The sequence below is a fragment of the Xenopus laevis genome, chromosome 8L, assembly GCF_017654675.1.
Source record: "Xenopus laevis strain J_2021 chromosome 8L, Xenopus_laevis_v10.1, whole genome shotgun sequence".
NCBI classification, from domain to species: domain Eukaryota; kingdom Metazoa; phylum Chordata; class Amphibia; order Anura; family Pipidae; genus Xenopus; species Xenopus laevis.
Window position 1 is genome coordinate 66,841,044 of NC_054385.1, and position 202,297 is coordinate 67,043,340.

General features: G+C 39.6%; 8 protein-coding genes across 18 annotated transcripts; 2 read left to right on the forward strand and 6 right to left on the reverse strand.

Annotated features, from left to right (window-relative positions):
• Positions 1-8,110: 8,110 nt before the first annotated feature.
• Positions 8,111-14,394, reverse strand: tubb.L (tubulin beta class I L homeolog; the record flags this gene model as incomplete). The annotated part of the gene is given in 4 exon segments (NM_001087257.1): positions 8,111-10,216; positions 10,621-10,731; positions 10,852-10,960; positions 14,287-14,394. Coding segments are annotated over 4 exon segments (1,335 nt in total). The 3' UTR covers positions 8,111-9,158.
• Positions 14,395-24,130: 9,736 nt separating this feature from the next.
• On the reverse strand, positions 24,131-34,892 carry flot1.L (flotillin 1 L homeolog). 2 transcript variants are annotated; one of them, XM_041571940.1, is made up of 13 exons: positions 34,722-34,892; positions 32,434-32,479; positions 31,786-31,861; positions 31,621-31,711; positions 31,309-31,452; positions 30,601-30,720; positions 30,405-30,500; positions 30,143-30,295; positions 29,715-29,896; positions 29,465-29,510; positions 28,421-28,558; positions 25,236-25,400; positions 24,131-24,456 (listed from the first exon to the last, which is right to left on the reverse strand). In XM_041571940.1, exons 2-13 carry the CDS (start codon positions 32,477-32,479, stop codon positions 24,424-24,426), a joined length of 1,290 nt encoding a protein of 429 aa, XP_041427874.1. In that variant the 5' UTR covers positions 34,722-34,892; the 3' UTR covers positions 24,131-24,423.
• Positions 34,893-41,920: 7,028 nt separating this feature from the next.
• LOC121397056 (RING finger protein 39-like) lies at positions 41,921-46,737 on the reverse strand. Of its 2 annotated transcripts, none has more exons than XR_005963398.1 (2): positions 44,944-46,737; positions 41,921-42,430 (listed from the first exon to the last, which is right to left on the reverse strand). XR_005963398.1 is itself a non-coding variant. In XM_041572907.1 (2 exons), the coding sequence occupies exons 1-2, from the start codon at positions 45,268-45,270 to the stop codon at positions 42,367-42,369; spliced, it is 360 nt and encodes a 119-aa protein (XP_041428841.1). In that variant the 5' UTR covers positions 45,271-45,471; the 3' UTR covers positions 41,921-42,366. The 2 variants fall into 2 exon arrangements, 1 of the variants encoding a protein (XP_041428841.1); XM_041572907.1 differs by having other exon boundaries at positions 44,975-45,471.
• Positions 46,738-50,324: 3,587 nt separating this feature from the next.
• On the forward strand, positions 50,325-97,482 carry ddr1.L (discoidin domain receptor tyrosine kinase 1 L homeolog). 4 transcript variants are annotated; one of them, XM_018228764.2, is made up of 18 exons: positions 50,325-50,808; positions 79,230-79,357; positions 79,550-79,652; positions 83,596-83,824; positions 84,024-84,171; positions 85,286-85,388; positions 85,761-85,947; positions 86,151-86,397; positions 86,531-86,680; positions 87,503-87,666; positions 87,780-87,990; positions 88,767-88,868; positions 89,190-89,419; positions 89,811-89,938; positions 90,176-90,376; positions 90,645-90,879; positions 92,340-92,489; positions 94,147-95,249. In XM_018228764.2, the coding sequence occupies exons 2-18, from the start codon at positions 79,267-79,269 to the stop codon at positions 94,303-94,305; spliced, it is 2,838 nt and encodes a 945-aa protein (XP_018084253.1). In that variant the 5' UTR covers positions 50,325-50,808; positions 79,230-79,266; the 3' UTR covers positions 94,306-95,249.
• A 1,744-nt stretch (positions 97,483-99,226) lies between these two features.
• gnl1.L (G protein nucleolar 1 (putative) L homeolog) lies at positions 99,227-124,877 on the reverse strand. Its single transcript, XM_018230175.2, has 12 exons — positions 124,033-124,877; positions 123,553-123,721; positions 117,549-117,685; positions 115,909-116,060; positions 115,613-115,684; positions 106,812-107,019; positions 106,550-106,645; positions 105,034-105,228; positions 103,933-104,111; positions 102,242-102,392; positions 102,026-102,166; positions 99,227-101,375 (listed from the first exon to the last, which is right to left on the reverse strand). Exons 1-12 carry the CDS (start codon positions 124,103-124,105, stop codon positions 101,110-101,112), a joined length of 1,839 nt encoding a protein of 612 aa, XP_018085664.1. The 5' UTR covers positions 124,106-124,877; the 3' UTR covers positions 99,227-101,109.
• A 131-nt stretch (positions 124,878-125,008) lies between these two features.
• Positions 125,009-155,138, forward strand: abcf1.L (ATP binding cassette subfamily F member 1 L homeolog). 5 transcript variants are annotated; one of them, XM_018229048.2, is made up of 28 exons: positions 125,010-125,287; positions 127,824-127,870; positions 136,226-136,318; positions 138,013-138,136; positions 138,433-138,467; positions 140,093-140,185; positions 141,102-141,155; positions 141,471-141,530; positions 142,384-142,473; positions 142,796-142,885; positions 143,316-143,375; positions 143,456-143,551; positions 144,190-144,312; positions 144,395-144,495; positions 144,673-144,758; positions 148,049-148,188; positions 148,290-148,438; positions 148,836-148,919; positions 150,333-150,457; positions 151,486-151,598; positions 151,860-152,031; positions 152,114-152,188; positions 152,269-152,339; positions 152,431-152,463; positions 152,570-152,738; positions 152,846-152,910; positions 153,002-153,074; positions 154,793-155,138. In XM_018229048.2, exons 1-28 carry the CDS (start codon positions 125,224-125,226, stop codon positions 154,963-154,965), a joined length of 2,658 nt encoding a protein of 885 aa, XP_018084537.1. In that variant the 5' UTR covers positions 125,010-125,223; the 3' UTR covers positions 154,966-155,138.
• A 3,626-nt stretch (positions 155,139-158,764) lies between these two features.
• On the reverse strand, positions 158,765-165,302 carry c6orf136.L (chromosome 6 open reading frame 136 L homeolog). Of its 2 annotated transcripts, NM_001097693.2 has the most exon segments (6): positions 158,765-159,203; positions 160,503-160,572; positions 160,650-160,850; positions 161,339-161,427; positions 161,887-162,384; positions 165,047-165,255. In NM_001097693.2, coding segments are annotated over 6 exon segments (1,113 nt in total). In that variant the 5' UTR covers positions 165,170-165,255; the 3' UTR covers positions 158,765-159,071.
• Positions 165,303-186,518: 21,216 nt separating this feature from the next.
• Positions 186,519-191,562, reverse strand: atat1.L (alpha tubulin acetyltransferase 1 L homeolog; the record flags this gene model as incomplete). Its single annotated transcript, NM_001095742.1, is given in 5 exon segments — positions 186,519-187,244; positions 187,320-187,431; positions 188,279-188,370; positions 189,458-189,518; positions 191,049-191,562. Coding segments are annotated over 4 exon segments (327 nt in total). The 3' UTR covers positions 186,519-187,244; positions 187,320-187,352.
• Between the last annotated feature and the right edge of the window lie 10,735 nt (positions 191,563-202,297).

Here is a 202,297-nt window from a genome sequence, read left to right on the forward strand (position 1 = left end):
TCTTTGAGCTCCTGTGTCACGTGGTCGGAAATTGTTTCCGCGACCGATGCTAGCTCAGTTTAAAGTAGCTGCTTGAAGCGGCTGAAAAGAACCACATTCCCTACATATTCTTATGAGGCTCCCCGTTCCGAGTCTGGCTGGTCCGAATCCCATGCTGACTGTGGAGAGGTGCGAGGTGGCGAATCCACCGTGTCAGCCATAGAGTTCTTGGATTTTGAGCCTTTTGTCATCGTATAAGGAGTCACACGTCCAATGAGCCCCTTTTAAAGCTTATATGGGTGCTAAAATTATTGCTTAAGGGGTCCTCCAGGAGCAGAGAGGTGTAATTAGAGTCTGCTCAGGTCTGCATCATAGCCACGCCCCTGTACAAAAAGCTTTTAATGACCAGCTTTAATATTTTTCCTATATAAAAACAGAACTTTAGTCACTTGTTTTGCACACACCAGCACAATGTACACAGTGTATGCAAGTTTTGCTTTTTGTAATGTATGATAATATATTTAAACTTCCTACCTCACTTCCTTGGTGTTGTGAGAACCTTGTGGTGCATGGGTTATTTGAGATACAGAATCCAATGCTAATTTGATATTTCACATTGCCAGTGTAACGATTCAGATGATGCAAAGTGCAAACTGCTGAGTAAGCTGGTCTAAAGAACCACAATAGCCCTCTGTTTTACTGACAAGGTTGGAGTGGCCTTCCAGAAAATTTCCCTGTGGGTCACAGGCATTACTAGCCATGATAATACTAGATAGGGTACATGCATGATGTGCAATCAAAAAAAAACACATTTCCACAAACACGTACACAGCTTACAAGCCAAAAAAGGGGATTTTGGACTCACTAGAAAATCATAGGCCTGAACTGTCAGTGCAGACCTTAGGGTTTTGTCATCCTTCACCTCTGGAAGCAGGACTTAAAAACTGTTGATTCTTGGCCCCTTCTTTTGTATATATGGGCTGGCTCCACCTCCTCTCCTCAGTTTTTTTTGGAAAGCTCAGTGGAGACAGTATAGGTAGCAAGAAGACCAAGAGACAACAGGTAGAGTTGATAGCGACAAAAGAGGTCCCTTTCCCATACTGAAATCAGCCTGGGTGGGACTTACTGCACTGACAGTTCGGGCCTACAAGAAAAGGATTTTCAGGTAAGTCCAAAATCTCCTTTTCTATAGCGGCCCTCCTGTCAGTGCAGACGTTAGGGGACATCCAAAAGCTGTCCCTCAGGGTGGGTATGACCCTAGGCTGCCTAGCATAATGTGCATGCTCACTGTGCTACTGCGGCCTTTAATACTATTTTGTGAAGCTAAAACTTTATAAAAGTGTTTGGTGAGGCCCAGGTGACTGCTTTGCAGATCTGCTCGTCGTTGCCATGTTTTGGGCTGCCTATGATGTGCTTTGTGCCCTTGTAGAATGGGCTTTTACTGTGAAAGGTCTTGCCTTGTGCTGGTAGTCATGAGCAGTGTTGATTGTTTCTACCAACTAGCGGGCAATTGTTATTTTCGATAAGGATAGCCCTTTATGTGTAACAGCATAGTAAACAAACAACCTGTCGGACCGTCGTATGATGATGACCTTTTTGTGTAGATTCTTAGGGCTCTCACCATGTCTAATGTGTGTAGTAATTTCTCTGTCGTCTCTGGGGGATACAGGGAGCGAATAGGGTTAAGCTCCACCCTCCAGGAGGCAGTATACTTGAATAAATTATTAAGGGGCATGCCAGAGGGTCTGGCTTAACCCCACACTACACCAACCTATTTTTCAAGTGTCCTGCTTCCTAGGGGGATGGACATCCGTTGCTGAAGAAATTTGCCTGTTTAAAGCGGGCACACTTGGTCTCACCAGGAGCAGGGCTACCTGTATCCTAATGGGATGGCTCCCTTTGTAGGAAATCCTGCCAGGGTCTTTTTTCCTGGCCTTTGGGCTATAACGACCACCCAGACTGTCCTGCTCCCGGTAGGGATGAAAGATGTTTGGCCGGTGAGGAGAAAACCTGAGTAGGTGTACCAACTCTCATATCTGTATCTGGTGGCTCTGCCCCATCACTCACGGGTATTCAGCTGCTCTCCCTCTACCTGCAGCATTCTGCGCTGCTCTCCATCTGCCTGCTGTGTTCCTCCTTCCCTATCTGGCCCCTTCCTCCCCCTCCCTCATTCGGAGGCAGGGGAGATCACGGCTCGGTGGTGCTCTCTCCTCCCCGTGGTCGCCGTCTTTGGCCTCCGGTGGTTTCCCGGCCTTTGATGTTTCGCGGACAGTTCTTCATGACAGGCCGGAGGGGGAATAACGCATATGCATGTGGGCGGAGTTTTGCATTCCAGGCAGGGCTGGATTTACATAGTGGGCGCCCCTAGGCCCACTGCTGTTCATCGCCCCTGTCCCCTCCCCTTTATCTGTGCATATTTTCATCAATTGGACAGGAGCAATGGAGATTGGCGCATCACCTGTGTTTTTGAACCAATGTGGGTGTGGTTGGGCAGCTTGCTGCCCCCCTAAAATCCTGCCACCCTAGGCCTGGGCCTAGGTGGCCTTTCCTCAAATCCGGGCCTGATTCCAGGCACCATTTTAGACTTTGCGCCTAAGCTGGAACGCATTTCTCCTGCCCAGCGATCTCTGTCAAATGCGCTTCACGGAGCTCCCTCTGGGCTTCTCTTCCTCACGGCCCTTACCCAAACTAATGGGGGTGCTACATCCTCCACTAGGAAGGAGGGTCCTTACTGGGTCCTTATTCAAGTGGTTTCTGCAGAGCAGTCAGGGCCATTGGCAGGTCCCAGGTTGGAAGAGGCTGCTTCAATTACTGCGTATGGAGATTTACCTTTCCAGAGGAGACCCTGTTGTTGGCACCATGTTAGGAACTTCTTCCACACCTTGTGATACACTGCAGATGTGGACTGTTTGTGTGCTTGTAATAGTATGTCTATGGCATTTTGTGAGTACCCCTGTTGAATCCACCGCCCGGTCTCAAGAGCCACGCCATCAAACAGAGAAGTGTCAAGTTGGGGTGCTTAAGGGGTCCCGGAGTGAGCAAGTCAGGCCTGAGAGGCAATCTCCAGGGTCTGGATATAGATAGTTGGATTAAGTCGGTGTACCTACCCGGTTTGGCCAGTCGGGTGCTATGAGTATTATGGTGGTGCTACTGTACTTTATCTTTCTGATTACCCAGTCATCAGTTTGTCTACGTCACCTTGTAGTTACTTTCTTGATGAAGGTTGGTGTCGGGCTAGCTCTTGTGTCCAATGTCTGGCTGTGCGGGCCAAACCAGCTGATGCCACTGTTGGTCGCAGCATTGCTGCCGCTTGAACATAGGATCTCTTTAATGTGCATTCCATACGGAGGTCTAATAAATCCTTAAATGTCGCCTCCTCGGCTGGTAATGCTGTGTGCCTGGACAGGTGGGCTATCACTGAGTCTACTCTGGGGGCTTTGTCCCATTTCTTTAGGTGGTCCTCTAGTACGGGATAGGTTTTGAAAAACCTTTGGGTGAGGGCTATAGATCTCTATGGTTGGTTCCATTCCGTTTCGATAGCCTGTGTAATGGAATTGAATATTGGGAACGTTAGTTTGGATTCCTTTTGAACGCCCATTAGTCTTTCAGCTTTAGATAGTGCTACTGTCTCATCCTTTATTTCCAGTGTCTGCATCATTTCCTGAGTAACCTCTTCGATACCTCTGGGTTAGTGGTTGACCTATGTTCATCCTCTAAATCTGCGTCTGTAGAGGATAGTAATTGATCTGAGGCGTCTCTCTTTGGTAGAGGGGTTCCCTCCTCTTCTCAGTGGCGTAACTACCGGGGGAGCAGGGGGTGCGATTGGGCCGGGGCCCGCACCCCTCATGACCCCCCGACAGCACGCATGCCATTGATTACGGTGAAAAAAAAATCACGTACGGAGGGCATTGGGGGGGGGGCCTGGAGGAATCCATTGTTCATGGGGCTTTAAGATTCTTTGTTTGTCTACTCGTATGCGTATTTCCATCAGATTTTGTGGGGGGTGGTTGAACAGTGTTCATGATCCACTGTAAAAATTCCCCAAATTGATGTAGTACTTGAGTTGGGAGATTGGGTGACGTTCGTTCAAAGGTGTATACGTGGAAGCTTCCACTGTGTCTGAATGTGGGGTGACTGATGTTGTTGGCACAGGTAAAACTGGCCCAGATGAAAGCCTCCTCTCCTCAGTATTGGGAGTTGAGGTAGGTCCTTCTGCTGCTTGTGATGGCATAGGTTGTGGAGATGGGTGGGCCCTTGTGTCTCTGGTTTTTTTGAACTGGGCTTACAGTCTGAGCAGTAGTTCCTCTCAGACTTTCTCAAATAGTGTTTACAACTTGCTGTCTTTGTGGCCTGAATATCTGCCCTCAACTCAGTCAGGGAGTCGGCTTTCTCCATTAATGATGCTTCAGTTGGGCAATGCTAGTGTAATCTGTGTTGCACCCGCAGTCTGGTGTTATTGGGATCTATTTGCTTTATAAGGCCCTGACTCTTGGTATGCCCTGTATTAGAGCCGTTCCCCCAGTGTGTGTCAGCTGCGTTGTACGCCTGTACAGTCTCAGGTGCCTGTGCTGTCCTAGTGTGTAGAAGCTGCAGCAGTGCTGCACTAGCTGTGTTGTCTCCTGCTCTCCTGTGGATCTGGTACGGCTCTGCGACTAGTGACATCAGTGCACCTCTATGAGAAACGGCGCAAAGAACTTTTGGCATGATTGGTCTTTCGTGCGCAGGCGCTGCCTAGCAACCGCTCATAGTGAGCGACCTCGTCATGATCACGTTCCCTATAATGCGGTAATACTTAGTGAGGCGTGGGTAGACAGAACAGCTCTGTGTGTTACCTATGGCCCTTGTACAGGCAGGTCTGTTTCATGTGGCTTGTGCACCCCAGTCTGTCACAGCCTTGCCTGCTTACTTAGTTGCACCTAATGGACAGCTCTGCCCTCTAAGGTGTTCTGATCTGAACTAAATGGTCCAAGTTGAAGAAAAATTAATTAAATAGTAATAATAGTGCTTTGCTGTCTGATACTGTCCTTTACCTCCAAGGCAGGACAAAAAAGGAGGAGAGGAGGAGAAGCCAGCCCATACAGTTACGCCAATAAATATCTGTACAGAGACAACTTTTTTCTAATTTTGGTTCTGTACATTACCACAATGAATTTTAAATGAAACAGCTCAGACTTTCAGCTTTATTTCAGTGGGTTGAACAAAAACTAGGATGAGTCCTGACCAATAATAACAATTGAAGTGGTTCACCTATAATTAATATACACAACTTTTCAACTGGTCTTCAGCTATAATTTTTCTTATAGTTTTTAAACTATTTGCCATCTATTACTGACATTTCAGGTTTCAAATGGGGGTCACTGAACCTATCTAAAAACAAATGCTTTGTAAGGCTACAAATATATTGGGGGTTTTTTTTCAAACTTTTTATTACTTATCTTTCTATTCAGGCCCTCTCCTTTTCATATTCCAATCTCTTATTCAATTCAGAACAATCACTGAGGTAATAAGAAGCCTGGAAGTGTAGTGGTGCCCCTATATCACTGGAGGCCAGCAACTCGTCTAGTGAAAAAGTGTAAAAAAGTGAAAAAGTACAAGTACCCTTGGCACATCACAGCAATGTTTCATCACATCTACCAGTATACTGAATAGGGTTCTGCTACTGCAGTATTTGGAAGCACTGTAGAGGGGGGTAAACTGTAAGAAGGCAAGGAGTAAATAGAATGGTAAAGTCAAAGAAAGAACAGAAAAGATAGAAGAATAGCATGAGGAAAAGGAAGATCAGCTAAAGAGAGGCAGGTGAAAGAATAGCAGAGTGATAAGGAAATGAGGAAGGTCCAGGAGATGAGGAAGGTTTGGGTAGAAAGGAGGTAAGGAAGGTAGAGGCAGAGGGGCAGATCATTAAAAGGAAAGTGGAAAATGGGAGACAGCAGTAATGGTAGCTGTGAAATGAACTGCACAAAAAAGCACAACAGAAAGGGGGGAGGGAATGAGGACAAAACAGAACTCAGTGGGAGGGATGGGAAACAATTTGAAAACAGTAGAGAAGAAGAGAGAGCAGAAGAAAAAAATAACAGTGAGCATAAAAGAAAGACAATAGAGCAGAAGAGAAAAGGGGGTGAAGATAGAGAAAAGGGGATAGAAAGGGTGGGAAAAAAGAACAAAGAAGTAGTGGAAGCAGAAGAAAAACACAAAATGGGTATGGGATGCAATGGGTGTTTTAAGGAGCATTATATATTATTTTACAAACCAGATTACTACATAAAAATCAGGGCTGCCAGGTTGGGTCATTACCGAGTTGCACCAAAATCAACAACACCCATTGTTGTTGATTTTGGTGCAACTCGGTAATGACCCAACCTGGCAGCCCTGATTTTTATGTAGTAATCTGGTTTGTAAAATAATATATAATGCTCCTTAAAACTGCAGTCTGAAGATACTTTTAGTGTGCACCTGTTTTAGTGCGGATAATCGCCTCTGAGCAGTGACTTCAATGACATTTTGGCAGCACTATATGTAATTCCAGGACAAGGTGCAATATGCAAAAAAAAAAAGTGCATGCCTCCTAGTTTGTATGTCATTCCCTACACCTTGCAGCACGTTTCCAACGGTTCACCAGGCCAAGGATAACAATCAGTTCATGTGCTCATTACCAGTGCTGTGCAATTGTATGACAAAACAAGTTATACCCAGGGGCAAATAGAGACTCAAGAAAATTGTTAAATATGTTACAAATATTGAATGGAAATATTTAGACATTTAGTTGAGAACTAACTACCTCTCATGTTCACCATTGGTCGTATGCACAAGGAGGTCGCTGAAGTTCTCCAGCCCTAAACAAATCTCAATACATTGTTTCCATGTCTTCTTTTTATCAGGAATTATTCTGCACTACAGATCAAATATCCATATGTTGTATCAGTCCCAACCTCATCCCTCTTCTTCTATGGCCTTTCATAATGTGTTGGTCTGCTAACCTTCTTCCCTTTATAAATAGCCACAGTTGGGACTGTGTGGAATTTGGGGCAGATAAATTCAATTTTTTACTGTATTTAAATTAGAGTGCTCCAGGGCAAAAAAGAACTAGGGTTATGCAACAGAGGCATGTGCTTTGGCTGCTGCAACACATGGAGGAATCAACGGTCAGGAAGAATGAGAACCATCTTGATGCACTGTTAATTACTGCTGCTGAAAGTATTAATCTGTAACTGTTCCCCACACTCCTCTCCCTGACAACTCATACCATTGCATCTGTATGACTAGCCCATTCTGTTGTTCAGAGACCAATCCCAGGAGGAAAATGACAAGAAGCATGCAAGACATTGGAAATCTTCTGCTAAAAGGTTTCTATAGCCTGGCAAAGTAAATACAGAAAAAGCTTGCCCTTTAATAACTTTAAAGATAAGTAAGTGTGCACTGAAAAGGTATAGAATTTGATTCATTTTAATTTTTCTTTAAAGGTTGACAACCCATTTTAAATATATTATGATGAACAACTTACTTCAGGTTGATGTGATAAAAGGAATGTTTCCATCTAATCACCAATCAGCATTTGCTTATATCCCATTTACACCTAGGCACTGTGCCTTTAATTACTTATGGATGTTTTACTATTATTATTAATTGAATTAAATCGGTAGTTCAACTTTAAAATCAACTTTTAGTGTGTTATAGAATGACCAGTGCTTAGTAATGTTTCACTTAAAACTTTTTTCATAGATTTATACTTCTTTCCAGCTTTCAAAACCTATTTTTCAGTTAGGCTACAATTTTATGATTATATTTTAGAACATATTTTTCTATTCAGGACCTCTCCAATTCATCTTCCCGTCTCACATTCACACCATTGCTTGGTTGTAAGGGAATTTAGACCCCAACAACCAGAGAGCTGATAACATTCCAGACTGGTGAGCTGCTGATCATTATTCAAAAACCACACATAATATAAAAATAAAGACCAATTGCAAAATCTCAGAATATCATGCTATACCATACTAAAAGTTAAAGTGGAACAGCCGCTTTAAAGCTACTTTTGCTTTGAGAAAAATGGTAGTGATCAGATGGCACGGTTGCAACTTGACTTTTTTTATTTATGGTTACTTTTTCAAATAAATCCACCACACAGGAGACAATGTTAAAAAAAGGGGTTTTATTATTTTTTTTTCTGTCACAGGCTTGTGTTCTTTTCAATATGAAAAAACAGTAAAATAAAAATAACGGTATGGGAAAGAGAGAAGAAAAAAGGATGTAATGTAAGAAAATCTGAAGAGCATAGTTAAGAGGAGAAAAAGGAATAATCCCTAATCACTGTGTGAGGTTCGCTAGCATTATTCCGCACATTTCCAGTTAAGTAAAAGGCAGAGCACTTTTTTACATACAACTGCAGGTAGTATGACCCATGTCAGTTACCCAAAGGATAGTTGGCCTACATAATTTATGTAGCTTATAGCTAACCAATTCAACCAATACTGTTCTCAATAAAGGGCATTAAGTGCATTTGATAAACATTGAAACAGCTGTGTATAGTATAATTGGAAGTAGTAAGGTATTTTAAATACTTAGATTTACACGAACATGACCAAAATTGAACCATATCAATGGCACTAGTTTAATCTGGGAACAATATGATGGGAGTTGCAGTTACACTTACTAAATCATTCCATTATAATAACTTGAGAAAATGTGAGAATGGACACCAAACACTTGACTGTGATCTGCAAAAGCACAGATGAGAAGCAATGTCTGCCAGGGTTTTGTAAAGTCCCATGGGACTAAACAGAGGTTTGCACTGTAACCCAAATGTAGCTGTAGAAACCAGCACCAAGCCACAAGTATGATCATGTTATTAGGCCAAAGAAAGATGGAATTCACAATGGGTGTTAATGTCCTCTTATCTAAAACCCAAAGGCAGATTACTGCATGTTGAGACCAAAGACCTACTTGTAAAACCTTAGCAAACGGTTTACCCCAATTAAAAGGCAACCTACCTTTACTGACAAGCAGAACACAGAAAAGGGGAATAGAAGAGAAATGTGAAATACAGACAACAAAACAACTAAGAAAAAAAGGAAATGGAAAAAATATGAATATAAAACAAATGCTACTCTTCGGTACAAATCTTTCTCAGCCTGAGAATGAAGGGAGAAACGTGACAAAGAAATTTTAGCAACAGTGGGAAGAGTCTAGGCTTCTTCTTCAGCCTCTTCATTGAAATCTTCCTCTTCTTCAGCAGTAGCATCTTGATACTGCTGATACTCTGAGACCAGATCATTCATGTTGCTCTCTGCTTCTGTGAATTCCATCTCATCCATCCCTTCTCCTGTGTACCAATGCAAGAAGGCCTTGCGACGGAACATGGCTGTAAACTGCTCTGAGATGCGTTTGAACAGCTCCTGGATGGCAGTGCTGTTACCAATGAAGGTGACTGCCATCTTAAGGCCACGGGGTGGTATGTCACATACAGCTGTCTTGACATTGTTGGGAATCCATTCAACGAAGTAGCTGCTGTTCTTGTTCTGGACATTAAGCATCTGCTCATCTACTTCTTTCATGGACATACGTCCACGGAATACAGCTGCCACTGTAAGGTACCTGCCATGGCGTGGGTCACAGGCTGCCATCATGTTTTTGGCATCAAACACCTGCTGTGTGAGCTCAGGCACTGTCAGTGCACGGTACTGCTGACTACCACGGCTAGTTAGGGGAGCAAACCCAGGCATGAAAAAGTGTAGACGTGGGAAGGGGACCATATTGACAGCTAGTTTGCGAAGATCAGCATTTAATTGGCCAGGGAAACGGAGGCAGGTAGTGACTCCACTCATTGTAGCACTAACAAGATGATTGAGGTCTCCGTAAGTTGGTGTGGTAAGCTTGAGAGTACGGAAGCAGATGTCATAGAGTGCTTCATTGTCAATGCAGTAGGTTTCATCTGTGTTCTCAACCAGCTGATGAACAGAAAGAGTTGCGTTGTATGGTTCTACCACTGTATCAGACACCTTTGGAGAGGGTACAACACTAAAGGTGTTCATGATGCGGTCAGGATATTCTTCACGGATCTTACTAATCAGAAGAGTGCCCATACCAGACCCTGTTCCACCACCCAGAGAGTGGGTGAGCTGGAAGCCCTGTAGGCAGTCACAGCTCTCTGCCTCTTTTCTTACAACATCCAGTACAGAGTCTACCAATTCAGCACCTTCTGTGTAATGGCCCTTTGCCCAGTTGTTGCCAGCACCACTTTGACCTGAGAAAGTGAAGTGAACAAAGAGTCAATTTGTAGTTAACTGAGAAACAAGATTTAGCAAAGGATCATAAGCTGTACAGTTGAGATGTGTGAACTTTTTATTTTTATGGTTGTTTCAAGAGCATTTATGAACAGGAGAATGTGAATTCCTTCTGATAAATCTTCGTAAGTCTATATGACCCTTTGATAAATTTGCCTTAGAGTGATGAATGTGGGTACATTATGTAAACTCGTGTAACACTCTGCTCTTTATTTGCAATGTGGTATGTAGCAAAGTTACCCAACAGAAAGGAAGCAGAACAGTTCCAAGGATAAGGACTACATTTTATATAAACATCCATATAAATAAACATGAAGTTTTAATTAAACAAAAAAAAAATCAGGTGCCATAAAATATGCCTTACCAAAGACAAAGTTGTCAGGCCTGAAAATCTGTCCAAAGGGTCCTGAGCGCACAGAGTCCATGGTTCCTGGCTCCAGATCAACAAGGATGGCTCGAGGGACATATTTACCACCTAGGAAAAAGAAGTAGGCACAAACACTAAAGAAAATCAGGAAATAAGGTCTGTTATGAGAGACAGAAGGTGGACAGGCAAGAATACACACAAATATTATATACATCACAAACATCTCACCTGTAGCCTCATTGTAGTAGACGCTGATTCTGTCAAGCTGCAGATCACTGTCTCCATGGTAAGTGCCAGTGGGGTCAATGCCATGTTCATCGCTGATCACCTCCCAGAACTGAGAAAATCAAATTTACAAATACACTTTGTTAATATAAAGAATGCTGCTAACCAAAAGTTTGTTGCAAATTGTGTTACACTTTAGAGCAGTGCTGTCCATCCTTAAGGTGGCCATAGATGCAAAGGTCCTATCCTACGAATCAAGGATTCATATGATTTTCGGACCGTGTGTGGAGAGTACCGACGGAGCACATTGCGCTCTCATCGTAATCTGATTGTTTGGCCATTGGGCCGAACGTTCAGATTACCCCCGATATAGCCATGCCTGTTAGTGGCATATTGGGGAAAGATCAGCTCGTTTGGTGATGTCGCCAAACGAGTGGATCTTTGAGTCTACGGCCACCATTAAGAGAACTAAAATAAAAGGGAAGTGGTAACCACATCCCCTTCAGAGCTTACACAATACCATTTTTTCCTCAAATTCCCCTTTGTCTTGATTTTCTGTATTGGTTTTGCAAAAACAATACACTCCTTGAGCATATTGCAAGGTCTTGGCCTCCATCAGCTATTTATTCTGCAAAATACATGTTTTTTTCCCTGTCTTTTATAGCTGCAATCCTAAACAATGCAGTGCTACCTTCTCTCTTTCTCTGTTTGTGGAATCTATTCCCTTGCATTTTAAAAACCACATGCCATTATGCATTCATGTGCTCTCTCTGCCTTTCCATTTGTAATTCATACTCCTCCCTGCATTACTGCACTTCTATTTAACTCCCTGTAGTTCTATTCTCTGCTACTATTTCAAGTGCAATGGGCCCTCTCTTCCCTCCCCCCACACTGACAGGAAGTCAAAGAACAAGACAGCCTCACAAGCCTAGTGTAGGCGAGGCTGGAATGTGACACAAAGCATATTCTTCATAAAACCATGACAGGCAGCAGTGACATACTATTTCAAAATATGCAATGTGCATCCAGATGCACAAAGACTGGATATATTTCTGTTCTATAGAACTACTTGATGAATGGATAGGTCTCCACAGACTACTAGAAATATGAACGTCATGCAGACTCAAGCTAACCTACTTGTATGTACATTAAAGAGATACTGCCAGCAAAATGTATTATTTTATAATATTTTGAAAAGGAGTTTAAAAAAAAAAAAAAAAATCATTCCTAGTAACAAGCTGGGATAATGGGCTATAGCTCTGTGGGTCTGTTTTGCACAGGGTAAAGCATATTGGGTGATTTGGCAAGAAAGTGTTAAAGCCTAGGGTGTGGGCATTGCAGCTGCGCCTGGATGCCAGGAATAGAGAGGGATGCCTTACAATATGGATCACACATCCATTGTATCAGCCCTGCTTCAGCCATACTGGTATCCTGTTAGAAATCTGCCACGTCCTTCTCTCCAAGGGATTCTGAATGAAATATTCTTTCCTTTATCTAGTAATAAAGGCTGCACTCCGCAAATATATATTATTTCAGATAAATGTGAAAAAAAGCAAGCTAGAACTACTTGCTATCTCTTACATTTGCACACATTTATGGTGAAACCTCAGTTTTACAACCCCTGATTTTAAGATTTCCCTGATTTTACACCATTTTCTTTCTGGTCCCCTGAAAAATGTAGAATGAGGGTTCTAATGTATCTAACCTCAGAACTCCATACACAATAATGGGAGTTTACACCCCCGGCTAGTCAATTTTAAAAATATTGTTGTTGTTTTTTTTTATAAATCAGAGAGCTTTTGATTGTATAGGAAGTGAATAGGCAACCCGTGCTTTATGCAGGAAGCACACCCACCCTGTAATCCCAGCTATAATAGCATTACTAGGCGGCCCTGCTGCACTGCAGATGCACATACGTCACCGGAGCTTTCCATGGTGGTGGTGGGGGGGAAACCACAAATGGGGCACAAAGCTGGCACAGCCCATACGCCCAATGCTCCTGTGTATCGACTGGCATGAGACAAGGAGATAATTAGTGCATATTGGGGCAGACGCCTTCTATTTTGGTTTATTCCTGCAAAACGGGACAAAGAACAAAGGCCGGGGCTGCTGCGAAAGGGAGGGGTGGTCGGGGAGAAAGAGCTGGTACATGTAATACTACCAATAACCAATAGAGCAAACCACAATTAACAGACCGTAACTATGTCATGGTGTCTCGTTTTCTGGCTTCATTTTTCCCCACACGAATAAATCAGAATAAAAAGAATCGTCACCAAGGCCCATCTTAATGATGGATACCCCCCCCCCCCATATATATAAAGGAGTATAAACGTTGTATTTATCGCAGCAACCTCCTGCCCCTCCCTGATAACGGTTCGTGCAGTCCCAAAGCTGACATATAACGGGAGTGACACAAAAGAGTTCTATCACACGCACACATACATATATACATATATATAGATATAGATATAGATATATAAGGAATATGTGGCGGATATGATACGTGTATGATCGAGCTCTTGCCCTGGCCACGCCCTCTCCCGCGCTAAGACCCCCTCAACTCGAGCAGCCACGTTATCCATTATTTTACGTAATGGCAGTTCTACACAACGCTGTGCTATACACTCATTACTACCACGGAGGGGGTCAATGAAATCTCCCCACAGTCATTTAATTTTAGCCGCAGACGAAAGCGCACCCACGTGTTTCATGAAATTGGTACTCTCGTTCTTTAACATGGCGCGCCCATAACAGCGCTTTCCATACGGGAGGGAAGTGACTTAACGTTGGATCATGTAGCAGCAGTGGGAGTAGAAACAGCCCCTTCCTCTGAGAGGGGAAAATCTACACATCTAGCGCCATTATAACTAATAATCGCCTCCGTATCCCTCCTGAATAAATCAGGGCGTTGGGATTAGGACATGCTGACTATTGCCTCCCCCCTTGCCAAGTGGAGCGGCCCTCATGCTAAATCCTTATGGGACCGTCACGTGTTGAATTGAGGGCTGGAGCTCCGGCCACATCACTGCTCGTGCACAATTGCAGCAGGGCGTGGAGCGCGAAACCTGTCTGGCTTATCCTGTCAAGCGCAACAGTCGCATTTAACATTGTATCGTTATGATCATCTTACTGTGTAATTAAGTTTCCAGTAAAGTTACATTTAAGCACAATTTGTACTGCACGGCAGCAGGCATTTATTAACGAGCGAATTGTTAGCGCTTTATTGAATCCCCGCCAATTTAGAGATGTGACAAAAGGCGGCCACTAATCAGATGGGATCCGCTAGTAACTGTGCGACTGCGGCAGGACGTTGTCCCCTGACATAAGGGGAGTCATGTTGTGATCATTCATATTGAGATGTTGCTGTGGTATGATCAAGCTGGAAATGACGGGGTGCAGGCGGGTGGACACTGGAGGGTGGGTGAACTCTGATCTCACCTTAGCGCCGATCTGGTTGCCGCACTGGCCGGCCTGGATGTGCACGATCTCCCTCATGGTTCAGGCGTAATAGATGTTCGGAGGATGAAACGTTGGAGACAGCCCGTTCTACAGTGGAACGTCCAAGACAATGGCGAGAGCAGTAAGGGAGGCAGCCGGCGAGTAGAGGAAGAGGGCGGGTTCTGTTGGGAGGGGGAGAAGGGGGACATCAGGGGCTGGGAGGAGTGCAATGAGGAGTGCCATTATCAGCAGCACTACAGTGTGGTGGGCAATTGGCTTTGTATCTGGCATTATAATGTTCTATAAATGTACCTACTAACAAAGACATTTGCTATCGTTGTCCTCTTTCTAATGGTTTAGCAGAGATTTCAGGCTTAGAATGAGCACATAGAATTTGCACCCAGCAGTAGAGAGATTGATCCAAACCAGCAGCAGTCGAGTTGCTACAGCCAATATAGAGAGGCAGCCTCATGAGGTACCGCTGGGCTTGGTAGGGAGGGATTGAACATGAGCAATTCCTATTGCCTTGTCTCTTTGTATCTCACAACAAAAGTTTTTGAGTCTTTTGGGCAGTGAAGTTCCAAGTTACAGCGAGTCCTTATCAAGGGCTCTCCCAGGCCCGTAGGAAATTCAAATATAGGTAAAGGGGAATCGCTGTATTTCCTGACAAAGCAAAGGAAAAAAGGGAACAAAAACAGATATGCGTAATATGGTGCAGTATTTTCTGCTATTTTTTGTATAAATGCACCTTTAACTGTGCGTGATTAAACGTATATAAAAGTGCAAACGATGTGTGACAAAATTAAAACACTTCGATTGTGCGACTGTGTGTCTATTTTATATATATATATACACCACTGTTATTTTATATATTAGTGTGAATAATAATATAAGTGACTAGAAAAATTTTTTTACCAGTGAAAAAATAAAAATAAAAATAAAATAAAAATATAAAAAAATAAAAATAAAAAATAAAAATAAAACAAACACCAAAAAATGTAAAAATATCCTTATCTCACAAACACCTCTTATAATTAATAATTAACAAATTAGTTCTAAAGACACCAAATGGTAGCAAGCATAGAGAGTTTTGGTTTAATTGCTTAATTAGTTTCTTTTAAATGAAATCTTCACCCAGTGCTGATCTGGTGGTATATTATACTCACAGACGTGAGTGAATCTGCGCTTTTGAGAGAACAAGCCGTGTCCTTCCAATAATCATCCGGCAACCTTCTAGCTGGGCAGAAAATAGAGCGGCATGTGCAGTATCGTTTAAAAAAAGCTGTTTAATAAAAAATATAAAATACACTCACAAACGCCTCGTTTTAAAATCGCATATAAAATCTGTGAAGTCCGCTTTTCAAATGAAACCGTAGCGTCCTTTACTTTGCTCTGCGCATCTCAGTCTTGCGCTGCAGCTCCAAACGATCTGTCTCCGCTCGACGCGTTTCGCCAATAGGCTTCTTCCAAGAGCGAAGTTAGTTTAAAAGAAACTAATTAAGCAATTAAACCAAAACTCTCTATGCTTGCTACCATTTGGTGTCTTTAGAACTAATTTGTTAATTATTAATTATAAGAGGTGTTTGTGAGATAAGGATATTTTTACATTTTTTGGTGTTTGTTTTATTTTTATTTTTATTTTTATTTTTATTTTTTTATATTTTTATTTTATTTTTATTTTTTCACTGGTAAAAAAATTTTTCTAGTCACTTATATTATTATTCACACTAATATATAAAATAACAGTGGTGTATATATATATATAAAATAGACACACAGTCGCACAATCGAAGTGTTTTAATTTTGTCACACATCGTTTGCACTTTTATATACGTTTAATCACGCACAGTTAAAGGTGCATTTATACAAAAAATAGCAGAAAATACTGCACCATATTACGCATATCTGTTTTTGTTCCCTTTTTTCCTTTGCTTTGTCAGGAAATACAGCGATTCCCCTTTACCTATCTTTGTATCTCACAGCATCATTGTATTGTGCTTGCCATGCCCATGTGGCACACTCCATATCTGAGAGCCAGTTTCTTGTGGATCACTGCTATAGAATGGATCATTTGCAGCTGTTGGCAGGTAGGGATTAGTTAGGGGTTTTGCATAGTTCTGAGGATATCACTGGGTGTAGATGCAATGCATTAGTATTGGATTCTGTTTCACCAGCACAGTACATAGGGGTTTATACTAAACAACAAACAATAAGTAGGTAAGGAGAGCCCTGCTTGCAAGGAATTACACTCTATAAATAGCAGGGACATGTGAAACACAAGGTTTTAAATAATGTAACTGGGGAAGTTAAAGGGACCCTATCACATTAACATTGTTTCCCCTTCAGCAGGTGTGGGCTAGCAGAGTCAGCACTCCACTTAGAAAAGCAGTTCTTCAAGAAGGGCCCTATAAAAAACACACACACACACACTCTCTCTCTCTGCTGCAGACAACTGTGTCAGGGCACAGGCATGCACATACTGAGCAAGGGACCCAGCTCGCTGAATATGCACATGCATGTGATGTAGCATCTAATGGGCTTTATGTGCATCAGTGTGCACCAACATGGCTGTTTCCACTAGGAGCTCCCTCTCTGTGTGAGGGCATAGTGCTTCTTGAACAAATATTGTTCCCAACAACCAGCGTGCAAGCTTGGTCTGCACCTCTTACTGAGGTAATATCTGTCTTCAAGTGTTGGAGAAACAACTGGGTGGACATTCATGGCTGTCAATAAAGAGATGAAAACCTTTTATTTGAATAAAGTATCAGCAACCTATGTGTTTATTGTGTGACTCAGTGGGTGCTTGTAGAAGTTAATACATTAGTGTATACACTTGGCAGAAGAGGGAACAACTGGAACACCTTGTAGTGGTACAGGAATATTTAAAATATTTGTGGTAATGCATTCCATAGGTAAGGTCGATGCTCTGGAGGAGTCCTGTAATTATGCATGTGAGAAGGTACTGAGGAGGAGGCAGGGCCAGTTTTTTCTTTAATAAATCTGTAGTTTAGGGTCTGCAAGTAGAAATTGACAACTCATCACACAAGGGAAGAGGCCCAGGTGCACTGCCCTGAGCCCTCAGCAGGGGGAGCAGACAAACCAAAAAAAACTTTGGAGCAGGCACTCAATGAAGGCAATCTTCCACCAGGCAAATCAATTCAAAGTGAAGAGTTTATTGTGTCCACAGCCTTACGTGTTTCGTGATAAATACTTAATCATAGCCTAAGAAGGAAAGGATGAGTTTACTTGGGGGTGCCAAAAGTTAGTGTACAGTACTTACCTGAAATCCTGAGCTCCTATCGGCAGAAAACTGCACCAGTCCGGGGGTTCTTCCAGGGAGCACCACGAAGCAATCAGTTTCCTTCTTCAAATTTCCGATCTGCAGTAGAACCAAATAGCTGACTTTTTTGCTAAAGTAATCGTTCCGTGGTGCTCACTGGAATAACACCCGGACTGGTGCAGGTTTCTGCTGAAAGGAGCACCGGGGATTTCAGGTAAGTATATACAATCATTTGGGGGTGCCTAACCTTTGGCACCCCCAAGTAAACTCAACCTTTCCTTCTCCTAGGAAAACTATACCCCCCAAACAATGTCAATCTCTATAAATATATATTGCATAGAACAGCTTTATATGTAAAACACTTCTTCATGTAAATAAACCATTTTCATAATAATATACTTTTTTAGTGGTATGTGCCATTGGGTAATCAGAAATAGAAAATTGCCATTTAAAAAAAGTATCCCCTTGGGATCCTAGGATTCACAGTACACACCTACAAACCAAACATGTTAGGTCACATGAGCCAATTAATAGACAGAGTTATGCCTTTTGCTTCCAAACTTCTTCCCGTTACAGATAGAGCTGCAATATTTCTGGTCAGGTGATCTATGAGGGAACACACATCACAAAATGGTGGCTCAAGGAAAAGGATGTAGAAGAAAGATGTAGATGGGCAATATTTACTTAAATGTATATTCCAGTTTGGTAAGATTGTTTACTATGCAAACAAGTGAAAAAGATAACAGCTGCACAGTCCTAATACAAATTGCAAATTGCTACTGGATATGTTCGCTGGATGAGTAATGGGAAATATCTCACCCGGTAACAGCAGTGACCTGGGTGTACAAACCCCAGGTCAATCACATAAATGAAGATTGTGATGTAGAGTCTCAAGTAAATGAGGGAAAAGCACTCACCCGACGTTTCAAGTGGTCCGGGTGCATCGCCCCGAACCCGTAGCTGCGGGTGTATGCACTTGTGGAGTTTAGGAAAAGGTCAGCAAGCACTCCGGAAACCTCTTGTAGTAAGTAAAAGTTATTGCTTTATTTCAAAATACATTAAAACCATTGCAATGGTTTTAATGTATTTTGAAATAAAGCAATAACTTTTACTTACTACAAGAGGTTTCCGGAGTGCTTGCTGACCTTTTCCTAAACTCCACAATTGTTTACTATGCCACTTAATATGATGTAAACTATCTTTTGCCTAAATATTAATTTTGGGGGTATAGTTTTCCTTTAAGCCATCAACTTGTCAGCAGGGCACAGATTCTTTCGCATGCCCTTTCAACAGAAACATAACCCCTAGGTGTAACAACAGGACAGTTCCTTCGCAGGAGACCTTACACCATGTAGACAAACATACAGCTTTAAATCCTCATAAGGAATATAATATGTGGTACTTTCTTCCCATAGGTAAGAGTGTCTTTACTGTGAAAAAAACAGATTTGGGTTCATTCTGCCACAGCTGTTGATGGAGTGTCACAACACTGTATCCTCACCACCACTCTTTTACAATTGCCCTGACAAACCTCCAGGCAACTAGGCATTCCACTCAGTCAGGATGGGTAAGCAAATTCAATACAGACTTCTTCTTGTGGGCTATCTCTGTGACAACCCAATCGCTGTCTCCATTCTCTACCGTTGAAGCCCTTTCTTCATCAAGAGGACGTGCCTGGCCAGACACAGGTCATTAAATATGGATCAAGGGAAAAAACCTATTTGTGCACTTTCTTACTGTAAGCCACAGTCAAGCTCTAGATCACATCTTCAGACTCGCCAATTTCGGTGGATTTATGTGGGCCAGACCCACAATAAGCAGCAACACAACCTGGTGTGATCCCTTCTTGCTGTAATCTGTATAGGGGCCTAACCAGCAAGCCTGTTGGAAGCACTTACATTGACCCCTGGCGTTGTTCAGTGCTGTATAATCCTGAGACCCACAGCATCCACACAGAGGCACTTTCACTTTGTGGCAGTCAAAGACCAATTTTACCACAAACACAGTAACTCATACAAACAGGCTCTCTGCATCAAGAACCATCCCATTGGTAGGTCTCACTGGAATGGATAGAACTAAACATCGCAGCACTGACTCGCCAGCCTGTGACACCTTGTTAAAGGACAAGGAAAGGCTAATTATAATATAGAGTGCAGTCAAAGGCTTACCTCAATACAGGCTGTCAGTGTATTAATTTCGGAGAAGTGTGCCCCCTTTAAACTTTACCACCTTAGGTGTCAATTTTATAATAGCTTGCAGTATAGAACGAATGCTACCCGTAAGTCACTGCGCTGTGCTCAAGACCAATACTCTAACGCATGTGCACACCGTTCCTATCCTGAACATGCTGTTGTCCCCAGAAGCCCACACTCTCCCTAGAATGAACATTTATGTCCGGCCATGCACAGCAGAACGGGAAAGATACGCATGGTGACGCGATCCAGTCAAAGATGGCGGATGTGATCATCTAATGGATCTGAAACATAGGAACGATTATTCACTTTGTAGGCAGTTTTTTTGGGGGGGAAAGGTAGTGATCTGGGAGAGTGGAATTCAATTATTGAAATGAGCCACTTTGATTTAAAGGACAAAGAAAGGCTGATTTTACAGTTTGCTACTTCCACATGAGAAAAGCAGGAACAGAAAGGTTACTGTAGGGCAGTTCTTGAGTCACAAGCATGTGTGTTGGCCCCTTCAAATTAAAGTTTTTCTTCTTTGATGCAAAAATTAAGTAGTTGTTCACGTTTCCATTCTGCAAGACCCCTGCATACCTTTTACTAATTTTCCTATGCAGGGCTGCCATTACAAAAAAAATCACAGGGTGCCATACTACTATGTTAGCAGGGCACGGCAACAAGTTGAAAGGGGTCCCAAAAGAAAAACAATGAAGGGTGACATCCAGTTTTCTTCCAGTTAAAGGGGTTGTTCATCTTTGCGTTAAATTTTAGTATGATGTAGATAGTGACACTCTGAGCTAGTTTGTAATTGGTTTTCATGTTTTTATTATTGTGGTTTTTGAGTTATTTAGCTTTTTTATTCAGAAGCTCTCCAGTTTGCAATTTCAGCAATCTGGTTGCTATGGACTAAATTTCCCTAGCAACTATGCATTGAATTGAATACATGACTGGAATATGAATAAGAGAGGGTCTGAAGACAAAGATGAGTACTAAAAAGTAGTAATAACTATACATTTGTAGCTTTACAGAACATTGTTTTTAGGTGGGTCAGTGACCCCCATTTGAAATCTGGAAAGAGTCAGAAGAAGATGGCAAATTAAAAAACCTATAAAAAATAAATAATAAAGATCAATTGGAAAGATGATTAGAGTTGGCCATTCTATTACATACTAAAAGTTAACTTAAAGGTGGACCTCCCCTTTAAGCAGATCAGGCAGATTTAATGCTTAGACTATCCTGTATTACGGGCATGTCAAATTCAAATTACAAGTAGGCCTGAACAGTGCAGGTAAAAACTCAGTATGTGCCATAGTAAATCAATGAGGGGTACAACAGCAATGATTTCATGGTAGGGCTGAACAGACCGCTTTCCACCACTGTTAAGTTTATCAACCTAATGTACTATAAATGTATACTTCAACAACTCCAATTATATGTAGGATACTGTAACCAACTGTAGGTAACACTCCCCTTAATGCATTGTCAGAACTGATAATAATTAAAGGATTGGCAGCAACAGTATAACCACACTAACAGTTTTTATTGAAATACAAGTTCTTATTTGTAAAGATATACTCTGTTATAAGGCACCAAACTTACTGAGCTACAGGGACACGATTCACAGGGACAACGCAAAAGTGTAGAATAATCATGTAATAATGTAGATTTGCACACAGTAAAATATTTAAGAGCAGATTTATCAAAGATTGAGTTGTCTTTTGACCTCTCTTGATTTTGAATAAACATTTTTTTCCTGCTGTTTTGAAAAACTGTTTTCCACTTCTTTTAGCAAACGTTTTGTTTTGAAATCCATAGAACTATGTATCCAGGCAAAAAACACCCTTGACCACGATTCTTCTATTTAGCATTTAGTTAGAAAGGCAAGTGCTTTTGCATGGGAAAAAACAACTCAATATTATAGTTAATGCCCAAAAAACAAAGATGTCTAGCCTGATGAAAAACTTGTGGCAAGGAAAAAAGGTTGATTTTTGATAAATCTGCCCCATAGGTGGGAGGATAAAATGTCTGCTCCAGTTCTAATCCACAGCAACAGAACAACAGGTAGCATTTAAATCATGTAGTCTGCTATTTGAAAGATAAATTCTGCTGGTATGGGTTACAAACTTGGGGCCTGCTATTACATTAACCACTAACAATTATAATGGAACAATTTAACAACCATCTAGGGACTGGCACATCAGAATAACCACGTAAAGCTTGGTAGAGGGATGCAAGCTGGATAGCTAGAAAGGGCGTAGATAGAGATATATATATATATATATATATATATATATATATATATATATATATATATACACATACACATATACATACATACACACACTTTTATCAAAACAGCATTGAATATTTGTATATGTAGTGCTTACATCTACAAGAGAAAGTAATCACATGCATGACAATTAGTCAAATGATCTGCTTTCCTAACAAAGCTACACTGGTTTTATCAACCTCATTTTTTAAACCCACTTTATCCATATGCTTATTGCAGAAGGCAAATTCTATGGCTGTGTCTGGGCCCACCTGTCTGCCGATGCTGCTGTAGATGTTACATTTCTGGGTTACATTTTGTTGTCTGCCATGCTGCATGTTTATTGGCAATATATAGTGAAGCAAGATTTAAGCAGTACTAGCAAACAAAGGGTTAAACACCACTGCAGTTGCTATGCACACCAAAACACCCGGGGCTTTGAGTGGCCAAACACATGATATAGGCTAACATTTTATCTTTGCATTCTATTGTAAAACAGTGCTTTCAAATTGCTTTCAGATAGCGTGCTGATTCTGTACTTATTATATACTATGTTCGAGGGCCAGATGATAATAAAATGATATGATCCAGAGTTTGAGCAGGCTGGGAGACATTAAAATATCTTGAAAACAAAATATCCAGCCTACAAGACTCTAGTTAGCTAACTAACTGATCTACATGTTCTATTAATTTAAAAAGAGAAAAGAAAAGTAAAACCCCGTATGTCTTTGTGTTCTAGAATCACTTAAGAGTTTACACTGCTGCCAATAATTAACTAAAAACCTCTAAAGTGCCTGTGCTTATCTATATAAAGATCAACAAAGTGCTATGTGCTAAATTATATTATACAGTCTGCAATTCATTAAACATTCTAATACATCAATTTTAATTAATAGTGACAGCCTTGACAAAGCTTTTACGAAACGCACGTCGGCGTGGTTCACTCGCACTCTCTCTATTATTGAATTTTAAATAGATCTCTTATCCTTACTCTTTTAAATTAATTACAGGAGTTATCCTTTCTTTCTTTTCACAAGACGTGGGGAATTTGTGTTTTTTTAGGAAAGACAGAAGAAAATTCAAGTTAGAAAAGGTATTATTGAGACCACAGTTCCCCACATTCTGCCTTCTTTACTTGTGGTAATCCCAGAGTCTAGATAGCAAAATGACCAGACAGTAACAAACTGGATGACTCCACCACTATCTCTTTCTTCCAATTCTAATCTTAATATATTACAAGTGTGAATGTGATACAATTCTTGAATCTGTTGTTACATTGTATATCCTGCCAATCAACTGATAAGGTTGATACAATTTATCCTTCACAGTAAGTCCTGTGAAAGGAGCTTGTGTTTTTCAATAATTTTACCTTAGCTATTGCGGAACTTATACACAGAATTTATTTATTTATTTTTGTTAATTAAATCCCCTGGGGGTTATTATGGTGGTTAATTAATTAGCACTAACGCACTTTAGAGGTTTGTCTCTATCTTTGATACCTTGTATTATAACAGGCCATAGGAGAACCGAATTAATCACATAGGTAATAATTTTAAAATTGGTCTTATTAATTGAATTCAATTGGTGTTTTTTTTTTTATAAAGTATCACTATTAATTAAAATTGATGTATTAGAATGTTTAATGAATTGCAGTCTAATTAATTTGACCGTATGATATAATTTAGCACATAGCACTTTGGTGATCTTCATATAGATAAGCACAGGCACTTTAGATGTTTTTAGTTAATTATTGGCAGCAGTGTAAATTCTAGAATACAAAGACATACAGGGTTTTACTTTTCTTCTTTTAAATTAATAAAATATATCAAATTGGTGATTGTACCCCGCTGTGTCCTTTTTTAAGGTGATAAGTTGCTGAGAATATACAATCTTTTGATGATCTACATGTTCAACACATGGCTCTCTAGTTGGGGTTAGCTGCAAAGCTTCTGCCTGTGGCTGCACATCATTTCTCTAAATACACAGTATTCTGTTACCTATATATCAGTGATTTCTTTAATATCAGGTATACAGCCAGATCTATGCAATGACTTTTGTTGAAAATCAAAGTACAATGAACTCCTTGGTGTATTGGAAAGCAATAACGGCATAGTCAAGTTTTGAAAGGATCAAAGGGATTTTACTTTTAGCACTTTCATGCTACACACATGCAGGTTATAGGGAGATATTTTGGTTCAAGGCTTATGAGGTAAATTGACCCAACGTAAGAATGTATAAGGTATAGAACAGAAATTTTAAAATGTACATATGAATATATAAAACAAATAATTACATTGTATGGCATGGAAATAAAAACTCAGAACAATTTAAAATAGAACTGCCAAGATTTGGAAAACAAAAAATTGAAAGACAGAGGCACAGAGGAACTGCATAATTTTCTTATTCAAATACTACGACATCCGTCCTGGTTTTTTATTCCCAGTCTAAAAAACAGGAAAAAAAAAAAACTCATTAGTATGGTTTGCACAGTTAATATGGAGACTACAATTACCATTTACTCACTTATAAATAGTACCATATAAAAGTATAATACATAGTACAAATGCATATGATGTACTAAACATAGACAAACCTCTTGAACGTTACTCACACTCTACACTGCTATACTACATAATCAGCCAAATCTGTAGCCATTGGGGCAGATGCTTTTCATTTCTATATGGTTTCACATGGGAGTATTTTGTGTTTATGCTAACATTTCCTTCTACATTAGGGTGTGCATGGAAGCCTGTATTTGTTTCTTCTGTATTTTTCAGCAGGATCAGGGACTGAATCCTAGTTCCTGGATGAACTGAATCTGAACCTTTCAAAACATGTGACTTTACACCACATGACAATGTAATGTGACCATTTTTTTTTGTTGCCTGCTACCAATCCCCTCCCCCCCCCCCAGGATTTTGCCAATTTATAAATACAAATTACGGTTTGGTTCAGTTTGGGATTCAGCCGACAACCAACAAGTTGCAGGAACCTGTATCATAAGGTATTTATGTGATAGTAGCACATCCATACATTTCAGAAAATATATGTGAAATTATGCATGCAATACATATTGCTGGACAGCCAATTATAAAATATTGGTGTCTTGTGCTTGCAGGCTTGAGGCCTATTTTATATACCCACAATGTTATGCTATGCAAATTGCAAATCACATTTATTTTAATCAAAAGTCCCAGCAAGGATAAAATGGCCAAGAACATACCTGATTGATATTAATGCCAGTCAGTTTCTCCACTGTCTCAGGAAGTCGACTGAGGATGTCCAGCATTTCACCAGTAATCTTGGCTGCTCCAACCTCACTTCCACCACTGGAGACCATCTTAATTTTCCTCACCCGTGTCATTGGCTTGCTTATCGCTTCAGCAACCTGAAATTTAATATCAAAGGTAATCACAAAACAAAGTCAGAGCTTGAGAAATGGTGTGCATGCAGTTTGCACTATTTTCCCTTGAAAAATACTATGGACAGAGAACAGATGCAAACTATCTCATTCTCTATTTGAAGCACAGTTGTGGAAACATCAATGTTTTTTTGCTGTGTTTATCAGTGTAACAGCTTCATTGCAAATATTGCACCAGATCTAGTTACCAGAGCAAGAAATCAGATGATACCAGTCACCGGTTGAAAGTAAATCTGAATAGTTGCTATGGCTGATTAGATGTGGTTCATACTTTGCAAATCTGTAGTTTAGATTGCATACGAATGCCAGACTGAGCTACAATTTATTTTGCGATTTAGGCAATATACTCCTTATACCTCCTATGCGTTCAACAAAACACACCAGAGGGCTCGTTTATGAAGCAAGTCCATAAACTGATTTTTTTACCCACAATTCCAGTTCAAACGTATGCATCAGCCTGAATTTATCACAACTTGCACTCAATGCACTGACATTAGTGCAGATTAGTTCTGACGTTTCAGAAATCACCTGCAAGTTGTGCAAGTTTTCATGGTATGGATAGCATCTTGCACAACACCATTAGTATCCCATTTGATTGACACAAGTCAGTTATGTATATGTACACAAACCAGTACAAAAACCAAATAGAACATTGCAAAATAAAAAGGGCAGAGGTTAAGAGACAGTAAACAGGTATAATTTTAGTGAGGGCAGAGAATAGTGCATACCGGAAAGCAGCATTTTAAGTAACTACCAATAATGGATGCCACAGATTTGTGAATTTAGTGGAGATGTACCTATGCATAAATATTAGCTATATCAATTACAGGAATGTTACTACAGGTAATCCAGAATGCTATGGCATGGGCTAAGGGATCTTTCAATAATTCGGATCTCCATACCTTAAGTCTACTTGAAAACAATTTAGTTATTAAATAACAAAAAAAAAAAAACTTAAATAAAAACAATAGGATTGTTTTGTCTCCAATAAGGAATAATTGTACCTTAGTTGAGCTCAACAATTCATTTAAAAAAAAAAAATGGGTTATTTGAATACGATGAGGGATGGCCTTCCTGTAATTCGGAGATTTCTGTATAACTGATCCCATACCTATAGTGCCATAAAAAATGGATGTAAATGATAACTAGATCTGACATAGCTATACAAAAAGCACTTTCATGTTGCCATCATGCACTACCGCCACCTTATAAAAAAAACATGATTTCCTGCATGTTGCTGACTTTGTATGCCTGACCTACATTTGCTTGTAACAGAAACATCAATTATTTCACTCCCACAGTACTCTGGTAATAATACCATTTAATATAAACATTTTGTAAAATCTTTATTTTATATATTTTTTTAATTTTTATAGAAACCAAGTAATTTTACTGAAAATAATTCAGATTTCATAAAATATTGAAAAAAAACAAACAAAAAAACAAGGTTTTCTTTGCTGCTCTTAAAGGAACAGTTCAGTTTAAAAAAAAAAACCAAAAACAAAAAAAGGTGAATAAAAAAAAAAAAAAAGTTTCCAATACAGTTAGTTATTCAAAAATGTAGAGTTTGGTGACACCTTTTATTGGCTAAAACTTTATGAGCAACAGTTGAAAGCTGTGTGCTCCAAAGCTTGCAATTGTTACTCATTCAGTTAGCCAACAAAAGGTTTCACCAAACTTTACATTTTCTGCATTTTTACATTTTTTTTTTTTTTTTGCATTTTTCTGGATGTCTATCATAATCGCCAGAAAACTACTTCCTGCTTTACATCTCTCTGTTAAGGTGGCCATACACGGGCCGATAAAAGCTGCCGAAAGACCGTGTCGGCAGCTTATTGGCCCGTGTATGGGGCCCCACGACGGGCTTCACCGATCGAGATCTGGCCAAAAGTCGGCCAGATCTCGATCGGACGGGACAGAAAATCCCGTCGGATCGCGGCCGCATCTATTCGTTGATGCGGTCCCGCGATCCGACCGCCCGTTTGGGCATCGTTAGGATCCGATCGTTGGGCCCACGATCGGATCAGCCGATATTGCCCACCTCAAGGTGGGCATATCGGAGGGAGATCCGCTCGTTTGGCGACATCGCCAAACGAGCGGATTTCTCCATGTATGGGCACCTTTAGTCAGCAACTTGAAGGGGGGCCACATGGGATAAAACTGTTCAGTTTGTTTGCTTCTATTAATTTAGATATTAAAGGAACAGAAACTTCAAAACATTAAATTGTTTTAAAGTAATAAAAATATAATGCAGTGTTGCCCTGCACTATTAAAGTGCTGTTTTATGCTTCAGAAACACTACTATTGTTTATATAAATAAGCTGCTGTGTTCAATGGGGCAGCCATTCAAAAGAGAAAAGGCTCGTTACACAGCAGATAGGCTCTGAAGAACATGTTATCTGTTATCCAGTAATTTAACCTGTGCCAAATAGCCTTTTTTCAATTTCCGCCAAGCGTGGCAAGGATAATGCAGTGGTTCACAGAGTTGGGAAAGTGTATTATAAATTGACTTTAACCTGCTAAAGAACTCTGTTCATCGGATAATGAGATCAACATCAACAATGATATTCTGTGTACCCTGGGACCACTTCCCCACAGCTTTAGGCTCACACTGTAATTCAACATCCCACTCAACTAGTTTCATTTAGAAGTGAAGGATACAGAGACCTGAAGACTCTCTGCATTCTATGGCTGGTGGCACAAATTCTCTGGAAAGTAGGGTGACCAAGATTTAGGCCCTTACATGTTCATCTCTTAGTGTGCCATGCAAACCAATGCCATATTATTATACAAAATATAAAAAAAATCTCACAGTAACACACTGTTACTGTAACATACTGCAGTTGTGCTAGTTCTAGACCGCCTCTGCAGTTCCTTTTATCAATAACAAGACAGACAGAAGTAGTTTTGGGCTACATTTACATAGGATCAAAAAGCAATACAGTACTATACAGGACAATAACCTTAAGAAAAAAAGCTTGGAATACCTCAGGCAGCTTCTCCAGCAACATATCCACTATGGCTGCATCCTGATATTCTTGGAAAGCTTCAGCCTTCTTTGCCATTTGCTCTGCATCAGCCCGAGCTTTGACTTCAATAGCATAGGCACGGGCCTCTCCTTTCACCTACATAAAGAAATAACAAGGAAATAAGATGATACAAGCAATGTAAAAAAAAAGAAAACTGATCACCTTCAAACACATTTTCAGTTCAGTTGGCTTCAGATTGTTCTCCAAATTTTTCCAATAACTATCTTATAAATTCAGTGTCAGACTGGCCCATCAGGATACAAGGAAAACTCCCTGTGGGCCCAGGTGTCAGAGGGCCCTTGAGCTGCTAAAAATTTGGCCTATTTCATGGCTATTTCCTATTTCTTTAAGAACAAAGAGGTTAAATATATGGAATAATAGATTATAGTATGTAAAGAATAGAGACTAGGAGAATAGAGGTTGAGTGAGGAGAAGAATAATAATAGTACTGAGAGTGGGCCCCTGGTCTATGGTTCTTTGGTGGACCCCTGGTCTAAGGTTTTAGGGTGGGCCCCTGGTGTCCCAGTCTGACACTATAAATTGAAATGTAAAGCTTCAATTTTCACCTTCTAAAGCAGCTCTGGGAGGGGGGTTCGCCGACTCTTTAACTGTTTAAATTGATACATTTCGTTGAGACATTTGCTATCTTTGTCCCTGCTGAGCAGAATTCCCTGGCAGCTGTTAGAATTGATACAATAGTAGCAAATACTCCCGAGATGCTGCTGAGAAATGTATCAACTAAATGTTGCAAAATTGTAACAGTTCAGAATCTGCTACTGGATCACTGAGTTGCCAGACTGACACACCTGAAATAGGAAATTTAAAACTTTAAACTTCAATTTTGTAAATACGATTAAAAATAAAGATGGAAAGCAACTGAAAAGAGTCTTTATTGCTGGGGAACAATCTAAAAACAATTAAACTGAAAAAAGTGTTTGGAATGTGAACAACCTCTTTAAAGGCTTCTGAAATTCATTTTTAAATTGCCAGTTACTTATTTACCCGGATTGCTTCAGCTTCTGCCTCTGCCTCAGTGACGAGTTTCATTCTGAAGAAAGGAGGGGCAGGGGAAAAGAGATATGAAGACACTTGGTTTTAAGTACTGTAGAGTACACACAGTGAAAGGAGCATTGTTAGGGTAAGTGTTACATTTAAATATAAACCATGAATACATTCTTAAATTTATAAATTTAAAAAAAAAAAAAGAACATTCTTAATTTATATTTTCCATCAACTGCTCTCAAAACTATACCTCTCAGCCTCGGCCAACTTCTCCAGACGGTAACGCTCTGCATCTGCTGGTTTCTTTACTTTGGCTTCTAGCTCCTTCTCCCTACGGTTGATTTCTTGATCCTGAAGCAGAATCTGTTGTGCCCTCTCCACAACTTGCACCTGGACCTTCTGCTCCTCAATCTTTTGTTTGGTCTTTGCCACCTGATATATGGCAAAATGGCATGTCACTAACCTGTGTTGTGAAATTCTGGCAGGGACATAGACACAAAACTGTCCTCTTTCTTTTTATGGAGCGAGAGAAACAGCCTTAAGTAATATCCTACAGCTAAGAAAAGTGAAAAGTATGTTTAGCACAAGCCCTGTTGAAAAAAGGGGGTATACTGGAACACATACAGTGAAGGATAAAATGATATAAATCCTATCTTCGCTATGAAATGTGACACCTACCTGTAGTTGAAAAGCCAAATCACTTTCTGCTTTCCTGCTATTGACTTCAGCGTCATATGCTGCTTTTTTCAGCTCAAAGTCTCTCTGAGCTTTTGCCATTTCTATTTCGTTCACATACTGGGAAGAAACCTTCTCCTGCATTGCCTGAGCTTCCTGCAAAACACAATATCCTATTACTACAGGACAGTCGCCAACCAATGCAACTATTTCAAGTAATTTTCTTCAGTCTCAGGGTCGCAAACATTTACTACTTAATCTTTACCTTGATGCCAGCATCTCTCTTAGCCCGAGCCTCTCCAATTCTAGCATCCTTCTGCACCTGAGCTGTCCGTGCCTTTCCCAGAGAGTGTAGATAATCCTGATGGGATCAGAAGCCAAGCATAGTTGTCTTTATTATTCACAAGCTTTGTTGAGCACCATGCCCACAAGAAACCCATATTTATATACTATTCCTTTACCTGGTCATCATGTATATCTTTAAGTGTGTAACTAACCACACTGATCCCCATGTTCACAAGGTCAGATGAGGCCACTTTAAAAACTTGTTCTGAAAATTTCTGTCTGTCTTTGTAGATTTCCTATAAACATAACAGGAAATTGGTAATATCAATATCACAATTAAATACTTTGTAGATGAGAATAAAAAAAGAGGAGGATCTAAATGTGACTCTACTTTGCAATTGCTTGCTCATTGGCGTGAGCAATTGCAGATGCCTTGATTATATGTAAGGGGGTCTTAGAGCAAAAAGTTTAAAATCCACTGTAATAGAGGAATGTGAAATTATGAAGTTGCACATTCCCACACAAAGTTGAAAAATTGCAATGACACCACCCATTTTTCATGTTTTTTGCTCCTATCTTGGAGCAAATAGAAAATAACCACCACTAATATGTAAATCTGTAAATTCTCAATGATCACACTTTAACAATATATTGCCGCTTCCCTCACCAAATACCCCATACATTTTTAAACATAGATTATGTGACCAACACATTTTACCTTTTCATTGAGGAACAATCCCTGTGTTTCTTTAAAGACACAAATGTAAAAGCATGGACTGTCTCAAAATCCTATTCTTTTTTGATTTAAATGCTGGCAAAACCATGAACCAGTTACTTACACCAATCATAATATCAATTCACAATCCTGCATCCCTCAATCTTACCTCAACAGTCATGTGAGCCATGATGGCACGCTGGTGGCCCTCCAAGGTTTCAAGAGAAATCTGTGTCACTTCATTCTCAGTCTTACCAAGAAACATCTGGCATGCAGCTGCAAGCATTTCCTTATTTTGCCCCTGAATCTTCACCTGTAGTTGCCACGAAGAAGAAATTAATGGGATAAACTGAGCAAAGTAGCAAGAAAGTGTCACAAAGCAGGAAGAAAATATTTGGGATGGAGTGCAGATGTAGAAGAAACCAAAGCTTTGCTGAAAGTGTCAGAATTGATTTTATTATAAACAGTACCTGTCACTTACCTGAGCAATACCAGTCACAGAAATGGGCACTCCATGACGTGTGTAAACCTTCTCACTCTTAACATTTAGTGTCAGTGTGTTCAGGGAGATCCTAGAAGGTTAAAAAGATATTGTTTGCCGGTCTAGATATCTTTACACACAAATATAGAGAAAAATATATCTCACCTCTGTATCTGCTGTACACATGGAAGGACAAATACACGGCCACCAGCAACCATTACAGGAGGACTCCGGCAGAAACCTAAAGAGGTATACAGGTGAAAGAAGGAATGACATGTATCTCTAATCCTTAAATATGGGTAAACTGAAATAAGTGATAAACTTGGAATGTGTCACTAGCATAGGCACCATGGACCTCATTTACGAAAGTTCCTAATACACCAGACTGTCTTACTGGCATAACTGAGAGTTGATGCATGAATAAAGAGTGGAATGACACACTAGGGAGCCAAGTGGCTCCAGAATGAGAGAGCGCGAGAGTCAAGGTGACAAAGGTGCAAGAATCAGCTCGAAAAAGCCACCAAAAGAGCAACTGAAACCAAGCAGTCATTACATGGCCTTTCATCCCTGATTAACTGAAGCTTTTCTAAATTAAAAGTTTAAATGGGCAAACCCATGCAGAAATATTGCACAGTGTATCCAATAAAGTAATGACAAGAGGTGATAAAATGTTTCAGTACTTAAAGCTGATGTTTATTGCTTGATATACCAAAAAGAATTTGGGACTGTGTTCAAAGAGCAGGAGCAACAACAATGTGAAGCGTGCCAAACAAGTCTCCCGCACATCACTATATATAGTGTATGGAACTGTACCTGATACCACCATAGCTTCATTAGGGCCACATGTATAAAAGACCATCTGTGAAAAAAATAGCAAAATATAAATAGAAAGCACAAAGACAGATTGTAGATATGTGCACTGTTATCTGAATGCACTGGAAACAAGAAACATTGAAGGAATAAAAAATAGCCAGGATCTAGAGTGCATCTCTAGACCAATAGAATCTAATACCACAGAAGTAGGATTAGTAAATACACGCACAGACTGAGAAACAGTTACTAGAGAAAATTCTGACAACGGCATCTGCTGAAGAATGTTCAGTGGAAGAGTCCAAAAAACAGCCCTTTAATCTGGGGATCAAATATAGATCTTCTGATGAAGTGACTTAGCAGTCACGAAACACGTTAAACTACATATTCCCCTGCCCACTATTTGTATTTTAAATACTTCAATAAAGCTGTATTTGGTTTTAAAAACTTGGTTCCACCGAGGATGATGTTCCGGAAGTCCCTATGGTCACGCACTGTGTTGCATTGAATGTTTGCCGTTGCCAGAGCGAAGAATTTGGACTAACCGGTCGGCGGATAAACTCGCCTCTCTCGTCTCGGTCATAGCGTTATCTTCTCTCTTAGATCATATAGTGATATACACTATACACTGTGGAAAAGGTTATCCAAAACAGTTTTCATCCACGTCCAACAGCAACCATCTGACAGAATATAATTCTCACAGCTAGGCTGGATTGCAGCCAGTCCTGTTGAACTTAAACCTCACTATATTTGAACCTTAACATAAGAGCAATGTAGCCACCACAATCATTTCACAAAAACGTTGTGCCATGATCAAGGAAAATTCCAAACGAGATACAAAAAAAGTTGTTTTTTTGCAGGCGGATCTGCCCCCTGCCCCAGCTCCGTTGTTGATCTGCGCAGCTTCTGCTTGCGTGCAGGCACACACTGAAGATCGGCCTTAAAACACAAAAGCAGGCATTTTCAAGGCGACCTCTGCTCCGTCGTGTGTGCTTGGAAGCTGTACTTTTTGCAGGTCAAAAGAGCTGGGGCACAGAATGAATCCACTTCTCTCAGCCTGCAAAAAAACATGGAGGGTTGGCTCTGCTGCTGAGACTTTGAGATTCACTAAACCAGAGAGACATTTTACAAAAAAGCAGCGATTCAGAAATGAACCCTGTTGTTAGTGAAGATGGATGATCTACCAGCCGTCATCTACTTGTCCTCAGTGACAGATATCCTAGTATTGGATTGCAGTCAATGGAGTAGGTGTGCAGAACCACATCCTATAGTTCTGTGAATACATTATTAAAACATTATGGCGGTCGTCTGCAGAGGAAGCTTTTATAAGGAAAGTGTTAAATCCTGGCAATTTCTCACATAAATGAGTTGTGGACATTTTAGGATTTTCATGTGTGTCATTTACCAATTTCCTTTAATTCTTTGGGTAATGAACCATGGGTGTGGTGGTAGGCTTTTAAAGTAACCAGATAAAATCAACAAGTAAGGGCAGGGAAAACCCGATGTGTCTGTGACTGCAACCCATCGTAATGGAAATGATAACTCAAGAAAGTATATACCTTTTAAGCTTTTTACTCGCTCAATCAGAACAGCCAACGCCTATTCGAGTTTTACTGCATAACCCTTTCCCCCCTTCTTGCACATCATAAAAACTCAACCTTTCTCTTACTATCCATTTGACGTGACAGCAATCAGCGGAGCTTCCTTTCATAAAATGATCCCTGTGACCATTAAAAGCAATGCAGTTCTGCAAATCTATCATTTCCCCTGCAACTGCTAATAGGATGGCTCTGTAGCTCTGCATTCAATTGATGGATGTACAATAAAGCCTTGTGGGCAGGAAAAGGAACTGACACAAAGGGTCCATTTGATTTTCCACATCTTATAAAATGTAAGTGACTATAGATGATGGATTAAAGCAAACATGGAGGTATAAAACTATAATGTAGTACAATTGGCCACTAATGGGATGGATTATGGACCATGCAACGTATTTATTTAATGCATGCGTTAATTAGCATATTCCAGAGAAGCAAAGCCACAAGCAGGTCTGCTCCTAGCACATGTTAACAGCCTGTATTAGCTCTCTAAATAAAGAAACATAACAAGCCACTAAATGTATATTTAGCAAACACACACCCAATATCTGCAGCAATAAAACGGACCCAGCACGTATGACTCGCCAGGAAGCACAATTAACTTAACACGACGCACTGATTGATACACACGTTTCAGTATGAGCGAACAGCAAACTACACTTGTACCCCAAACAGATAAAATAGTCACTCAACTAAGCGCACCTTGACTGTTATTTGCAAGCTCCTCTCGGCTGCTCCGTCACACTATCAGTATGTCGCAATTTTAGCTTTACTTCCTAATGTTTTCACCCTCCCTTTTACTTGTGTTTTCTTTTCTCCCCTCTCGACTCCACCCTGTTCCTTTCCGGACTCCCCCTCCTTACTAACCACAGAGTCAATCCCCCCTCCTCTTTACTAAACATAGAGCCAATCCCCCCCACGCACCTCAGCAAGGCAGCGCCACCTGTTGTATGGGCGGGTTAATGGTCATAGGATTGCTGGTCAAGACGATACCATTGTGCGCGCCACAAACGAGCACGAGAATGAAATGTCTGCTAAATCTTTCTTATTTTAACCAATCAGGGGCGCACAAGGTGTTACTCCTGGGCAATGCTTCTCTGGATTTAATCCTCTGAAATTTCTTCAATTTACAATGAGCTCAAGAACACATTTTTGTTTAGAGAAATGTAATCATGTCTAGGCTGATGAATTTCCACTTTTGTATCTCATTATCTATGTAATCTCCTACGTGCTAATTTCATATAGTGGTTACTTCTTTATGGTGTAAATCAGGAGTGCCCATACCTTTACTAATACGAGGTCTACTTTTAGTGATATTGTCCCATTATGATCTACAGCATTCTGTTCCATGGAAAATATTACTTCAATATTATATTGATTTATAAATGTATATAGCTATAATACACAAAAGCCATGAATATCTTGTAAATTATATCCTTATAAACGGTGAGTAGTGATGTCATCAGTTATAAACGGTGAGTAGTGATGTAATTTCTGTCACATGACTCACTAAAATTTGTGTATTATAATTAATAAAGTACCCCCAGTTGTAAAATATGAGGATATTAGAAGTTACCTCGGAGTTCCATGACCTGTATAAAAACACTCGGCCTTCGGCCTCGTGTTTTTATATGGTCATGAAACTCCTCGGTAACTTATAATATCCTTATATTTTACAAGAGGGGGTACTTTATTCATTATATATTTAACAAACACCCAGGGCCTTGGTGGCCCTGGGCAAAGAGTCAACTAGCGGGCCCCCATACCCCTGGCACGCGCAGCGCACCAGAAACTTTTTGAAACCGGTCCCGCCTCCCCGTGTTTCCTCCCTGCATCTTCCTCCCTGTGTGCGTCCCCTCCCTCCATCTTCCTTCCTCCCTGTGTCCCCTATTTCCGTCTTCCTCCCTGCGTGTGTGGCCTCCCTCCCTGTGTGCGCCCACTCCCTTCATCTTCCTCCGTCCCTGTGTCCCCTCCTTCCATCTCCCTCCCTGTGTGCGTCCCCTCCCTGCGTCTCCCCACCCCCTCTATTTTTCAGTGCAGTGGGCCCTGGGCAGACGCTCCTTAACTTGCATTGTTAAAGCGGCCCTGCAAACACCTATCTCTTATGTGACATTAACATCAATATATGAATGAAAAGAATAAAATAGGAGGTTCATTTAGACAAGCTGTTTGTTGACAGTGTCTTGAGATCTACTGTTCACCAGCTAAAGGTCTACTGGTAGATCCCTATATACCTTTTGGCCACCCCTGGTATAAATTCTCCAGAGTAGTGGTCCCCAGTGGCTCAAGAGCAACATGTTCCTCATCAAGCCCTTGGATGTTGGAAGGATTGGACTGACCCACTCCCCCCTCTTGCCTGAAACTCAGCGCTCCCTGGACTCCCCTCTGCTTCGATCGATAGGAGAAAAGCAAGTATGCTCTGGCGGGGCTAGGGTTACCACCTGGCTGGTAAAAATCTTGCTTTATGCCAATGTTATTTATAGGAAGAAACCATAAAAATATAGGAAGGAAGCTATTTTATTCCAGAAAAGGTGGCAACCCTGGGCAGGGGGGAGGCTGGCAGAGGGGGTTGCAATTCATTGTGGCTGACGCAGGGGTAGGGTGGCCTGGCCAGTCAAAATGATGGGTGATCCCAAAGTTATTAAAAGGGAAAAAGGATAAATATATAGGAAGGCCGGTATTTTTCCCCCAGAAAAGGTGGCAACCCTACGCAGGGGGCCCATAGAGTTGGTGGAGCAGGGGTCGGAGCTGGGGGAGTTGTGTGCGTGTCCCTGTTGCGGTGGGTCATGAGATCCCTCCAATCCAACACTGGATGCTGCTCCTAGTTGCAACAATAAGCAGGTGCTTATTTTTTAATTCATTGCTTAAAGGCAAGTTTTGGTTGCATAAAAACCAGGTGTACGGAAAAATAGAGCCTCCTGTAGGCTGCCAGTCTACATAGGGGCTACCATATACCACTTTTTTTTCAGAAACTTCTTGTGCTGATTTTGCTCCCCAAATCTGTTTACATTTGAATGCGACTCATGTGTAAAAAAGGTTAGGGATCCCTACGCTAGAGAATTTTTCCCACTATAATTATAAGGGAAAAAAGTGCTGGTGAATTTTTTTAGATGCCTTATGCCAGCAAAATTTTAATATGTGCATTACAGTGTACTTAAATATCCAACGTTTTGTGAAAATATACCTGACTGTGGCAGGTTGAGTATCAGCCTCTACACTTGCATTATTTTTTAGTTCTTGGCTTGAAGTGATGTTTTAGCTATAGCATTAAAACCAGGTGTACTGTACTGTAGGCTGCCAGACCACATAGGGGCTACCCAATAGCCAATCTCTGCTCTAGAGAATTCTTCCCACTATAATTATATGGGGGAAAAGTGCTTGTGAATTTTTGTAGATGAGTTCCTTTAAATTCTGCGGCTAGAATTATCCTGACTTTAAAGGTCCTTCATTACTCTACACCTCAATATCTCTTCTCTTGTGTCTCCATACATTCCTGGTGGACTCCTCTGCCTGTCAGAGCCACCACCTGCTTGCACCACCCACAACTGTTTACAATATGAAACTTTTCTGGCTTGCTTATTCTTACATTTGGAATGCCATCCCTGAATTCCTCTGGAGAGAATCAAGTCAGACATAATCTCACAGCCTACCTCTTGGAGCTCTTGTATAACATTTGAATCTATCTTGGTATTATAATGCAGAGACAACACTATATCCACCTATTTGTGTCTCTAAGCTACCCACCCACTTAGTCTGTAAGTTCTACAGGGCAGGGACTTCCATTCTATTGTCTCTTTAACACTTAGCACTTAATATTGAATGTAACTGTATTTATTTAAAATTATACAAACATACATACATACTAATGTGTAAGAGTGTTGAGAGGGGAAAACAGTTGTTAATAAGGCTTCTTGCCTACTTGTAGGTTTAGTGTCTCCTTTCCATCTAAATTGCTTGGGTGAATGCCAAACAGGAGTTGGAAACCTGAAATAAGATGGTCCCCACCCATATTCTTGTGGTGAGGAGACTTTCATGTGTATATGAATACAATCCATGGGGGAAATATTTTATATTTCTTTACCTGTAAAGTATTTTCCATCTTTAAGGAAAAGAATTTAGTAAGCCACAGTCTGCGGTTTAACATCTTGTTGAATACTTTTGAAAATGTTTTTATTCATTATTTTTTATGATTGTTGTTCAGTAAACAAGCACAGAAGAGAAACAGCGAAGATAATTGTCTTACATCAGTTAAAAACTGACTTGGAATTGGGCCTTGAAAGCATGTAATGGTGCTCTGTTTGGAGCTCCTGGAAGGGTTTAAGTTGCCCCCCATCCACTAGGTAGGTAGGTATTTTATAATAGGCCCGAATCAAGGAGCCGATGGAAATGTTGGAGTGTTGGGTTTCCTGAGAGGGGTATCTGGGGACCAGGTATCTGGGCATGGGTACAGACATTTGAGGTACATGTCACAGATCCTCTTGACAGGGGTCATTGAGGCGGTATACCAGAAGACAGAATGCTCACCCTTGTATAGGTGGTTGAGTAGTGCCTCCAATGAGGTGGCACAGACAGCCTCTACTATAAGGGCTTGGCTATTTATGTCTGGTGCCAGCCACCAATATGAGTATTCCAACAGTGAGGCATTATTGTTCAGTAGAAAATTTGGCAATGCCAGGCCTCCTTTAGAGGTCAGACATTGTAGAGCAGCTAGACTGAGTTTTGGGTGCCTGGTTCGTCCACAGGAATGCGTTAGTTATTTTATCTATTTGCTTGAACCCTCTCTGTGGTATATGTATAATGCGGCATTGTGGAACTTATAAAGGAACTTGGGGAGGAAAATCAATTAAACTAAGTTGGCTTTCCCACCCAAGGAAAAATGCCCCAAGAGGCAAAGTCAGGAGTGCCTTTCAGTAGGAATACACCAAGTTCATGTCCTGGGGCAGACACATGCTCAGTAGAATGAAATAGCCAGATTTTTTTTGTTTTAGTTCAGATTTTCACTCTACTGTGCATACACAGCTTGGAGAAGAAAGAAGAAGCAAGAAGAGGATCGCTCCGTGGTGCTTGCCAGAAGAACCCCAGACTGGTGCAATTTTCTGCTGATAGGAGCACTGGTCTAGGATTTCAGGTAAATAAATACAATCATTTGGGGTGCCTAACTTTTGGTACCCCAAGCACAAAAATACTTATGCTGTAAAGCAGTGTTTGTTTTATAAGTCAGTTCTCCTCTCCTCTTTTAATCAGCTTCAGTCAGCATGCTGGCAACACTGTTTTAGGAGTCAGAGCCAGGAGTAGAGCAAATGTAAATAGTAATACATATATACTGCAATTACATTTACTAATAACTTTTTAAATCATTAAAGTTTGTAATTATTGTTTATTGGAGAGTTGATTAGAATTAGATTTTATTTTATTATGCAAAAAGTTGTTTTGAGGGGGAAATGTCATGCTTTTCTTTCGTTATCACCTCTATTGATCATGTGTCAATAAATCATCATTGTGCAGCATTGTAATATAAAACATACTATGGTAAAAGCATTGGAAATTAAAACACTGCTATTAACCCCCAGTCTGGGCACTGATGCATTTTTAAATTATAGTAGTGGATACCAAGTGCCTGTTCTTCCCATTCAATTGAAGGGGTAGTGTTTGGGACAAGCAGGACTGATTTAAAGTGATAGTTCACCTTTAAGTTAACTTTTAATATGTTATAGAATGGCCAGGTCTTTGCAACTTTTTGACCAGTCTTCATTTTTTAATGTTTTTTTTTTTTTAATATTTTTATGGTTCTATATTAGTTGCCTTTTTCTTAAGCCTCTTTCCAGATTTCAAATAGGGTTCAGAGACCCAGATTGCCAAAAGACTTTTGCTCTGTAACGTTACAATTTATTGTTACTTTTACCATGTCCTTATTACATATCCTTTACATGTCCTTTCTATGCAGACCCTCTCCTATTCATATCCCAATCTCTCATTCAAAGCACTGCCTGGTTGCTATGGTTAATTGGACCATAGTAACTAGCTGTAGTAAATAGCTGTTGAAATTCCAAACCAGAGAGCTGATGAACAAAAAGTGAAATCATTCAGAAAGCACACATAGTAAAACTGGAGAAGAATTGCAGATTGTATCCTACTCCTTTAAGGTATCCTTTAAGGAGTAAATGCCACTTTATTAAAATAGAGGCAATCAAATTACCACGAGTGCAGTAGCCCTAAGAGCACAAAGGACCACTGAAGCAGACTTGTTTATGTTTAAGGTAATGTCTCATGGTTTGTTTTGAAGGTTTCATGGCAATTTTTTTTCCTTCCAAAAATTCAGTATTAAAAAATGAAAATTGGCCTTAATTGTCTTTTATGGCAATCAGTTATGTTAGTACAAGCATGCCTCACGTGGCAGAACACGCACTGTATTTTAAGAATTTGCAAGAGAAGAGGGATTTCGAAAGCCAAGGGAATTGTGGTCCAGTGATAGAGATTGAATATGGCATATAACTAACGGTAAAGTAAAATGCTTCCAATGCTGTATTTTGCAACAGAAAACAAGTTAAAACAAATGGTACCCAGGCCTGGATTTGTGGAAATGGCAGCATGCCTCCTGAGGCACATCTGCACCGTGGATTGAACAGACAGAAGATCTCAACAGCCACTTGACTGCCCTGCCCTCCCAGTTCTCTCTATTTTCAATCACTATTGCTATTGATGCACTTCAGGTATGGGAAATAGGGCAGGTGATGAGCAAGCACCCAAATGGTAAAATCAGTGTCAGACTGGACCACCGAGATACCAGGAAAACTCCCGATGGGCCCAGGTGTCAGTGGGCCTCTTGCTTCTTACCATCTGGCCTGTTTCATGGTCATTCCCTATTTCTTTATGGCAACAAAGAGGCTTAATAATTAAAGAATATAGTAGTTAGAGAAAAGAGACTAGTAGAATAAAAAGGTTGAGTGTAGAGAGGAGGTATAATAGTTTGGAAAGTAGGCCCTAAGGTTTTCTAGTGGGCCCCTCGCATCCCAGTCCGACACTGGGTAAAATGAACAATAAAGAGTTAACAAATGGTTACACATTTTTGTTGGGAGGATATTGACAGATTTATATGTAATAGATGAGGCTTGCATTCCACTGACTGTTTTTCAGGTTCTGCATTTTACCTGCAGGGCAAAGAACCATAAAAATGCAGATGAGCAGGAACTATATTCAGGCTTATTAAGTGTAGTAACATGTGAGCTGTACATCATCCCTTTGTACTTAGGTCTTAGTCTCTACTGCATATTTTTCTTTTTGAAAAATATTATACATGTACTTATTATTGTTTTTATAATTAGCAATAATAATTAGCCTTGTTTCTTAAACTTATGCCCACGCATGTTGCTGGACTACAACTCCCAGAAACCTTTAATTAAATATTAAGGTAAGAGCATGTTAGATGTTGTTGTGCAGCAACAAGTGGGGATCCACGGTTAAGACATAGTGCCTTATATTAATAATACAGATTTTAATAGCCTAAAGGAAAAACATTATGCATTATCTGATATTGTTTATGTTCTGTCCATCCATCCTTTTATAGAACATTATGATGACTCAAATTAATTTTATACAAAGAAGCAGGGTCATTAACTGTAAGGAAGTACTTAAAGTCATTTTCATTTCAGACAGACTTAAAGAAGAACAGCCTAGGGCCATGCAGGAATTACAGATATTCAGCATGTGGCCTTTATATGTTGAACTAAAACTTCCAGAATGCAATAATCCCCCCCCCCTCGTTATAGGGGTACTGTCAACTGCAATTTATCCAGAGCTGGAACTCTAAAGGTTAGGTTTACATTTATTTATGTGGCATGTATGTTTCTCTAAGGAAGATATGTTTTGCATGATTGTTAAATACTCATAAGAACTACATATTAGAAAGTATTTATTCTTAGATTACAGATACTCTACATCAGTATACCAAATAACTGTTATATATAGATATTCATATACACCTTCACAAGACAAAAACAACACAAAAATTTTTAAGAACAAGTAAAAAAATATATCATTATAATATAGAAAGATATAAATATTATTAAAGAATAAGGTGCAGGGGAGAGGTGCCAAACGGCCCAATTTCAAACAGGTCTGTTGAACCATATCTTTAAACCTTTAATGCAGGTCAAAACATATAAGTTAAAGTGTACATTAAATTTAACTAATATTATACTTTGTGGTGAGGTGTTATCTTTTCATGCCGGGGTGAAATTTGTCAGCCCTCCCCTGATATGATGAAGTGGAAGAAGTCTGCTGTTCTCTGTTCTCCACAGATGAGGTCCATAACTGAGCAACACTGCAAGGCTTTGACAGATCATGGGTTAACAAGTTTGAGATGGTCTGTGGATCCCTTCTCTTCAGTGGAGTCCTTGTGTGTGCTGAAAGTGTAAAACTGATTGGTTACTATAGAATATTTTTGCACAACACACCTGTGACTCTTGCTAAACCACAACTAAATTAACAAAATCTTGAAGCGTGACTATCAACTTCTAATGCCTTATATATCTGCAAATATGAACATGTGCTGCATAAGTATCTAATAGCAACCAGACTGTTCTTTAATTATTTTGACAGCTATTAGGTTGGTAGAGGTAATTGCTTCCAAACAAATGTTAGGCACTGGGCTAAATTAGTGTATTTTATTACTAACTCCATTTATGTTTAAGGGCAATGTAATACAATCTCACCTTGTTCCATTGTAAATTGGTGGGTTTTGGAACTTAAAGCTCTTTTGGTGGGCGCTGCACAATTTTTATGGAATTCAAGTTCAAGGTTAAATCACTTCACAATGAAACACTCTGAGTGGCTGTATGACACTGTGAGCCTAAGGAGGGATTTGTATGAGTACCATTGTTTCAATCTGTGGAACCAGTTATGTCTGTTTAAAGTAAAAAAAAGTATATTTCTTTTTGAAATTTTTACCATTTTTTATACATAAGATCAGCTGAACAAGCTTGTGTGAAAAAAATGGTGTGTTCCCAAAAGTGTGCCACACTTTGTGCCATTAATCTAGCCCTCATAATGCTTGTAAAAAACAGTTTGAATGTTGATTTTTGAGTGGAACAAAGTGTAGAGGCAATATCATGTAAAATTACACACAGTTTGGTTAGAGTGGTTGTGAATAAAAATTTCCAGGTAAGCAATATAATATAACAAATTACATAAGTTGGTCAACACCCAATCATATTAATAAATTGGGAGTTAACAACAACAGAATGTGTCTGGTTTCAAATTAATTCTGCAACTGAGTCACTAACTATCAGTAATTGCATAACAATAATGACAGAGAATCAACAGGTGGCAAAGACAGAATAATATATCTAGAGATAAGAAATTTTGGTTTACAAGAAATGTACGTTTGGCTCAAGTGAAGGTTTTGGGGGTTATAGAGCTGAGGCGCTACATCTGGGACATAATATATGCAGGGATTTTTGGAAAATATACATATCTTAGATATGTAGAAATAAGATATTTATCACTGCAAAAATTGTTACTCTACAGCTATTGTATAGTTTTATGTGTGAACAAGGCAAAAAGGATAACATATTATGGTCTAAATGGCAACCGAGCAAGAAAGTTAAGAATGAACATGACCCTGAATCAAACTTTTGTTTTATCAACATTTGTTGATCAATCAGTAATGAAATTGTTAATTTGATAAATATTGATCAATATAGTTAAATATTGATCATATATCCTATGGAATATCAAGCTCAGTTCAAAGTTAAACTTAAATAATTGAACCCATAGACATTCCGTATGTAGTTTACATGTGACTTATGAACAAAATCAGTGTCTACTTTACCTCAACAAAACGGAAATTTACAGCACAAATTTGTGTTTGTGTACTTGCATCCACAATCTTGACTTAATCTCATGGAACTCACTAATGTTGCATAACAAAGTTGTATATAGCTCAAAAAGCGTAAAATAGCAGGATACAGCCCACAGAATCAAGGCGCAGCATCAAAACTAAAAAACAATTCCTGCAGCTCATAGAATATTTTAAAAACAGAAAAAGTTTATTCCAAGCGTAACGTTAAAAAAATATATACTGACTCCATGCTGTTTCTTAAACTGCAGCTAAATACACAGTTTTTCTGCAGTGACAATAATGCTCTGGTCACTGTCAGACATGGGTGTAGAGGATCCATTTTGTACACTTCCATCTCCTTTTTTTGATAAGTCACAAGGTCTGCTTTTGTATATAGACCTGTGATTATATACTGATAGTAGATAAAACATCTTAAAAATAATTTTTATGAAAATGCTGTGTTTTCACTGCTTTAGTATATCATCCATGCCTTTAGAATTGACCACAACCTGTCATCTTCTGATCTTGTTAGCCCAATTTTAAGTGCCAGTGGCACTGCATATGTTTAGTGTACTTTGAGCTGCTGTCAAGAATTCAAGGACTGTCAGAAACCTTTATTGCCTTTGGATAGCAGAAAAATGTAACCTGTGCGATTTAAATTGTTTTTCATTTTACAAATATGAAATCAAATCATTGAGTTTACTAGCACAATATAACGTTGAGCAACAGAATCTAATAGGTAAAAAACCCCTCTACTTAAATAAAGTAAGTGCTTATTTGTGTGTGTGGGGGGGGGCGTTTAGGGGGGTAATGGATACCGTACATTTATTTCCAAGATCTCTTTCCTATAAAAATTGTGTATATTGTGCCATTCCCAGGACAAATGCCGCGCCAAATGGGCATAATTATAAAAACTGTGTTGCCAGAATATGAATATTACTGTCTGGAAGCAATTTTGTAAACACGTTACGCAGTTAATAAAAAAAAAAAAAAAACCTTAGACGTTTCTTTTATTCTATACAAACTCCCACCAAACCCATTACACTCCCACCACTCTTCCACCCCTTGTTGTCTCACCTCTCTCCCTTTCTCCACATTAACCGCTCACCTCCCCTGCTCCTTCTGTTTCCGAGGTGGTGGAGCTTGGAGGTTAAGTCTGCGGGCAATGCGCGTGGTCACTCCAAGCCGGACATCAGTGGTCACTGCTTTCCAGCCCATTGTCCTTCCACACTGAGGGCAGATCAGCTGAATTCCTGGGCATGCTTTGCCCCCTGCTTTTGCTACCAGGCAACCCCGGCAGTAACTGTGGCCACATTCTGTGGTCACTGGATCTTCAAAGTAGCACCCACAGAGTGGACACAGTGAACCGTCCTGCAGCTCTTTCACAGGGCCCCTGGCGGCCATTGTTAAAAGGTCCTAAAGCTTGATTCCAAGTTTGCCAGCAGCAGAGTGCTATCTGTGGAGCTGTACATGTACATATAAATTGCCTTGTCACTCCCCTTTCATTCTGTCATCATTACGCCAGGTACATAGGGCGGAGAACAATGCTGCCTGGCAAGTTCTTGCTGTTGTCAGATAGAAATGCCAAGCTTGTGACTTATGGTGGGAGTCACAGGGAACTCCAACATTCAAATGTACTGGGTGCCAGTATGTGAGGTTCAATGGCTAAGGAAGAATGTGTCAGCTGAAAACAATGTGGTGATGTAAGCAGGGGAATGTACTGTATACCTGATTTCTAGTCAGTTTCATTGTTTTCATTGGAAACGATACCCGGATTAACCCCCTAATTGCCTGCCAAATGTGCATTATCTTTGTCTGAGAACTTTGTCTAATTACATTAAGTTGCACATGTGACTACCCAGAAATGTAAATTATTTATTTTCATGGTACAGAGACAAATCTTTTTTTTTTTTTTTATGTGTAAAAATACAGTTGATGTTGAAAGCCCAGATATCTATCATGCATGCCAATACAAATATAGATTGTTTATAGTGTATTTTAACTCCTGTTGTATTCCAAGTAGAGAACTGCTTTATTCAACTATAACTCAACTGCCCCACCCCAGGAATAGTGAAGGTGAAAGGACTCCAAACTAAACTATAGCTCTTGCACAATTTTGCACCATTGAACAAGATAAATAAAGTTAAAGTACTTCAAGCTGTTTACTTAATATTCATAGTAGATCAGCTTGTTTCTCTTGAATTACACATACCACCAAGTGTCCCCAGCATATCGGAATCCCTTAGCAGTGCTAAACCCATCTTACATGGCATCCAAGGCATGCTCACCTGTGCCACAGATACCATCGAATGGTCGAATTTGTGAAGTTATTTAAATTCAAATCGAATTTTGGCCTATTCGATGGTTGAAGTACCCAAAAATTACTTCGTAATTCGAAGTTTTTGAATTCGAAAATTCACTTTGATCCTTAGTAAATGGGCCCCTTAGTGTAAGATCTATGTTCCATTCTACTCTCCGCACACATCAGCTGCACTTCATACACCTCAAATGCAGTTTCTTGTTACACAAACAGACCAGCTGCTTCTGAACATTTCTATAGGGACCTTATGGCTGCAGCAGCTGCCCAGTAGTTATTGTACTAATGTTACTCGCACAACATCTAGTGATTCTCTGAGTGCACATCTCAGCTGTCCCACAGATTTATATATCTGATTTGTACTTATATTTAATGCCCTGCTTCTTTCTTCCCCTCTTACCTGGCCATTGCAGATTTAAAGGACTACAAACTGTACATCATATTCCGTACACGCCAATCCTTCCATTTAATAAAATACTTGAAATGATCACATAAACTGCAGAAAAGAGCTACAGACATAATGGGAAAATCAATCTCTGGAAAACATACTTTTTGTACTTTATGCCGTGTTTCTGTTTGGTGCATAAGTACAAACAGTATAGAGGAACTACAGGGGAAGAGGACTGCATCCTTTATATACTGCTGTTGGAATTTATTTTTTGCGGAAGGAAGTTTCATCCATGATGATAGATTTTTAAAATAACCATATTTCAAATTTTACTCATTCATATTTCAAACAGAAGAAAACAAGCAGTATGCCTGACTTGATCTGAGGATCTTGGATTTGTGGCCCACTGCAAATATTTCCAGTAGTAATTGTTTTGATTATCCTGATAGTACTGATTCAAACCAAAAATTCTGTGTCTACACTGTAGTGAAATACCAACCTCTGTGACCAGTTTTTCCATTCAGAGGAACTTATTTGTGCTAGGAGTTGTTAGGCGTCAAGCTGGCGTCATGTTTGATAGCTTGATTTGTTTTTCAAAAGAAACCCAGATACTCCCCCAGGGGATGCAAAGAGCAGCTATGATTGTTGTATATTATGACAGCTGCTAAAAAATCCAAATAGAGGTGAGTAGGTGTATGAAGTGGAGACAACTTTGTAAGAGCAAAATAAAAGAAGAGAAAGATAAGTAATAAAAAGTAATAATAACTATAAATATGTAGCTTTACATGGCATTTGATTTTAGGAGGGTCAGTGACCCTATTTGAAAGCTGGAAAGAATCAGAAGAAGAAGGCGAATAATTAAAAAACTATACATTTTAAATAATGAAGGCCAATTAACTAGGTTGTAACAATTGGACAAAACGCTTATGGCTGAAGAAAGATGCAGAACTGTACAACTCTTTCGATCATCTCAGTGAGACTGCATATTGTACATTAATAACGGCCACTGCCTTAGATATTCATGCATATTGATGTAGTGATGAATTTTTCATCTGATGGGCCTCCATTGGCCCCAGCACATTGGTGGCCAAATCGGCCTATTTGCCGCATTTACCAAACAAGCAGGTCTGGCAGTGTGGGCCGCATTTGAGCTCTATCCTGTCATATTAGCTTAATTGGTTTAGATAAAGTACATCACGAACTTGTAAAATGTTGTTCTCTCCAGGAGGCATACAGAAGTATAATTTATATAACTTCCCTACAAACTACATATGATGTCCGTCATCTCCAACACACATCTACTCCATTAAAGAACACTCAATTAATAAAACAATTGTGTAACTAATTGTAAAAGTATTGTGCTCTCAAAATATTTCATGTGCAGTTTTCCAGTTATTGTCACATAAGAAGAATGATGTAGCAGCTAGTTAATCTTTTTTTTACGAAGTAAATACATCACCTTTCCTATGGGAGGTTTGGACCGCTTTTGTTCTTTGTTTTGCAATGAAATGAGAGCACCTTCTTATACTACAATGGCAGTATTAAAAATACATACCAATGTCAAATAAATGCATTGGGCAAAACAATATGCATTATATATACATTTATATGTTAGATGCAATACTCTCATTTATGCTTAAAGCTAAATATAGGTGCTAGAATCAAAGGGCAACCATAAGTCATCATTTTGAAATAATACACAGATGCTATATAAGTGCCTTTGAACTGATACACAGATGTACCACAGGCATTTTTGCTTTATCAATTATCAGGTAACAGGCATTGTGTATCTGTTGCTGCAAAAAGCAAAAGTATCCCAGTTGCTTTTATTTCAGTTAATGTGTGCACAAGGCATCTTATCCATGAAAATGTTAATCTTTCTTTACATTATATGCATACAGTCCCTCTCGTGGTGCATGGACACATATCTGTAACTAAAAATTAAGTATGTATAACTTTATTTGTAAAGCGCTGTTAAGGAGCCGCAGCGCTCTACAGTGCATAAAAGTACAATATATATATATCTATATAAAAGTATACATGGGGGAGACAAATCACATAATAATGTGAAGCACAATTTAGCTTTCTGTGTGTACAAAGAGATGCACAATTTGTTGTGTTGTGTTTATGTGCACACAGGCTATGATTAAATGCCCGAAACTGACCCGCAGTAGTTGCCTTCCTCCCCGGGGACACGTAAAACCAGAAGTGATGTCACTTTGGATGACAAGAGTACATAGTTAGTGGAATGGAAACCTAGTTGATGGTTGGTATGCAAACATATGTGCAGAATAAAAAGCAAGGCCTCCAGTGATCACGGTGGTGAAAATAATTCTAAGCTGTTATACTTCTTAAAAGTCTTCTAAAACATTAACTAGAGCAATAGGCAGAGTGATTGATGGCACCAGAATATGGCAGCGGATGTGCCATGTGCCAAGTAGGCAAAGCACGTATAATGGAAAAAAAAAGTAAACATGGCTATATGTGCTATAAGTACTTATATAAAAAGGCATCAAAAAGTCACCTCAATATGTCCACAACTGATGTCACCATAATTAAATCTCACATTCAATGATAAGAATTACATATACAATTCATGAGTAGAATATATACAGTTGTGGAGAAAGGGACAAAAAACGGCAAAAGCGTAGGTTTAATGAAACCATGTACTGTATTTAACATATAACGATGCACATCACCGATGAGGGTTAAAGCAGATGATCTCTCCTTGTACAACAAAGGCCCTTTGTGTAGGGTGAATACAATCTGTTGTTTTCAGTGTTAGCCTGATTATGATAAAATGATCTGCTATTATCCTTTCTTAAGGGTGTTTATTATCAATTTCCAGAGCCTGATCTCATAAGGAAGTTTACCAGAACCACAAGGTGGGGGGATTGTGGAAGTCGCTGTGAGACAATAGAACTGGCAGTGTACTAAAACTGCTCACAGTAACTCCAAGAGCCAGCAAATTGTAAAACCTAACCCGTGATCACTTGTACTTTTCAGTTGAGGTTTCAGCATAATGTTGTTGTGATGTTTTACAAGAATACAAATAATGGCAACTTTCTATTTATGATTATCCAATGGAACATACTACTAGAAAAGTATATTGTGAAAATAGTTTGTTTATTTACATGAATCAAGGATTTGCTGTTTTATGACAATATATTTTTATAGAGACCTACATTGTTCGGGGGGTATATTTTTCCTTTTATTAAGAACATTTGGACACTTTTTCAGCAGTGTTGCATTTCCAAAGTTTAAATTACCATTACAAGAGTCCACAAGAGGGAGCATTCCTCCTAATCACAGCATAGTGTGGCATTTAGAGCCACTGTAGAAACAAACACATGTAAAAGTTAACTCATCAAGTTTCTAGTTTCATATATGCTATAGCATGTTTGCGATTAGATACCCAAGAATAGATGTTCAATTCTGGAAAATACTGTTGTGCGGTAAATATGTTTATTATACCAGTAATAGTTTTACTAGTAATCATATTCCTTTCACACTCCTCCTGTGGGTATTTATTAATAAATATCTCTACCCCCAACCTGAAGGAATCTCTGCCTACTTACCCATATCAAGGAAATGTGATGGGCTGTATATCTCCCTGGCTCATGGAGTCTATATGAGTTATGGTAGCAGGTGGTGAGAGAGAAGGGGGTGTCAGAGACACACAGACTGAGGAGGGGGAATACATTTAGGAACTTAGAGAGTGACATAAGGGTTTGCTTTAGGGGGTGGGTGGGAGAAAGGAGAGGCTGGAACAGTGAGAATCATCAAGGGACTTGGACAGAAAGACACAGAAGAATAAAGGGAGAAATTTGTTGTGAGAAGGGTAGGCCGTAGGGGCAGAGACAGAAACAAGATCAATGTTTTAGGAAGTTATTTAGAGAAAAAATGTTTATTTAAAACTGCAGGGTGAGTGGAGATATTTAAAGAAAGAGTAAAGCAGGAATAAGCAAAGAGTTAGTGAACTTAACAAACAATGGGGTACCTTCCTAGGATAGAACATCTACAGTTATAATTTGGAGAATTTGTATCAACTTGGGATCACTCTGCTTAGGAATACTACAGCAATTTGCAAGTTCTATGTTCCACTCCCTGTCTCATCCCCAATATACAATATGGAATAAGAGAAGACTGTGTACTCAGAGGCATTGCAGGCTTTTACAAAACAAGCACAAGGATTTCCTGGCTGTAATGTATCCTGGACCTTTCTTACACCATTGATGTGAGTAAACCATTATTATTTTCTGTTTTTTTATGTGCAAAAGTTGCCTGTAGTATAGGTTCATATGGCAAATTAAAATCTGTTTATTCTTTCTGTTGCACAGGTCATGACATTGTTTGCTGTAGGCATGTGTATTAATTTTCAGTTTACAGCTGTTTTATAGGCTCAATCTACATAATTGAATCTCAAATATGGTTTCAAATCATTCCAGCTTTCTGAAGATAAGTAGCTTAGAGAAAGTGATTGACATTTTATTGTAATTATGTTAGCATTTATCTTCAATGAATTGCTGAAATTGCCAGTAAAATAGATCACCTGTACATTTTCTTGTATAAGTTGCAGTCACATGCATAATTTGATATGTCTGTAGCATATGTGAAGGGATTGTATGTATTAGTAGTTACAGATTTTATTGGGTGTGTAGCAAATTTAAGGATTTAGATTTCCATGAATTTATACTTGCATGGCCTGTATTCTGGCATATAAAAAGACTGAGGGCTGTGTATGCATTATATTGTTATAGATATATAAGTTTATAAGACTGTAAGATATATACGTTTATTCTTGTCATTTATTTAAGTGTCATGTAACATGTTTTGAGTTAAACTTTGTATGAAAACGATAGCTAACCTGCATGTTCCAAATAAAAAGGATTTTGTTACAGTTGCAACTGCTACAGGCCATAATGTACTAAAAGACACACTTTTCTTTTATGCTGGTAAAATATTAAGCTTTTAGTTAAACTTTTCTTATGTGTTGGGCAGGAGCATTGCAAGTATAAACCATGAGCAACTTCCTCGTCTGCTAAACACAGTTACTTCCAGAAATATATATGCTAAGATGGAAGTTCTCCTCATAATCAGGTTTTAGTATAATTTGGATCATACAATTTTAACATCATATGGCCAACTGGTCATTCAATGTATCTATTTTTAACGAGGTTGTTCACCATTGAGATAACTTTTAGTATGATGTAGAGAGTGATATTCTGGGGCAATTTGTTTTTATTTTTAAAGATTTTTGAGTTATTTAGCTTTTTATTAAGCAGCTCTTCAATATGCATATTAAGCAATCTGATAACTAAATTACCCTAGCAACCATGCATTGATTTGAATAAGAGACTGGAATACGAATAGGAGAGGCCTGAATAGAAGGATCAGTAATAATAAGTTAAAATAACAATACATTTGTAGCCTTACGGAGCATTTGTTTTTTAGAATGGAGTCAGCAACGCCCATTGGAAACCTGCAAAGAGTCAGAAGAAAAAAGGCAAATAGCTATAAAACTATAAAAAAGAAATAACGAAAACCAATTGAAAAGTTGCTTAGAATTGGCCATTCTATAACATAATAAAAGTTACCTTAAAGGTGAACCACCCCTTTAATGTTTTAAAAATAGTTTAAATATTTTGTTAAGATTTATTGAACTATAATGTGGTCTCTAGGCCCATTCAGGGCCAGATTTACATAGTGGGTGCCCCTAGGCCCCTCCCCTTTATTTGTGCAACTTTTCATCATCTGGACAGGAGCAATGGGGATTGGCGCACAGGAAATTTAAAAAATGATTGTACCTCCAGCGCATCCCCAGTGTTTTTAAACCAACGTGGATGTGGTTGGGCAGCATGCCGCACCCCTAAAATCCTGCTGCCCTATGCCTAGATGGCCTTTCCACAAATCCGGGCCTGGGCCCATTGACCCAGACAATAGCCTGCGCGTGTTAGAATAAAAGATAACTATGAGTGTTCCTAAACACAAGGATAACACAATAATGACCTAGCGCCTCTCAAACCATCTGCTTTATGGCTTCCAACTCAAAGATAATCCAGTGGTGAACATCCTCTTTTAGCACTGTTATATATTTATTGACACCTCAAATACCTCAAAATCTACAAACAATAAAAAATAAAAACAATTAAAAATTGTCTTAGAATATCAATCACTACATCATACTTAAAAGTGAATTTAAAGGCAAACAACCTCTTTAAGAAAGAATAATGACATAAAATTGGTATAAATGAACATCATATTGATGAATACCTAACTTCAGTTCCTTTTGGTGGTGTTAATCAAGTAAAATTCTGAAAGATGTAGTTAAATTGGCAAAGACACGGTTACTACAACTTAAAAAAATATTTTTGCAGTAAGGTATGTAAAATACAAACGGTAAAACCTATACAGCATTTAGCACTTGTTGCAGACTCCTATGTCATGTGTTATTTGCTATTGTTGTCAACAGAGCCAGGGCAAAGGATATGTGTCCAAGCCAGGCAGAACTGCATCTGCTGATGTTATGTGCCCATGCATACTTGCAGACACAGATACACACAAGGGAATAGTAAGATGAGGGGACAAAGCAAGATGGAGCAAGGCCTACAAGACACAAGGGGCTTCATGTTAAATCAGTCAAAGAAAAACTGTGTCTTTTAGAAGTTCCTTTCATCAGCTGCTTGCATAGATCCATCTGTCAGGAGAATGTGTGTGCACTTAGTCAGCTGTGCTGCTTTCCTCCCAGAAACCAGTAAAACATTGTAAATGACAGGAACAAGAGAAGGTCAACAGTGCTGTCTAAGAGCGAGCAGAAGTACAGGTCTGGACTAATGCTTTCACTGTATAAACAAAATATACATCCATTCTAAGGCTCTGTCACCAATGCTATTCCATGTACAGTGAATGACATCTGTGTGTCACTGCTCACACAGGGTGAAGCACACACGCTCAAGTGTACATTTTATAGCCAATGATCCTGTGTGTGTAGTGGCAGATATATTCATTTCATGTCAGTTACTATACACCAAGGGAGGAATTGTGCACTGTTAACATTTTCTTCACCAATGTTTTTCTGATGATGGAGCAAACACACAGGAGCTTATTTATCATGCTGTGTAAAAAGTGGAGTGAAACATTACAAGTGATGTTGCCCAGAGCAACCAATCAGCAATTAGAATTCAACAGTTAGAAAACAAAAATCTCATTGGTTGCTATGAGCAACATCACCGGTAATTTTTCACTCCACTTTTTACACAGCATGATAAATAGCCCCCACAGTGTGCCATTATCCTTAAAGGGGTTGTTCACCTTTGAGGTAACTTTCAGTATGACATAGAGAGTGACATTCTGAAATAATTTGCAATTTGTTTTCATTTTTTATTATTGAAGGTTTTTGAGTTATTTAGCTTATTATTCAGCGGCTCTTCAAATTGCATTTTAAGCAATCTGGTAACTAGGGTCCAAATTACCCTAGAAACCATGCATTGATTTGAATAAGAGACTGGAATATGAATAGGCGAGAGTCTGAAGAAGGATCAGTAATAAAAAGTAGCAATAACAATACATTTGTAGCCTTACAGAGCATTTGTTTTGTTTTTTAGAAGGGAGTCAGCGACGCCCATTTAAAAGCTGCAAAGAATCAGAAGAAAAAGACAAATAACTATAAAACTATAAAAAAATAAATAATGAAAACCAATTGAAAAGTTGCTTAGAATTTGCAGTTCTATAACATAATAAAAGTTACTTTAAAGGAGAACCACCCCTTTAAGATAAAGCCATAGGACCCTTGCAGTTATACCATGTTTTCCATACTCTGTAGTGTTATATGTTTCAGCACATGGCAAAACAAGTGCCACAAGAGTAGACATGAACACTGAATGCAGAATTAGAGCTCATCAACTATTACTGTCATTTGTCTCTGATCCTGTGAGAACAGACCCACAGGGCAGAATGAAATTAACAAAGACTAGAATTGCTGCGCAATTGGAACAATAAAACTGCTCTGCACAGCAAATACATGTTCATACAAATACAGCTGTGGCTAAAAAGCCTTAGAGAGTTTTTGCAAATCATAGTGCTCCCCCATTTAAAAACCTTTAAAGGAATAGTAACACCAAAAAATCAAAAAAGTGTTTTCAAGCAAATAATGTACTGTTTCCTGCATTGGTGTGTTTACTTCAGTAACACTACTATAGTTTATATAAACACGATGCTGTGTAGCCATGGGAGCAGCCATTCAAGGCTCAGGTTACATAGCAGATAACAGATGCACTGTGTAGAATACTATTGTATCCTGTGCCTTTTCGCCTTTTTCAGCTTAAATGGCTGCCCCCATGGCTACACGGCAGCTTGTTTATATAAACTATAGTAGTCTTTTTAAAGCAAACACATAACTTTTACCAATGCAGGACAACAGTACATTACATTTTAATTACTTTAAAACACTTGTATTTTTTGGTGTTACTGTTCCTTTAAACATATGATCTGCTCCCATCCTCTCATTCCTGTATCTGTACTGACAGCCACTACATCGACCTGTGTACAGAGGGGATTATAAAGAGCAAACGGAATCAACAACAAAATATTTTCCATGTTTATATACATAGGCTGACACTGTGCCTGTCAGTGCAGTTACAGCATGGAGCGGATCAGCTGATTTTCTATCTGCATTTACACACAGGAAACAGCTTTATGCGGCTTTTGCTGAAGGGCTCTTACATATTAGGGTTTCACCCTGCATTCTCTGGCGATTGTATATCTCCTGCATTCCAACACAGGGCAGCACAGGATGAAACACAGCCTATTCTTCCTTATTGGCCTGTACTGACACAGGTGCATCAAAGCGTCAAATGCAGACTGAATGAACGCCAAAATGCTCAAGTGTAATAGCCTTAATACTCAAAATGACTCAAAATACCATGACAAAAAGTTTTTTTTAGATCTTTTAAGTCAATTTCAGCAAGGCATTAAAGGAGTTTAAGTCAACTTTTGGTATGTTATAGAATGGCTTATTATAAGCAACTTTTCAATTGTTCTTGATTATTAATTTCTTTTTATCGTTTTGGAATTATTTGCCTTCTTTTTCTGACTATTGCCAGCTTTCAAATGGGGGTCACTACCCCCATCTAAAAATCAAATGCCTTGTAAATGTATAGTTATTACTTTGTATTATTCATCTTTCTATTCATGCCCTCCCTTGATTATTTTCCATTCTCTTATTCAAATCAATGAATAGTTGCTAGGGTAATTTGAACCCTAGCAACCAGATTTCTGCAATTGCAAACTGGAGAGCTGCTAAATAAAAAGCTGTATAACTCAAAATCCACAAATAAATTAAAACCAATTGCAAATTGTCTCAGAACATCAGAACACAAAGGTGAACAACTCCTTTAATGTAATATAGTAGTGCACCCTATGTATAGTGTCCCATCATCCTGTATATAGTGTGACTAGGTATAGTGTGCAGCACAGAATCTCCTAAACATGAGCATGGCTTATCTATGGCCCTTACAAACATGTTCTATTTGCAGCATGAATCTGTATTAGATGCTAAGAAATCAGTCATGTTGATATCATGTCTGGGTCTAAAAGAAAACTAAAGCTTAAAGTGTATAATGTTTTGCTTAAAAAATGTGCCTAAAATTAAACACCATGAGGCTTATTTACAAATGTATTGAGGTGCAATTTTCAGGTGCAAATCCTGTTTCGAATATGTCACCATTATTACAGCAGAATTGCATCCTCCACAATTACACCCAATGTGTCAAACAAAAACAGTTGCTTATTCTCATTTTATGTAAATCGTTATTGAGGATTATGTCACTTACACTGTGCCGTATTAAAAGGGCATTATTAACATGTCATTTGTTTAGAATCAGTCTGTTACAGCTATTGATGCTACATGCAGTGGAAACCAAAGAGTTACTACCAGGGCAGCAGTAGCAATAGGAATGCCTAGTGTACAATTGCATGTGTATGTCCAGTGCTGCTGGCCCTTTGATGTTCGGATAAGATTCAACATGGGAGGCGGCTGTGGACACTTTAAAAGGCATATATCATTGCTGTTTATATGACTGCTGAACATCTGGCATGGTACAGTAAGCTCAGTATATAAAATATGTAATTTCTATGCATATTCTTTTCTGGATTTTATTTCTCATTTAAGGGGATGAGGCTGCAACTCAACTCGCACAAAATTTGTAGCAGTTAATTCAAATTTGGTAATTTCTCACTCTGAAGTTAAAATTGGCTCGGTCACAATATTTGTCTTTAGGATTATTATCATATCAACAACAAAATCTGGGGGAACAAATATGTTTAAATTGCCCATGAGTCAGGGCCATGTATAAAATGAAAGGTTTCACATGGATTGGTATTATAAATACTTGCTACCAGTGAAAGTTCAGTTCTTACTTTATTCCCCAGTTACTTCCACTCTTTTGATTGCGTTCTGGTTTGTCTCTCTCTTGTGCTCACAATCATTCCATTGTTTTCTCTTTCCTTTTATTCCTGACAGCTGTCTGATCCCGCCCCTTATCTCTTCTCATAGTAAGCAGCTGAGAAAACCCCTCCCTCATTCATTACTTATCTACCCCAATTTGCTGGCCTGGGGTTGCCCCACTAGATAACCTAAAAAAAGGCGTTTTATGTGTTTCGATATTCACACACTTGGCTATGTGAAGCCCACTTAATGAATGACCGTATAAAGTTGCAGTGTGTTTCATTGTGTGGCAAAAACAATATGTATACATAATAGGTGATTGGATTGTGGCATCCACGCCTTCCAAATATATACAAGAAATGTATGCAGAATTCACAAAAACACTTTCATTAAAAAAAAAATATATATATATATATATATAAATAATTTTTATTATTTAATAGATATACATTGCCCTATATATTGCCTTTAAATCTAACCAAGTATTTGTTATCCATATTGCTTAGCTCAAAACTTAGATGAATATACTTTGGCTAGTAAATAGGATACAGAGAATGGTACACTTGGAAATATATTCATGTCACTAGTTCAAGAAAAATGATGAACATGTTTATGGCTAAGTAAGAAAACTGATCTCACTGGCCATATTGGCTATATAGCTCTAAAAGTAAGAAAAACACAGTTCAGAAAATTAAACAAGTGGTGTATTGTTGTGCTCTCATGCGGGTGTTAATTACACATCTGCAACGACAGAAATGCTTTAATGATCTGAACAATGAGATGGTTGGGTGTTGGTGCTATGTGGTCAATGGGGGAGGGAATGTATCAGCTGCTCTGTATGTAGAAAGCAATTTCAATTGTAGCTCTCCAGCTGCTGCTGAAATTCAACTTCCTGCACCTCACAACACCCACTGGTTGTTTTGGGATTCTGGGAATTGTAGTACAACACATACGTTGTTACATGGGCTCAAATTCACGAAATTCTAAAATAAAGCACATATAACTACCATCAAGTCTATATGGATTTAATGTAACCTTACCTCTCCTCCAATAGAGCATACACAGCATAATGCAGGGTAGGACTGGAGCCACTATGTGCTCTTTTAGGTGTGCCTTTTAAACATAAGATGCACAACAATCAGGTCTGGACTTGGAATCAAAATAGTCCCTGGTATTCCAATTACAGAGAGGCCCAAACAGCCCATACCAGCCCACTAAATAGTGACTTTCTATGGCATCTTCCAGCAGCCCCTCTGGCATTGGCCAGAACCCACATATCGCCAGTCCAGGCCTGCAACCTATATATTGTCTGAAGTGGTTTCTCCATTAACAAACGGTTAAAATATCAACTTGGTGGATTGAAGGTCTATGGTGGTTCTTGAGAATTTCGGATACCTAAAATATCAATATAAAAATTCCCAAAATAATCCAATGTGGCCTCTATTGTCTTCAGTGGGCATTTTCTGGAAGCCACAGCACTGTTGTTTTTTTAGCCAATAACAACAGTTATGTTCTTATGGTTGATTCATGTGTTCTAGATTCAATAAGTAGCAGATTCAACAGAATTGCACAATTCTTTTTGATTTTTCTCACCAAAGAGTGAAACTGGAACTTGCGACAGTCTGTGAAATTCTGCCACATAATTTCTATGGGATTTTTGCAGGCATATTCAATGAAAGAAGGAGCTCTCACTTTTACGGAGTAATAAATACGCTTCCAAAATAAATTAACAAATAGCGACGGGACATCTCACGGACAAAGGCAAGCTCTGACTTCACTATTTGATAAATATACCCCTTTATCTCTTATCTGAGAAATGTTGCAAAGAGTTTCTTGGCCCTTTTGGTTCCATAAAAAGTGTGAAAGTGCCCAACAAGGGATTGAGTTAGATTGACTCTAATGGCAACTTCAATAGTATTGAGAAATGTTGAGAATTCTCCATCAATTTAAGCGATTGAAAGATTCATATTGACCACCACATATTGTGCAAAAAAAAAAACACCCACTGACTCCAATGTGGTTTCATGATTTTTTTGCCAAAATGGAACAGATATAATATATAAAGTGCCAGCCAGTTACACTGCACTTTAAATTAATTTATAACAAACATGGCTCATATTACAATAATTTAATTTAAGCAAGGATTACACAACAAGATAGAATCAGATAGAATGCATCCAGCATATTTGTACACACAATGACACCATTAGCAAAGAATTCTCTGGGTGCAAATAAGTTGTGTCCATGACTGCAGCTCATTAGGAGGAATACTGGAAATACTGCTAGTGGCAATTTCAAGGTTCCCAGGTTTCCATGCTTGCAATTCATCATAACATGTTAAACAGGCACAAACATGGCTCATTTATAACAAACATGGCTCATATTACAATAATTTAATTTAAGCAAGGATTACACAACAAGATAGAATCAGATAGAATGCATCCAGCATATTTGTACACACAATGACACCATTAGCAAAGAATTCTCTGGGTGCAAATAAGTTGTGTCCATGACTGCAGCTCATTAGGAGGAATACTGGAAATACTGCTGGTGGCAATTTCAAGGTTCCCAGGTTTCCATGCTTGCAATTCATCATAACATGTTAAACAGGCACATTGGTGTTTACATATTGCTAGGATCATGCACAAGTTTTTTTTGTATTTCTGGTTGTATTTGTACATAGACAATATAATAGAGGCCGTCCAGGCGCCCTAGGCAACCTGGGTGGTCGCAGCGTCGGCTTAGCATGTGCATGCTTGATTTGGGACTCGCATGTGCATGCATGTATTGGCGCTCGCACGCATGCGAAGAAGTGCAAAAAAACAGCACAGAGAGTCGGAGAGAGAGGGGACCGGACTGGGGGTAGGCGACAGAGAAGGTACGTGCCTGGCACCCCCCCCAGCTTTGCGCCCTAGGCACGTGCCTACTCTGCCTACCCCTAGTTTCGACCCTGCAATATAATCTTTAATGCAAGGAGCTAATGAAATATGCATGCTATGGGGTTGTAGTGAATCCCATGCAGCTATGCCCACTGTGTTATGCATTCAAGGGGAGGTCTAGACACTGACTTGGAACGGTGTCTGGATCCTCAAAATATCTTACAGGATAGACATAAAGGACCTTGTATCCTACTGTACCCATAAGGATTAGTACACAGAGTCTGGCACCAAAAAGGCTAGCATGCACATCATTAGCAATCCTGATACTGAGCTGGAGGGATATACATAGCCTGACACCTTTTATAAAGAGGCCAGGGATATATTTAACTGGGCACCCTAATGGCTGGTGAAAGCAAAGAAACAGAAACTTCTAAGAATATTTTAAGTGACATTCACAACTAGGCACATTTATCTGTGGTTTAAGATACAAGTAGCCTTGCACCTAGGGTTGCCACCTTTTCCAGGAAAAAAATACCGGCCTTCCTATCTATTTATCTTTTTTCCCTATTAATAACATTGGGATCATCGGTAAAATACCGGCCAGGTGGTAACCCTACTTGCACCTGAAAGGGACAGTATTTTACAGTACAGTAACGTGAAAAAAGAGCATAGCAAGTACAGATATGGTTATAAACGTCCTATGCTTGAAATAAACAAGGTGGTAATGGATGCAGGAAAACAGTTTGCAAAACAATACTTATTTCTTGCTGCTGTCTACCGCCATTCTGTCTACTATTGCTGAAGGTCAAACTGCGAATGAAAAGCCATTTCACCCAGTTGCTGAAAAACAACAGTTCACACAGCTCCAGGCCATAACAACACTTACATTACTACCCCAAAGCATTCTGGTAATTGTGGATTAAACCGCAACAGCTGCAAAATTCACTGTGCAGGGTTTTGCTTAGCTGTACCTGCAATGTGTGATCCTTTTACATGCAGAGTCCCTGCAACTGTGGTCAAATAGGTAGCATTTTCATACAAAGAACAAGAGCTAGCAAAGGATAATAGCTCTTAAAGGAGAACTAAATCTTAACTGAAGAAGTAGGCTAGAAATATTGTACATTATGTTTTGGGCTTCTTTACCAGCCCAAAGGCAACCGCAGCCCTTTAGCAGTAAAGATCTGTGTCTCCAAATGTGCCCCAGTAGCTCCACATCTTCTTTTCTACTAAATCACTGCACATGCTCTGTGCTGCTGTCAGCACAGATGAGGCTGATCAGTAATTAATACGGACAATTACTACATGGCAGCACAGAAACCAGTGCAACTAGCTTCAGAATGTAATAATCAGCCCTGTAGCATCAGCTTCTATTACATGCCAACCTTATTTTCTGCTTGATCATTTGTGACGACCCCTAAGCTTAGCTTCTCAACAGCTGCTCAAAGCCCACTGAGCATGTGAGTGTTGCAGACACATTTTTCAATATGGTGACCCCCTGTGACAAGTTTGAAGTCCTGGATCATTGCTGCTATTGAGAAGCTGAAACTTTAGGCTGGTGCAATAAGTCCATTATTTAAAATATGGTATTTTAGCCATGTTCATTTTTAGGGTTTAGTTCTCCTTTAATGAAAGTTTTTCTGCATTCAGCAATAGCATATTTCCCTTTAGGCACACAACCATCAAGAGCAATGGGCCTTGATTTTAATACAACCACCATTCACTTGACAGCAGGCTAAGGAACCACATGATGCCTGTGTTCTGAGGTGTGGCTGCCATGTTACATAGTTCCATGTTACATATTTCTGAGACCAGCAGTGACCATGAATTATTCCCAAATTTTGGAGTGGGATAAAAAAGATTTTTAATTTTTCACTGCTCATTCAGCCATTTGACTTTACAATTAAGAGGACAAATGCTGTAAGCAAAAAAAAAAGGTCAAAACCAATTTACTTTTTTAGTCATTTTTAGTCCCTGTCCCCTTAATGATAGATATATTGTAAAGGGTGCCAGGCTGCCAGCACATGAATTAGCCTTTATAGCAAAGGAGGGTGCCTTTGAAAGATTATTATTTGTGAAGACATTTGGAACTACAAACTATTGTAAGCTTGAACCCTATCAGGATTCCGACAGGAGATAATGTATAGTGTCTGGATTCCGAGATTCCAGTTTGATAAATTGAAGGTGAAGTTCATTAATGTTAATGAAAGTGTAAAGTTCTCAAAATATTCCCTCACTCCTTATTTATTAGAAATGTATGCATTTTTCAGAGTATTTTCTGGTTAATTGTTTATCATCCATTTGCTTTTTGGTCCCTGCTCATGTACCCACAGACACACAGGGAAGAATAACATTAATTCATTAAATTAACTAAAGGGGTTGTTCACATTCCAACACTTTTTTTCAGTTCAGTTGGTTTCAGATAGTTCACCAGAAATTAAGAATTTTTTTTTAATTTTTTTTTAAATTCTATGTGGGACTTCTAATATTCTTATAAATTCTAATATTGAAGTGTAAAGTTTCATTTTTCATCTTTCTAAAGCAACTCTGGGAGGAGGGGTTGCTGACTCTGTAAACTGTTCTGAATTGAAACAGTTGATTTAGTTGATGCATTTCTTAGCTTTCATTAAAGGCAGCTGTTAGAACTGATACAATACTTGCTAATACTCCAGAGATGCTGCTGAGAAATGTATCAATTAAATATTTCAAAATTGTAACAGTTCAGAATCTGCACCTGAATTACTGAGCAGCCAGACTGAAACACCACAGTCAGGAACATTCAACTTTAAACTTTGATTTTGGAAAAACTGTAAAAAGTGGAAAGCAATTGAAAAAAATCTTTATTTCTGGTAAACAATCTGAAAACAACTGAACTGAAAAAAGGGTTTGGAGGGTGAACAACCCTTTGAACACTTGGGTTGCTCTCTTTATGATGTATAAACCTCCACCACATTCTCTTGGCTATGTGCCTTAATAGTTGTTGGAAAGGAAAAGCCAAGAGTTTATTTTCATCTTGATATGATATCATTTTTACTTTCTGCCATTCAATGTTCTCCCTTTCTCTCTTGAATAATATATAATGGGAAATCAGTGTCATCAAAGGTCTCTGCCAAAATTTCATGTATTAGCTTTGTGGATATGTGTATAGGTCTGTTTCATTTTTTTCTGTTCCTACAAAGCCTGAATTGTTTTATAAGGCATTTAACCCTCAACTTTTTATGCAGGGTATGTATGGGCCAGGCCACATGGAAACAAAATCTTGGCAGAGCTTGGTCTGGGGAAGTACTTAATTCCCATAATTCACAGATTCATTTTGGATAGACAATTTGCTGGATAGCTGTTCCCACTTTCATTGGGACTGTTACCCAACTATTGTTACACTATAGCACCCAGCATTCTCCAACCTGTTCAGAGATTAAAGCATGAAGAGTCCAACAACACCAGGGATAGATTCTTGCCCACTTATTGCAAGAGGTTTCCCCACTAAGACTCTTACTTACATTATGTATTTGCTCTTGCAATACATTTTTCTAGCACCACTCACCTAATCAGCATTATGTATCCATCCTTGATATTTCATTACAATGTAATATGGACAGAAATTTGCTGTAATCTAAGATAGCAGATAAGAAAACGGTGACTGACATAATGAAGCATGTACTCCTGTTTCATATATAATAAAACGTGGGATTCCTGCTTGTTTAATGAGTTTTATGATGGGGTTTTTTCTTCTTTAATAGGACTTGTATATGAGATCATGTTCATATGTGATTTTGTAGCTGCAATTTTCTCATTTACTAGGGCTAGATTACATGCTGGTTGGAACAGTTGTGGGCACTAACAGCTGTCAGCATGTTTCCTCTGCTGCAGAGATCTCAAAGTATCTAAAATCACACCTTCTCTATTTGTGCAGTTAAACAGCTAAAGGTGGCCTGGAAAAGATCTTTCCAGGAAAGATTGTTCGTTTCAATACACACATGTAGAGCTGAATTGTCAGATATACAGGTCGAAACAATAGAATTCTACCTGTATCTGATGATTCAGTACTAACAATGGCCAATGTTCAGGTGCCTTCAAAGACCCAATCAGAATTTTCTAGCCGGCCTGATCGACAAGCTGACAGATATGACCCTTGGAGGCAACATCACACGTATTTATTTTGTGACATTATCTATAGCTTATTTAACATGAATAGGATCTAGATGATCACACAGACACCCTGGTACATAACAGATAGGTATATACTATGCATATTATAGCTACACACCCACACACATGCATTCACACCCCCACCTCCTGTTACAAATCTCCCAAACAGCTGGGAGCTAAAGATCTTATTTCATTTATCCCAAGAGTGATTACACCAGCCTGGAATTTCTGTCACATGTGTGAGACATGCCCAATGCATTTGTAATTCTTTGCCTATGTATGTTATGCAATGTGTGTTTTTTGTGTGTGTAATCCTGCAGGAAGGAATTATTCCTCAGGTAAGGAAATGGGTAACAGGAGAATGTTCTTCCGTGATATTGCTTGTCAGTATGGGGCTATCAAGAAGGTGACAGGCCAATGGCACACGTAGGCAGCTTGCCCAACACATTTTTTCCTCTCTAGAAACAATGCATCAAAATTCCTCTCCACTGCCCTCTATAGCAATCACCGCAAAGCACCAGTATATGTTTTCTGGAGAGAATCACTTGGCGACAGCTTCTACTGGCTGCTTCAAGCCATTATCAGCAGAGAACAGTTATGTTAATGTTTACTTTGGGCATTAGGTTCATCAAATGTAGGTGTAATTTAGGTTCTGTACTAACACATTAGGTAACAGAAGATATTTGACAGTGCTTCTGCCCAAACTTTCAGGCCTGTAATACTTAGATACAGTGATAGCTTGAGTGCTACTCATTGAGGCAGAACCCTGCTTTTTTCTGAGTGAAGCCTTAAATCTAAGTCAAGTGTACTGCTAAAAATCCTCCATTTTGAAATTACTTTGTGAGCCCTAGCAAACCAGGTTTTGGGCATAACATCATTATTGAAGTGTTCCTTTTACCTGATCTTGTACTTCTGTGTTGATCAAGATCTATTTTTTCCTTGTTCAAAATTGGCCCTTGCCTGTGGCGTAATAAGCAGACCCCATGATGGGGGGAGGAGGGTCAATTTTAAGACATTCATTACATGACAACACCACTGTTAACTGATTTCATTCTATTCTGTGAGCCTATACCCAGTGGAGAGGCAGACAGTGCAGAATAAAATCAGTTAGCACTTGTGTTGCACTTTGGTGGAGCATATAAAAATGCCCTGCACACATTGACTGAGAGACCCATGTCTCAAATTTTATATAGATACCAAAAATACCAAAAGCTAGGATGCTCAAGTCCACTTGAAACACCACAATGCTTTGGAAAATAGTTCTTTATAGCCCTTTTCAACCAAGGGAATTCGGTAATTCCAAACTGAGGTCAGTTTTTCTTTTCATTTTAAAGAATGTTCCAAATCTTGCAACATGAATACAACCAAGTTGCATTGTTTCAAATGGAATATTACATTAGCTGCCTCTTAGGATTAAAGTGGAACTTCTAAGAGCATGTTGTAACAAGTTCTCTTACATTCAATGTATTCAACATGGGAGCAGCATGCTAGCTTCAGCTTTGGAAGTGAACTTGCTTCTTTTTCTTCTGTTCAGGAAACGTTTACCTGTATATTTATATATGTGAATGCTACATCAGGTTTCAGACAGACATTATAGTTGCATTGTCTCTTTAGCCAAGGAATAATGATGAACATATGATAGGGTACAGAAGTCTGTGGGTCGATAGCAGAGTTGTGCATGTATGTAAATATGTACAAAGGTGCACAGGGCAGGGAAGTAAGACAGACTTGGGAAAATATGAAAAATATAAGTGGGTAATGAAAAAAGTAAATGTAAGGGAAGGAGACCCTGTCCCATTACTGATTTTTATCAGGGTTTCCATAGTATCCCTCAAAAGACATGTTCTAATACCTTGGAGTTGCCATCTGTGTTTTTGCCATTATTAGCATTAGCATGGCATTTTTTACATAATAACACCAGTTCAGGAAGATCGCTGCTGGTAATTGATACTGTTGGCATAAAAAATTAAAACTGGCATGACTGAACAATTGACTCCACTTTAACTCTGATTTTGGACTAACCCTGTGAAAAGCCCCCATTATATCTGCAACCGGATCCCTATAAAAGAAATTCCTTGCATGGGTAAACAGCAGGTATTTAGAGCTGAAGTGTTTCTTTAGCAGACAAAGAGTTAATAACCAGCATTACAGTTTAGGGTCTGCGAGAAAGAGCTTTAAAGAGGCTGTTGGTTACTATAACATAATAGCCAGTCACAATACAACTTAATTTGGGCTCTCGTTAGTTTCTTTTAATGCTCACTCCATGGTCAACCATTTGCTCTTTTTCTCTTCTCTCCTGCCCACCATTTTTACTCCATTTTGTGATATTCGTCATGAACATGCTACATTTTATCTGTCTATATGCATTTATTCTCATTCCAACTCCATCTATTCCTTATTATGTCATTAAAATAATGGAGCTGTGGTATATTTTGCTCTTTTTTTACCGAAATCATGCAATATTAGCATGAAGCTATAGTTAACATGACCAGAGGAGAATTCAGAATCAATGATTTCTGAACAGCAGCTTCAGTTCCTACTGGTCAAGCTCCCTGACCTGAAGTCAGTCACACAACACCTGTTACAACTGGATACATTGCAGGCATTTGCTTATAAATATATTCAATTCTAAAAGTTTAGATAATCAGAGACCTGATGCACTAAGCTGCTACAGGTATATATAAAAAATATGAAGGATGTATTGATCATTCAAATTCACATTTGAAAATTTAAAACAAAAGAAATAAGGATTTGTTTACCAGAGAAACTACAATTGCAATCATGCAACTTTTGCTGCAGTTATAGCAAGATTTACACCTTTTATTAAAGGAGCTCCTCTCAGTTCAGTATACTGTAGTTACAGTGCAGTGTCTGACCCGCCTCCCATTCTAAATTGAGTACAACTGCAAGTGTGTCTGTTGGTGCAGAGGAACCCTGTTAAAGGTGGCAATAACTCCAGGGTTCCCACAGCAGCCTTTATAGACAGAGTGAACTTGCACCTAAACAGTCTGCTTACAAATCATTATAATGCTGAGTGCCGGAATAGAAGACATCCACAAAGTTTTCAGTTTAAAGGCTCTCACACTTATTAGGAATTATGGGGAGAACTCTGCATAGAGGATAAAAAACACGGTGACTTGCACTTTGCACACTGCACTTGGGTACATACCTGGGCCTTTTATTTGTGGTATAATTTTAAAAATATAAAGGTGAACTACTCCTTTAATATTTAGAATAATGCAGTATAAAAATGGCAATGCATAATCCTACATGCAGAGTTTGAGGCAAATGGGTAATTTGGGATGAGAGAGTGTATAAATAAAGTTACACAGTAATAATACTTTAGCAAACAAGGTGTCCAGAATTAATTAGCAACCACCTTTACAGAACGAAAGCAGAAAAACTGGGAGGGGGGGGGAGCTCATCTCACAACATAAAAAAGGATTTATTGGATATTTGCAGATTTTCAAAAGTTGCTTGTATTGTGAGTTGGGACATTTGAAATCACAATGGGTAATCTGGGGTCACCAACAGGGTCCTGATAAGAGAAGATAGAGCTCTAGACAATGAAGGAATGATTGTAACCCAACCTGATAAAAACAAGAACTTGTAACACTGTAGCTTCCATCCATTGTAGGAACGTAACTATGGTGCTCTAATTGGAATCCTGGCAGCTGAAACTTCCTAACAATTGTTGTACATTGTAATAATATGTTAGATGACATTATCACATTATATGGCCAAGGGCCTCCCTCTTATCTTGGGAAAGCCAGAACAAATACCCAATACTTTCTATTTAAGCCACATGCAGTTGTACCACTTTTTTGACTTTATAGTTTCTTCATTTGTTGAAAATAGTTCTGATTTAAAATTATTTAAAATCATTGCTGCAACAAACTGAAATAGACGGTCATCCTCAAGGTTTGATAGCTGTGAGGAACAAAACTGTGTTTCACCTGTATGTTGGTTCTAGAAAATGTCTTTCTTCTGTTTCATGTAACTAGCCAACATTTGTGTTAGCTGCACATTATAATCAGTGCCCCATCTGATCATTGCATCTTTTTCAAGTTGTGAATCTGCTAATGTAATTATTTCCATGTGGGGCAATAAAGATTGCTGTAAGGGGAGTGAGTACAGGTGTTCCAAGCGCATACAATGGCAGGTGCAGTAAGTGCACTGAAAGACTAACTTCCTGTTAATGAATAAGATATTGTGTTTTGCCTTTACTTTTATTGCTAGTATTAGTTACTGGATTATTTCAGTTTGTGACTTCCCCTTCAGTCATTGTTTTTGTTATTTCTGCTTTCTGGTATCAGGTGTCCCAAACGTTTTCTGATTTACAATTTGACAGAAAACAGAGGCCAAAAGTGAGAAGTGAGCTAGAAAAAGAAAGAAAGTGTTAAAAAGAATGGAGGGAGGAGGGTGAGACAAGTGAATGCCATGCTAGGTGGGGAGGGGAGGAGGAATTTCAAGGAGTGGGAGGGGAGATAGAGTGTGAGGGAGAGATAGTTTAGTTCCTGCCTGTCCCTAGGGAGAGAGACCTGGATATGTCAGACTTCTTGTACAACCTGGGCCAGAGATCCAGCACAGTCAATGTAATAAAAGAAAGGAGCGAAGTAAGTAAAATGAGAGAGAGAGAGAGATGGGTGAGTGTTGTATTGTGCATGCATGTGGTAAATAGGGGGTTAAGCATGATAGAAAGAAAGTGGTGGGGGGGGGGGGGGTAGACACACAATTGCTGTGCCAGAGAATAGGGCAGGCGGCAGGGAAGTTCTTGAAAGAGTGCGACAGAAGTGCTGACCAGTGTGCAAGCAGCAAGCCTGTTAAACAGGTGTTTGCACACAAGGAGTGGAGAGAGACAAGGGTGCAGTTGAAAAAGAGGGTGAGACATTGAGAATGAAAAGGAAAAGATAAAAAAGAAAGGAGAGAGAGAGAGAGAGAGAGAGAGAAGTGAGTGTGCTGTGTAGACTGACTTGTGTTTGCACTTTCTCAAACATGCCTCTGCTTGTGGCTTTGTGAGGCCATACTGAGCTGCCTATTTGTTCCTTTCTTCAGAGGTGCCAGTCCCTGTTTTCCACTGTGCTGCTAACTGGCATGGCATTCTCTGAATATTTCTGCTGTGCCAGTCTTTGCATTATCTTACTCTGCCTATCTTAGTGGCGCCATGCCCTGAATAATTAATTCTGTTATACCAGCTCATACTTTGGTGGGCTAGTGCCAGCCTTTCATTCTTCAACATATCTCTCTGCTTCTCCCATTGAGTTTACTGCAAGCAGGGCATTAACTTTGGCATCACAGGCACCTTTTTATGTTTTTTTGCTACTGTACATAGAAATGATCCATTCTCTGAGATATTTGACCACTTTTAGATGTTTGTTTTACTTTTGCTGTTGTCTATCCCACTCCATAAGTTTAGTGAAGCTTTATGAAGCTTTTGATTCTTGCCACTGAATTAATGAGAAAATAATAATATACTATATTATTTGTGTATAGTTTTCTATTAGCTTTCTATCTCTTTCTATGTGAGACTGATATGTAATGCTGTTCAAGAGGGCATATACACTCCACAGCAGTGTTGCTCCACCTAGATATTGTTGGACTACCACTCCCAGCATTTTACAGCATAATATAAAGTTTTAAAGTTCATGGAGAGATGTAGTGCAGCAAACAAAGAGTTGGATCTTAAATTTACCAGTAGCCCAATTGCTTCAAGAGGATCCTCCAGGGTGAATTTTGCCTACTTGATCTACTGTTCTTGTTTTCATATGATCATGATGGAAAACATTAAATATTTTACTATCTATCTATATATATATATATATATATATATATATATATATATATATATATATATATATATATATATATATATATATATATATATATATTATACTATACTCAGTTCTGAAGTTTGATTACAGTGCAGCATTGGCAAACACAAACTGGTCGATTACCTCAATATGTAAGATAACAGACAGAGTGCTAGTGTAATTCTCACTGGAGAATCCTTTTGTATTTGTAAGTTTGAATTGACTTTTTGTGATAGCAAGTGGGCACAAAAGAGTCAGATTTAGGAAAGCTTTGTACCAACTCTGCAAAAGGATGATGAAAGATGAAGGTTTTTGCAACACTGATTAAAAGCAGAGAAGCAGTGAGCACAAGGGATAAAGCCTGTCCCATATCATTATCCAACCAGGAATCTTATATGGTTTTACTACATGGCCATTCAAATGGACACACTGTATAATATCTGATTATCTGATATCTGCAAGTATAAAACTAGCTCTGATGAGCCAGCAACACCTGGACTTTTTAAGCATTTAAGGACCGTAGCTGACGGGGAGATAAAAATACACGACTGTGGATGACAAATCTCCCAAAAATGCATCTCCATTGGAAATAACTGAAATCGCCTGCAGTAAAACCAACACATTGCTTCATACTTCCATTGTCACCCAAAGTTGCTTCTGGAGGAAACTTTGGGCCACTTCACGATATGTTGGTTTTACCGCCAGTGGTTTCAGATATTTCCACCGGAGACACATTTTCTTGAGATTTGTCACCTGCAGACATGCATAAATAATCACATGGGCAACAAATCTCCCCGTCGGCACTGCTCTAATAGTAATGCTCAGCTTTACACATTCAAATGTGCTATAATATACATGCACTGTATTAAAATAATTGGTATGTCAATATAAATGAGTTATTTTAATGTTATTGGTATTTCTGACCCTTTCGGGACAGTGCACATTCATCATTGATACAGGCTTGTCATCTGGTTTAAACTGTATGCATGATTAATTGGAAAAAACCCTCAGACTAAGGAAGCAGATTGGCAGTGACAGCATTGGTTTACTTGATGAACTGTTTTTTTTAGATGATGTGAGAAGAACATGAAATTATTGGTAAAAGACTAGACAAAAATGTCAGTACAGGTATGGGGCCTGTTATCCAGAATGGTCGGAACCTGGGGTTTTTCCTGATAAGGAATCTTTCCATAATTTGGATCTCCATACCTTAACTCTGCTAAAAATAATTTAAACATTAAATAAACCCAATAGTATTGTTTTGCCTCCAATAAGGATTAATTATATCTTAGTTTGGATCAAGTACAAGGTACTGTTTTATTAATACAGAGAAAAAGGAATACGTTATAAAATCTTGAACTATTTAATTAAAATGGAGTCTATGGGAGACAACCTTCCCGTAATTAGGAGCTTTCTGGATAATGGGTTTCCAGATAATGTATCTTATACCTGTATTAATTTACTTTGTAAAATGATGGGAAGTGGTTCGCAAACCATGGTTTTGTCAGTAGTCAGGATTTTAATTCTGTGTGTGTATTTAGACATACATAATTCCACAGATTTAAGGGAAATTCTGTTAGTTTGACTTGTAAGAAACAATTTTTAACTCCCCCTTTCCCATTGTGAAGTAATGGATTCTGGGACGTGAAGTCCTTATGCTTTGTGTAGTGCGCAGATTCTCTGTTCATGATTTTGATTGTTACCTCTTGTTAATATTTTTGGAGTGTAGCTAGACACCCTTCTGCAGTCATATATACTGCTAATGACAGGGTTACTAGAAATGTATATACACAGTATTATAAATCATTATATCTATGATGATTATGAACGTTTTTCAGTGAATCATGAAAGTTACTGGAATCAATACCAGGCAACTCTGTGCATCACTTAAGAGTGATATTACAAATGCTTTCAATCTTAAATCGTGTTGTCTTGATTTTGTATGTTTTGCCATGAGATAATGATTAGGTGCACTCGACTGCAGCCATCTATTAATGGCAAGGGATGCACAATTATGCAGAATACATTAGATTAAACACTGTTGCAGTGTTCTGTAAATGATGCAGCAGCAGGCAATATTCTGTTACTCAAAGCAAGAATGCAAATTGTGTCTGTGCATAACTTAATCTTCTGGAGGAAAATGGGAAAGCAAAGCCGCTAAATGGCCATGAGTTTAAGTGGCTCAGAAGATCCTTGACTATATGTCTCATGAAAAATAAAGTTCCAGTAGCACATTTTGCCATTAACCTCTATTCTACTAAACCAATAGATTAAACAGAATGTAAGTTTATATTAGGGTATTTATATCTGATACAAGGTGCAGGTTGTTACAGAATGTCACAGAATGTCATAGCAACTACTGAATAAGTGCTCTGAAAAAGTCCGCTCAAAAGCAGCATTGTATTATTCTGTAAATGCTGTCAAGTGAAAAGGAAGAGCAGCTATTCTGTGCTTTGTTTTAAAGCGATACGAACATTAGAAATTGAACTTTTTTTTTTTTTACATTTATCATAACATTGTCTTTGCTTGCTATTTATCATTTACATTATTTATGTGACCTCCTTATGTTACTCTGTGGGGGGCTGCCATATTTGTGCAGCAGTAGTCCATTAGCATAACTCTGACAGGTTGAGATCGGACAGTCAGGTTTAGGAACTTTAAAGGAATTGTTCAGTGTAAAAATAAAAACTGGGTTAATAGGCTGTGCAAAATAAGAAAATGTTTCTAATATAGTTAGTTAGGCAAAAATGTAATGTATAAAGGTTGGAGTGACTGGATGTCTAACATAATAGCCAGAACACTTCTTCCTGCTTTTCAGATCTCTTGGTTTACACTGACTGGTTACCAGGCAGTAACCAATCAGAGACTTGATGGGAGGCCACATTGGTCAAATCTGTTGCTTTTGAATCTGAGCTGAATGCTAATGACCAACTGCAAAATCACTGAACAGTTATGTCACATGTGGCCCCCTTCAAGTCCCTGACTAACGCAGTGTTAGAGAGCTGAAAAGCAGGAAGTAGTATTCTGGCTATTATGTTAGACATTTCTTCATTCCAGCCTTTATACATTACATTTACTAACTACTATATATTATAAACATTTTTTATTTTGCACAGCCTATCTTTTTACCCAGTTTTTATTTTCACACTGAACTGTTCCTTTAAGCAAAAATTACTTACAAAAACAGTCTGATCAGTGAAAAATGATCAACTTGACCTACAGGTAATAAAACTGGAAAGTTCAACAGCTTTATGTGCAACACAATTACATTCCCATTGTTTTCAAATAATGTGCATGCTCATCAGTTCTGTCCTGGTGGTTCGTTTCTTAGTCTATGGTACATAGGTTAGTGAAGCTATCACCAGGGCCGGGCCAAGGTAGTTTGGCACCCTAGGCAAGGGTTCCAATCAGCGCCCCCCTGTCCTATATTTCCCACCTTTCCATTACCCATGTACCTGTGCCAGCAGCTATCAGACTGCCCCCACCCATGTACCTGTGCCAGCAGCCATCACACTGCCCCCATGTACCTGTGCCAGCAGCGTCAAAGAAGACAGTAGTAAAACTTAGGTGCAGCTGCCAAAAGTGCCCAGGACCCAGCCAGCAGGACAGACAGCCTCTTCAGTGTGACTTTGAGTGCTCCCCTCTAGGCGCACGAACAGCAGGTCCTCCCTCCGGCTGCCCAACTCTCCAGCCAGCGCCGGCATGGAAGGTGCCAACATGCTCCAGGATGGGGGAGTGCTTTCACAATTTTGCTAGGCTAAAACAAACCCCAGAGGGGGTTTGCTGCATGCAATTTTTTATAAATCATAATGCTTTAATAAAGGCCAACATCTGCAAGTAAAATGAATAGTAAAAAATGAAGAAGAAAAAAATTCCCCTGAGAAGTGCGCCCCACCAGTGATTGCACCCTAGGCGCTTGGCTACCCCTTGACCCAGCTCGGCTATCACACAGTCACTAAATATTCAGTAACATCTGTAATGCTTTCAGAGGATCACTATATTTAAACATACAATGCAAGATGTTTCAATCTCAAACGTATTGTAAACAAATAAATGTAAGTACCCTTGTAAATGCACCTTTGTTCTTTGACACCAATAAATGTTGGCTCTGACTTTTCCTGTGTCCTTCTGTAACTGTATATACAGTCCTGACAATGTGCACAGAAAAAAAAAAGCCTAAGATTAGTAGCAGTATTGGTAGGTGCGCCTCCTCAGTATTTATTTAAATGAGATTAGATGATGATTATGCAGTGCCTGTTGGTACACAGCGTTGTCTGGGATGAAGAATGCAAATCAGCATTTTCTCTCCCATTCTGCCCAAATAAACATTTCTATTGAATAAACTGTAATATGCTTGTTGTTAAAGACACAATTTACATGCTAATATCTGCCAAAAAATTTGACAAATTAGAATCTATTAAAACAAATGGATGCGCATGGAAATGTAGTATATTTATGATGGTTGCTGAAATTACATGAAAATTTCATTCCACATCATCATTATATAAGGTTAGAACGGCATTCCTTAAAGGAACAGTAACATCAAAAAATAAAAGTTTTTTTAAAGTAGTTAAAATGTGCTGTTGCTCTGCACTGGTATAACTTATATATATAAGCTGCTGTGTAGCCATGGGGGCAGCCATTCAAAGCCGAATAAAGAGAAAATGCACAGGTTACATAGTAACAATGGGATACAATGTGATTCTACAAAGCTTATCTGTTATCTATGTATCCAGTTAGCTTGAATAGCTGCCCCCATGGCTATACAGAGCTTTGTTTATATAAACTATAGTAGTGTTTCTAAAGCAAACACACCAGTTCTACCAGTGCAGAGCGATACTACATTATATTTGTATTACTGTTCCTTTAAATACCACTATTTATAGTGCTTTGTCCAGGTCTCCATATCATTGTTATTATGTAAATTATTACCAATATAAACACACAATGCTCATTTGCCACAAATGTTATGTGCAATGCCCATGATGAACTTTGTACTGACATAGGGCTCTTACAGACAAGCGTTTGAAGCTGCGCTCCCCTGTGTTCCGTTTTTATGCGTTCAGCCACAGGGGAACGCAGGAATAGACGCATTCAGTTTTTTTCAATGGGGCTGTACTTACACAGGTGCAAGTAGGCGCTGAACGCAGGTTAAGACGCAACATGCTGCATTTTTCCTGCGTTTGGCGCCTACATGCGCCTGTGTGAGTACAGCCCCATTGAAAAAAACTGAATGCGTCTACTCCTGCGCTCCCCTGCGGCTAAACGCATAAAAACGGGACGCAGGGGAGCGCAGCTTCAAACGCTTGTCTGTAAGAGCCCTTAGGGATGCGTGAGAGTAGAACAAATCATGACTAATTTAGAAATACTCCTGAGTGATATACGCATATAAAATGCTCATATTTTCCACAGGCAGCAGATTTTGTAGCAACGAGGCATAAAACCATTACATGTGACAAAGCCATATTTGGACACTCTACATTCACAAACCTCATTGTCATGATAGTTTAATAAAAAAAAAAAAAAACGATTTGTATGATCAGTTTTAACATGTGGGTAATCAGTGTTTAGCTGTAGGGCATCAGTGGATACATGGTGACAGCTTCCAACTGCCAGAGACAGAAAGTTCCGCACTAATGCATTTATACAATCAATATAGTCTCTAGCTAACTGCCCCTAAAAACCTCTCACAGTGCAGCTAATAAAGTTCAACCGAGCAGGCATTATGAAGTGATGATTGATCGTTTCCGAACTTACTAAACTCTGTGATCGTGACACTGTAATGGTATGATGGGCACTTTGCAAAAAAGCAACTGTAATCAGCACAGGAACTAGAATCAGCAGATGCTTATCTAATGTTTTTGCTGACTGATTGCAAATATTCCTATACGGGTAAAGAAAAAAACAATCTATCCTGTAAAAATGCACAGGTGGAAAGAAGGCCATTCCAGAAAATACATATAATTTACTTATCTCTATTACTGCTGTATGTAGGATAAGTGAACACAATCACCTGGATGTGGATGAATCTAGCATGCCCTTCATCTCTGCAACTGGATATATAGAACAAGCACTGTGCCACTTTACATACCTGCTCAGTGTGGTTAGCTGAATACAATATAAATTGCTTTCTAGCACACCAGCAGTGATGTTATACAAGCTACTTCAGCAGGGACAGTGATAGTGATAACACTATCAGTCTTTATTCTGATTCATGTGCAACCTGTAATAACTTGTCTAGTCATCTGTAAGATTTGGCTAATGGGAATATTTATATATATATATATAATGCAAAAGCATATGCACGCAGATCCAATAAGAGGTGGGGAGTATTATACCTATACAGTTGCCTTTCTACTGCATAGTTTTGTAATGGACAAGATTTACAATAAACTATATATATTTAAAGGGACAATACACTTTCATTTTTACTACTTTGGAATGCAGAAATCTGCTTTGCGGGATTTGATGGGTGGGCACTGGGCAGCTTTGTGTGTATTTGACACAGAAGCCAGGGCCCAAAGAGAAATTTTGCTTGGTTCAGCACGTCTAACGCTAACGTATAATAAGGCTTTGCCAATTACAAAGTGTTATGTTTGAATACAAGCAGTAAACCCCAAGACGAAAAAGCCTTAGTGCTCACCCGTTAGATACAGTGACCCGGGTGTATATGAACACCAGGTCCCGCTCTTGGGTCAGCTGTTACTACTGACAATGCTGAGGTATTTGGCAGGGGAAATCGCACTCACCAGATGAAGAGGGTGGCCCAGGTGCAGGGGTGCTTTGCCAATGAGGCGAGTTGAGGCTGTCGCCTCAGGCGGCAGCGCCCCACTAGGTACCAGGGGCAGCAAAAATGCTGCTCCTGGTACTTTAAGAGCGAATTTCCAGGGGAGGGGGGGCAGCAGCAACTGCTGCTGCCTCAGGCGGCGGAGGGGCCAGGATCGCCCCTGCTGGGTGCATTGCCCCGGGCCCGTAGCTTAAGGAGAGTTACAGTTGAACAAAAGTCGGCGAGCACTCCACGTCCACCCAGAAGTTTAAAATCAAGAATTTTATTTCAACAGGTTAAAAACAAACATCGTTCTGACGCGTTTCGTATCCACGATACGTAGTCATAGGCAACACACCCTGCGGTGCCTATTGGCTTATTTAAATCTAAAAAACGGAGAATACATCATTGATTATTTAATTGCAAAGACACTGTCAATTAGCCCTGATGGTTACAAGCCAAACAGTTTAACCCTTGAAAATAATTCCAGCACATACACTTTATCAGATTTTTTAAAAATTCATTTGATAAACTTGATTCATATTGTAACTATAACAGATAAGTGATAATGGAATGCAAGAAGGTCATTATAAAATTGAAGAATAAGAGGCGCCAGGACCAGTGCATATGCATTTTGGGACATAGCATCTGAAACATATAAAATGCAATAGAGCTGGATGACATGGGGAAATTAACTGCTTCTATTTGCGTAGCGGTTTTTAAAATAAACCTTCTGCCGTACTCCTTCAAGGGGTATTTCCCACTCATGCATCCATGTGTCATGTGCATTTTCCAAACAAAACTTCTTCTGTGTAACCTTAAAGAAGTATTCTGGTTTATTTGGTAAAAACTTAAAGTGATACTGATGCTAAAAACTACTTTTTAAGATATGAACGTACATTAAAAGTTACCTATAGGTCATGTTGATCATCTTTTGCCGAGAGGTCTGTTTTTGTAAATAAATTTTAGTTGATGTTCCTAAACCTGACTGTTTTGCCAACCTGACTGTCCCATTTCAGCCTGTGCGTTAAAATTTCTAATGCTAATGGATTTCTTCTGCACAAATATAGCAGCCCCCTCCTAGCTTTAAGCAAATACTTTATGGCAAAATTATAAGTAGCAAACAAAGCCAATACTATGATAGACAGTCATATGAAAAAGTTTGGGAACCCCTCTCAGTCCGCATAATAATTTACTCCACAAAAAAGATAACAGTGGTATGTCTTTCATTTCCCAGGAACATCTGAGTAATGGGTTGTTTTCTGAACATAGATTTTTAGTGAAGCAGTATTCAGTTGTATGAAATTAAATCAAATTTGAAAAACTGTCTGTGCCTTGAACTTCATATGCAGGTGATATGATGAAACAAAAATGTAGTTATTTGGTCATAACAAAAAGCGATTTGCATGGCAGAAGAAGAACATTCCAAGAAAAAACACTTGCACCTACTGTCAAATTTGGTGGAGGTTCCATCATTCTGTGGGGCTGTGTGACTAGTTCAGGGACTGGGGCCCTTGTTAAAGTTGAGGGTCGGATGAATTCACACCAATATCAACAAATTCTTCAGGATAATGTTCAAGCATCAGTCACAAAGTTGAAGTTACACAGGGGTTGGATATTCCAACAAGACAATGATCCTAAACACACTTTGAAATCTACAAAGGCATTTATGCAGTGGGAGAAATACAATATTCTGGAATGGCTGTCACAGTCCCCCTGACTTGAATATCATCGAAAATATATGGGATCATTTGAATCAGGCTCTCCATGCCCGGCAGCCATCAAATGTAACTGAACTGGAGAGATTTTGTATTGACAAATGGTCAAAATACCGCCATCCAGAATCCAGACACTCATCAAAGGCTATAGGAGGCGTTTGGGGCTGTTACATTTGCAATAGGAGGCTCAACTAAGTAGTGATGTCCGGGTTAGGGTTATGCACCTGTCTAATTTTGTTATGATGCATATTGCATATTTTCTGTTAATCCAATAAACTTTATGACACTGCTGAAATACTACTGTTTCCATAAGGCATGTTATAAATTAAAAGGAAGTTGTAACTTTGAAAGCTCAGTCAAACAAAACTCCAAATAATTAAGAGGGTTTCCCAAACTTTTTCATATGACTTTAGATGTAAAAATGGTTTAATTTCTGGTGTCAGTATCTCTTTGTCAAAAAATGCCTTACTTGGCAAAGCCAAGAATACATCCATCCCAGTTTACTCAATAGACTATGCCAATGTTTTAAAATTATCTTATTAGTGGATACATATTTATGTACTGAATTCCTTTTCATGTTTCAGTTTTACTATACAGCTAATTATAGCTATTATAACTAGAATACAGATCCACAGGGTCATTATGTAAAACAGCAGTTTAATTTACTCTGTTTAACTGCATGTCTTACAACCTTCCCACCTATGTTTTGTATGCCCATAAGGACAATTAACCTCATGTGAACTCTGGTGCTTGTTAATGTGGCATAAATATATATACTCATGTACAGGTCATATGCTCATTTCAGTCAATGCCAATTCTGATTCTTTTTCTAAAATATGGATTGCTTTAGGCTGGTCTTTGGAAACTCATTGTTCTGTATTTTATGTCTCCGCAGCTAGTAATATGAAACAATTTTTCATTAGACGTCGCTAATGGGAAAATTAAAGATGGCGTCTCTTCTTTTCTGGTTCAATCTGCTCCTTGGTCTCTGCATAGCTGAACCTGATGCTCACTTTGACCCCTGTAAGTTTTAAATATACGGGACATTGGTTAGAACTGGGTTTGGTAAATGAACCACAACATGTGCAATAGATAAAGGACTTGGAAATAGTGCATTGAACTCAATGTGCATCTATATTGCTGTTGCATGGATCATGCAGATGTGAAGTTGAATATAGCTTGGAAACTCTGACCTTGTTTACCCAATTCCCACAGCTTCTTGTCGCTATGCATTGGGCATGCAGGACAGGACCATCCCAGATGAGGATATCACAGCATCCAGTGCCTGGTCTGACTCTACTGAAGCAAAGCACAGCAGGTGAGATTGGAGCCCTCTTTGTTAGTGACCTTGATTGGCTCAGGAAAATCGAATGGACTATCTAGGTATCTAACAAAAAGCACATTGTGGGTTTGTAAAGAATTACAAATTACAACCCAAATTTAGAACACCATTAAATTTAAATATCAATACAAAAAAGATTAAGCATTAGTTGACTTTTTCGGCTTGTATGCATCGATATAAGAAAGAGTGATGGTTTTTGGTGTTTTTTTCCATGATAATTTTGTAATCCATGATCAGATTCTTTTTATGTTTGATGTTAAATAAAAAGCTCACCAAGTTGAAGGTGATAAGCTTTTTATTTTATAATCGGTAGCCTGGCTGTAATGGTTTATATATCCAATGCATTTGCTGCATGGCAACTGCTACACCTACCACAGCACAGCTGGTGTGTACAGACCCCTGTATGTCTATTGCCATAGATGCTTCTATAGAAACGAATTAATAAAATAAACATTCGCACACAAGACAAGCTCAAGTGTAGCCTTGAAATTCAGACAAAATACTTTTACAACCAAATTGTAGCCTTCAACTTACATTATTTTGTTTTCAGTGAGATGCTGGAAACATTCATACAGATAACGGATGATCTAAAAAGAAGTAAAAACATCTTCAGCTGAAAGCAGCTATAGATCAGCAGCTAATATGTTATTAAAGCCCTTTTCTTTTGCGAATATGAAACCTAATAGAAATATAAATTCCACTGTAGCCTATAATTAATAAATGCAGTTAAATACAATTGAATGAGAATGTCATACATGATATGATTGGAACATGATACCATCACGTAACTGTCTACACAACTTCCTTCAGTTTTTATGGTTTATATCACTTCTACTTTGGAGATGCATTAATACATTTAGGCTTATGCCACATGTTGCATAGTCTCTGCGTGGCATTGTGGTTGGTTTTAGTCACTTCTCTAGCAGAAAATACGCTACAAGTGCCATTAGCATTAGCCTTAGCCCATGCTCAGTGAAAGGAATTATATAATGTACTCAGGATAATACAGATCCTACTTAAAATATAGTTAGTAGAGGTCCCTGAGGAGTTCCATGAATAATCGTGTAATTTTAAGATTGTTTTGACGTAATTAGCCTGTAGGCCTCATGACTTGTATTTTGATTCTTACATTATATCAGATCTATCCAACCTGCCTATCAGCTAATTACCAGAACTCCTTCATGTCTTTTATACCATAAAGTAACACTAAAACAAAGAATTAAGCTTGAATTTTTGAACCTTATGTTTTTAGTTTCTGTACCAACCACCACAACCTTATAGCAGTCAGGACACACACTCTACATACTGATTCACAACACATTCTCTGCTGTCAGTTACCTGAACTTAGGGGCTGACTCCCAACATGCAGAATATATATATGTAATAAACAATTCATGATACAAGGTTGATAAATTATTTTACATTGTGTTTTTCAGAATTGATTAATAATGATTCATGTATTATCAGCTTCTATGTCAGATGTAACCTCACTTTTTGCTAATGTTTTGATATTTCCCATCTAAGCTTAGCTTCCCAATAACAACCCAGAACTCAATGAGCATGTACAGTGTCACTGACAATCTAAAGAAGGGCAAGCAAGATCAGGAGATGAAGAGCTGCTGTGGACAGCTTTGAAGACATGGAGTAGTTACAGGGCTGCTGAAACTTTGCTTAGGGCCAGAAAATTCACTAGATAAACTATAATTCAGTGATAATATAAAATATGTGAAAATTTTAACAGAAATTTGTGCTGCAAGCAGTTTTACTTTTTACTGGGTGTCTTCTAATGTGCCTTCTATGATTATCTACTACAGATAATCAAGCTGTTGTTTCTTTTTGCAAGGAATTTTTCCTTTAAAACAGTTCATGTAGCTGAATAAGCTCTAAAAGGCAGGTCACTTATCTGTGCAGTTAACCAGACAGCTCTGACAGTGATGTCATCTTGTCAAGACATGTTTGGGAATGTTTCTATGCAATGTCTGGACAAGTGAGTGATATGCACAGTGATGTACAATATTCTGTGTATGAGAACAATAGCAAGTTGTTCTTTGAGACTGTACCAGCTCTTAATTAAAATCAAGGCCCCCTACATGGTTTTAAAACCGCTTTGTGCACTTGTAACCTTACTTCAAACTTCCTGTGCAACCCTGGGCCTTATTTAAAAAGACATTAGGCACAGTCACACCTCAGTTCAGTTCTTTGTTATTCCCTTGTGAAATAAGTGACTCTAGAACTGAGTTCTCAATACAAGCATTATTATTACTATTATAAGATGTAAGAACTGAGCATTTTAATAACTAAGCAACCAGTTAGATATGGGAAATGTAGCTTGACCTGTAGGACCTTACAACTAAGGTGGCTGTAGGCTAAAACTGAATATATTTAATTTTGCTAGCAGTATTATACAGTAAAATGGCAGGCACTGTTGCTATGAATTCTAGTAATAAAATTGCACTGGAACAAGCCCTCCCCGACAGCTGCTTCAAAATAGCTGAATAGTTATTTTACTGATACTTCCGACAGTTGTTCTAGTTGGGCACATATGAGAGGCCCTCAATGGTCTGATCATTGAGATAAGAGCATGAATCCTTACTCACACTCTCGCACTTAAGGCAATATGCTAAATTATCATTTACACTTCACTTTCACTTGCTCCGGCATTCTGGGAAATCCAAAGGGTTAAAATCTGATTGCAGTTTCATCATGTTCCACTCACATAAATCATTAAATGGTTATTCTAGTTAGTTGAAATTAAATAAGTGAGAGAAAAACAGCATTTCCCTAGGCATGTATTTATTGGAGCTGCCAGCTGTTCCTTATTTTCAGAGAGAGTCTTTTCTTTTTAACTTTCTGTCCCTGGAAATGTTTGTATTCAAAACCGACTAACTGCTTGAAAGAATATAAATGACAACAGTAACTGGAATTGACATCTCCTCATAAAATCAGTCATTAACCTATAGTTATTGGAATGGGGTGCTTAAATAGTATTATAACAGAGGGGACTGAGGGGTAATTTACAATGTCCTCTGACAGTAGTGCAAGAGTATTGAGGGGCGCAAGAGAGCCCAGGGCCCTGTGCCGCCTGGGACCTCCACGGCACCAACTTGCTTGTCTGAATTATGCACAAGTTAGCAGATGAGAAGGGGGAGCACCTACATGCCTTCTGTCCTCATGAATACTGCTCTTGTGGAGGCAGCACTGTATTCTTGAGGGCGGTCACAAGGAAAGAAAAAGTTAGTGAGCAAAGAGAATTGTGTTCGTATTTTGCACTTTGCATACTTTCTTTCCATGTGTTAATGAGCTCTTAAAAAGTAAAGCTGGTGATTACTTTATAAGCAATGTCTTTGCAAGCAGTGCAACTTTATGAGCATACTGTATATTGCTTTTTATATAGGATGGTGCTATTGATAAGAGGGATTGTTTTGAGACTGGAGGATGAGAGATTTTACCTCTGCATTAGAACAGTTGCCTATTAATTTTTAAGGGCAGGCAGGTCCCTTACCAAGCTGCTTTGTAGGGATTAAAAATTCTATGGAGGACTTTTTGCAAGGGAATAAGAAATTACTATTGAAGTGGACCAGTATCGACTATAAAGATTATATCATGCAATTAGGTATACAGCTTGTGACTGGGGGGCATATAAATCTAATGACTAGTAGTAGCTTCATTTTCGGGTGAGATATCCCCATGTGGCATTAAACTACTTGCATGTTTATTGGGGGTTTGTTTGGTAGCTTCAGAATTAACTTGTACAAAGATTTGGAAGGGTTATTAATAATATTTGGCTCTTCCAAGTGTAATCACCTGTATGAAAACATATAAGCACCTTTGCAGTACAACACAATACATTTAGTCCATCTAAGATTAAAGCTTGACATATTCTAGAATCTCTCTAACCCTGATATATATTTTCTCCCAGGTTGGAAAGTAATGATGGTGATGGAGCTTGGTGTCCACTAGGCCCTGTATACCCAAATTATGAGGAATTCCTGCAGGTGGATCTACGGAATCTTCATTTTTTGACCCTAGTGGGCACACAAGGCCGAGATGGAGGAGGGCTTGGCAAGGAATTTGCTCGACATTATCAACTGCGCTACAGCCGTGATGGGTTTAAATGGTCACAATGGAGGGATCGCTGGGGCAATGAGGTGAGGAAGTTGATTTGCTGAAGCTGGGAAATGGATATGTGAAGAAACATGGCAGTATAGGTGGGCAGGAAACAATTATTTTTGGAAAACATTAAGATTTAAGAGAAAAATAAGAAGGCTACTAAAAAGATAGGGGGAAGAAGCAAAAAAGCATGTGTGTGTGCTCATGCTCCACATATTTCTTTGGCATTTGTTGCAGGTAATAGAAGGAAATGAAAATACACATGACTCTGTGTTGAAGGACCTGGGGCCTCCAATGATTGCTCGCTATGTGCGATTTTATCCCATGGCTGACAGAGTAATGAGCGTTTGTCTTCGCGTTGAGCTTTATGGCTGTGTTTGGCAAGGTAAGCTGCTGCCAGTGATCCCATTTTTGATAATAATAATAAGCTATATCATTTTTTGTTAAGCCTCCAGTCATATATGAATTCTCTGTTCCATATTCTGACACTCGCCTTTGTAAATATATTTCACAGCACTTTACAGTTGACTAGGAGAGAATACAATCTGTGTAATAAAAGGCACTAAGGTTGCCCAGGAACTGTCATCCATAGAAACCAATAACCCATGCTTTTAAATAGGTGACTAATAAACCTGCTGACTGGTTGCTATGGGTTGCTGCTTTTGGGCCTTTTGTTACATAACCTATTGCTGTTATAACCTATTACAGTGTTCCAAATATTAGAATAAATGGAAACAAAGCCATGACCTATTTTTTTGGGAAAAATACATAATACTGCTCAACGAATCCAATATTACCTCTTTTTTGAGGGTGTAATCAGCCTGAAATGTAAGTTTGATTTAAGACTTAATTAAGTTATAGTATTAAGTTATAGGCGTTTGCTTAATGATAACTTCACATCAGGAGGAAAATAAACAAATCTTAGTAAAGTCTAGTAGAAAAAAGATGTTTCTATTTTGTTTTATAGGAGCTTTTGCATTTACTTTCATAATCTACAACTGTGCACATGAAAAGGAATGTAGGCAGGACACACAATCCTTTTCAAATGAATAAAAACCACATTTTGTTGGGGGTGCCTTCCTTTTAATGCCAAGTTGAGACATGTTTAATGCTTTTATGATGTTCCTCAGGTGGACCCCATATGTGATCTTAATACTGTCTATTTTGCGCTGTATATTTTTATGAGAAATATGACTTTAAACTGGTCTTGATGTTTGAACTAAATCCTTTGTAGTCTGGTATTTATAGGAAGCATGGAATTTCATATTTGGTAATGTCTTAAAACCAGTTCTTTACTACTCCACTGGTTTCGCCAGCAATTTTCACACTGATCATTTTCACTTTAACAATAACTGTGGCCTGATACTCGTCCCTTTGTACAAATTTCCTTTTTCTCTGACGTTTGTTGGTCATCTTCTTTTCCTAACTGCTTTCCATAAGTGTTGACACAGGTATTCCTGCCTTTACTCTAATTCTGTTTTTTTCCATCTTGTTTGTAGATGGACTCCGTTCTTATACATCTCCTCCTGGGAATGTGATGAGTCTGCCTTCAATGCTAGTTAATCTAAATGACTCTACATATGATGGATTTACAGTAGGCGGGTATGGAGGCACTAGCAACCCTATGTTGCACATTTAGCAACTTTACCAACATCACAGAGCTACCTCCTGATATATGCATGCAGAGCAAGTAGTGCCAGAGTCAAACTCCCCCATGTAGTGTTAAATAATAACAATTATACAACATGCAGAGCATGCCATCAATTTCACGACTCCCCCTCCCCCCACCTGCACATACACACTATTTTGGTGTGTGCGCACAATACTGCTACTATATAATGATGGCTGCAATGCTAGTCCTCAATCCATACTTACTACTTCACCATAAGACTAGCAGCTATAGCTTTTTCACTGTCATACACAATATTGTACCATGACATGTACCAGCTGTATCACAATAGTGTTTCCCCACAGGCTACAATATGGAGGTCTGGGACAGTTGACAGATGGAGTCATTGGGGCAGACGATTTCTTACAGCACAAAGAGCAGGGAGTCTGGCCTGGTTATGATTATGTAGGATGGATGAGCAGCAACTTCCCGAAAGGATACCTTGAAATGGAGTTTGAGTTTGATGCACTTAGATCATTTACATATATGAGGGTAAGAAACTTCTACATTTTTCTGTCTATGACTTTTACTGTTTAATTCGGATCAGCTTGGATATAACCATTTCCCACCCTTTTTTTTAAATCTCTCACCCCTCAATCCCTCTATTATCTTCTTCCCAAATTATGGATTTACCCTATTCAATTTCCAACCTTCATTTCCTTTATTTTTCTTTGTCTATTTCTCTACACTTACAGGTCCACTGTAATAATATGGGATCCAGTGACATCCAGATATTCCGTAGGGTTGACTGTTACTTCAAACGCTCTTTGCACACCCCATGGGATCCTCAGCCTGTCACTTTGTCTCTAGCGCTTGATGTGCGAGACCCAAGTGCACGCACTGTAACTGTATCCCTGCAAGGCAGAGCAGCCCGCATCTTGCGCTGTCACTACTATTTCTCCAGCCAGTGGCTGCTTATCAGCGAGATCTCCTTCCTTTCTGGTAAGCATGCCATCTCATGTTCACCTATCTGTTCCTGGAAAATGCCATAAAGGTCTGGGTGCCTGTGTGTCAGTACTATCAGTCAGTCAAGTTACATCGGGGAAAGCATTCTGATTACATTTGTGTGCCACAGATATCTTGGATGCAACAGATCCAGAAGAACCAAGCCCGCTGCCCCCTCCTAAAGAGACACTTCCTCCACCAGCAGTAACAAAGATGCCACAACACACCAGTAAAATAGCAACAACTTCCATTGGCACTACTGCCAGTCTGAATGGGCATGGTGAGTAGTCTACAAATAATATTAAATCTATTTAATTTCCTTCTTTCCTCTCTTGCTGTACCATTAAAAGGTATCCCTATATATTGTAAGGTCTGCCTGATAAAAGTGGACTACTATCAGAGGTACACTGTGTGCTTTCAGAGGGTGCAAGGAAGTGTCTAAATATCATTTAGTATAGTACTTACCGTAGTATCTGCATGAGAATATCTGGTGATATGGGAGGTTGAGTGCATTTAAAATTATCTGATAGATTGCATACCTGAAACAGTATAGCAGGGTAATAGTATGAATCCATGGTTTTGGTTTATGTCCTTTATCTGCCACACATACAAGTAGACAAGAGACAAGACAAGATTCATGACAAGAGTCATGTATCGACACCATCAAAGTGTCTCTTTTGAAAACTGATGTTAGTGAGCTATATGAGCACATGAAATGATATATATGTCCAGATGTTAAAGCATGCTCTTATTCAAAAGATACAACTGATCTTTTTTACTCATTGTCATTACCTACTTCTTGACGATCAGACCTATGCAGGAGATGAGTCTGATAGTTAAAGTGTTATCTGGATAGCGTAGGGTGGGTTCATGGAAGATGGTTGATGTAAGAGCCAGTTTTAGGTAAGTGCGCATGGAATACTAGATTGTTGTGTGAGGCAGGTGGGCAGAAGCATCTTTTTAAATATAAGAATATCCTAAAATGGCCACCATAACCTTACAGCTCATTATTTTCAATGCCTTGTTCCTTCCACTGTGCTTTCCATTTTAATGTTTAATTTCAACTGAGCATCCTCTTCCTCTTCCTCTTTCGAAATACTAGTCCTTGAGGCAGGCATTGACATTAGAATGAATCAACCAATTGCCAAGGATGATAGCGGCGACACCTCTATTCTCATTGGATGCCTAGTGGTCATTATCCTGCTTTTGTTGGTGGTTATCATTCTCATTCTGTGGAGACAAAGATGGAAGAGATTATTGGGCAAGGTAAACAATGATGAATGAGGGAGCAAACATTGGAAGGCATAATATGTAGGGCAGGGTAGTATTTGGCCATTTAACATTAACCTTTATCTCTTTTTCCACTTTTTGTCAACAAGGCTCAGCGACGCCCCTCTGACAGTGATCTTACTGCTCATTTATCCTTGCCCACTGATACAGTGGTTATAAACAACACCCACAATGCACCTGGGCCACCACGCCATGCCAACCGATACGAGCGTATCATAACCTCAGATGGGGAATACCAGGAACCAAGCCACAATCCTCGTGCAAAGATAACCACACTTTCCCTCCCCTCTGATGGAGCAGGTAAGAGAGTGGGGCAATGGTGTCATATATGTCATCCCCTTATTTTTCTGCTATAATTTTGCCCATGTATGTGCATGCTTAGACAGGGAAACTATCTGCATGTATAGAACTTCTATATATAATGTGTTTTATATTCATAAAGACATATTCTTTGTATGCATGCACATAAAGGTAACCAATAGCTGTGTCCTTAACCTGCATGTGTATTCTATTATTATTATTTATCTAAAAGTTACCAAGTAGTGCATAATTGTAATGAATTCAAGGGGATAACACTTATTATATTGCCGTCTCTTATCTAATTTATGCTAGTTTCTTTAGTTTAGCTTGCTAGCACAAGTCAGTGCTAAAATACAGCTTGTTTATATAGAATGTACTACACATAGGGTTGCCTTTTGGCCAGGTTGAATCTGGGCGAGGCCATGATGCAATGGGGTGGGGCTGTGATGCTGTGGGGGCGGGTCATGACATCAAGTGCTGATCGCCACGTCAATCATAGGGAACCCTTGCTAATTTGGAAAACCGGGCAGGCAGTTTTGACCTGGGCAGCCTTTCAAAAAACAGAGCTGTCCAAGTCAAATCCAGACATGTGCCTAAATACACATGTATTAAATAGGAAGTACATTCCCTATTCAGGCACTATGTGCAGAGAGGTATGTTGGTGTGTATTTGTGTGCATGATTATGCATAATATGTACAGTACATTCAAATAAGTGTACCCTGTCAATGCATGGAAATAGAGGTGTACACTGTTTACTCTGCATGTGTTTCTCCAGCTCTGCTGTTAAACAACCCAGCCTATGAGCTCCTACTCACCACCTACAGCAGGCCAATCACAGAGCACGGTGGCCTCCAGGCTAAGCCAGTCAACAGCCAGGGTAAGGGGCGGCCATAATGGAGCCGATAACCAAAACTATATTGGCCGCCTCTTGGCCATGTCTTTCTCCATTCTATTTCACTCTCTCTCTTTGTGGTGTCTCTAGAACTGGGGACATGCTGGCCTGTCACCTCTGTGTTCTGTACTATCAAATGTCATATGTTCATTACAGTATAGCCTATGTGCATGTAATTATAGATCTTTATTACTCGAAAACAACTGTTTTATTCCTCTTATCTCTTGTGTGTCTTTTTTTTCCCTTTTCTCACTTTTACTTTATTTTTGCTTCTTCCCCCACCCCTTTCTCTTTGCCTCTTCCCAGAAGGGGGATATAGGGAACTGGAGACTCCAAAATTACCGGTTTGTCCCCCAAGTGTCCCACACTATGCTGAAGCTGATATTGTTACCCTGCAAGGAGTAACAGGGGGTAATACCTATGCAGTACCAGCACTAACTGCTGACTCCCTCGCTTCCAAAGACTTGCCTCTTTGCAAATTCCCCCGGGGACATCTCCTTTTTAGGGAGAAGCTGGGAGAGGGGCAGTTTGGAGAGGTAAGTGCTTCTTATGTCTACTTCAGAAATAATCATAACATAATGCTTAGCTAAACTCACACTCCTTTACATCTTCATGCTGTGCAGTCCCTCAGAATTCTTTATCATACATTATTAGGCCTCCATACTGCTCTATTGCTGTGCTTTTGTTCTGCTACTGTCATTGAGATTCCTGCAGTCAGAGCCACTTTATGGTACCAGCCAGCACAGGGCATTTATTTGCCATTTCTGGGGAAAACTTGAGTTAAACATTAAATCATATGAAAAGGTCTGGAGGCGGGCCCTGTGTCTTGGTGCGTCCTGGGCAAATGCCCGTGACCAGTTATTGTACCGGCCCTGCCGGTAGCTTCTTTTGTGTCTATGCAATTAATGTCAGTTTTACTTTTTTCAGGTACACCTGTGTGAGGTAGTGAATCCTCATGAGCTCCCCACATTACAGTTCCCTTTCAACATGCGCAAGGGGAGAAGCCTGCTTGTGGCTGTTAAATTGTTAAGAGCTGATGCCAATAAGAATGCAAGGTGAATATTGTCCACTGAACTCATTGTTTATTAATTTTTAGTCTTTAACTTCTCAATCCTAACCATTTATTGGCCCTTATTTAGCAGCCAAAGTCTAATTTTAAACTAGTGCATCCTGTGAGACTCCAGTATTATGGCTCCCTGCTATGGCAATCATTTTGTCCCACCTCCCCATCAGAAACACAGTTCATAAACAGTATTCATATTGATATGCTTCTTTGCATTTCTGCAATACAGGAGCGATTTCCTGAAGGAGCTTAAGATTTTGTCCCGTCTGAGCGACCCTCACATTATCCGTCTGCTGGGTGCTTGCCTGGATGAAGATCCCCTCTGCATGATCACAGAGTATATGGAAAATGGAGATCTCAATCAGTTTCTGAGTTCCCATCACCTGGATGAAGGAGAGGAAAATGGAGCACATTGCCTGCCTGCTATCAGGTGCGCGAAACACACAGAAATGACTCACTGTCTGTACTCGCTTATTTCCCCTGCACTCATTCTGTTCTATTCTTTTCTGATCTCTCTGTGACTCTTACTGTAATGCATGGATGAAAAGTTCTGTGCACACAATTCTGTATTACTGTTTACGAGGAAACTGAATGGAATATATATTTATATGTAGCCAGTTACCCACTCTTATCTGATATGATTTCTTTTACTTTCCACTTCTATCTCTTGACATCATTTATTTTTGTCTCCACTGTAGTTACTCCAGCCTATTGCATGTGGCCCTGCAGATTTGCTCTGGAATGAAATATCTCTCTTCTCTTAACTTTGTACATCGGGATCTGGCCTCAAGAAATTGCTTGGTGGGAGAAAACCTTACCATAAAGATTGCAGATTTTGGGATGAGCCGCAACTTGTATGCTGGAGACTATTACCGAATACAGGGCAGAGCAGTACTGCCAATTAGATGGATGGCCTGGGAGTGTATACTTATGGTGAGCATGGTTGTGTTACAATTCATTTGTTAAAAAACAATAGTCCATCAAGTTCAACCCTTCCAGATAATGTCTACTCTCGCCTTTTTTTTCCCACAATTAAGCTGAACTTTTTTACCCCAAAAATTCGAGTTTTCAAGGGTATTTTCCAGGCAAAACTCTATTTTTCAGGTAAAAAACAAAAAAAACATGGATTTACTATACCCCAAAGCTGGAAATAGCTCAAAAAATGAAAATACTCCAGCTAAAACCTGTAGAGTTCATGTAGAAGTCAATGGCAGAGGTCCCTTCACCCATTTGAAGATGTTTGTATCCTTCATGATTTTTGTTTTTTTCGGTGTGTTTTGCTTGAAAAATCAATCAGACCGATTTAGGGTTTTTTTTGGCAAAAACTCGATCTTTTCGAGTTTTTCACCCCAAATTCACTGGTTCGGGTTTTAACATAAATCAGAAAACAAGTGAGTTGTGAATTTATTAGAGATATATAAAAAAAAAAAGCCTCACAAACTCAACCTTTGATGAATAACCCCTTAATGTCTACTTCAATTTAATAAATATATTTCCCCAAGCCTTAGCTAAACAGTAGGAAAACTGTATTTGCAAAGATTTTCAATAAATCAGGCGAAACACTACTTTTTTCAGCACTTTCCTTACATGTTTAAAACAGTTTAATGCACTGCCACTTTCTTGTTTTTCATTCAATTTAACACTTGTGAAACAGATACATATTTAACAGTCAAATGGAACGTTGTATTCATATAACTGGAGGATCAGATATGGCTCTCCAAGGTATTTTAATGGCCCCGAGCCTGCTTATGGCTCTACATATTGCTGTGTACACCAGTGACTTTGTAATGTAAAAGGAACACTCACGCAGTATGGAGTCGTACCCACAAACACCAGGATCCACTAGTAGTCCATGTGACAGCACTCCAATATGTGCATAAAAATGCCTGTATTTAGCAGTTTAGGACACAGAATAGAATGTTCCAGGCTTATGTGGCTCTTTGTCATAGCTTGGTAACACACTGTATTCTGTGCCTAATCTGCTAAATAAAGGCATTTTTATCAATCTACTGGAGTGCTGTCACGTAGACTTATTGTGAGTTTTATAGGCTATTTAGGAAAAAGGAACTTGAGTTGGCAACTCATAGTGACCCCCCTGAAAATGAACCCCGACTAATAGTACTGAGTCACCGACACCTGAGAATAACATCGGACTTATCCATCTGGCAAGCTGTGTTCAGTCCAAATTCATAAAATAGTCACCAGTGTTTATAATGGACGTTCCAGTACTTCACTGCCTTCTCTTGGCTCTTTATCACTTGCTCTCCCTGTCCTTCTTTTTAATCCCCTGCTTCCACCCCTTCTCATTCTCTTTATCCCGTGTCTAATCACTGTATGTGTATCAGTGTGTACAACAGTAATATGAACTGATGGCAAATATAATTTTCATACAGGGCAAATTCACGACAGCCAGCGATGTGTGGGCCTTTGGCGTGACGCTGTGGGAAATTTTAATGCTGTGCAAGGAGCAACCATATGGTGAACTAAGTGATGAGGATGTGATTGAGAATGCAGGGGAAATCTTCCGTGACAGCAAGAAGCAGGTGAGTGAAGGGATGAGAAATTAGGAAAAAGTGAGAATGTGTGTGGACAGCTGGATGTGCAGGATCTATACAGATAGAGCAGGATAATGTACTGGACATGCCAGATGCAGGATTAGGAACAGCTGCGTCAACTGGGTTTTACAGGAATAGCAGGGAGGCCACAGAACAGAATGTAGGCAAGGGCAGGCACAAAAATCCTTTCTGGGGGCCACACTCATTAAAGAAAAGATTTATGCCAGTGGAATATTGTTTTCCTCAACTAAAACTTTACATGGTTATTCAGCGTTACCATAATGGCAGCTCTGAAAGATGTTTAGAAATTTTTTTGGCAAAGTTAAACATGTATCCCACTATCTGACAATTTCAATAACAAATTAAAGCTCATGTCTGTTAGGAACATATTTAATATTTAGTATTAAAAAAACAATTCTGCAGATTTCAAACCATTTAGAAGCCGTAAAATACTCCCTGCATTAAAGGAGAAGGAAAGCTACGGAGGCATTTTATTGCCAATAGATTAGCTGCAATAGTGCAAGCTAGAATGCTATATTTATTCTGTAGAATGTTTTACTATACCTGAGTAAAAGCTCTAGAAACTCTCTGTTTGTTTAGGATAGGAGCTGCAATATTAACATGGTGTGACATCACTTCCTGCCAGAGTCTCTCCCTGCTCTGGGCTCAGATTACAGTAGAGAAGGGAGGGGGGTGGGGAAGAGGAGCAAACTGAGCATGCTCTTGCCCAGGGCAATGAGGTTTAAGCTGAAGGCAGGAAGTCTGATACAGAAGCCCATGTGTACACAATAGAAGGAAAGAAATGCAGTGTTTCTTTTGACAGAGGACTCAGAGCAGCACTACTTTGGGGGTTTACTGGTATATTAAGATGGACCTTTCTGATAAGGCTTACTTAGTTTTAACCTTTCCTTCTCCTTTAAAACTGTAGAGCCTAGGACTCCAAATCAGCAACAAGTTGATGTTTAAATGAAAAAAGGTGCCTAAATACACACATATGTCCACTCTGGACTACAAATGGAACAGATATTAATTATCTAATAAATAAAAAAAGAGCAGCTGACTGGCCAAAGTGTTGCACATATAAAAGTGCAGGGGTGTACCTATTATAGTTAAAGAACAAAAATACAGGATCATTTACATGGAGAAAGCTTTTGTAACTTGTATCTGTAGTGTCCAGTGCCTAACTGCCTATTTTTCATGACTTTGGTATAAGACACTTGGTCATGATTAAGTATAAAGCGCAAACTAAATTATAAGCAAATAAAGGGTAAGTGAATGGCCATGCCTCTCCACTTTGACACCCATAATCCCGTGGGTGCAGCTTGTGTGTGCTCTTGTACCTATATCATGGCAGAAATTGCACTGGTGGAAGGTAAAAAGCTTTCTAGAGGCAGAAATTTGAATTGAGGAAAAAGCATGACAGTTTGCCTCTTGGCAATTTTTGGTAAATGTGCTTCAGGAAAGAATGATGGGTCTGAAGACTGAATAGGAAAAGATGTAGAAGGTTGCACAGCAAAGACTCTTGGGAGGGTTTTATGAAATTCCGCAGTGGAGAAGGTTTAAGAATGAGGCAAGTTTGCTATTCAGTATTAATAAAGGAGCAAAAATCAACCTATTATCACATGCTTTCTCTCTAAACCTGCAGATATTCCTCTTCCGACCGCCACCTTGTCCTCAGCCTCTGTATGAGCTAATGCTTCAGTGTTGGTCCAGGGACTGCAGAGAGAGGCCCTCCTTCCAGGACATCCATGCCTTGATCACGTCCCATCTCCTCTGCTGTTCTACTGATGAGCTAAAGGAGTAGTGTCAGCAGAGCTGGCTGTACAACAGCCCAAGGAAGAATGCAAGAACACACAGTAGCACTAGGCCAATAGTTGTAGGTCACAATATGGCATAAATACAGCTCAGTCTTCATCTCTATAATAATATAATACCTCTTGTTACTTACCAAACACAGAACCTAGCACCCCTCCCACAGTCTTATGCACTGTTTGTGCTGCCCACACTTACCTCCAGCAGTGCACACTAGAGAAAATGTAGCCTTTATGTGAATAGCCTGTTGCAGTCCTAAACACTGGATGTGTTGTAACAACCCCACTGCTATAGGTTTGGAACATACACTGTAAATAGAGTTGCCACCTGACCGGTATTTTACTGGCCTGGCCGGTAAAAATGATGGTTGATCCCAATGTTATTAATAGGGAAAAATAGATAAATATATAGAAAGGCCGGTATTTTTTTCCAGAAAAGGTGGCAACCCTAACTGTAAACTTTTATTGTCCCTTCGGCCAATTACCTATATGAAAACCATTGTGATCTGTTATCATGGGCCAAATTCCCACAGAAACATCTCTTCCTAATATCACATCCTCCTGTGTCTATATTATATGGGCTGTCAAGCATTCTAACTAATGTAATTCGGCACAAAGAGAACAAACCAGTGATCTGTGGAAGTCCATCTTGGGCCACAATGCAGTTAGTTGGAGTAGGCTGGAATGTCCAGGGCAAAATTCATAAAAGGTAGAGAGAGATCAGAATTGGAGCCAAATGGAATAAAATGTTATTTTACTCTAGAAAATAATCAAACACCTAGTTCACCAAGGTCTTAACTGTGGTTGAAGATTTTTTCAAAGCCTTTTTAACTCCATTTATGAATCGGACATTAATGAGAGAAACAAGTCTAGTTCTGAAAGATCCGTATGATTCTTAGCTAGTGCTCCAATTCATCAAAGTGGTGTCTGCCCATTATCAGCACAAGTGTACAAAGATGCCTTATTTGCAAAACTGGATTGAGACATCCTATTAATGAATATTTCCAGTTGTAACAGACTCCTTTGTGCATGACCCCACTGAAACATAATGGAGTGCTTAAAGCAACTGTTAGGGGTGGTTCACGTGTAAATTAACTTTTAGTATGTTATAGAATGACTAATTCTATGGAAATTTTCAGTTGGTCTTCATTTCTTTTTATAGTTATTTGCCTTCTGACACTTTCCAGCTTTCAAATGGGGGTCACTGACCCCACCTAAAAACAAAGGCTTTGTAACAATACCAATTTATTGTCATTGCTACTTTTTATTACTCATCTTTCTATTCAGTTCCTCTCCTATTCATATTCCAGTCTCTTATTCAAATCAGTGAACCCTAGCAACCTGATCTTGCAAACTGGAGAGCTGCTGAATAAAAAGTTAAATAACTCAAAAAACGCAAATAATAAAAAATGAAACTCATTTGCAAATTGTCTCAAAATATCACTCTCTACATGATACTAAAAGTAAATTCAAAGGTGAGCACCCCCTTTAAGGACTGCGTTATAGAATAAACTACACCACAGACATAATGTGCATACTTTCTTTCGCTTGTTTTTCTGTATTTGAACAATATTGTCGTCTGTTTGAGAGCCAGGGTATTGCACTGGTATTGAGCATCTCTTGTGATCTTTCCATGTTATTCTCAACACAAAACGCACCCCTAGAGTCACTACACTGCCATCACAACAGATTTTTTTTTTTTGCACATTGTGAATTATAAGTAAAAGAAAATGTATGCAAACTATGCTCATGTTTCTATGTTATGTCAACCTGAAACCATCATTTAGAGTCCGATTTATCAAAGGTCGAATTTCAAATCCATGCGAGTTTTTTTTGTAACTCTAATAAATTCGAATATACTCGACATTCAATTGGGAGGGTATTAAAAGAGAAAAAATTGAATATCTAAAACTCAAACGAATATTACCAACCTGAAAACTCGAATCGAATTCGACTAATCTCAAATAGAGTTTTTTCTTCAAAAAACAAAAACTTAAATGTCAGGAGCGCTAATAACATCTTCAAATTGGCCATTGGACCTCTCCCATTGACTTATACATGAACATGGCAGGTTTAAGGTGGCAAATAGCTGAATTTGAATTATTCGCAGGGTATAGGTTTGATAAATCTCAAAATTTGAATGTAAGCTTTCTCTTCCCTTCCCTGTGTTTGTTTCTGTTTTACTTTAGAATGGAAGTCTTATTATTATTATTATCAATGAAAAGAGGTAAAAGCCTATGGTTCCCTGTCATTCCCATGCATGTACATATTTACAGAATGCATCTATACCCAGTCCATATTATACAGCACATGTTTTGTGTAAGGTTACTTTATGTTTGTTTTATACCTACATCTGCTCTATCAATGCACTGGATAATGAAAGTTTTTTTTTTTGTCTTTTATTCAATTTGTATCAGTCTACTATTTGCCAGTGTACAGTGCCAGTTAGCAGATTCATTTACTAACACTCCATAAACAGAATGGCCACACTTTACAACTGGAAAAGACTAGTAGCACTTTTGCAGATGGTCATTGTATTTTTAATATTGGACTTTTGGTGTCACTTTTGTAATCTTTGTCAATTTCACATTGGACACTTCAATTGATTTGAGAATCTGTACAATAGATGATTCTTCCACCAATGCACACAAATGATTTCTTGGAATTCTGCGCCTTCTTGTCAATGGAGAAATGATAACAGTGGCAATATTTCTCAGGAAAAACTGCCATTATGAACTGATTTAAAGACTTTGGAATGTGACTGGTGCAGTACAGATGAAGAACCGAACAGAAGATTCTCAGACTGAATCGGGATTCCCAAAATCTCTTGGTGGAAATGATCCTATAAATTTGCAGCTTTGCGTTTGCATTTTCCTTTAAAGGAATTTTCCAAAAATTCTCTCCATCTTACCCATGTGGAATGGACCATGAATAGTTGAGTGGAGACTAAAAAACATTATTTTGACCATAAAGTCCGACTTTTTGGTTAAAACAGGACAGTAATTTTAAGGGTTTTTGACATTTCCCTGCCCTATGCCTTTGTGTGTGTATATATAGTACTGGTAATTTAAATTGATCATTGATGTTGTGTTACAATTTTTATATGACGTTAATATATAGAGATTCGATAAGAGGTTTTACTAATAAAATAAAGTCTGCTTTTTTCTAGATTCTTTTAGAATTGGGAACTCTGTTTTTTCTCCCTCCCCATAGTGTTTTTATACTATATATGGCTGGAAGGTGGGAGAATTTAAATGAAAAATGAGGGAGTGGAGGGATGGGAGCAGCAGATTATACTGTGGAAGATTGGTTAGAATGGGACCTGGGCATAGGAGGGGGAAATAAAAGTGAAGAGGTTGGTGTTAACGCAAAAAAAACAAAAACAGTATAAAGAGGAACAATTGAACCTGTCTATACTGTTGGAGTGTGTGGAGACAAGAACCTATAGCAACTTGTTAGGCTTTGACTGTTGATGTGTTATGGAAGCTCATCAGTGGGTGTAGGCTCGTAGGTAGGGTGCCCATGATATAAAATTATACACATCAATTATTATGCAAGTGTATTATTATTATGTCTGGAGACTAATTTTAGACGTTAAACACATTTTTAAATAATAATGGGATCAATTTTATTTATTTTTTGTTCAAGTCTGACATAAGAGTAGGCATCCTTTATTCTACAACCCCCATTCATCTTCACTGTATGACCTTGTGGACATAAAAATTAGAATACAGGTCCGTTATCTGGAAACCCACTATCGAGAAAGCCCTGAATTACAGAAAGGCCATATCCCATAGACCCCGTTTTATCTAAATAATCCAAATTTTTTTTAAATGATTTCCTTTTTCTCTGTGATAATAAAATCGTACTACTTGATCCAGACTAAGATATAATTAATCCTTAATGGAAGCAAAACCAGCCTATTGGGTTTATTTTAGGTTTCAATTATTTTTTAGTAGACTTAGGGGCATATTTATCAAGGGTCGATATTTGAAAAACGTTGAAATTCGAATTCAAAAAGACCAACCGAAATTAAGTCGAAGTTTCCGATCGAAAACGTACGATTCGAAGTATTAGCGCATTTGATCAAATTCGAATCAATGTTTTTCTCAAAAAAGCCTTCGATTTTTCAAAGTCCACCAATTGACTCCAAGTAGGTTCTAGGAGGTCCCCCATAGGCTAAAACAGCAATTAGGAGGTTTCAGATGGCGAATGGTCGAAGTCGAATTTTTAAAGAGACAGTACATGATAAATTTCAATATTTGCAGTTTTTTTTTTCAAATTTGAATCGAATTTGGAGTATTCCCTAGTCGAAGTACACAAAAAATATCTTAAAATTCGATTTGTTTTTTAATTCAAAAATTCTCCTCAACCCTTGATGAATCTGCCCCTTATGGTATGAAGATCCAAATTACAGAAAGATCCCTTATCTGGAAAAGCGAAGGTCCCAGGCATACTGGATAGCTGGTCCCATACCTGTAGTCACTTCTAGTGTTGGCACAAGTGCAATGCTGGGAGCCTGTTAGGGATTGGGAAAGGGCCCCCTATTGTGGATTACCATATTATAAAATGTTACAAGGCTTGGTTGCACTAGGGTCAGGTGTTGGTGGAATATACGTAGGTCAGGCTTAGTCAATTACAGGAGGCAAATAATCCTAATGAAGATTTGTATTGGCACCTGTCAGAATGCTAAATATGTGACCCGTTGAAACAATGCAATAGTGCCTTACACCACCCATAAGGCAACATCACAATATGGTCTGTTTATGGGAGATTCACTGCATTAGAAGATCACCTTTTCTTACCAGACCCTCCAATACAATACAAACGTTCTGCCAGCTAGAGTTCTCAGAAATTGCTAACATAATATATTATCTGCAATCTTCTAGACTCTAATAACAAACTTCTCCTGGATCAGTAAATAGATTTGCATTTATTATGTATACAGCAAAATAGACATCTGATGCAAATTAGAAGTGTAGGCTGGTACTAACATGGCTGAGCTAGAAGTTTAGGTAAGGAAAAGATGAGGAAAAGAGACAGCTAGTGCTCATACTGCATTGCCCCATTCTTTCAAAATGGAATGTAGGCCAATTTTGTTGTCACAAATTCAGCAAATAAACATCTTTCATAAGGAAATCACAGAAAAATACTTGGAATACTGAGAATTGAGACAACGCAACAATAATACTTTGTACAGATGCTGGCTGGTCCCTAAATTTGTACCCACAGTATTCCCAGTTCATGCCTCAAGTAAAATACAAAATATAGAAGATGCCCAGCAGTAACGTTCAATGTAATGATTCAAGAGATTGTCAGAAAAAAATACATATTAGATATGGCTCTGATAAGGAATGGGAGTCAAGTGTGATAACAGGAATGGCACACACTTCTTATAGTTAAGCAAGCTCTTTGCCACTTTATATCAGCTCATTGCCCATGGATAAGCACCTGCTTCTGCTTTACTGAAAGAATTAAGTGTAGTTCCAACTGGGACACCTAATATAATGGTGATTCAAAGCTGAATATCCAGGGAACAACAGAATATTTCATCAAAAGGAGTGTGCTTTATTATGTGAAGAACCATTTTTGCTCATTTACAAGGTCAATTTTCCAGATTCACTGTAACCCTTTAACCTCCTGCCATTACTTCCAATCAGCCTAAATGGGCCTCAATCAGCTCCATACATTACCATATACTAGACAGCAAGGTGGTCAGACCATGGGAACAATGATTTATATATACATAATCCACAGGTCCTTTGTGTTTATTGGACCTTTAAAGGGAATGAATGGCCCATGGTTATGTAGTACTATTGTCAGATATAGAGAAGAGTTTATAGGCATGGCAGAGGCACTGCAATATACATTCTTTATTCTTCACTGCAATCTTATTAATTGAATCCCGCACAGTATTCCAACAAATTCCATTACATATTTGGAGTTAAAGCAAAAAAAAAAAAAGAAAAAAAAAAAAAAGACCCGGTCAAGCCAAAATCAACAAAGGGCACACATTAGCGGGATTCTGTCCTCAAAATCAACTCATTCACTGCTAAAATTCACAGAGAAACTTTTATAAACTTCAAAGTAACCATACAAATGTATTATTCTTGTAGAATACTAGCTATTTGTTTACACTGAGCCTTTTGTGGCCACTTTCCCACCAAAAAGACTTTCACACAACTGATTCTGATCTGAGAAAGCTGAAGAATGAGACACTTTAATTTTGCTGAGAAAAGAAAGGATTGTGCTGCACGTGTGTGTTATCCGTCTATGTCTCAAATGTGCAGTATCCATCTATGTCTGATCCTTCACAGTCTCAAAGTAAATGGATGTATTCTTCATTAAATGAGCAGACTATTAGATGGACTTACTCAGACCTGGCTCACTTGTTTGCAGTCCATGTGTGAAAGAGGTCTGAATGAAGTAAGGAAATATTCTATTATACAAAAATATCACCCTATTTGTTAAGCTATTCTCCAATATAAAGTCACAGTGGAACTGAGCGGATTCCTAGGCTACTGAGATGAGGCAGAAAATGAGGCTTGGAGGGCGACCCAACTTCATATTAACACTATATTTTAAAAGCTACCCCCTAACCTCACCCAGTGGGAGAACCACAAGGACGTTGGACCCACAACAGAATATTATTATTATAGCCTCCACAACCTTTAGCAAAATGACCTTTTGTGCACAATTATACTGATATTACACACCAGAGTCCCTTACACAACTGGGCCTTCCAGCTTAGCTGGGTCTGCTACCACTATACTCAAACTTCACTGACCTTACTCATCTTAACACTCATCTTCACCAAGCAACTCATAAGGGTTGATGTCAGTTATTTTGCTTTTGCTGCCCCTTTTATGCTGAGACTGTGTGGGGGTCTCTTCTGCATCCTCCTCTTCATCAGCATCACGATCTTGTTCATCTTCTTCTTCACCCGAGCTGGAGATCTCCTCCTCTTCCTCTTCTCGGCCAGATGAAGGATCATTTGTAGCCTGACCTTGGGCCTGGGAATGGACAGTCATTTCTTTGGTCTCAGGATGCTTTTGCCAGGCCTCTGAAAGAAAGAAATGTAATGATCAATATGGAATATATTTCAGTGCCGCAATGATTTGACACTAGCAACAGTGAAAATTTATAGAGTGGAAGAGAACAGCACAGGTGTGGGATCCATTATCCAGAAACCTGTTATCCAGAAAGCTCTAAATTATGGGAAGGCTGTCTCCCATAGACTCCATTTTATCCAAATAATTCAATTGTTTACAAATGATTTCCTTTTTCGCTGTAATAAATAAAAATACCTTGTACTTGATCCAGACTAAGATATAATTAATCCTTATTGGAAGCAAATCAAGCATAATGGGTTTATTTAATTTCTAAATGATTTGTTTGTAGATTAAAGGTATGGAGATCCAAACTGCAGAAAGATCAGTTATGCGGAAAACCCCAGGTGATGAGCATTCTAGATAACATTTCCCATACCTGTGCTATGTAAGTTAATGATTCCTTCAGCTTAGCAGTTTAAATGGCACCTCAATGGTGCACAATACCAAGAGCTACTAAATATTGCAATGTGTAAAAGCTGTTAAGAAACTGTCATGTCTGAACATACCATGCGGCTAAACACAAGGAAAGGGAAATACAAGCAAGAAGGATAGTGGAAGAATAAAGAAGAAAATTAAGAACTGTAGGGAGAATAGCCTTCACCTTTTTGCAGAGAGTATCCTGGTGGTCTCATGCACAAGCACAGACGCCCATCCACAGCAAGACGCAGAAGACTGTTAGCACCGCGGTATGTGTCACTGCGAGAGGCCTTTGCCGTCTTGTAGCCACGTTTATCTGCCCAGGCTGAAAAAGAGGAGCGTTATGGCAAAGTCTCAAGCATTATTTTGTAATTATTATTTACTGAACAAAAAGCCACACCTTCACAGATGTTCCATGCTGTCCAGCCTTCCTCTCCCCCACTTGGCTGGAGTAATTTAAGCAGCTGAGGAACAGGTATACGACAGGAAAGGTAACCAACAGAGGTATACGGTTCCTGAATCTGAGCAATTGGGTATATGCCAGCAAGGATCTAGGACAAAATAATGTGTGGGATAGTCAGTCTGAGGAAATGTAAAGAACAAAAACAACAGATCTTCTGAATTAAAAAATAAAATGCAGTTGCTTTCCCCAGTTTTAACCCACTTACCTTCTGTGTTTCACTAGTGCAACCTTTTTCCTCTATACCCTAAAATAGCCCATTTGTAGTGTACCACCGAGGCTGCAGAGTACTTTATGTATATGCAAACCTGCAACCTTCCCCCGCAGAACTCCCACTTGTGAAAAATCAGAAGAGCTGTATCAGTGGAATCCAAGCTAAGTTTGGGTTTGCACAAAGAGCTGTAGCATAAGGGTATATGGCTATTGGCTATGGGAAACGGCACAGTAACCTGAACCATAAAGGACATGTAAAGCCTACTACATAGATACGTTGGGTATATCTTTCCTACCAAAGCCACGTTATTAGTACTGAATATATCCCCTCCATTTGCCAGCACCATCACATTTTCCTAAAACAAATGGCAGCTTTCACCCGGCAGCCATTTACCCGACACATCATCAGTAATATTGACATGTGCAAACAGGACATGTATGCTGTAAAGTTCATGTAATGCAGGTTTACACAGACACACCATACTTTGATAAAATGTTCTGCTGGGGTTGAGCACTGTAATGGTTACTCTGAGCTAAGGAGAGGTGGTTGGGAGAAAAAAAAATAGATCAGACAGCTAGAGTTTCTTTATCGGCTAGACTGGAGGGTGTGTTTAGTAATTTGATCTGAGAAGAACTGAGCATGCTCATTAGCCAACAGACAAAGCAAATTCCTGAGGGAGGGGTTGAGTGGGTTAGAGGAGAAGAAGGAATTCTAAGTGATTAAGGGGATGCTGCAGCCTAAGGGTGGTGGCAGAGAGGGAGATTAGTCGCCCAGTCACTAACTTCTCTACTGCAGGCGACTAATCTCCCAAAAGCCTTCCCGCCAGTTTCTCTGTGAAGCAACTTCGGAAATCCGAAGCGAATCGTATGCCATATTCTTGCCGGCGGGATGGCATCCAATGCGCTTTCCGAAGTTGCCTCACAAGGAAACCAGTTAACCTTTTAACAACCAGAGTGGCAGTTATCTAAAGATTTCAAAGAGACCGTTCAATGATTACATTTTTGTGGAGGGGGTTTACAGGTCCTATAAGGCAAAAAGTCATGTCATATCCGGGCTTTACTTTAACCTGAGAAAGAGACTGCACAAAAGGTTTTACAGTAAATAAGATTTAACATGACAAGTTTTTTTTTCCCCTCAGAAAGGCAAAAATATATCCAGACTGCCAAATGGAAATATTAAAGGGGCAGTATACCCCCATTTAAAAATGAGCTTAATGAACCGAGCTAGTACTAAACACACTTTTTGCCAATACTGTACTAGAAGTATTAGTACTAGCAGCTTTATATTTTAAAAGAGCATTCATGTCATCTCTAGTCTCTGCGCCATAATAAGAAGCAAGAGAGAAAAAAAGATAATGTGATCCATTTCTAGAAGTGATGTAATTGTTATAGTAAAGATTCTAGGATACTACACATACCTGCTGTTGCCGGTCTATCAGTGATGGAAAGATCAGTCCAGGACAGTCACAAAGCCGCACCGTAGGTGTAAGGTAATATGTCTGAAAGTATTTGGTGTGTCCTGGAGTTCGGGAGACACTTACAATCTTCTTGCCAACCAGCCCATTAATTAATGATGATTTACCCACATTAGGGAACCCTGCAAATTTGAGGAGATATAATGAAACCAGATTCTCTGGCCAAAAGTATAAAAAAAACTCAGTGGAGAACTTTAAGGGAATTGATGAAGTAGTCAAAAAGTGCTGGTCCAGCCAATTCCCTTTTTATTGAAAAATGTGCTGCCTATGGGCAGATATTTACCCTTTAAGTAGGTAAATCACATGGAAATGCCCTAGTGATCCCTACCTGACACCAAAAGCATCTGGCCAATGGTATTCTCATTTTATAGCTCTCTGAAATGACTGTGGTGTACAAATTGTTGTGTGGATGTCTGAGGCTTAAAGGACAGTACGTAATGCACAAATAATACCAATTACAGGCCAACACTTGTAAGCCGAACTTCACATTTTTACTTTTTTTTTCTTCTTGTCTCTGCCTTTTTCTTTTTTTTGTAAACTGAAACTTCCAGGACAAGTAAACCGCAAAAAAACATTGTGTGTAAAAAGAAAAGCCTACCAACACTAAAGTAATGAAGCACTCATGATTCTTCTCCATTTGCATCTGTTTTCTGATACAACTGCTAGCCATTCTAAAATATTTCATTAGTAGTAGTACATCCCCATATTCCTTAAGTCTTCAAGACCAAGACAGTTGATTCTGTGCAGTACATATACCAGGGACTGGAGGATGAGCAGAGCAGACCAGGTAATTTTCGGAGAAGACTGGGTACTGTACTTGCATGCACAGACATTGCTTTACATTGCTTTAAAGTAAGCATTATATGGCTGAAATGACTTAGCGATCAGAGAGAGGAAAAATGCCTGTAACATATGGAGCCGAGTTGTAAAAAAGGGTTGCCTTGTCCTTTAAGGATGAGAATTATATTTTAAAATAGCAAAAGGACTACAGGCTGAACAGGTCCACTGGAATGTCCTATGCTTGTCCCATTCATTGACACTCACCTACACAGCCGATGCTTAGTACTCCGTCTTTATAGAGCTCACAGCTAGGAGCCCCCAGTTCTGCATCTGTGATTTGATGGGAGACAACAGCATTCAACTCATCAGTCTCTTCATCCTGTGCCCCCTCCTCACTGGCAGGATTACACAACACTGCAGAGTCTCTCTCTATTTTCTCTCTCCAGCTTGTCAGGTCAACTGATGAAACCAGAAATGTGCAGCAGAAACAAAAAGAAAATTGGTCACCAAATCTCTATCACGTCATGTGATTAAATGGCTGGTAAAAATGCATTACCTAAATCTGTTTACATGATTAATACAGGTTTCATTCTCAGCAGAAAGTGCCTTGCATGACCATCTCAAGTCTTTTGTTTACTATACATAAATCCTACAGTGACATTTTATATATTGATATATTAAAAACCACTGAAACTCAGAATTTTTTTAAAGTGACACTTAACAAAACAACTAGAGACACCTTTTGCACAAACAGATTAAAGCTCTGCTGAGAGGCAGGTAGTAACTGTGGCAGTTACCATTCTGATATATTACAATTCTCTTCTGCAGAGGACTGTTCTATGCAGAATGTGGAATTATGTGACAAAGTCAAGAGAGTAATACACCTATAAACCTAAGAAACCTCTTTTGGAGGTTACAGAACAAGACCCAGTGTCTTTAGAACACCTGAAAATCAAGATGTGTAGGCAATTGATCTTCTCTACTTAGACTCTACAAGTCTCCGTTTGGCAAGGTTACCAAACAAATCAACATTTGCATAATATTAATAAACACAATAACATGCCAGAAGAGGACCACATCACTGGGGCAATGCAGTTTCCATCCAACTGTATTTTTAAATTGGCTGGTCCTAGGCCAGATATTGGTCAGTTAGAATATATTTGGCAATAAGAATATGAGGAAACTCAAAACACGGCAAATGAATCTGCTTCTTTAATACATAAGAAAATCGAGGTGTCAGAATATACAATCCACCAACAAAGGAGTGGAACAACATACCCCAAGTACTCTGTACAGTCATTTATTTTATTTTTCCAAGGTCTAAGTTTAAAGTTGAATGTTTGTGTCTCTAGTGTTGGAGCCTGGCAGATCAGTAATTCAGGCGCTCTAAACTCTCTACAATTTTGCTCTAATTTTTTGCAACATTTAGTTGATACATTTCTCAGCAGCATCTCTGGAGTATTAGCAACTATTGTATCAATTCTAACAGGTGCCTTTAATGAAACTCAAGGAATCTGCTCAGCAGGGACAAAGATAAGAAATGTATCAATTTAGAACAGTTTGCAGGGTCGGCGACCCCCCTCCCCAGAGTTGCTTTAGAAGGCGAGAAAGACTTCAATATTAGAAAACGGTCACAAAAAGAAAGTAGTTGGAAAAAGTCTTTATTTCTGGTGAACTATCTGAAACCAACAACTGAAAAAGTGTTAAATGGAGAGGAAGAGTAGCATAAAAATCCAGAATAATGAATAAATACACAGAAATGAGACATTGTCGCCATTACCTTTTCCAGCTGTGATAACCTCACAGGCTCGCAGAAGCTGACTGGGTCCCAGGGCTGAGCTCCACACCCTACGTTTCCTCCTGCGTTTCTTAAATACTGAGAGGAAAAAAACAGGTAAGATACAACTAAAAGTTGTTAAAAAAACAGAAAACACACCACATATATATGAAAAGTTGCAGTGTAACACCCAAGCTTTAAACCTGTTGGTTAAAGATAGAAAGTTTGTGGTGCCTTAGCATGAATACAAACATCCTATAGGTACCTGCAGAGGGGTCCTGTTCCTCCTCAGGATGCCGGGGGTATGAAGTGAAGCACACCACATGAACCTTAGGGAACTTGGCTTGAAAGTAATGCTTCCAGGCTACCACCAGTGATGGAGGTGCTAAATCTGTTTTATTAAGAACCAGGACAATAGATCTTTCCAATTCCTGGGTCACGTAGTCATAAAGGGCAGGAGAAAAATGCAGAACCTGAAAGAGGCAATTAGGATCACTACAAAATGCAGGCTAACAGGGCACTTTTAAATTGCCTGTAAATATCATTTAAATAGATCTGTAATTTCTCAAATTATCAACAGATACAGGATGCATTTCCACTTCAAAACCTCATAAAGGTCTACATATTTTAGTACAAAAGCAATACCATAAATATGCTTAGCATTCTACAGAAAGGACTTGTTACTGACATACATCAACACGGAGGAATGGAGACTATTATGCTGACATACAGAGATGTGTTACGGCGGTTGTTGCGATATTCACATTTTAATAATAAATTGTGTGTGTTTGTGTGACATGCTCATTTATAGAGGTATGGAGTTTGTGATACAGACATGTTCATCATCATTCTAAACGGGGGCAATGAGAATGATATGCATAGTATTATACAGAGAGTGATGCGGGCATATCTAATTTATACAGCTATCGACATAGAGTGTGGAATGGATGCACTAATTATCATGCAGAGGAGGGTGGCAGATACCAACACACAAGGTTTAATGTAGGGAAAGGCTGCAATACTTTTTGCTCAGCAGCTATTTTAGATGCTATCTGGTTGCTAGGGTCTTGTTTACCTTAGCAACCAAGCAATAGTTTAAATAAGAGATTGGAATATGAACAGGAGAGAGACTGAACAGAAAGATTAGGAAGAATAAGAATAAAAAGTAACACTAATGATAAAATGGTAGCCTCACAGAACAATAGCTTTTTGGCTGCCGGGGTCAGCGACCCCCATTTGAAAGCTGAAAAGATGTAGAAGAGGAAGGCAATTAATTCAAAAACTATAACAAATAAATAGACCAATTGCAAAGTTGCTAGGTATAGGACATATATAACATGCCGGCGGGATGGCACTCGGAACAGCATGGTTTTCCAAAGTTGCCCGAAGTTTCCTTGTGAGGCAACTTTGGAAAACGAAGGGATCCGAGTGCCACATTGTAAGGAAATTCTTGAGTTAATACTTGAAACGCATGATATGTGAAATGTAGCTTCTTTTACCAATAACATGTCCTTGTGATAATTGTAGCTTCTTTAACAATAACAAGTCTTTGTGATAATTTGAAACAGTGCATTTGTACACAGCTAACTGTCCCCTGAATAAATGACATGAACGTGGGGCCAGATCAGCTGCAGAAAGATTGTAACATTTTACAGTATCTATAAAAGCCAGCTACTTTCTGTATTAGCTGGTCAACCTGCAGCTTACTTCTGTATTGCTTGTCCCCTCGCAGCGAGTATAAAACTTATCACATTCCTCTGAACCCTGAATGGTCATTGGCAGATTTTTCTAACAACTTGGTCCTTCGAACCGGAAACCAACATCTGTCTTCTCAAACGGGAAACGTGACTGTGGTCACTGCAGAGGGTTAATCCTATTCTCTCTGCGGACTGAACCGAAAGACCTCCGACAGCTGTCGTAAAGAGAGGCCAGTTGCACTCGTTTGGGGGAACAGTGACGGTTTCCAAAGAACACAGCGACCAGGGTCACTGGAATCTGGTAACGTATATGTTTTCTTTTTGTTGTTGTTGTTACTAGTTGTCTACGTAGAGGTCCCATCACTAGACTGTTGATATTAAGGTGTTAAGTGGCGTAATCGCCCGCCTTTGATAAAGAGACAGGGAGTGATAGTGGGTCCAGTCACCTAGACTGTTGCTACGTAAAGGTCCCGTCACTAGACTGTTGATATTAAGGTGTTAAGTGGCGTAATCGCCCGCCTTCGATAAAGAGACAGGGAGTGATAGTGGGTCCGGTCACCTAGACTGTTGATATTAAGGTGTTAAGTGGCATAATCGCCCGCCTTTGATAAAGAAACAGAGTGACAAGCGGACAAGTCCATAGTCTGTGTGAGAAGACTACAGGAATAACTAACTCCGTGTGCACGTTAAAAATAAAGAGTACTCCGGGGACCGCTGAATTTGTTGTTTGAAAGTGTGTGAAAGAGAGTGTTTGGGAGTCAAAGAGGGAATGGTCAACCCCTCAGACAGGCCATAAAGGGCGATACACTGACCGGTGAACGTTTTCGGCAAACGGACTACCTTGCTCCTCAGGTTTTACTTGGCCGAGCTCCAAGCTGTGAGGCCATATCCGTGAGTACTGCTTCACCAGGCGTTTGACTCCACAAAATTGTTTGTCAATTGTTTGTCATCTATACCTACTAACCATGGGAAATAAATGCTGTAAAAGTATCAATGATCTAACTGAGGACGCTCAGTTCATGCGTGATCAGAATCCAAATAATATCAGGTTCTTAAAAGGTAGAAAGAGGATTCTAATTTTAACCCTATATTAGACAAGGAACAGTATAGATTGCTTGTTGGAGAGGTACTGACGATAAAAAATGTACATTAAAAGTTACCTATAGGTCATGTTTTTTTTTTTTTTCTCTTTGCTGGGAGGTTTGTTTTTGTAAGTAATTATTAGATGAAGTTTCTAAACCTGACTGTTTTGCCAACCTGACTGTTTTGCCAACCTGACTGTTTTGTCAGCCTGTCAGTTAGAGACTCTAATGCTAACGGCCTCCTGCTGCACAAATATGGCAGCCTCCTCATACAGGAGCATTGGGCATCAGACATGTAATGTAAAAGCATTATGCAAATACGTTATTGTGAAGTTATAAGTTTCTTTCCAATGCAATATTATGAGGAATGTAATAGGAGGGAAAATAAAGAAAGGAATGCCAAGAAAGGCAAGGTACAAGATCAACTATATGTCAGGTAATAAGATAATTAAGGGATTGTGGATTGATATTATTGTAAACTGAAGGAAGTCTTTGACACATATAGTGGTGTGCCTATACCAGATCAGGGCATGGTAAATGATAGTCCTTATGAGCTACAACTAAAAAATGCATTCCTATGAGGATGTCTTTGCAGTTTTGTGAGTCAACATATGGTAGACCACTGGGTAGCCAGTTTGCAAGCAGTCCTTGAGTATGCCAGACATGCTGAAAGACATCTCCAAAAAACAAAACAAAAAAAAACCGAGGGTTAAACTATGTGTTTTAGTAGAGGAAGATGTGTATGTGGTAAAGCAGGATAGAGGACGAGATAGGCAGAGAGAAGGGGGGGTTCAGACCCCATTGAGATGACAAGCGAGAAAGGGAAATACTGTAAGTAAAAGACGTAGGAGAAATTAGGTTTTTTCATTGTGAGAAACCGGGGCATTTTCCTAGAGAATGCCGAGCAGAATTGAGCAATGGGGATGACAGGAGCCCCCTTGGGGAGGCATGACTATCTGAGAGTATACATTCCCCTATAAATAACTTAGAGAAAAATGAGGATAATTCTTAATATAGAAGACATAGAATGTAGTCTCTTATGTAAGTCGAAACCCCAACTCACACTTGAAGTTGGGGGAAAATCCATTACCTTCCTATGTGACACTGGGGCATGTAGATTCCTTATACACCCCCTGATGTGCCAACTATCCAAAGAACTGAGGAATTTACTTTTCTAAGAATAGCAGGGGGACAATTAGATAAAGTATACTTGTCCCCACTATTAGCCGTAACTGACCCTGACATTCAACAGACTATTCTTAATCAGTTCATTCTCTCTTCCCATTGTCCATTCAACTTACTGGGAAGGGACATGTTGGGGAGATCAGGAAAGTGCCTTATAACCACCCGGATGGTTAATTGCCTTTGGCGACCATCCGCTTAATAGAATAGCAGCCAACCCGAATCAAATACCAATCAAACCTCTTACACAATCACAAAAGATGAGGAAGCTAGAAAGCTAGAGGGAGAGATAAAGCTGCTAGCAAAGGAGTTAAGTCAGAAAATAGTGAACAGTGAGAAACAACACCAAAAGGAAAAACACCTTAGAGACAATTTATCTTTCAGTGCTGAAAATAGCAGCTCTGATACTGAGGAACAAGCAGTTCCCAGCCCCCCAGCCAAGTTCTACCCCGCCTGTAAATACAAACTAGAGAAGAGGGGTAGAAGCGGGGGCTGCTGCTTCAACACGTCACATTACACACACAGAGTACATTCCATGGGCAGCATCAGATCTTAGAAGGATTTTTCAAGACGTTCCACATCCCCGCACCAATCCACACAAATTTGTACAGGAACTCATGTTTGTCCAACCCTAATTGGACTGATGTTAGTTGTACTCAAACATGTGTGTGGTCCAGGGGCTTACCAACATTTGTTGGTCAAAATGAATTGGGACACTAATCCTGCTGACCCAGCCCAAGTAGGGTTCCGCTTACGTTCTCTGGAAGGTACCAAAGGCACCATTTTTCCAGAAGTTTATTGGGAAACAGTTTTCAAATTTAACCATGATGCTCAAGAGTCTGTTGTCCAGTATGCAACCAGATTTAAAGAGAGGGTCAATGCCTGTGGTGGACCTGCTGTCCTAACAGATAAGGGAAAACCTGATGGGAGTTGTTGCATGGTTTAGGACCTACAAGCAGTAAATCAGGCCGTTTTCCAAGATCTCATTAGGAAATGCCAAAGCTGATGCGGCTGCTAAAGCACATTCACATTCAAGCTTTAACTGCATCACCAGACACAAACTTTTTAGATCAAGGGTTACTCAAAGACATGCAAAATAATGTCAGTGAAGCAGAATGCCACAAATGGGTTTCTAAAGGGGCCCAACTTAAACAGGGCATATATTATTGCCCCAAAAGGAAAACCAATCCTTCCTACTAAACTCTTATACTATGCTGCAATTTTGAGTCATGGGCAAAGCCATGTCTCAACAGGAGGAATGGTAAATAACATACTCATTTTAGATTTTAGATCTGCATAGATTTTATCAAACTCAATAGATGGGAGAACAAGAAATGTTGCCTTGTAATTATAAATGCCTTTTTCAGATCATCGAGGAAGAGGCAGACCAAAGTTTGGCGGAACATGTGCAGAATATTAAATAAACAAGAGCTTACTCCAAATTCTCTTCCAGATACCGGAGAGCCCATCCCAATAGAACTTGTGAAGCCTGGAGGCTACATGTGGGTAAAGGTAATAAAAATGAAGAATTGGTCGACTCCATTGTGGGAAGGGCCTTATCAGGTGAAATCGCAGAAAGAGTGTCCTGGGTACACTCCAGTCATTGTAAACTAGTAAAAGAACTAGGGCAAGTAGCTAGGGAACCCAAATAGTCCTTTGGATACAGTCTGACTACAAAGGGGGTTCTCTCCACTAGGGAGGGGGTCGTCTCAACGTCAGTGAAGAACCATGGGACTATTTGGGAGCAGCAGCAGAAGTAGGGAAAGAGTAGAACAATATGATACCTGGACACCATTCTCAAGGTGGGGTTGTGCAGGCATGTTAGAACTAATAATGTTTTTCATTTTATTCCCTTGGCTTTTCTTCCACTTATAACATAATGCCACCAACCACAATAATACACCTGTTGGGGAGCATCCCTCATTCCCAAGAAATAGGACTCCCCAGAGTGTAGGTACAACAGGCAGACAGGATTGGGGACTACCTCCCAAGGATTATTCATATCCACCATGGAGCAAACCTCTAGACATTTCCATTATCGAAAGAACCACTACCACAGTTGAATTTGATGCCAGTGAATTCAGAGTGATTCCTTAGAGACTGCTAGGTCCTTTGCCTGGGAAAATAAGTATATGTGCATCATTGTACCCCCCAACCCCGGACTAAAGCCCTGCCCAGATTGGTCCACAGTCTGGTGGAGTACAGATCCACAAGGGTGGGAGATAGCACCATGGGTAGGAGACTTAAAGAAATTCATGCAGCAGCAGATTTCCATAATAAAGAAAGCCCCATCTGCTTACTGCACGATCAAGTCATGTAACCCACTGCTCCAAACCATTAAAAATCCACATCCCAGAGACCAAAAACTTTTTGGTCTCGGGATTACCATCACAGGAAAAGACCCTATGGGATTAATTAATGTAACCATAGATAGGGCAAAGGCCATAAAGAGAGATTCCACAACCCCATTCCTCAAAGAAAAGATCTCTATCTCTGGTTTTCTGAGCCCAGGCTCTGAAGGGAGGGTGACTTACTTACTTACCCAATCTCACCCTTGAAAAAGCTTTTGGAATAGAGACAGGTGTCCCCGAGGGGAACAAATGGTTAAAATATGTCCCAAACATGTCCCCCCGCTCAGGGAAAGATAACTGATTCGCTTGCGCAAAAGCACGGCCAGCCATTGGTACGGTGCCATTCCCGCTAAACCCTGATAATGACTTAGAAGGGTTGTAGTGTGTGCTTAAGTTATATACTCAAAAGCAACCCGCAAACCACCCTGTCCTTTCTCTGCCCTGCTAGATTTGCCACCTTCCATTACAGTATATGCAGGTAACCACACCTGTTTCCATAGTCAAGGGCGTGGTCAGAAATTACTGGCACTGCCAGCCTCCTTTTGTGCCCGAAATAAAGTTCTGACACAGAATGACACCACATTTAAAAACAATGGTTCCAGGACCACCGTAGTGTGTGGGCAGATATATGGTGGTTATGTGGAGACACAAAATTGCGCCCCTTACTTCCAAGTCTCTGGAGTGGGAGCTGCTGTTTAGTACAACTGATATTGCCTTTCTATGCTTTTCCCATAACCTCTATTCCGCAGGTACCAAGATTGGAAATGATTCACCGCTCCAAATGAGAAGTCCGACTTAAAGGGTCTTTCAACAATCATGTATACATTGATGATATAGGAGTACCCTGAGGAGTCCCAGATGAATATAAGGCCAGAAATCAAATCACCGCTGGTTTTGAATCCTTCCTCGCCTGGTGGGCAACTATAAACAAGAACGTCGATTGGATCAACTACATCTACTACAACCAACACAGATTTGTCAACTTTACCCATGATGGATTCAAAGGTTTAGCAAGTCAACTGGAAGCCACCTCGGTTGCCTGGCAAGATCGTTTAGCCTTGGACATGCTTCTTGCCGAGAGAGGTGGCATGTGCAAAATCTTCGGTGATATGTGTTGCACCTTCATCCCAAATAACACGGCTCCTGATGGGAGTATCACTAAGGCCTTGGAAGGACTGGCTATGTTATCTAATGAACTGGCGGAAAACTCTGGGATATCCAACAATTTCACCGACTTTCTTAAGACTTGGTTCAGGAAATGGAGCGGACTTGTATCCAGCGTGATAATTTCAACTGCTATACTTGCAGCTATTTTGGTAACCTGTGGGTGCTGTTGCATCCCTTGTATTCGTGGCTTATTGCAACATCTTATCGATACTACTTTTACTAAAACCATGTATACTGCAGCTTCACTCTGCTCTTATGACTATGTGGATAATTATAACACAGATATATGACACGAAGGATGAAAAGCTATGCTAGTCCTGATCACTGATGTTTTTCTGTCACACATAATGCATTTACAAGTATAAAAAGGGTGGAAATGTAAGGAAATTCTTGAGTTAATACTTGAAACGCATGATATGTGAAATGTAGCTTCTTTTACCAATAACATGTCCTTGTGATAATTGTAGCTTCTTTAACAATAACAAGTCTTTGTGATAATTTGAAACAGTGCATTTGTACACAGCTAACTGTCCCCTGAATAAATGACATGAACGTGGGGCCAGATCAGCTGCAGAAAGATTGTAACATTTTACAGTATCTATAAAAGCCAGCTACTTTCTGTATTAGCTGGTCAACCTGCAGCTTACTTCTGTATTGCTTGTCCCCTCGCAGCGAGTATAAAACTTATCACATTCCTCTGAAACCTGAATGGTCATTGGCAGATTTTTCTAACACACATCCCTCCAGCGATTTACATTCTAGATGGCGGAAAGGCATATCTGGGAGATTAGTCTCCCGAAGAAGAGGAGATTTGTCGAGAACAACCCTTTAACTTGCTCAGCACCAGGAAGAGAGTGTCTTGGAAGTCACAGGCAATTACTGGACACTATCATCCTCATGTTTTTCTTTTTTCCCCAAAAATTAATTTGTACTTCTAATTTATTCTGAACAGTTTTCTGATATGAAATGGTTATTTATTAACAATAAATCAGTTGGGTGAATTGTTGTAAGAAAACAGGAGTCTACATCCACATCGTCCACCATCACCGGTTCTCTCAAATTCTCTTGTATGAAGGCAAAATGTTACTTCTTATTTGGTTCACTTTATTCTTTATTTGTAAATATATATATATTGTGCATGCCCAAGTGACTCACAAATTGTCACCCAGAGCAGCTGCACAGACTGATCAGTTTGACAGAAAATGCAAATAAACGGCTAAATAACCGACATAAGTCTATGGAGCTAGGGTGAGCCTTTCACTTATCAGACATTTTGCCAGTGACAGCATGAGCCATATAAAATGTTTAGGCCAAGGACAGATTGAGCGTTGGCTACGTAGCTCTTATTCGACATATTTTCTTTTTAGGATGAGAGAAGAGGGGATTCGCTCTGTGCCCCACTGTGACCTAAGATGCATGGGTGTAAAGAAGAGCGGACAGAGCTGAAGGTAGCAAATAGGTCTTTAGTTCTGGGAGAAAGACAGAAAATCACACACACATCCAGGATTTTACAGTTTTTTTCCCCACTTATCATATAGTGTCTGTGTCTACCAACTAATGATATGTTTAACATGAATAAATACTTACTGGATGTCTAATGTCTGTTATTAACAGGATTATATCGGACATCTCTAAAACTCTCCACAGTTGACGCCATGTCTACAAAACAGGAAAAATATGTACTTTAAATAAACTAGAAAATGGTGTTACAGAAAGCAATGTAACAAAAGCAGAATAGAACAGAAATATATACAGGAAATAAGACAGGGCATACAAAGCACAACCAACAGTAAGGCTATAGCTCCACAAATGATTATAGTTCAAAAGGCAATGACTTGCTTAGCCCATAAAGTTCTCTCCCTGGCTGTGGATTTGGGTCATACCTCTAAATTGTGATCAAAGTAACTAAGTTCTTGTGGGTCATGATTTTCATAAATCTTCTGCAGGTATTCCTTAAAAGCTCTTTCTTCACGGGACTGCACAGCCTCCTTGCTCATCTCATAAGTCCAAGCTGGTCGCTTAGGAAAGTCCAGCACTGATGAAAGAGCAAACAAATAATTATAAACAAAAAATTATACTGCACTTTATTTCCTAAAAGACTGCTCTTCATTCTCAGCCACACTTTATAAATATCCTGATAAAATGGTCTCCACCACTTATGAGGCAGAAATGCACGGTCAATCAAACAAAGAAGTGATCCCTTAACAAATGTATTTATCCTGCGGTAGAAGCAGAGGTCTGACCTTAGTCAGTAAGAACTATTAAAATAATAAGAAAGAAAAAAAGTACCCCACTTGCTTCAAACTCGCTCAGCAGTCTCAAATTAAATTCCAACTACCTTTTGAATATAATCTATATTGCGTGCAAAATTACTGATTACTTTGTGGTAATTGCATGAATTAAGAAAAAAGTGCTTTTGCTATAATTTAACCGGTTAAAATACCAATTAATTTAAACTTAATTTAATTAAATAAATTTACAAATATAATATAGTTCATTCTATTGTATATAGTAGGGTTTAAAAATGTAATGATATAAACTTAGCTACAATCAATTCTATTTCACACTAATTTATATCCTTTTACAAAAGGTGTGTGAACATAGAAGTTGCTGATAAACCCCCTCCAGTCAGTTTAAATTACGTAATTTAAACTGAATGGAGGGGGTTTATCAGCAACTTCTATGTTCTATTATATTTGTAAATGTATTTAATTAAATTAAGTTTAAATTAATTGGTATTTTAACCGGTTAAATTATAGCACAAGCACTTTTTTCTTAATTCATGCGATTACCACAAAGTAATCAGTAATTTTGCATGCAATATAGATTATATCCAATAGGTAGTTGGAATTTAATTTGAGACTGCTGAGCAGAAACGCATGGTTCAAGACACTTAAAAGTAAACATTTCTGACCGGTGGGTCTACCAATCCAAGAAATGACCAAAGCATGGTTGGGGGGGGGAACGAGTACTAACTTGAAGATCAATTAGAAAAATATTTTTTTTGCTTTCTCAGATAAAACTAGAAGTTCCGGGGCGACAAACAACACTGTGCTTTTTCTTTTCTCCATCGTTCACTATTTTCACTTCCCTTCTGTTCTTCCCATTTTTTCTCCATATCTGTTTTGCTTTCTTCCCTCTTCATAACTACCATACTTTGCACACTATAACCAGCCCTCATTTTCTTTTCACACAACGTTTGTTGTCCCTCCCAATCTGCACACAAAGTGCTCAATGGTAAAGACTTTGTGTAAGAGAGAGCTGCTATAATGCAGGTCTTGCAAATCCCTTGTGTCCTGTCTAATTGGATAGCAGTTCTCTTAAGGTTGCCACAAAATAAATTTGTGGGCAGACAGATTCAATTAGCTATTGGTCAGCTGGCAGCGGTCTTCCACTGCCATTCGTAGACTGGTCTGTTTGTTGTTCTTTGTGCTGTTAGGTATAAGGCATTAGAAGGTTATATTGCAGGTTATTAGAATTGATAACTAATGTGTATAAGCTATTAAGAAAATAAATAACTAACCTGAGCCTGGTCTGTAGATTTGATCTATGTGAACTTCCAGTTCAGACTCTGGAACTGGCTCAAGGATTTTCTCCCGAGCTATTTTCTTCCTTCGTTCAATTTCCTCTTTGCACTCTTTTCCAAAATAGAGTCTATATCTGTAATTGAAACACTGGAGTCACATTTGTAACATTGTAGCCACGGCAAAAACTACTTACACAGTTTACGAATAATGGAATGTGGGCCACATTTGGGTGCCTTAACCAATCTGCTTTTAAATGGCACCAAAGTATCTGAGAAGATTATGCTCCAATTTTGACACTTTTGTGATGGAAGCATGTCAACTAAGAGACAGGTTACTACAGAGGGGATATAACATCAGCCTGCTATGATAAAAAGAATAATTGAGAAACATATTCCCATTTTGAAAACAGATGATAAGCTTAATAACATTCTAAACTCAGGTTGTAAGTTTGTAACCAGAAAAAATCTTACTTTAAGTAATATGTTATCTCCAAGTATGATAAATACTATAAAGGAATCACACTCTTCATGGTTAACGACTAAAGGAAACTTCATGTGTGGCGAAAAGAGGTGTGCGGTATGCCCATACATGAAAAGAAGTGATATTTTTTCAGACAACATAAATAGCAGAACACACAAAATGAAACATTATATCAACTGTAACACGAAAAATGTGATTTATTTGATTACGTGTACAAAATGCAAAAGTGAATAGGTAGGAAAAACCTCATGTAAATTGAAAGAGAGAATTCGAGAACATATGTCTGACATTAGAATTGGAAAAGAAACTAACGTTTCAAAACATTTTCATTTATGTAACTCTGGGGATCTGAATTTTTTCAGTATTCAAGGTATAGAAAAGATAAATCTTAATTGTCGAGGAGGAGATATATCTAAAATTTTGTCTAGGAGAGAAGTTCACTGGATTTTCTATCTTAAAACTAGAATACCTTCTGGTATGAATTCTGAATTTGATGTAACTTGCTACTATTCGTGAAAAACTGTCTATGATGCCGCAATTCAACTTAATAATTTGTCTGAACATGAGAGAATATATTTTGTATATATGGGTATTTTATATTTATATATATTTCTCCGTCCGATACATTCTCTGTAATTATTATGCATGTCAATACACTGTATATTCTTTGTATTTTTATATATTTTTCTACTATTTTCTCTATTCTTTTTCCATATACTTTTTATAGAAAATGATTTTAATACTCCCCTGTAATATCTAACTCTCTGGAGAAATTTAGAGGTACTGTTTCTTTAAGGTTTTTTTTTTGTTCTGTTTTTCTTTTCTTTTTTTTGATTGGTTGGGTTGTGTATAAATGCTCATATCCTGTGATTGTCATTTGAGCCCATGATTAAGCACCCTGAAGGGTGTGAAACGCGTAGGGTGGATGGAGATGAAGCTATATTTTTAATTTTTCTACCAATAAATTTATCTTTTAACTGAGCATCTTTGGTCTTGTGGATCCGTTTGAGTGCCGGTCAGCCCTGCTTCTTTATCTTCTACCAAAGTATCTGATACCAACCCCAAAATCTTGTGCTGATATTGTCTGACAGCCCATGTCAGGTTGTGGGTCTGGAAAAGCATTCTGATTTGTTTCCAGTCCTATTAGTACTATACCTATTCCCTGTAACCTTGTTATGAGCTAAAGGGGCCTGACCAAATGGACGATAGCAGATTGGGGGAGAAACATACACCCATCACATGTAAAAACCTCTAATACACAGTGCTATTATTTAGGACAGATAACTGCTGATGCTTTTAAAGACCAATAAAAGAATGTAAACGTCTAGCTGTTTAAGCAGTACTTTTAATCCAGATCAAAACATATTTTACTCATACAAAGACAAAATGCATTCAGCTTTACACTGCATTTCTTCCAGAGTGACCCCTCTAGAAAGAATTTTTTTGCAAACATTTTTTTACTGAAGTTGTTCACCCATGTACTAATAAAATGAATTCAGTCATTGTTAAGTACTGGGGTGAACTATGTGATTTACATGGAATATCTGGTACTACAGGGGCAGCTCAATGCCAGCAGCCATGTGATCATCACTGTATTAAAAGAAGCCATGACCACTAACTAACCCAGTGCTGTCCAACTTCTGTGGTACAGAGGGCCGGAATTTTTCTGGTTTCCGTAGTGGAGTGCCGATAAGGAAGCCAGTGTTCACCACTCCCCTTTTAAAACACACCCTCTTTTAAACCACACCCATGTTACCACAATACCTTTTAAGACCATATCTACATTAGTGATGGTAGCACACCAAAAGCCCAAATGGTTGGTGCTTACTGCAGCGATATCACTCATCACTTAAGTAAAATGTAAGTCATATTAAAACATTAAATCCATATGGCTCCTTGTCCCCTGTGGATAGCACAACAACCCCCAGGCAGAGTATGGCACACAAATATGGAGCTTAAGGCAGCCAGAGTATGTCACAAACAGGGAGCTTAAGGCAGCCAGAGTATGTCACAAACAGGGAGCATAGGGTAAGCAGAGTATGGCACACACACAGGGTGCATAGGGCAGGCAGAGTATGGCACACACAGGGAGCATAGGGCAGGCAGAGTATGGCACACACAGGGAGCATAGGGCAGGCAGAGTATGGCACACACAGGGAGCATAGGGCAGGCAGAGTATATCACACACACAGGGAGCATAGGGCAGGCAGAGTATAGCACACACACAGGGAGCATAGGGCAGGCAGAGTATAGCACACACACAGGGAGCATAGGGCAGGCAGAGTATGGCACACACAGGGAGCATAGGGCAGGCAGAGTATGGCACACACAGGGAGCATAGGGCAGGCAGAGTATGGCGCACACACAGGGAGCATAGGGCAGGCAGAGTATGGCGCACACACAGGGAGCATAGGGCAGGCAGAGTATGGCGCACACACAGGGAGCATAGGGCAGGCAGAGTATAGCACACACACAGGGAGCATAGGGCAGGCAGAGTATGGCACACACAGGGAGCATAGGGCAGGCAGAGTATGGCACACACAGGGAGCATAGGGCAGGCAGAGTATGGCGCACACACAGGGAGCATAGGGCAGGCAGAGTATAGCACACACACAGGGAGCATAGGGCAGGCAGAGTATAGCACACACACAGGGAGCATAGGGCAGGCAGAGTATGGCACACACAGGGAGCATAGGGCAGGCAGAGTATGGCACACACAGGGAGCATAGGGCAGGCAGAGTATGGCGCACACACAGGGAGCATAGGGCAGGCAGAGTATGGCGCACACACAGGGAGCATAGGGCAGGCAGAGTATGGCGCACACACAGGGAGCATAGGGCAGGCAGAGTATGGCACACACACAGGGAGCATAGGGCAGGCAGAGTATGGCACACACACAGGGAGCATAGGGCAGGCAGAGTATGGCACACACAGGGAGCATAGGGCAGGCAGAGTATGGCACACACAGGGAGCATAGGGCAGGCAGAGTATATCACACACACAGGGAGCATAGGGCAGGCAGAGTATATCACACACACAGGGAGCATAGGGCAGGCAGAGTATAGCACACACACAGGGAGCATAGGGCAGGCAGAGTATAGCACACACACAGGGAGCATAGGGCAGGCAGAGTATGGCACACACAGGGAGCATAGGGCAGGCAGAGTATGGCACACACAGGGAGCATAGGGCAGGCAGAGTATAGCACACACACAGGGAGCATAGGGCAGGCAGAGTATAGCACACACACAGGGAGCATAGGGCAGGCAGAGTATGGCACACACAGGGAGCATAGGGCAGGCAGAGTATGGCACACACAGGGAGCATAGGGCAGGCAGAGTATGGCACACACAGGGAGCATAGGGCAGGCAGAGTATATCACACACACAGGGAGCATAGGGCAGGCAGAGTATAGCACACACACAGGGAGCATAGGGCAGGCAGAGTATATCACACACACAGGGAGCATAGGGCAGGCAGAGTATAGCACACACACAGGGAGCATAGGGCAGGCAGAGTATAGCACACACACAGGGAGCATAGGGCAGGCAGAGTATGGCACACACAGGGAGCATAGGGCAGGCAGAGTATGGCACACACAGGGAGCATAGGGCAGGCAGAGTATGGTGCACACACAGGGAGCATAGGGCAGGCAGAGTATGGCGCACACACAGGGAGCATAGGGCAGGCAGAGTATGGCACACACACAGGGAGCATAGGGCAGGCAGAGTATGGCACACACACAGGGAGCATAGGGCAGGCAGAGTATGGCACACACAGGGAGCACAGGGCAGGCAGAGTATGGCACACACAGGGAGCACAGGGCAGGCAGAGTATGGCACACACAGGGAGCACAGGGCAGGCAGAGTATGGCACACACAGGGAGCACAGGGCAGGCAGAGTATGGCACACACAGGGAGAATAGGGCAGGCAGAGTATGGCGCACACACAGGGAGAATAGGGCAGGAAGAATATGACGCAAAGGCAGCATAGGGCAGGCAGAGTATGGCACACACAGGGAGCAAAGAGCAGGCAGAGTATGACACACAAAGAGCATAGATGCTTGATAAAGGGTCCTGTGAGACCCGAAACGTTGCATTTTTTGTCTACTGATAAAGAGCCAATAAATCACAAAATATCACGGAAACAATTTGTCAGTGTGCTGCGGTCTTATGGATATTACACAGGAAGCATATTTTAGCCAGAGTATGACACACACAGGGGGCATAGGTCAGGTAGAGTATGGCAAACACAGGATGCATACAGCAGGCAGAGTATGGCACACACAGGGAGCATAGGGCAGGCAGAGTATGGCACACACACATGGTGCATAGGGCAGGCAGAGAATGACACACACAGGGAGCATAGAACAGGCAGAGTATGACACACACATGGAGCATAGGGCAGACAGAGTATGACACACACAGGGAGCATTGGGTGTGAATAATGCAGGAGCTTCCAGTCTGAATTTGAGGTGTAAACAATGCAGGGGTCAGTTAATCTTAGTACTGATTTTACCTTTTAAAGTTTACACAATATAAACAGTCACAGCAGACTTTCATGTGGGGGGGGGGCACACAAGGGTTATACCCGCAACAGCCAATATGATCACAGACAGTGATCAGAGACTGATAGCACAATGAAAAGTGCAAAGATTACAATTTGTCCTAATATAGTAAACTTTTAGAATTAGGATGTATAAGACTACACAACTGCAGTGTGCAAAGTGTAATATTGAGCACAAGATACATGGTCTTTCAGCCAGACTACACCTTTTCACCTCAATTTCAGTGTAATTGTGGCCACAAATTGGCGAAGCACCAGACGCAATTGTGGCCAACACGTTAAAAGAAACAGTCTAACAAAACCTTAAGATGTCACAAAGATGTGTGCACCCTATTTTTAGGCACAAGTTTGCTATGTCAGTTGAAACAGGCCACTGTAGAGCTAATGCCACATGAAGTTCTCTGCATCAACAGATGGACTTCAAATTTTATCCAGGTGGAGACAGGATGAATAAAGCACTATCTTTTATTATGACATTTCCTGTTACTGCTACTGCATTTTTTTTCTGTATGTATTTTTATTTGTATAGAGCTCCTTGAGGGCAAAGCACTATACAGCAAAAGAATAAATTAGTAGTAACAAACAAGGGTTCACTGTATTAATAAGTAACAATAAGTGCATTATTAGAAATACAATTCACATAAATATAATTAAAATACAGATTAAGCGCTCAATGTCAAGGAGACAAAAAAAAGATTGAGGGCCCAATTTCTACGCAAATCAACATGCTTTTAGAAAAAGAACTGTAACTGCCACCACATTTTATATTTGTAAATTACTGTTAACTACCATAGACATAATGATGTGCACCCATACAAGATTAATTTTATAAACACAAATATAAGCACTCAGGCAGCAAATCTGAGAGGGTGCTTGGTCAAAAATAGAAAATATACGGAAAGGAGCCTCTGGGAAACACAGTCAATGAGAAGAATATGTTTAACTTCCACAAACCTGTTTGGATCATAATTTTTCTCTCCTGGTTTAAATATCTGGGGCTGTTGATTAACTTGTCTGTTTTGGGGTCTGAGGCTCTCACTGTCTGAAGTATCTGTGTTTTCCTCCCAACGCTCTTTGCTACCACTTCGACTGTTCGATTCAGCCCTGCCTTGCTCTGATGGCCCTGGCAGGACAGAAGAAATGGTCAGTATAACAACAGCATGCTGTATTTTTCTGGCAATTTCATCTAAGTGTTTTTTATTTAACTAGTAAAGATCTTGCTTCAAAGCAAATATAACCTTTAATGCTTTTTTTTTTTATATATGTTTTCTTTTTTAAAGTGGCAGATCGTGTGGCAAGAGAAACAAACTGAGTGATGTCGGGGGCACTAGAATATAATACTTAGTCACTCACTCACTATGCTGTAGTGGCCAAACAACAAAAACAGACCCTCTCTTGTATAGCTATTTATATAGATGCAAAAGGATAACTCACCTCTCTTTCGCTCTCTTTTGTCCTGTAGCTGTTTTTTCTTCTGCTTGTTACTAAATGGCTTTTTGGGGGGCATGATGATTGAATCTATGCCTGGAGTGAGCCTCTCTAGGAACAATTTATTAATTACTGAAATTGCAAATAAGGGCCTGATAAGCACCAATTTGCCTGACTGCCCTCTATTTCCTTTCGAATACTATTACAGATTTCAGCTACATAATATAAGGATACGACATTGCGTTTTCCATACTTTCAGTCAACATCTTCATGAAACCTCACAGCCCATGCCCATTAAGTGCCACACAGACACTTTGAGAAAGTTTGCCCTCTGTTTGCTTCCGGGTTACAAGTTAATTTAAATGTTCTTCGTTGTTTTCCACTGTACACGTTGCAGGTCACTCAGCAAAACAGTTTTGCAATGATATTTCCTTCTCTTTTAAAATGTCCTTTCCTACCACATGGCATGGCCTTTTAGCTCAATCCATGTTTAAAACGTCAGCCGCATATTAAGCACCATTAAAACATCCTATTATCCTAAGCGTATAGAAGAGGAAAAATAAAATATTGCTGTATTCGGTAAGATTTTACTAGTAAGCCATGACACAATGTGCCTCTGTCTGCCTTGTTGACGGGCAACTCTCCAGTGAATTCCACGCCTCGCTGTCCTGGCAAGACTATCCAATAACAGCAAGCACTATATGTCAACCTTTCTCCCAGCTACTGAAATACCCAATCAAAAGCAAGCTATTAACTTGCAATGCGCTCCAAGCCTCTTTTTAGCCTCGCCTCAAAAAATACTTCTTATAACCAATAAGAAGTAAGTATTTCGAACCGAGTATCGGTTCCATTTCAAAGTTTCTCCAAAAGGAAATTGCGTTCCACATTCTGAACCAATAAGAGACAAATATTATGTATATCCGTTTGTGACAACACATAGCCAATCATAAAGCATGGTACATTAAACCTTGACAATCTCGCCGGACTCCAAACCAATTGAACAGTGTCGATTAGCATCGGTTGTGTAAAAGCTATTCCGATTGGCTGGCCCACTAGCAAAGAGGCGTTACTTCCTGAATAATCTGTTCCCCGGTCTTTGGCACTTCTACGCCACGTGAGGTTCCAGACCGACTCCTAACATCACTGTCTTTGTCGTGACGTCAAACGTCAGCCTGCCATATCGCTAACATTAGCAAGATGCCGCGCGGAGGAAAGCATGAGGTGGAAGATGAGGAGGTGGAGGAGAAAGGCAAGGAATCAGGTAATGAAAAGGAATTGTGAGTATGTGGAAAGGACAAAGAAGGTAGTCAGCGGTGCTTGAAATGTAGCTGTTGTATAATGTTTCCTGTTGGCACATAATAGAAGGGGTTCTAATTCGGGGCCTTGGTAGGAAGTATGAGGGGCTTTGTTTGGTGTTGGATGATTATTTTGGTAATTGCAGACGAGAGCTGAGTGATTGGCGGTGCTGATGGCGGGTTTGCTTGTAGGGGGAAGAGAACCTGTTGGGTAAGTAGGCGAGTGATGGCAAAGGGCAGGGGAAGAAGAGGATGATGGCATGTTCCATATGTTCTCATAAAGGGGTGTCCGCAGAAAAATTTCCAGGGGGGGGCAAGGAAGAAAACACATTACACAAATTATTTGTACCCATATTTTGGTTTCCACATAAGCCTAACAACAGCTTTTCTTTAAATATATAAAATAGTGACTGTTGCACATGTATAACATGTATTAGTGACACAAACTCCTTGTTTGACAGGGAGCCACTTGGGGTTTTCTACTTTTCCTGACTACACCATTTGTTCTGGTCCCCTGAAACATGTAAAATGGGGGTTCTACTGTACATAAAGCAGAGTAACAACAGCAGGAATGTGTAAAATGCCACTAACATAGAATCTTTGTTCCCAGAAAGATCAGAGTCATCCAAAAAGAAACAATGAGGTGGATACAGGACAGAAGCAGGAGAGGGGGCAAGGTGCAAATATATAATATATAGATATGAGGCAGAGAGTTATTAGAGACAGAGAGATGAGTGTGGGGGTAACTTAGCAAAATAAGAAGGGAGAGGGTACAAGAGCACAGTGAATAGAGTGAGGTCATGGATAGGTGGTTGATACAATGGAGCAGCTGGGCAAGGAGGTGTAGGGGTTAATGTGCTTTGTGGCAAATGGTTGTAGGCAAAACCCACAGGCAACCTGTAACTATAAGATTCAATAAGGAATGTAGTTACACAGCTATACACAGATTCATTATAGTCTCTATATCCCACACACCAGACCTTCTTACACACATTAAAGTGGACCTGTTACAAAGAATAATGGTAACGGTCATCACGTTCACACTGGTTATTGAAAATTTTATATGTTATATATGTTAATCAGTTCACAAAACTTATAGATTCCATTCATATGGCTTCATGTCATGCATCATTACCTACATCTCCATTTCTACCTGACGTTTTGGTGACTTAGAATGTACAGGATTGTAACTTTCACAATGTAAATGTACTATGCTTCATGTATTTGTCGTACTACAGTGGCAATCTGTACACCTGATCTATGCCAGCTGCTGTGACAGAATCATTATTGTCAATTCCAATCAAAACCGCACTTACTTACTAGGCCCAATTTTCTTGGTGGGTGCACGTCCTTAAGCCTGTTCACAAAGGCTTCTTTATATCACATAAAAGTATATCCATCGACGGCAATTTTTCATTTAAGACCGCCTTTATTGTTTGCAAAGCATTGCATAGCAGCATAGCAACATAGTGCAGAATCATTATTGTACATTTTCAGAGATGTGGAACATGTACCTAACTTTTGCTCAAATAAAAATTGTTTTTTTAAAAAAAAAAAAGTGGACCTGTTACCCAGACACAAAAATCTGTATAATAAAAGTCCTTTTCAAATTAAACATGAAATCCAATTTCTATCTTTTATTAAAGCATTCATAGCTGTTGTAAGCTCATTTAAAAATCTCAGCTGTCAATCAAATCTTGTCTGCCCCCTCCTCTATGCCCTGGGCATAGAGGCAGGCAGACAGGGCAGCCATCTGGGGGGGACAGAGGGGAGAGTTGTAAGGGGCCCCCGAGGGAAGGGGGTTCAGCCACTCCACACTTACTTGATTAGCTTTTCTGAGAGCTGCTGACTTCGGGAAGGCATGGACGTTTAAGGGGCCCTGGCCACAAGTTTTCTTATAATGTGTGTGTGGGGGGAGGGGGGCTGGCCACCAATTTTTTTTCTCATGTGGGGTCCTAGCCACCAATATTTTTTTTTATGGAGGGCCCTGACCACCAATATCTTTTTATTTTTTATTAACATGTGGAAACCCTAGACACCAATATTTTTTTGTTTTTTTACTGTGTGGTGGGGGGCGGACATGTAGGTGGGGCTTGCGGTGGGCACAGCCCAGGGGGCTAGGAAATTTTGTCGTATGGGGCCCTGTGATTTCTGATGGCGGTCCTGCAGGCAGACAATTACTTTCACTTTCCATTCAGCACTTCCTAGATGTCACTGCTTTCCCCACATTCCCCCGTTCTCTTTACTATTTAATTGTGTAGCCAGGGCATGAGAATGGACATTATATATTATATGTAATATATATGGGAAGGAATTGGTCGATAGAATTTATCTGGCCTCTCTAGTGGGGTGCCTGGATAAATTCCAGTGTTGGTTTAAAGTTGCCTACTAAGTATGTAAATGTGTGTGTGTGTCTGGTAGATATCCATTATCTCCCATGTTCGTTATGGTTTAGCCTCAGGATTTGTTGATAATGCTGTCTCTCTTATGTTTTCTATGCAGAAAAAGTGGTGAAGAAAGGAAAAAAGGACAAGAAAGGAAAAAAATCGGTAAGTGAATTTTTCAAAATATTCTAATTAAGTAACATATAATTTAATCTGTAAATGTACTTTTTTTTTTTTTTTTTAGTTTTAAAAAAAATCATTATTTTACTCCTAAAACAATATTACAATATTATATATTTAAACTATTTTTAAATGCAGTCAGGGATGCATCAAATTCACTTTTGGGTTTCAGCTCAATCACAATTCTTTATTGAATGATTTGGCTGAATCCCAAACAGAATATGCATATACAAATTAGGGTAAGGAAGGGTTAAAGGGATACTGTCATGGGAAAAACATTTTTTTTCAAAACGCATCAGTTAATAGTGCTGTTCCAGCAGAATTCTGCACTGAAATCCATTTCTCAAAAGAGCAAACAGATTTTTTTATATTCAGTTTTGAAATCTGACATGGGGCTAGACATTTTGTCAATTTCCCAGCTGCCCCTGGTCATGTGACTTGTGCCTGCACTTTAGGAGAGAAATGCTTTCTGGCAGGCTGCTGTTTTTCCTTCTCAATGTAACTGAATGTGTCTCAGTGAGACATGGGTTTGTACTATTGAGTTTTGTTCTTAGATCTACCAGGCAGCTGTTATCTTGTGTTAGGGAGCTGCTATCTGGTTACCTTCCCATTGTTCTTTTGTTTGGCTGCTGGGGGGGGGGGGGGGAGGGAGGGGGTGATATCACTCTAACTTGCAGTACAGCAGTAAAGAGTGATTGAAGTTTATCAGAGCACAAGTCACATGACTTGGGGCAGCTGGGAAATTGACAATATGTCTAGCCCCATGTCAGATTTCAAAATTGAATATAAAAAAATCTGTTTGCTCTTTTGAGAAATGGATTTCAGTGCAGAATTCTGCTGGAGCAGCACTATTAACTGATTCATTTTGAAAAAAATGTTTTTTCCCATGACAGTATCCCTTTAAAAGAATGGTGTGACTTTAAAGGGATTGTTCACCTTCCAAACGCTTGTTTTGTTCAATCATTTTCAGATTGTTCAAGAGAAAAATAATTTTTCTATTGCATTTTTTTTTGCATTTTTTATAATTTTTCCAAAATTGAAGCTGAAAGTTTAATGTTACTGGTCTCTGGTGTTTCAGTCTGGCAGCTCGGTGATACAGGTGCCAATTCTGAACTGTTACAGTTTGCTACATTAGTTGATACATTTCTCAGCAGCATCTGCGGATCTGCATTTACTGCAACTCAGGGATTCTGCTCAGCAGGGCCAAATATAAGAAATGCATCATTAAGGCCATAGGCAGATGCTGAAGCACTGGCTCCACTGCCCTCAGCCTGGGTATTTTTTGCAGGCTGAGAGCAAGCTACATTCATTTGAGCCACTTCTGCTTGGGTTCAGGGATGCAACAGATCAGCTTCTCTCAGCCTGAAAAAAAATATGCAGGCTGAGAGATGCAGTGTTTACAGAGTCTGAGACCCAGCTTTAGAAGGACTTAAGGACTATTCTCATTTTAAAAGTGCACATATGCCTTACTATGTGGGAATTTTTTTAAAAAAAATTATGTAAATTGTAAAATAGTGCTCAATTTTACATTCACTTAATTTAAATGTTTACTTATTCTTTACGAAGGGAATTGATCACTAATAGAAAGTAGAAAGTAATTGGAAAAAGTCTTTATTTCTGGTGAACTATCTGAAAACAACTAAACTAAAAAAAGCGTTGAAGGCGAACAACCCCTCTCGCTTGGATTCTGCCCACTCCTTCTGTGAAAACCAAACTGAATCCATGATTTGGTGCATCCCTGATATTTTTTTGAATTGGACAGCTCTCCAGTTGTGTTTGCAATTATTTGGTAGATGGCAAATGATGACACCAACAGGCATCTGTTTTGGTAAATGACATGCCAACTGCTGCACAATATTATTTTTACCACATGTATGTGAAAGTGGCCTGATCTTAAGTCTGGGGTTAATTATAGGGCTCATTGTGCTTGTGAAACATTCAATCAGAGCAGGCTGAATGCGCATGTTGGTGCTTGCCCATTTGTAACCAGTGTGTATAGGTATATGTACACATGTTAAAAACACACAATTTGTGTCTGTTGTAAGGTGGCCATAGATGCACAGATATTATTGTACAAAACTTTGTATCGTACTATATTCTGTGTGTGTGTATGGCAGGAGACAAGCCGACCTATATCAGAAGAAGACTTGGATATTGGTCAGCTCGTCCATCTGGCAGGTCGGAAAACTTTGATTATGCACCTTTGAAGGAGCCTGAACATTACCCACTGTTACTGCTGAATCATAAGATAAAGGCAGAATTGTATTGTTTCTACCTGTATATCTGACTATTCAGCTCTAACAAGTCTGAATTGAAAATGAACCAATGGTGGCAGGAAAGATCGTAATTGTAACGTCTATGGCCACCTTTATAGTGCTTTGCAATTGTGCTATGGTCTCTAATACTGTTGTGTCCTGTGTTTGAGGAGATTATGGAATAATACATGCTTTGTGCTGCAATGTATACTCTTCGGATGTCGGGATTTACTTACTGAAATGGAGGTTGACTGGCTCTTGTCAGTTCTGCTATATGACTTGACACATTTTGGATACAATGAAATAGGACAGCTATTCTATATTTTAGAGTTGAGTAATGTTGAGGGTTTTTAGCATATTCTTTTACACAGAGTAATTGGATGATCTGGAGAAAAGGTTCTTTTGACAAGGACTACTTTAACATGTTTCGTGTTTTGGTTTAGGCTGTCACACACGATCAAATCCAAAGCAAAAGGCTTTTTACACTTAAATTGATTTTTTGCCTCTGACAGCTAAATACTATATAAATATACAACGTTCAATCTAAAATGTATTGTCTACTAATTGCAATTGTCTGGATGTTTACAAGTGTATTTATGAAGGGAAAGCTAAAGTATGCAATTGAAAAATAAGTATTTTTTTACCTATCTAGCCTAGCTAGGAGAACAGAGTTCTCTCAGTTCACATTATGACAGTAGTTTTATTCTTTGTGAGATTGCTGCTTTAACTGACAGGAGTTACATAAAAGCTGCTTTTCAGTGTAGCTTACAGTGCAGTTTATTTTTTGCTTGCAATGCTGGAGTAAGCGTCTCCACCTTTTCTTTTGCTATATGACCACTAGTATGCAGTGTAACAAAATGCCATCCTTCATCTGTGGAACGGCGTGTGCTAGAGATTTCTAGAAACATGAATCAGCAGATCCCAGGGTTCATCTAAAAGCAGTGGGTGAATTTTGCACCTAGGCAATAACCTATGGCAACCAAAAGCTTGCTTTTGTTAGTGGTTAGCTCTGTTCGGTCAGCTGCATGTAAAACAACAAATTGATTGCTATGGGTTATAATGTCCAGATGGTATTGGTAAATGAGCCCGATGTCTTGTGAAACGATATTTAGGCTCATGTAGTTTGATCCACTGCAGTAACTTATAGTAACCAATTAGAATGTAGCTTAGATTTGTTTAGTACACTTATTAGAAGAAGCTATTCAGGGCAGTAGCCCTCTATATGTGGAAAAGTACAAATTTTTTATTAATTATAAATTAAACGTTGGATATAGCAGCAAGGTCAAACCCGTAATGTGTTTAAAGTTTAGAGCAAGTGACTGGTTGTCATGGGTTAGTGTTCATTGTTAAGATGCTAACCATCTTCCAGCCTGCACAGTATTAACATGTAACTATTATTTTTCTGGCCTGCCAAAGCACCATATGGGACAATTTTACCATTAAGATACTTTAGCCATAATTTACTTCAATATCACTTGTGATCCATTCTAAGGAGAGGGAACTATTATCCTGAATTAGGAATTTTACACTGATTGGTAATGCGAACAACTGTGGTTTTTCTCTTCCACCTTGTACTTTTCAGTATATTTCTGGGCTACATTAAGAACTAAGATGTTTCTTGTTTGTTTATTTTAAATGTGCACTTTTTAAAGTTATTTAGTAAAACTCTAAATTGTTACCGTTTCTTACAAAGGTGCCAGAGCCCACCTGTTCCACTTCATGCTGCCTCCTTTCCCAGGCTGTGCAGGGGAGCCGGTGGCACACTGCACTGTAGTATATGAACCAATCAGCAGCTGCCCTGATGGGGAATTGAAGCCGTGTCTTCGCTTGTGTGACTGTAGGGCTGTAATTGGCTGACCCCCTCCTACTGTATTCTGGCTGTAGCAGATCTATAGGGAACTCCAATAAAGGGGCCTTTTTTTTTTAAGGACAATATTAATTTTTGCCCAAAAGTAAAGCCAACACCATATAGTATACATTTTTGCCTACGGAATTTTTTATTTATTTATCCTATATGTCCCCTTTAAATGGTAGTGAGTGAACATGATTAAAGGGGGTTGTTTACTTTCCAAACATGGGGGAATGTAATAAAAGTCGCTAACGGGAAAAACTATTTGCAATGCAAAAAGTTATGCCTTTGGGCGAGCAAATTTTGCTTTGCCGTTTAAAAGCTTTTGCGAACACGGAAACTGTTTAGCGACCACTTCCGACAGTGGAAGACTGTTTGCAAATTTTTAGTTTGCGACAATGCGCAGTAAATGTAATAAAACTTCTTACTGAAAAAGTCGTTATGTTTGCTCCAAAAGATTACGACACCTTCAAGCATTTAAGAGTTTAACGTTTAATGTTCCTGTCTCTGGTGTTTCAGGCTGGCAGTGATCTAGGTGCAGATTCTGAACTGTTTATTTTGTTGATACATTTAGCCGATACATTTAGCCGATACATTTAGCCGATACATTTAGCCGATACATTTAGCCGATACATTTAGCCGATACATTTAGCCGATACATTTAGCCGATACATTTAGCCGATACATTTAGCCGATACATTTAGCCGATACATTTAGCCGATACATTTAGCCGATACATTTAGCCGATACATTTCTCAACAGTATCTGTGGTATATTAGCAACTATTGTATCAATTCTAACAGCTGCCTTTAAAGGGGATGTATAGTCATACCTGCTCGCAGCTGAAAGAGCAGGTATGAGGGGGAATGGACTGCGCTCAACTTTAAACTGAAGCGCAAATTAAAACCGCTACTAAAAAAATAATTGATTGCAATTAAAAAAAGGATTATATATGTTCCCCAAGGGCAAAGGGGGATTTTAATTTTTAACTATACATCCCCTTTAACGAAACCCAAGGATTCTGCTCAGCAGGGACAAAGATAAGAAGTATATCAACTAATGTATCATTTTGAACAATTACAGAGTCCCCCACACCCAGAACTGCTACAGAAACGCATGCACTTTACACTTCAATATTAAAAATAGAAAAGTGATTGGTAAAGGTCTTTAAAGTCAGTTGTTTTCAGTTCATCCTAAATAAAGTGTTTGAAGGTGAACAACCCCTTTTAGGTTATTGTAGCATGGGCCCATCAAGATATGTTTCTCTTGTCGTCACAGGGGTACATGGGGAACAATGGGGTTAAGCTCCATCCTCCAGGAGGCAGCACACTTGAATTTAGTAATTGAGGGGCGTGTCCATCAGGCTTTACCCCAGTTTGTGTCCTGCACAATAAACTTTGGGTAGGCGCATTCAAGTAGGTGTCTGGAGGGGTGAGGGTGGAGTACAGGCTCATGGGGTGTCTGGCTAAGGACTGGCAGAGAAAGCAGGGGCGCATAGAGTGGAGTGCATCTGCGTTTCCACCTCCCGTTCTCCAGCGGCAATCTATTCTTGGCCTGAAATGAGGGGGTGCATGCGCACCGGCGCACTCAATGGAACGCACACTGCGTTCCAGTGCCCATTTTGCCCACAAGGTTTTGCAGGGAAATGAGCGGCAGACCAGACAGCGCACGGCTGGACAAGGTTTCTCCTCTGTAAAGTTATCTGCAGTACACATTCCGGCAGTGTCCAACTGGATCCAGGGGAATGGGAACTACACCCAAGGGTATTTGAACAACTCCTAGGTTACTGGGGTCTTCCCAGCATAGATCTAATGGCATCCAGAACCAATTGAAAGGCAATGATTTTTTTCCCGCTACAGAGACCCGTTAGCAGTGGGGGTGGATGTCATGACACAGTGCTGGCAGTTTGACCTTGCATATATCTTCCCGCCACCCATGCTATCACGAGTCCTCAAAGATCAAGCAATCTTGATCAACGGTAATTGTGGTGGCCCATATTAGCCTCAGTGGACCCGGTTCCCCCATCTGCAGGAGATGTCAATTGTGCAGCCCATAAGGCTGGATTGCAGGCCAGATCTTCTTCAGCAGGGTCCAATAGTCGAGGGCTAGATGAAGAGGTTATACCTACAATGCTAAAGGCTCGCAAAACCTCATCTTCCAAATCCTATCATAGGCTTTGGCAGTCCTATTTCAAATGGTGGAAGGAGTCAGGCTTTCCCTTCCTTGAACTAAAATTACCACAAATACTTTCATTTCTACAGCAAGGGCTACAACTGAACCTCAAGTTCAGCTCACTCAAGGTTCAGGTGTCGGCCCTGTCAGTTCCACCATTCCGCCCACTGGTGGCTGACTGGAACCTGAATCTATTGGTTGAAGCCTTGCTTGATCCACTATTCGAACTGCTGAGCTTAGTCTCAGATACATGGATCACCTGTAAGGTAGTGTTCCTTGTGGCAATATAATCCACCTGAAGAGTGTCTGAACTCCGTGCTCTGTCTTGCGAACCTCCGTACTTAATTTTTCATGTAGACAAAGCCATTCTCCATACAGTCCCGACTTTCCTTCTCTAGGTAGTATCTGCCCTTCATATGAACTAAGAAATTGTTGTTCCTTCCCTGTGTACGGAACCTAAGAATGACAAGGAACGACGGCTACACAATCTGGATGTAGTCAGAGCATTAAGATGGTATGTAGAAAGATCATAATCCTTCTGAAAATCACAGGCCCTGTTTGTTCTTTCATCCGGCCTCCGTAGGGACCATGCAGCCTCAAAATTGTCTCGAGATTGATTAGACAGTTAATCAAACAAGCCTATTCTGCTAAGGGAATGGCACCACCTGAGGGCATCAGGACCCATTCCACTAGAGCGGTGGGAGCCTCCTGGGCATGGTGTAACTCTGCCTCCTTGGAACAGATCTGTAGGTCATCTCCTCACACATTTTCCAAATTCTACAAAGCTGACATTTTCTTCCGCCGTGGCTTTCCTTGGACGTAAGGTGTTGCAATCAATACTCAAATCTGGAACACATATAATGATATCTCGCTCCCACCCTGCTGTTTTTGGGACTGCTTTGGTAAGTCCCCATCATTCCCTGTGTCCCCCTGAGAAGACAGAGAAAAAAGGATTTTTGATACTCCCCATTAAATCTGTTTCTCTGTAGTCTAAAGGGGGACCCAGGGCTTCCTGCCCTAGGCGAGCTGTTGACTGTTTGGTCGCTTACTAAATAATTTCCTAGTTTACTAATTCTGCCTGTTCTGGTTATAACGTTAAAAAGGTTTACATTAGCAGCTTTGGAACAAACTGAATAGGAGTGTACAGTGTGTGGGGTAAAGCCTGATGGGCACGCCCCTTAATTACTATTCAAGTGTCCTGTCCTGTGAGAGATTTAACGGGGAGTATCAAAAATCCTGTTTTCTTTTGTCTCTGTAATAAGTGAGTTTTTAGCTTACTTTGCTGCTACCTGATAGTTTTGCTGTGGGACATTGCTGTGCACCTTCCATTTCACCTTGATAATGTCCGTATTAAAGAACCAAAAATATTGCTTTTCATGAAAGGTTTTCTTGTAACTTGGATCACAACCAAGTGACAAAGTAGGAAATATTATTTTCAAACCCAAATGGCATTCTACTTAGAACATCATGACAATTGTTGACATAATATATTTAATGTAATGTGATAAAATGTTTTTGATGTTGTTTGCTGTGATTATGCTGCACTAATATGCTTGAATTGGCATAAAACATTTTTAAGAATTACGAAAAGGCCATCTCCCATCGACATATCCAAATAATCCAAACATACCTTGTACTAGATTCCAACTAAGATATAATTAATCCTTATTGGAAGCAAAAACAGCCTTCTGGATTTATTTACGTGATTTTCTAGTAGACTTAAGGTATGAAGATCCAAATTATGGAAAGATCTGTTATCCGAAAAAACACAAGTCCTATGTATTCTGGATAACAGTTCCTATATCTGTATCCTGTGTAACCACTAGGTGTCAGTAATTCGCTTTGACAGCTTTGTTCAATATGGATTGGAACAAATTTGAATTTGACCAGGATGTATTCTTACGACCATGGCAATATATATTTTTAGATAAAACTAAAAAACTAAAAAGATAATTTACATAGAACGCATGCAAATGCATTGGAGTATCATGAGGGATAATTATGAATAATTAAGTACCGTGGTTTTCAGATTTACAGCACAAGCTTCTATTTTTCTCTCTCTAGTTTTTTGAGGAGCTGTCTGCTGATAACAAGCAGGCTCAGGAAGAGGAGGCTGCAAAGGAACTAGAAAAAGAGAAGGAGCTGCAACAGCAACAGGTAAGAGCAGCTAAGCTCACATACTAAGCCTTCCATCAAAGGAAAGTGCTATTCATCTCTTCTGTCTTTCCTTGTCTCACCATTTGCTGCACAAGTACAAATCCTCTTATACTCCCTTAAGGGGCAATTATTGCCTTTAACTACTTGTACTACTCCTCCTGTTCATAGGCAACAATGTCATTAGTAAACCGCCACAGCCTATCTATGCTGTAAGTCCTATGTGGTTGATTGACATAAACCTGATGATCAACATCTGCCTGATTTTCGACCAGATTTCTGACTGGGAAGCCTGTCGAAAGGTTCCATACACTGGTCAGTAAGCTGCCAACTTTGTCTGTTGGCAGCTTTTATTGGTCTGTGTATGGCCACCATTAAAAACTATTTGTGAAAAAGACTTAATGTGGGTCCATGTTTATTGCCATAGTATTTCCCTTGTTGAGTTGCAACCCAGGGCATTGAAACAATCAGGATATGTAAACCCCGGTGATGTTATTTTTGACATAGTAGGCTGGTTGGTGTACACTGTTTATAAAGTAACTAGTGCAGGACATCACTACATAATTACTTTACACTAATTTTTTTTTATTTTTTTTAAATTTCAGTTGGTAATTAGTATCTTTGGTAACATGAATTCAATTAATAATCTGCTTATCACTTGGTGAGCTTCTTATCACTAGATGCCTGTTACAGAGCCTTTAGTCTAATTACATATTATTATCCAGTCCGTGCTATTCTTTATTATAAATAATTCTACATTTTGTAAACCTCTCAACTCACTTTAGAAGAGATCAGTGGCAACAATTTTCATAAATTGTACCACTGCTGCTTCTTATTTCTGCTGCACAGGCCCACCTCTGTATTTAGAATAGGTGAGAATATTTAACTTGGCTGCATGTTATCAGGAAAATGCTTTGTTTGGGCTCTACTTGCAGTTTCTTAAGCAATGGATTCTGCTTGTATGATTTAATTTCCATTCTGCACAATACATTCTGTAACAGTGTGCAGCATAACATTCTGGCATTGTGACTATTAAAGTACAGGTATGGGATCCTTTATCCGGAAGCCCATTATCTAGAAAGCATGAATTACAGGAAGACTATCTCCCATAGAGCCCATTTTAAGCAAAAAATTCTAATTTTAATGGGTTTTTTTTTGTAATAAAACAGTACCTTGTACTTGATGGTAACCAAGCTCCATGATTCTGTATTGGTGGTAAAACAATCCAGAAGAGTTTAGTGTTTTAAATGATTTTTAGAAGGCTTATGGTATGGAGATCCAAATACCACTTATCCAGAAAACCCCAGATCCCAAGTATTTTGGGTAATCTGTTCTATAATTGTATTTCAAGGTTTTACTTATTTTCTGAGATGTTTGTATACTTGCTATAGCTTGCGGTGTGTGAAGTTACACTGTATAAAGTACTGTTTCTTTGCAGTGGTTTATGTGCATTTTAATTTTATTTTACCTCTTTTCTTAACCTTTCTGCCTTTTGCTCATACTTTGCTTCACTTATGTACTTGCCATTTATCCTTTGCCATATTAAGGTTTTTGTTTCATTTTCAAACTTTTAGTAATTTTAGTATAAACAAATACATTAGGATTCCTGTGAGGTATGCAAACAGGAGATATATATTCCTTAATAGCCTTTTCATTATTATTGCCATGAGCATTTAGCTTTCCTCCCTTTTTGTCAGCAAAAAAAGCGAGAGAAAAAGAAAAAAGATCGGCGCAAGCAAAAAGGAGATGATGATGAAGAAGAAAAAGAGATTGCAGAGAGGCTGAAAAAGCTATCCGTTCAAGCGAGTGATGAAGAACCAGGTACAATATGTACATAAATCCTCTTAATGCAGAGTGGATCCTTCTGTCCTATATAAGATTACAAACGCCTTCACCATTAGTGCCTTTTCAAACTGGATTATTGAAACTTGAAATGGTTTCTGTAGAACTCCTTTACATGGGACAGTGTCAAAGGATGTAAAACAGAAGATTGTTCTAATGTAACTTGTTTAAAGGGCATGTACGCAAAAACACAGACATGTTGGTTCCGTCTATAATTTGAGTGGCCATGAAAGTAAACATATCCAGCCTATTTACACTTTTGCTTTTTTTCCCAGATGAGGCGCCTGCTCCCAAAGGTGGGAAGAAGCAGGTATGTGTAGCTTTTATTTTGTGAATATCTATATAATTATTGGATTGCTAAAATTGCTATCTGCTGAAATCTGACTTGCCCTCATTATGCTTTTGCAGTTCTTCCAGCCATTATTCTAGAAGGTTCAATTAATATAGGTTAAATGCAGCAAATGTGTAGGACGATGTGATGTCGGGCTTGAAACATGAAGTGTTACCTGATTACTAGGGCTTAATTACCTTAGCAACCAGAGAGTAGCTTCTAATAAATAAGGGATTGGCTATAACCAGGGCCACCATCAGGGGGGTAGTTGTTGTAGGCCTGTGGGTTTTGTATCTTAGGGGGCCAGACTGTGCTGCACTTACTTGATTAGCTAGACCCCCCTGCTGTCAGAGAACCTCAGACTTTGGAAGGGTGGGCAGGAGCTGACGTGCGGCATCATCTTTTCTGTAATCGCTTTCTCTACATTTCATTGGTCACTGGAAGTCCTGGTAAAGCTGCATGGGGATTGGATAGGCTGGAGGGGGGAGTTCAGACTTGAGCCATCCAATCCATGTGCAGCTGTACCAGGACTTAGACTTCACTGAACAATGCACAGTACAGAAACCTGAGCTCACACCCTGAGCAGTGGGGGCTGTTAATCAAGGGAAAAGTGCAAGATGGGGAGATAAAAAAAAAAAAGTTATTTTTTGGATGCATAAAACTCACTTCATCATCTTAAATCTTTTACAACATTATCTTATGTAGCCTGTAATAAAATGTGTTGCTTTCAAACAAGGGTTGCAAAAAACATTTTATGAACACGTTTTTAGAATATTTGACCCTCAAACAAATGGGAACACTTTTGAAATCGTTATATAATCAATATTAACATGTGTACTGCCACCTTGCTGGGGTTTTCCATCTTGTTTTAGTTGGTTGCAGACTTTTTTGATTTAAATATAAGACAGAGACAGACATCGTTTTGTGACTCAGAGTTGAGGTGCGATATTAGTTGTCTTTTTGGAAGTAAGCACATGCAAACCATTGGTGGTGGTGTTGTTTACATTCTAATATACAATGTAGGCCAGGAACTGATTGCTATTTAGCACGGATATCATTTTCCCATTTCTCTGGCAAATTAAACCATTTGAGAACTTTATTGACCCAACTGCTATGTTACTATGTAAGCTGATGACTTTTTTTTTTTTTTTTGCTGAGTTCTCCCGTACAAAATAACATTAGGTTTTTGCTAGGCTTCTTCTGGTTATTTTGATTCTGCACCACAGCAAAAGACCATCGCAAAACCACAAATGCTACACAATCAGTACTAAAAGAGAAATTGGTCCTGGCTCTGACTAACTATGCAAAGCACAGTATATTTTGTTTGATCTTTTTCAGTTCTTCTGTAGGGAAGTAGGTTTTAAATATGGTAAGGTATTCAGAGACATTTTGAAGTTCCAACAAAGTGGTTGTTTGCCATGAAACACATCAAGCTAATTGTCCTGCCCCTGTACTGGGCATATTTGCGGTTATAATATGTAGTAATGATTATATATTTTATACTGATTGATCTCTGTTGCCCCTGGTGCACTACGCAGTGAAATTTTTCTATGTCTTGTGTAAAGTGTAGCATATTTTTTTGATCTTTTGCAATTCTTTTGTAGGGAAGTAATGTCTTTGCAGCTCTAGGAGAGGATCAAAGTGATGAAGAAGAGGAAGAGCAGATATCCAACAAAGAGAGTAGCAAGAAACAAGAGGTAAAAATATCCTTCCTGCTTGTTGTTACAATTGGATTTAGCCACTTCACTGTTAGCGTCAGAGATGTTTTCAACGCTGCCTGTGTCTATGTGATGACTGTAACTAACAATGCTGACGGTTTTGTTGTTATGCACGATTTCCTCAATAAAAATTATTGAAATAAAAAAAAAAAAATATCCTTCCTGGCACTCACAGGTGTGGATGGGACAAACAGACTCCTCATTAGGTTTATAACAGCCAAATACCCACCACAACATGTTGAGAAGCACTTCTGTAACACCTGACATGAGATGTAGTAGCATAACAGTCTGGAGGGTTACTTCACTATAGCCTTTTTGCAAACCATTTACACTTCCCCCCCCCCATATTAACAAACTGCTTTATTAAATGGTTCACCTTCAGTCAATGCTGTTCATGTACATATCACTGGTCCTCCTACAAATATGTGGCATTTCATGGTACAGAGAGTAAGCCTAATGGGGGATGTTACTGCTGTAATCTGCATATATGATTCATTTTCAATATTCCTTGGTCGTGGCAGGCTTGGCTGCTTGGGAGCATTGGGGAATTATAAGATGACGACAGCTATTACAGGTGATAAGGAAGTTGTGGCCAGGCAACTACCAAATTATTGAGGCTTTTACAAAAACCAAATTCACTGCATAGCTCCTGCATTGAAGCTTTTTAAATATATGTTTACCTTTTATTCTTACACATTAAGGCAGAGTGAGATTGGATTCCACTAACTTCCACACTGTGGGTTAAACAAATGACCAAGTCAAGACTGTGCTATGTAAAAACTTTGATAAAACCATTTGTGGCCCAGAGTCTGATGTGAATGTTATTAGAGTTTAAAGGTATCTTAATACAATGACACTTTGCTGCATCTGTAAAATTGTGATTAATTTTTTGTAGGCGGATGAGAAAAAACAAAATAAAGGGAAAAGAAATGGGAAAGGCAAACAAAAGGTAATTAATGTAAGTATGTTTTGTCACTTCTGCACTGTTTAATTCATGATAACATTACCCATGTATGTATACTTTGTAATACGCTGTGTACATTGTGATGCTACAAATAAAAAAGGTAACGGTAAAAACTGTGTGTATATCCTCCACTGATTTCTCAATCATCCACATTTTCCTGCTTTTGTTCTGTCTCAAACTCTTCTCTTTACTCATTTCCTCCTCCTACTCTTATTGTATCACATTTACAAGAATATGTTGTCCTTTGGCTTATTTGTGTTGTTGTTGTTGTTGTTGTTTTATTTTTTTAAAATTTTCCAGGTTCCTGAAGAAAAAGCACAAAGTGAGGAGGATATTCCTAAGGAGAAATCAAAGGGCAAAGTAAGTCTGACGTGGTGAAAGATGTGAGTTTAAGGCAAATAAATTGTACTGTCATATTTACTTTCCTTCTCCACAGCAAGTGAGAGTTATAAGAATTATGTGCTCCTTTCATGTTAATTAATGTTAAAATGGCCAGCATCAATTATTATGATCAAAAAGAATATACTTTTTTCAGCCCCCCCCCCCACCACCATTTTTTTCTAATATTAAAGTCTACCGTTTCATTTTCACATTGTCAAGTTTCTTTGGAGCAGCTCTGTGCGGTGGGTTCTAATTTGATACTTTAGTTGATACAATCTTAAATAACAAATTGTAACAGTTCAGAGTCTGCCTAGATTACTGAGCTGCCTGACTGAGAAACTAGAGACAGGAACAGCAAAGTTTTAACCTGCATTAGAAAAAAAACAGAAAATTTATTAAAAGTTATTACATGATATATATATAGTGTTGGGAAATGCTCACTTTATGAACATTACATAACACCACTGCTCATGGTAGTCTACTTTGACTGGAAAGAAACTAGAAATATAAATGCCCAAAAATAAAAATGTATTTTCCTTACATACAGTTTTAGTTCTATCCTGTAAAAAGCTCTTTAAAGTAGATTCAAGTCCTGTTTTTTGTTGCAGTATGTTTCAATTATATGTTTGATTTGCAGCAGTATCGTAACTAGCTGGGGGCGGGGCTGCAGCCGGGCTCCCCACCCCCCTCCGTACTCGTTCTTGCCGGCTATGTCAGTGCGTGAGCTCCCGAGGGGGCCCTGAGGGGGTGTGGGCCCTGGTCCAATCACACTCCCTGCTCCCCAGGTAATTCCGCCACTGATTTGCAGAGATTAATTTTCATATTTTTACAGAAACCCGTCCCCAAGGCTGCTCCTGTTGATTCTGATGCAGAAGATGAGAAAAAACCCGAGAAGAACAGTAAGAAATCAAAACCAAGCCAGGTATTACTTTATTTTTCAGACAATCCCTTGTAAATCATATGGCTTATATCGGAACGTATACTATCACTTTACTGCATGGCTCTTCAGCTGCAGAGAAAAATGCACATCAAGCTAAAAATAACCACAGCACTGTTTACAGTAAATTGGTGTTGCCAAGAACCAGTTTTTTTTTTTTGCAATTAATATATTTGCCGTATACAGTTTTATTTCTATCCTGTAAAAAGCTCTTTAAATTAGATTTAAAGTCCTTGTTTTTGTTGCAGTATGTTTTAATTATATCTTTGATTTGCAGAGACTAATTTTCATATTTTTATTTTTACAGAAACCTGTCCCCAAGGCTACTTCTGTTGATTCTGATGCAGAAGAGGAGAAAAAACCCGAGAAGGGCAGTAAGAAATCAAAACCAAGCCAGGTATTCCTTTTTGTTTTGTAGACAATCCCTTGTAAATCATACGACTTATATTTGAAAGAATAATGTCACTTTACTGCATGGTTCTTCAGCTACCACCCTTTTACAGTATATTGGCGTTGCCAAGTCAGTTTATTTTTGTTTGTTGCCAATATTATTATTATTTTTTATCAGTGGAAATGAGTGATTGTCCAAATGTAAATGATCAGGTTTTTTTTTTTTTGTTTGTTTCAAATTATAGGAGTCATACTAATAACAACATTGACAATGTAACTGCTTCAATGCATAATGATGAATTGAGATATTGATTGCTTCAAAAATTGCGAGTAATTTAATATGGATAGGTTGTGTTGTGTGCAATATATACTGGATGGGTAGTTAAACTTATTCATTAAAATCAGGCTTCCCAATTAATAATTTTTCTTTAAATCAGAATCGGTTTGGGGCCTTAGACATAGAAGAAGATCGTGTCAGTGGAGAATCAAATGAAGGGGTAAGTCCTTATTTTTATATAATGGAAGGAATCCGAAGGGGATTTAAAAAAACTCTTCTCACTCTTCTTTTTTCTAACAGTCAGGTGATGAAGAGGGTGAGACGGAAGAAAAGACAGCTGCTGAAGATCCTTTTGCCAATCTAAGCAAAAAGGAGAAAAAGAAGAAAAAGAAAATGGTTAGTGATGAAGAGATCATTCTTGATAGTTGTGGTGATTTCATGAATTATCTAGATCACGCCTATCCAACTGGAGGCCAAGGGCCAGATGTGGAATTTTATGGCTCCCGCCCTCCAAAGGGTAAGGCCACACTCATCGTTTTGGGGAGATTTTGTCACCTGGCTACTAATCGCCTCGTCTTCGCGGCGACCAATCTCCCCAAACGCTTGCCCTCACTCTGCGCCGGCTGAAATGAAAAAAAAAAACGCCGGCGCTAATCGCACGCGGTGGTTCGTTTTCCGAAGTTGCTTCACGAAGAAACTTCGGCGACTTCGGAAAACGAATTGCCGAGTGTGATTAGCGCTGGCGGTTTTTTTCATTTTAGCAAGGCGACCAAATCTCCCCAAAATGCCCAGTGTGGCCTTACCCTTAGGAGCACTCAGTGTGCTAATGTCAAGTAGGACAGCACTTCCCTAGATCATCTCGTTTGTTTGGACATTGATCTGCTGGCAATTCTTCATAGACTAATTCCACATGTCAGTAATAGAATATAGCACATTCAAATTCATTTCAGTTATCAGTTGTTTACCATTGTTATTTTTCATCTGGAAGATTTTTTGAATGCTAATGGCCTGAAAAAACATTCTTTGTCCAACAGCTGGAATATGAGAAACAGGTGGCTACTATGAAGAAGGCAACTGCTGCAGAAAACGACTTCTCTGTGTCGCAGGCAGAACTGTCATCACGACAAGCCATGCTGGAAAATGCATCCGATATAAAGGTACATGTATTTCCATGGGTTTTTTTCTATTTTTGTCACTTAATTTTATTTATGTATTGTTTTCACATTTCTTTTTGTGTAGCTGGAAAAATTCAGCATCTCTGCCCATGGGAAGGAGCTGTTTGTTAATGCAGACTTATATGTGGTAGCAGGCCGGCGCTATGGATTGGTTGGGCCTAATGGGTAAGTCATTAGTGGTTACCCAGAGCACTCTGGGAATCTGAAAAAATGTTGTTGCTTTTGATCAGTGTTCTTTTTGCATTTTGATTTCCCCATTTGTGTTTTCTATAAAATGCCTTTATTTTAAAATTATTGTCTATTCTCTTCCCCCCCCATCTCATCCCTTTTCTTTTTCCTTAGGAAAGGCAAAACAACTCTCCTAAAACACATAGCAAACAAGGCTTTGAACATACCCCCAAACATAGATGTCTTACTGTGTGAGCAAGGTAAGAAATAAAAATATACATGCTGTATCAAAGGAGAAGGAAAGCTTGTTATGCATTGTATGACCAATAGATTAGCCACAATAGTTGAAGCTAGAAAGCTTTATTTATTCTGCAGAATGCTCTACCATACCTTATCAAACTGCAATAGACCTTCTCTCTGTTTGCTTAACATCACAGTAGCCATATAAGCTTTGTTTGAGGTAACTTTCTGGTCGTGTCTGGCTGCCTGCTCCACTCTAGGTTCCAATTATAGCAAGGAAAGGGAGGCGGGGTGAGGCAGAAGGGAGGCCGGGTGAGGTGTAGAGAAGGGAGGAGGAGCTAGGGAGGAGGAGCGAAGGAGAAGGTAAGCGGAGTGAGGGAGAAGGGAGGCGGAGCGATGGGCAGAGAGGGAGGAGGAGCGAATGAGAAGGGAGGGGGAGCGAGGGAGAAGGAGTGTAGGAGAAGAAGGGAGGGGGATCGAAGGAGAGGAGCGAAGGAGAAGGGAGGGGGAGCGAGGTGAAGGGAGGGGGAGCGAGGGAGAAGGGAGGGGGAGAAGGGAGGAGGAGCGAGGTAAAGTGAGGGAGGGGGAGCGAAAGAGAAGGAAGGAGGAGGGAAGGAGAAGGGCGGGGGAGCAAGGTGAAGTGAGGGAGGGGGAGCAAGGGAGAAGGGAGGGGAGCGAGGTGAAGTAAGGGAGGGGGAGCAAGGGAGGAGGAGAAGGGAGGGAGGGAGAAGGGAGGGGGATCGAGGGAGAAGGGGGGGGAGCAAGGAACTGCGCAGGCAAGGTTGCCTTTGGCAGAGGGTTTGAGCTGTGAGGAGGAAATCGGATACCAAGCCCATGTGTAAAGAATAAAAGGAACACAATTCACAGAGGACTCAGAGCAGTGTGGTTATGGTTGTACTTACCTGGACTTTTCTGATAAAGTGTACTTCATTTTAGCCTTTCCTTCTCCTTTAAGATTGTGTATTTCAAGCAGTTTGTGCTATATGCTATTTGCCAAGTCCCACTAGCACTATTATTACTTTTAATGTTTCTAGAACCACAGCACCAATGTATTCACTGCTGTGCTGTTTTTATGACTCCACTGTGAATGGCCAAACCATTGGCCTGAGCTGCAGTCTAAAACAACTTCCTGTATTCGAAGTGCAGATTTGTATTTGGAAAAGCTGTTGCTATTGAAAATCAGCAGTTGAAGAAAACTGTGCCAAGTAACTGCTCACGATCAAGGAAACTTCACAGATATATGGCAGTACTGAGAACCCACCTATCCCGATACTTTATTTTCTTCTGTCCATTTCATGCATTTCAACATATATAAATATATACCGTATATACTCGAGTATAAGCCGAGTTTTTCAGCATCCAAAATGTGCTGAAAAAGTCTACCTCGGCTTATACTCGGGTCAGCGGGCAGTAGCTAAGATTGCAGTCACTTTTAATCATTCCTATACCAACAGTTCGCTTAGGGAGAGACTGCAATATCACACAGCGCCCTCTGTTGGTTATATGAAAGAATAACAGTGCGCCCTCTGTTGGTTATATGAAAGAATAAGAGTGACTGCAAGATCACACAGCGCCATCTGTTGGTTATATGAAAGAATAACAGTGACTGCAATATCACACAGCACCCTCTGTTGGTTATATGAAAGAATAACAGTGCGCCCTCTGTTGGTTATATGAAAGAATAACAGTGACTGCAATATCACACAGCGCCCTCTGTTGGTTATATGAAAGAATAACAGTGACTGCAATATCACACAGTGCCCTCTGTTGGTTATATGAAATAATAACAGTGACTGCAATATCACACAGCACCCTCTGTTGGTTATATGAAAGAATAACAGTGTGCCATCTGTTGGTTATATGAAAGAATAACAGTGACTGCAATATCACACAGCGCCATCTGTTGGTTATATGAAAGATTAACAGTGATGGCAATATCACACAGCACCCTCTGTTGGTTATATGAAAGATTAACAGTGATGGCAATATCACACAGCGCCATCTGTTGGTTATACGAAAGATTAACAGTGATGGCAATATCACACAGCGCCCTCTGCACATGGTAGTGGGACAGTGGGACAATGCATCAACTTTTCAAAGAAGCCTGGTTGATCGCTGGGGGGGTCGCTTTGGCGGAATGTGCGCTGCTGGGAGGGCTGTAGTTGTGTCTAGGCTTATACTAGAGTCAATGGGGGGAATTCACAAAAGTGTCGGGAACGAAAAAATGTCTTTAAAATGTCGTAGAAAGTGTCGTAGCAACAGCCGACAAATTCACAGAGCATTTCTCCGCCAATTTTCCGACATGTACGACACTTTTGAAATAGTGTCGTTAAAAGTGGGCGTGGCTTTTTCGGCGCCACTTTTCCCTACATTTTTATGAATTACTCGTAAACTCATTTTTTTTACCGACAATTTTTCAGACACTTTAGGCTCTCCAAAATGAAAATGTCAGTCAAATTGTCTTTTAAAAAGTCTTGGTAAATGTCGTTTGTACGATGAAAAGATATACGACATTTTAGAAAATTGACAGACTTACGAGACATTCAGAGATGGTAACATCTGCCTTTGTGAATTTGCCGTTCGTACGACATTTTACAAATTTGTCGACCGCCACTTCTGGGTGACTTATTTTACCGACACTTTTGTGAATTCCCCCCAATAAGTTTTCCCAGTTTTCGTAGGTAAAATTAGGTACCTCGGCTTATACTCGGGTCGGCTTATACTCGAGTATATACGGTACAAAAGATTCATTTCCACAAGGGTGATATCAAGATTTCATGGTTTTTGCTGTGCATATATTGGTGTATTTATTTTATCAAGCAGTGTACCTATATAGATACCCATCGAAAAACTTTCCCATTGTACCTATGAGTTTTATAATACACATACGGGTAGCATTATCCTCAGAGGAAAGACATACATGATCGTGTCCTTTACGGTCATGTAGAATTTTTTTTTTAAAGTTTCTCCCATCTGCATTTAGTTTGTATATTTGTGAAGATAGTGCTGAGGGTTCAAAGCTTTTTGTTAGGGATTTCTTACACTAGAGCTGTTTATAAAGCATATTGATCCAACTTGCAAAATTTCCACAATTATTGTTAATGAATCTAGCATTACATAGAGTTGCTTTCACAGAGCATTCCAGGAATTGTAGATGAGCTGTAAGCAGTTATTGGCTGGGAAGTTCTTAGGGTAATCATTATCCAGTATATGCATTAAAAATATTGATATTCTGTATGTTTGAATTATACATTTTTTTTGTCTTTGTACCTTATTGTAAACATAACACCCTTCATTTTTTCTCTTGTAGAGGTTATTGCTGATGAAACACCTGCAGTTCAGGCTGTGCTTAAAGCCGATAAAAAGCGACTGAAGCTGCTAGAGGAGGAGAAACGCCTGCAAGCCCGACTGGAGAAGGGGGATGACAATGCTGCCGAAAGATTAGAAAAGGTGAAAAAAGAAAGTCACTAGAAATTATCAACCCCAATTACTTTTTTACAATGTAGTGAAGGGAAATATGTTCTCTAATCTGTCTCATTTGTCACTGTCAGGTGTATGAAGAATTACGAGCTTCAGGAGCTGCATCTGCAGAGGCCAAGGCTCGCAGGATTCTTGCTGGTCTCAGCTTCACACCAGAAATGCAGGATAGGGAAACTCGGCGATTTAGTGGAGGTTGGAGAATGAGAGTCTCTTTGGCCAGGTTACAATTTCTTTTTACTGCATGTTATTTTCTTCTTTTATCCAAATATTCATCAAGTTTTTTTCTTGTGTATGCGTTTTGTCCGATCATGGCTAATTCTACTGGAGGAACAAGCAAAATGTATAAAAAAAAAAATGCATCTTAGCGTTTGCTTGAAGAACAGGCATTGCCAAGCTGCATAGGTTTAAACTTTACAGTGACTGCTTTGGAGGTGCTGTTGTTTGATGTACAATTAATGTTTGGTTACCAGGTTAGGTTATATTTGCCTTTCAAATACACCTGCTTATACATTTTCTCCTTTTTTTTTTTTTTAAATATTGTTTTCTTATCTTTACCAATCCAAACCAATGCTGTCTTCCTCATTTTAAACTGTGCTGTAACATTCCATTACTTACAGAGCTCTTTTCATGGAGCCAACTCTACTGATGCTGGATGAACCTACCAATCACTTGGATCTCAATGCTGTTATCTGGCTTAACAAGTATGTATCTGCTCGACAGAAATGTACCTTTTTAGGTTCCCTCATTGCTTTTTAGGTTCCTTCATCACTTGAAAACCAAAATGCAGGACTTATAATGTTATAGAATATATACATATTAAATGGACTTCACTCACATGCAGGTGTATCTAGAATAACAGTGAATTCAAGTTACATGCCATCACATTAGTAATGATGTTGCTCACCCTTTGCTAATGAGCCAAAAGCCTAGAACACCATGATGCACACAAGTTATGGAAAGCGTTGGTGACTATTACAGGCTGTTAGCTCTTTCCGATGCCACTGTCACTCAGAATATTGTCTTCCAAAGTTTAGGCATATGGGACATTTGCTCGCCCATAGTTAATCTGCACTGCTGTGGGCAACATAACATCCCTGATTTCCTTCCCACCAGTAGTAACTAGTGGAAACACGTATCCATTACAAAGTATCCCAAAGTTTCCTTGTGTTTTGTGGCCATAGCACAAGTGACGAACTCCAAATGCAACCTGTATTTGTTGTTGGTCGAGGCTGACTTACTTTAGGGTCTTAAATAAGTATATAAGTAAGTCATTCTGAGACAATTTGCAATTGGTTTTCATTGATTACTTATGTTTTTTGTTACTTTGCTTTTTATTCACAGCTCTCTAGTTTGCAGAATCTGATTGCTAGGGTCACTAGGCTGGAATATGAATAGGAGAGGTCTGTATAGAAAGATGTTTTATAAAAAGTAGCTATAACAATAAATTTCAGGCCTTAAAGAGTATTTGTTTTTAGATTGGTTGGAAGCTTGAGAAGGAGGCAAATACTCCAAAAATTATAAAATAAAAAAATTAAGGACTATTGCATAGTTGACTATTGTATAGTTGTAACATACTAAACAAAAATTAGAACGTGACTTTGCTTTCATTTTTAGTTTTTAGCCTTGTTTAGTGAAATAAAATCCATAGATGTTTTCGAGTTAAAACAAAAGGCAAAGTGGTTAGAAAAAGCTATGCTTTTTTATGCTATGCTGATAAATGGATTATGCTGTCCCTTTTGCGCTGCAGTGTTTATAATAAATCTGAGCCATGTTAGAATCGTAACATCCAACTTTTTGACACGCAACATGATGTCATACTCCACTCTGTATCTGTGTGAATTAGTGCAGGAGTCTATTTTTGTTGCAATAGTAAAAGAAAAAACTGTTGTAATTCTGTGTGTAGAAACAAAGCCCAACAATAACCAATATATTAATCTGCACACTCTGTTGCATTGTTTGTATATTTTAAAAATCTTGCAATGTCCTGTTTTTTATACTGAGACCTGAAAATAGTGTGTTTTTCTTGACTTTGTATGTATTTGTGTATGGTGTGTGAGACTGCCCCACTTGCACAGCCTGCCAACAATTCTTTATCGATCTCTTTGTCTTTTCAGTTACCTCCAGGGCTGGAAGAAAACCCTTCTAATTGTGTCCCACGACCAGGGATTTTTAGATGATGTCTGTACAGATATAATGCACCTGGATTCACAAAAATTGTATTATTATCGAGGGAATTACAGTGAGTACATAATGACTGCTTTATTATAAATTGAATGACTCGCTCACATGCAAACCATGCAGGGACTTAACACCAAAACACTTTGAAATACGTTTGTTACCCTGCAGTGGTAAAAAGGTGTTTATTTCAGAAACTGTATTATAGTTTATATAAATAGGCAACTATTCATAGCAAATAACAGACGTTTTGTGCAATACATTGATTTTAGGTTCGTGGCACACAGGGCATATTTTCCACCAGGAAAGAAGTGCCGAAATGTGGACATGCAGCCTGTCATTTAATTCTGTAGAATCCAAACTAGTAGTAACTAGGGATGCACTGAATCCAGGATTCGATTTGGGATTTGGCCAGGATTTAGCCTTTTTCAGCAGGATTCAACCGAATCCTTCTGCCCAGCCAAACTGAATCTGAATCCTAATTTGCATATGCAAATTAGGGGCGGGGAGGGAAATTACGTGACTTTGTCACAAAACAAGGAAGTAAAAAATGTTTTCCCCTTCCCACCCCTAATTTGAATATGCAAATTAGGATTCGGATTCAGTAAGGTATTCGGCCGAATCTTTCACTTAGGATTCAGGGGTTTGGCTGAATCCAAAATAGTGGATTCGGTGCATCCCTAGTGGTAACACACACTGATTTCTGCCAGAAAACCACCAGCTGACAATACATTCAGCTACGTTGGCCTTTGTTTTTAACCAGAGCGAGAGAAACCATGAAATGATATGCTTTAAATGTTTCACCACAACACTATAACATGGAAACCTACAGCTGGCAAAGAGGTGGCAAATATTTTAAAGCCATTAAATGGAATGAAGTGAGAAGTAATATAAGGTAAGTTCAGCTAAGTATGGGCAATGTATATGAGGTTGTGTAGGATTTAATGTTTTTGTTCTTTGTTCAGTACCCCCCACACCCCCAGAGATTAGCAGTAATGGGCAAGCTTACATATAGTGCTCTCATTCAAGTATTATAAGGTTTAGGCATTGTATAAAAATGATGACACATCTGTCTTTGTGTTGTCCTTTTAGTGACATTTAAGAAAATGTACCAGCAGAAACAGAAGGAAATGCAGAAACAGTATGATAAGCAAGAGAAAAAACTCAAAGACCTAAAAGCAGGAGGGAAGTCGGCTAAACAAGCGGTGAGAAAAACGTCTTCCCTTTTCTGACCACTTGCAAAGGAATTCCTAAACTGTAGTCCATTCTGTGACAACTTGCAGAGCAAAATCTGCAGGACACACAGTCAGGCCACAGCTCCTTTCTTTCCAGGAAACTTGCTTTAGAAGTCAAAGGGCCTTCTTTCTATTGCAGAAATGTAGAAGTGTCTTATGTCTATTTGAACTTCTCACTTCCACCCTTTTTGCTTCTGTATTAACTTCTCCCTTCCATCCTTTTTGCTTTAGGAGAAACAGACAAAAGAGGTACTAACTCGGAAGCAGCAGAAGTGTCAGAAGAAAAACCCTGACAAGGAAGACCATGAGCCTGCTGAATTACTGAAGAGGCCCAAGGAATATACCGTGAAGTTCACGTTTCCAAACCCACCTCCACTCAGCCCTCCAATCTTGGGTCTGCATGGTAAGCAGTATTTTTCCACCTCGCTGCAAGCCATACTGCTGATAACAGACAATGTCTCTGATATTTGATTTCATTCTCCTAGGTGTGGATTTTGGTTATTCAGGGCAAAAGCCGCTGTTCAGAAACTTGGAGTTTGGGATAGACATGGACTCTAGAGGTGAGCAGTTTCCTTCTGTTTTGGGAATGCGCCATTACCCGTGTAATCATCTCACCCCCATTCTTCTCTCTTGTCCACAGTGTGTATTGTGGGTCCCAATGGAGTAGGGAAAAGTACTCTGCTCTTGCTGCTGACTGGTAAACTTACCCCTGTAAGTTTGTTAAAAGCAAAATGGAGATTAATATCAGCATCCCTTTTCATTCATTGTGAATAATGCTATATTTCTCTCTTATTGTTTCTAGACCAAAGGAGAAATGAGAAAAAATCACAGACTGGTGAGAGGTGTTTTATCACCTGGTCCATAATTCACTTGATACAACTGTATAACAAAATGATACTTTATTTTAGTATGACCCCTGCATTAAAACTTTCTTTCTGCAGAAAATTGGATTCTTTAACCAGCAGTATGCAGATCAGCTAACCATGGAGGAGACGGCTACAGAATATCTACAACGCAATTTCAATCTTCCATATCAAGATGCACGCAAATGTCTGGGAAGGTTTGGTCTAGAAAGCCATGCACACACCATCCAGATCTGCAAGCTGTCAGGTACCTTTTGATCCTTTATATATACAGCGTAAACACACAGCTCACCCAGCAACCAGTGATATTGATATTGGTAGGATTCTAATATTCTGCCCTTTTTATCTTCACAGGTGGGCAGAAAGCTAGAGTGGTTTTTGCTGAACTGTGTTGCAGAGAACCTGATGTATTAATTTTAGTAAGTTATGGAATTGCAGTTTTACTACCACTGATGTACTAGGTACACTAGATCCTTCTTACAACTCATTTTTTTTCCTTGATCCCCATAGGATGAACCCACGAATAACCTAGATATTGAATCAATAGATGCTCTTGCCGAAGCAGTGAATGAATATAAAGGAGGCAAGCATTGTTTTTTTCTTATTTTTTGTTTGTATTCGTCTTCTACCCTATTTGTGTTATGTACAATGTCAATACCCATACGTTTCCCAGGCAGGAAAATGCACTTTTATTTGCAGTCACTCATAATGAACACTATAGCGATCTGTAACCATAGGGATGGGAAACCATTCTGGCAGTGCAATTATTCTCAGGGTGAAATACTTTACTAATTCTCCTAACAATGTGTCATAAATATAATACACAAACCATTAATACCCAGTTCTTGTTTGAAATATTTTATTTGATTTTCACAATAAACCATAAAAATCAATATGATAACAAATAGTATGCAGAATAAGAAGATTATTAATACCCAGTTACCATAAGTGGTGCTTAGTGATGTCGTCCATTATAATTGGTGCTTAGTGATGTCATTTGTGTCACATGACTCGCTGAAACTTGTGTATTTTAAAAAAACAATGTACCCCGTATTGTAGACTAAGAGAATATGAATGTCACTGGGCCTTTAGCCTTGTGTATTTTATATGTTCATGAAAACCATGGACAAAATGGCAGCATGTGCACAACTTTATCCTGTTTGTCTCCGGTGCTTTGTCATGTGCCTTTAAAGTTATTCTGTCAAATATGCTGATTTCCACTTTCCTTTGCACCCTGTATGGTGTATGCTTCTGTTCACTGAAAAGTGCACTGGCCTGGGGTACTACTGCAGCAGGAGCGTTTCTTCTTCTACGTTCTGGTTCAAGTACCCTTGCACAGTAGAGTGAAAAGCCAAACTTAGAAGCAAAAAGCTGCCCTTTCACTGCACATGCATGTTAGCCAGGGCCTAAAAATAGAATTAAGAAGTGGGAGGATATCTCAACGTGTTGCTCTTACAGAAGTACCATGGCCAGTGCAGTTTCAATTTACTCAAGTTCATTGTACTCCAAGTTTTTGTGCTGATTTCAATAACACAGTCAAGACTGTCAATAGGCTCCTGGCTTCATGTCTAGATAAGATTTTATCTAGAAATATAGCATGTTACCTGAGGTTTTATCAGTAAAAACTATAGAGAAGGCCAGCTTTCAGTAGCCAACCAAATGTGCATCCTAAAATCAAGGTCTTTTTTCAAGCACTATGAGGATCCATTGTACAAGATCATGTTAAAATGGCAGAATGGCTTCTTCTATTTTGCTTTTCCGGGGCCACTTGCTAAGTACATTCAAACACCATAAGACAGGACTGCAAATAAACCATCAGGGTGCAGCGAGAGGATGAATGTAGGCGTTTACGTTGAAATATCCTGTATGTCATTGGTCTTTCACTCAAGCATTTCTCTCTCTAATGCTTTTATCATCTAGGGGGCATATTTATTATGCTGTGTAAAACTAAATCCGCTGAAAAAACGATGTAAAAAGCTGTGTAAAATATTGCAGAGTGTGTGTCTATAATTCTATGACATGCCGTTATTTTACATTGCTTCCAGTGGAAGAAAAAAAAACACCAAAATTTTACTCCATTTTTTACCCGGCAAAGCCTGCCGATGTGTGGTGTATTATCCTGCTGGTTTTTTTTATACAGCATAATAGATATGCCCCTAGGTGTTTGTAAACTGTTTGTCATCTGTTTCCTTCTCCCACAATGCACTGTCCAACCTCTCTGTCTTGCACTGGTGTTGTGTTTTGTGTTTATACTCTGCCTGACAGTTGGCATGAACATTATTCTGTCTCTTACCTCCCCAGCGGTTATCACGGTGAGCCACGATGCCCGGCTTATTACGGAGACAAACTGTCACTTGTGGGTGGTAGAGGACAGGACAGTGAATCAAATAGATGGTGATTTTGATGACTATAAGAGAGAAGTCTTGGAGAGTCTGGGAGAAGTGATGGTGAACAAACCACGGGAGAAGGAGTAAGAAGAGCAACACATAAGAGAAGTCAAACAAAGGAATTCTGAGATGAGAAAGTGTTCTACTTCCTTGCCACAACCTGCTCTAAAGACCTGAGCTGCTGCATTGGAATGGGTGTGCAGAACTCATTTTTATTACTATTTTGCTTCCTAAAGAATATTAAATATTTATATAATGGCCCTCCGTTTGTTGTTTGGCTGCTGTTTCAGGAAGTGTAATAAACATGTCCAAGGACACAGTAAAGGGCCCAGGCATATTAAGTGAGGGGCTGAGTGTTCATCAGGTGGAAATGTACAAGTAAAAGTCAGAAGAAATAGAGAGAATAGAGCAGAATACAGTCACAAACATATCAGACTTTATAGTGGGCTTATATATATTTGCAGTTCATTGTGCTCTGACATTTCTAATACCCAAACAACCCCCACTCCCACCCCTGCCAACACAGACCTAAAATAAAAAAGGTTGTCCACGGTAGCCTGAATCCTCTGACATTTGCCAGGATAGTCTTGCTGTGCTGCACCTCTCTGGTACGGGACATTCCGTACATGAGAAATATGGCTATGAATGCAATATTTTATTACTAATAGACTTTAGTTCTCCCTTAATTCAATGGAGCCTGTGTCCTATTAAAGACTTCATGACCACTTTACCATTATTATGTCTATTTCCATAATAAAGACACTTACTCTGATGATAATTTAACTCATGCGATTAAAGGAATTGAAACATCATGAGAATCTAATGAAAGACACATGGCAGCGTTGTTGGATTATTATGAGCACAGGGTATGGCTGCAAGTTTAATTTAAAAGGACAATCCTCAACTGCATCTTGTGGTTTCCTCTTCCACCATTAGAAATCTTCTAATATTTTTGAGCTGAAAGGATCACTATTATTCCATTCTGATTAGCGCAGACTACACTGAATTTTATGGAGCTGAACTAGGGACACACAAAATGGGTAGAGAATTAATATCACATGACTCCATAGAAGCCCATTTGTGGGGATGCATATGGAACCAGTTATGAACCAGTCATCCAGTGTGAGCACTTTTCAGAACTTTGTTTTGAATACTCCAACTAGTGAGACATTGTATTGGTCTCCTCCACCCACCACTGCAATTCCCATAATGACTTAAAAAACAGACCTGAAGGATGCAAGGCATTATGGGAAAATTGAGCCGTGGGGGGGGGCACACACATTTGCCACATTGTGTCTGTAGTCAGACAAGCAGTGAAAAGAATAGCAGAGTACATACAGATACTACTTTTCATTTTACATCTAAAATCATTGAAAATGTAAAGGGGTTGTTTACCTTTAAATTAACCTTTAGTATGATGTAGAGGGTGATATACTGAGACAAATTATGCAATTATGCTTTATTTGTGGTTTTTGAGTTCTTTATATAAAAAAAATTCAGCAGCTATTGTTTGCAATTTCTGCAATCTGGATGCTAGGGGCCAAATTACCCTAGCAACTGTACACTACTATGAATAAGACTTGAATATGAATAGGACAGGGCCTAAATAGAGAGATGAGTAATAAAAGGACAGTGTCCCCCCATTAGAAAACTGGAAAGGCAAATAATTCAAAAACAATAAAAAAAAAAAAGATAAATGAACACCAATTCTATAACCTACTAGAATTTAACTTGAAGGTGAACCACCACTTTAAAAGAACTTGAAAAAGAATTTGCAACTGTTCTTGGGGAGGAGGGAGGCATAGATTAGCGTTTCCCTTTGAGGACAAAGATGAGCAATTCTATCTCACACACACACACACCAACACTATCTGATATAACTGAAGTGGTATGAGGTGGAAATATCGCTCATTCAGAAGGTCTTGCAAGGTAAGTGGGTGTCATTAATTTGGAGGAGCACAAAGCCTAATGGAGCTGAAAATTAATCCGAGAGACTGAAGGATATGAAGAACTGGCAGAGATGATGCAACATTATAGTGGTGGGACCACACAAATGTAAAAGGGTGGTAGAATTTCCTGAAGGCTTACTGGAAGCTGACATATTTCCAAGGCAACTTGTGGTGGAATGTGCAGTGTCCCTACCAGACTATTACAATTGCCCTTTCTCATTAAGCCCCTCATTTACAATCTGATAGACGTAGTGGAGACCACCAATAGCAGGGTTACCTCTTATTCAGCAGATTCCTGAGACTAATTAATTCTTGTGCTGTCAGTAATATCCCCTACAGCTTGTATTTCTCTGCTAAACCTACGTAACAAATAGATTCCAACCAACAGCAGTCAGCCATACATTGCCTGAAGCCCTCCAGTTTGCTGACCTCTGTCTCCTTCTAGTACATAAATATGTTGATAGGATCTCAAAGCTGCCATGGTACAGTCTTAGTACACCGAGGCCAAAGCAGCCCCCCCCCCCCAGAAACAAAATAAAAAGTGCTGGTCAATGGCAGTTTAATGCCGTCTTTCTGGTAGTTAATTAATAATGGCTGTTTTGGCCACTCTGTACTTTAAATTTTATTCTGAACATGCTTTACTGTGAAGAGAGATTGTATTTAATTCAAATTGCAGTTATACCATATTACAGCTTTTCGCCCCTTTTTACTCTCTTTCCTGATTTCCTTTTTTCATTTTCCTTCTTGGCTTGCCCCTGAGAGAGGCTTTATTCCTTTTGTAACTGCCATTTATTTTTTAATATAACCTAAACCCTAACTAACCAACTAAAGGCCATTGGGATGCGACATACAGACCTCTGGTTTACACCTGCACCAGACTTGCCACGGGGCCTTTAGAGTTGGTCGCATGACATTGCCTTTTAATTCAGCCTGGTTGGACATGAACAGTCTAATCGGAGGTATACTGGACAGTAGGGAGGCACCATTAGGCTTTGTGCTCCAAATTACTGACACCCACATTACGACTGTAGTTCATACCTTGCACCAAATCCACTTTTGGATTCAGCCGAACCCCCCAAATCCTTTGTGAAAGATTCTACCAAATAAGGACATCAAATTGCATATGCAAATGAGGGAGGGGATGGAAAAAGAGAGCTGCGTGCCTAAAAAATTCTACTTCCTAGGTTTGTGACAAAGTCACGTGATTTTAAGACTCGCCAAATCCGAATCCTACTGAAAAAGACCAAATCCTGAACATTTGCTTATTTCCAGTTGTCATCTTTTCACTGTAATACAGCCAAGACCATTCTGTTGATTGGTCACTGAAGTCTATGTCAGCCGCACAGGAATTGGATGGGTCAAGTTTGAACTGCCCCTCCACCCTATCCAATCCCCATGCAGCTTTCCTGGGACTTTAACATCATGACCAATGAATAGTCTAAGTTGTTAGAGTAAAGCCGATGCTGCACGTGAGTTCCGCCCTACCTTCTGAAGTCTGCAACTCTCTGACAGCAGAGTGGTCCCGGCTAATCAAGTAAGTGAAGCACAACTGCCTTATACACAAACCCTCGGGCCCAGGGTTACTGTCCCCCCCACTCATGATGGCCCTGGCCAGCAGTATAAGGTGACAGGCAGGGAGAGCAAGCAGAAGAGCTCAACCCAAACACACCCACCACCCAGAAATGGAGTGCTGAGGTTAGACCAAACCCGCCCGACCCACGGGTATCCAGCTGGCCCGCACCTCACTTATTATTTGGACTGGAGCCATTGCTCATTTTATTAAGATGGACATACACGGGCTGATAAAAGATGCCAACTCAGTCCCTCCAGCGCAAATTAGCATCTCATTGGCCCCCAGTGGACTGCCCATTGATATCTGGTTGTATCAGCTAATGGTGCATCTATGCACATATCTTTTAAAAAATCATAGAGACTTGTTTAGACACAATATTATAATTTAATTATGTACAGAATGTTACACATCCACAGGCTGGATCAAGATACAACATACACAGCAGAGTACAGAATATTTGTAAGAAAAGGAAACTGATGGAGCTTTATGGACTCAGCACCCTCTATGCATATTTTGGGCTGTTTGTACAGATCGCATTAACCCGCAGTTTACATTAGGGTTTAACAGTGTCTACTCTAAGTTTTTGAACAAAACCAGCTACACTGCAAGCTGTCTTCATGCTATACAGTATATTATTTCTTTTAGAAGCAGAAGCAAGCATCAGAGTTGCATCAAAGCTTGGGAGATGCTTTAGGGGAAGATAGTAAATTGAGTGCAGGACGATCTTCTCCCAAGCCCAAGGCTACGAGTGCAGCAGTGAGAAGAGTCTTCTTGGGTACAGTAAGTGGCTGAGAAGGCATCACCTGTATGGAAGAGAAACCCAGGAGATGAACCATAATAAAGGCAAATGTGTGTAATATGGTAACATTTGCATTCCCTTCTATTGCCAATAAATCTTCCTGCTTTGCTTTACTGCCATTCAAGTTTAGGGCCATTTGCTTTGTATTTTGGGCCACAACTCGAGTCTGAAACCTCAATAAGTTACATACTGCACAGCACGTGTGCAAGCTGCTAATCTAGTGTTGCGTGTGTTAAGCTGCCATTAAACTGCCCTTTTCCACTCTTTGTGCTAATGTGATTAATTCCATCCAGAAGTGTAGAGCTGCACATAATTATGGTGTATATACTTGCTATACCTTTTTATATTGGGACCAGTAATGTGGGGTAAGACATATGAGTGGGAGGGGTTAATAGGGTAAATTCTCACCAGGCTTTTAGTTTAGCATTTGTTGCATCTAAATATATATTAAGAAGGTGATAGAAACCAAAAAGGTCTCGCACAAGCTAGGAATTTCACTTAGGAGTCACCAGTACAAGGATGAGGTGAATTGAAGAATCTAAAAGTGGCAGCTTATTATTACAGGAGGGGGAGGAGGTCACTCTCAGGGGCCAATGAAGTAGAAATGTCATGGTTAAAAGGGGGAGGTGGAGAAGGAATCACAAGGAGGCTGGTTTACAGCAAACCCACAAGTATAGCTGCTGGGGAGGACAGTTCTGAACTGGCATGTATGGAGCAGGCTGACTCTCACTTCACCCTGGGGGGCAGTTGCACTACTACTACAGGTGTGTGGGGGGAAGCTCCAAATTACAGGAAGGCAATTTCCCATACACTCCATTACAAGCAAATAATTGACAGTTTTTAAAAATGATTTCCCTTTTCTCTGTAATAATAAAACAGTAACTCGGACTTGATCCCAACTAAGATATGATTAATCGTTATTATAGGCAAAATCCTACTGGCTTTATTTAACGTTTCAATGATTTTTACCAGACTTGAGAAATAGTAACCTATATTACGGAAAGACCCTTTATCTGGAAAACCCCAGAACCCAAGCATTCTGGATAACAGGTCCCATACCTGTATAAAAATGGTGTAATTCCTAAACAGCTTATACAATATTTTTGTTAAAACCCCTTGAATTAAAACTGAAAGTCTACACTTTGGATTTGAATTGAAGCAATCAAGACATTATTTCTGTGGTATACAGAGCCACAATTATTCAAATGTGTGAAATATCAAATATTTCAAATATTTATGGACCTGGCAGTATATTCTTTCCTTGCAGTTATGTTGATCCATGCTTATCAGTTTCATCACTTACCCGCTCCAATTTATGTAGACGTATTAGACCATCTGAGGCCAAGTAAAAGGTGGAGTGAGCATCAAATGACCTAAAAACCAAGCCAAGAACATCAGCGATTGACTAGTTCTGTACAGTAGCAGCTAGGGTGAATATCAGACTACTTACTTGTAAAGCTCTGTCTTGTCATTACGATAGAAGTGGAGGAGAAGAGTGTGAAGAGGAAGGCCTGAGATTGCCCAACGAGCTTGGATACTAGATGTTTCGGGGTGAGATGTCAGTTTCAAGATAGAGACACGAGCATTGGATAAGTAACTCAAGAACAAAAACCGCGACAGTGTCAGAAGTAGCTGATATAACATCACACCTCTGGAACAGTAGAGAAAAGGAATTACTGCACTGTAACAATGCAACTCACTCTGTTATAGGAAGATACAATTAGTGGAAAGCAAAAGATATGCTTTATAGGAATGTACACCAAATCAATGAAAGGGTTTCTGCATAATGACAAAATATGGAATTCTGAGCAACTTTCCAAAAGACATTCACTGAATGTTTTCAATTATTTTAAAGTTGTAAATGAAATTTCAAGTGAAAAGGCAGTTTGACTACAGTAACAAAGTGTCAGAAATGACAGCCACAATTGTCTTGCACAATTCTGTTATTCTGCTTCCCAGGTCTGTTAATCACAGAACATACAAGGCACTGTGGCAATTGGGGGCAGGGATGATTTTTAAAGCAGATGGGCAGGACCAAAAAGCTTTGTGATGCAGCGCTCCTCACTGGAATGTAGTCCCCGTGACCTCTAAGGAGAATTTTCTTCTGTGGAACAAGCGGATAGTACAGTATTTTCTCACCGTGTATGTATATGCAGGACATTGCTGACAAATTCCACATCCTTTTTGTATATTGAGTAATCCATAGTTTTCAACAAGAAATTTGGCAGCTGAATGGAAGAAGAAAAAAAGTGACACTTTCCCACCAAAATACCAAGACAATAGAATGAAAGGGGGGGGGGTAACATGCAGGAGTACAGTCAGAGTGCTCATGTCTTATTATGACCAAGGCAATTTTAGTAATCTGGTTGCTAGGGTCCAAAGTACCCCAGTAACCATGCATTGGTTTGAATAAGAGACTGGAATATGAATAGGAGAGGACTGAATATAAAGTAGCAATAATAATACATTTGTAGGTTGGGGGTCAGTATTTTTTGATGGGGTCAGTGACACCCCATTTGAAAGCTGGAAAGAGTCAGAAGAAGGCAAATTCTTCAAAAACTATAAATAAAACAAGACCAACTGAAAAGCTACTTAGAACTGGCCATATATAACATACTAAAAGTTAACTTAAAGGAGAACCACCCCTTTACGTAACATTGTAAATCATGCATTAAATAGAAGCCTACCTCTTCACTGAGCTTGGCATGCATCACAGCCAGCAGTTGTTCCATATCAGGAGGGTTGCTTCCAGGGATTGAACTGGCTTGCATCTCCTTACTTGGGTGAAAGGCTAAAATCCCATGCTGAGTACCAGGTATGGGAAATGAAACAGCCTGGTAAGGTGTCCTGCAAACTCCTGGTTCAAACAAACTTCTAAAACAGTCAATCTGAGCACTACTTAAATGCCAGGCGTCTCTGCCCAGTGGATACACACAGCCCACACTGGTGCATGGCACATGGGAAGAATGCGGCTTTGATGTATAGACTTTTGTCCTCAGTGGTGCCATAGTAGACCGCAGATGTCTCTGAGCTTTCTCCTTTCCATTAACTGAAGGGCATTGCCTGTTATTAGCAGATTTATGGCGTGTAAACGAGCTTGAACTCCCCGATGGTACAAGATTTTTGAGAGGTGTGGGATAAAACAAGTGTGGGTTCAATTCTGAGGGCCAGCCAATATCATGAGGCTAAAAAGAGAGAGAGCGAGAGAGTAATAAAACAAGCTACCTTGAGAATAGAGCAGAATAATATCTAAACAGCTTGTCCATTTTATAGCACAGCACCATTTCAATACAAATCATATTGGACATCTGTCTCAGCTTGGATCTATAAATGAGAAGGTAATGGCTGGAATCACATATATGATGGGTCCAGTGTCTCTCAAGCTGTGACACTCACTTACAAATCTGGTAAGGCACAACAGTTACTATTGCCCCCTACATATTACTGTGGTCACTTCTATATATAAAATCATACAAAAGTTATATTGGCTACAGAACCTTGAGTTAAGTAGATACAGTTAGGTCCATAAATATTTGGACAGAGACAACTTATTTCTAATTTTGGTTCTGTACATGACCACAATGAATTTTAAATGAAACAACTCGGATGCAGTTAAACTGCAGACTTTCAGCTTTAATTCAGTGGGTTGAACAAAAAGATTGTAAACAATTGTGAGGAACTAAAGACACATACAAGCTCCCCCCCAAATGAACTCCAGGGCTTTTATCTGCTACATTAATAGTGACATAACGAAGGAATTGCCCACACCTGCCTTTGAGTCAATTGTCCAATTACTTTTTGTCCAAATGAAGTGATTGTGTTAAAAAAAAGGCTTTATGTTCTCACATTTTTATGCAATCTTTATGTTCAACCCACTGAATTAAAGCTGAAAGTCTGCAGTTCAACTGTATCTGAGTTTTATTTAATATTAATTGTAGTAATGTACAGAACCAAAATTAGAAAAAAGTTGTCTCTGTCCAAAGATTTATGGACCTAACTATAGTTCACAATATGGCATGATAGAGACCTCTAGTGACCAAAAAGAGGTAAACATTATGCTAAGAACATTTTCTATACTCATGCCATTTAAAAATAGTATTTATTGTAACATATTAAAAAAATTAATCACCCCACATGGGCTCTGTGTGGGGTAATTTATGTTTCTAATAGGTTACAATAAATACTATTTTTAAATGGCATGAGTATAGAGAATTTTTTGCCCTTTACATATAGCTTCAAATTCTAAATGCCACATACCTATTGAAATATGTAACTGTAATTTATTGTAATTTTGGCAGTGATATTTCAAATGGATGAGTTACTGAAGTTTAAAACAAAAACTGGTTTAGAACCACTAATACACATACAAGTATTTGAAGATAATTTGCAACTGTTATTTACTTTGGGTTGTTCAATGATATACCCAGTTCTTCTACAGTTCTACATTTAAATTGCTATCTAGTTGTTACAGTCAACATTAGTTAACAGACACTGGTTGGAATGAATAGTTGGTAAATGAGTATGAGAGGAAAATAAAGATAACATAAGCTTACATATCGGTTTAAAGAAATACAAAAAAAACAAACATTTTTTGTGTAAACTTCACTTTTAACATGTTAGAGGATTTTTGGAAATGCACTTAAATAATAAATTTCCCTTTAGAACGCAAAACACGGTCTTATAACTCTCTAAAGTTACTTCTATTATTTTAGTATATATGAAAATGTTGAAGATTTTTTTCCATAATCTTATGTGTGTGTTAACTTTTGGAGATACAAATATATTTAGCAAGCACTAAATGTAGAGTTACCACTTTAAACTTTGACACTTAATGAATACAATGCTGAAAGTTGGATGCATGACAGCACACAAATCATTGATCCAAGCATCCAACTTGCAGCATTTGTATTCCAGAAACATCGGGACAGGATGGTAATGCTAACTAAGTGATATAATATATTTGTAACTAATGCACGTGACATAAAAACACAAATTTATGTTGTGATTCAAAATTTCGACTGTAGGGGGGTGTAGGGGGTGTGTAGACTTGTGGCCATCTGCATTTGTAACCCACTTAAAGGTGCTGTACATGCTCAGATTTGGTTGGGCAGTTTGGATAATTTTAACCATACTGCCTATCCACCTGGGAAGACATGTCATGGGGCAGATTTAAGAGACCATTTGCCAATACTGTCAGATCACAGAGGATATGTCGTCTCGTGCTGCCCTGTGATGACAAGTGCATGATACATCAGCATAGGAGGACATGAAAAGGAGCAGCAGCTCATCTGTAATTCCTGCAGTTACTATCATTACAGCTGTTGGCCCAGGCAACTTGAGAAATGTTATATTTATGCAGAGGTATTTTTAAGATGAGATATGGAGGACAGGATCTTTAATAAAACAACCCATAATTTGTAATTATTAAAAATAACATTGTGTTCCCTTAAAGTGTATGTGCCTACCATGTGTATATCAGAGGTGTCCAACCTTTTGGCTTCCCTGGGCCACATTGGAAAAAGAAAAAGTTGTCACACATGAAATACACAAACACTTTTTGATTTGTAAAAGTAAAGAAAATACACACAGAATGAGCTATAAACATGATTATATAGGAGCCAAGCTGGTAAGGCTGGAGTTATGTGAATAATAAGGTCTGAGCAAATGCACTGCATTCAATATCAAGCTGGTGATTGACTCTATCATAGAAGAATCCTGATTTTACATGTAGCAAGTACTTAGGGCTCTTTCCTATCCTGAAACCCCGCCAGACTGTCTCGTGTATCTATCAGTGAACACTGTACGGATAAGTGCGCCGTCTCGGCTGCATGTTACTCGCGCACTCACCCTCACTTCCTCTCTCACCCTCCCTGCTGCTGCTGCACCTCCACCACCTGCACCGCGGACTCCATTCCTCCACCGGCCACCCAGCGCCTGGGCCCCGCGGAGCCTCCTCACACACAGTGACATCCACCCGTCCTCTTCTCCTGCGGGGCCGCTTGACGTAACTCGGCGCTAGCCGGCACCAACGCGCACTGCACTTCCTATCTGTCCAGATGGACCTACAGATGTCCTCCGTGACATCACTGCACCATGTGACCAGGAAAAGGAAACGCTGCTTCTTTGCAAAGGAAGTCGAGACAGCGAGAGGGCGGGAGCAAAGCCAAGGATAGGGGTTTTGTGTCAAAGTGTAGGATTTAGGGCGAGATTTCATCGTTGAGCAAAGGAAATTGCCTTTAGACTCTAATCCCTTCTACCCCATCTGAAATGAAAACTTGCCATTGCTTTCAGCCGAAGCAGTCATTTCCCCTACAATACATCACTGCTATGGGAGTGAAACCATGTTGTCTTTCATAGACGATGAAGGATCACGCACATTAATTACAGAGGATTTATAACATTAGGCTAATGTACTAATTCGGGGAGAAATTACACTGGTGCACTTTGGCTTCATTTTCAGTTAAAGCGGTAGTTCACCTTTAAGTAAAGTGTTATAGAATGGCCAGTTCTTAGCAACTTTTCTATTGGTTTTCATAATTTATTTTTTATAGTTTTACCTTTTTTTTCTGACTCTTATCAGCTTTCAAATGGGAGTCACTGACCCCCTCCTAAAAAATTAAATGCTCTGTAAGGCTACACATTTATTGTTAATGCTAATTTGTATTTCTCATCTTTCTAGTAAGGTTCCCTGCTATTAATATTCCAGTCTCTTATTCAAGTCAATGCATGGTTGCTAGGGTAATTTGGACCCTAGCAACCCGATTGCAGACATTGCAAATTGGAGAGCTGCTGAATAAAAAGCTAAATACATAAAAAAAAATCACATAATAAAAAGTGAAAAGCAATTGCAAATGGTCTCAGAATATCCCTCTCTACATCATACTATAAGTTAAATCAAAGGTGAACAACCCCTTTAAGCTTGCACAGGTCTGGCCTGGGAGTCAAAATAGGCCCTTGCATTCCAATACAGAGAGGCCCAATCAGCTCCTCACCAGCCCACTAAATAGTGACTTTCTATGGTAGCCCCTCTGGCATTTGCCAGAACCCACAGATTGCCAATCCGGGCCTGGTTGCAGAACTCCCAACTCTCTCAATAATGGGAATTTCTCATTTTAGGTTTCCGTCATGATAGGCTATTCCCCCAAGTTTTCAGCGTACTATGTTGTATGCATGCCCACATTGCCCAGTAATCACAACGTGCCTAGAACACCCAGCCAACTTGCCTGTCATTAAACCGAATACCATAATAGTCAATCTGGCAATTTACACTGAGTGTATTCTGAAGTTAGTACCAGATAAATAGTTGTCCGGTTTGCAATAAATTAGTGATGAGAGCTAATAATCAAGTGATTACTACTGCATTATTCCTATATATTCCCTTATATATTTTTTACCAAAACTGAATGCCAGAATACTTATTTTTCAACAAATATTGGCATCTGCAGCAGAAGAAACTCAATGTTAAACTGCTTTGTACTTATGTAGAAAATCTGTATAGGAAGATTTCACTGGCAGCATCATGCCTCCCTTAAAGGAACAGTAACACAAAAAAAGAAATGTTTTAAAGAAATTAAAATATGTTTTGTTGCTATGCATTGGTAAAAGTTATGTGTTTTCTTTAGAAAGACAACTATAGTTTATATAAACAGGCTATTGTATAGCTATGGGGGCAACCATTCAAGCTAAAAAAGAAGGAAAGTCACAAGATAACATAACACAACAGATAAGCTCTGTATTAGAATACAATGGGATTCTACAGAAAGCATCTTGTATCTGCTATGTATCCTGATCTTTGAATGACTGTCCCCAAGAATACCCAGCAGTTTGTTTATATAAATTATAGTAGTGTTTCTAAAGCAAACGCACTAGTGTAGTACATTATATTTTAATTACTCTACTTTAAGTGGTGTTACTGTTCCTTTAAGTCGTCAGTGCTGTTTCAAGACATCCATGGTTAAGTTTAACCATGTCCTTGAATTCAGAACTACAATATCATATACCACCTAACATCTGAAAAACAGAAAGAGGGACAAAAATATTTCGACCATGCCCATTCTATGGCCACACCCCCTAATTACCATTTCCATTTTACAAAATTTGGCAGGTTATGAAAGTTTGAACACATTTCTGCGAGCTTTTGTGCAATTATTTTACGTGTTATTACAGTTTTGCTAATGAAATCGAATAGCCCTTTAAGTCTCCGTTCTCCCAAGAGACCTGCTTATCTTAAATAGTAACACTTGTATATTTGATATAGGTATAGATGTGCTTCTTCATTATAGCAGATACAGTGTGATGGCAAACATAAAAGGTCCCATTATGCTTTGCTGTGAGCGCTGCTTACGTTATATAATCAGATTAGAATGACCCAAAGCAGTGAAAATAGAAAGCCGCTAAAATATTTTTAGTGAAAATCTAGCCAAAGTCAAATGATTCATTTGCATCAAACATTTATAAATAGGTCCCACAGGTGCCCAAAGTCCATAGAGGGTGTTATCATAGTGCCGAGACTAGAGATGAATGATGAATAGAAGGGGCCTGAATAGAAAGGGAGTAAAATTAAAGTCTCGCAGTCACAACACTAAAAGCAAAATTAAGACAAGTTGAAAAGTTGCTTAGGATTTGTTTATCTATAACATACTAAAAGTTTATGGTCAAGTGAACTTCCCTTTATTCACAGTTTGCCCAGTTTCAGTGCATATACCCAACATACAGAGTAGAATTCCAGCTCAGACTATAAAATAACTGAAAAAATAAATGCACCACTGCAAACACACACACACAAGTTTGTTAACATATATTTATTTATTTATAGAAATGTCTGTGCCCTTAATAAAGTGTATTTGTGCCTATTTTGCCTGTACATGCCATACCTTTCCACACCACCCTATTTCAATGTTGCACTCATGATACCATTTGGCACCATCACCATGGACGTGTACTTCGTAGCTCCTGTTTCCTCTTAACCCAAGCTGCATTTGTCACTGCTTCCAACACTGTGTAGGATGGGTGATCACACCATGGGGATTTAGTGGCATTTGCAGTGAAATCCATGCTCTGTCCTTCTTCTCTCAGGTGGTTCATTGTTCTTCCCACTGTGAGTCCCGTATGTAAATCCTGAACAAGTCGTTTAGATGACACAAGCTCATTTTGATGTTGACTGCTCGTATCATAGGAACTGTCCTGTGTTCTCCCTTCTTGGGCACTATAAAGGCATATAAGAGATGACAGAGCTAATTTTTACAAAAGTGCAAAATCAAGCAGGACAACTTGCCATGTTTTACCCACAATGCAGCCAGAGATGCATAATAATTACCGGTATGTCATTTCAAAAAAGTGCCACATTTTGTGGTAGATGCTGAAAGCACAAAGATGAATGATAACCCTCTGAGGAAATGGACTTCAGTTGAACTTAAGAAGCCACTCAGCAACTCTAAATGTCCAGTTGCATTTGACTTAATTCTACTAGATACAGTATATTATTATTAATAATAAATTATAATAATATAATACTACTACTACTAATAATAATAAAATGTCTAATAGTGTAGGGACAAATATTATTTGATATAAAAATGTGTCAAGTAGAAATGTATTATAAGCTTCATAAAGAGGCACATTCCAAAGCTTTCCTGTCCCAAGAATCTCAGAGTAAAAACTAGAGGTGTCACATTTAATATCAGTGTGAATATATTACCTGGAAATCTACATTCATTAAAAATGTGGTGTGATTTTAACTAAAACCACAATAATGTAAAAAGATAATATGCTTAAACTAATACCTCACAAACAATTGTACTTCTATTGGTACTGAACACACATCACACAGGCTATAGTACATTAGGGCCAGATTACAATAATAGAGGTTAATGGTGTTCTTGAGCATTTTGATATCAAAATTTCTTGAAAGGCCACAACTAGCCCACAGACCTCCACTGGACTACCCTGCCTTTGATTTATGTCTCCCAGAGTGTTTTGTTCATTGGTGGAAAAAAAGACGTGTCCATCTATGTGAAGTGACAGGAGTGAATGATATCTGCCTGTCTTAACACACAGGGAGTGGATTTTGGACAAAAATGGCCCTACGTGCAATTACAAGGAATCTGCCTGTCAGTGCACACACGTAGAACATGCAAACACAAGCATTTTGCCCATAATCCACTTTGTCTGTAGCGAGACAGGCAGATCTTATTTATTCTAGTCATGTCTCACAAATAGGCCTTTTGTCCCCCTGTGGAGCAGACAGACCTATCTAATGGGGGTCTGGGAGCTAGATGTAGGTTGAAGAGGTTCTGAAGGACCTAATAATGCTCAAGAACATCATTAACATATCTCACTAGAATCTGGACCCAGACATCTAGCATATTGAATAATTTGCCCACTATACAGAAACAGGTGGACACCACTGACACAGTCAACTACAAACCTAAAAATGGACAAAATGGTCACTTACCTATTGTTTGTTTTGCTTTGCTGTTCTTTAATTTGATCTGCTAAGAGAAGGAAACAAATGGGTCGGTAGATATTCATTTAATATGACTCACTAATTTGTATCCATCTGGATTTCAGTAAATGTTCTGGATTGAGCTTTGTTCATTTATGTTTTGTATCTACCTACACAAAGTTAGCATGGCTATGAGTAAATGCGGATAATCCAGATTTCAGATGTTTATCTGGCCATTCTTCTCTGAAAATCCTCCTAGATCCCTGGCCATCAACATTTTAACTAGCCCCTTAAAGTGGACCTGTCACCCAGGCATAAAAAGCTGTATAATACAAGTTCTTTTCAACTTAAACATGAAACCCGAATTCTTTTTTTTATTAAAGCATTCATAGCTGTTGTAAACTAGTTTAAGAATTTCAGCGGTCAATCAAATGTTGCTTGCCCCTCCTCTATGCCTTAGGCATAGAGGTGGGGCAAGCAATAACTTTCACTTTTCACTCAGCACTTCCTACATGTCACTGCTCTCCCCACATTCCCCCAGTTCTCTTAACCATTTAATTGTGTAACCAGTGTATGGGGATGGACATCGGGTCCCCCATCCTGGAGCACAAACAAGATTCTGAGCTGATGCAAGGCTTGTCTTAATAACAGTGTCCACAAATGGCTCCTGCCTGCTTGCTATAATTATGAATTCCCAGAGTAAAGGAAACATGATGCAAATAAGTTATATAGTGTAAGTAAAGTTTAGTTTGCTTGACTTACATGATAAAATAGGATTTTGAATAATTTGTTGGGGTGACGGGTCCCCTTTAAGTGAAATGATTGGAAATTTGAGAGCCAAATCCTGATTAGCCTGATTCAGTCATGAATTTTGTTAAGATCCACTTATTCTGTGGTTAGGGGCTGATCTGTGTTTACCACATTCAATTAAAGCTGAGCAGCACAATCATTTCCTAATATTTGCTGTTTAAGCGATCACTTATTTAAGGGGAAATGTTTAGTTCCAGGAAAATATATGCTTAAAGAATAAAAATGCCTATAGATAAACAGCAGCTGATTTATATAAATTATAATAATGCTGAAGCAAACATGCAGAAGGAGTTGGAGTTAAATTAAAAAGGATATGTGATTTCTGGTAGATGTATTCTGACCAATTAACACTTATTGCCTTAATAGTCTTGACAGTTTGCACTATTTGCTATTGGAGGCAAAGCATATCTATAGACTGCAACAAAACACAATTGTAAGTTATTTAACTATAAGATTTTTTTTGGAGGGTCCTGCCAAATTGGTGGGCAGTCCCAACTATATTTTACACTTCTCCTGTTATTTTGGCACTGTGTTTCTTGGGGATTTTTAGTCTCTCCCCAAAATATCATGAACTAGTATTTAATGAGTTATTACTACTGAAGTGTTCATAATGTATATGTCAAATATTTTGGCACAAGTTTGATTGGTATTTTTATTAATGTAAAATACACTGCAGAATTTAGAAGCTGTAGACTGCCGAATACTGTCCTTTTGTTCTAAGCAAACATATTATGTAGCTTTATTTGTCTGCTTATTTACTTCAATGGATAGGACCCGTTGTACTTTTTATTCCCACGTAGAATGATAAACCCATCTACTGATTCAAGAGAAGGTGTGCTAAGACAATTAATAACAAAAACAAAAGGATGTTTTCTGTTTCAGACGAATGATGACATCTCTCAGTCCTGTAAGTACCCTTATTTCCTCATCATCAAAATATAAAAAAAACCTTGCTTTCTAAATTCATAGTTGGTTAGTATAATATCCCATTAATGGGATCTATGTGATGCTTCCGACTGCATCTGTGATTATGAATGCTGCTGCCCTGGTGTAAAAGAGGTTCTTTTACGGATTCCATTGATTATGTTTACATGTTGACTAATGTTACATGGTCTCTGCAAAATTTCAAATAGATAAAAATGCTGTGTCAGAATGGTTAAGCTTTGATGATTATTACCATTATTATAAATAAAGTAAGCAAGGTGACTGACACAGAAAGGACATGTTCACACTTACCCGTGTATGGCCCCTGAGCCAGGAGAGGAGGTGGTGGGGATGAATACCGGCTATAACCATTTTTCTGAGCCATGAGACCTCTGGAGGAATTCATTGCACTAAAGATAGAGAGTAGAGGAAGAAAAGAACAAAGCAGGAAGGGCGAAGAGAGATGGGAAGAGATATAGTAGGGAATCGGGTTCGTAGGATAAGTGAAAGCGACAGAGTGAATGAAGCAAAACCAAACGTGAGACCAGAGGGTGAGGGGGAAAAAAATGACAAAACAATCAAGGTAGCAATTCCCGCTGCTTTCTGTCTATATAAAAGATGATCACACTTATAATATCTTATAACTATTCCTCCTTCCTCTCTTCACCGTATTGCTATATTCAATGGATTCTAAAAACAATCCTGTCTATCATCACTACCACAACTTCAGTGGTTATCATAACTTTACAGAGCACCAAGCTCTGTTAAGAAAAGCACGGAGGTGTGACTTCAGTAATGCCTATTTATCATGCTGTGTAAAATATTGAAGATAAACATAACCAGGAATACCGCCCATAACATCCAATCAACAATTACATTTCAACAGTCACCTAGAAGTTAGAAGATCTGATTGGTTACTATTGGTATCATAAACGGTTGTGTTTTACATGATAAATAGGCCCCTAAAGTCCTTGCTTATTACAATTCCCTGCTCACTAAGCTTTTATATCAATTATTTAGGAAAATTTTAACAAGAGCAGAGAGATCACAACCAAAACCCATGTAGTTGACTGTTTACTAAGTAAATGTGTTTAAATAATTTGCTCGACAATGTCGCTGCAAAATTCAATACTGTAACAATGTTCTAAAGGGTGAATGGATTCATCATCCCTTGAAAGGGTGATTCCCATTAGGGGTTTCTTTACCTGTGCATCCACTTATGTGTGTATAGTATTAAGTGTCCCTCTGGGAAAATCTGTGGGTAAAACCATTCGATGTATACGAGATAGGCTTACTGAATACAAATCGGCGATTCGAAATAGATTGAACCAGCAATTAGCTAAGCACTTTAATGAAAGTTTTCACACTATAAGTCAACTCCGTTTTCAAATATTAGATACAGTTTCAAGAAAGAGATGTGGGGGAGACTGTGATAATGAACTACTACAAAGGGAGGCTCAGTGGATAAGGAGGTTGGGTACACTGGCTCCAAACAGTCTGAATCATGACTATGACTTGAATCCATTTTTATTGAAATGATTTTTAATTGTAAGTTGATTTTATTTTTATAGGTGGTTACGTGGACATTTTAAATTCCTTATCCTGATTTGGTTACAACCGGTATCGGACATGTCTCAGATAAGTTGTTCTATCTGCTATAATATGGATATGAATGAATATGAACATAACCGGAAAACATGTACATATATGTTCCAATACAAATTCCAACAGCACTCCGGTAAAGTGAAAGAAATTTATTTGTGCAAATGAAGCAACGTTTCGGGCATAACCAGCCCTTTATCAAGCTTAACACCAGTGTAACATTTATGCCTTTATATACCTCAGTAGGGGGAGGGGAGAACACATTTCCTCCTCCCATGTGATAAAATTTATTTTAACCCTTTATGACATATAAAAATACATAAAATACATAATAAATATTCAAGTACCTTTTGTTCATATATAATCCAAAAAACCAAAGTGTCCAAAGTGTCCAGTGTCCTTTAAAACTCTGCAACTTGCAGTAATATGGTTTGCTTAACCAGAAATCTTGCAACATACATTAAAATCACTACTCACAATTTATGTGCTCTAGGCCTGCGCCGAAAATGCCTATGTATTAAGAAACACAGCCATTCCCAGAGCACGAGCTGTATTAATCTAAAAACAAAAAGATACAAAACAATGTTACACTTAGCACAAATACAGGTCAACCTCATTTAGTTAAATAAATAGCATTGGTGTGTACTCTCGATTCAAACCACCTGGATCAAGCGTCCCTAGCTTCTGTATCCACTTCATCTCTAGCTTTTTTAACTGTAGGTTACGGTCTCCTCCACGTCTCAAGGGTTCTACGCTGTCTATCACCTGATACCGCAGTTGACTCACTGTATGTCTGGCAGCAGCAAAATGTGCTGCCAGACAGCGTAGAACCCTTGAGACGTGGAGGAGACCGTAACCTACAGTTAAAAAAGCTAGAGATGAAGTGGATACAGAAGCTAGGGACGCTTGATCCAGGTGGTTTGAATCGAGAGTACACACCAATGCTATTTATTTAACTAAATGAGGTTGACCTGTATTTGTGCTAAGTGTAACATTGTTTTGTATCTTTTTGTTTTTAGATTAATACAGCTCGTGCTCTGGGAATGGCTGTGTTTCTTAATACATAGGCATTTTCGGCGCAGGACTAGAGCACATAAATTGTGAGTAGTGATTTTAATGTATGTTGCAAGATTTCTGGTTAAGCAAACCATATTACTGCAAGTTGCAGAGTTTTAAAGGACACTGGACACTTTGGACACTTTGGTTTTTTGGATTATATATGAACAAAAGGTACTTGAATATTTATTATGTATTTTATGTATTTTTAAATGTCATAAAGGGTTAAAATAAATTTTTATCACATGGGAGGAGGAAATGTGTTCTCCCCTCCCCCTACTGAGTTATATAAAGGCATAAATGTTACACTGGTGTTAAGCTTGATAAAGGGCTGGTTATGCCCGAAACGTTGCTTCATTTGCACAAATAAATTTCTTTCACTTTACCGGAGTGCTGCTGGAATTTGTATTGGAATTTGTACTGGACCTGGGCAGACAGAGTCGCAGCTGGCACCCGACGCTACAAAAAGCGGTGAGATTGATTGTGTAGCACTACACTCTATGCTTGTGTATGTACATATATGTTGATACTTTTGTAACCAGGATTTGACACTTTTGTAACAGTAATGTGATACTTGTGTATATTACTTATATGCTATAATGTGTGATGACACCAGGGGGCACTGTGCCTCAGGGTACTTAATGTCAGGTGCTAACATGGTGATTTACGCTTGACAAAGATCGGAGTGCCACTCGAAACTTTGCATGACGTTGCTGTCCAAAAAAGAAAAAAGAAGGTTTTATTGAAAAAGGAGTGCTGTCTACTGGATGAAATTTGTATACCTTGGAGCAGCCCTTGTAAATAGGCTACTAGACGTGCACCCAATTATTAATTTGGGCAGAAAAAGTAAGTGCAGTCTAATCTGCATTTTCATGCAAAATTCAATATACTGGTTTCATCTTACAAGTCACATGTCAGAATGTGTTTGAATGCTTTAAGCAGCTGGATGCCATTCTAAAAGCAAATAAAATCAGAAAAGCATTAAACCTGTCAACGTTTATTGGTCAATTTGTCTCATTTTGGAAAACCAGCTTACAAATTTACCACAACATTCATCTATTCAACCATGATATATAGTATCATGTGATAAGTGTAAAGCACCTGGGTTTGAAAATGTTTCACCCACTCATCAAAGTGGCTTTTTTCATTTTTACCTATTTACTACAATTACTCTGTCCTTGAAGATCTGGTGGGTACTAATGAAAATCCTGAAACTGCTTTCCCCAGTCCTGCCATCTTTTTCCTTTGTGGGGGAACCACACTCTTTCCCACACTTTAGAAACCTTGCTGACTTTGACCTAGGAGAAGAGTTAAGACACTGCAACACATTACTCAAACACCTTTTCATCTTTAGCCAACTTCCAGGAGAAATATGCAGCATCACCTTAAAGGAGAATTCAACCCCCCCAACTAATAAAAACCCCTGCCCTCCATAGTCCCCCCCCACAGGTATTAACACTTGTAAATGCCCCTAAGCCTGTAATTACCCCTCGTTGCAGAGTCAGCGCAGCAGAGCTCACAGGTGCCCCGTTATCACAAAGTGGAAGACTGCTCCAACTGCACATGCGCCGATACGGTGCTTACTTACCGAAGATTACCAAAGTGCTGAAGATGGCGTTTAGGTTTAGGGACATTTACAGATGTTAACACCTGGGGGGAGCAGGGAGAGGAGACTATGGCTGTAGGGGTTTTTATTAGTTGGGGTGGTTGAATTCCCCTTTAAGTAATATGAACTACATATACATCAGATAAATCTGACCACAATCAAAAAGTGTGAGGAAAAGTCCCAGTGACCAGTGCTAGAGATGTGAGAGGGCTGGATTTCATCTATTCTGGGACTGTCCAACTCCTATTTTTATAGACCATGTAAAAATCACACAGCCTTTTCAATGACATCTGAAGATTTGGAAACACAAAGGGGAGGATGTATAAATGTTCATCTGTGTTCAGGCAAATAAAAAAAAACAAATGCAAATCATTCAAATATAAAGTGGTAGCGTACCTCTTTGCTTAACATTATGTTAATGTTTAATTGGAAAACGGTTTTATTATGCAGCTTTGGGTGACTGGTCACCTTTAAGGGCAATGACAATCATACTCTCAACTAGCAGCGAGGAGGCATCCATAGTGCCATTGGGAAAGGAACTGGGCTTGCGGGGCCCACTGGGTTTTTCCCAGTGCCCTGTCTGCACAGTCCGACACTGGCTGTGCCGCAAACAGTAGCCACCCCGTGTATATTTTCACCCCACAATTAGCTGAAAGCTGGTGGGAAGGAAACAGGGGATATTTTGTTGCCCGCAGTAGTCAAAATTATGGGCGTCAAAAAGTCCTGTGTGTCATTTCCCTAAATGACCCAAGAAAGTCCAATTGCTGCAGCCTAAGTTTTTCACAGTGTTGGATGCTAATTTGACCCATTTGTCAGGGTAGCTTTATTCAAGGTTGTCTGGTTATTCAATAGTCACATAGACTTCAGTTATTAAATAATGCAATCTTCTCTTAGATGGACTGAGATCAGGGCTGTAAGGAGTATTGTAGAGCATAAAACGTGTAGTTCTAGCACCACTCAAAGGTTACTTTCTGTAAATTGAACCACCATTCCATAAATAAGCTAAAAATCAAGTAAATACTGATTTATGCTGCTTAGATACCATCAGGTACACAGTACCTTTTTTTGTTGGCTACCTTGTAAAATGAAGTAAGCTAAATAACAATGCAACTTTATTATTAAAGTCTGTGACATTCTAGCCATTTTCTGAATGCCCCATGGCAATTATTTATAAGGGCTTTTCATTGACAGCAATGGGAAATTTTTAGGGTCATCCCTAACTAATGATATAATCAAACATATGTTACAAAGATTAACACAGAAAGTCATTGGTATTTTGATCTTTTTACCTGTGCAATAAGTAAAGGTTTTCCAGAAATTTTATAGTAACTCCTGTTTGTTAGACAAAATGGCAGGTCCCACCACCTTCCATGTTGAGTAGTAGTTTTTTTTTTTACTATCAATTGTCTCCAGATATACCATCGTTTTCAACCACACTGATTTCAAAACATTTGATAAACAGTCATCTGGAGTAACCATCTTAACATCTAATAAAATGCCGATGTTCTAATACAATCTCTAAACTTTATATGGGGAGTACAGGCTTTCCATGATTATTTAGATTTCAGGTATCTATCTCAGAAAGCAAACTGTTCAAGAAACAAGATTTTTAAAGGACTGTGTTTAAATTGCATATCTTTTTAATCAGGCAAAATTTGATTTATTTTTCTGTTATTCAAACCTAATCCTGCTTGCTAGGTAGAGAGCTACAAGTCCTGCATCAGACTTAATACAACTACATATTGCCTCAGAATACCACTGGAAGTTCATTGTTAATTGACCCTCTCCTTTATTCTTTGGCTTTCCAACTTCTGAACTAGAACTAGAGAGTCACAAGATGAGGATTGCTAGTCAAGACAAACTGTGCCAATGTCAAATATGAAAAAAAAAATTGGCAAACTTTGTACATACTACAAGGTTCCATCTATGTCATAAGTCAAAATGCTTGCTTTATTGAGAACATTAATCAAAGTAGTCTTAATAAGGAAGGGATCTGCTTTTATGTGCAGCGTAAATAACGAGTAGGTAACAAAAGTCCAGGTTAATGGTGAATGCTTTGAGGACGGTTGAGGGAACTGGTAAAGATAAAGTAAGACAGAGAGGTAGAGAAGGAGAGAAAAAAAGAGATACAGTGACAGATTTATACAAGCCTCTTTTACTTTTACATTTTCATCAATTGTTTCAACTATGGTCCTTACTGGATGACACAGTGAAATGGGCAAATTAGGTGGCACACTATGTAAGTGTGCCTTTCCCTTTCTGCATGAAAAAGAAAGAAGGAAGCTACTCAATGTGTCACCCCTTCCACTTAATGTGACAAAGGGGGATGAGAGCTGCTTTATTTTTGTGCACTTCCCAATACTCGGTGTGTGTATGTATTAAGTGTTCCTCTGCTGAGTGATACAGAGAAATTGGAGCTATTTTATGTGTCTGTTCTTCTCAGCCAGGTGAGACAGAAATGAGAGCTTCAGAATGTGTCAGGCTTTCCTTTTTTTGGTGATATAATAACATGGGAGCTACTATGTAAACACTTCCCATGTTAGTTGACACAGAAAGGCAGAAGCCCTTCTCCTGCTGGTTCAGATTAATAGGAGCTATGCTATGACTCAACCCCTCACTGGATAATAGAGAGTTGCGAGGTACTGTGCACGTATGTGTTTACCACTGCTGGATAGATCAGAAAATGAAGCTGTTTGTGCCCTTTAGTGATAAAGGGACAAAAGAGGATCCTTTCTCTATATACAATACCAGAGAGACATAAATACAGACAAAATAGTAGGCTGCCATGTGGCAAAGTGAAAGAACGAAAAGGTACTGGAAGACAGTGGGGCTCACTTATAACCACTAGGTAAATTTACCCATGGGCAGTTACCTATAGCAACCAATCAGTGATTAACTTTTTGAAGCCAGATGCAAATACAACAATGAATGCAGCAATCTGATTGGCTGCTATCGGTTACTGTTGCCCAGTGTTGATAAATGACCCCCCCCCCCAGTGAGATTTGTCACCTGCGTTAAATCTGTGCTACCACAGGGACCAGATAAAAGAACAAATTACTCACAGAGATCCAACTTAATCATGAGAAACTGCAAAATAAGGAAATTTCCTGCAAGCAACTATGTAGCATCCTCAAACAACCAGTCTGCTGTAAGGGTCTCCCTGCTTTGCAATCCTTTTATTTAAGATGGCCGTAAACATAAAGATTTGCTTATTTGGCAAAGTAGCCAAAACCTACCCAACTAATATCAGTCAGATTTTTGTGCCAGATATCCATTCTGCAGGATATCAGGAGGGCCCTATACATGGAGTGTCTGAGTCAGAAGATTTTATTGGCATATATTTGATCAGCTTTAGACAAACAAACATATTGCATATTAATATTTTTTAGAGCCATATTGCACCTAACCCAACCATTCAACATCTTTGCTGGGTATCTACACCTGACTATGTATGGCCAGCTAAAAATTACCTGAAAGGTTCCAATGATTCTATGTGTAGTTAAGTTTTATGGGTTACAGCTCTAAATCAAGTGTGTTCATTTTTGTCATAAAAGCTTTTTAGTCTCCCATACAATGCATATTTCTCATTAGTGGTGCTTGCGAAGCAAAGCATCACTACTGTTATCTTGCAAACTTATTTTTATTCTTCTTCCGTATGAAAGTTTGGCGCGTAACTAGTCCCGCACCGTTTGTCCTAGACCCATGAATGAGGTGTCAAATCGTGCGGCTTAATCGGGAATGGGGTGGTATGACTTTTCTAAGGGGTGGGTGGTTAATTGCCCCTTGCGGGGGCAATTAACCACCCCGAAAAGTCCCATAGATTAACATTGAGGCCAACTTTTGACGGATTCTAGCGCAGAGAGGGAAACTTGTAGAAACGTTAAATTTACCACATTTGAAGAGGTTTGCGACCTGTGTCAGATGATACCCCACACGAGGGTATAAGTTTTACCCCCGGGGCAGGAGAGGTCCCCAAATTTGCCCCATTGACTTATAATGGGGAATTTATCGAATAATTAGTTTGTCGCAGACCCATGAATGAGGTGTCAAACCGTTCAGCTTATTCGGGAATGGGGTGTTGTGACTTTTCTGTCCTATTTTGGGGACCCAAAAAAGTGAGCGGAGCCGCAAACAACCAATCAGATTTTCCCTATTGACTTCAATGAGAAAATGTAAACAGCTGTAATTCTCACAGTAATAAAGCCAGAGCTCCCAAACTTGGCACCGTGGGTCACTGGGTGACTTCAGCCAAAATTTACAAAAAGTGGGCGGAGTCTATAACAGCCAATCAAATTTCAGCCATTCAATTAAATAGGAAAATTTTAAACTGCTGCCGCTCTTAGACGGTTAATGGCAGCCTCCTCAAAGTTGGCACAGTTGGTCACTGGGGGACTGGGATTAAAATTAAGAAAAGTGGGTGGAGCCAAAACCAACCAATCAGATTTCTTTGATTGGTTTTAATGGGAAAAATTAAGAAGGCTGCCATTCTCTCAGTATTGATGTCAGGGATGTCACAAATGTGGTCGCTGGGAGTTTCCACTTCAAGTTTAGAAAAAGTGGGCGGAGCCATCAACAACCAATCAAATTTCATTCATTGATTTTCAATAGAAAAAAATAGAAATGCTGCCATTTTTACACATTAAATGACAGCATTCCCAAACTTTGGTATGTTAGTCACTGAGTGACTGTGGTTCACAATTAGGAAAAAAAGGGGCGGGCAACAACAGCCAATCAGATTTGGGCCTGAGTTTTGCCACGGCAAGCACCACTCACATTTTCTTCAGGAAATGTACCTCTCTAGTATTTATATCTATTACTTTCACGAGGAATGTGATAAACATTAGAGCTACGATGACCAAGAAGTATAAATGTGTGTCAGGGATGCACTGCATAATAAAATGTATGCACCCCCCTCTAACACATTAATAAAATGTGAAGTTGTTAGAAAAGGGATATACTTTTGATCTGCTCAGTGAAGCCAGGGAATTACTGGGCTTACCTTGTCCTCCTCCTCTGAGAGTGATCTTCTTGTTCGCTATTGGCTGCTCTGTGCAGGGAATGAGGGCGACAGTTCCTGAGGGATTTCACAAAATCTTCCTCTCCTGGTGGGGGACGCGAGCATGCCCGAGTGGGTGAAGAACCAAGACTACTTGCACGATTAAGGTTTAGCTGGGATTGGCTAAAAGGCCAGGGAAGTCCTTCTTCATGTTTAAGAACTGAAAATGCAAACAACAAAGGCAGAAACGAAAATGTTGATCACAATCCTTACTCTTTACATTTATCCAAAGTATGTATTTATATTAAAGTAGAAAGCCACGATAAATTTAACTTCTAGAATTATGTAGACAGTTGCACTGTAAGACATTTTGCAATTTATCCATACATAATATAGGGGCACATTTATCAAGGGTCAACGTTTACCAGTATTTTAGTACAGGTATGGCACCTGTTATCCAGAATATTCAGGGCCTGGGGGTTTCCAGATAAGGGGTCTTTCCATAATTTGGATCTCCTTACCTAACATCCACTCAAAAAGCATTAAACATTAAATAAACCCAATAGGATTGTTTTTACTCCAAGAAAGGTTAATTATATCTTTGTTGGAATCAAGTACAAGCAACCATTAAACTGTATTATTATTATGCTTTATTTCTGAGAAAAAGCAAAAAAAAAAAAATAATTGGAGAGGCCTTCCTGGAATTTGGAGCATTCTGGTTAACTGGTTTCCAGATAATGTATTCCACAAGCACTGGGACAGATGATAATGCTCAGCTCTGATGTCCCCTGGTAACTACTTGTCTAAAGAATAAGTAAACATTTTAATGTTTATAAAATAGTTGAACCAGCCCCAAAATGACATACCACTCTTCCTACATCAAGTCTGATGTGATTTCAAATACAGAAAGTGAAAAACTGCAGCTCAGATCAGCAACTTCTTTACTAGCGTGAAGCTTTGTCCCCTTTATTATACAGTACAGAGCTTTCCTTCTTCTTTTGAATAGGAAGCCGTTTCAAGAGCTGTCTACTCCGCAAGGTGAAACCCTTGCCTCAGGCGGCAGCGAGCGGCCAGTTACAAGGGGCGGCAAAAAGCCGCCTCTTGTAACTTTAAGAGCCGAACTTCCGGGTTTTAACCGGGAAATTCGGCTCCGCTAGTGCAAAGAGCGCTATTGCGCTCAATGCACTAGCGATACTGCCCCCTGAAACCCGCTCCGACGCTAATTTTTAAGCGCGGAGCGGGAGAGGAGGGGGGCGGCATCTGGGCTGCTGCCTCAGGCGGCAGCAGCCCCAGAATCGGCGCTGATTAATCCTCAGCATTCAGCTCAGATTCAAAAGCAACAGATATGACCCATGTGGCCCCCCCTCAAGTCTCTGATTGGTTACTGCCTGGTAACCAGTCAGTGTAAACCAAGAGAGCTGAAAAGCAGGAAGTAGGGTTCAGTGAAATAACTAGACGCGCTGGGGTGCCCCCCGCCCCCCTCCGTACACCCGGAACCGCCGGCCGTACACCCGGAACCGCCGGGAATTGTGGCGCGTGAGCTGCCGGGGGGGCCCTGAGAGGGTGCGGGCCCTGGCCCAATCGCACCCCCTGCTCCCCCAGTAGTTACGCCACTGGTAGTGTTGACTGATATGTTAGACATCTTTTTATTTTGCACAGCCTATTTACCCAGTTATTTTTACACTGAACAATTCCTTTAAGTCTGCTATGTCATAGCTCAGTCTTTCTATACGCTTTTCCCTTGCCAGCCTCCTTATCTTCCTTCTACCTCCTCCACCCATAAACAACACCCTTCACCACCAACTGTTTGCCTTTCCCCTTTCTTACAGTCTCTTTCAGTCAGAGAATATGGTTTGATTTCTCCCTCTGTGCGTTTGGCTGGTGTTTTTTTCACAGAAGCTGAAAAAGATAAACAAAAGTGTGGGTTATAATGTGGTTATGACTGTCTATCTTAACAGCATTTTTTATCAGCATCTGTCAGGTACACATTCTAAATCCAACTTTAACACAAGCCTATTCACTACTAATCTTCCCTTTACCATATTTAACCCTTGCACTAATGGCCCACTACATTTCTCTGCTGGTGGGCTCCCTCCCAACCCTTGTTCAGTATGCAAGGACAGGTACACAGTCTGTGCACAAAGGCCGAATGTGCAACATGCCTTTGCCTGCCAACAACATATGTGCTTTGTCGTTGGTAAGCAAAGTGACAATTTGCCAATAACACGGCACATATGCTTTCAGGTTTAAGGGTACACTATAGGAAGAGCATGAAGTGTTAATATTAACAATAAGGTAGAATAAGAATATGGAGTAAAAATATGGAGATACACAAGAATAGGAGTAGTAAAAGGTATCTGCCAGAGAGCAGAAGCAACAGATAAGTGAAAGACACTGACAGGATAAGGGGAGATAATACGACAGATTGTTAAGAAGTATAATTACACTAAAAAACAAATACAATTTTAAAAAATATATTTACATTTTATTTTTAAACCATAAAAAAAACTACTTTCCCTCATCTCTGCTACATGATAGTCAAGCAAACATACATACAAACACGGGGCTGGAGCTTGTTCATGCTTTGGGGATGACAGGGTTTAAAGGAGAATGAAAGGTTAAACGTAAGTAAGTTTTTTTTATTTTTAGAAATGTCTATATAAATACACTAACAAACCCTCAAAGTAATGCTGTTCTAAGTCCTCTGTCATAATGCTCTGAAATGCTGCATTTCTGTCCTTCTATTGTGTATACATGGACTTCTGTATCAGACTTCCTGTTTTTAGCTTAAACCTCCAGGGAGTGGGCTTGAGCATGCTCAGTTTGCTTCTCTCTCCCTCCTCCCTCCCTACCGTAATCTGAGCCCAGAGCTATGACAAGCAGAGAGACACTCAGGCAGGAAGTGATGTCACACCAAGCTAATATGGCAGCTGCTATGCTAAACAATCAGAGAGAGTTTCTAGAGCTCAGATATGGTAAAGCATTCTACAGAATAAATATGGTGTTCTATCTTGCACTTTTGTGGGTAATCTATTGGCAATAAGCTGCCTCGGTAGCTTTCCTTCTCCTTTAAATCAGGTAATTTTAACAAACATTCCTAGGAAAGTTGTTTTAAATCCATGGGAAATGGGAGGTGGTTAGTAGAATGGTCTAAGATACTACATATGCAGCTGTTATTATTTACTTTGAGAACTCAAAGTAACGACACAGCAGGTAAATCTCATAGGAAATCAAGTTAAAAACTGAATATATGCACTTATAAGCAAGGGAAGCTCTGCCATGACAAACCAATGTGAGGAAATACAGCCCTAACCTGACAACTGCATGCTTAGTACAGGAACTTGGTTAAACAGCTGCTTCTAAATACAAATATTAGCATGTTGCATTTGGCTCTATGGTTGCAGCATGGCTGGTAAAATTATACTTGATGCCAATGTTCTTTATACAGAAGAAAGATATCAGCTATAAGAAAATGTGGCAACCCTACTTGGCACTGTGAAATGAATAGAACTTTACTTACTCATTTTATATACAAGTGGATTTGAACTTATGATCCTGGAATCAGGAAAAATGCAAACATATAGAAACTACATATGGAACTTCTTTTTGAAAGGAAAATATGTTAAGGAAAGAGAAGAGGAGGAAAAGATGGGGTTATAGGTTTGTAGACAAAATTGGGACATAGGGATTATTAGGGGATATCTTACTGTCTAGTTAGCAGCATGGCCTTCGACCTCTCTGAATTAAGTAACATCAGCTGCATGGGATTAGGAAGGGGTCAGGAAGAGTCATAAAAATGAACAGTGGGTCATTTGGATCTACACACAGTGACCATTTAGAGATCTGCAACCTGTGACTTTTCAGCTGTTCACCACAAGTTGCGGATCTGTTGTTTTTTTTTCAATAAATCAGCTTTTTATTTGCAAAAGATAGCATATTTAAAAAAACAAAACAGAGTATAACAAGAATAAAAGAATACAAGAGTATAACAAGAAGCTATCAGCATGGTAGCCAATATAAAATCTGAAAAAAACATATTACATTGTGGATGTGAAGCGTGTATTTCTGCATGCTTTGTGTTTCCCTGCTTTTTAGCCTTTTGCTTCTAGGGCACTCTCTCTATGATAGTTTCTCCTATTGTGCTATGAAAATACAGTAGCTCTACATACATAAATGGTTTAATTTTAGATGATGCTAAGGGGAACTAAATTCCACTGGCATCTAAAAATAAGCAATATCATCAAGCGCTCTCAAAACACCGATACTTTTGCAAGAATTTTGGAACATGACTCTTGCTTTAGGCAACCCTTTGTTATATTACCAAACAAATTAAATTAAATATAAAAATTCTGATTTTTTTTTTTTTCCACATCAGTTTTTTGTTGTTTTGTCTTCACAGGTGAACTTATATGATCAGTTCAAACATGTTATTTGGTTAAAGCACAACCCAGTAAACAAAGCTGACAAAAAATAACTTGCTCTTTCCTTTTCTTGGTTACAATATTCAGAATGTTTGAACTAATTTACATACATTTTAGTGGCACAACTGGAAATAGTTTTAAAGCCATATGCAAACATGTTAATCAAGGATATAATCACAAATAAATCAAGAATAAATAAAGGCCCAAGAGAAGTTACCAGGCTAGATAGGCATTTAACCCAGAAATAGATGGGCGACAATATTTTATTTTCTGTAACATATGAGTTTGCAGAGAGTAAATTGAGCAGGATGATTTTACTTTATAAGGTCAATCAAGGTAATATGTATCGCCAAGATGATACAGATGCTCTGTCCCCAATGAAGGAAACACAGTATGCACCAGCCATTCACCTAGAACAGCTGAAAAAAAAACCTCAATGAAAGATTCGTCAAGAGAAAAAGTGATTTTCTCATAAACCTTGCACATGCATAGTGCAGAGTTCTGGAAAGCAGGAGGATCTGCTAAGTACAGCAATGTTTCCATCTGACACAGGAATTAAGTAACTGTGTCTAGTGTTACTGTGTTGTCCTAGAGGTGTCATGCTTTGAACTGTGTGTCTCATGTACCCAACTGAAACTGAACTAAATCCAAGTTAAAAAAAAAGTAAACTTTTTTTTACCTTTCCAATCTCTGAAGAAACCTTCAAACACCACAAAGTTATTAACCTAAAAATGAGAAAATAAAATTTACTGGGATAGTCAGCAATTTATCATTATATACAGCCCTTCCCTCTTCCTCTGGGTTTTCTATGTCACTCCACTCTGCTTTTACAACTCTCTCACTTCTTATTTCCCTTTAATCACACTGTAGATCTCTGACTCTCTCTCTCTCTCTCACCTGTGGGATTAAGGAACAAAGGTTGAAATGCTTCCTTAGGAAGGAGAGAAACTTTTCAGATGGACGGTCAATGGCAAGATGCTGGACATCAACTTGTTCATTCTGACAAACAGATATTGAACATAAGTACAGAGAGCAAAATAAGGAAGTTGGAAAATCACCGGGAAAAATAACTTTTTCCAATAACTTTTTATTTTCTATGTGTGACCTTTTTTCTAATATTGAAGTGTCAAATGTCTTTTTTCACCTTCTGAAGAAGCTCTTGGAGGGGGGTCACCGACCCTGTAAACTGTTCTAAATGGATACATTTAGTTGATACATTTCTTATCTTTGTCCTTGCTGAGCAGAATCTCTGGGTTTCATTACAGCTGTTAGAATTGATACAATCATTGCTAATACTCCAGAGATGCTGCTGAGAAATGTATCAACTAAATGTTGCAAAATTGTAACAGTTCAGAATCTGCACCTGAATTACTGAGCTGCCAGACTGGAACACCAGAGTCAGGGACATTCAACTTTAAACTTAGATTTTGGAAAAAAAGTGAAAAATAAAAAATGGAAAGTAATTGAAAGAAGTCTTTATTTCTGGGGAACAATTTTAAAACAACTGAATTGAAAAAAGTGTTTCGAAGGTGAACAACCCCTTTAAAGGATCAGAAACTTACAATAGATAAATTTTTATATATCTAAAATATGTATCTGTTGATCCAATACCTTTAACTAAAGCATTTCTTGGCAACAAATGTCCTATTTTATATGAGAACGATTTATCAGTCTGTAGACCTGAAGACAGCCATGAATGGCATTTCACTCGTTTATCTTCCTGTGTAAAAACTAAACCCATTGTGTTCTCCATAGCTTATCTGTTACCTGCTACCTAACCTGTGCATTTCCTCTTGCAGCTTGAATGGCTGCCCCCCCCCAACAGAAGACTGTGTATGTCAACTATAGTAGTGTTTCTGAAGCAAACACACAATTTTTGTCAGTCTAGGACAACAGTGCATCATATTTTAATTACTTTAAAACACTTTTATGTTTTGGTTTCTTTAAACAGATGAAATTGAATCTGAAAGGCAAAAAAGTGGGGATATAAGAAAATGTTCAATGGGAGCAACATATCCAAAAGAGTAAGTAGAAATAGGTGAATGAAAACAATAGAAGATACCATACATAGTTATATTATACACACAACGTGTGTAATCAGATCCTACCCTGAGCATGAAGCTAAACAGTTCTTTTCCAAATCCATGACGCTGAAGTGATTCATGGATATAGAAGTCTAAGATACACAGTGGTTCTGCTTCTATGTGGGACCCTTTCTGGTCCTAGGCAGAGAGGAAGACAGTCAATTATTTACTTATACATAAGCACCAAAGATATACTTTTTTTCCCCACTGTCAATTTGTGTTTCTCACTAGAACAAAGAGTTTCTTGTATCCAACCTTCAGGAAACCAATCACAGCTCCTCTGCCTGCCCTAGACAATAAAAGACAGGAAAGATGAATTTATTTAGAAGCAAGGCAATTTAGGCTCTTGAGGAAATATCATGGCACAGTGCAAAACCACATATGTTGATAGAAATATATGTAACAAATGTATTTTTTTACACAGATACACCTAATTGTACTGACTGAACAGGAGCCATAATTGTTATTCTTTGTTTACAGGGACTTGTTCCTCACCCCTTAGGTTGACAGTGTAACATAACCACTCCCTCGCTTTGTTCCACTGTGATGTGATTCTAGGATTTGACGTGCCTCTGTCTTCCAGAGAACCTGTGAATCACCCATTACAGAAAGCGGAGGAACTTCAAGTACCAGAATACATCCCTTCAGACTTGCACCAGGTGAGGGAGGGGTTGAATTATATTGTCAACCTAGGGGATATTACAAAAATGGTTAATTGGAGTATCTTGGTTTCCTTTCCTTTCAATTTGTGGAATCAGATATGTTTGTGTAATATATATATATATATATATATATTTTGTGGAAGTTTAACTGAATAAGATTGTGTCACAAAATTGACAATTCATGAGCCATAGACCATACCCTTCTGAAAACTAGATTTTCATACATGATTAATACCTCTGAAGAAGTGCATGATAGTTATGATTAAGATTAAATTGAACTCACAGTGACAGAGACCAAGTCATATCAGGATGAATTTACATGCAATACCACTGCATGCAGAGCCAGTCTTTTGTTCATTTACAGCACTGAATACATAATGCGTCTTGGTCTCTTGAAGTGAATAGGATAATATACAATTTTTCTAGAGATACCTATGAAAGGAATAGAACCAACAATGCCCTGCAAATTCTCACGTTTTTGGGGTGCAGTCCTTTAATATATACAGATGATGCGCGTTTGCCTGCATTCGGGAGCTACTGGTTATGGGAGCAGGTAGCCTCTGGGCCTGAAACAAAGAGTATTCTGAGAATCAGTAAGGTTTGAAACTCAGCTCTTATTATTAGAATTACAATTCTATGGCTAATTATCATGGCTGATGGAAATGAAAAAATCAAGTAACTGGTACTACAGATACTGAGAACTGCATTTAACCCTTTATTCTGTAGACACAACTTCTAAGTGGTAGGGGAGTTAGATGGTAAGAACGGTCATCTTAATAAAAATATATAGCACACATTTTCAGGTGACAATTGTAAGGGCTAGAGAGCCATTTTCATTGCTTCTACTTGGTAGCATCAGGGATTTCTACAACTATTAGACCTGGTCCTGGGATTCTGCTGATAACCAACTAAATAATCTTGTCTTTCATACCTAAAGGCAGGAATGATAATAATAATGAAGAATAATGAACATTATGACTTATCATACCATGACTGCAGCCACTGATTGCTGGGTAAACATACCAAAGAGAGGTGGGAGGGGTGAGGCAGTCAAACTGGAGACTGGTGGGCCACATTTAGGGTTGCCACCTTTTCTGGAAAAAAATACCGGCCTTCCTATATTCTTTCCTATTAATAAAATTGGCATCAAGCATCAGTTTTATCGGCCACGCCCATAAAGTACCAGCCAGGTGGCAACCCTAGCCACATGTGACAGCCTTGTATATTAGTTAAGTTAAGAAATTAATAGCTAAAAATTGTACAGACATCAACCACCACCCCCAGACCTCAGTCCCACTAAACTGGCCTCCATCGCCCATTCTTTATTTATTTACATTTTACATAGTGTCCCATCTTTTTTGGAAACGGGGTTGTAAAAAGACAGATTGCCAAAAGTGGTATAGTGAATATTATTATTTCAGAAACTGTACAGAAATGTTAATTGATTACATTTAGAAAGTGTATTTGCTTGAGACTAAGTTTAGATTAAAATTTCACTTTATAGTTCAGTACAATTATGCATTGTCTAACCGTTAAGCATTTTCAAATGTAATTACTGGCACAGAATAATTGCCCCACATATAATAGGCACCAAACAAAAGCTCAGCGGTCACTAACTATAACATTTACCAATATATAAGTCATGGATATTACCTTTGCTGATGCCTTTCCAATTTCATCTATTACCATCATAATCTGTTTCTGCGCCTGTGAGCTGCAAAAAAATACCATCACAGTTACACATATAAATAATACACCAAATATAATATTATTATTTATATAGCACTAACATTTTTACAGAGATTGCTCCTTATCTAGGGGAACTTAAAATCTCATATTCGTACCACACACATGCATTTTATACTGGTTTACATCAAATGTCCCCCAAACCCTTCCAATAGCACCCATCTGTTCCACTTCCTGTTGGTTGTTTTACCAGATTTGCTAAAGTAAACGCAAATAAAAATAAACATACTATGTTGCCATCTCTGTAAGCCCCAAATTGTTCAGTAAGTAAAATGAATATATAAGAATAAGCAATATTCTAGGGGGCTGATTCATGAACATGACTCAATTGCATTCTTTTTCTTCATGTGGGACTTTATATTTTTTTACACAATCTCATGATGAAATTGTTAACTAAAAATAAATTTTGTATCAAGTATAGATCAAAATGTCATACTAAAAGTTAACTCAAAGGTGAACAACCCCATTAAAGTCAATGGCAAAAATTCAAGCACAATTAAAAAAAAAAAGCAAAATGAATGATATGGGTGAATGCCACATTTAAGATATGCAATATCTTAGATCCTCAAACAAGTCTAAAGAACATTGATTCACCAGTTCCAAATGAAAAGATACCGGACCTCGAAATAATTAGCTAGAGCAGTGATCCCCAACCAGTGGCTCGCAAGCAACCATTTGGATGTTGCTCAGTGGTCTCAAAGCAGGTGCTTATTTTTGAATTCCTGACTTAAGGTGGCCATAGACTTGCTGGTTTAATTGCAATATCGGACGTCCCCATCTCCCGATCTGCCACTAACTTTCAGTTTATATAAAGTAGTAACAGATCAGACGATGTTCTGCCCTGACAGCAATCCTACGAAAGTTTATGTCCGACAAAAGCTTGTGACAGTCTCCCACTGAAAATCGTCAGATCGGCAATACATGCAGAGACATTATCGGCAGCCGAAAGAAATTTTCTAACCTTTCCGAGCGACTGAACGGCCAATCGCCATGACACAAAAAATGATCGGACACTCCACACATGGTCCGAAAATTGTACGAATCGAGGATTCGTAAGATTATATCTGTACGTCTATGGCCAGCTTTAGAGGCAAGTTTTGGTTGCATAAAAACCACGTTTACTGCCAAACAGAGCCTACTGTAGGCTGCCAGTCCACATAATGGCTACCAAATAGCCGTTATTTAGCCCCCCCAGGAATTATTCTCATGCTTGTGTTGCTGCCCAACTCTTTTTACATTTGAATGTGGCACACAGGTAAAAATGGGTTGGGACCCCTGAACTAGGGCAAAGGCCAATGTTTGCTTAATAAGGATAAAAAAGGGATAAGACAGTATATTGTACAAACCACTGACACTGTCTACCCTGTATAGTATGGCATTTATATTTTCCCTCTTGTATCAGTCAATAGCTATATATTGTATGTATACACCCCTCTACTATAGAGATAGAGCTATGAAGGTGCTGCCATGCCGAGGCTCTGTCTGTGGATATATTTACCTTGAGATAAGAGGTCGTCGAGAAGGAATAAGACTGTTGTCCAGTTTTGTAATTGGCTCCAGGAAAATCGTGTGTACGTCAAAATCAAACTCCATGGCTGCAGCGCGGGTCAATGTTCTGAGCAAAAAGTGCCAGCGTGTGTTAATGAGAGAAATGGAATGGCAAACGTTGGTTATGTAAAGACTATAGAACTAATCTCATAAGCGACGCTTTTGCTCAACTCATCAGAGCTGCCCAAAGGAGCCTCAGGGGTGTGATTGTGACCTTTCTCTGTCACACAGCGAGCATACAAGCGCCTACAGCTGCCAACACCGCGTATTCACTATTCAGCATCACTTCCGAGCAGCTACTAACACAGATCAAGTATGCCTAATTGTGCTGCATGATAAACAACGTGATATGATAAGGAATTAACAGGAGGGATGTCTATACGCTATGGAAATAGGAATATGTGTAATTAAGCTCGGTCCCGTTGCCTCCCTTACACAGAGCCCTAGCACCGCTTTGCTCTCCAACAAACAATGGATTGACAAGGAGAGGCGTGGAAACGGGAGGTCGTAGATAAGTGACATCACTTCCCTCCAATCACTGAGGGAGCGGCTGCTTCCCCTTAGAAACGGCTTCACTAGAAAGAGCAGCGCGCCTTAGTTAGCGGATGGCAAGGCTCATGTAGCCTTTTTATTCAGCTTTTTGTTTTGCTTTCAGTTGGCTGTGTATAGAAGCTGTCAACAATTTCATTTATTCTCCCTCTTGTGGTTTCACTAGCTATTGCTACCAGGCAGCGCTCGATTTCAAGCTTGTTCTGTCTCTTCAGTAATCTTAAGAATCAAATGTACGCGGATTCCTTTTGTTCTAATGTGATATAGCACCATCTTGTGTATGTGTTTAGCAACACAGGGATACAAGTTAAAGGGAACTCCGGCTTCCAAACCAGGCCCACATAACACAGAAACCCCTAATATAACCATCACAGTTACCTGTTTCTTCAAAAAATGTGAATAATTGCCATTTTCTCTGCTGCAATGCAGCTGGTTAACAGTTCTTCTCTTTCTGCATCATTTAAAATCCAGGCAGGAAAGGAGGGACTAAAACACTCATGTTTAGGGTTGCCACCGGGTTTCGACTCGGACAGCCTGGTATTTTGAAGGGTTTGTTCCAAAGCTGCTAACGAAAACTCTATAACTTTAACTATAAAGGTAGGCAGAACTGGCAAACCAGGGAAATATTCAGTCACGACCAGTCGAAACTCGTAGCTGGGCAGGAAGCCCTGTGTCCCCCTTTCGACTACAGAGAAACAGATTAAACAATGAGTAACAAAAATCCTGTTTTCCTGTGTTGTCTCAGAGGGACACAGGGAATGATGGGGACTTACCAAAGCAGTCCCAAAACAGCAGGGTGGGTACGAGCTGAAACGGTGCTGTCAAGCCATTTTTAGTGCTATTTTAGTACAGATTGCAACACCTTACATCCAAGGCAGAGGAGAATGTGTCAATATAATAGAATTTGGTAACGGTGTGAACAGACGACCAAGTAGCCGTTCTGCAGATCTGCTCCAAGGAGGCAGAGTTACGCCATGCCCAGATGGTTCCCATCACTCTCGTGGAGTGAGCCCGTATTCCCTCGGGTGGTGCTCTTCCGTTGGTAGAGTAGGCTCTTTTTAATGTCTCCTTGATCCAGCGAGAGATCGATGTCTTTGAGTCTCTTTTTGTTCTTCCATCAGGGCCTGGGAGAGCCTCGGATGGAAGAACAAAATAAGACTGTGAAGTTCGGAATGACTTGGAACGTTCTATGTACCATCTTAATGCCCTAACAACGTCCAAATTGTGTAGACAGGGAAGGAACTATGATCTCCTGATTCACATAAAATGCTGATATGACCTTGGGTAGAAAGGTCGTTACTGTGCGCAGTATGGTCTTGTCCCTGTCGAAATCCAAGTATGGAGGCTCACATGACAAGGAGCTGAGTTCAGAGACTCTTCTAATGGAAGATATTGCCACAAGGAACACAACCTTCCATGTTATCCACGTATCTGAAACCGAGCTCAATGGCTCGAATGGAGGGCCAAGCAGGCTTCAAGCACTAGGTTAAGGCCCCATCCCGCTGCTGGTAGCCGGTATGGAGGAACTATGTGAGACAATTCCTGTAGGAAAGTGCAAATTGCATCTTCATTTGTCAACCAAAATTGAAACAAGATCGATAGGGCAGAAACTTGAACCTTGAGGGAACTAAGCTTAAGGCCCAATTGTAGTCCTCGCTGTAGTAATGACAGTATCCGTGGAATGTAAAGTTCTGTGAATGGAAAATCTGATTCCGTGCACCATTTGAAATACGAATGCCAAACTCTATGGTATGATCTGGATGATGAGGGCTTGCAGGCCTTCAGCATTGTAGAAATGACCTCTTCTGCTAGTCCTCAATTCCGCCAGATGGATGGACTCAACAGCCATCCCGTCAAAGCAAACAATCAAGGGTTGTGATGTACTATTGGTCCTTGCTGCAGAAGGTCTGGTCTGCCGTCCAGACGGATCAGCTGCGCCACTGACATCTCCTGAAGGTTGGAGAACCAGGTCCTCCGAGGCCAAAATGGATCTACCCTATCACTGTAGCTCGTGACTGATTGATATTTTTGAGAACTCATGGTAACATTGGAAGTGGTGGGAAAACTTATGTTAGATTGAATTGCCAGCATTATGTCATGGCATCCACCATGGTACCTTTGCGATTCCTTGGGAGACCAAAGACCCTGTGCGGACTGGTTTTCCCATGTTGACCCCCAGCCCTGTAGGCTGGTGTCCGTGGCTATCACTGTCCACTATGGTGTTGCCCATGACTGTCCTATGGCTAGGTTGTCCGGAACCAGCCACCACTGAAGTGCTTCTTTTGTTGCTTGTGTCAGACAGAGGGGGCAAGTTAGAGGTTCTCCCTTCCATGTGGATAGAATGCTGTCTTGAAGCAGCCATAGATGGATCTAAGCAAATGGGACTGCCTCTATGGCCAATACCATCATTCCCAGCACCTGCATTGCCCTGTTGTCCTCTGGCTGGACAGCAGAGACTGAACATGGTCCCTGATTTGTGTCTGCTTGTCCTGAGGGAGGGTGACATTTTGTGTGACCGTATTGAATTCCAGACCTAGGAACGTCATTTGATGGTTCGGGTTCAGGTTGGATTTTGACCAATTGATGGTCCACCCGAAGTTCTGGAGAAGCATGACTGCCTTGTGAAGTTCCTCTCTGGCCTTCTCCTGAGATCCGGCTTTCAGAAAGGAGGTCGTTCAAGTAGGGTGTCACAGATATTCCCTGAAACCTTAAGGCCGCTGCTGTTACTGCCATCATTTTGTTAAATACCCTGGGGGCTGAGCAAAGGCCGAACATTAGTGCCACAAATTGAAAGTGTTCATGAAGGCAAACCGAAGGTAGCGGTGATGAGGGCCCCATATTGGAACATGGAGATATGCTTTCTTGATGTCCAGGGACATCATCAACTGGCCCTGCTCCATTCCTCACTGGCCGGATATATTTGTTTAGACCCTTGAGGTTGAGTACTGGTCTGACTGTGCCGTCCCTTTTTGGGACTGTAAACAGATTTGAGTAAAAACCGTAGAATCTCTCTGGAAGTGGTACCGGTATGATCACTCCGGTTCTCTCTGTCCTTTCTATGCAGTCTAGAAAAGGTTTTACTCTTGTGGTAGACTTTAATGGGCGTCTTCGACATTTCAACAGCAGCAAATTTTTGGTGAAATGAAACGGTTCAAATTCGCCCATCCCTAATTGGCAGAGCTGAACTGCCCAGAGAGGTGGTGGCGGCTCTGTTGATGACCCTGCTCCCTGGTCTTGCGGTGCATTGTCAGTCTGGCCCTCAGGAGCATGGGTTGCCCCCTGCCCCATTACACAGGAACTGCAAAGTGGCTCACCTTGGGTCCCCTGAAACTTTTGCTGCCATTTTATGCAGGCAAGGTACTTGACCCTTGTTGTGGTGCTCTCCCCCCCCCAGCCTACCTTCTGCCATGAGTGTAGGTGGTGGAGATAGCCAGAGCCTGTGCGCCTGAAGAGGCAGCAGCCGAAACCTAGTAAGGGTGTATATCACTTACCGGCCAGACCGTCTGCACTAGTAAGCTAGCCCAGGAAAGTGTCTGAATGGCTGGTGTAGCCCAGAGGCTAGAAAATGACCCTGGTGGGATTTGCCTCATAGGGAGCTAACCATAGTAAAGACAGGCATTCCTGCTTTTGGTGTCACCCCTGGTGTCCATCTATAAGACAGGTGTCTATCCTCCCAGTAGCAGGACACTTGAAAAACTGGATAAGAGTTACAGTTACAGTGTGTGGGGTTAAGCCTGACCTGGCATGCCCCTTTAATTACAACTCAAGTGTCCTGCCTCCTAGAGGATGGAGCTTAGCCCCATCTTTCCCTGTGTCCCCCTGAGACGACAGAGAAAGGTAGGTCTGGGTGCACAGCCATTACTTTCAGCATAGGGAGTAAGTACAGGAATAAATATTAGGCTGGCATTGATCCAGATCCCAAGTAGAAGACTATAAGCAGCCGATAGTTTAAAAGTGACATTTAGCTTATTTTATATGTTTATGCATTTTGTGCCTTCCAAGGACACTTACTCTTACACTGTAAAGCAATAATATACACATACATTTTATAAGAACATAGCCAATTCTCTGGCACCCTTAATACATTTTGTGTTTCGCTTGGGGGACACGGACAGTGGGGTATAGCTAGTACCACTAGGAGGCAGGACACAACTAGGAAAAAACTGGCTACTGGCTATACCCTAAGCAGGCGGAGATTAGCTCAGCTTGTATCAAAGTCAAAAGGAATGGAAAATATAACTAAGAATAGTAAACCGGTAACACTGAGAAACAAGTAAAACATGTCTGACAGACAAAAGGAGAGAACCTCAATCCAGGGAGGGAAGCCCTGTGTCCCCCAAGCGACTGAAAGAAAGATTTAACATTGAGTAAACAAAATATCCTTTTCTCCAGGTCTGCTTGGAAGACACAGGGACAGTGGGGACGTACCAAAGCTGTCCCCTAGAAGAACCCCCGGATGGGAGAGTGAGGCTTAAGTGGAAGTAACCACTGCGGCTTGAAGCACCTTTCTGCCAAAGCGAGTGTCAGAAGCCGCAAAGGTGTCAAAATGGTAGCATTTTGAAAAGGAGTGGACTGAGGTCCACGTATCTGCCTTGCACAGCTGCTCTGCTGATGCCTGATTCCTGAACACCCAGGACGTACTCATCCCTCTGGTGGAGTGGGCTTGATCCAATGGGAAATGGTGGGTTTAGTGGCCCGGCTGCCCCGGTGTGGTCCTGAAGGGAGAACCAGCAGTGCATCAGTGTTGCAGTGAATGTCCTGAACTCTGTGTAAGTAGAACTATAGAGCCCGGACTGGATACAAGGTATGTAGAGCCACCTCTTTGGGGTTTGCCGGTGAGGGGCAGAAGGTCGAAACTCTTATCTCTTGGTTCAGGTGAAATTCTGAGACCACATTGGGCAAAAATGATGGAACAGTGCGAAGAAGACTAGGAAGGGCTGTCTGCATGATAAGGTGCTGAGTTCCAAGACATGTCTCACTGTAGCGATTGCTAGAAGAAAAACTGTCTTCCAGGTGAGCCAGTGGAGAGATACTGAACCTAAGGGTTTGAAAGGCAGTTTTTGTAGTGCTCGAAACACTAATGTGAGGTCCCAGAGGGGAGCTGGTGGTCGGATAGGAGGGGCCACATGGGCGACCCCCTGCATGAAGGTCTTGATCTCGGTTAGTATAGCCAGGCGTTTTTGAAAAAGAACTTGAACGGCCTAAGGACAGGCCCTTGGGCAGGCTTTCTTAAAGGAATTCTAGGATTTTATGAACTGAGAACACCTTGAACCTTGTCTTGTGACGAGTACACCACTGGCGGTAGATGGACCAGATACTATGATAGGCCCTGGCTGAAACTGGTTTTCGCGTGGCGCACATTGTGTGTGCCACAGCCTTGGAAAAGCCTTTTCGAGTTAGGATCTGTGTCTGAAGAGCCACAGCGTCAAGTTCAGGCTTTTGGGATTTGGATGACGGATTGGTCTTTGGGACAGGAGATCTGGAAGTGTGGGTAAGGTCCAACAAGTTGAGAAGTTCTGTGAACCAGGAGTGTTGCAGCCACCTTGGAGCTATGAGTATGAGAGTTGTTTGTTCTCTCTGCAGTCGTCTGAGTATCCTGGGTAGGAGAGGTGGAAAGCCAAATGCCAGGTGAAAATGCCACTCTGCTGTGAGAGCATCGGCTGCTAGGCTGATCCCTGTAGCGAGCCAGGAAGATCCCTGTAGCGAGCCAGGAAGGCTGGAACCTTCTGATTGTGTTGGGTCACCATGAGGTCCGCCTCTGGCATTCCCCACATCTGTGTTATCTCGTGAAACACTTCGTCCTTCAGAGACCACTCGCCTGAGTCTATGGACTGTCTGCTTAGGAAAGTTTAACAGACCTGGGATGTGAATGGCTGACAGGAGGGTTTGATGCTTTTCTGCCCATTGAAATATGAGCTTTATCTCGTTTAGAGCCCCTTTGCTTCTCGTGCCTCCTTGGTGGTTGATGTACGCCATCGATGTGGAGTTGTCCAGCTGTATCTTTACAGCTTGATCCGTTAGATCGGGCTGCCAATGGAGAAGACCTAACCGGATCAGTCGGATCTCGAGTAGTTTTATCAGCAATTTCTTTTTGTCTGAGTTCCACACTCCTTTTCCTTCGAGGACTGCTCTCCAGCCGAACAGACTTGTGTCTGTTGTGAGGATGTGCCAGTGGGTGTCTCCGTGCGGGTGAGGCAGATCTCCTGGTGCAAGCATTTACTTGTCATTGGAATGTTCCATTGGAGCTCTCTGAGGTGAAATTGGGCGAATGGTACTGCTTCTATAGAGGAGACCATAACCCCCAGCACTTTCATGCAAAACCTGACTGTGTGCCGTGGCTTCTGTAGAAGCGATGTTACTATTGATCAGAGGTGAAGTATTTTTTCCTGAAGAAGGTAGATTGAGATTGCATGCAGAGGAAAACCATGGATTGAATGGGCGTCAGTGAAGACTTGGACAGGTTTAGGACCCAACCTAGTTCCTGTAGTTTGTCTAGGGTGATCTTAAGTGAACATTGTGCATCCAGGAGGGAGGGCACCTTGATCAGTAAGTCGTCCAGGTAGGTCGTGATGGAGACTCCCGCATATCACTGCGGCCATGATCTTGGTAAAGATCCGTGGAGCTGATGTTAGCCTGAAGGGGAGTAACTTGTAAACTGAAAATGGCAGTTTTGGACAGCAAATCTCAAGTATCTCTGATAAGGAAGGAAAATGGGTACATAAAAAAATATGAATCCTTTATATCCAGAGAGATCAGAAACTGTCCTGGGGACATCGTAGTGATGACCGATCTGAGAGCCTCCATCTTGAATCTCTTTGGCCGAATGAATTTTAGTTCTTTGAGATCCAAGATAGGCCGGGCTGACCCATCCCTTTTTGGTTGCACGAAAAAGGTTAGAGTAGTATCCTTTGAAACAGTCTCCGGGAGGTACTGGAATGATCACCCTTGATTGTAGGATATTGGAAATGACATTTTGAAATGCCAAGCAATTGTTTGGTTCTAGCGGAATCTGGACATGAAGAAACAATGAATGGGGGGAGAGGAGAACTCTAAATGATAGCCTCGGGTTACCACTTTATGGATCCAAGTGTACTGAACGACTGTGAGCCACACGTTGGCGAACAGACTTAACCTCCCCCTATGGCTGTTGGGTCTGGCGGTGCAAACACACCGTCATGCTGAGGTAGATTTGTACACAGTCTTAGGGATGTGTTTCTTGTTTTGCCAGGGTGGTCTTTGTTTGCAAAGGATTGTCTTGGTGGAGAGGATCTCGTACTTTAGCCTGGAAGCCATGAAAAAACCTACCCCTGTAGCGTGGCTAATAGTTACATAGTTAAATTGGGCTGAAAAAAGACAAAGTCCATCAAGTTCAACCCCTCCAAATGAAAACCCAGCATCCATACACACACCCCTCCCTACTTTTAATTAAATTCTATATACCCATACCTATACTAACTATAGAGCTTAGTATCACAATAGCCTTTGATATTATGTCTGTCCAAAAAATCATCCAAGCCATTCTTAAAGGCATTAACTGAATCAGCCATTACATCAACCGGCAGTGCATTCCACAACCTCACTGTCCTGACTGAGAAGAACCCCCTACGTTGCTTCAAATGAAAATTCTTTTCTTCTAGTCTAAAGGGGTGGCCTCTGGTACGGTGATCCACTTCATGGGTAAAAAGGTCCCCTGATATTTGTCTATAATGTCACTTGTAAAGTGTAATCATGTCCCCTCGCAAGAGCCTTTTCCAGAGAAAACAACCCGAACCTTGACAGTCTAACCTCATAATTTAAGTCTTCCATCCCTCTAACCAATTTAGTTACACGTCTCTGCACTCTCTCCAGCTCATTTATATCCCTCTTAAGGACTGGAGTCCAAAACTGCACTGCATACTCCAGATGAGGCCTTACCAGGGACCTATAAAGAGGCATAATTATGTTTTCATCCCTTGAGTTAATGCTTTTTTTATGCAAGACAGAACTTTATTTGCTTTAGTAGCCACAGAATGACACTGCCCAGAATTAGACAACGTGTTATCTACAAAGACCCCTAGATCCTTCTCATTTAAGGAAACTCCCAACACACTGCCATTTAGTGTATAACTTGCATTTATATAATTTTTGCCAAAGTGCATAACCTTGCATTTATTAACATTGAACCTCATTTTCCAGTTTGCTGGCCAGTTTTCCAATTTAGACAAATCACTCTGCAAAGTGGCAGCATCCTGCATGGAACCTATAGTTCTGCTCAATTTAGTATCATCTGCAAAAATAGAAACAGTACTTTCAATGCCCACCTCCAGGTCATTAATAAACAAGTTGAAAAGCAAGGGACCTAGTACAGAGCCCTGCGGTACTCCACTAACAACACTGGTCCAATTAGAAAATGTTCCATTTACCACCACTCTTTGTAGTCTATCTTTTAGCCAGTTCTCTATCCAGGTACAAATACTATGTTCCAGGCCAACATTCCTTAATTTAACCAGTAACCTTTTGTGTGGCACTGTATCAAATGCTTTAGCAAAGTCTAAGTAAATCACATCCACTGCCATCCCAGAATCGAGGTCTCTAATTACCTTCTCATAAAAAGAAATTAAGTTAGTCTGGCAAGATCTATTATTGGTATATACAAGGTAGTCAGCACAGCCTCCTGGCTTTTTCTTTCTTGTTGTGCAAGTTATCCAGTGGTCACTTTTCCACGGGTATACACTTAGTAGTACAAGACGAAACAGCACCACCTTCTTTTTAGAAATTAAAACGCCTTTATTGGAACCCTTTAGGGCATTACAGCAACATTTCGGGTCACACCTGACCCTTTGTCAAGCTTAACTGGCATTTTACAACACACCAATTTATACCCCCACCTCTCCACCTAGTGGTTGATACATAACATGTGATAGGTAACATATTAACCTTTTAAATATCTAACAATGTTTCCAACATATTAATCTTTTTAAATATCCAACACTGTTTCCAATAATGCAAAAGATAACACGATTCATGTGTAGCAAATCTGTGAAAAAAAATACAAAGTAGAGACATAAAAATTATTAAAATATTTTGTATAAAGATAGTTTTATCTAAAAATAGGTTTCAGATCATATTCTTTGTTTAAACCTAGAGGGGCTAATGTTTTGAGTTTCCTAATCCAGGAAGCCTCCTTGAATAGTAACTCTTTGAGTCTATCACCCCCTCTACGTTTTGGTTCTACTACCTCAATGATCTGAAACCGCAATTGGTTCACATTATGTCCCAATGCATTCAAATGACCTGCAACTGCCTGCTCCTTTTTGCCAGTCCTAATCGCCGACTTATGTTCACGAATACGTTCCCGGACGGTTCTAGTTGTCTGGCCCACATACGCAAGCCCACATGGGCATTTGATAACATACACAGCGTAGGTGGAACTACAAGTGAACCGCCCAGGAATCTGAATTGGATTACCCTTCCTTGGATGGTATAAAAATTCGCCTTTTTGGACATTGGAGCAGCAGTTGCAGTCAAGACATGGAAAAGTTCCTTTTTTATTCCCATATTTCAAATCTACATTTTTCGTGCTCAAGTCAGATTTAACTAGTACTGAACCTAGATTCCTCCCTTTCTTATAGGCAATAACTGGGGGTCTCTTAAAGGCTTCAATTTGAGGAAAATTGTCTTTTAAAAGAGACCAATGGCCTCTTAAAATTTTTGCTTTTTAAAAGAGACCAAGTCGTATTCGTGAACATAAGTCGGCGATTAGGACTGGCAAAAAGGAGCAGGCAGTTGCAGGTCATTTTAATGCATTGGGACATAATGTGAACCAATTGCGGTTTCAGATCATTGAGGTAGTAGAACCAAAACGTAGAGGGGGTGATAGACTCAAAGAGTTACTATTCAAGGAGGCTTCCTGGATTAGGAAACTCGAAACATTAGCCCCTCTAGGTTTAAACAAAGAATATGATCTGAAACCTATTTTTAGATAAAACTATCTTTATACAAAATATTTTAATAATTTTTATGTCTCTACTTTGTATTTTTTTTCACAGATTTGCTACACATGAATCGTGTTATCTTTTGCATTATTGGAAACAGTGTTGGATATTTAAAAAGGTTAATATGTTGGAAACATTGTTAGATATTTAAAAGGTTAATATGTTACCTATCACATGTTATGTATCAACCACTAGGTGGAGAGGTGGGGGTATAAATTGGTGTGTTGTAAAATGCCAGTTAAGCTTGACAAAGGGTCAGGTGTGACCCGAAACGTTGCTGTAATGCCCTAAAGGGTTCCAATAAAGGCGTTTTAATTTCTAAAAAGAAGGTGGTGCTGTTTCGTCTTGTACTACTGGCAAGATCTATTACGCATAAAACCATGCTGGCACAAACTCATAGTATTATGATTTGCTATGAAGGCCAGTATCTTATCCTTTATTAACCCTTCGAAAAGCTTTCCTACCACTGACGTCAGACTAACTGGCCTATAGTTTTGAGGCTGAGAACGGGATCCTTTTTTGAATAGAGGCACCACACTATAGTCTCTCGGCACTATGCCAGATCTCAATGAATCCTGAAAAATTAAGTAAAGAGGTTTGGCAATCACAGAGCTAAGCTCGCTAATTACCCTGGGGTGAATACCATCTGGCCCCAGACCTTTGTTAATCTTAACAT

What these genes read in the sequence shown, in the direction of transcription:
- abcf1.L (XM_018229048.2), top strand. Translation starts at nt 125,224, where the DNA reads ATGCCGCGCGGAGGAAAGCATGAGGTGGAAGATGAGGAGGTGGAGGAG. An exon ending in ACAAGAAAGGAAAAAAATCG is followed by an intron (nt 127,871 to 136,225) that starts GTAAGTGAATTT and finishes TTCTCTCTCTAG; the next exon opens with TTTTTTGAGGAGCTGTCTGC. An exon ending in CCAAAGGTGGGAAGAAGCAG is followed by an intron (nt 138,468 to 140,092) that starts GTATGTGTAGCT and finishes ATTCTTTTGTAG; the next exon opens with GGAAGTAATGTCTTTGCAGC.
- LOC121397056 (XM_041572907.1), bottom strand. Translation starts at nt 45,270, where the DNA reads ATGGCCGCCAGGGGCCCTGTGAAAGAGCTGCAGGACGGTTCACTGTGT. An exon ending in AAACAGAAGGAGCAGGGGAG is followed by an intron (nt 42,431 to 44,974) that starts GTGAGCGGTTAA and finishes TTACACTTTCAG; the next exon opens with CACACACAAGGACTCCACTG.
- flot1.L (XM_041571940.1), bottom strand. Translation starts at nt 32,479, where the DNA reads ATGGTCTTTTATACATGTGGCCCTAATGAAGCTATGGTGGTATCAG. An exon ending in TGTGTACAGCAGATACAGAG is followed by an intron (nt 31,712 to 31,785) that starts GTGAGATATATT and finishes TTAACCTTCTAG; the next exon opens with GATCTCCCTGAACACACTGA. An exon ending in CTGTGACTGGTATTGCTCAG is followed by an intron (nt 31,453 to 31,620) that starts GTAAGTGACAGG and finishes TGGCAACTACAG; the next exon opens with GTGAAGATTCAGGGGCAAAA.
- gnl1.L (XM_018230175.2), bottom strand. Translation starts at nt 124,105, where the DNA reads ATGCCCCCCAAAAAGCCATTTAGTAACAAGCAGAAGAAAAAACAGCTA. An exon ending in AAAAATTATGATCCAAACAG is followed by an intron (nt 117,686 to 123,552) that starts GTTTGTGGAAGT and finishes TTTCAATTACAG; the next exon opens with ATATAGACTCTATTTTGGAA. An exon ending in ACTTTGATCACAATTTAGAG is followed by an intron (nt 115,685 to 115,908) that starts GTATGACCCAAA and finishes CCTGTTTTGTAG; the next exon opens with ACATGGCGTCAACTGTGGAG.
- ddr1.L (XM_018228764.2), top strand. Translation starts at nt 79,267, where the DNA reads ATGGGAAAATTAAAGATGGCGTCTCTTCTTTTCTGGTTCAATCTGCTC. An exon ending in GGAAGAGATTATTGGGCAAG is followed by an intron (nt 87,667 to 87,779) that starts GTAAACAATGAT and finishes TTTGTCAACAAG; the next exon opens with GCTCAGCGACGCCCCTCTGA. An exon ending in CCTCCCCTCTGATGGAGCAG is followed by an intron (nt 87,991 to 88,766) that starts GTAAGAGAGTGG and finishes GTGTTTCTCCAG; the next exon opens with CTCTGCTGTTAAACAACCCA.
- c6orf136.L (XM_018228467.2), bottom strand. Translation starts at nt 165,169, where the DNA reads ATGTCACTGTGTGTGAGGAGGCTCCGCGGGGCCCAGGCGCTGGGTGGC. An exon ending in ATGCCAAGCTCAGTGAAGAG is followed by an intron (nt 161,428 to 161,886) that starts GTAGGCTTCTAT and finishes TCTTCCATTCAG; the next exon opens with CTGCCAAATTTCTTGTTGAA. An exon ending in GTCCTGCATATACATACACG is followed by an intron (nt 160,851 to 161,338) that starts GTGAGAAAATAC and finishes CTACTGTTCCAG; the next exon opens with AGGTGTGATGTTATATCAGC.